General features: G+C 43.4%; 3 protein-coding genes and 1 pseudogene across 9 annotated transcripts in view; 2 read left to right on the top strand and 2 right to left on the bottom strand.

Moving 5' to 3' along the window:
• The first annotated feature begins 94,546 nt into the window (after positions 1-94,546).
• On the top strand, positions 94,547-95,027 carry LOC148775109 (guanine nucleotide-binding protein G(I)/G(S)/G(O) subunit gamma-5 pseudogene; annotated as a pseudogene).
• Positions 95,028-101,594: 6,567 nt separating this feature from the next.
• On the bottom strand, positions 101,595-168,637 carry SEC16B (SEC16 homolog B, endoplasmic reticulum export factor). 4 transcript variants are annotated; one of them, XM_088845313.1, is made up of 26 exons: positions 168,565-168,637; positions 148,161-148,505; positions 146,125-146,237; positions 144,872-144,992; positions 144,004-144,112; positions 142,455-142,599; positions 139,843-139,994; positions 139,414-139,475; positions 133,863-133,998; positions 133,144-133,378; positions 127,602-127,695; positions 125,189-125,270; positions 121,385-121,502; positions 120,057-120,168; positions 117,719-117,824; positions 115,919-116,059; positions 114,160-114,279; positions 113,229-113,301; positions 111,654-111,938; positions 110,600-110,667; positions 106,514-106,666; positions 106,266-106,364; positions 105,755-105,863; positions 105,541-105,620; positions 103,822-103,920; positions 101,595-103,179 (listed from the first exon to the last, which is right to left on the bottom strand). In XM_088845313.1, exons 2-26 carry the CDS (start codon positions 148,445-148,447, stop codon positions 103,111-103,113), a joined length of 3,168 nt encoding a protein of 1,055 aa, XP_088701439.1. In that variant the 5' UTR covers positions 148,448-148,505; positions 168,565-168,637; the 3' UTR covers positions 101,595-103,110. The 4 variants fall into 4 exon arrangements, with proteins under 4 accessions (XP_088701439.1, XP_088701437.1, XP_088701438.1 ...); XM_088845311.1 differs by lacking the exon at positions 168,565-168,637 and adding an exon at positions 151,451-151,611; XM_088845312.1 differs by lacking the exon at positions 168,565-168,637 and adding an exon at positions 150,726-150,947.
• A 25,428-nt stretch (positions 168,638-194,065) lies between these two features.
• On the bottom strand, positions 194,066-229,484 carry LOC129551344 (protein Cryzl2). Its single transcript, XM_055419196.2, has 10 exons — positions 229,337-229,484; positions 229,147-229,255; positions 226,895-226,991; positions 224,797-224,855; positions 224,198-224,263; positions 223,302-223,411; positions 221,870-221,951; positions 216,997-217,178; positions 214,793-215,021; positions 194,066-197,483 (listed from the first exon to the last, which is right to left on the bottom strand). Exons 1-10 carry the CDS (start codon positions 229,381-229,383, stop codon positions 197,415-197,417), a joined length of 1,050 nt encoding a protein of 349 aa, XP_055275171.2. The 5' UTR covers positions 229,384-229,484; the 3' UTR covers positions 194,066-197,414.
• Positions 229,485-281,328: 51,844 nt separating this feature from the next.
• Positions 281,329-288,358, top strand: part of RASAL2 (RAS protein activator like 2) — a 414,753-nt gene continuing 407,723 nt past the window's right edge. For all 4 annotated transcript variants that reach the window (XM_088845306.1, XM_088845310.1, XM_088845305.1 and 1 more), the window contains exon 1: positions 281,329-281,672. In XM_088845306.1, the coding sequence (XP_088701432.1) occupies positions 281,471-281,672 (202 nt within the window). In that variant the 5' untranslated portion in view covers positions 281,329-281,470. The remainder of the gene's footprint in view (positions 281,673-288,358) is intronic.

The raw sequence follows: 288,358 nt of genomic DNA, 5'->3' as shown, positions 1-288,358 counted from the left end.
TAACATCATCTAACATAGCTTTACTGGAACTGAAACTGTAGGTCCTCATAGATGGGACGGTGAGTAACACAGAGGAAATACATTCTTATAACCTACTCACTTCTTATAGCTTACATACCAGCAAGGCCACAAATTTATTGTCTATAATATATTGAGTCTTGGTAATTCCAAATTCCCGATCCTTGGTAATTCCAAAACTACTGGTACAAAGATTTCCAGTGGCTTTCTACCTTCAGTGATTCACATCCACACTCCCTAAGCCAGTGCTCAGGGATGCAACCTGATTTCCCGAAGTCATCTTTCACTGCATTCCCGTTCAAATCCTCCACCAGACAGACTGTTACAGTCACGCCTCCAAACTCTGATTACTGCTTCTACGCTTTTGTCTATTCCTCCCTCCCACTAAATGTATACCCGGTAGGTCTTCATTACTTTAGCGCTTAGACTATGATCAGAGAAATACACATAAGTAATCATTCTTCTCCTCTCCAATCTCTTTCTCACTCATCCTGTTTGTTTGCTTTGTTTTGTTGTTGTTTCGGGAAGACTAGGATGGAACAGATGAAGCTGTGTGGACAAGGACGTCACGTCTCTGACTCATTTGGGCTGCCACACCACATATCCTCCCACCCCTTTTCCTGCCCTCTCCCTACCTCATCGACTAAGTTCCAAGTTAGGTGGTCATGCATCCCCTCATTCGTTCAGTCAACAAACATTTAAGAGTCTGCTGCCATTCTGAGCCACAAGATACAACAGTGAGTGAGAAAGACCTAATCTCAGTCCATACAGACAAAACACAAGTGAACCAATAAACAAACAAACAAACCCTGCAAGTTATAGTTAATGCTATAAAAGTCTAAACAAGGAACTGAGATTGAAAATAGTGTTTTAGATAGGGAAGACAAAGAAAGCATCCTCAGAGTGTTATCTAAGATAAGATCTAAAAAACAAGAGGGAGATGTCACATGAAAAGGAGGAAAGAACATTCAGTTGAATAAATGTGAATCAATTTCCTCATCAGTTAAATAGAAGAATAACAGTTCCTATCTTGTGTGGGTGATATGAGAATTTAATGTATTAATCCATGAAAAGCACTTAGAACTGGCCTGGCCTATAATAAATGCCATTAAGCTGGAGATGTAAATTACCATTCCAGGCAAAGGGGGCAGAATGTGAAAAACCCTTGATGTGTAAAGGAGTACAGTATGCCCAAGGGACAGAAAGAAGAGCATCGTGACTACAGCATGGTGAATAAGGAGGAATGCATAGTAAGAAAAGACTAGAGAGGAAAGGGCCAGAGCAAGTATGGCATTGACAGGTAAGTGCTGAGCAGGGAAGCTGCTGCTTTGGGTAGAATGAACTGAAAAAATGAGATTGAAAGAAAAACCAATCCGGAAGCAGTTGTACTAGTCCAGCTGAAAGACAATGTACCCATGACTAAGCATAGCAATGGACAGAGCAAAGTATTTGTAAGATGTGGATTGACAGGACTTGGTGGTGGATGTAATATCCAGGACTTGGAAAACAGGTACCCAGGGTAGCTTTCTGGACTTCCTCAGTTGAGAATGTATGCAAGTGGAAATGTCAAGGAGACGGTTGGATTTATAAGTTGAGAACTCAGAAGAGAGGCTGAGATTGGAGAGAATGGAATTGTAGCATGTATATTATCATAAGTGACCAGTCCAGGTTCGACGCATAAATTTTCCTCTGTTCATTTCTTTGCATTTGTGCTTTTTTAATAAAATTCTTTTTTAGATATAAAAAAAATAAAAAAATAAAATACGAATACCAGAGACAGCATTATAAACATTGCATTTAAACACATGAAACCAGAATAGACCAACCAGGAGGAAACTTTTGGAGATGCAAAGAATATTCAAGTCCAAGCTCTCAGGAACCTCAACGTTTTGTGTTTGGGTGGAAGAGAAAGAGACAGCCAAGGAGACCAGGGAAGCAGGATCAGTGAGGTCAGAGAAGACTCAAGATAAAAGAATTTCTATAAAAACCAAGAAAGGAGACTGTTTCAAGAAGGAGAAAATAGTCAAGATTGCTCACAATATATTTTGAGGTCATCAGATGAGAAAAAAAAGGGGGTGTGGGAACAGGCAGGTCACTGGTGATCTTGGCAAAATTGTGTTCCACCAACTGGAGAAGAAAATGGCAACCCACTCCAGTATTCTTGCCTGGAAAATCCCATCAACAGGGGACCCTGGCCGGTTATGGGTCAAAAGAATCAGACACGACTTAGCGACTGAATCAACTGGTAAAGTCAGAAGCTTGAGCTGTGTAGGTTGATGGGAGATTGGGAGGTGAAGATACAGAAACAATGTATTTAGACAACTCTTTGGAGCAGTTTGTATTAGAGAATATCAGAGAAATGGGAGAATGTCTGGAGGGCATGTGGAGTGGAGGAAGGAGGTCTGCTGTGACTGACCAGTATTTACAGGGGATGAACTTTGGTTTCCATGATTTTCCCTCAGAGATTCTAAGCTCCATCACCAAATTCCAAATGGGTTTGTCTTTCAGTTCAGTTCAGTTCAATCGCTCAGTCGTGTCCGACTCTTTGCGACACCATGAATCGCAGCACGCCAAGCCTCCCTGTCCATCACCAACTCCCAGAGTTTACCAAAACTCATGTCCATCGAGTCGGTGATGCCATCCAGCCGTCTCATCCTCTGTCGTCCCCTTCTCCTCTGGCCCCAATCCCTCACAGTATCAGGGTCTTTTCAAATGAGTCAACTCTTCGCATGAGGTGGCCAAATTATTGGAGCTTCAGCTTCAGCATCAGTCCTTCCAATGAAAACCCAGGACCGATCTCCTTTAGGATGGACTGGTTGGATCTCCTTGAAGTCCAAGGGACTCTCAAGAGTCTTCTCCAGCACCACAGTTCAAAAGCATCAATTCTTCAGCGCTCAGCTTTCTTCACAGTCCAACTCTCACATCCATACGTGTGTGTGTGTGTGTGTGTGTCAGTCACTCAGTCGTATCTGACTCTTGTGACCCCATGGACTCTAGCCCACCAGGCTCCTCTGTCCAAGGAATTCTCCAGCCAAGAGTACTGGAGAGGGTTGCCATTTCCTTCTCCAGGAGATCTTCCCGACTCAGGGATTGAACCCACATTTCCTGCATTGCAGGTGGATTCTTTACTGTCTGAGCCACCAGGAAAGTCCCCTTAGTTTTCAGATATTATAAAATTCCTTTGTGTTAGGGAGGAAACAGGCACATTGACCCCCCACCCCAGGCCTCTATTTGCCAGTTCAAGGTCTAGCATACACCCTCCCTCTCTCCACCCCCAGCGGAATGAGCTGCACACAGGCTGCCTTTTGCCATGTGTGGAGGGGAGGGTCTCAGGAGCCCATCTGGTGGCCTATGTAGGGGGAGGCTGGCCAGGGTCAAGGGTTGTGGGTGGGGAAGCAGGAGGAGGGGTGTGGTTGGTGGAGCAGCTGCTGCGCCATGACCACTGGAAAAACCATAGCCTTGACTAGACGGACGTTTGTTGACAAAGTAATGCCTCTGCTTTTTAATATGCTATCTAGGTTGGTCATAACTTTCCTTCCAAGGAGTAAGCATCTTTTAATTTCATGGCTTCAATCACCATCTGCAGTGATTTTGGAGCCCCAAAAAATAAAGTCTGACACTGTTTCCACTGTTTCCCCATCTATTTCCCATGAAATGATGGGACCAGATGGCATGATCTTAGTTTTCTGAATATTGAGCTTTAAGCCAACTTTTTCACTCTCCTCTTTCACTTTCATCAAGAGGCTTTTTAGTTCCTCTTCACTTTCTGCCATAAGGGTGGTGTCATCTGCATATCTGAGATTATTGATGTTGCTCCCGGCAATCTTGATCCCAGCTTGTGCTTCTTCCGGTCCAGCGTTTCTCAAGATGTACTCTGCATATAAGTTAAATAAGCAGGATAACCATATACAGCCTTGACGTATTCCTTTTCCTATTTGGAGCTAGTCTGTTGTTCCATGTCCAATCCTAACTGTTGCTTCCTGACCTGCATATAGGTTTCTCAAGAGGCATGTCAGGTGGTCTGGTATTCCCACCTCTTGAAGAATTTTCCACAGTTTATTGTGATCCACACAGTCAAAGGCTTTGGCATAGTCAGTAAAGCAGAAATGGATGTTTTTCTGGAACTCTCTTGCCTTTTCCATGATCCAGAGGATGTTGGCAATTTGATCTCTGGTTCCTCTGCCTTTTCTAAAACCAGCCTGAACTTCTGGAAGTTCACAGTTCACGTATTGCTGAAGCCTGGCTTGGAGAATTTTGAGCATGACTTTACTAGCGTGTGAGATGAGTACAATTGTGCGGTGGTTTGAGCATTCTTTGGCATTGCCTTTCTTTGGGATTGGAATGAAAGCTGACCTTTTCCAGTCCTGTGGCCACTGCTGAGTTTCCAAATTTGCTGGCATATTGAGTGCAGCACTTTCACAGCATCATCTTTCAGGATTTGAAATAGCTCAACTTTAATCTTTAGTTGTGTCTTTAGTTCCCAAAGAGAGACTATGAAGCCATAAGAAAAAACTAGTCTTATCAATAATCTCACCTGGGCATTCCTCCTGATTTCCAACCCCCCTTAACCCCTCTGTAGCTATTGTTTTACTTTTCCAGGCTCAGAAGCACATTCCTAAAGTTCCCGCATCCCAATATCAAAATAACCTATGATATAATCAAGATATTAATTCTTGGCTGGAAGATTTGTGTTCCATATGTCTTCATCCCCACCTGAATGCCGCAACATTTCCGTCTCACCTGGATGCAGAGGAAATCATTAAGTTTCAATGCACCAAAGCAGTGTTCATTTAGATCCATGCTACAGTGAGCCAAATATGCTCATTTAAATGTCAATAAACCCTACCTCCAACTGAGCTCATTTGTGTGGAGGGAGGTAGGATGGATGTGAGGAATAGCACTGAACCCCGTTAGCTCTCAAGATGTTATTAAAGAGGAGGAAGAACCAACCTCCCACTAATAGTTCCTAAATGTGATCACTTTCAATTTGTTCAATTCAGCGGATAAGTGATACACAGATTTGAGGCTTGAAATAAATTGTATCAAGAATTCTAATGCTGTAATGTTCTAGCAGGAACTGAGAGCACATACCTCCATCCAACGTTGCTATAGTATGTCATTTGAACCCAGCATGCTGGGTAGTCTGTAAATATTCAAAAGTTAGCAAATGTATGAAAAGCAAGGTCTGCTTCTATCACCAACTGACCAAAACTCTACCAGCTCTCTAATCTCCAACTACTACTCAGTTGTTGGTCTTTTCCTTTTCTGTGCTTTATCTAAGGGCTGCAGAATGTCCACTGTGTACAGCGCCATAACAGAGGAGAATACAAAACCACTTCCCTAATCAAGATTCTGTTTAAACTTTATATGTTAATTATTGGCTGGTTTGAAGATAGAGGTTTTGCCTTGAATTGGGTCATTAGTTGCCATAAAGCAAAATGTTAAACCCCATTCCCTTCATCCAAAAGAACAGGCTCAGTAAACATTTTCATTAAAGCATTTTATCAAGGCAGAAGTTCTTTCTAACCTAACAAATGATTAGAATCACCATTAATTAATGTGCTGGATGTTTATCCTTGGTATAAACATTAATCATTTTAAGATAATACGGTGGGGAGAAAGACTACAAGGAATCTAATGCTTGTTTGGGTTCCCAATGTGGGCTGGAAGCTGTATTAGATGCTTTCCTTTCAGTAACGGGCTTACTTCATATGCCCCTCGTATAAGGTAAGTATTATTACCACTCCTTTCCTGATTAGTGGAAAGAGGGGTCTGGTGTGTCAAGTGATTTGCCCAAGGTCACATACCTCGTGAAAACAGAGGCTGATCCCAAAGTCCATATGCTCTTCCCACACCACTGGGCAGCCTTCCTCACAAAATGACCCAAAACATATTATAAATGAGAAAGGGGAGGGAGTCAAAACAATCATCTGTAAGGTCAAGACTCTAGAGCATTCACCTTTACAAGAAATAAATCATGTTACCACACTGATCCATGCCAGTGAGTTAACTTCTCACTTATTCATTCCACAAAATAATCTAATTATTTCAAGCCACTAGAGAATACAAAATTATTGTTCCAGTGCACTAAATTGCTCACTAGTAACCTTAAAAAGCTAACCAGAAGATTTCCGTTATTTCTGGAAAACCCATCAGCTTATTAATCAGGGAGAACTCATTCACTGCCTGCCGTAAATCGAAGCATCACTTTTCTGTTCAGCTCCTGAAATCTCACACACTCTAAATGACTAGATAAGCACAGCCATAATGCCACGTTGTTTCCTCCTTCAGCTTTGCTCAGAGGAGTTATTTGATCAGTCCTACTTACCTAAACCTGAAAATGGGCAAGGAGAGGGGAAGGGAGAAAAAAGGGCACACAAAGAGAAAGAGTACTAGCAGGCTGCATGTGTGTAATCCACGGTTTATTTTTCTCTGTGTTGGTATGTTTAACCATCTCTAATAGACTCTATAAATGCCTTCCAAATCCAGTTTCAATGGTCTATTTGCTGCCTAGTATAGCATATAATCTTTTCCAAAAGTGGTATTGATCTTGTTAAGTCTCCTCATCATCTAGACTTTGAGCATCCCTCAGCAACATCATTCCTGTGGACAAACCACGTGCTTTTTTTATACAGCCACCCATTAACAGTGTCTGAGAGCTGTTGCCTGCTAAAATGGGTCAGGAGACAGAGGGATAGTCATAATAATAGCCACCAGGTATTGAGAGGTAATGTACTAAACATTTTGTATACATTCTCTCCATTAGCCTCACAACAGCCCTATGGGGGAAGTATTATTATCCCCATATTTGGCCAGGAATTATATGTTATCCCCATTTAAGACAGGGGAAACTAAAAGAGGTTCAGTAATTGGTACCAGCTCATTCATTCTACTCAAAGGCACTCTATACCAGTCTCTCTCCTCTGTCCTTTCTTTCCCTACTGCCTATCATCCCTGGTTTTTTGGAGAATCCAAGAGAACTGTGTGATGTTTATTTCCTTCCTTATTACTAAGAGCAGCATCCAATTCCATTGAGAATTTTTCAGTGAGAAGCAAAATGGAAAGTAAAAAAACGAAGCATCGTCTTCCCATCCAAAGCTGAATACAGAATGAAATCGTCTTCCCATCCTAAGACTGAATCCGGTCGTTTCCCCCAAACACTCTCGCCCCCTCTCCTCTCTGCTCCCTCTTCTCTTTCCCTCTCTCTCTCACACACTCACACACAAACACTTTTCATGTGCCTCAGTCATATCTGATCAAGTCCAGAGCCCAGAAGACTCTGCATCTCCCATCTGTCTGAATCCATATTCCTCTCTATACACGAGTCTTTTCCCCACCATTTCAGCCTGTCCAGATCCTCTTCATCCTCTGATGCCCTACCAAAACCCACCTATTCCTTGAGCATGTCCCTGTTCCTCTCGAGTCAAGATTAGCCTTCCTCTTCCTGTCCTCATTCCACCCCATTACCTCTTTTTCATGGCTGGTCCTGTATTAAACTCATACATGTCTCTCTTCTCAGCTAACTTGTGAGTCCCCAGATGTGACAAATTCCAGCTTATTTATCTTTACAGCCACCCCTCTGTGCTCCCCAACTCAGAGCAGTCCGCACATAGTTTGACAGAGAATGGATCCTGACTACATGTTTAGAGTTGAACTGCTTGGGGCCCTGGCAGCCCATCAGCAGTGGATATTGAAGCTATAGACCAAGAGAAGACCTCAGCTGAGAACAGCACCTGTGAGCAAAGGAAAGCTTCTCTTTAGGTAGAATAAAAGAGGAAGTTGGAAAGGAAGAGTTACCACTCAGAAGTTCTGTCCCTAAATGCTGCCGGGCATTTGCATCCCTTTGGAATAGAGTTTCAAATCTTGTAGGCCTTCCTCCTTCAGGGATTCAGGAATGTCCAGCCCAGCCCAGCCCCTCGCTGGGAAGGTGCTGATGTGTATCCTGTTTGGAAAGAAGGGCAGTTTGAGAGCCATCATTGGGACATCCTTCTGAAACCTGATAAAGCAGGACACAGGGTACAATATGAAAAGAACGGAAAGATCAATTGCATGGGCTGATTGGCAAGGCCTGGGAGGGGTTCCTGGGTGAGAACCAGAGGTGAGTATAGCCTGCTAGAAGGACTGGTGAGAAAGTGTCACCAAGCAGGGTGGATCTGGAAAAAGACCAAGTCGAGCGATGAAGACAAACTTTGCCCTGGTCTTTGCCCAGGACCGGCTGTCCTTGCACATACCTCAGTTGTCACCCCTGAGATGACAGGATGCTCTGCAGACAGCCTGCTTCCTTGCCCCGTGCCGCCGACAGGGAAGATGCACAAGGCTGGTGAGGAGCGGTGACCTGCCTACTATCTCTTGATGATCTCCAGCAGCACAGCACGTGTAAGGTAGAGAGGGGAGGGGAGCCAACGGAGGAGCAGACCCCCCCTCACCCCGTGACATTCAGGCGACCCAATTGTGTCAGCACTGCTCGCCCCCCATCTGTCACAGTGTCAGCTCCTGCTGGGGCCCCAGGATCCACAGAGGTCGCCCCATGTGTAGCCCCATTTATCTTTGCAGGCGGCAGCGCTGATGTGTTTGACAGTTCTATTTGTTATCCTACAAAGCAGGGCCCCCACTCTTCAAAGCACCGGGAAGAAAGGCCAGGCGTGGAACAGGACCTGGGCAGAAAGAGACACTGGGAGAAATGCGGAGAAGGAGGTCTGCGGTGTCTGCACACCTAACAGAGACGAGAAGAGGGATCAGGCAACTCAGGAAAAACAAGCCCGACACCTTGCCTTCTGGAGGCTGCTGAACCGGCAGAAAGTGTGTGTGTCTAGATGTGTGAGTGTGCTCAGAGCGTGACTATCAGATGACGAGAAGGGTCTGGTGTGTCTCGGCAGGACTGACCCCAGTGTTTCTAGCCAGCTCATTAGAGTTCTGCCTTCCTACCTCCTCCTTGCCCCACACACACCCCTTCTTCAAAGAGGGGCTCATGGAGACACGGACCTCCCTGGTGGCTCAGAGGGTAAAGAACCTGCCTGCAGTGCAGGAGACCCAGGTTCAATCCCTGGGTTGGGAAGATTCCCTGGAGAAAGGAATGGCTACCCACTCCAGTATTCTTGCCTGGAGAATCCCACAGAGAAAGCTGTTGGGCTATAGGCAATGGGGTTACAAAGAGCCGGACACAACCGAGCAACTAACTGACTAATGGAGACACGGGTCCTCTGCCTGCTGACACCTCCAGTGCCCCCTTCCTGGGTTATGACATTTATCACAGCCTGTGCTGAGAACCAGACTCTGTCTTTGGAAATATTCTAATCCTGGCACAGCCCTGGTTTCCCGCCACCCCCCCTCCCACAGAGCTCTCAGTCTGGCAGAAAGCCCTCCAAGAGTAACAAACACCCTACAAGAAGTTGCTGTGCAGCACAGATCAGACTGCATTCTGTACCAAACGCTGACAACAGGGGGTCTCATAGGGTCTTGGGTCAACTAGACTCAGGAAGGAGCACCCATGGAACTGGGCTGTGTTGCCAGGTAAGAGAACATTACAGTGACTGTCAATTTCTTGTGTATGTCAGGGACCTGACATTCAGTGTGTCATTCAGTCTTCACAACAACCTATGACATAGGTACCATTACCAGCCCCAGTTTACAGATGAGGAGACTGGGGCACAGGGTCTGTTTTGCCCAGGTAGAGCTAGACTTTGAACTCAGTCAGGCCAACCATCAGCCACAACAGAGCATTATCCCTCAGAATAATGACTGACTGTTACCCTCTCCTACGCCTAAGGTTGCCAACCATTCTGGCTAACCTAGGACCATATCAGTTTTAGCAGTGACAGCCCTGTGTCCCAGAAACTCCTCAGACATAGGCAAACTGGGATGACTGGTCACCTACCTGCAGCCCAATTCTCCATGAAAAGTGAAAGCCGCTCAGTTGAGTCTGTTTCTTTGCGACCCCATAGACTGTAGCCCACCAGGCTTCACTGTCCACGGAATTTTCCAGGCAAGAACACTGATGTGAGTGGTCATGCCCTTCTCCATATCCCTCCCCCAACACACACACAACAAACACACACACGCATGAACACGTCTTCATATCTTCTGTCTCTCATGATTACTACTACATGAGCATAACCCAGTCAGAAGCTATCATCCTGTGTAAATTTTAAGGAAGGAGGCAGCACTCCCAGGATCAGGCCCAGGTAAGGCTTGAGATCCTCACCCAGGAGAAACTCTCCTGCTCCTCACAGACCCTCCCTGCCAGCACCTGCTGCCTAAAGCCTAGCTGAGCCACTGAAGGTCACAGAGAAACTCAGGGGGGCCGAGACCCAGTACTGAACCTTTGGGATTCCTCCATAATAAGATGTATTATTATACGATACACCTCGCTTGTTCAATAGGCTGTGGGGTGTTGATTGATGGAGAAAGGAAACCAGTTGTTACCATCAGACTAACTGCCATCTTTTGTGGTTCCTTAGCTGGTTCCAAACGAATAAACAATCTGAAACTCTGGCCCTTGGGGATCCTTAATAATGGATCGTATAGAAGGAGGGCAAGATGATAGGACCCCCAGGTTTGGTCAACGTTTAATGGAACAAGCATGCTTTTAGCATCCAAAAGGATTGCAGTAAGGATTCAATGAAAAGAAATAGGAAAACACCTAACCACATAGTAGATATTCTGTATTTAGTATCTATGATGACATTTTTATCATTATCATTATCATTATTATTATACCATCTGGCTACAAAAGCCCTCTATCCCACACTGTTTATGGGTTTACATGGAGCTTGGGAAGGGGTAGGAGGGGAAATGAGTGGCAGCACTTATATTTGGGAACATCTTGGACAGGCTGGCAAGGCAGATTGCTGTGCATTCAGGAAGCTGGGGGATCATCTTCATTAAGGGGACAAGTATAAACACCACCTTCAAGGAATTGCCAAGGGAGGTCCAGCAGTGAGAGTGTGCCATGAGGGTGGGGTGGGGCAGGGGAGAGCATTAGGAAAAGTAGGGAAGCAAGTTCCCCTGTGGAATCTGGGGTGGGGTTTGATGGAGGGGTTACCTCTACCTTCATCCAGCCCCATTGACAGCAACAGTGATAGAAAGCAGTAACAATACTTACTAATAATAATACTTATATAATAATAGCTACTTCTGAGTTCTGATTGCAGGTGAACATCAATGTAGGAATTTTCCATGTACAATCATTTCATTTTTATCTTAGAGAAGTAGAAACCACTCTGGACAGCTAAACCGATTAGTTCAGTGTCACTCAGCCAGCAACAGGGTCCGAACTTAGGGACTTTTGGTGCCAGTTTGGGCTTTTTCCCCAAAGCCATACTGCCTCCCAACAAATGAATGATTTCCCAAATGATTATAACAAAGCTAAACTATAGCAGACAGTGTAAGAACTCCAACCATCCTCTTAGAGAGGGTGTGATTTGGAATTTCAAAAGACCAGGGCAGGGGCTCCTGAGCATGGACCATGGGCTGCAAAGAACTACAGGCCTATCTCCTGCTACTGCCCAGGTCTTTGTCAACCCAAAAGGGCTTCAGGGAGAAGTGACCAGGAACTCTGATGGCTTCTGCTTTTTCCTTCCCCGAGGGTTCTCTTGGACAACAATGATAAGGTTCTGAAGCTACCATGCCTCCAGTTCATGTCCTTCCTCCACATTGTTTTCAGGTATCCCGAGGATATCCCTGCTTGGAAGAGTGGACCAACAAGAAATTGGGATGAGAGCACAAAGCTGGCCCATGACTAAAGGAAGACAGGTATGTTGGTTCTTTCACTCCTGGCTGAGCATCCCACTGCCTGCCCAGTGACAGTCAACCTCCAAGGTTCTGAGAGAGCCACTGGACAGGGAAATACAGCCCAAGAAGCCACTCTCACTTGTCAATTTCCTAAACAAAAGAGGATATCTCCCCAGCAAAAACAACAAGATTGTCACTTATTCTCATGAGAATATCTCCATTTGTTCATGCTGGAAATTGGTGCTATATCTTTCAAATGACTTTAATATGTCTCATCAGTTATTCAAAGAATGCCCTTGGGAATGATTTTTTAGGAGCTTTTACTTCTACATATTTTTTTTTACATTTGAGCATCCTTTATCTTACATTAAAGTCCTTTATAATCATATTTTCATTACCTCTCCTTGTACTATATAAGAGATTGGTCATTGGGCAATACCTTTCCCATCACATCACTGGGGAATGTAGTTTTCCAGCAAATATCTGTGCATATCCTTTTAAAACATACCCTCTCTCAAACTCCTTCTGCCAGTCAGGTGGCACACCAACTTATCAAGCAAGTAAACAAAATATGTGAGATATTTGCCCCTGTTCTTCCTTCAGCAGATCCCTGGCCCTGTTGACCTAGGCTGTAAGTGAAGGGGGGCAAGCTGCTCACCACTTTGTCAGTTTCAGACATAACCTTAGCTCTTGGTTGAGTGGTGGTACCTGAGCTTCACCAGCTACTAAGCTGGAAAGAAATATGATGTGACAAGGAAGAACAATACCTATGCATAAAAGCAGAAAGTTTATATATGTATATGTACTTAATATACATATTTATATGAATTAGCACTCCCAAAAGAACTGTAGTGACAGTTCAAACTAGATGACGACTCTAACCAGACAACCTCAGTAAAGGGCCCAGCAGACAAATGCAACAGCCTCTGACCAATGACACCACCCGGGACACCATGGAGAAGGCTCAGTTTTGTAGGGACAGCTGACATTCCCTAAGCCAGATCATACCATGTTTGCTTAGAGGATCTAATTCCAGACCCTGTCAAGCTCTTTCGTTTCTTAGCTGTTCTTGCACAAAGAGGGTCAAGATGCCAGGACAGAAAGAATATTGAGCTTAAATGAAAAGGCCTGGGTTCGTGTTCCAGATCTACCAAGTTTCTTTACCTCAATTCCTTTATCAATAAAATGGAATGTACAATATCTTTCCCACAGACCTGAGGTGATTTGGTGAGATCCCAATTAGAGTTGTAATTTGTAAACTGTAAAGTGTTATAAAGTCATGGAAGGTAACTTTCTTGCAATGTATGATAGATTTAGGTTGGTGGGCAGTTGCAAAATGCCTTACAGACAAACACACACCTCCACTCTCATGTTGTGCGTTCAAGTGAGGTTGGAGTGGGTTCATCCTAATGTTTGACAGCATTTTGTGTAAGAAGTCATTTATGAAATGTGTAAGCAATGCACTGTGCACCTGAAGGTCTTTGAAGGGAGACCATTGTATGACCTAGGAAGCGGTGGAGACTTGTACAATAAATACTCCATATGAACAGAGAGACTCCTTCAAATGCATTTTTCACTGTTTTGGAGGTTTTGTTTTTGTAGGGTAAAGGTGAGTTAAAAATGGAGACAGGTAAGGAGCAGGAGAAGAAAGAAACTGGAACAACCCAGGAAACAGTCATGAAGTCTTCAGGGTACACCTTGTCAAGCTAGATGCCCAATAACCTCTAACACAGCATGTTCTAAGCCAAATTCAGCATCATCCTGATTGGGCCTGCTCCCTCTTATGTTCCCCGTGTCAGACAATGGCCATATCATCCACTGTCCCAACCTGAGCATCATCCTGAATTCCCCTGATGCTCCATCCCCTTAATCCAAGTCCCATGATAGTACATCCTTAAAATGTACTCTTCAGGGATAAATTAGGGGTTTGGGATTAACATATACACACTACTATACATAAACTATATAACCAACGAGGACCTATTGTGTGGCACAGGGAACTATATTCAATCTTTTGTAACAGGCTGTATGGGAAAATAATCTGAAAAAGAATATATATGTATAACTGAACCACTTTGCTATACACCTAAAATTAACCCAACATTGTAAATCAGCTACACTCTAATTTTTAAAAATCAACTATCCTTCAGTTTACTTCAGTGCTATGATTACTGTCCTGGCTGGGGCCCTCATCACTGCTGGCCTTGATTATCACAAATGTCTCTCAAAATTCCCCTGTCTTGTTTTCTCCCTTGAATAAATTCTCCATATTTCTGATTCCTAAAACCAAGTCCAACTGTGTCACTTCCCTTGGCTTCTACCTTCCTCTCTGAGTTCACTTCTCGCTTTGCCCTCACACATCTCTGGGCTCTTTGTCCTATCCTAACTTTCCTTGCTTCCAGAACTTTGCACCTGCTGTTCCCCTAACCTATTGGTGCCCACTTCTTCTATGTAACTCCTTCTCATCCCAGAGGTTTCCAGACTCACGGATTCCATTCACTGTCCTTCTCCAGTGCTTCTTGCTTACAGCTGTTCGGCTGGTCATAGTAATTAGCACACTGTATGGTAAGAACTGGTTCACTGTCTTATTTCAAGGCCATGAACACTTGTGAAGCAAGACCCAGATCTTATTTTATCCCTGTGTGTTCAGCACCCACAATATGACTGGAACACAGGAGGTGCTCCGTAACTATCAGCTGATTTAAGTAACAGTGAGCTGAAATGAATCCCATTCACTTGGTCAGAAGTCAAGGGGCTTCTGGGCCAGAGGACATACCTTGGTTCCCTAGCCCAGGAACTTGGCAACTGGATAGAACTTTCCCACAAGTCAGATCTCCACCAGGAGCCACTAAACTACTCCAGAGCTAACAAAAATACGCTGTTTGCCCCCAAAATAACCTGGCTTCCCAGTATAACCCATCTTCAGAAGTAAATGTTCATGATCTTAGACACAGAAAGGGCCTTGACAATAGTCCCCAAACCATCACTTCAACCTCTTAATAGGCACAGTGAATATATGTTTCTCAAATTAATAAATGAATGTAAATCAGGTTGTGATATATGTCCTAAGTATTCTGTAGCATAAAGGAATAAAATTGTTCCATTTCCTCTTTCTACACTGTTGGTAGATATGTAAATTGACACAGCCTCTATGGAAAACAATATGGAATTTCCTCAGAAAACTAAAAATAGAACTACCATATGATCCAGAAATCCTACTCCTGGGCATGTATCTGGATAAAACTATAATTCCAAAAGATACATGCACTCCTGTGTTCATGATGGCACTATTCACATTAGTCAAGATATGGAAACAATCTATTGCCAGTAACCAGATGAACGGATAAAGGATATGTGGTACATATACACAATGGAATACTACTCAGCCATAAAAAAGAATGGAATAAGGCCATTGGCAGCAACATGGATGGACACAGATATTATAATACAAAGTGAAGCAATTCAGATAGAGAAAGACAAATACCATTATGTTGCTGTTTCCCGTTAAGTTGCTAAGTCATGAACAACAACGAGTTGCTAAGTCACTTCAGCACACCATGCTTCACTGTCCTTCACAGAAGAACCTGGAGAGCTACAGTCCATGGGGTCACAAAGAGTCAGACACGACCGAGTGACTGACACAACAAATACCATATGATGTCAGTTACGTCTGGAATCTAAAACATGATACAAATGAGCCCATCCACAAATCAGAAACACTCACAGACACAGAGAACAGACTTGGAGTTGCCAAGGGTAGGAGGGAGGAAGAAGAGGGATGGATCCTGGATTTAGAAGATGCACACTACTACATTTAGAATGGATAAACAAGTTCCTACTCTATAGCACAGGGAACTACATCCAATCGCCTGGGATAAACCATAATGGAAAAGAATATTTCAAGAAGAATATATATATATATATATATCTGAATCACTTTGCTGTACAGCAGAAATTAGCACAACATTGTAAATCAACTATATTTCAATAAAAAAATTGTTCTCTTTCCTTCCTCCTCCACTGGGCCTGTAGGAAGATGGCACACCTGTGCCATTGGTGAAGAAGATGAGCTTGGTCACAGCTATTTTCTTGACTTTCTTTTCCTGCAAATGACATTCTATATGGTCAAGTTTTCCAGAAGTCAGGCCTCATTCTCTATATATTGTTACATGAAACACAATCATTGTGTTTCTAGTGTCACTTCAACTTTCTTACAGACCTGAATTGTCCCCAAGGCGGCTCAGGAAGTTGTGTAATGCAATACACTGCTGAAAGGGCCACAAGGTTTCATCTGAGCACTTTTCCATGTGACTTTTCAGCTCCTCCCACCAAAAAGCAGAGTCTCTTTCCCCTTCCTTTGAACCAGGCTGGCTTGTGATCTGCTTTGCACGACAGAATGCACTGGGAGTCAGAGTGTGCCAGTGTTGAGCCCAGGCCTCACCTTTCATGCTTCTACTTTCTGTCCTGGAACCTCACTACCACTCTGCAGACAAGCCCGGTCTAGCTTGCCGGATCATATAAGACACATGACCTGATAAACGCTGCAGTTATCTATTGCAGTAAAACAAAGTGTCTCAAACTCGTGACTTAAACCAGCTATCATTTACTTTCCAGCACTTTTACGTAGGGCCTGGCCCTGGCAGCTCATCTCCCTCCCTCTGGCATCAGCTGGGCAGCTCAAGGGCCTGAGGGACCAGACACCCTGGAGCTGGGGTCACCTATGGCTCCCTCACTCACACGTCTGCTGGCTGTCATCTGGGACCTCAGCTGGGACTGTGGACTGGACATCTACACGTGGCCCCTCCAAGTGACTGCTCTGCAACCTCCCAGCATTGTTGGTAACTTCCAGGAGCAAAGCCTTGAAGGGAAGAAAGTGGGAGCTGCCATTTTCTCAAGGTCTAAGCCTAGAAATCGGCTGAACGTTACTCCCGACACCTTCTATTGGTCCAAGCAGCCTCAAAAGGCCTGCCCAGATTCAAAGGAAAGGGGCAGAGATGAGAAAACTGCAATGTCACATTGTAAAAAGGGTATGTGGGATGAAAATATATTGTGGTCATCTTTGGAAAATACAACCTGTCACAGCTTCATCAGTCTAGTCAACAGTCAACTAACTGCCAGACACACAAGGAAAACCATCCTAAACCAGTCAGCCAGACACACACACACACACACACACACTGGCCAGCTGGCGAACTGACTGCAAATACATGAACAGCTCAACTAAGATTAGCTGACCCTGACCCAGATCAACAGAACCTGTCAGCTGATATTGGTTGTACAGGCTTGCAAGCAACAATGCATGATTATCGTTTTAAGTCATTAAGCTTTAGGATGGTTTGCTACACAGAAATAATCCTGGCTCTACCACCTATTAGCAAGTTAAGCACTTTGACCTCTGTTTCCTTGCCTATAAATGTAGTAATAATAATATGTACATCACGGGATTACAAATTGTTAGGATTTGATGATATAATACGTCTTCCATGCCTAAAAGTGCCAGCACTATGTTCCTAAATAACTGCTCCCTTCTCAACCTCACATATCCAGGACTGTAAGGAAAGTCACTTTCTCCTCATTTCTTGTTCTTCATTCTTTAAGGTCACAGAATCTTGACTGTGTGTCAATCTCAGTTCTGCTTTGCAAAAGGTGACTTTCACAATGAACTCTCCTTACTAATCAATTAAACTACTGAGAATTTTCAAAATCACTCAACTATTCCAGGAGAAAGGAGAAAGGGCAGGACAAGAGGTGAACTGTATGATCCTCCTAATGAAAATTTCAAGGAGTCTTGGTTTATAAACACTGCAAAAATCCATTCTAAACAAAAACATCAGCTTTTCACTGTGGCTTGGATATTAGCCAGCAATGAGGGAGAGATTGACCTGATTTAGGGTTGGTTGCACAATATGAAAAGTGATTTTTTTTTCCTTTCCCTAGACCTAGAGCTAATAGCTTTGTTTGTCCCTGACAAACAGAAGAGAACACTGCGCTATCCCCTTTAAAATCTGCAAGCGCACAAATGGAGCCTTGCTTCGAGTTAACTCCACACGCACTTTGGAGCTGAGAAAGTTGACATGAACTTGTCTAAAGCAGGGGGTCCAGAAGGAATGCATCACAGGCTGATACTCTGGCCTAACTAAGCTCCTGAGAAGAGGGGGACCTGAGACATTTTCAAGAAAATGCAAAATCAAAAGATGGTAGTTTGACTAGGCTTTGCCCCAACAGTAACAACTCAAAGTTATATTCGCAGGGAATTTTCATTCAGGATCCATGCTATCCTTTTAACCTATGCAACAATTCTGTGTGACAAAGAATAAGTATTAGTATTCTCCTTCTACAGATGAGGACAGTTCCATGATTTGGTTAGTGGTTTAGAGGTTGCCAAACTTTTATTAAGCTCCCAAACCAGAGAATTGGTCAGAAATTCAGATTACTAGATTCTGTCCCAGATACTTGACCTTAATGATTATGGGATGGAGCCCAGAATTCCATGTTTTGAACAATAACCTGGATGATCCTTTGATAACATTGCCCCAGTCTGATGTTTTTCCTAGCATGCAAAATCAAAGGATGATTTTTGGAACTCATGCATACAAATAAATCCTGTTTTCACGGCTTGTTACTCTTGAGAATGTGAAAGTATCATGGGTCATATCATGCCCTCTTGAAATGAAACTATTACCTTTAGCGAAAACCTCACAAAGTACAGTTAATGCGTTAAGTTGGTGCTTGATCTGTCAACACCACAGTATTTAGCTTTGGGATAAAGATATTCCCCCCCCGCCCAGATTTGTCTTCCTAATACATCTGACTTCAGATGACATTAAAATTAAATTAAATTGTTTCTTCTTATATTCCCACCATGGCATGGAAGAAGAAGAAGTAAAGAGAGCTTTAAGAGTGCTCGAGGACAGAAAGGACAAATGATCAATTCTAAAAGCTGAAGAGAGCTATGGTCATTATCCGGTCCAGCTTACATTGACTGATATGAAGAAACAAAGAAATAGAGATGCTAAGGGTCACAGACAAGCCAGCCTTGCCCCGAATAGTACAAAACAACCAGTATACAGTTCAACTGCCATTTGAAAACTTTGTAACGGCTATCTTAAGTTCTTTCTCTCAAAGTTGATCAACAGCCTACCATATTTGCCCATCCCCTTCTGGGGCAAATTGCATAAATGAGAAGCTTGCAGATATATAGTATTATTATTACTTTAGGACACTATATTCTCCTCCTGTGAATGACTATGATTGAATATATTGTTTCATGAAAGCTTTTACCCCTTGGAAAAAGCCACCTTACTACCTGAAGATAGAGCCAAAAATGAACCTGCCTGCCATGCAGGAGACAAAAGAGACCCAAGTTCCATCACTGGGTTGGGAAGATCCCCTGGAGGAGGACATGGCAACCCACTCCAGTATTCTTGTCTAGAGAACCCCATGGACAGAGGACCTTCGCGGGCTACAGTCTATGGGGCCACAAAGAGTTGGACACAACTGAAGTGACTTAACATGCACACATTCTTGTCTCTTTATAATGGATGCTCAACAACTGTTTGATGTATGAATCCATGAGTGAAGACAGAGCAAAGGCCATTTTGATGATCTAGAATTAGATGTGAAAATTGAAGCATATTAAGGGAAATTCTAGAGAGGAAACATAGAAGATATGTAATATCAAGTTAACATCAGGTTAAATTAGATCAGCCAGAGGAAAGAGGTCTCAACATCTTCTGAAATATATCAGAAAGGACCCTGATGCTATCAAGCAAGCATATGGTACCTGCCAATTCTTCAGCATCTTGACCTATGTGAGCAAAATGAGTTCTACCTGCCCAGTGGATCAAGGGCCATCCTACTCAGAGCAGTCCTCTCCACTATGTAGATCAACACACACATTCACATTCTGAAGTTCAAGAAGCTTTTGCCTTGATCTAGAGGCTAAGATCTCTCAACAGCCCTCTTGCAACCCATCCTATAAAAGCTTACAAGTACAAAAACTCTAACATCACATCAATAAAAGTCATGCATAGAGAGGAACTAAAATGCCTTCCAGTCCCTCTTTCCCCTCTTGGGAATATAGAAAACCTACTACATTTCCTCGCTTCCCTTGCAGTCAGGTTGGGGCCATGTGACCAGGTTCTGGTGAAAAGAATATGGGAATAAGTAATGTTTGCCATCCCCAAGCTGAACATAAAACATCTCACATTATCATCTTCATATCATATCGTTGCTTATCAGTTGGGGAAACTAAAGATCCAGAGGAAGACATCAAAAAGGCCAGAGCAATCATGGAAGCCACAGGATAAAATGGTACCAGGTTACTACCTCAATTCTGGAGGGAAACCCTTCAGGAGAGCTGTAGCAGAAGGCTGTAGTCCAAGGGGTAAGTAAACCTCTGTTAATATGCAACAGCAGGACTTAGGGTGTCTTGGTTATATCATGCAGTCTGTTCTAATTATTATGAGTCATATCTTCATGACTAAAGAGCTGAGTCTCTAATAGGCATATCTATAAACCAATACAATACAATATAATCAGAAGATGAAACAACTTCTGGGGAATTTTTTGTCTCTTCTGGAGAAAAGAGATTCAGTAATGTAAACACTGAGAAACAAGAGCAAACTGAAAGTCATTCCCTCTATTTGTGGAATTAAACACTTTCTTTGGCATACTTTTGTCTCTTATATCTGAAACGGAATGAATTATTTATTCTGGTGACTATATAATCAAATCCATTCCACAGAAAATCTGAACTACTCTCTGGGAGAGCTTAGCTTTGTCTTCTCTTTTTTATCAGAAATGTTCATCTTCATATCAAGCTTCTGGTGCTTCTAGGAGACAAAAATTCTAAGTATAATAACAACATGTTTAATGAGCACTTATTATCTATCGAACTAGCATTCTCACAACCACCCTATGAGACAGGCACCAATTTACAAGGTGAGAAAATCAAGGTCGAGAAAGTTCTACGGGTATCCTCATGCTACTCAGATCATAAATTATTTAAGCCAAATCAGGGTCTGTTTATTCTCATTCAAGAACCTGCCCTCTTAACCACCTCAGCTTATGTTCTTCTTCAATGCCAATCTGTGTGCTCATTTTCTCTGGTGTGTCTGTGAATATCACATAGTAGCCACTTTCCTAGAGACAGAATTCCAAATTGGCTATGAAGCCAGTTACTTTAATTATGCTCTGGTCACTTTCTTAAATGGACCTCTGAATTGGTCCTTATTTTTTTACTCAAAGCTCTGCATATTCATGAATGTAACCCAACTTCTTTTGACTTATGAATTCTTCAAACTTTTCCAACTATTTTTCAAAGGCTAGGGTTCCTCATATTCCTTAATGACTTAAAGGGGTATTTTCTTTCCATTACAAATTTCAAGCCTGCTTACCTTTTAAATATTCAATATTTTGCTATTATAAGAGCAATAGGGTTATTTGATGTCCCACTTGCCTCGGGCCTTGTTTTAAATGTCTTTGTAGCAAAGGGTGATGCCAGCAGGAGCATTCACCCTACTTCTTGGTTTACAGAACATCCATACAGCTTGTCTGATGTGAGACCCAGGGTTGAACCCAGAAGAATATCAGAACCCAAACTAATTACACTCTGGAGAGTCATATACTACCCTCCTCTCCCCACCACCTCCAAATACACACACACACCTATCTGCTGGCAAAATGAGGTCACAATAAACATTCAGAAAGTATTACATAGAAAACAAAGAAGGGCAGTGTGAGGCTCAATTCCCTAGCCCACTTTCCTTTGTTACGGGAAGTTCTGTGGACTAATAATATTTATAGACAGATGTTCAGAAGGATTTATTTTTGTATGCCTCTGTACAGGATATTAAAATGGGACTTGAGGCTAAAATCTTGAAACATAGATATCACTTTGCCATCATGAGGAATTTCAAAGGAATAAAGAAAAACTAATCAACCCTCTATCCTTTCACTCAAGTTAAAGGTATAAGATTGCAAGATGTGTGTATGTGTATATAAAATTGTGTAATAAGGGATGGCTTCTCTGGTGGCCTAGGGCTTCCCCGGTAACTTAGCGGGTAAAGAATCTGCCTGCAATCCAGGAGACCCTGGTTCATTTCCTGGGTTAGGAAGTTCCCCTGGAGAAGGGATAGGAAACCCACTCCAGTATTCTTGGGCTTCCCTGGTGGCTCAGACAGTAATCTATCAGTGGCTCAGATGGTAAAGAATTTGCCTGCAATGTAGGAGACCCAGGTTCGATCCATGGGTCAGGCAGATTTCCTGGAGAAGTGAATGGCAACCCATTCCAATATTCTTTCCTGGAGAATCCCTGAGCAGAGGAGCCTGACAGGCTATAGTCTATAGGGTTGCAGAGTCGGACAAAACTGAGCAACTAACACTTTCACTTTCACTGGTGGTTCAGACAGTAAAGAATCTGCCTGCAATTCAGGAGACCAGAGTTCTATCCCTGGGTCAGGAGGATTCCCTGGAGAAGGGAATGGCTACTCACCCCAGTCTTCTCGCCTGGAGAATTCCATGGGCAGAGGAGCCTGGCAGGCTACAGTCTGTGGAGTCACAAAGAGTCGGACACAGCTAAGTGAATAACAGTATAAGGGATGAGTGGCTCCTGGCCTCATCTCACACATAGGACAAGATATTTCAAAAAGACTCCTCAGAAAGCCTAATACGTGCTTCTTGTGTGCACACCTGACTCCCACCTCAAAGGTGAGATGTGGGCTTACTGCTTGTCTGACAGCAAAGTGAGAGAATCCATTACTTTAGGGCCAAGTACTGACTACCAGAATTGAGCTGCCTATGCCCTGTGGGGAACCAAGCTTAGAGATCCCTAGTGTTGAGGGAGGGAAGATAACATCTCCAAAGAACCAAAAAAAATTCTCCAAGAGCAAGAGTCAGGCTTAAATATCTGCCATCTTGAGGTGCCATTAAGAGAGAAGTTTCCTGCATTCTTATCTCCTCTCCTTTCCATGGCTGGAGTAGCCATGTGATTTTACATACAGAGAGGTTTCTGCCAAGGAGAAGGTGCAAGTGTTCACTCTGTTTCAACTTGGCTGGGTTATGGGCTCAGTTGTTTAGTCAAACACTAGCCTGGGTCATGCCATGCAGGTATTTTGTGGTTAATGTTTACAATCAGTTGACACTGTGTAAAGGAGTGTACCCTCAATTATTAGGGGGCTCATTCAGTTATTAAATCCTTAAGAGCAAAAACCAAGGTTTCCCAGAAAAGAAGGAATTCTGCCTCAAGACTATAGCCTAGAAACCCTGTGTTTCCAGCCTACTGGCCTGCTCTACAAATTTTAGACTTGCCAGCCCCCATAATTGCATGAGACAATTATAATTTATAATATACATAATATCCTATTGGCTCTATTTCCCTGGAGAACCCTGATACAAGGGGATAATATTAATAACTAGGTCCCAGGACACTAGCCTAAGGTCTTAGGATGTATGATCTCCCTAGTCAGAAACCAGAGTTAGTAGAATGTGGAAGGAGGATTCAAAATGACCGGAGAGGAGAGGAGAGAGAGAAGTTGACAGCATTTCTTTTTCTTGACCATGGTTTTCTGCCTGGAATAAGCTTGAATTGGGAGGAAGGGAAAGTGTTATTTTTAACTGAAATTAGTTTTAACTACATCATAGGACTAGATACATGCATTACCATCCTAACAGGATGTTGTGTGACTTGAAGTGATGGGAGAACTATTTGTGCTGCTCTGGTGTGGACAGAAGAGTGTCAGGGCCTGCCTGTATTTCTTTGGGGGACAGAGGCAAAAATAATCCCATAGAAAGGACTTGGAAAGGCAGTAAGAATGGAAAACCGCCTTTCTAAGAGGTTTCTTAGAAACTAATAAAGTTGCCATGTGATCCAGCAATCCTGGGTATATATCTGGAGAAAACTCCGATATGAGCCCCCGTGTTCATAGCAGCATATTTGTAATAACCCAGACATGTAAGCAAGCTAAGTGCCCATTGATGGATGAATGGATTAAGAAGATGTGGTACATACACACAGTGGAACATTACTTAGCCACAAAAATATTGAAATAATGCCATCTGCAGCAACATGGGTGAAGCTGAATGCGATAGTACTAAGTGAAGACAGTCAGATAAAGAGAAATATCATAAGACATCTCTCATATGTGGGCTCTAAAAGAATGATACAAATGCACCTATTTACAAAAACAGAAACAATTTACAAAAACAAAAACTTATTTACAAAAACGCAGACATAGAAAACAAACTTATCGTTACCAAAGGAAGCGGGGGGGATAAACTGGAATTAGCAAATACAAACTACTACATGTGAAACAGAGGATCAGTAAGGTGCTACTGTATAGCACAGGAAACTATATTCAATATCCTATAATAGATCATAATGGAAAAGAATCTGAAAAAGAATATCTGTGTATATATGCACATATATACGTATAACTGAATCATTTTGCTGTATACCAGAAACTAACACAACACTGTAAATCAACTATACTTCAACTAAAAAAAAAGAAAAGAAAGTAGTGGGAAAGAAAGTGATTATTACCTGACTTCACTTCATGGTTATATGGGTTTATATATCTTTCTCCTTTATCAGAGGCCTTGGTGAATTACACCCAGCTAGCTGCCCATGTACCCCACTCCAGTACTCTTGCCTGGAGAATCCCATGGTTGGAGGAGCCTGGTAGACTGCCATCCATGGGGTCACTACAAGTCAGACACGACTGAGCGACTTCACTTTCACTTCTCACTTTCCTGCATTGGAAAAGGAAATGACAACCCACTCCAGTGTTCTTGCCTGGAGAATCCCAGGGACAGGGGAGCCTGGTGGGTTGCCGTCTATGGGGTCGCACAGAGTTGGACACGACTGAAGCAACTTAGCAGCAGCAGCAGCAGAAGCTGCCCAGGTAGTACAAACCCAGCCCTGAGCAAGTGCCTCTGTTCTATGACCTCAGGGGCAGCCCTGATGAGTTCTGTAAAGTGGAATAGCTCAGAATCTTAGTGTACCACACTTACTTCTACTTCTGTCCACATCTCAATTAACATGATTAGCCCACCAGAGCATATGGTAACTATAACAGCTACTTAGCACACTCAATAAATACTCTACACATTTAGTACAGATTTACTGAGCATCTACCCTGTCCCTAGTACCCTGGTAGTGTTGTATACAAATACAAATATAGAACCTCTGACTTCAAGAAACTTACAATCACATAAAAATTTTGGCATATATATATTCATTTCCGTATTCTTGCCAGGACATGGGCAGAAGAGCCTGGCAGGCTGCAGTCCATGGGGTCACAAAGAGTCACACAACTGAGCATGCATATGTGTGTGTGTATACATATATACTTTTTTGTATTCAATTTTAATCTCCTTATGTATCTATACTTCGTCAACATATTTTAAATTCTGAGAGCTCTGATTATGATGTACCTGTTTTTCCAAACTTACCCCTGTGAGTTTTGTGCTTAGTCACTCAGTCATGTCCAACTCTTTGTGACCCCATGGACTGTAGCCTGCCAGGCTCCCCTGTCCATGGGGATTCTCCAGGCAAGAATACTGGAGTGAGTTGCCATGCCCTCCTCCAGGAGATTTTCCTAACCCAGGGATCAAACCCAGGTCTCCACATTGCAGGCGGGTTCTTTACCAAGTGAACCACCAGTTTTGTACCTGACTATAAAAATCAGAACAAAGATTAGTTTAGTGGTTTGTATAAGAGACCTAACATAAAAGACCATAACACTTTACTGGAGATCTAAAATGTAGGCAAAGCCCTTTTACTGTGTACAGAGATACATACATCCATATATAATTATTCTTCTTAGATTTTTCAGGTTGCATTTATATGATCGACTCTTTTTTAATGCTGAAAGAGGGCCTAAGGACTAAAATAAATTGCTCTTCCTAAGATATGAGAGTCGCACTAAAATTATCCTTTTGAAAAGCAGAGAGCCAGATGGCCAATCAATATGATTCTTTGAAAACACTTAATTCAACAAGAGCTATCTCTTGAAAGAGTTTCAGATTGTCTTTCAGAAAGTGAGAGTTAAGATGAAGGCTAGTGGTTCAAGATCCATGCCCCAATGAAGGGAAACAGAGCAGAGGCCAAAGCTGTATTCTGAGGCAGAAGGTTCAGTCAATAATGAAAGCACCAGAGCCGAAGGTCATAAGGACTGACACAAGATCAGAATGAGACCTTGTGTGGCTCGGCCAGGAAGAAGGGCCACTGCTGCAGTGTGATGAAGGTTCTTAGCCCTTGTTGACTATTTCATGAAACAATGAGCTACAGATACACTCAGCTCCCATGCCACCTACTCTGAACCATTTCTGTTAAACTATAGTTTAGCTCTTCTTTTAGGCAAAGCCAATTTGTCACTTAAGCCACACACTACACCAGCACATATTTCCAGAACTAAATCAGAGACCATCTGAAGAAAAGAAATGGGAGTGGGAATGCTGTTGTATTTTCTTCAAAGAAAACCTAACATATGTCTTTGCTCCTTCACTGGCAGTAGATTATTATCCATAAAGACAAGCAAATTTCCTTGGATGAATCTTTGTTCCCTGGAAAGACCCCCTACACCTGCTCCACAGAAATCAAATCACCCTTAACCAGCTCAATGCCGTCAGCAGCTTCCCTCCCCCATCTTCTCCATAACCATATCTCACGAAAGTTGTCCAGCCTTGATAATGCCTGACTTCCCTCAGAATTTAGCTAATTCACCCTTTTCCCCCCTCAAGGATACACATGGTTTCTGCTTTGCAGTGTATCCTTGGCACATCACTGGCCCATGCCTGTTTTGCACCAGCAGCATCTCCTGAACTTTATCAGAGATGATACAGATGTAATTAAACTCGAATTCTAGTCTCTCCTTGTGACAACTCAGCGGACAATTAATGATGATAAAAGAGCCTGCCAGCTGCTCCCTGACATACCAATGTGAGATTCCAACTCCGATGAAGATGGAGGGTGAAGGGCAGGTCCCTCTGGCTCCATTTCAATCTGTCTTTTATCTCACAGTAGCTAAAAAGTAACACTCACTTTGGGGAAATTTAGATTCTTTCTTCTCTCTTCTTAAAAGCACCAAATAGACAATCGGGGGTAATGCAATGTCTATGAAATAAATAAGAATGCTTCCAGGAAGAGTAATTTAAGCTTTATCACCAGGGACAGTAGATTCAAGCCTAAAGCCAGAGAAGCAGGCTGTGCTGTTAATCATTGACCCTTTAGGAGAGGATGTGCCCACCATCTCTCTGCTTTGGGAACATATCAGTTGATAGGGAGGGACCTTCATAAGGGGGATGCTTCAGGGATTTTTTCCACAATAATGTTCTTCTACTCAAAACTAACTTTGATCACATTTGTCCTTTCCTCTTCACAATTTCAGGTTTAGGCATGACTACAGCCTAGTGCAATAAGATGCTTGGAGGGAGACCAAGGCTTGAGGGAGACATGGGCTGTGGAGAGGGATGACTGGGGAGAAAATAATCAAAACAAGCATGATGAGAGGGAATAAGAGAAGCCTGATCAATGCTCACACTTCAAAAAACGTGTGCTGAAGCTCTGTGGCAACAGAACTGCACTTCTGGTTTCCTGTGTTGCTTTCTGTTTAACAGTTTGGGCGTTAGGGGGACGTGAGAATACATTTAGACAATTCCCAGAAGAAAAAATGCAAATGACTCATAAACATATGAAATAAATGTTCTACATCACTTGCAATCAGAGAAATGCAAATATAAAACAAGATAGCATTTTCACCTATCAAATTAACAGAGATTAAATGGAATTCTAATACTCAACAGGGGTGGCAAGATGGCCCATCTCTCACTGTTGGAGTGTTAATTGGTACAACCTTTCTCCTGGGAGATTTTGCAATATGTAGCAAATTATAAAAAATATGCATACTCCTGGGCCCAATAATTCCCCTTCTAGGATCTACTCTAAGGAAATAAGCAGCAATCCAAGAAAAGATGGATATAAATATTTCACCAGAATGTTATTTACAGCAAGAAAAAGTACAAAAATAAAATACAACTTTGTTCTAAATTATATGATATAAATATAAAAATAGATTACAACACTCCTTCACCAATTAATACTATACAGGATTATTTCTATATTTTAAAGACTATTGCTATAATATGAAGTAAAAAAGCAGTATTATATATATAATGTGATCTCAATTTTTTTAACATGAATATATGAGAAAAAGAAATAAAATACCTCAAAATATTAACAGGAACTATTTCTATGTAGGTGATTTCAGTGAATATTAGTTTCTTTTTTGTGTTTTTCTGTATTTTCAAAATTCTCTACAATGAACATTTGGTAATCAGAAAATATAAGCCGTATTTTTAAATATGTAAAGAAAGGATTACAAGTGTATTAGTCAGAATGAACTTTATAACAAACAGGCCCCAAATCTCAATCACTTAAAACAATTAAGCTTACAAATCCTCTAGGCATTCATCCCCACATTGCCTTACTCAAGAACAGAACCTAAGAGAGCCTCCATCATCTGAAGCATCACTGGGCACCATGACAACGGAAAGGAAATAAAGCAAATTACACACTGGCTCTTACTGACTCTCATCCAGAGGTGATGCACATCATTTTCACTTACATTTCATTGGCTGAAGTCAGTCACATGACCAGTCTTTTATAATGCAGATCAGGAGATTCGGTCCAACATGTGCCTGCTGCTGCTGCTAAGTCATTTCAGTCGTGTCCGACTCTGTGTGACCCCGTAGACGGCAGCCCACCAGGCTTCCCTGTCCCTGGGATTCTCCAGGCAAGCACACTGAGTGGGTTGCCATTTCCTTCTCCAATGTGTGAAAGTGAAAAGTGAAAGTGAAGTCGCTCAGTCGTGTCTGACTCAAAGCGGCCCCATGAACTGCAGCCTACCAGGCTCCTCCATCCATGGGACTTTCCAGGCAAGAGTACTGGAGTGGGTTGCCATTGCCTTCTCCAACATGTACCTAGAGGGAAGAAAACCAGAAATATTTTTAAACAGAACAAATATTTACTATCCCCCCCAAAAAATGTTCCTTTTTTCTGAAGAATTACTTAGGTGTTGACCTGAAGGTCTCTCTTCTGTGCTTCATTAACAGTCAAGATATGACATTATTCATCATTTGCATAACCCTAAATGACTTGGTCCTCCTCAAGTCAGTTTTTGGAGCCTAAGCCATTCAGGAGATGACACCATTGCAGGCAAAAGGTTATTTCAAAGGCTGTGGCCAGGCCACCACTACCATTAAGAAACATCCTTTCTTTCCAGGGTCCATGAAGTAGGCAAAGAAATGCCAGCACTTCTCAGCCAGCATTCTGAACATAGAACAATCTAAATAAACAATACTGGAATGTCTCCCACTTTTTATCAGTGTTGGAAAACAGGGCCCAGGCATACATCCAAGGTCCTTAACCAAAGACCTAGGAACATTTTTCTAGTCAGTATAATCTGTTTTCTTTTCAAACCTGTAGTATGTATATAAAAGATTAAAACATACAAATTCCAAATATATAACTTTTAATGTTAAAGAAAATACCATCATAATTCCCAGCACCTTCAAATGGATCAATTACACTCACTCTATTAAGTATCATTTTTAAGCATTTTTTGATTAGTAAAACCAGTATGACTTTATGAATGAAAAAGAAAGAAGGCAGCATTGCTTGGGCAGTAAATTAATTCCCATTTTTTTCTTGTAAAATAAAATATAACAGGAACTTTGTTAAAAATAAAAGTTAGTTACATGAAATGCTGGTTTGTAGCTTGCACTGATAGACCTCTCTAAGGGATATAGGTAATTATAGAAAATCCTATGTAAGCCAGAACCCTCAGGGTTATCATAGAATCTTTTTCATCACACACTATTCCTAATTGCTCTTCAAATTTTATAGATTTTAAACTTCCTAAATATTCATTTCATCTGAATCTTTCTCTCCATTCCCAAAAGCTGTTTTCAGGGCATCATCATCTTTCACCTAGGCTACTGCAATCACCTCTTCACTTGTCTTCTTCCCTCCCCAAACTTCCTTCCACACTGCCACAAAACTATACTATCTTCCTCTCTTAAAATCCCTCAGTGACCTCCTACCACCTAGAAGATAAAGTCCAAACTCCTTAGTAGATCATAGAAAGTTCCTCCCCTTATGGCCCTAAGAAGTCTAATGTGGCCTTCTCGAAAATGTGTTCAATGAAACAGCAATTCCACAGTCACACAGAGGGAAAGCGGGCTCCATGGTCAAATAAATTGGGAAAAGACATGTTCAACCTTTTCCTTTCCTTCTGGGATTGTCAGAGTTGAGAACTCAAGCGTGACTCTAAATGCATCTCATGGCTCAGGTACTTGGCTCTCTTTTCTTGTTACCCTGGGTGGCCTCACACAGTCTTCTAGCTTTAAATACTATGTACTGTGCTGACAGAGAGACGCCGGCCCCGGCAGCGCAGACGCGACGCGAGAGATGCCGGCCCCGGAGCAACGAACCACCCAAAGAGGTGCGGCCGTGAGGAGCTACCCGACGCCTGAGGCCAGGGCCGGCGGCCGAGAGGAGCTGCCCCACGTCCAACAGGCGGTGGCTGCGCGGGCGCAGGAGGGCCGAGAGGAGCTACTCCGCGTTCAAGGTCAGGAGGGGCGGCCTTGAGGAGATACCCCTCATCCAAGGTAAGGTACAGCGGCTGCACTTTGCTGGAGCGGCTGTGAAGAGATTTTCCACGACCAAGGTAAGAGAAACCCAAATAAGACGGTAGGTATTGCTAGGGGGCATCAGAGGGCAGACACACTGAAATCATAATCACAGGACTGATCACATGGACCACAGCCGAATGTGGTCCACTGGAGAAGGGAATGGCAAACCACTTCAGTATACTTGCCTTGAGAACCCCATGAACAGTAACAAAGGGCAAAATGATAGGATACTGAATGAGGAATTCCCCAGGTCGGTAGGTGCCCAGTATGCTACTGGAGATCAGTGGAGAAGTAACTATAGAAGGAATAAAGGGATGGAGCAAAAGCAAAACCAATACCCAGCTGTGGATGTGACCAGTGATAGAAGCAAGGTCCGGTGCTGTAAAGAGCAATATTGCATAGGAACCTGGAATGTTAGGTCCATGAATCAAGGCAAATTGGAAGTGGTCAAACAGGAGATGGCAAGAGTGAACGTCGACATTCTAGGAATCAGTGAATTAAAATGGACTGGAATGGGTGAATTTAACTCGAATGACCATTATATCTACTACTGTGGGCAGGAAACCCTTAGAAGAAATGGAGTAGCCATCATGGTCAACAAAAGAGTCCGAAATGCAGTACTTGGATGCAATCTTAAAAATGACAGAATGATTTCTGTTCGTTTCCAAGGCAAACCATTCAATATTACAGTAATCCAGGCCTATGCCCCAACCAGTAATGCTGAAGAAGCCGAAGTTAATCGTTTTTATGAAGACCTACAAGACCTTTTAGAACTAACACCCAAAAAAGATGTCCTTTTCATTATAGGGGACTGGAATGCAAAAGTAGGAAGTCAAGAAACACCTGGAGTAACTGGCAAATTTGGCCTTGGAGCACGGAATGAAGCAGGGCAAAGGCTAATAGAGTTTTGTCAAGAGAATGCACTGGTCATAGCAAACACCCTCTTCCAACAACACAAGAGAAGACTCTACACATGGACATCACCAGGTGGTCAACACCGAAATCAGATTGATTATATTCTTTGCAACCAAAGATGGAGAAGCTGTATACAGTTAGCGAAAACAAGACCAGGAGCTGACTGTGGCTCAGATCATGAACTCCTTATTGCGAAATTCAGACTTAAATTGAAGAAAGTAGGGAAAACCACTAGACCATTCAGATATGACCTCAATCAAATCCCTTATGATTATACAGTGGAAGTGAGAAATAGATTTAAGGGACTAGATCTGATTGATAGAGTGCCTGATGAACTCTGGACGGAGGTTCGTGACATTGTACAGGAGACAGGGACCAAGACCATCCCCATGGAAAAGAAATGCAGAAGAGCGAAATGGCTGTCTGAGGAGGCCTTACAAATAGCTGTGAAAAGACGAGAAGCGAAAAGCAAAGGAGAAAAGGAAAGATATAAGCATCTGAATGCAGAGTTCCAAAGAATAGCAAGGAGAGATAAGAAAGCCTTCCTCAGTGATCAATGCAAAGAAATAGAGGAAAACAACAGAATAGGAAAAACAAGAGACCTCTTCAAGAAAATTAGAGATTCCAAGGGAACATTTCATGCAAAGATGGGCTCGATAAAGGACAGAAATGGTATGGACCTAACAGAAGCAGAAGATATTAAGAAGAGGTGGCAGGAATACACAGAAGAACTGTACAAAAAAGATCTTCACGACCAAGATAGTCACGATAGCATGATCACTGACCTAGAGCCAGACATCTTGGAATGTGAAGTCAAGTGGGCCTTAGAAAGCATCACTACAAACAAAGCTAGTGGAGGTGATGGAATTCCAGTTGAGCTATTTCAAGTCTTGAAAGATGATGCCGTGAAAGTGCTGCACTCAATATGCCAGCAGATTTGGAAAACTCAGCGCTGGCCACAGGACTGTAAGAGGTCAGTCTTCATTCCAATCCCAAAGAAAGGCAATGCCAAAGAATGCTCAACCATGAGCTCGTGGTTGGTGGCTTTGAAGAGGGACAAAGACAGTCGTGAGCCAAAGTTTTTTTGTGATGTTGGAACTCCGAGATCATACAAGCTCAACTCATTGAATTTGGACAGCAAATTTGGACTTACTCAAGGAGCAAGCAGTATTAAGAATGTAATGTAGCAGGAATTGAGTGTAGAGAGACGCCCGGCTCCCGGCGGCGCAGACGCGAGAGACGCCCGGCTCCCGGCGGCGCAGACGCGAGAGACGCCCGGCTCCCGGTGCAACCGACCACGTGCAGAATCGTGGCTGAGAGGAGCTGCCCCGCGCCCAGAGTTAGGGCGGTGGCCGAGAGGAGCTGTACCACGTCCAGGAGGCGGTGGCTGCTTGGGCACCGGAGGGCCGGGAGGAGCTGATCCACATTCAAAGCAGGAGGGGCGGCCTTGAGGAGATACCCCTCGTCCAAGGTAAGCAGCAGCGGCTGCGCCTTGCTGGAGCAGCTGGGAAGAGATACTCCACGACCAAGTGGAATATAAGAATCCAGTGTTCTGGGGAGGAAGGAACAAGACGGCGAGACCACTTTCTTCCCCACAAATTCATCAGAAGAACATTTGAACGTGGAGTAAAGTCCACAAAACAACTTCTGAATACTGGCAGAGGACATCAGGCTCCCAGAAAAGTAGCCCATTGTCTTCTAAAGGAAAGAGAAGAAATCCAGCTCCACCCACCAGAACACTGACACATGCTTCCCTAACCAGGGAACCTGGACAAGTCACCTGTCCAACCCCACACACAGCGAAGAAACTACATAATAAAGAGAACTCCACAAACTGCAAGAGAATCTTGCCTGAAACAAAGAAGAAGTTCACTGGCAAGAGGCCAGACCATGTGTGTGGGGAGAATGAGGAGGGGCACCCCCTCCTCCACATTCGCCTTTAGCTTCTTTGAACTTTTGTGTGATTTAAAAACAAAAATGTGGCTTCACTAAACCATAATTAAACTAAATATTCACCAAGGAAAAAAAAAAAAGAATGCTCAAACTACCGCACAATTGCACTCATCTCACACGCTAGTAAAGTCATGCTCAAAATTCTCCAAGCCAGGCTTCAGCAGTATGTAAACTGTGAACTCCCAGATGTTCAAGCAGGTTTTAGAAAAGGCAGAGGCACCAGAGATCAAATTGCCAACATCCGCTGGATCATGGAGAAAGCAAGAGAGTTCCAGAAAACCATCTATTTCTGCTTCATTGACTATGCCAAAGCCTTTGACTGTGTCGATCACAATAAACTGTGGAACATTCTGAAAGAGATGGGAATCCCAGACCACCTGACCTGCCTCTTGAGAAACCTGTATGCAGGTCAGGAAGCAACAGTCAGAACTGTACATGGAACAACAGACTGGTTCCAAATAGGAAAAGGTGTACGTCAAGGCTGTATATTGTCACCTTGCTTATTTAACTTATATGCAGAGTACATCATGAGGAACGCTGGGCTGGAAGAAGCACAAGCTGGAATCAAGATTGCTGGGAGAAATATCAATAACCTCAGATACGCAGATGACACTACCCTTATGGCAGAAAGTGAAGAGGAACTCAAAAGCCTCTTGATGAAAGTGAAAGAGGAGAGTGAAAAGGTTGGCTTGAAGCTCAACATTCAGAAAACAAAGATCATGGCATCTGGTCCCATCACTTCATAGGAAATAGATGGAAAAACAGTGGAAACAGTGTCAGACTTTATTTTTTGGGGCTCCAAAATCACTGCAGATGCTGATTGCAGCCATGAAATTAAAAGACGCTTGCTCCTTGGAAGGAAAGTTATGACCAACCTTGATAGTATATTAAAAAGCAGAGACATTACTTTGCCAACCAAGGTCCGTCTAGTCAAGGCAATGGTTTTTCCTGTGGTCATGTATGGATGTGAGAGTTGGACTGTAAAGAAAGCTGATCGCCGAAGAATCGATACTTTTGAACTGTGGTGCTGGAGAAGGCTCTTGAGAGTCCCTTATACTGCAAGGAGATCCAACCAGTCCATTCTAAAGGAGATCAATCCTGGATGTTCATTGGAGGGACTGATGCTGAGGCTGAAACTGCAATACTTTGGCCACCTCATGCGACGAGTTGACTCACTGGAAAAGACTCTGATGCTGGGAAAGGTTGGGGGCAGGAGGAGAAGGGGACGACAGAGAATGAGATGGCTGGATGGCATCACCGACTCTGTGGACATGAGTTTGAGTGTACTCCGGGAGTTGGTGATGGACAGGGAGGCCTGGCGTGCTGTGATTCATGGGGTCGCGGAGAGTCGGACACGACTGAGCGACTGAACTGACTGACTGACTGACTGTGCTGACAACTTCTCAGTTTGCATCTCCAGCCCACAACTCTCCTCTGAACACCAGACTGAGTGCTCACAATTTCCACAGAGATATCTAAGAGACATCTGAACTTTCATTTTCCCTCAACCTCCTCCCTCAGGCTTCCCCAGCTCAGCTCATGGCAACTTCATTCTTCAAGTTACTCAGGCCAAAAATCTTAACACCTTTCACGATTCCTCTATTTCTCCCATACCCCATATTTAGTCCATCAGCAAATTCTATTAGCTCTTCATTCAAACTGTATCCAGAATCTGACCACTTCTCATAACCCCAATCCACCACCCTGATCCAGTCCACCATCATCTCTCACCTGAATTACTCAAAGGGCCTCCTAACTGGTGTCCTTGCTTCTGTCCTTCCCTGATGATGTGTTTTCTCAACCCAACACTCAGGCTGACTGCTTCACTAACTTTAACAGGTTACAGCACCCCTTCCTCAAAACCCTGCCTTAGCTTCCCCTTTTACTTAGAAAGGAAGTCAGGGTCCCTGCGACTACCCAAACCCTAATGACTTCTCCTCCATTACCACTCTACCCACATCTCCCACCTCCTCCTTTTCCTCCCTAAGTTGCTGGTGTGGATGGGTCCCTAGTGCCCATTTTTCATACACAGCAAGCTGGGCCATCACATACACATATATAGGCTCACATGCCTGGAGAATACCAGGGAGAGGGGAGCCTGACAGGCTGCCGTCTATGGGGTCACACAGAGTCGGACACGACTGAAGCGACTTAGCAGCAGCAGCAGCACTTCTATGCGTGGCACATCAGCCTGCCATGTCTGTTCATGGCCACAGTCTTGCTGGATGGTTTGCCAGTGTGTTGCTCCTGACCATGCTGCCACCTACTATGCTGCAGCTGATGTCATCCAGCATGGTTCTAGAAATGGTCAGAGTATGACAGGAGAGGAAGATGCCAGTGAGGTTCTGGCTGCAGCCCTTCCTGAAACCACTGACCATGTTCTAATTACAGAACCTTCTCACAACCATACACATCACACTATGAAACACTTACCATTTAGTCAGGCATTGAGCCAACCATCAGTCCAGTACTAAGTCCTAACCCTCTTTGGCCATGCCACTACACACACAGCACTTAAAGTTTCTTGGATTTGTAGAACTCCACAGAGTCAGCTTACCATTCTACTTATTCTTGTATAAGTTTGACTTTTTACAAAGTCATAAGCTTCTGAAATCAGGAACCATGTATTAGATTTCTGTGTACTTATCAGGTACCTTGATTGATGTCTGATACATAGTGAATATTCAATAAACATTTGCTGAATTGAAAGTACTTACGCAAGAGTGATTAACCAGATTTGGTGCCCTTTGAGAACCACCTTCACTAGAACGGTTCAATGACACAAGTAAGCCACACACCCAAGCTGGACTGAGATTCCAAGATGGAGCACTGAATCCAGAGGAAACTAGGATTCTCAGACTTCCATTAGAGGGCAGCACATTTATTATATCAAGACATAATCTGATGTCCAAACACTGGTCTGTGATGGCAGAAAATGTGCCCCAGCCCTATAGAAGGAAAACTGTGAAGAAAGCATTTATAGCTCTACACAATTTTTCTTTATTCCTCATCTGAGTCCTGAGACCTGTGATTTGGCTCCAATTTTTTATTTGTGGTTGTTTGTTTCAGATAATAAAACTGTTCCTTTAAAATAATGGTGACTATATTGAACCTAAAAATAAATATCAAAAGACCCAAGTCCCTGAGTGGGAGCAATTATTGCAAAAGGACCAGCCAAGCTCAAAATAGCTGTGAACGGATTCGGGCCCAGGCAAGAGGAGCCAGCCTCCTGGCTGATCTGGAATCAATGTGACAAACCAAAATAGATAAAATTTTAAAATACTGAAAACAAACATATACACAGCAACCGTAAATATATTATGCTATGAACATTGCCCTTATTTGATCATTATTGACCACTGTCTCTTTGCAGTATTGTTAAGAGACTTCACAAAATGGATAGAAAATGAGCATTCGACATGTGGGAGGGAAAAAGCAGAAGGAAGAGCTACTTAGAATTTCCAAGAGAAATAACCCTAGGGTCCAATTTTGCTGTTAGATATAATAAGTCCCAGTAAGTAAGCAAATGAGAAGTAAGCCAAGCTGATATGGCTTGATTTCAATTCTGTATTTGTTTGTTCTCTGATGCATTCAGAGAAAAAAGTGGCAAAATCATTCAGTAAATTCCAAGCCATTTTTACCGTAAGTCTGCAGCAATTTCAGTACTGCCTTCCTCCACAAGATCTGCCTAGAGAATCACAAACACAACCTATATTTATCTTTCAAGAAACCTCTGTGTAAAGACAATTCTCTCAGAAAGTACAGCATCCAGGTACATACATTTCCCCTTGAGTGTTTCAATATTGATGCTGTACAAGTGATGCATTCCAACCAGTAATTATTTCATCAATTATTTTTAAATGTGTAATAGATTCTCATCATTCACGTATTCAATAAGCATTTATTGAGCATCTATTGTATACCAGAAACTCTACCAAATGATACAAGTAAAAACATTAGTTTCTGTTCTCAAAAAGCTGAGAGTCTGATGGAAGAGTTATAAGGAGAGATGCAAGGGAAATTAAACAAGTTTAAGTCCTATGATTCATTAACACAAAGGATTGGCACTGAACCCAGCCTAGTGGGCAAGGGCTGTGACCAAAAGCACTTTCTGAAGATAATGAAGATAGAGAGTAAAGGTGATATCCCTCAGCCAGGTGGATATGCTAGGACTGGTGGAAAAATTAAAAGACTTGTTGCCATCTGCTTATCAATAGCAAAAATTGAAGCTATATTTGTCAAGTGCTTACTCTATGCCAGGCATTGAACAAGTACCTTGAATATTAGATCTTATTGAGGAGACATTGCTAATATATATGAAGCAATAGGATATCAACACAGGGCTATAGTAAGAAGAATAAAGGCCACCAAAGATGTCCATGTTCTTATCCCTGGAACTTTTGTGTGTTAAACTGTCACAAAATGGTCACATGGAAAAATGGACCTATTTACGTTTACTGATCCCAAAATAGGGCTCTGGATCTTCTGGGTGGGCCCAACAAATCACTTGGGCTCTTAAAAAGGGAAGAGAGGCAAAAGAGAAGGTCAGAAGGTCTGATATAAGGAGTCCAGCAGCCTTGGCTGGCTTGAAGATGGAGGAAAGAAGCCATAAGCCTAGCAATGTGGGCAACCTCTGGAAGTTGAGAACAACTCCCCAGCCACCAGCCAAAAAGGAAATGGTGACCTCAGTCCTACAGCCAGAGGTCCTTCAATCCTGCCAACAGTTTGAATGAGCCTAGAAGCAGATCATCTCCCAGAGCCTGCCAATACACCTTCATTTCAGTCAGACAGTCTGAGAAACCAGCCAAGCCCACTAGACTTCTGACCTAAAGATCAATGAGATAACAAATTTGTATTGTTTTAAGCCACTAACTCTGTGGCAATTTGTTATGACAGCAATATAATACTGATAGAAGGGCATTATCTACGTAAGAAAGTAAAACAAATGGGAAAACTATTACTACTGCACCTACTAAATGCTAAGAGCCTCTCAACTATCACTCCCTTTAGCCCTCATATGCATGTAAAATTGACATTATTCTTCCCATTTCACAGATGACAAAATGGAAACACAGATTTTTCAATAACTTAAGTCACAGCTGCTGCTGCTAAGTCACTTCAGTCGTGTCCGACTCTGTGCGACCCCATAGACGGAAGCCCACCAGGCTCCCCCGTCCCTGGGATTCTCCAGGCAAGAACACTGGAATGGGTTGCCATTTCCTTCTCCCATGTGTGAAAGTGAAAAGTGAAAGTGAAGTCGCTCAGTCGTGTCTGACCCTTAGCGACCCCATGGACTGCAGCCTACCAGGCTCCTCCATCTGTGGGATTTTCCAGGCAAGAGAACTGGAGTGGCTTGCCATTGCCTTCTCCGAAGTCACAGCTAATAAGCAGTAAAATTTGAGCCCATGTGTCAGATACCAATGCTCCTGTTCTTTCCACTCTGCCATGCCTCTGCCAGGTAATTACTCTTTACATGTGTATATGCTGGGTCATGAGGGCTTCCCAGGTGGTGCTAATAGTAAAGAACCCACCTGCCAATGCAGGAGACATAAGAGATGCAGGTTTGATCCCTGGGTCGGGAAGATCCCCTGGAAGAGGACATGGCAACCCACTCCAGTACTCTTGCCTGGAGAATCCCATGGACAGAGGAGCCTGGAGGACTGAGGTCCGTAGGGTAACAAAGAGTCGGACATGACTGAAGCAACTTAGCATGTGCAGGTGTGCGCGCGTGAGCGCGCGCGCGCACACACACACACACACACACTGGGTCATAATGCTTTCTGTGCATTATCTTAATTGCACCCTAACAGTATGTGAAGCAGGCAGGACAGAAATTATTTTACCCTTTTTACCCAAATGAGGATACCCAGTCTCAAAATAAATTATGAGTTATATGCATTCCGGGGTAAGAACACAGGCCTTTCAACACCAGCAACCTGACCTGACTCCACCACCTCAGGGATTCCTAGTCCATAAATTACTCCCCTCCACATGAACTCAGTCCAGTCAAGTGTGCCTCAAACATATACCCTGTGCCTACAAAGCAGCAGGACAGGACCACTGTTAGAAGAAAAAACACGGACGGGGCTCTGGGAGGGAAATCAATAGTTTAAGTGAAACTGAAACCTGTAGCTACACTGCAAGAGCTGTAGAAAGGTTCTCTGCTCCACTTAGGATGATAATTATCAGTAATCGCTGTAATGAGACTTTGGTGCAAGGAGTCACATCTTCAGTGTCCTCTGCAGCTGTGCCAGGGACCAGCGAGGATGCTCTAAGTGTCTCATTTTTACTCAATTATCTATTATGAGTTCCCAGAGTTCCTAGAGTCATTTTGTGCCCTGCACATTACCAAAATCTCATTTTGGAGAAGGCTCCAAAGAAGTCTGCTTTATCTGTAGCGGATTCCATTTACCCATAGGTCTTTCTGTAAAGCCTCTGTGGTCCAGGCAGGGTGCTAGGTACCAGTAACACTGGTTCTTTACCCTCATGGGGCTTATACTCTATCAGGAAGAGAAACACTAAGCAAGTTAGTAAATGAGTAGAACTATATTTGAAAGATATAGCACAGGTAACCAATAGAACCTGAGATGGATGGGAGGTGCTTATTTTCAAGGCCCAAAGGGGCAAGGTTCTGCTCACAGGGATGAAAAGCCTGGAGCAATAGGGCTTCTGCATGCCTGACTCAGAGAACTGCCTTACAGGGTAATCTCTGTGAGCCACACCCTGTGAGGGGCAAGATCTAAAACAATAACGAGATCCTTAATATTATCCCCCACAGGGAGGTGGGGGATAAAAGGTCTGAGTGATTCACTCCCTATAAAATATACGTGATCTGCTTCTCATCCCTTATGGTATAAAGCTGGTCTGTTTACTTAATCTCTCTGGGCCTCAGTTTCTTCACAGGGTTATGTCAATGCATATAAATCACTGGATAGTGTTCAACACGTAGGATATTCTCAGGAGACACAAGTCACACCTGGTACATAGTTATCACATGATAAATATTAGCTGCTGTGAGGGTGGGTCTGCTCTGAAAAGTGAAGAGAACTAATCTCCCACTCACTAGGTCCTCTGTAAACATATATATATATATGGCCTCAGAAGGAATCTGCCCTGTCAGCACCTTGACCTCAGAGTTTCAGCCTCCAGAACCATGGAGGACAAGTTTCTATTGTTAAGCCACCTGATCTGTGGTACTCTGCCACCCTGGCAAACTAGCACATATTCCTAAGGGTAAGATGTGTATAGTGTTTAACTCTTAGCACCCAGCAAAGGGCCTGGTGCATACTAGGTGCTCAATAAACATGTATTAAGTGAAGGAATAAATGAATAAATCCCTAGTATGGTGGCTCACGGGCTTCCGTGGTGACCCAGATGGTAAGGAATCCACCTGCAATGCAGGAGACCTGGGTTGGATTCCTGGTTTGGGAAGATTTTCTGGAGGAGGAACTGTCTACCTACTCCAGTATTCCTGCCTAGAAAATCCCATGGACAGAGGAGCCTGGCAGGCTCTAGTCCATGGGGTCATAAAGAGTTGGAAATGACTGAGCAACTAGCACACACACACACACGGTGCTCATATTTCTGGCAAGAAATGCCAGAGACCTGTTTAAGGCCTATAACCAGATAGCAGCTGTGGGGAAGATGTAGCTGACAGTCGGAGATCAACTAAATATGGGATTGGCTGTCTCTAACCAAGACACAAGCAAGTGCTTGACACTATGGTGAAGAGGAAGTCCCTGGAGGCACCAGTTGTCAGGGGACACAGTTGTTTCCAAAAAGCCTGTGGGGCCATGTGCCTGGACCTGAGGTCTGTGCCTATGAGCAGGTCCCTCCTCACACCGGGCTAGGAACAGGCCTCTGTCCCTCCTGAGGGAAGCTGGCAAGAACAGGCAGCACGAGCGTCAATGAAAAAGTCCATGGAGCCCACAGGGTGTGCAGAGAGAGTCTCAGACAAGGGAAGTTTTAGAAGCCTGCCGTGCAATCTCCAAGATCAAAGGGGATGTGGGCTCACACCTGGGAAATGCCATGAGAATTCAAGGGTGGCTCAATTCTGAGTCCACTCACCTGGGAAAGGACAAAGATGAGGATTCCCTCTCCCAGGAGGCATGGAAGCTAAGGGCTAGGCTGGTGGAGGGGGGGCCAAGACCCAAGCAGAGAGGAGGATGAGAAGGAGCTGCAAGTCAGGGCGGTTGGAGCAACAGGAGTTAAGATGATCATTCTCTAGAGCAAAGAAGATGGGACAGAAAAGGATTTTCATAACTGAACTATTCTAATTGACTGCTGACTCAACACTGTTCAGATTCGCCAGGTAATCGTTCAATCCTCCATTGCTTTTCATCTGTGGAGCTGGAGCAACTCCTTGGAGGGGGAAAGGCAGGCTTACGAACTGATTAGGGGAAATCACTCCTTGCAGGCCTTCAGTTCCCCTTGTTAAAAATGGTGCCAGGAAAATCATAATTAAAATAGGAATGTGGTGAATAACAAGCACCCATTTCCTTGAATGTGAAATAAATTTTAACAACTACCTTAGCTAGAGAACCCAACACATTCAACCTTCCAATAAGGGTAAGCAGAGTTTTCTATCAGCGTGAAATAGAAACTATAAATCAAATGTTTCATATCTAAAGTCCAAGCCAGCTCTAGTCAGTAAAATTCCACTCTCCAACAGTCTTATTTTTTTCTTTTTACTGGCTGGCTATCACACTTCCTTGACTCTGGAACTATACGGATACTGTTTCTTCATCTTAAATCTGCGAAACTACCTTCAAAAGCAATAGTCTTGACTACTTGTGACATACTATCCAAGATAAAGAAGCTGGTCAGTAATAAATGCACCTTTGTGGGAGATTCTATCAAGCGGGAAGAGTTGAGACGGAATCTTTGGGAGGAAGGAGGAAGGGGAGGGGAAGGGGGTGTGGTGTGGTTGAAGTGGGTTGCAGAGAGATTCTGGAGAAGGCAGCAGAGAGCAATCTGAGTACTAATGCATTTTGGAGAAGGGTTGACATTGATAATCCAACTCTCCCGATTCAAGAATAAAAATTTTCCTTCCTGGAGACGACATTTTCCCTGATATCCCCAAATTCCACAGGGGACCCAACAACATCCTTTGCTGAAGGAAAGCTTAGACCCTGAAGGAGCCACACTGCCTCTAGAAACCAGGTATCTTTTCTAGGATGCTTCTGTTAACTAGGGAGCACTCAGAGCTATTTGGCTAACTGAGAGTCTGGTCCTATTGAAACTATAAGCTGATCGTCCCTTGGCAGTTCGGTTCAGGGCAAGACATATATGCTCCTGTGGTCACAGACACACTATCCAAACTCTCCAGAGGCCCCCAGAACTCTCCAGTGACTCTTTGATCATCTCAATGGGCTTGTTAAAGAGCGACCGTGAGAGTCCTGGAGTGCTGGAAAGCCGGCGCTGCTGTGGGAACCGGGTCTCCAGAGAACGCTGCAGCCCTCGCAGGAGGTGTGGAGCCTTCCACTGACCCAGGTCAGCACTTCCAAGGAGACCACCTCCGGGGCGGTCCATCCCCTCCCACACACCCTCCCCTTGGTTCCTAGTCTCAGGTTATAGGAAATCTCAAAATTACAGCACTGAAGCCGCTGGAAGTTCAGTGCCTGTTCCAGCTACCACAGCTTATCTCCTCTCTGCAGCCAAGCTTCCAGCTTCCTCCCTGCCCCTGGGTGGGGATGTCTTCACTCCAAGCTTAGAGAAGTCTCTGGAAAAAAATCCTGGAAACCTGAAGGGTGATGGACACTTCCACATTCCTTCAGGATAGACTTGTGGTTTTATGCCCCTGGTCAGCCACACACCAAGGTTTCTGGCAGGTAGCACCTGCCCTTCCCATCCACAGACACCTTAGCCCCACGCTTCTCACCCCTGAATTCTATGAAAATCACCTGGGCAGGATTTGAAACGATAATTGCCAATGCCCAGGCTCCTGGGAGTCTGATTTGATTGTTCTGGGTTGAGGCCCAACCCTTCAGCCACATGTTTCAAAAGTTCCCCAGGTGATTCTAAGGTGCAGCCAGTGTGGGTTACCAGATTGGCCTTCAGGCCATCTTTTCAAGGATGGACAACTGAGCCAAGAGAATGCCTGACAAAGGTGGTTTCACTTATCACTTGATTTTCTGAATAACTTCTCAGAGAGTAAACTTAAATCTGGAATCTGAAGGTGATAGAGGTCATCCCCAGTGTATGAACTAGAATATAAACCATCTATTTCTTCAGATTGGACAAATATTTGTTGAAGGCCTACTATGCCTGGCAAGGAACTCAATCAGAAGCACATGCATCAGACAGTTTCTCCGTATACTTGTCTCTCCCTTCTGCCCCTCCATACTTGGAAACCTAATTTCCTATTTTGAATTCATTCCCCCTCTCTCTTTCAATTTTTAGATGTAACATATATATAGGTTTATTTACTTACAAATCTCAGGTCATGGATCTCAATGAATAGCTAACCTCCAACATATTCCTCAGGTTCAGGTAATTGGAATAGGAGGAAATAACCACATCAAGAATGAACAAACCTCACAGACTCTCCTTTCAAGACTGTTCATCTCCTGATCAAATTTCTATTATAATAGCCTAAGGATCTAATGGTAAATATTCAAGAAGCCCAAATAAAAGACCTTTTCTAGTGTTACGTTTTTACCAAGCTGTCAGGAAAAACAAAATCATGAAACTCCCCAACCAGATTCTTACGTATGCCTGAAACCTTGAGGGCAAGGGAGGAAAACCCTACTGCAATGAACACTCTCATACCAGAGCCTAGAAGATCAAAGATCTAGGACCACAAGCGAGTGGCCCTCGTGCACCAGTAGTCACTCTGCCTCTGTGCTTCTGCGCTGCCTCCCGCCTGCTCCACCGTCATCCCCGATTTCAGTTCTGTCTATACTTGCCTTCCCCACTGGACTGTAGCTGAGCCAAAAGCTTGGACTTGTTCATCCCTGTCTTCCCATCCCCCAGGGGCTGTATATAATAATAGTGCACATGTATTGAACACTGACTATGTGCCAGGCACTGTCCTAGATGCTTCCGATATACTATCTCATTTAATCTCCAACCTTATGTGATTAATACTTTTACTATCCCATTATATAGAGGAAAAACTGGAAGACAGACTTTAAGCAACTAGCTCACATGTACACAGGACCTAGGAGGCAGAGGCTGGGTCACACCCAGGTCATCTAGCTGCAGATTCTCCTCTCTAAGCCACTACTATACCATGCTGGAAGTTGGATAAATCAACACAGTTGTTTCCAAGGTCTTTATTTAGAAGAGGCAGCTATAGTACTTAATAGATAGGCAACCTTGAGGACATTCAGTTCAGTTCAGTTCCGTTCAGTCGCTCAGTCGTGTCCGACTCTCCGCGACCCCATGAATCACAGCACGCCAGGCCTCCCTGTCCATCACCAACTCCCGGAGTTCACTCAAACTCATGTCCACAGAGTCGGTGATGCCATCCAGCCATCTCATTCTCCATCGTCCCCTTCTCCTCCCGCCCCCAACCTTTCCCAGCATCAGAGTCTTTTCCAGTGAGTCAACTCGTCGCATGAGGTGGCCAAAGTATTGCAGTTTCAGCTTTAGCATCAGTCCCTCCAATGAACATCCAGGATTGATCTCCTTTAGAATGGACTGGTTGGATCTCCTTGCAGTACAAGGGACTCTCAAGAGTCTTCTCCAACACCACAGTTCAAAAGCATCGATTCTTCGGCGATCAGCCTTCTTCACAGTCCAACTCTCACATCCATACATGACCACGGGAAAAATCATTGCCTTGACTAGACGGACCTTGGTTGGCAAAGTAATGTCTGGACATTACTGAGTCTAAATCTCAATTTCCTCCTAGAAAATGAGAGTAAAAGTAGCACAAAGCTCATGGGGTTAGCGTGATGATGAAATTAGATATCATATATAAGGTGCTGAGCACAGTGTCAGGTACTTAGTAAATATTTTAAAAGCTAGATGCTGCTGCTTGCTGTTTGGTACCTTGGTCTCTGTCAGTAGAATCATCTCACATCACTCCCCAATCTGAGTGGTATCATCTCTCCCTGTAAGGATCGTGGGCAGTAGCCACTGATTTTTTATAACTCTGTTTAGATATTATTCACATCCATTCACCCATTTAAAGTGTACAATTCAGTGGTTTTTAGTATATTCACAGAGCTGTACAACTATCATCACAATCAATTTTAAAGCCAATTTAGAATTTAGAAGCAATTGAGAGGCAAACAGAATCAATTCTGGGGGATTTTTTTTCATCACCCAAAACTGAAACTCTGGAACCATTATAAGTCACTCTCCATTGCCCCCAGGCTCTCTCCCTACAGCCACTGGCAACCACTAATCTATTTTCTCTACATTCGGGACATGTTGTATAAACAGAGTCATGCAACGTATGTTCCTTCATGACTGACTTCTTTTACTTAACAAAATGTTTTTAAGGTTCATCCAGGCTCAGCCTATAGCAAAATTTCATTTCTTCTTATAGTCAAATAATATTCCATTATACAAATGGACCACATTTAATTTATTCATTCACTAGTTGAAGAATATCTGGGTTGTTTCTACTTTTTGGCTATTATGAATAATGCTTCTATGAACATCAGTGTATAAGTTTTTGTGTGGACATGTGTTGTTATTTCTCTTTGGGATATACTTAAAAATGAAATTGCTGGGTCATATGTTAACTCCGTCCTTGGAGTAGGAAAATGACAACCCACTCCAGTATGCTTGCCTGGAAAATTCCATGGACAGAGGAGCCTGGCGGGCTACAGTCCAAGGGGTTGCAAAGAGTTGGGCATGACTGAGCACATACACACAGTAACTCTATGTTTAACCTTTCGAGGAACTGCCAGACTGTTTTCTAAAGTGAACAGCCACTAATCTTGCACTTGCTTCTAGGTGACCTGAAATAAGTCACTTAACCTCAGTAAGCTTGAATTTCCTTATCTGTAAAATGAGGATATAGCCCAGAAGAGATCTTGTAAGTACAGGGTCATCACTGCCTGACATCCACTAGGTATTTAGCAAAAGGCAGGTATTCTGTTGTCCCTGGCAAATGGTTCCCTGCCTGCTCCTCCTTCTCCAGTTTGGATTCAAAATATAAAGTCTGTGCCATGGAAGGATTGAGTGCAGCCTAATGGAGGTTTTAGGTAGAGGAAATCAGAGTACAAAGTCATACCGCCTCTCTGAATCATGTCCCAGGTTTCTAAAATAAAGAACAAATAAACAAATAGATGAATCTCAACTCGTGTGTGCATAGTCTCTTTGCTTCTATAAACTGGACTTCTGCCCAGAAACCACAACAAGTAAAGAAGAAATCAATAATCCAAGTTTTGTATGCTAATGTAATTTGGTGAAAAACGTACTACAATGAGCTCAGTTAGAACAACATTTTCTAGATTGCTAGAGTTTCTTACAAGCCTCATCTCCAAAAAGACCTACAAAAATGAGATTTAGCAAAACCGTTGTCCACGTGGATCTGAGCGATGTAGAGTCCCCAGTCCCATCATGCTGAAGCCTTGATTAGCATTTCTGTTTCTGGCAGAAAAGACTGACAGTCAGTCAATCAGTCCCAAATAACAATAATATAGCTCTGCAAGAAAGAAACTTCTACTCTTAGGGGAGTTATTGTTATTCAGGATAAAAAAATATCCCCTGGGCAGTTTCACTCCGCTGCAGAAGTTGGTTTCAGTGTTACTTTGCAAAACCTGGGGGGAGAAAAAAAAGAAAACCAGAAAAAGTTGTACATGCAATATTTCACCTTATGAGTAGATTTGCTTTGGGGACAATAGGCAGGATGTTTGGAGAGACCTCTCCTAGCAAATGAGAAAACAGAGGGACTTCTATCTTTAACTGCAAAAATAGTAAGAGGAGAGACTTGAAAACTGAACACAAGCAAGGCTGCCACATTGTCCTGGCTCCCCGTGGAGGTGGGGGTCACACACACGGGAGATGAAGCCACAGTCCCAGGCTTTCTTCCACCAGCCCCAGCTTCTGGCTCCCTCTGCAGTAATGCTAATTATGGGGTAAGAAAAACTAATCTTTTCTTTTTCTAAAGACATTAATCAAACCTATCAAAGAAGTACCAAAAAGAAAAGGAAAAAAGACAAACTTTCAACTAGGGATTGCAAAGAAAGATTTATGAGAAAAAGTGGGATTTGCTTACTATTAGCCATGGGAAGGTTAAGAAGAAACATGATAATTGAGTAAAAGCCACCTGGGATGTTCTACTTGCATTTTATACAGCAAAAAAAAAAACAAAAACAAAAAACCGTGTAAACTGAGTATCATAACCTGCTTCTAAGCATCCACTTGTCACTGAGTAAAAAATGCCTGATAAATACGCTGACAGCTCTCAGATGTAATATTACTTGTTTTGAGGCTGAATTTTGTATGAAGCAGGTGTGACATTGAGCCCTTCAGTTACTAAAATGACCTCTTCCAGGAGTCCTAAGAGGCCTGGACCCCAGCAAACGCCACCAGAAGGAAATGGGGAAGGAGCTGGTTTGTCTGACCTCAGAGCCAGAAAACAAGTACAGGGACATTCCTGACTGAAACTGAGGCCGGGGGTGGGGTGGGAGAGGATTTTTCCTGAAATACGGTGGCTCTGGATCAGAAGAAAACAATGCCCATTTTAGTCTCTAGCTGTGAAATGCTCTCCCTGTCCAGGGCTTTGTTTCAGTCGTTCCCTCTGTCCGACCCCAGGCTGGCCTACCGTTCCTCCCACGGGCCTTACACAGGGGCCACTTCCCGCCGTCTGCGTTCCCCAGCTCCCGAGACTGAGAGTTATATGACCCCATGAACTTGTGCGGCTCTCTGTAGTCACCTCTTCAGAGAAACTGCCTGTTTACTTCTCCAGCTGCCTGGCTTGAATGTAAGTCCCTAAAAGAAAGAGAAAAGCCCCATCGTGTTCACAGGGTAAACTCAGGGTCCATACAACGTGTGGCACACAGAAGGGCTCAATAACCTCACCTAAGCCTCTAGCTGAGTGAAAGAAACAGGGCATCTGAACCCAGAAGTGAGGCAAACCCTGAAACTCTTCTGGGCTATATCCTCATTTTACAGATAAGGTCAAGTACTGGGGGAGGGTGGGGCCTCAGAAGGACTGTCCTGGAGAAAACCATTCAAGGACAGGATATCACCCCTCCCACCTCCACCAGTTTTCCTTTTCAGAATCTGTGGCTTTTTCTTACTGTGTCTTAGAGCAAAGAAGCTTCTTGATTGTTACATTTAAAAAGTCAAAAGCCCTTTGCAACTGTATTGTTATTACATGAGGAGCATATATCCTGACTATAGATTAGTAGAACAAAGGCAGATGGACCTGAGTTTAAATTCCGACTTTGCTACCAACTAAGCAAAGAACTAAATCACTTCATCTCTCTCTACCTCCATTTTCTTCTCTGCAAAACAGTGATAATAATTGTGTTGCAGAATCATGGTGATTAGATTAAGTAATGAAAGGCATGTATTTGGCATTGTACTGAGGGCTATTTGTGAGTGATGGATGTGTGTGATGATGTGTTTCAGAGACTTTAAGAGGTAAGATTCCCAAATGTTTACTAAATGTGTTCCTGTTGTGTCAGGCATTATAAAGAAACACAGGCTATATTTCCTGCCTTCAGGGAGGTCAGAGCGCACTGAATGCAACAGACCCAGGAGCAGCCGCAGCACAGAGAGGTTAAGACACATGCCCAAGGCTCCCATTTTATCCTGGCAGACTCAGGATAAAAATACAAGTCTAGTGATGCCCAGACACTGCTCTTTCCAATAGCTCACATTCCATGAGGAGGGGGAAAGGCACATCGCTTTACTGCTGTGCACCCTGCATGGAAGGTAAGTAAAAGAAAAAATATACTAAAATAAAAAGACTGTAGTCATCAGATGGGGTTTTAGTCTGTTCAGTTCAGTTCAGTCGCTCAGTCGTGTCCGACTCTCCGCGACCCCATGAATCACAGCACGCCAGGCCTCCCTGTCCATCACCAACTCCCGGAGTACACTCACACTCATGTCCACAGAGTCGGTGATGCCATCCAGCCATCTCATTCTCCGTCGTCCCCTTCTCCTCCCGCCCCCAACCTTTCCCAGCATCAGAGTCTTTTAAGGCTGCCATAACAATATACCACAGATTGGGTGGATTGTAAACAACAGAAATTTCTCCCAGTTCTGAAGGCCGGGAAGTCCAAGATCAAGGTGCCAATAGTATCTGGTAAGAACCCAGTTTCTGGTTCATAGGCATTGCCTTCTGGCTATGTCTCCACAGGGCAGAGGGATGGGAAATCACTCTGGGATCTTTCATAGAAGAGCAGCAGTCCCATTGAAGAGGGTTCTCCCTTCATGATCTCATCACCCATCTCTGAATACCATCACTCTGAGGGTAAGGATTTCAAGCTATGAATATTGAACAGACACAAATATTCAGTGCATAGCATATGGTAAATAGAGTGCTTCCTAGTACAGATGCATTGAGGATTTTTATCCAAAAAAAAAGGAGGTTTAGAAAAAAAATTCAAGAATTGTATTTAACAGTGTTGCCCCATGGGTCTCCCAGAGCAGAAAGTCTGGACCAGTGAAGGTCAAGGAGCTATTTTTCAGCAGTAGAAGGAAATAGAGATAAACTTACATTTTTTCCGTAATCACAATGACTCTTCTTTCAAACTAACAAAACACTACCTGTTACAAAAACTCTTCCACACTATGACTGGATAAAAATTACATGTGAAGGGAACAAAATTACTTATTAACATCCCCTCCCTATTCAACCTGCCACCCACCAAAAGACTAATCCTTATAATTACAAGGTCCCCTGTTGAATATGCAGAGATAGGGTGCTCGGATGTGGGTTTGGGGGAAATAAATTACTCTGTATAAGAAAGGAAGAACTATTGAGAGGGGTCCTAGGAAAGTTCCCAGCCCACAGTCCTCTTCATAAATACAGTGTCTACTTCTTAGGCATTGACTCGATGGTGCTCAGACATGCTCCTTCCCTGTAGGTCACGATACACTAGGTGTCCTTGTGTGTTTTGTTTTTTAAACGAGGAAGCACACTTGGGAGATGAAACCATCACCTGTAAAGGCAATGGGGGAAATTCGTTTTTAGGGTGACAGAAGGCTGAGCTCAGAACTTGGAAGAAATGGGAAAGGAGACAAGCTGATGAAGAATGGGGAGAATTCAGTGAAGTCGGGAAGGCCACACTAGGCATCTGGGGAACTATATAAGGGCAGAAAGACAAGTTGAGAAAGGACCCGACAGAGGAAGAAGGGAGTTTTCTGGAGGAATAACAGGGTCAAGCCGGACTGGGCTTCCATAGAATTTTACTAAAGGCAAAACATGGGTGAGAGAAAGCCTGACCATAATCAGAAGACGTGAATTTTCATGCTAGCTCTGCTCCAAGTTTGCTGTTGAACCTTAGTTGGACAAGTCACCAAACCTCCTCAAATTCTGTCATTCTCTCACTTGGGCAATAGTTGCTTCACGGCAATGATGACTTAGCTTGAACACCACGCAGGGATCTCAGGAGTGTGCCCTGGAGTGAAGCTTCCCAATTGTTTCTCAACTACCATCTCCACTTTGTTGGAGGCCCCCACCCTCTTCAGGGGACGTGATCCTGGTAGGGAAATTTAATGGAGGTAGTCTTGTAAAAGGCTTCAGAAGTCAGAGAGCAGACCTTTGACTAACTTCTGACCCTAGCTGGACTGTGTGCCGGCCTGCAAGTACACCAATTGTTACCAGCAAGCCAAGCGGCACTTTAGATAAGAAAGGGAGAAGGTCCTGGAATTTCTGGAGCCCCAAGGACCTGGTCAGTCTTTCGGGGTCTGGAAAATCTTATGACTCACAAGGTGAAACAAACAGCACTGTAAAGGCTAAAGAAAAAACAGAGCTGCATTTTTTCATACAAACAAATGATGACATTCACAGCCTAAGGTTATAACCAGGAGCCCCAAAACTGCAATGTGAAGTCTCACCCGTAAGTTGGATGTACCAACCAGGACCTCTTCCATTTGGGACTCCAGATTGCTGTTTCTCAGGACTTCCCAGCGATGTTCAAGTCTAGATGTAGGTTTCAACCCAATTTGGTGATGTAATACCTCTCTGTACTGTTTCTGTTTTCTTTTAAAGACTGTATATTGAAATCAAGTCAAATAATCCTCTCTTAAATATTGAAATTGTTCATTGTGTGTGTAACAAGTGGTTTCTTTTCTTAACAAATCCTTCGAACCTAAAACAGAAGTAAAACTTTTGACAAAACAGATTTGTATCTCAGGCTTTGCTTCCCAAGTGGCACTAGTGGTAAAGAATCCACCTACCAAAGCAGGAGACACAGAAGATACGGGTTCGATCCCTGGCTTGGCAAGATCCCCTGGAGGAGTAAATGGCAACCCACTTCAATATCCTCGCCTGGAGAATCCCATGGACAGAGGAGCCTGGTGGGCTACAGTTCATGGGGTTACAAAGAGTCAGACATGTCTGAGTGACTGAACATACACATACACATTTGTTTGCTTGGGGTCCAATAATCTCATCTTTGTATTTAGAATCCTTTCAGAATGTACTTGAATATATTGATTTCCTTTCCTAGATAAGAGAGATGCTGGGTAGAGAGCAGACTTGACACTCTACAGAACTAATTGTCAAGTTGCCCTTGTTCTAGCCTTGGTTGTGTGAAGCCACAGTCTCCTTTTGATTGAGTTTCCTTATACTTAAATGAGAGGGTTGGAACTGACATTCTTTAAGGTCCCATCAGGCTCCAAAGTTCATGGTCCCTTGAAAGACCACTCCTGAGGCTATCCTACCAGTCCAGAGATCCAGCATTTTCTATTGCCCAATTAGCAGCATTTATCTAACTTTTTTGTCAGGTATGTGCTTCTATTCCAGGCATTCTAAGCCAATTCTGCAAATCAGACTTCTTGGAAGACTCAAATGTTTTAAACCATCTTCAAACATAAGACATCAAATGTACCATTTTCCCTTCATCCACCAACTTTGTACTTTTATCCAAAAAAAAAAAAAAAAGAAGGAGGTACTGAGTCCATCTGGCATGATTTGCCTTGAATAAAAGTCCATCTGCTTATTATTTCTAATTTCATTGTCCTCTAGAATGTTTAGAGAAATTTCTTTCAATATTTATTGCGCTATGTTTCTAATTACTGATCCAGACCATCCACGCAGACTTGGTGGGGTACCATGCAAGGATGGAGGTGTCTTTCTCCTTTTCATCTCCACTGTTCTTTACTCTGGAGGCACAATGTGGCCCTCGGCCATCATTACACCCCCCTGGTGTAACACTGCAGTGTGGATTCTGACAATCAGTTCCTTTATCTCGAGTCTCCCTGGGGCTTGCCAACAAAGTTGCCTCTGATGAATCTTTGCCTGCCTCGACACCATTATTGTCATAGCAAGGATGGAGATAATTACCTGGTTTATTATCCTGAGGCTGGCTTCATCCGGCCCATGATCACTGGAAACAGAAGGCTTATCTCTGTCTTCAGGAGTCCTGAAGAGATGGGTAAGAGATTCACATTTCTCAAATTACTGAAAGACATTTCTGAAACACAGGATGGTCTCTGCAAGAATGGAGGCATTTCCAACCAAATCCTTTTCAAAATACCTCCCTAAAAATAAAAAAACACTAAAAACTGTTTTAAATTAACCCTTTTCTCCCCAAAAGAGCTCCCATTTCTGATTTCCCCAGTTCTATTATGATGCTTTACTTTTCTCATCCCATGGCACTATCACTGCCCACAATCAAGCACGTTCTGTTACTCCTTCTTTGTAGCATCTTGATGCCTTTTCCATCTGCCCCTGACTTCCCGTCCCCGCTCCATCATCTAATTTCAGCCCCATATCACATGGTCTCCATTCCTGCAGGACTTCCTATCTCTCCGTCTCTCCTCCACCCCATTCAACAAGCACGTGACTCCAGAACATAAAATATTGATTTCATCACTGCCCAACTCAGCAATATGCTATGAGGGCCTTTGGCCTTCAGGATTCCATGCTCTCGCTGACTCACAGGGGTCTCCATAATTGAGCCTCACAGCCCCCAGCTGGCTGTGTATCCCACAGCTGCACCACGAATCCTCTTTCCAACCCCATAGGGAGTGCTGGGCCCTCCCTGAGCTGCATACTCAGCTTTTGTTCACACACCAACTTGCCAGGCATGTGAAAAGTTGAAAAATGACAAAGACAGAATCTGAGGTTAAATCTGACTGCAGACACCTAGGGATTAAAATCGAATATAGCAGTGAATTTTTATGGGGTGGGTCACCATTCTCCCAATTCTCATGCTGCCCCAGATCCAGGAGAAATATCCCCACTCTGTAGACAGGCCACAGCTCCCCTTTGATGATCCAGAAGGAAGTTCTGGAATGAAGAGATGGAGGGAGGGGAAGAAAGGAAGAATGAGGAGAATAAAAGAGTAAAAGAAAAAAAAAAAAAGCAGGCACTACACAGGAAAGGCAGGACTTATGGGTGAAAAAGATGGGCTTTGGAGTCAAGTAGAACCAGATTCAAACCTCAACTCAGACTAATGCTGCAAGTCGGGCTCTTTACTTAACCTCCCTGAGACTGTTTCCTTATCGGTAAACAGGGTGAATATCCACCTTGCAGGGTCAATGTGAGTATTAGAGTCAATGTATGTAGATTCCCAGGCCAGATCTTAGCACACAGCCTCTTGATCTTTGCTGAATTACTCCATTGCCACCTCCAGCCCCAGCAGGTTCCACTGCAAGTGTGCTCATAGGGTGGGTTCACTCTACCAGCCTCCAGTCCAACTTCTAACCAGGACTAGAGAGTGCAGTGGGAGCCTGTTGTCTGGCCAGTGGTTACAACTCTTCCCCCACAGATCACAGCTCTACATATGCTCCCATTGAGACTTTCCCTCAGACTACAACTCAGCTGCCCATGTCCCCAAAGGCCTACCCGGTGGGACTCCCCACATCCCTTCAAAGATCAATGCCCCCTTGTCATCCCTAGTGACCAGCTGCAGACCTGGGCTCCCAAAGAGTGAGCAGCACTGGCTCTGGCTCATGACATGACAGCAGGATGAGATAGTCGAGGCAGTTAATCCAGAGCTGGGCTCCTGAGGCCTGCTCCTGGGATTGTCCCTGTCCCTAACATCTCTTAACTGACTAATCTTAAGTGTATCACTTCAATTCTGTGAGCCTTGGTTTCCTAGTCTCTAAAATGAAGACCTGCTTCTTGGGGTTGTTGTGAAGATTAAATGAGTTAATGAACACAAAACGTTTAGAATATTGCCTGGCACACAGTGGGTAATTGATAAAATATTAGCTGTTAGAATTAACAAAGCCTTTCTTCATCAAGGTCTCAGGTGCCTCACAATCAGGCTGATTAAGATGGCTCCCTGTTTACCCTGGGGCTTCTTCAAAACATCCTGCTTGTTGTCATGACCACCATGTGCCCACATGTGGTGCACACACATACAAACACACAGCCTTCAGCCTTCAGCAGTACCAACCCTGAGGCAAGAGAAGACTGATTCCCTGGAGCCTTCAATAACAAGCACTGTTCTCCACCATCTCCTGATGAAACTAAGTCAGCACTCAGCAGTATCCTACATCTGCTTCACTCAGCAGACTGCCTTCGCTTCTCCTAGGTCAGCAGCGGGGAAGGTCAGAGGTCAAATGGAATCATCTGACTCAACCCTCTGTTGAGAGATCACAAAAATTGATCTATTTTGGCCTGAAATGTCTGACTTGTCAATATCACCTCAACTCACCAGGTATTTCTCAACTTTACACTTTTTTTTGGCCTTACTCAGAAAGTTTACAAATTCGAATTCAACCTTTCAGAAAACATTTACTGAGCATCAGTTTTATGCCACGAGATGGGGCTGCAGATATAAGGATGACTCAGAGACAGACTTTAGGTTCCAGGTTACAGTCAAGAGAGGAAGACAGACAGCTGGACAGATCACTTCAATGCAATGTGACATATGCTAAGACAAAGAAATGCACGAGGAGCTTGTAGAGAGCACAGAAGAGGCATCCAACCCAGCCCGTTGATCAGGAAATGCTGCCGGGAGAGGGTGACTCCAGAGAGGCATCTTGAAGGGTGAGTAGTCATTAAGAAAAGAATAGCATTTTTAAAGCATATTGGCATAAAAAGAAGTTGGGTCAGTTGCAGAGACGAGGATCGACCTAGAGACCATCATATAGAGTGAAGTAAGTCAGAAAGAGAAAAACAGATATCATATATTAATGCATATATGTAGAATCTAGAATAATGGTATTCAGTTCAGTTCAGTTCAGTCGCTCAGTCGTGTCCGACTCTTAGCGACCCCATGAACCACAGCACGCCAGGCCTCCCTGTCCATCACCAACTCCCGGAGTTCACTCAAACTCATGTCCATCGACTAGGTGATGCCATCCAGCCACCTCATTCTCTGTCATCCCCGTCTCCTCCTACCCTCAATCGCTCCCAGCATCAGAGTCTTTTCCAGTGAGTCAACTCGTTGCATGGTATAGATGATCTTATTTGCAAAACAGAAATAGAGACACACACATAGAGAATAAACGTATGGATCCAGGAGGGGAAAAGGGTGAGGGATGAACTGGGAGATTGGGATTTGACATACATACAATACTATCTATAAAATAGACAACTAATGAGAACCTATTGTATAGCTCAGGGCTTCCTTCATAGCTCAGTTGGTAAAGAATCCGCCTGCAATGCAGGAGACCTGGGTTCAGTTCCTGGGTTGGGAAGATCCCCTGAAGAAGGGAAAGGCTACCCACTCCAGTATTCTGGCCTGGAGAGTTCCATGGACTATATAGTCCATGTAGTCGCAAAGAGTCAGACACGACAGCAAATTTCACTTCACTGCATAGCTCAGGGAACTGTGATGATCTAAATGGGAAGGAAATCCAAAAAAGAGGGAATATATGTCTACTTGCAGCCGACTCTCTTTGCTGTACAGCAAAAACTAACACAACATTGTAAAGCAACTATACTCCAATAAAATTACTTTTTAAAAATGTCAGGCTAGAAAAAGTGCCAAAGCTAAGGAAGGTTATTAGTGCATAATTCCTATAATTGAAATAATACCGAGTAGAAAAATAAGCAACTATAAATTTCTAGGGAGAGACTGGAAAAGAGAGGGGAATTTCACTTCTTTAAATAGTATGAGAACTCACATAAAACTAATATTAAGTTAGAAGTAATAAAGAGAATAATAAATAATGACAGAGTCGTTCCTACCTCCACCAAAAGAAAAGATGCATGGATATGATAATCTACTTCTCTCTTACCTTACCAAGACAGGGAGAATCTCTTTGGGGATTCATGCCAAATAACTGATTTGATAAAATAAAATAAATAAAATACCCCCCAAAAGCATATCAGCATAAAAAATGCAGTGCAATTTTTGTAACTATGGTCATTTGGCACCACTGGAGGGCACAGAGGGCTTCCCAGGTGGCATGGCGGTAAAGAATCCACCTACCAATGCGGGAGACGCAGGAGATCTGAGTTTGATCCCTGGGTCATGAAGATTCCCTGGAGCAGGAAGTGGCAGCCACTCCAGTATTCGTGCCTAAAGAATTTCACGGACAGAGAAACCTGGCAGGCTACTGTCTGTGGGGTCACAAAGAGTAGGACGTGACTGAGCACGCACAAACACGGGGAGAGGAGGAGGGGTAGGAGATGAGATGGAAGATGAGCAGTACTAGACCATGAAAGGACGAACGTCTTCTGAATATTATCCTGGAACAAAAGAGGAAACACTGAAAGGTTCGAGCAGAGCAGTAACACGGTAAAAATTGAATTTAGGTAGAAGCTAGAGGGTAGGTGAAGGCAATGGCAAGCCACTCCAGTACTCTTGCCTAGAAAATCCCATGGATGGAGGAGCCTGGTAGGCTGCAGTCTGTGGGGTCGCTAAGGGTCAGACGCGACTGACTGACCTCACTTTCACTTTTCACTTTCACACATTGGAGAAGGAAATGGCAACCCACTCCAGTGTTCTTGCCTGGAGAATCCCAGAGACGGGGGAGCCTGTTGGGCTTCCGTCTATGGGGTCACACAGAGTCGGACACGACTGAAGTGACTTAGCAGCTTAGCAGAGGGTAGGTGGGGCAGGGGAGAAGTATCTAGAAGCAGAGAATATTTAGTGATTATTTATAATAATCCAAGTGAGAGATGGTAAGAATCTGAATGAAAGACCTGTCAGTAGAATTTAGAGAGTTTCTGTTTAATTTCAGAACTATTTAGGAGGCTAGGTCATCAAACTACACGACTGCTTAGGAAGAAAAGGGATGGACACAGAGATGAATGAGTCCCAAATTTCTATCATAAATGAAACATCAAGTTTTGATTTATGCACTAGAAATCCTAAGAGTATTTGGATTTATACAACAGTTTTTCTGTGCAACATTACAGATAATTTTAAGACAATGCTAAATAAAAGTTTTATCATAGCAACTAGGTCACAAAGGAAATAATTTCTGACCATGAAGACTCAAATGGATAATTGGGTTGTGGGGGCGGGGGGGGTAGCAATAGACCTTGAATCTAACTGAAGCATCTACTACTGAGGTTCAGTCTCCTGGAAATGACAGTTCATATAAAGAAGAACAGATGAAAGAGGTGGGGAAACACACAGAAGCAAAGACTTAGGTACAGGACAAATGTCTGTGGTCAAGACAGGACTGTGATCAGAACAACACTGGAGAGCTGATTTTAAATTCAGTTCAGTTCAGTTGCTCAGTCGCGTCCGACTCTCCACGACCCCATGAATCACAGCACGCCAGGCCTCCCTGTCCATCACCAACTCCCGGAGTTCACTCAAACTCATGTCCACAGACTCGGTGATGCCATCCAGCCATCTCATTCTCGGTAGTCCCCTTCTCCTCCCGCCCCCAACCTTTCCCAGCATCAGAGTCTTTTCCAGTGAGTCAACTCGTCGCATGAGGTGGCCAAAGTATTGCAGTTTCAGCTTTAGCATCAGTCCTCCCAATGAACACCCAGGATCAATCTCCCTTAGAATGGACTGGTTGGATCTCCTTGCGGTAAAGGGAAAGGTAACTCCTGCAACATGAGAATGCTATTGTTAACAAATAGCAATTTCAGAGCAACAGAAACAAGCCTTGGTGTTGACCCCATTGGAAACACGAGACCAGCATTAATTTATTTTCCATCTTGATCATTCTGGACCATTAAAAATTCTGTTGTAGGGCTCTGTTAACTAGAACTGGGTAAGTCCACTTAAGATCATGGAAGATGGGTGTTGAAGATGAGTTTTGGAGAGAAGGCAAATGTCAAGCCTGGGAATATGTTCTACATTTGTAAGCCATAGGGAGTCATCTCAGGCTTTAGAACAGTCATGATGTGATGAAAGCAAATTTTTGAAAATAGTCTGGAGAGTTCCCTGGTGGCCTGATGGTTAAGATTCAGGCCTTTCACTGCCGTGACCCCAGGTTTAATCTTTGGTTGTGCTAAAATCCTACAAGCCATATGGTGCAGCCAAAAGAAAGAGAATAGTGTGGAAGCCCTGGGCAAAATGGATTAACTTGACTGCTGCTGCTGCTGCTAAGTCGCTTCAGTCGTGTCCGACTCTGCGACCCCATAGACGGCAGCCCACCAGGTTCCGCCGTCCCTGGGATTCTCCAGGCAAGAACACTGGAGTGGGTTGCCATTTCCTTCTCCAATGCCGACGATCCCCTCAAATACTACAGTATGGCTGCCACTCACTAAGTCCTCAGTTTCTCCATTAACTGCATCTTCAGACTCTGCTCCCTCTAAACCCCCTGGCAACACCGTTTCCTAAGGGCTCCTAGCTCTCAGTCTCAGTGACGTTCAGAGTGTGTGTGTGCTCAGTCGCTCAGGCATGTCCAGCTTTTTGCAGCCCCAAAGACTGTAGCTCACCAGGCTCCTCTGTCCGTGGGATTTTCCAGCAAAAATACTGGAGTGAGTTGCCATTTCCTTCTCCAGGAGATCTTCCTGACCCAGGGATCGAATCCATGTCTCTTGTGTCTCCTGAAATGGCAGGCGGATTCTTTACCACTGAGCCACTGGGGAACCCTCACTGATGTTCAACCAGAGGAGATGCCAAACTCCCTCAACACAGCAGTCCTCCTGTACAACAAAGACTTCAGGATGCCTGCAGTGCCCAGGATGAGAAGCAGGGTATCTGATCCCTTTTGCAGCTCCTACTTTTGTCTTCTGTAAATTTTCTTCTTCTGTTTATCACCAGGCATCCTGCCAGCCAAGCTGCCTGAATAGCAGGTTAAATGGTCACTCAACTGTCATCAAACTCCTTCTCCCTTTCAGAAGCAACTGGAGGCAAGCCAATGCCCATTATTGACCTAGTTCCACAGCAACTTAAGATTTCCACAGTGGTTTCTACTAGCTAATTCTCATATCAACACATGCTTCAAGTTAGTTTTGTTATTAGTGGTTTGTAAGTGGAGAGACTTCAATACAGATTTGGAAACCTGTTCATGTGTCCTATATTTAATTCACAGAGTCAGACCATGAGAAGCTATTTTCAAAGTTACACTAATTCTTTCAAATCTCTAGGAAATTTACTTAGTAGGGTGTCATTTGTGAAGAAATTTTAATATAAACATCTCTTGCTTTTGGAATTCAAATACTTTTGTGGCCTAGTTATGAAAAGTGAATCTCCTCCATTGGTTTTTATTGTATTATTGAAGATATATTCAAATTTTTAATCTCTTTAAAGAGATGAATGCATTATTGCCATCTCTTTGAGCCTGTCTTTTCAAGTCTCTTACGTTTTATCTTGTATTATTGGCCCTCTTTGAGGGACTGCAGTAGCTTTCTAATCCTAATAAATTGAAAGTGTTTTGAGGGCAAACTGTCTTATTTTTTGTACTCCTCCAGTCACTATGACAGTGCTTGGTCTATCATAATGACAACAAATATTTGCTGATGAATTTGTGATCAAGTTGATGGTTGTACCTATTGGGAATTCACTTTAAAAAAAAAAAATCTTGGGGACTTCCCTGGCAGTCCAGTGGTTGAGACTCTACATTTCCACTGCAGGGGCATGGGTTTGATCCCTGGTTGGGGAACTAAGATCTCCCACTCCACATGACCAAACAAGAGGGGAAAAAAAAAAACTTCACAAAACATTACTGGTGTTTTTTTCAGTATTCTGCCCCTTTGTTGTCCCTGTTTCAATTTTTTAAATTAAAAGTTTCATTTCATCAACACCGACCCCTAAGACATGGATACTTCTCTCATAACTAAGAAGTCCCTAACTCACCACCTATCTTTCAACCAGAAATTCTCTATGCAAGATACAGCTAGTAACTTACAATGTGGAAGTGAAAGCACAAAAATGGTCACAATTTTCCATTCATCACTTTGTCCAGGACCTTTGTAATATAACTTTGCATCTGCTCCTATCAAGATGTGGGGTCTATTTTCCCAACCCCTTGAATCAGGAATAGAAAAAAAATCCTTAAGTTGCTAAAGAAGAAAGTCAACCTACCAAAACACCCACAGAAAGCCTCACATGTAATCAATATGTTTTAAATGCATTCCTTTTCACACCAGAATAAGATAAAAATGCTCACTATTACCACGGCTTCTTTATATAGCCCTCAATGTTCTGCCAGTGCAATAAGACAGGAAGATTGCCAGCGAAAAGCACAACTGTTGTTGTTTGGAAATAACAAAGAATATATGAGATTTTTATAGAGAAAATCTTAAAACCCTTAGGTCATATAAGTTCATATTAATGGGAAAAAAAAACCCAATGCTAATAGATATAGATAGTTGCTTCTGCAACTAAAAGATAAAATTATTTAATCCTGTAAAGATGGAAAATCTCCCCCAAATCAATTTATAAATTTAATGGAATTATGAACCAAATTTCAGTAGGATTATTTTAAACATCTCATTAAACTGTCCAAAATGAGAATGGAAGAATAAGTATCCATGAATAAAAGAGAATTTTGAAAAACAAGGGACTGAAGCAGTTAATTACTGCTTGGGTAATTAGTTTCCTAGGACTTGGGTCTGGAAGAAGGGAATTGCAACCCACTCCGGTATTCCTGCCTGGGAAATCCCATGGACAGAGGAGTCTGTAACAAAGTGCCACAAACTGGGTGGCTTAAAACAACAGAAATACATTCTCTCACAGTCTTGGAGGCCACAAGTCCAAAGTAAAGGTGTTGGCAGAGCCACACTTACTCTGGGAGCTCTAAGGTAGAATCTGTATGGGGCCTCTGCTGGCTTCTGCAGGATGAGGCAGCCCCTCACAGTCCCTGACCTATGGCTGTATCTCTCCAACCTCTGTCTTCATCCTCACCTCAGCCTTCTTTCCTGTGTCTTTCTGTGTCTGTGTTTTCCTTCTTCTGTCTCATGCTCCTGGATTTAGGAGCTGTCCAGGTCATCAGGCTCATTTCATCTCAAGTACCTTAATTTAATTACATATGTAATAACTTTACCCCCATCACAGGTTCTAGGGATTTGGATGTGGACATATCTTTTTGGAAGCCACCATTCAATTCACAATACCTGCCCTACCAGATATGAAGGCATACTATAAGACCATAGTATAATTCTATTATGTACTGGCGTTGAGTGAACTCCAGGAGTTGATGATGGACAGGGAGGCCTGGTGTGCTGTGATTCATGGGGTCGCAAAGAGTCGGACACGACTTAGCTACAGGACTGAACTGAACTGAATAACAGACTAATAGACCAATGGGAAAAAACAGCCCAGAAAGACTTCCAAGTTGGAAATCTGGATATATGGAAAACTGACATGATAAATCAGTGGGAGAAGAATCAGTTTAATAAAGAGTTAAAAAAAAACCTAAGGAGAAAATTTTAACTTAGACCCTATTTCACACCTTACATAAAGGTAATATCTGGATGGATTAAAAACCTAAATATTAAACATGAGCATTATATTGGTGTACACATGTAAAGAAAGTATAAAAGAATATCTTTGTGGTATTTCAGATAGGAAACAAGACCTCAAAGGCACAAGCCATATGGTGAAAAATTGGCAATTTTTGATTATATTACAATTAAGGATTTCTTCTTCCTTATAGAATTGTAAATAACATATGTAGTTACTTCCTTGTCCAGAAGGTGAAGTTTGACTCCCCACCCCTTGAGTGTGAGCTGAACCTACTGACTCATTTCCAAGAACAGAGTATGGAAAGGAAAAAAATTCAACTTGACAGTAGAGAAAAGTGGCTGATATCACCTTAACCAAGTGTTCAAGATTAACATCACCATTAATAAGTCATGTTGATATTATGTACCTCTTGATGTGATAAGAAATTTTTTTTGGTCTTCTTCCAAAAAAAATGTGTAAGCCCAGGCTAATCATAAGACAACGGCAGTCAAACCCAAATTGAGAGACTGTCTACAAAATTCTTGACCGATCTTTCTTCAAAACATCGAATGTCACGAAAAGCAAGGAAAGACTGAGAACCTGGCACAGATCAAAAGAGGCTAAGGACATGGCAACTGAAAGCAATTCAGTATTCTGGATTAGATCCCAGAACAGTAAAAGGACACCAAAGAAAACAATGGTGAAGTCTAAAAAAATCTGTGATTTAGTTAGTGCTCTTAAGTCAGTGTTATTTCTTGGTTTTGACAAATATGCCAAAAATTATGTGAACATCAGGGGGACTCCCCTGGTGGTCCAGTGGCTCAGACGCCATGCTCCCAATGTAGGGAGCCTGGGTTCAATCCCAGGTCAGAGAACTAGATATGACCTGCTGCCACACCTGAAAGAACCTGTATACTGCAAATAAGATCTTGAAAGCTGCAACTAAGACCTGGGGCAGCCAAATAAATAAACAAATGTTTTTAAAATAAATAAATAACATGCTAACATTAGGGAGAAGGTAATACGGGAACACCCTGCAGTATCTTTACAACTTTCCTGTAAATCTCAAATTCTTCCAAAGTAAAACATTTGTCATATAAAAAGTAATTTCCTTCAACAAAAGATACCAGAAGAAAATTGCATCAGCTAAAACTGACAAAAATTAATGTCTACAACACACATGGAATTCCAACAAATTGATGAAAAGACAGGAATCCCAATAGTAAAATGGACAAGGATATGATTACACAATTCCCAGAAGAAGAAATCCAAATGACTAATTAATATATGAAGAGATGCTCTGTATCACTAATACCCAGAAATATGCTAATTTATATGGATGAGAATGTGGAGATACAGGAAGCCTAGTTCACTCCCATAGAAGAAAAAAGTACAACAGTCATCTGGAAAATACCATGTGAGATGAAGTGTTCAGTTACCCTTATATTATAACCTATAATCCAACTCTAGTGCTACCACCCCAGGAACACTTACCCAGGACCATACACGGGCATAGAAAGGGATGGTCTTCACAGCACTGTGGCAGCAAAGCATTGAGCCAACAATGACATCTATAACTGGTACTGGAGGAAAACACAGTGGACACATGCTCTGGAAGACAATGCAGCTGAAGAATTAGCCACATACACATTCATCAACATGGATAAATCCTGAAAAAAAGAAAAAATATATATACTAAATACTATTATATAAATCTAAATGTCATACATTTCATAACATACTCTAAACATATGAGTATGCATGTTGCATGTTTACTAGATAAGAAGGAGATAACAGGAATAGGTATGAAGACGGAAAATACTGAAATAAACTAGCCCATGTGAGCCACAAAGAAGATGCAGATGCCATGAGCATCTTAGGTTCAACTCTTTGCACCTGAAGACAAATCTAAATCAAAAAGGGCAGAGGGAAGTTCTGAATGAGGGCTTGAGGAGATCACCTTTGAGCTAAGAGAATCAGTTTTAGTGTGGATGGATGTGGGAACATCTATATTGTCTTCTCAGCAGCTCTTTTCTTTACAGGCTGATTACAAAATAAGTTATTTCTTAATGTCCAGATAAGTCATCCACAGATGAGAAAAGCATTGCTGTACTTGATCTCATTACAATAAGACATACCGACAGTACAGCCTGACACTCATGAGTAATTCTTTCCAATATCCCTATGAATCCCCTCAATTCACAAAGAACCACTATATCACATCATTTCCCCCATGATATGTATATACAAAAAGTGAAAAATATTTTTTCCTTGAGCGGCGAGGGGCAAAGCACTAGGCCAGCCATGCAATCCACCACTGCACCCCAGCATCCCAGCCAGCAAGTGCAATTCTGATTCATGCTTCAATAAGAATACAAATTATAATATATTTTGAACCTGGAGGGTCATTTACAAATAATGGAAAGTGTAAATTCTAAATCAGTGAAAGTCCAGGGAGTACTATACCATGATGACCATGCCAGTACCCTAGAGTTACTGTAGCTTTTTTAAGTGTTTAATCTCTGAAACAACAGAGGCCCTGAGCAAACCCTGCTCACTGTGATTGACAGTGTGGCCTATGGCTCAGACCACTGCCCCAGTGACTCTAAGCAAATCACAGAAGATTGAAATTCTAAGAGAAGCTGTTGATTTCAAAGCTTTTAATGATTCAAATTTTCAATCAGCAGCTTTTTTTTCCAGTTCATTACTCACAGACTCTGTGGATCAACCAATGTGTGCAGCTCATCTCCTCCTTAATTCCTCTAGTAATATAATCCTGTCTATCACTTTACCTGGCCCTGGAAAACAAAGCCAAAATATACACGTTCATTTTACCTTCATTTACTCTGGCAAGATTCCAAAAAGCATGGGAAACAAAGTAAGAAAAAGCCAAGCATCTCAGAAAACTTCTAAAATGAAGCCCATCAAGCCAATGATTCCTTAACACAACTGAACTGATGGGAAATTGAACGTGAGCTGGCAGCTCAGGCTGTGATGAACAAGAGATGCATATGAAAAAAGAAAGGGAAGAGGGGCGCATCTTCAACCTCAAGTCAGGACTCTGTCCATCTCACAGTGTCATTCCACCTCGGGGCTCTGGAGATGAAAATAACTTGGCTTTGAAACACACATAGGCTATTCAAGGAAGCAGCCGACAATTTTAAATATGAAGGGGGGTATGGGAACAGGTTTCTACTGTGTAAAATTGCATGTTATTGAATTGATTGAGTTGTCTTTCAGCAAAGGTGATTTTAGAAATGAAGCTAGCAGGGAAATAAATAAAGCAGAAATTCAGATAAAATTCATTCAAGTCTTGCCACTGGTATCTGTGAAACTAAAGGATTGCAGCTTGTGAAGGTAATGTTATTAAACAAAGATGCTGAAGGTCGTTCCTTGTCACCCTTTTCTATAAATTATCCCACTTCCTCTGTGGCTCATCGACTGTCACTCAGCAGGGCACTCACAGACTCACCTGGAGCCAGGGCCAGCCAGACCTTGTTGATACTGTGAAATTCCTATGCTGTCTTGCTATATCGCACAGGAAGCCCAGCTCACTGCTCTGTGATGATCTAAAGGGGTGGGAGGGGAAATGGGAGGGAGTCCCACGAGGGAGAGGATATATGTTTACATATAGCTTATTCACTTCACTGTACAGCAAAAGCTAACATTTTCAAGCAACTATGTGTGCTGTTCTGTGCTCAATCATGTCTCTTTTCAACCCTATGAACTGTAGCCTGCCAGGCTCCTCTGTCCATGGTATTTCCCAGGCAAGAATACTGTAGTGGGTTAAAGCAACTGTACTCTGATAAAAATTTTTTTAATTTCCCATGGTGTCTTAAAGGTCTCCTGGAACCCGTTTCCCGTGTTCTGACCCCAACGATCCAGACTCACCTCCTGCCCCTTCAGTGCCCCCACTAAGCCATCAGTTCTTGTGGCTGACAGTAGATGATCAGAGATTTAGAGGAAAAAGACCCAGCTTTAAGGCATCTGGTGAGCTAGTCAACAATAGCACTTACATAGTCTCTAAAGGTCTGGAGGAGGGCCTGGCAACCCACTCCAGTATTCTTGCCTGAAGAATCCCATGTACAGAGGAGCCTGGCGGGCTACAGTCCATGGGGTCGCAGGGAGTCAGATACAACTGAGGCAACTTAACACACACACACAGTCTCGAAAGGTATGTGGCAAGTTCCTGCTTCATTAGGGTTACCTTGAGAACTGAGAAGAATTGGCTCTGAACTGTATCTTGTCCTGGGTGCTCTATAAAAATGTGTTCAATGAATAAAGGAATAATGAACAACTGGCAGTTCCTACAATAGTCAGAGAAAACTACAGTCAGCAGCCAGTCCTGACAAGTCTGTGCAGAGGAACAAAACCTCAGCTGAGGGTGGGAGCAGACGGACAGAGAACCAGCAAGGAGGTAGCAAGTGTCCAGGACTTTGGCCGAGGAGACTAGGAATCAGAACAGAGCTCCAATCCCAGCAGGGAATGCAAGCGTGGAATGGGATCAACTCGGCGGAGCTTAAAGGAAGTGTGTGTACACTCACCCATCAGCTTGGGGAGGGCAAGCTGGCAGGGGGCATCACGAAAGAGGACCTCCTTCCCCAGCTGAGCAAGGCCCAGGAAGACTGCTGACCCGACTCTCTCATCTGCATCTCCACCTTTAAAAACTGGCTCTCAGGGTGGTACAAATTTAAGTCAAGGACTCCTCTGTAGGGTGTTTCATACACGAGCCTGCTCTTGGGGAAAGTGCACTCAGGAGACAAGTTCAGAAACACCAGATTCAAGTCCCAGCCCTGACGGGACTCGCATGTGTCCTTGGACAAATCATTGAACTTCTCTAAGTTACAGGTCCCGGCTCATAATTGGGGGCAATGATTCAACCTACTGGAGTGTTGGAGCATAAAGAAGGTTCCACGTGCAGAAGTGCTCAATAAAGAACAGAGTGCTATAAATGTTGGCTATATGTGTATTCCATGGTATTTCGCATTGATTCCAGTGTTGAACTTGTCAAATTAAATTTTCTGTGATTATAAAGCTTTGATCCCAAGAGATTTTTTTTAGCATCAAGCAGGCAAAGTGAGTTTTGGAGGGAGCTAGAGAGGCCTTTCGGAGAAGGCAATGGCAAGCCACTCCAGTACTATTGCCTAGAAAATCCCATGGATGGAGGAGCCTGGTAGGCTGCAGTCCATGGGGTCGCTAAGGGTCAGACACGACTGAGCGACTTCACTTTCACTTTTCACTTTCCACTTTCACACATTGGAGAAGGAAATGGCAACCCACTCCAGTGTTCTTGCCTGGAGAATCCCAGGGACGGGGGAGCCTGGTGGGCTTCCGTCTATGGGGTCACACAGAGTCGGACACGACTGAAGTGACTTAGCAGCAGCAGTAGCAGCAGAGAGGCCTTCGGAGAAGGCAATGGCAAGCCACTCCAGTACTCTTGCCTAGAAAATCCCATGGACAGAGGAGCCTGGTGGGCTACAGTCCATGGGGTCGCTACTAGTCGGACAAGACTGAGCAACTTCACTTTCACTTTTCACTTTCACACGTTGGAGAAGGAAATGGCAACCCACTCCAGTGTTCTTGCCTGGAGAATCCCAGGGATGGCGGAGCCTGGTGGGCTGCCGTCCATGGGGTCGCACAGAGTCGGACACGACTGAAGTGACTTAGCAGCAGAGAGGCCTTTACCAGAGCCTCTGAAATCACACTGTGATCGGTGTGTGTACCCAAAGCATCTCCGTTTAACCCAGGCTCTGCTGGAAGCTGTGATCCTCAGAAGCATATGAAGCACATTTAAGTGTCTGCCAGAGGGCATGTAAATAAAACCTTCACTGAGGTAAACAGTTGTTCAGTTTTACAGCCTGTTCGCACATAACTTTTATGTCCCATTATGATATATGGCTTCTGTGCATTTTGAAGGGCTGGAAATGTCATTCCATGTGGCATCCTCTATGTGACTGGCTGATAAATGATTATTTACTTGCTAGTTTTCACGGCCCATGAAAGTCTTTAAACTGGAACGTTGTCCCTAACTACCCGTTAGTGATTATGGTAATTCTTCCTAACAGGATGTGAGCAGTCATCCTAACAGCCTTCCTGGTACGAGGAGGAAGGTTGGGTGAGATAAGGAGGAGTTCACCCTCAACCCAGGGGGTTCCATCTGGTTGTCTAAACCAAAGGCTATGCCAGTCACTGGTTGTCGTGTTATGACCAAATGTGGAACGCATGCACTCTTAACACATGGTGCATGTCACAAACATGAAACGATTCCAGGAAGGAGCTTGAGTGCTATAAACAGCACCTGTTACTGAGTCAAGTGACTGAACCCTCACCTTCTGTTGGTTTCACCCCAAAGTGACTGTTCAGATGCTGCACATGATCTGAAGGCCCAGACAAGAGAGTCAAGTACGTTTGTTCCACATCCTGGTGACATCTGTGAATGCTTCTGGGATGGAAAGCAGGTCACTTCTCAGCCCTGAGAGAAGCAACAGCCCACAGCTTGAAAGCGGAATGGATCTGAATTTTGCCTGAAAGATTGTTGGTTAGAATTTGCCAAGTACTTTTAATGGAAATCACAGTATAAATAAGAGTTTGAAAATGTTACCGTGGTTATTCTAATAACAACAGTTACCAAGTATGGAGTACTTATTGCTTGCCAGAAGCTCTCCTGAGCGTTTTATACATAATAGATAATAGTCAACAGTAAGCCAACGAGACAGGGTTTATCATTTCCATTTCACAGAGGGGAAAACTAAGGCTCAGAGAGGCTAAGTAACTTGCCTGCGCTCTTGACTACCCCTCCATTGTTGATGGAAACCCTTGTGATCTTCATTCATGCACGCATGCTAAATTGCTTCAGTAGTGTCTGACTACCTGTGACCCTATGGACTACAGCCCTCCAGGCTCCTCTGTCCACAGGGTTCTCCAGGCAAGAACAGTGAAGTGGGTTGCCATGCCCTTCTACAAGGGTTCTTCCTGACCAAGGGATCAAACCCTCATCTCTTATATCTCCTGCATTGTCAGGCAGGTTCTTTACCACTAGCGCCACCTGGGAAGCCCTGTGATCTTCCTCAATTTAAAAAGAAACTATCTTAATTGTATTATACAATCAAGAAGATATTTTGTCATTAGCTTTCTAGGCTAGACCTCAACAATCGGTGTCAGCCATGCACAGCTGATTAATATGAACACAAGTCTGAGCAGGGGTCCAAGCAGAAGACGATAAAGAAGATGGAAAATGAGGAACCATGGGCAGAGGAAGAATTCAGAGCTGGGGGAGGAAAGAGGCAAGCCGATGGAAATGGAAGAGAAGAGGGCTTCATGGATAAGGATGGTGGCATTGAAGACAAAGGGGAAGAACATTCCAGGCAGAGGGGACAGTTTGAGCACAAACATAGAGGAGAGAGCCTAAGGGTGGAGAATGTGAAAAGGAGCAGTGGCAGGAGGCTGGAGCTGAATGGTGAGATGCTTTCAGTGTGAAATTAACAACTTTGGACTCAGTTCCATCCCTGGAACCAGTGCCAGTTTTTACCTCATGCGGATTTTGTAACATAAAAATGTAATGAATATTAAAACTGCTATCTGTCAACTGAAAAAAGAAAAAAGCAATTGTTGGCACCTACAAGATCAAAATTTTTAAAAAACGATGAAATTACTTAAGTGTCATATTTATAATAAGAATCATCTTCTCCTTTGAAGTAATGAAAAAGATGATTTTCACATTTTCAAAATACTAATGATAATTCAACACATTAAATTATTACCAACGCTTGAATGTATGTGATCACAGGCCAGTTCTTCTGGTGTATTGCTTTGTTTTTTTTTTAACACCATCCCCAGCACTCCACCACTGTCTCAGGTACTCAGTAAACACTGGGGTCTAGAGTTTCTGGGCAAACCTCCAGCCTCAGCAGGTACCTGGAAGGATTAAGCAGGGAAACTGAGGCAGGAGCATAATGATGAACTAACTCAGTGGCATGTAGAGACTGCTGTTTGGAGGCTCCTCAGGGTTTGGGGCTTAGCTCAGCAGAAGGAAGAATCAAATACCAGGTACCCCTCCTTACACAGCAGAAATACACACTCATTGAGTGGACCGGGTGCCAGATACTTGAGAACTCAGCCTCACAGCAATTCCTCCAGAGTCACAAGAAACCCAGGGACCAGTGGAGTAGAGCTTGGAGGTGGAGGGTATCCACAAGTCCTGAGTCCAGAGGCTGGTGGGGCAGGAGGGGAAGTGGCAAGTGCAGGGGTCTGGGCAGAGACCCTCCTAGACAAGATGCACAGGGTCTTCACCAGTCTTCTGAAATTGTGCAGCTTCACAGTCTCCCCTGCACACATGTCACTGGGAGACAAGACAGAATGTTTGTTTTAGCTGTGATTTGTTTTGGCCATTGTGCCCAGAGCACATGTGGTCATGCTCCAGCTCAGGATGGGCCTGCCCTAACTCTTGGGCTTCATCTCCATCCTTGCTGCCACCATCTTGGATGCTTTTCTGTCCTTCAAAAAGCACCACACTCTCTCCACTTTGGGCATTTTGGAGTCTTTTCCTTATGACAGGAACACTCTTCTCCCCTTGTTCCTCTCTCCTCCTTCAACTGTTTACTCAATTCTTCACTCATACGTTGGCTTTGTCACAGAGTCCAAGCTCATACCACTCACTGCACAACAGGTCAATAAATCAAAAGACAAGCTGTTGTGGCATGGAATAGTGACTTTATTTGGCAAGTCAGCAAACAGAAAGTTAGCGGACCAGTGTCCCAAAGAACCATCTTCCTCAAGTTAGAATGCAGGCTTCTTTTATACTAAAAGGGGAGGGGATGTAGTTGGTTATTGTAAACTTCTTAGTGTCAGAATCCTTTGTTCTTGCAGCTGTCCGTGAAGGTCATTTCGTGATGTCCCTGTTAACTTTCTACAAGACAAATGTCATTCTCCATTCTGCAACTTTTTACCTCTATAAGAATAGAAAAGTGTTATCCCTTTAAAGATCAGAGCCTTGAGAATGGGCTAGCCTGTATATTTTAAGCTATAGGCAACATTCTTAACTTATAGCAATAGAAGGTGTATGTGTGTGCTAAGTCACTTCAGTCATGTCTGACTCTTTGCAACCCTAAGAACTGTAGCCCACCAGGCTCCTCTGACCATGAAATTCTCCAGGCAAGAATACTGGAGTGGGTTGCCATGCCCTCCTCCAGGGGATCTTCCTGACCCAGGAATCAAACCCTCATCTCTTATGTCTCTTGCATTGGCAGGTGTGTTCTTTAACACAAGTGCCACCCGGAAAGCCCAGCAATAGAACACAAAGGTTAAAGTAACAGAAACATCCAACATGGAGTCAGATTTTTTTCTTTCCTATTACAACTTAAACAACACTTCCCAAGGGAAGCCTTCTCTCCTAGATCAGATGAATACCTGACATATACTCCCATAGCATGTATTACCCCCTTTTTATAATTCTTATCACACCTGTAATTATGTGTTTGTTGTTTTCCACCCCTCTACATCATGAACTTTATAAAGCAGGACTTAAATCTGTCTTGTATCCTCTGTATCCTTGTATCTCACTGTATCCTCAGCATCAAGAATAAGACCAGGCACAGAACAAAAGACCAGTAATGATTTGTTAAATGAGCGAGCAGGAGTCACGTGTCTATGGAAGATCTGAAAATCTGCATTAGTCCACTGTGAGTTCCTAGAAGCTGGGACCGAGCCTGATTTGTCTTGCACCTGTGCTGCCTTGTGTTGCTGATGTCACATTTCAGGGACTGGACTTTAAAAGGGGGACAGTGGATGGGAGAGCATGAGATGGCATTTCCTCACACCAGGCCCTTCTCTTGCATCCAGCCCCAGAAGACCAATGGGGTTGGAATTTCACCTCACTCAGCCCCACATCAGCTTCCTCCTCTCAACCACAGGCCCTCATGGCTGTGCCATTCCTTTGGCACTTGTTACCCCCTGCTTTTTCATGTCTCTTTCATGAGCTCCTTCAAAAGAGAAGCTGTTTTCTATTTCCTTTAATTTCTTGGTTCCTAAATAATTTCTTGCTCAGAGCCAGTGCTCTATATATGTTCACTGAGGGCTGAAGAGAACCTGAATGTTTCCAAAAAGATTTTTTAAACCTCCTTCCCTGGTGGACTTCAAAAAATTAGGGTGGATTTTCAGGTGTGTGAGAAAGTTGAATGACAGCTTTTCTGGAAGCACAAAAGTAAACTACATGAGTTTCTCTCCAAACCTTCAATTCTATGAAGTTAAGCATCATGTTGACACTGTAAAATATAAGAAAGTGCTCTTTTTGTCTTTATTCATCTTAGGCAAAGTCTGCCTGTGTTGGGTGTGCTCTGATTTCGAGGGTCCTAGAAGAATGGGAAGCATTCTTCACTCTGACTTCAAGTAAACATGGCAGGCCCTTGTCCTACTAAAGACAGAATGAGCAGCTTGCTCAGAAAAGCTGAGGATGGATTCCCAGAATTAGCCCAGAAAAGACCAGCAGCACCACAGAAGTGACCCTGTCACTTCATAGACAAGGCCTCGCTTCCAAAAGGTCCTATCCCCACATTGACTGGCACGTTGCCCCGGCCTGCAGATAACACGAGAAATCTCACTCTGCCTTTGCACCAGGATCCTCCTTGCAGGAGTTCTGCTAAGCCTCTCTACACCTTCCCTCACAGGCAGAGTCAGGAAAGGCCCCTCAGAGGAGCCCCTGGATGTGTCGCTAATCCATTCCTCTGCTTCTGTGTCACATTTAATTACTCACTCAATACAGAGTTATCTGTACTCCAACTCCAGACTAATGAGATACTGCGAAGCCTTCAAATTGGGGATTACCAAGTACAGCATGTTATACTAAGGTCGGTTTGGATGGTTCTAAAGCTCTGATTACTACACAACACCTTCTTTTTAACCTGAACCCCTTTCATTTCTCATTTTTCAAAAGGGAAAAACTATAGGGTGTTTTGGAAGAGGCAAAGCATGTTGTTTGGTTGTTTGTTTTGACTGCATGAAAGCCTCAGTGATCAATATCTAAATCCTCAGAGCTGCATTGAAGCTACCATCTTCGTAATCGTCCCAACAGGTTATGCTGACCTTTGCCTTAAGGGAATAAGAAATTACAACTTCTTGATGACATTTTTGCTGGGAAATAATGCAAGAGGCTGGATAGGAATTGTTTTGAAAGTGTTTGCATTCTTATCTAGTTTAATGATCAGAGAGACCCCATGCAATTCTTTTATCCCAATTCCTTATCAAGTCCGTCTCACAAAGGTACCAGGATTTTGCCTCTCACCGTATTTGCTATGCCCAGGTACCTGGGGTCATTCAGAGCTTCCCGGACTCTGACTACATACCCCCTATGTCTGTCCAGTAGCTGCTAGTCACATGTGGCAATCGAGTAGTTGGAACATGGCTGTCCTGAATTGAGATGTAAGTGTAAAACACACACCAGACTTTAAAACTTAGAATTTTTTAAAATGTAAAATATCAAATTAATGAGTTTTCTACATTTGATTACATGTTGAAATGAAATGTTCTAGATGTATTGAGTTAAATCTGGATTTTTCATCCTCAGTAGCATAGACATTTGGGGCTACATGGCTTTTTGCTATGGGAGGCTGTCCCCTGTGCACTGTAGGATGTTCAGCTGCATCTCTGGCTTCTTCCCATCAGATGCCACCAGCACCCTCCAAGTTGTGACAACTAAAACTTGCCTAATGACATTGCTAAACATTGCCAAATGTCCCCAGGGTGCAAAATCTCCCTTGGTTGAGAACCATTGGGATAAATAAAATACACTATTAAAATTAATATCACTATTTCATTTTACTTTTTTTAATGGGATCACTAGAGAACTTAAAACTACACTGTGGCTCTTATTTTATTTATGCTGGACAGTGCTGCCCTAGACTGAGCATCCTGAGATCAAGGCTCTTTCTTTTCTTTGTTGCATCACCAGTGCTGAGGGCAAGGACCCTTGGGCCTTGAACAGAGGAGCAGCAGCAGAACCACAGCCTATAATGTTTGCAGGTAGGGTTGGTAGGCAGCAGCCCACTGAAGACATTCTGGTAAGTAATAGGAAAGAAATGGGATAAACACCGAAAGGTCACAGATCAGGCCCACCAGTGCTAGAAGAACCCAGTTGCAACAATCCTAGAGTTTGAGGGAAAGAGAGTTCTAGTAATTATCGTGAAATCACAGGCTGGACCTGATGGCATACTAATCATTGGATAAAGTCCACCTCAGGAACCCATGTTGTCTTTTAACTGAAAATAGCTTTGCATGCGTGCATGCTAAGTCACTATTTGTGTCTGACTCTTTGTAACCCTATGGACTGTAGCCCACCAGGCTCCTCTGTCCATGGGATTCTCCAGGCATGAATACTGGAGTGGGTTGCCATGCCCTTCTCCAGGGGATCTTTCAGACCCAGGGATTGAAGCCACATCTCTTGTATCTCCTGCATTGGCAGGCAAGTTCTTTACCACTAGAACCTGGGAGCCCAAGAATAGCTTTACCAGTGTCAAAATAGTAAAAAAATAATGTATCGTTTGGGGACATAATATCTCAATCAGCATATAAGCTCCCAAGTCCCTCTGACATTTGCTTATTTTCTACTTTCCAATTCTGATCCTCTCAGTCTGCCTTTCCTCAGCTGTTCTTTCCAATACTGGGTTCACCTTCCCACCTATCAGACCACAAAATCCTCATAAGTTTGCTATTCTCAAGGCATTGACCACACTTTCCTCCACAGCGTGCTCCCAGCCTATCCTCATATGGTCACACCTCCCAGGTTGGTTGGGGACTCTTTACTCATACCCTGACTTGCCCACCACCTCCAGCTCTTCCTAAACTGGTTCTTCCTGAACCTTCTTCTAATAGTTAGACCTTAATGAAGGTACATGGTTCATGGTCGAGTGCATTCTCTAATGCCAGGCATCTCACATTGCCTGCAGTAAGGCTCAGGGATCCTGTCCCATAACCTACCCCACTGTCCTCATGACAGAAAAGAAATTTTAACATTCCTGTTTTATCAATTAAATTGTCTTTGACTGAAAGTAACAGAGAACTCCAACTAAAAATGACTTGACAAATAAGGTAGGCAACTCCATATTTAATTGGGGAACCTAAAGACATCACTAAGGACCCAGGTGCTTTGCATCAAGGGTCCCTGACGGCACTGGTCCGTGGCCTGTTAGGAACGGGGTTGCACAGTAGGAGGTGAGGGTCAGGCAAAACCAAAACTATCCCTACCCCACACACACACACTCCAGTCTGTGGAAAAATTGTCTTCTACAAAATCGGCCCCTGGTGCCAAAAAAGATTAGTCATTCTCAGACTGTTCACTTTGTCTTTAGTGTTGCTCCCTTAATAGTCCCAGAATATCTGCAGCAGTTCAGAGGTGGAAAAGGAGCCATGCCTTCTGTGTGTCTCATTTGAAAAGTGAGAACCCCTTTTCCATAAGCCCCCTGCAAATTTATCACATCTCGTTGGGAAGAGTTGCCTCATGTATCTGTGCTGCTGCTGCTGCTAAGTCACTTCAGTCGTGTCCGACTCTGTGTGACCCCATACACGGAAGCCCACCAGGCTCCCCCGTCCCTGGGATTCTCCAGGCAAGAACACTGGAGTGGGCTGCCATTTCCTTCTCCAATGTGTGAAAGTGAAAGTGAAGTCGCTCAGTCATGTCTGACTCCTAGCGACCCCATGGACTGCAGCCTACCAGGCTCCTCCATCCATGGGATTTTCTAGGCAAGAGTACTGGAGTGGCTTGCCATTGCCTTCTCCACCTAACCACTAAACATCAAGGAGGAGAAGGGACGAGAGAGGATGAGACGGTTGAATGGCATCACCGACTCAATGGACATGAGTTTGAGCAATCTCTGAGAGATGGTGAAGGACAGGGAAGCCTGGCATGCTGAGGTCCATGGGGTCACAAAGAGTCAGATGTGACTTAGCGACTGAACAACAGCAGCTGGTAAGGAGGAGGGGATCACCAGGATTGGCTCAGACAGTGGCTGTCAAAGCCTGGTCTTCAGACCAATTGTATCAGCATCACTGGATGCAAATTCTCTGACACCACCCAGACCTACTAAATCAGGGCTGGTGCTCAGCCACTGGTGTTTTAACAAGCCCTCTGCATGATTCTGATGCCCATTAAAGTTTAGGAACCATTGACTTAGACCAAACTTGCTTCTGGGCTAAAGCCTGCCTCCCTTGAAACATGAAACCATGATAAGGACGGACATATAACAAAATCAGGGTTCTTTTACAAAGGAGAAAGGACTGACTTAAGAATAGAGGTTGAATAGAGGTTGCTTAAATAGTCAACATTACATGCTATAATCACCAAGTCAATTATTTTTCCCTTTCTGACTGGAAAAGAAGCCTTCCTATGTTATACACTTTTATTGCACATGCCTGGCAACCACTTTACAATAGTTCAAAGAGTGTTTTGGGAGCATTCTTAGAAAAGGTTTAACTCTATTTCTATACAATATTCAACAAAAACAACAACCCTTTAGCAACACAGTCTTCAAAACTATTACCCATAAAAGGGTTTCATATTATCCTCAGGATAATTTTATAAAGTAGAAAGAGCAGTTGTTATTTTTATTTTCATTTTACAGATGGGAAAACTGAAGCTCAGAAAGGGCAGAATCACACAGCTAGCAAATTTCAGAGTGAGCATTCACTTTGTGGATCTTCTGGCCTCAACTTTTTATTCCTTCCATGATGATACCAAGCTTTCTCCCAGATAAACATCTCCAGGCAGAGGCTACTGTCATTCAACATACCCAATGTCAGAACTCTGTGGGGCAATGACCTCCAACAATAAATCATATTAGGAAGAAAGCCCTGGCTGTTTCCATAACTTTCACCTGCATGGCCTGTTCTGATGTGAGACAATAGAATTCCACCTACAAGAATATCTGACAGCTAGAAGAAATGGCAGAAATTTCCATACCACTGTTAATTGTGCAGCAGAGAGATTTTGCATGCTGCTATCCAAGAAAATGAGCATTTTCATTAACACTGTAGATTTAATTATTGACCTAAAGTTCAGCAAAAGAGATGCTACCCTCATCACATTGAAATTACCTAAGAAGATATTTTTCTCTAGAAAACCCAAATGATTTTTTATTTTTGTGAGCTAGAAATATGAATGATTTTGAACTGATGCTTTTGAATTGTGGTACTGGAGAAGACCCTTGAGAGACCCGTGGATGCAGGGAAATCAAATCAGTCAATCCTAAAGGAAATTAACCCTGAGTATTCACTGGAAGGACTGATGCTGAAACTGAAATTCCAATAATTTGGCCACTTGATACAAAGAGCCAACTCACTGGAAAAGACCCTGATGCTGGGAAAGATTGAAGGCAAAAGGAGAAGGGGGTGGTAGAGGATGAGATGGTTAGATAGCATCACAGACTCAGTGGACATGAATTTGGGCAAACCCTCAGAGATAGTGAAGGACAGGGAAGGCTGGGGTGCTGTAGTCCATGAGGTCACATGAGAGTCAGATATGACTTACCAACTAAACAACAGTAACAAATGTTTAAATATAGCACACACAGTATACATCAAAATAAATTTCAACAGTAATTTTCAACTAGGGGACCCAGGCTATAGTGTTCTTGAACAGCCATCAAACCAGGAGCCCAAACCCTAAGGATCACATGGGGTTCCTGGGGCAGCAGAACCCAAGAAACAGAGCTGTTATGTTTCTCAACACCATCTCCCTTTAATCTAACCATTCTCCAGCCCTGCCAGGAATTCCCTTCAGATCTTGAGAGCACTCATTACTAGAACAGCGCTGCCCGAGATGGGAAACCTAGGAGCTCTACCATAGCCTGAGTCAACCCTGAGATCCTAATAGGCATCCAGAGACCCAGGGAGCAGAAAATAGTATATACCTGAAGACTCCCTGAAGAAAAGGACTTTTGCAGAGAAAACTACATCAGCAGACTTTATTAGGAAACCCTGAAGGTAGGGCAAGGGCAACATTATTCCGATGGCCCTTGCTCAAGGGTTCTCCAAAGGAATGATCCTCTCCAGATTCTCTATTGTTGGCCCTGCTGCTGATTTTTCTCCTGCCTTTATTCAAAGAGATGACACTGAGCCTGGAAGTTCTAATAATCAGTGCTGGACCAGCTCTGGATTCTAGATTCACTCCAACCTGACTTAGCTTAAATCTAATGCACCCACTCTCCAAGATGCTGTCACCAAAGAGAACTTTCCTTTCGATCAAAAGAAAGTCCTGATGCAGTGCTACTGGGTCCCAGCGCAGCTGCCAAGTCCTGTCCCTAACCAAAGCCAAGCGTCTTCCTGCCGAAACCCAGGTGGAAGGGAGCTTTTTCCCCACCTCAACCCTGCAGGAACACGGCAGCTCAAAGCCCCAGGAAGCACTCTGCCTGAGCTAGGTTCATGAATGCTTTATTATTGTTCTGCTGAGCAGTTACCCCCATGCCAAGCAACCCTGAACAAGCCTTCTAAGCCACAGTGATGGATGTTTGCAGGAAACCCATGGGAGTTATTAATATTCATGTTCCCGTCACACTTTTGCAAGTAATAGAAGCTTGTTTTCTGTAACACATCATTAGGAGAGGAAGATAAGTGACCTCCTAGAGTTTTGATGCGCAAAGGGTGGTCACCCAAGGCTCAGAAGGGACTGAGGGGAGAGCAGACAAGGTGGGAGGGGTAATGGTGTTGCACCCTCCTTTCGGAGACTCTCAAAAGACCCTTTTGGTGAAGGCGGGCCTTCGTGGAGCACCCTCCCCCCAACAGAGTGAGCAGAATTTGGGGAATGGTCACAGTGTCTCCCCTCCTGCAGAGGACAGCAGGACCTGATGTCAGGTATCTGAAGGGCACAGATTTGAGAGTACAGAGTGAAGAATGGGGAGATCTGGGCTGAGCTATCCTGCCTGCTCTAGAGCACTGGAGAGGTCTACAGACTCGGGAGCAAGAGAACAGGGGGTCACGAGGGTCAGAAGGAAAGCATTTGCTGAGAGCTCAGCGGAGACTAGGTCCAGAGCAGCGAGGCTTGAAGTGAGAGAAGAAGACATGTCCGGCAACTCTAAGAACCAGTCAATGGGGGCAAGAGAGCAATTATTACCCATAAGCCTCTCGGAGCTGCCCACCTGCCCCTCTCCACTCTAAGGAAGTGCCCAGTTACAATCCAAGCTGTTGTCACACACGCCGTCTACATTTCAGGATGTGTGGACTCTGTGTCTCTGTATCCTCATCTGCAAGTTGGGCATGAGAGTCATACTGACCTCCTTTTGTTGTAAGAAGAGTTAACACACCTAAACATAGAACAGCATCTGGCCTGTAGTACACTCCATTAAATGCAAGCCATCATCATTATCACCGTTAATATTATTTATGGGTCCATTTCCCTCAATAGACTGAGTTCTCTGGAAGCAGAAACCATGTCTCATGACATTCACTACCCCAAAGCCCAGCACTGTGCCAGGCACAACCTAATTGCATAGCAAATACCTACTGAATGAATGAATGGTACATTTCCTGATCCTGTCATTGTAGGAAAGGCCTCACTCTACACTTAGGCTACATGAAGTCATTTCTACTATTAATAGCATCAGGTCACTGACTCATTCAACAAATATTTGTTGACCACTTGCTCTGGGCCAGGTGCTATTCTGGGTGCTGAGACTGTAGCAGGAATGGAGAGACTGTCGGGCCTTGTGGAACTTGCCTTTCATAAGGGGAAAGAAAAGACAAATGAAAAAAGAAGCAAAATGTGTTCTGTTTGATGACTATCTGTGCTATGGAGAAAAGTCGAACAGCAAGAAGTGGGAAATTGCTGTACAACACAGGGAGCCCAGTATGGTGTCTGTGATGACCTAGAGAGGTGGTACCAGGGTCTGGAGGAAGGCTCAAGAGGGAGGGGACATATACAGAATTATGACTGATTTGTGCTGTTGTATGGCAGAAACCAACATGACATGGTAAAGCAATTATCCTCCAATTAAACTTTCTTAAAAGAAAAGATACCAGGGAGCAGGGAATTTCCCTGATGGTCCAGTGGTTAAGAATCTGCCTTCCAGTGGAGGAGATGCAGGTTCTATCCGTGGTCAGGAAACTAAGATCTCACATGCCACAGGGCAACTAACTCCACGCCCCACAATTAGAAGTGCCGCGGCACTGCAACTAGAGAAAGTATGCGTGCCACAGCGAAGACTCCGCATGGCCAAAGAATAATAATAAAAGTAAATTTTAAAAAAGGAATGCCAGGGAGCAGGGGCATTCTGTGTAACAGTGCTAAGGGAGATCTGCTGGAGAAGGGAGCCAAGGGGATGTGTGAGTCAACCATGTGCATGTAGGGGAAGAGACTTCTGGTTAGAGGAAAACAGAGGTGCAAAGGTATGTTTATATCTTCTGGCCACACCTTAGTGACAGATTTCATAGCCTTCTTATAATGCAGAGGGGTTTCCTTAGATACCTGAGCCGTCAGAGTCAGCTTAGGGTACCGAGTTTCCCACAAAGTCAAACCACAATCAGTGACAGCTCTTGGTGAACTGTGTGATCGTGAAGTGAAACTGGATCTCTCAGTGTGATCAGGAAGGAACACTTCTGGCAATTTCAGATCTGTTCCCATCTATAGTTCATAAATCTCGTTTCCTTCTGATCTGTTAAATGAGATATTAGATATAAAATGCCTAAAAGACACTTACACCTTGGAAAAAAAGCTATGATGAACCTAGACAGCATATTAAAAAGAAAAGACATAATTTTGCCCACAAAGGTCCCTATGGTCAAAGCTATGGTTTTTCCAGTAGTCATGTGCAGATGTGAGAGTTGGACCATAAAGAAGGCTGAGTGCCAACGAATCGATGCTTTCAAACCATGGTGCTGGATAAGACTCTTGAGAGTCCTTTGGACAGCAAGGAGATCAAACCAGCCAATCTTAAAGGAAATCAATCCTAAATATTTATTGGAAGCACTGGTGCTGAAGCTAAAGCTCCAAGACTTTGGCCATCTGATGTGAAGAGCCAACTCATTGGAAAAGCCCCCGATGCTGGGAAAGACTGAAGGCAGGAGGAGAAGGGGATGACAGAGGACGAGATTGTTCGATGGCATCACCGACTCAATGGACATGAGTTTGAGCAAGCTCCAGGAGTGGTGAAAGACAGGGAAGGCTGGCGTGCTGCAGTCCATGGGGTCACAAAGAGTTGGACACGACCGAGTGACTGAACAACAAGCGCTGTACTGGGCACACCGCAATTGCTTTAAACGGTTATTCCTATTATCCAGTCTTATTCCCTCACCCTCCCCAAGTCCCAACCTCCCAAAATGCCACAAAGAGGAAAAGTACTGGAGGAGGTTGTTGCTCTGTTGCTACTTGGGAAGCACGGGTGGGGAGGGTGAAGAACAGGATAACTGACCATTGATGGACATTTTCTGCACCAAACTGTGAGTGAGCGGCTTGAGAGAGGCAATCTCCAGCTCTGTAACTCGGCACAATGCCCAGAAGATGACCTGCCACATAGTAGGTACTCAATAAATGCTTGATCAAAGAATAAATGGAAATAAAGTGCAGCCCTATGCAGTGGGCCTCGGGACTGTTATGCACTCATTTCCACGAGTCCTACTGGCGTCTTAGCCAGCCTGAGCTGGTGACACCTGCAGAGCAAGGCTGCACTGAGATCTAACACCTCAGGAGCTTAACTCTCTTGCTGTCCACGCGAATGCTCCCTCAGATGCCACCTGGTGTTTGGGGTGGTGCATGAGTAGCAACCCACAAAGGGAGCCTGGGTGATTTTACTGCATTTAGCTTTGTTGGCATTTAGATAAATCATTACTTTCTGTAGTTTTAAACTTTAGCTCGGTGTTCTCAGAGAAGATATAAATTATTAAACAAAGGAAAGCAACTCTGGCTTCAGATCAGCTGGCAATTAGCATCACCTAGCACTGAGAAAAAAGACCCTTCATGTGGTCCGCATGTCAGCTTAAGGAGCTCATGTTTTGGCAATGATGCTCAAGTTCTAGCTGATATTAATCTCAGATATGCCTGGAACCCAGAGAGAATAATTGAAGTGATTTGGGCATTCACCCCTACTACAAGAGAAAAGGAAATTAAAAAGAGAAGGAAAAGGAAATGTAAATCTTGGTATAAGAATAGAGGGAATTTACATGAATTGCCCACTTTCTAGTTACCATGTATGGTACATATATGAACTTATTTCAATTTTTACATCATGAAGTAGGTGCTACTCTCTCTGTTTGGCAGGCAATCAAATTAAGGTTCAGAGAAGCTGAGTAACTCACCCAAAGGCACGCAGCAGGTGGAGAAGCAGAGAGCAGAACCTGGATCTGCCTCACACTAAACTGCCTCCTCTCAGAAGAGAGCATAGGACCCCACAGGCAGCCACGAAGTACATCCCGAAGGGTTCGTGGGCCATGAGCAACAATGCCCTGGGTAGAGCTTAAGTGTGGACCACTCCCTTTGAATACACATATGCTCAAGGGAAGGATGAATCTTCACACATTTCCTTGACACCAGAATTATTCCCTCCCTGTAAGAAGAAAAAAAGAAACTGTTTCTTTGTAACAAACTGAGCTAAACTCATGAGGTCTGATAACACTATTTCTCAACTTTTTCATGCAATCCCCCACTTCGATATTTGTCATGTCCCATCGTTAGAATATAATCTATGTCATATCTATATAGAGAGAGATAGAAATGTATCATATTTATATTCCCCTTCAGTGCTAGAACTGGGTCTTGCACCAACAGACTCTTAGTTAATATTTATTGAATGAATATTCGTGTGTAAAATCTATCACAGGAAATAAAAGATTATAAGTGATCCAACTAAATAAATAGGGCTCCAAAAAAAGAGAAGACTTTAAGCATTGATTCTTTTTCTGATTTCAAAAGTAAATCCTCCTCTTGGAATTCAGAAAGTGACCAGCATTATTGACACTGGAATATGAGGAAAGGGGAGGTTTAATTAACCAGACAGCAAAACAAAAGTCTTTGTTTACCTAAGAGTTCCCTCTGCCATTGCCAGCTACCTCTTACCATGAAGAGTTTTCACTGCTCAAGGATGATCCTCATAGGAAGAGGGGGAAATGCAGTTTAAAAAGGTAAGTAACAGCATTAAAATGGCACCATCAGAAAGGCTTCTGAGGATTCTCAGGTCACAGTTCTAACTGGTCGGACAATATTAATAGGAGGGAGAAAAAGAGCAGAAGGTTGTATTGAAAAGATCCTCAGACTACCAAGACAGAAGTGAAATTCTGAACAATGAAAGCCAGGAAAGCTCAGAAGAAAATACGGCTTCAAAGATTCCTAGTGAGACCCTTTTCGGACTTTCCCATGTAGGAGATGCAAGAGTTCAAGCCCTGAGTCAGGAAGATCCCCTGGAATAGGAAATGGCAACCCCTTCCGATGTTCTTGCCTGGAAAACTCCATGGATAGAGGAGCCTGACTGGCTACAATCGGTAAGGTCGCAAAGAGTCAGACACAACTGAGCATGCATGCAGCAAGACCCTTTTTACCTATCTGGAGAGAATACACACACACACACAAGCTCTGATGAGAATATTTCCAGCCAGTCCCTGGTAACCTTCCAACAACCATTGTTGCCAATTACTGTCCCTTTGGTCTCAGAACACCTGCTTGGGGTAACACAAGCCAGAGATTCCAGCTGAGCATCCCAGGACCATTGAAGTTCACATTAGCCAGGTGACTTCTGAGCCTGAGGGAAGAGCCAGCTCAAACATTTCACTTGGGATCATGCCAAAAAGCAGCTGCCTAAATAACAGTCCCATAACCAGCTCCCGTAAGATTCTCTCTCTGGACAAGAGGAGTCGTTTTTGCTGCCAGGATACGAACTGCATATTCAAGTAAAGACTGACAGTGTGATAAAAATCTAAATCTTCCTCAGAAATTTTAAACCTGATTAAAACACAGACCTAGACATATCCTCTGGAGAAGGCAATGGCACCCCACTCCAGTACTCTTGCCTGGAAAATCCCACGGATGGAGGAGCCTGGTAGGCTACAGTCCATGGGGTCACAAAGAGTCAGACACGACTGAGCGACTTCACTTTCACTTTTCACTTTCATGCATTGGAGAAGGCAATGGCAACCTACTCCAGTGTTCTTGCCTGGAGAATCCCAGGGACGGGGGAGCCTGGTGGGCTGCTGTCTATGGGGTCGCACAGAGTCGGACATGACTGAAGTGACTTAGCAGCAGCAGCAGCAGCAGACATATCCTCTAACATACAACTCTGACATTTTATAATTAACTGACACATAAAATAACTAAAACATACCCAACATTCACTATGTGCCCACTCTAAGTATTAACTTGTTTAAACAATGCAAAAAAAAAAAATCTATGTGGTGAGAAATATCATTACTCCCACTTTATGGATGAAGAAATTGAGGCCCTGGAAGATTAACTTGTCCACAATCACACAGTTCCAGAGCCCTCACTCTTACCCACTACGCTATACTGTGTCTTATACTAGGATTCCAGGAAAATCTTAGATGTTTATGTCACTTGCTATCACTGACACAAAGTAACCCTTAAGTCTTTCCATTAGGAATACATGTGCATTCCTGAGGATTTATCCAATTCAGCAAGTTCAATGAAACCTTATTCAACACCTTCTTGGTGAAAATCAGGGCCATGTGTGGGGGTGGGCTCCATCTGGAGGTGGGCACCAGGTTTCCTCCCCTTGCAGCTCACTGCCAAGGAGGAGGTGCCCTAGTGTGGAAGCCACAACTACTGAAGCCTGAGCACCCTAGAGCCCATGTTCCACAACAAGAGAAGCCGCCACAGTGAGAAGCCCGTGACCCGCAACTAGAGAAAAGCCAACACAGCAACAAAGACCCAGCACAGCCATAAAAAGAAAATATTAATTATTTCTTAAAAAGTCGAAGGCTGTCACATCCCTGCCCTGCTCTCTGCTCTCCTATCTAGTCCCTCATTTAATTTCCAGATTGTGTTCCTGTATTTGGTTATTTAGAGAAGTTAAGCCTTTGGCTTCCTACCCCCCATACCATCTCCCAATGCCTCAGGGGTAAACTTAGGCCAGCTCTGCTCTAGGCTGTATTCCCCTGGACCATCTCCCTGTTAGATTCAGTTGTCCATGCCCTCCTGCTTTCACACAGTGGTCGAGGCTTGGGTACAAGAAAGGGACCAAGGAAGCCAGTTTTTAGTCTCGTCCTTGCTCTCTTCAGGAGACCAAGAAGAAAGTGTGACTCACACATGGTGAAGCCAACTCCCTGGTCTCTGGGTTCCATGTGGGGGTTTCAGCCAACACCGTGTGGTCATCAATAGTCTACTCTTGTCTAGTAATGTTCTCTGTGCATGCCTACCCCAAAACCAGCAATGGTAAACTGACGGACTGAGGGTTCCGATTTTCAGACTCTCACCCCTGTCTGTTTCCACCTTGCAGACATCTTAGAGACATAAGGACCAATGAACCATGGTCCTTCCCTACCCTCAAGGAACTCACAATCTAGTGGGGATACAGACAAACAAAAGTAGTCAGATATCAGGCAGAGGGAGAATGCACCATCTGTCTACTTGGGAGCACAGAGGAGGGCGTGATGGATTTCAGCTAAAGCAATCAGAAGAGACTCACAGGACTTGAAGGATGAACAGGATTCTGATAGCAAGGGAGGGGTGCTTTTTCCAGGTCAAAGGAACAACACGAGCCAGAGACTATGAAGCTGGAAAGGGCAAGGAGTTTGGAAAAATATCAATCACTGAAGCATTGGGTATAGGAGCTCAGTGAGAGATGAGGCTGAAATCAACCCATAAAAAACCTTAAATGTCATATTAAAGGGCTTGGCCTTTGTCCTTTAACAAGTAAGCAGACATTATAGATTTTGATATTTATTTCCTGAAGACTTCTCCTGCCTCTCCCCTGAACTCTAGACTAGCAAATCCAGCTGCATGGCTTGGCACATCTCCACTTGTAATTCTCAGGTCCTAACATGTCCAAACCACGCTCTGCATCTCCTCCCCACATCTCTCTCTTCCTGCTGCTGCTGCTGCTGCTAAGTCACTTCAGTCGTGTCCGACTCTGTGCGACCCCATAGACAGAAGCCCACCAGGCTCCCCCGTCCCTGGGATTCTCCAGGCAAGAACACTGGAGTGGGTTGCCATTTCCTTCTCCAATGTGTGAAAGTGAAAAGTGAAAGTGAAGTCGCTCAGTCGTGTCCAACCCTTAGTGACCCCACGGACTGCAGCCTACCAGGCTCCTCCATCCATGGGATTTTCTAGGCAATAGTACTGGAGTGGCTTGCCATTGCCTTCTCCGTCTCTTCCTGCAGTTCTCTCCATTTTTCCGCTGCTAAAGCCAAAAACCTATGAGTCAACTTTTACTCCTGTATTTCACTCACACCCCACAGCCAATCCACCAGAAAATTCTAACAGCTCAACCTTGAGAATATAGCCAGAATTTCAGCACTTCCCACCACCTGATCCAACCACCATGACCTATTGCCTAGATTATTCCAAGAGCCTCCTGTCTCTCACCCAGTCTTGTCTCCTCCCAGAAGCCAGAGTGATCCCTGAAAAATGTAAAGATCATGTCAGTCACTGCTCTGCTCAAAACCCAACAGCAGTCTCCCTCTCACTTACAGACCAAAGTCCTTATCTTGACCCCTACATCCCATGAGATCTGCCTCTCTGCTTCAGGGAGCTCTTCTCCTTCCACTCCCTCCCCTTCCATCACCCACAGCATGCTGGCCTCATGGCTGTTATTACACATCAAGCATGCTGTACCTAAAGACTTTGACACTCGCTGTTCCCTTGGCCTGGATCTCGAGATGAAGGGATTATCCTGGATTATCCAAGTGGGTCCAGTGTAATCAAAAGGCCCATTATAAGAGGGAGGAAGAGGGAGATTACTGCTAGAGAAGAGGAGAAGGCCATGTGATGATGGAAGTGGACATTGTCATGATGTGGCCACAAGTCAAGAAATGTGGGCAGCCACCAGAGCTGAGAGAAGCAAGGAAGAGTCTCCCCCGGATCCTCCAGAAGGAACCAGCCCTGCCTACGCCTTAAGTTTAGTCCCTAAGACTCTTTTCAGACTTGTGAGCTCTAGAACTGCAAGATAATAAATTCATGTTGGTTTAAGCCATTAAGTTTGTGGCAACTTGTTGCAACAGCGGTAGGAGACATACCACTGGGGATTAACCAGTGCCTGTCGCAAGTGGAAAGGGCACTGGACAAGGATATCGTATCCCCAAGAATCCTTTCTCTCTTGAAATTCTAGAATAAAAAAATAACTGGAGGGGCTTTAAAAACTCATTGCAACCTCTCCTGCTTCTGGGTCCTTCCACAGAAAGATGCTTAAGACTGAGTCCAGCTCTGTCTACCCAGTTTGGCCTCTTTTGTAGCAAGAGTCTTAGGAAACACTATTTCCAGACCTGACAAAAATCGTCTTATATTTTAAGAGCATTAGCTTTCCAAGTTTTTTTCTTTCTTTCTTTTTCCCTTGATGGGAGGAGGAGAAAGAGAAGTCTTCATGCCCTGAGGTAGGAATAATATCTTGAGGACTTCAAGATTGCATACTCACTGTTTACACCATTCTGATCAAAGTCAGTCAGGACTTAAGAACAAACTGTTGCCTTCTGTTCAGTATGTCTTTTAAAAAAATCTTTCTGCCTCTCCTCTTTGAGGAAAGAAAAATCTTACAACCTGGAGACTAGTATTAACCATGATGATAATGTTTCACGTTTACATGCTCAAAGAGCTTTAGCATCATTAGGCTATTAATGCATATGACACTTGATTGCATGAGGTAGGTCAGTACTGTTCTTCCCTCTTAGCGACAGGGATCCAGGTGCTGCAAGTTCCAGTTCTCACTCGTACACTTGTCATCCATCAGTCATAGGGCCAGGGCTGCAAACCAGGTCGACAGAATCTCTGATCTCTCCAACGTATGTAGAACTGTGAGCAGCCAAAAGCCACCAAAAAAAGACTGTTGACAAAAAAAAAGTTTGTCAATGAATAACAGGATTCAAATAGAGTATTCTCTTTCTTTAGGAGAGATAAGACTTGTGAATAATCAACAGCACAGAAGGCAGCGTGAAAACGAAGGGCTGTTGTGCTGTGTGGCATGGACAGTACGAGCTTCAGGGACTCAGCTAAAGGAGACCTGACTGAGCAGATGCGTCTGAGCAGAGTCTTTTTGTTTCACACCAACTAGAATTCTTGTAGCTCAGAGAGGAACTCTGTATTTACATGATCGGAGCACATATATGTTCCACCTAAAAATAGCAACTACGTCTGGAGCAGAAGACAATGTATTAGACATCAGTGTGTTGGCTTCTGTGCTCCTGTTACAGGGACTGACCTGGATGTAAAAAGTCTCCTCTAGCCTAGCGATGGCATCCCTGCATGACTCATGTGGCCCAGCCTAGACCCCTGCTCCGAAGAGTCAAGACAGAGAGGAGCCTGTAGGGCTTCAGGCATCTTATCATTTGCTGAAATGAGCTAATTCTTTTAAGCAGCTCAGTGTCTCCCTTAAAACCGATAGGGTCGTTTCACTACCATATGACCCAGCAAGCCCACTCCTAGGTATATACCCTGAGGAAACCAAAATTGAAAATGACACATGTATCCCAACGTTTATTGTAGCACTATTTACAATAGCTAGAACATGGAAGCAGCCTAGATGTCCACCAACAGATGAATAGAAATATAAGTTGTGGTACATGTACACAATGGAATATTACTCAGCCATAAAAAGGAACACAACTGAGTCAGTTCTAATGAGGCGGATGAAACTAGAGCCTATTATACAGAGTGAAGTAAGTCAGAAAGAGTAAGATAAATACCATATACTAATGCATATATATATATGGGATCTACAAAGATGGTACTGATGAATTTATTTGCAAGGCAGCAATTGAGAAATAGACATAGAGAACAGACTTACGGACCTGGGAAGAGGGGAGGAGAAGGTGAGATGTATGGAGAGAGTAACATGGAAACTTGTATGTAAAATAGAAAGCCAATGGGAATTTTCTGTATGTCTCAGGGAATTCAAACAGGGGCTCTGTATCTACCTAGACGGGTAGGATGGGGAGGGAGATAGGAGGGAAGTTTAAGAGAGAGGGGACATATGTACACCTATGGCTGATTCATGTTGATGTTTGACAGAAAGCAACAAAATTCTGTAAAGCAATTATCTTCAATTTAAAAAATAATAAAAAACAATAGGGTGGTTTCAGTGAATTTTTTTTCCAAAAGACAGAGATGAGTTAAACCATGGGTCCAGATTTCGGGATTTCACAGACTAATTAAACTTCCCCTCTTCATCCTCCCAAAATCCGGGGGGGTTAGGATCTTTTTGTTTTGCCAAGTAAAGGCTAACTAAACTGATGAAAAGTTTGCAGTGTTCTGGCCCCAGCCGTGTTTGGAAATCTCCAGGTTAAATGCTCTCTACATTCTCTGACGGCTCTTAGTTCAGAGATCTCATTTGCCACTTTACCGTTTGTAGACAAATTCAAGGAAAACCATGCCTCACACCTGCTTTGCTCCTTGAAACCATAATGACAGGTAGGCTGCCTGCAGAGGTTAGTCTCTGAGGAAACACTTTCATCCATCCACCAACCCACTCATTCATTCGTTCACTGTTTACAGAGTACCCGCTAAACAGGGCTTCCCTGGTGGCTCGGTGATAAAGAATCTGCCGGCAACACAGGAGGCTGCCCGCAATGCCAGAAACACGGGTTTGATCCCTGGGTTGGGAAGATCCCCTAGAGAAGGAAATGGCTACCCACTCCAGTATTCTTGCCTGGGAAAGCCCATGAACAGAGAAACTGATGGGCTACAGCCCACAGGGTCACAAAAGTCGGACATGCCTTAGAGACTACACCACCACCATCACCACTTACTAAACATTAGGGATTATTTTAGAAAATGGAGAAACAAAGAAGAATTTTCAAGCCGTGTTGACACATAGATCATGAAACAATATTCATCACAGCATTATTTACAATAGCCAATATTTTAAAGCAACCTAACTGTCATCAATAGAATGGATAAAGCACCATAGGATATAGATATATTTATGCAATGGAATATTACTCATCATAAAAAAGAATGAAGTCTCGCCATTTGCAAGAGCCTGGATGGACCTAGATGGCATTTTGCTAAGTGAATTAAATCACATAGAAAAAGATAAATATTGATACCATCTGATTTCACTTGAATGTGGAATCTAAAAAAGAAAACAAAATATAACAGGAGCAGACTTATAGAGCACAAAACGGTGATTGCCATGGTTGAGGGAGCGTGAAGATGAGTAAAACAGGTGAAGGAGATTAAGAGGTATGGACTTCCAGTTATAAATAAGTCACAGGGATGTAACGTACTGCATGGGGAATATATCCAATAATATTAAACTAACTTTGTATGGTGACAGGTGGTAACTAGACTGATCATGGTGATCATTTTGTAATTATGAAAATATTGAATCTCTGCTTTCTACCTGAAACTAATATAATAAGACCATTATACTTCAATTAAATTTTAAAAATGAAACAAAAAGATAAAGCTGCAAAGTACAGCAAGACCTGAAAATAGCAGTGCCAGGGCCAATATAGGTACAATCAGAGAAGAGGGGGTTGGAGGCACAGGGAAGCAGAGGTTACATGTACCTGCTTCATCCACCGAAATTTCCATCTTCCATGGTACACACCCTGGCAATGATGCTGACAGCAGGCATATCTTCAGATAAGGCAGACAATGATACATCCCACTGTTCTAATTCTGGAACTGCTATGCCACCTCATTAATATGTGAAAATGTGTTAAAAAGCTGCTGATAAACAGCTGCACAGAGGAAGAAATAGTGGCTCCCATCACATTTGCAAGCTTTACTGGCTCTCGAACATGGCACGAGAAACGAAGCTTCGCCTGCATGTATAAACTGGGTAATTTGCTGTAATCCACCACTTTATTGGTAGACATTTTGCCATATCATGTCTCCCCAACCACAGTTTAAGGGCACTTCTGATTTACATAGCTCTGTAAACTGCCTCTTCCTTAGAAACAACTGTCATGTGGTTTGGCAGCATTGTTTCAACATTCTGATTTATCAGAATACAATGGAAGATTGCCTTGCTTCCATGCACTGCACAGTTTCTAATAACTGCATTTCTATTCAGTCAGAGAGCATTTGATTAAGGAATTAGATACAAGTTATATACAAATCAGTGCAAGCCCTGAGTTGACTGAAATGTTGGAAAGTGCACTTCTCAGGCGAGGGGAGTAAAATTTTCCCCCGACCCAGGAGCAGATCGGGAGTAAGGAAAGAGTCTTGTCTGAAATGTGATGGCAGAGATTTTCATCTCTCCCAGGCACCGTTCCCCAAGGCCAAGGGCAAAAGCCCCGCGTTTACCTTACCTTGGGGATGGCCCTGCTCCATATTTCTCTAGCGACACTTCCTGCTGGAGGAAAAGTCCCCAGCGATCCTCATTTCCAATTGCCTCCTTTCTCCCCCCTCCAATTCCTTTCTGGTGACAGATTGATGGCCTCCCCAGGTGCCGCCTGAATGCACCTTGTGACAGGGGACAGCAACACTGAGCTTAATGACGTGTCCCTACTTAGACCCAGACCTTGGAGGTGATTCCCATCCCTGACCTCCCCTCATCCAACCCACCCCACAGAGGAATTACGGCCGGTTGGGGGACCTTCTCTTCTGGATAAATATTAAGCTGTTTTCTGTGTGGACCAGGTGGCAGCTGCTCCTTCCCTTCTGGATTGGGGATTATGTATTTGTGTAATTTTTATATTGTGTTTGTTTTCTTGGCAGATGGCTTCCTTCTCATTATTGGGGTGGGGTGGAGGGGAGAGGAAGGGTGTAACTCTAGGGATGTGTTCCACTTGATGAAAGGCAGATAATAAAAAGGTGGCTTTTTGTGAAACCCACAGAGAGCAAGACTATATAATTTAACTAAACACGAACAGCCTCGGATCCTGCAATTATCCAAACAATCTCCATCCAGGCAGCACTTGGAGCAGGGCAACTTAGAAATGGGCTTTCCTTTCTAGAAGCATTTAGATTATTCTCCTGACACACACTATCTCCTTTCTCCTGGCTCCCGTCCCCACCTCCAACCCGCCCCCCCCCACCCCATGCTGTATTTGCGTGCAAGAATGCAAAAACAAGCTCCGGGTCAGGATGTTGCCACGTCTAGAAAATGTGAGTGTATCCTGGCAGTGCCAAGAGTAGGGGTGGGGTCTTAGAATTGCAAATGTAGCGTTAAGGTAAAGCCCTTGGTATAAAATTTGACCTAATTAAGACACTACCAGGGCAAAGCATTCCAATAGCAATTACACAGGTTGTAAAGGGGGTGAAGTGCCTTCTAAAACCAAAAAATGCTTCTGCCAGAAATAAGCACCCCTGAGGGTGCTGTCAATGCAGAATACCACTCACCTTGACCTCAAGCAGGTACCTCCCTTCCATCAACTGCCATGAAGGCTGTCTGCTGGGGGTCTCTGCAAGGAGCCTGGGCTCCCCCTCCCAGCTATCTCTATCACCTCTCCCACGGACAGTTTCCCAAAAGTTGTGATAATTCTCATTTGCACCCCTTGCCTTCCTTACTAAGCTATCATTCATGGATTTTTTTTTTTTTTTTTAGTGTTTTCTATGTACTGAGACCTGTCTCAACTCCTAAAAATGCAGTGAGTGTTAGTCGTTCAGTCGTGTCCAACTCTTTGGACCCCACGGACTGTAGCCTACCAGGCTCCTCTGTTCGTGGGATTCTCCAGGCAAGAACACTGATGTGGATACCCTTTCTCTTCTCCAGGGGATCTTCCTGGAGATGGATCAAATTCTAACAATAGGATGATCCTGCATGGCAACCTCTAGGCCAGAAATAATTTGTAAATATTTTCTTACAGTTTTCAAGTACTCATATTGAGGAATTACTCGTTCAGGTCTACTTTGAATACTGAGCCCTTATTAGACATAGGCACTGTGAAAGGTTCTGGAAATATAAAGGTAAGTTGTATCAGCCCTGTCCTTGTGAAGTCACAAGTCTAATAGAAAAAACAGACACATGCCTAAACACTTAAGATAACTGGTTTGAGTTATCTTAATGATTAAATACGACAACATACATGAAGCACCCAGCACAATGCTTTCTGAGCTCCATCGTTAGCTGTGCAGTGCTGTCCAAGTTATTTGAACTCCATGTTTAATTTCTTCCAAATACTTGCTTCATTTATGTTAAGAGAATTTAATGAATGTAAACATGTGAACTCAAGTAACAACACCTAGCACAAAATCTTGGTTATTATTATTGAAGTTTTTATTACTACAGACACACTCTCGATGTACTAATAAAACAGCTTTATATTTTAAATTATGTTCTCATAGTCAAAGAAAAAGACCATCAGCCTGGAAATCAAACCTTTAATTAAGGGCTTCCCAGGTGGCACTAGTGGTAAAGCATCCGCCTGCCAACGCAGGGGATGCAGTAGTTGCAAGTTCAATCACTGGAGGAGAAAGTGGCAACCCACTCCAGTACTCTTGCCTGAAAAATCCCATGGACAGAGGAGCCTGATGGGCTATAGTCCATGGGGTCACAAACAGTCGAGTGTGATTGAGTGACTGAACGCTACACACAGGAAAATTGACTAACCTCTCCAATCCATGGTCTTTTCATCGATAGCTACCTCCTCGAGAACCTTCCAGTCACCTCCTCCCCTGGCAGGCAGTATCAGGGCCCTCTGCAGCACATTGCTAGCTCCTGGAGCAATCGCTATCTTGAAATACACTTGTTCACTTGGTTTCCCATCCCATCCATGAGCTCTTTGAGCTAGTCCTTTTTTTCACCTATCCATTCCATAAGTGTAAGTAAGTGTTAGTTGCCCAGTCATGCCCGACTCTTTGCGACCTGATGGACTGCAGCCCACCAGGCTCTTCTGTCCATGAGATTTTCCAGGCAACGATACTGGATTGGGTTGTCATTTCCTTCTCTAGGGGATCTTCCTGACCCAGGGATCAAACCCGTGTCTCCTGCACTGCAGGCAGATTATTTACCAACTGAGCTACAAGGGAAGCCCATCCATTCCATGAGAGGTCCTAATTTATTTGTTGAATGAGAAAATCCAAGTTTTTAGCTGAGAAGTTTGGGGACACTGAAAGATTCAATTAATTTACTTAAAATCACCAGTTTAGCTAGTGGGAGATGTGAGCCTAGAACTGGAAGTCTTCTCTTACTGTGGTATCTTCCCCCAAGACCACACAGTCAGCCTCTATAAACTGAGTGATTCATTTGAAGTGAACATTTTCTTTGCAGACCGTTTTTTTTATTTTAAGGTTTTAACATCAATTACCTTCAAATAGCAAGCCACTCCAATACATTTAAAAACTAATTTGGAGAGACAAAGTTCCAAGCCTCACCCCCCAGCCCCACCGACTGGCCCAGTGGACCCGACGTAGAGCTGCCGATGGCCCGCGGACCTGCCATCCTTTCGAGTGCGCCATGTCTGGTTCCTCCAGTGTCGCGGCTATGAAAAAAGTGGTTCAGCAGCTCCGGCTGGAGGCCAGGCTCAATCGGGTGAAGGTTTCCCAGGCAGCTGCAGATTTGAAACAATTCTGTCTGCAGAATGCTCAACCTGACCCTCTGCTGACTGGAGTATCTTCAAGTACAAATCCCTTCAGGCCCCAGAAAGTCTATTCCTTTTTGTAGTAAGACGAATCTTGACAAGGCTTTTCCAAACCACTTTTTCATAAACCAGTGAATATTTCAAAGGAAAGCTAAATTTGAAGCCTGTACCAAAGCCTCTCTGTAACGTGCCATACTATACAAACTTCTACTTTTGTCAGTCCTTAATGTCTACCTCTCTGAATATTCATAATTTTCTGTTTCACAAGGGTAATTATTTTATCTACACTGATGGCAGCATACAATAAAATACTTAGTATAAAATAAATAAATAAATAAAAACTAATTTGATTTAGCAAACATCAACGTATCTACAGCTTATTGTTCAAGTACCTGCTGCACAAAGCAAGTAAGTGTAGCTGGGTCCCGACTTGAGACATTAACTGAGGTGCATTATCAGGGTGACTAACACCGTCTGTGAGATTATGGTTGCTTTGTTGTTGTCTTCAAGGAGAAGCAGCTGAAAAATTACATAAAGAAGTCACGAGTATAAGGCTCTGATTTGTTCTCAATTCATGAGTATTCATCCAAATACTCAGAGAAGTATTGGAAATAAATTCTTAGAGACCCTAACTCAGATTATGTCTACTCCAGGGCAATGAGATCTCCTTGTGATCTCAAATCATGATTGTAGAAAACAAGGACAGGGGAAAAGAAACAGTGATCATCATCCTCTATGTTCCAAAATGGACTTTTAGAACTCAGAGACAAGTTTTTTAAAAGTCCAGATTTCTAAGAAGTCAGACTGGGGGAACATAACATCCTAGCTACAGTTTTCTAGCCCTAACTCTGGATTTACTGACCTAGGATCTGTCATATCCTATTCTGGTAAATAGGACTCCATGAATAGCTACACACTATCAGCCATTTCGAAGATGCTTAAAGGAGGGGCTGCCTTCCAGATAGGCAGCAATTGTGAAGAGGAAATAAAAGTCTAGAAAAAAAGGTAAAAAGAGACACGCACAAAAATCACACGCGCTCCTCACCTTGGACCCTTCCCTAAGAGAGTTCCACTGTAACGGTCGGGCTTTTTCAGCCTCAGGATCCTGGAAAAGGCGGGAAGAAGCACGCAGGTACTCTGATGGCAATCGGGCACACCTAGATCAGACCCTCCTCCTTTCCGATGCCACTGTGCCCTGTCCTCATCATCACAGCGCCCCACGACCCTTGTTCCTTCAGGCTCCATGCTCACCCCCTGCAGCTTAATGCCGCTTTACACTTGAGCCCAAAAGTTTGAATTTGCTATTCTTCCTACTAGCAACAAACTTCACCCTGATCTTAACCAACAATAGATGGTACCATCTGAACATGTTACATATCATATTAGCTCTTAAATTATATAAATAGATGAAACTCCTTATTATTAAAGATATCAAGGTAATTAAGTTCTTTGAATATATTTTTAAGTACAACTGTTTTGACATTAAGCAGTAATTTCTGTGTTCCTGTGTCTGTCTCCCTCACTAGACTATGAGTATTTTTAGAGAGAAGACCCTCTTGATGGGAAAGCAGTGCAATGCCTGACATATCATTCAATTAATATTTGATGAATAAGTGAACAAGTAAATGTACATATGCCCAGGGACAATGTAGCTCAAAGCCCAGATTCTGAGGCCAGACTACCTGGAGTCTAATCCCAGCTCCATCCTTACGAGCCAAGTAACCTTGGACAAATTGCTTAAACTCTCTTGAGTTTTCAGATTCCCCATTAATAAAGTGTTGCAATACTACTATACAGGACACAACTAAGCACATACATACACAGAGTGTATGGCATAGTATCTGACACAAAGTGTTTTCAAATGCAAGTCCCTGTGCCCAAGCCACAGTGAGGCCAAACAATATCAAAATGTCAGGGTTTGAGGTCCAGGCCCTGGCTACAAGGAGGGGTCCCTGCACGGGCCAGTTATCCTACCCAGGAGAATTCGTCCAGCACCAGTCTTGATCCTCCCACCAGTACCCAGGCCTGGCTGAAGAGGGGTGGTGAACTGGCAGCACTCTCAGGGCCAGGTCCCCAGACCCTGCCCAGCCGCCAGCACTGCGGGAGCCAGATGCCCAGGGTGCAGCCGGCACCTCAGACCTTTCATCTGAACTGAAGAGAATCCTTTGTATAGAACCAATAGGAATACATGTTGTAGCAAAGAACACTCAGGTTAATCCCCAACTCACAATAATAGCCCCTCTTTGAGAACAGCCCCAACCACAGAGATACTCTGAAGTACAATGTCCTTGCAACTCAACCCTGACCTCTGGCTACTTCCTAGATGACAATTCATCTAAGCTGGACCAACTTTTGAAACTTGGAGAGAAACCAGTTAAAGCTGTTACCTTAAAGGCCGTGTCCATACACTCCAGTTGCCGAAGCCTCCAAGGATTGTGGGTTTGCAGGAAAGGTTCGCTGCTGCTTCCAGGCCTATGCCCGGCCATGATGAGGACTCTGGAGCTCTACAGGACCCAGCCCTCAGCCTGTCCCCAGGCTGCCCAGCTCATCCACCAGCCTGGAGGCTGGAGGGCCTAGAGGGCCCCGGGGAGAAGGCCTTAATCTGCATTCTCTGCCGCAAGGACCACTGGGAGACTGACTTGGCCACGCTCAAGGTCTCCTGATAACAATTACAGACTAACGGCTGCATGCTCGCTTCACTCCTATTACGTAAGTACTCAATAAATACATACCTATTGTTATTGCAATGCAGAATGTCTGGTCATCATAGCTACCAATAGATTCCAAACATTTAGCTGATTTAATCCCCAATTCTGGTCAAGAAAACCCCTTTTTGTGAGCCTTCATTTCACAAGCTGAGACATGATTTAATGGGCTTCCAAAGCATGGAAGAGTTCCAGGCACAGGTGGTGGTGAGCAGCTGTTTTCCTTCTCCGCTGGGGACCAGCTGAGAGTCTTAAAGAGCCGCAAGAACAATTCGGGTATAAAATACTGGGAACACCTTCCTAATGTTTGTGAGTGTGAAACTCTACACTGAAACCTCAAGAGAAGACATGGAATCCTCCTCTCTAGAGATTCTTTAAAAATGGGACACTGGATCGGCTCTAAGTTGGATAAAGACCAAAAAAGCATCTCACATTAAAATAACTAGCAGTTTGCATGCGTCAGTCAAGTTTGAGTTACACTGCTATTGATCTAGTTCCCTTGAAGTACCATTACCTGGAGATACATATAAAAAGAAAAAGTATGGGAAGCAGATTCCTCTACTAAGTGAGACTGCAATGAAAAATGTCACACATGCTCTAAATCCTCACTCGAAATAACTTTAAATCTCATTAAGAAATCATTTCTGAAGGATCTGAATGAATGGTACCTGGTATAAGCACTTCATGAGCGAAGGCAGTGTTTGAGGGTCATGTTTGAGGCAAACTCAGGAAAGTACCTAACATCCTTATATGCAGACCACACCATATACAATTTCTAGCTTAAGATGGCAAAAACAAGAGGGGAAAAGGCACTTCCATTCCACTCTCTTGGCAGAGAAAGTGTCAGAAAAACCCCTGTGAGTGGAGAGACCCAAATTACACACCTATTATTCTTTCCAAGCTTTTTCCTCTCGGAAAGAAAATATTCTAATTTTAGTGAAGAGGTGGAAGCAGTCTCTTGCTATTCTTGGTGGCTCAGAGGAAGAAACCAAACAGAAAGGCAATTTCTAGGGTTAAAAAAAAAAAAAAAAGCTAGCAGAGGCTTTGATCTTGAGCAACCTGAAGCTTGAGTTAGGGCCGAAAGAGGAGGCTGTATAGGTGACTGAGGAAGCAAGGCTTGTTTGCTGTTTTATAGCCACATAAGTGGATTAGACAGAAGGCAGGAATGGTGATATGTGATAAAGACACTTAAATGGAATTTAACGGTTTATTCTCTTCCAAATTACTGAACATTAGGTTTAAATGTTTCCATATAAATATTAAATTATATGTATATAGCAGGATTGCAAATTTGCACATTACCACTCTGTTTTTTAAGGAAAATGTAGCTTCTTTATTTCCTATAACTATTCTTCCTCCAAGTTCACACCCCATTGAGGAGTGTGGGGCAAAAACAGACTTGCCAATTAATAATATCTCAGTCTCTTCCCTTTTAAACAGTGTCTTTGGGTAAGTCGTTTTTTAAAAGAGAGAAAGATCTGTTTATTTCTTCTCCCCAAAATGAGAAAGAAGGTCTGTGGCTGACACAGCCAGCCCCTCTCTTTGCAGGTGGCTGGTCTGATCCAGCCCTGACTTGGCATCTGCTGGGGCACAACAGGTCCCGTGTGACCTTTAGTGCACAATCATTGCCTGCAAGAGTCCCACGTGCACCAGGTTGCAGGGACCCAGAGGCTCTGCCTCAGACCATGGTCAACCCCAAGGCCAGGATGCTTACAGCTCCCAAGCCAAAGCCAGCTTCTCCTTGGCCTGCAGATGGCCTGCAGCCATCCAGGAGCTGCAGATGAGGAAACAGGCCACAAGCCCCAGTGTTCTCAGGCTCCCCAGTGTTCCTGGCAGCGTATTTCCAGCACAGCCTGTTCTATATCCCCAAGCTTTTACCTATAAAGGAGGGAAAAATATCTTGTTCTTACAGCTGCATTTGCTTTGTTTCACCACAACTGGTTTTAATCACTAGAGCTCTAAAACAATCATGACCTTTAGCAACCTCACCACCATCACCACCACTAATAAAAGCTGATAAACTACTTCTGAGTAACCCCAGTTCATCAAACCCTTACTGCGCTCAACTGAGGGTTCCTTCCTGACCAATGAACAGCAGGACTTGTTTTAACCAACCGCACACCAATGAATGGATGCATTTTGACTTTGCTGGGGTTCAAGCTTTCAAACATGAATTAGCGTAACTGCTGCGGCCCCCTCCCTTTCTACTGCATAAAACCCTCTGATCGTGCCCTCAGAAAATGTGTCCGCTGCTGCACGCACTATTTCCTTTGCCTGGAAAGTCACTAAGCTCAAGGCCTACTTTGTTGACACTGTAGTCACTGGGTTTCCATGAATAATCCCAACAGGAGGTGGAAGTGAAAAAACACAGGCACCTTTGCCTTCCTCTTGGGTCCTCACTCTCTTCCTCTAAAGTGCTTCTTTTTACGAACTAGGACTTCCCCTATGTCATTGTTCCTGGGGGCCCTAAGCCACATGGCCTAACATTGGTGGCAGCCGGGATGCACGGAGAGAAACCAGCTTAGTCACAAGAACACCTATTGAAAAGTAATTTTAATTTATTCTTTCCATTACATACCTGCATCATGAAGGAAAAATCTCATACAGATGGCCTACAGGCACATGAAAAGATTCTCAACATCACTAATTATTAAAGAAACGCAAATCAACACTACAATGAGGTATCACCCTCATACGGGTCAGCACGGCTAACATTAAAAATCCTACAAACAACCAAAACTAGACAGGGTGTGGAGAAAAGGGAACCCTCCTACACCATTGGTGGGAATGTAAGTTGATGCAACCACTACGGAAAACAGTATAGAGGTTCCTCAAAAAACTAAAAATAGAGTTGCCATATGATCCTGCAATCCTGGGCACATATCCAAAGAAAACTACAATTCAAAAAGATTCATGCACCCCAGTGTTCACTATTTACAACAGCCAAGACATAGAAGCAACCTAAATGAATCGATGAGATGTAGTACATACATACAATGGAATATTATTCAGCCATAAAAAAGAACAAAATAATGCTACTTGCAACAACATGGATGGACCTAGAGATTATCATACTAAGTGAAGTAAGTCAGAAAAAGAAATACCATATCACTTATATGTGGAATTTAAAATATAACACAAATGAACTTATCTATGAAACAGAAGCAGACTCACAAACATAGAGAACACACTTGTGATTGCCAAGGGGGAAGTGGGTAGGGGGAAAATGGATTAGAAGTTTGGGATTAGCAGATGCAAACTATCATACAGAGAATGAACAAACAACAAGGTCCTACTGTACGGCACAGGGAATTCAATATCCTGTGATAAACTATACAGAAAAGAATATGAAAAAGAACGTGTGTGTGTAAACACACATACACATATATATAACTGAATCACTTTGCTGTACAGTAGAAATTAACACAACATTGTAAATCAACTATACTTCAATAAAATTTTTCAGTGGAAAAAAATCCAGTTTAATCTGGTAGGCAACAAGATTAAGGCAATTTTACTTATTAGATTATATACTAATAATTTTTTAGAAACACACACATTTAATGTGTAGCAGGTACTAGGTACATTTTTAAGAAATTAACTCAATTCTTGCACTGCCGTATGTGATGCCTCTTGTGCTTAGTCATGTCCAGCTCTTTGCGACCCCATGGACTGCAGCCTGCCAGGCTCCTCTCCTGGAGCTTGGAGTCCATGGAGATTCTCCAAGCAAGAAAACTGGAGATTTCCCTCCTCCAGGGTCCTATGTGGTAGTACTATTATAATTACTATTGTAATTATAATAATTGCAATAGTAATTATTATCCTCATTTTATAGAAGAGGGAATCGAAGACAAGAACAATTAGATAACCCTGTCCAAGATTACAAGGTGAACTGTGGATGAGCCAGGATTCAAGTCTAAACAATTTGGTGCCTCTGAAACTCACAGACTACTGACACTGTACTGCCACTAGGTGGCAGCATACCAAACTGAAGGGGCTGCAGTCTTCAGGAAGAAAAGGAACAGCACTGAGGGCCTTCTAGATGCAAAACACTTACACTTTCAGTTCAGTTCAGTTCAGTCGCTCAGTCGTGTCCAACTCTCCGCGACCCCATGAATCACAGCACGCCAGGCCTCCCTGTCCATCACCAACTCCCGGAGTTCACTCAAACTCATGTCCTTTCGAGTTGGTGATGCCATCCAGCCGTCTCATTCTCTGTCGTCCCCTTCTCCTCCCGCCCCCAACCTTTCCCAGCATCAGAGTCTTTTCCAGTGAGTCAACTCGTCGCATGAGGTCCTAATTTAATCTGAGAGATGAATAAACTTCTTAGAGGACAGAATGTGCAATATTTAGTTAACGGAGTAACTAATTTTCATGAAAGGCGGGTTTGTTCATTTTTTTTTTATTGTAAAATTAACAGTAGACAAGTTAAGGATCAGTCCCTAGATTCTTCATTAATTAAGGGCTTTTTCCAGCTGTCTGAACCTTATCACCCAATGAAACCATTATTAGAAAGACCTCAGGGAAGAGACCACGTAGTGTGTACTCTCCCTCTGCAAAAATCAGCCAGAGACAAGCATCTGCTATAAAATTATCTGGTTTAATCGCTATCAACATAAGAACTGTAGTACGTTAAAGTACAAAATCTGTATGTACAATTACACATACAAAGAAATGTTCTTTGTGAGGAGCAATTTTCAACAAATCTGACAAACAGCAAGAGTCATTTCTAATGGGGGTTTGAAAGAAGAAATGGAAATTTCCGGGATGGCCCCCTCCTCCCTCTGGCTCCTCTGACCCTCTGAACATCAATTTGCAAAGGCCTGAGGGAGGAAGGGAAGTATTAACAATCTCAGACACTCAATCCTCCTCTATGGAAGGGGTGAATTTTTAGGGAACATTTTCCATCCTTTATTACACTGATGTTCCATCCATTTGCATCATTAGGTTCAGTAGTTACCATGACAATATGGTGCCTACAGCAATCTAACTTGATAGCCAGATGCCAGAATGTGAAAAAATAGGACCAGCTAAGAAAGTGAGAGAAATATAATTAATCTGAACCACATTTTTTTTTAAATGTGCACAAACCAAAACCAAGAAGGAAACTGCCGAAATGTCACCCAAGAGAGAATGATGACAGGAAACAATGATCGAGTTTCCAAGATTCAAAAATCCTTTGCTAACTAGAGCCATGAATTGGTCTGTAACTAAGGCTGTGGAAGGAGTCAAAGTTAATTTAGAATACTGCTCTGAGCGCCTCTCCCCCAGTAATTGCGGCTGCGGAGTCCAGTGCTGTTATCTTTGATTCCCGCAGAGGAATTCTTAAGCCCTGATTTTTCCAAGGATCTACAGCCGCATCCACAATGCTGCCACCATGGCATTCCACTCCCCTCCAGACTGATGATATACCCAGCTTTTTCACCTGAAGAAGTCATTTCCACCACCACTGTGAAGCTAATCTTAAGAGATTGAACTGAGCTGTGTCCTGGGAGAACCTGTCCCCTTGCTTTCTCCATACCCAGTGGAAGCAACTGGTTAGCACAACCCTCTCTGGGGCCCAGATATGGCAGAGGGGCTGGGAAATTAAGAAACAAGAACAACATAACAGTTGTGCTTCAGGGAGACCAGCCTGGGGTGGGTGGTCCTTCTCATCATGACTGGGTTGGATAGCGGCGCTGAGCTAGGCGATTTGGCCGGTTCAGGCTGGTAACCGTGGAGAGCTGGAAAAAGACAAGCACAGCACTAGGTTATAACCCCAAGCGTGACTCCACCGAGGGCTGACTGGCTGGATTGAGCTTAGGCATCCTGAGAGTCTAGAACCCTACAGGAGCATTTGGCTTCCCATGTGGTATTCTCATTTTTCACTTTCACACAACACCTTTACCTCTTAAATAAGGAGAAAGAAATTTGATTTTCTAAAGAAGAGAAGCCAATAACACATCCGAGCAAGCAGTCTGCCTCATATCATGCAGAAGCAGGGAGTTTAGTTTCAACCAGTTTTCAGTGATCCCCTCACCCTCAGGACACTGTGCTGGTGCAACCACACAATTAACACCGACACAACTTGTCTCTCTTGAGTCTTAAGACTTATGAAAGGTCAAGAGCAATATTAATAATAGTGACGCTGACAGCATTTTCAGAGTGCCAGGGCCTTCACACACATGCTCTGATTTAATCCTCACAACTATCCAGTGAGGTAGTTACTACTAACCCCATTTTGCAGATGCAGAAACTGAGACTTACAGAGGTTAGTCATTGCTGAAGAACTCAGGCATAGTAAGTTGTTATCAGTAAGTTATAAACCAGGGTCTCCTTCACTCAGAACCCATGCTCTGAGCCCCTCTCCCTCAGGACCTCCTTACCTGGGGAACCTGAGATGGGTTGTAGAGAGGAACACTCCCTTTCAGGGCGGGTGGGGGAAGCAGAACACTAGCATTGAAGCAGAGCTCAGTGGAAACACCCTGTGATGGAAAATAATAGAAAATCCTCTTAGTCACCACTTCCTGGGTTCTAGACTGTCAGGGGCTTCCCTGAGAATCAACTTTGGTCAAGAGATGCAGTCCCTGGTGATGCAGTGGATGGGAACCACGTGCCAATGCAGGGGACACACGTTCCATCCCTGGTCCAGGAAGATTTCACATGCAGCTAAGCCTGTGCACCACATCTACCGAGCCTACGTGTCCAGAGCCTGTGCTCTGCAAGAAGAGAAGCCACTGCGATGAGAAGCCCATGCACTGCAACTAGAGAAAAGCCCACACAGTAGCAAAGACCCAGCGTAGTCAAAATAAACAAATAATAAATTTTTAAAAGAAAGATGAAAATGTGATAGAACTCAGAGAATCCTGAGCAACCAGTTCCAGTGAGCACAGCCACCCCCGGGGCCTGGGGGAGCTTTGCAGAGGCTCAGGTGCTGCTGTGTGAAAAGAAAAGGCCACAAAAAATGTACTAATAGCATGATAAAAAGTAACCTCATATTCCTTGAAAAGCCTAAAATACTACAAGAGTGCCATAACCAGGCCCCAAGAAATAAAATTGTTTTCCTAGCAATTGGCATGAAATCCATACTGGACAATTCGTCAAGGCTCTATCTCAATCCTTGCAAGGGATACTGGTGAACTCTAGCTCCTACTGGGGACAGAGAAAGAGGACATTCCCTTTTTTAATTTCTTTTTTTTTTTTTTTTTGGCTGTGCCTTGTGACATGTGGGATGTTGGTTCCTCAGCCAGGGATTGAGCCTGTGCCCGCTGCACTGGAAGCACAGAGTCTTAACCACTGGACTCCTAGGGAAGTCCCGAGGCCACTCTCTAGACATCAAGTAAGGAAGAAGTGATGGGCTAACTCATGTTCCTGCCCCAGACTTCTTGTCTTGAAGTCCTAATCCAGAGACCTCAGAATGTATTCAGATACAGGGTCTTTAAAGAGGTGATTAACTACTGCACAGCTCAGGAAACTGTATTTGGTGCTCCATGGTGACCTAAATGGAAAGGAAATCCAAAAAAAGAGCAGATATATGTACACTTATGGCTGATTCACACTGCTGTATGGCAGAAACCAACACAACACCGTAAAGCTATCCAGGCAAGAATACCGGAGTGGGTGGCCATTCCCTTCTCCAGGGGATCTTCCTGATCCAGGGACTAAACCCTCGTCTCCTGCATTGCAGGCAGATTCTTTATCATCTGAGTCATCGGGGAAGCCCCATGCTCAATAAAAATTAATTTTTAAAAAAAGAAGGTCATTAGAATGGGCCCTAACCCATTATGAACGGTGTTCTTGTAAGAAGGGGAAATTTGGACATAGACACACACCAGGGAAAGACCACATAAAGATGCAGGGAGAACATGGCCATCTACAAGCCAAGGAGAAAGCTACTCTGCGGACACCTCCATCTCAGCTCTCCAGCCTCCAGAGCTGTGAGAAGATACTCGTCTGGTGTTTAAACAGCACAGTCTATGACACCTTGTTCTGGCAGCCCTAGCAAACTACTACAGAAGCGTTCTCCATACTCTCCATGAGTCAGGCCCTCATGGGGCAGCACCTCCAGCCCCCATGAAAGTTCAGTTCACAGGTGGGCTGCTCACCTCAGGTCCCGACAAGCCTCCACTCCCTGGGCCCTCAGCTGTCCCCGCACCAGACGCTGACCCTCGGACTTCATCTCCACCTAGGAAGCAATGAGTTGGGGGTGTTCCAACCACTCAGGACAGAGGAGTCCCCACTCCCAGAAGACTCCCCCATCCCCCCCTGGAAACTGCGAAGAGGACCACAGAGGGCCCAGGGGACATGAGGCTGGCATACCTGTGTCCCTGGAGAAGGCACTGGCACCCAGCAGAGACTGGGGATCTGGGGAAGGTGTCAGTGAGAGGCTTGGGCTGGGCTGAGGTGGAGACGCTGCCCTGGGCATCTCCTGCTTAGTGGAGAAAGGAGGGTGGCACTGATGGTCAACACATCCATGCCACCCCTTGTATTCCTGCAGCACCCACATGGCAGCCTCCACCCTCAGGGCTGGCCTCCTCTCCACCACACTCCATTCTCTTCACACCACTCCTCTGCTCAACAATCCAAGTCACTGCCGGCTCTCGAAAGTTAAAATTCTACATCCTAACTTTTAAGGCCTTTCAGCATCTGCCTCTCCCCTCACTGGACCAATCTGTCTCCCACAAGCTCCCATCACAAAACCAGTTTCATCCAGACCAGGCTGGAGAGGCCAGCTCCGGGCCCTCCTGGAGTTGAGGAAACTTCCTCAGAAGGGGCCACAGAAGAGGGAGTTTCCCTGCCCAGGCCCCCACAACCTTCCGCCCGAGGTTACCTCAGAGTCCGGGCTGTCAGACGAGTCTTCGTCTCCAGAGGGGGATGCGTTGTGGGTGGGCTTCGAGCGGAACCAGCTGAACCAGCCAAACCTTGAGCTCTGGAAGAGAGGGGGGAAGTTCTGAGGTCTGTAGGGTGGAGATTAACCCCCTTCACTGTGACGGTGGTGAGACAGGAGAGGAGGGGACCCCACAAGAGCCCAGCTCCCCAGCTCGGCACCACCATCTGGGAAGAAAAAGATCCCTCCACCTTTGCGTTCTCCTTCACGTTTCCGAGCTTCTCTCTCTGGACGGTATTTTGGGAAGATTTTTTATCTGCCTCATGGGAGGACTCCTCCTCATCCTCCTTGACTGATAGAGTGGAACTCTCGGAAATACTTCGAGCTCTGGGAATCAGTGGCACCTGGAATTAGAGAAAAGAGAAGTAACATCTTTATAGCACTTGACAGGTTACAAAGGCACATTTACATGTACTCCCTCACCTGACCTGCTCGATAAATCAGCAGGGATAGCCTTACAGGATCTAACATGACTGATGGGGAACCATGAGTTAGCCACGAGGAATAACCTGCTGAAGGTCTCAGGACAAGGGCAGAGTCCAGTCTCAATCTTCAGATTACCCTTAATCCTACAGGGTTTTGGCCGCTGTGCTACTAGTCCCCAGGAGCATCAGGTTTCCAGAACTATGCCAAGGCCTGGAGCAGAGGTATGCAATGCTTCCACTGGAGATGAAGAGAGCCAGGAAACACCCTTCAGGGAACCCCTAAACGCAAAGATCAGGGAAAGTGACAACCACCAAATCTAACTCATCCCAGGCCTCACTTCCCAGCTGACTTGCTCAGGATGAACTGTGAGCAACTGTACCGGGGGGAGTAAAATACACCCACATCCTTGGTATTAATTTTGTGTGTGTGGTGGAATATATCGGGTTGCCCAAAAAGTTTGCTCAGGTTTGTCTGTAACATCTTATGGAAAAATCCAAATGAATTTTTTGGCCAACCCAATACATTTCATAAGGTTTACCCATTTAACCACTTAAAGCGTACAGTTCAGTGTATTAGAATATTCATGATGTTGCATAACCATCACCGCTTTCCATTTTCAGAAATTTTCATTAACCTCAACAGAAATTCTGTTCCCATTAAAACCAACTCCCCATTTTTCCTTCTTCCCTCTGGCCCCTGAGAACCTCTATGCTTTCTGTCTCTATGAGTTTGCCTATTCGAGATGCCGTGTATAAGTGGAATCATACAGTATTTGTCATTTTGTGTTGTATTTACAATTTGCACTCTCTAGAAAAAGATAATTGGTATAACCTTTAGAAAAAACACTTTGGCAAATACAGAAAAAGTTTCGTTTTTTATTCTAATGAGTACAGAACTTACTGTGTACCAAGTAGTATTCTAAGCATTTTATATACAGCGAGTCATTTAATCCTTACAACTATCCTGTTATGCAGGTATTGTTATTATCATCCCATTTAATATATGAGAAAACTAAGACACAGAAAAGTTAAGCAACCTGTGTAAAGTCACACAGCTACTCAAGGGCAGAGCAAGGATTCAAACCCAAGCAGTCTGACTTTCCTTCTAGGGATTTCTCCTAACTGAGTAATTCAAGAAATACACAAGGGCTTATATATTAGAATGTCCATCACTGTGTTTTACACGTGAAGGGAAAGGAAGGGGGGAGGAAGGAGAAAGAGTAGAGAAGAAAAGGAAGGGAGAGACACTTGACGTGTTTAACCAAGTAGCAAAGACGAATTAAACTCCGAGCTCCTTCCAGGGCCTACCAGACCCTCCATGATCCCGCCCTTCTCTGTCTCTCTGCTCTTGCTTCTTAGCCCTCTCCTCAACTTTTTTTTTTTTTTTTTTTACTTTTTTGACCACACTGAACGGCTTGCAGGTCTTAGTTCCCCCACCAGGGACTGACCCCAAGCCCTCAGTAATAAAAGCGCAAAGTCCTAACCACGGGGCCACCACTGAGCTCCCTCGTCCCTCTCTAGATACAGCCCATACTCTCCCTCAGTTGCACCAGGGCATCTTATTACACGGTCTTTGCTCTTGCTATGCCCTCTGCCTTGAACACGTGTTCCCTGAATACTCACCTGGCTCATTTCCACCCTCCATGCTGAGCTCAGAGACGCACTCCCTCCTACACCATCTGAAGGAACATCCCTCAAGTGTACAGTGGTTTATTTGCAGTCACCTCTACTGAACAGAGATCATGTGGTCATGTATGGATGTGAGAGTTGGACTGTGAAGAAAACTGAGTGCCGAAGAATTGATGCTTTTGAACTGTGGTGCTGGAGAAGACTCTTGAGAGTCCCTTGTACTGCAAGGAGATCCAACCGGTCCATTCTAAAGGAGATCAATCCTGGGTGTTCATTGGAAGGACTGATGCTAAAGCTGAAATTCCAGTATTTTGGCCACCTCAAAGAGTTGACTCACTGTAAAAGACTCTGATGCTGGGAGGGATTGGGGGCGGGAGGAGAAGGGGATGACAGAGAATGAGATGGTTGGATGGCATCACCGACTCAATGGACATGAGTTTGAGTGAACTCTGGGAGTTGGTGATGGACAGGGAGGCCTGGTGTGCTGTGATTCATGGGGTCGCAAAGACTCAGACATGAATGAGTGACTGAACTGAACTGAACTACTGAACAGAAGCCCCATGAAGGTAGGCTTTGTCTAGCTCCCTATGTATCCCCAGCCTCAATAACAGGACCAGGTACACTGCAGGATCTCCGTATTTGTGAATGAATAAACATATGAGCAATGATGTTTCCATACAGTGAATTTATCACACCAATACTAAAAATCATATTTAAGAATGACATGGAAAATCTCATTTTATAGTGTTAAAAATAGAAAATAAAGCTTCATCTACATATGTTCTCAACCATTTAAAAACACATGTATATGTATACATATACACATTTATGCATGTGGGCTAAGTCACTTCAGTCATGTCTGAATTTTTGTGACCCTATGGACTGTAGCCTGCCAGGCTCCTCTATTGAATTTTCCAGGCAAGAATACTGGAGTGGGTTGCCATGCCCTCCTGCATGGATCTTCCCAACCCGGGGATCTTCCCAACCTGTGATCAAACACGCATTTCTTATGTCTCCTGCATTGGCAGGCACGTGCTTTAGCACTTGCGCCACCTGGGAAACCCATATACACATCTATATAGACACCCATATAGACAGGTCTCCTTCACTTTTTGAAAGTTTGTATCATACAATTTGCTTTTACCAAAGACTGACATTAGTACCTATTTTCACTAACAAACAAACAAACAAAAAATCCTAAGAGGACTTTCACTTTTACCAAAAAAGTCAGAAAGCGAAAAAAGCATTCAGCGTTTGTTCTGTAGGTGCCATGATAGAGGCAGTGCGCAACCCAAGACTGGCCCCACTAAGCTCCTTTACCGGAAACTACACTCAGCATCTCACGTGGCTTTGAACCGTATCTGTGAGCATCTGTGCTTCATCTTGGTTCATTTCGTGCATTGTTAGCAAGATGTGTACTGAGGTAATTGCTCCTTCCCTTCACATCATTTAGACTTATGAAAGGTTTCATAGGAAGGCTCTGCTTTCAGGTAGCATGAGAAATGTGCACATAGAAAAAATCTTGAAAGAAAATAAACTATTTGGCTATGAGATTCTGAGTGATGGCTGTTTGACACTTTATATGACGTTTTCTCTTTGTTTTTCAGATCTTGTGTAACAATAAAGCACTAATTTAGGGAGAAAAACATGTTTTAACGTCTGTAGCTTGGCTACTACTCAAGATAGTTCTATGACATCACTCCCAACCAGGCAAAGGTTGGAGGGTATCTTAAATTTGGACCAGCAATACCTGTTACTAGTGGAGGGATTCATGCATTCAACAGCTGAATAGATGATTAACTAGACATGGTAACCTCCAAGACCTGAAAAGAAGAGACACAGCTGCCATAGATCCTTCTCAGAAATAAAGCAAGGTAAAAATGTTAAAGATAGAAATATCAAGAGTCTTCCATGACAGTGCAGAGCACAGCAAGTGTTCAGTGCATCAGTAAGAAGAAGGCATTGGAGGGGGCTGATGTATGAGACCAGAGGGAAACCCAGCCCTGCCCCCACGGACACAGGTTGGCAGGATTGAACATGAACAAGAATGAGCCTCCTCTCCACCTCTCAGGATCTGGTGTAGAAAGAAACAAGGTACAATGTGGAAGAAAGGGCTGGTGCACAGCACAGGAAGGTGCCTGCCTGGGGCTGAGCAACTGGGGCAACTGGAGGAAATCCACAGCTCAGAGTGGCTGCTGTCATCTGGGGACTCTGTCCTCTCACCTGGGCTCTGGAAGCAGCCTTCTGCCCATCAGGATGCTGGAGGGTTTCTGGAGGCACCGTGTTCTCTCCTATGGCACAAAACACAACAGAAATCAGGATGTGAAGTTGGGTCTTTCCCTTCTATCCTGAAGAAGGGTAAAGGGAACACAGTCAGCTTTCCTAATTGCCAAGTGGCTGGAGCTCTGGACACATAGCCCCCAGTGGATTAGAATAAATATGAGGTCCATTTGCACAAGCCTCTCAATTCCGGCCACCCCAGAACATGCCACTCACCCAACCTCCACCCCAAACCGAGATCATTTCACGGGAACCCTGGAAATGAGAGCCACATCAGGCTGGATCACAGCCTTCCTCCCAGGCTTCCCCTCCAGGTGAGCCTCCCATCTTGGATGGGACCTTGTCTTAGAAGGTCGAAGATCTGGCCCTTCTGTTTGGCTTCCAGCACTTCCCTGGCACCACTCAGCAGTGCTCACCCACACGCGGCCCCTGTGGTCAAAGACCTGATGGGACAGGCCGGAGCACAAGCCTCTGCCCGCAGCTCCTGACCCCTGTGGTCAAAGACCTGATGGGACAGGCCGGAGCACGAGCCTCTGCCCGCAGCCCCTGACCCCTGTGGTCAAAGACCTGATGGGACAGGCCGGAGCACGAGCCTCTGCCCGCAGCCCCTGACACGGACGACTTCAGATAGCGGACTCGGCCTAAACTGCAGCTGGAGGCACAAGTGGCACTGCCTTGCCTTCTACCACCTCTCTCCTGGAAACTACGGAATCCAAAGGGAGGGCCGGAGCGGCTGCTAGAGGCTGTGCTGTGTTTGTCCCAGAAGAGAGCGGGGCTGGAATGGGAGAGGGCCGTCTCCCTCAGATGAATGTGAAGTCATCTGACTTCACGGAGGCCCTCAATCACATGCCCACCCACCACCAGGGCTTCACTCACTCCCACCCCACGTCTCACACTGGGAGATGTGTGTGAGCATCAGTTGCCACACCGCCCTCCTCTGCTTGCTCCCCTCCATACCTCCCCACCCAAGGCTCGCTGCCTTGCTGGCAGCTCTTACCAGGGGGCAGGTGTATCTGCTGGGCTTCCTCCCAGGCTCTTCCTCCGGCAGCCCCTGTCACTGCCATGCTGCCACTGGTCCCCAGCAGATGGGTCTCAGGAACCGAGCAGAGAGGCACTGGGACGCCCATCTGCCCGGAACCGCCACCTGTTGGGTAGGAGCCGGGCTGCTGTGGGCTGGGCTGGGCCGGGCCCGACTGCTCCGGAGTTGGCCACAGAGCTGAGTGGTCACCACAGGACTCTGAGTTGCCTTGAGGTCCAGAAAGATCCTGATAGAAAGTGTTTTCTAAGGACAGAGGACAAAGAAAAAGAGGTGAGACCTGTAATGTGGCCTTTGTGTGGACTAAACACCAGGAACAAGCCTGCCCTTTGGAAAGCAGCGACGAGGACAGGCCAGTTGACGTGGCCACCATCAATGTGACAAGTATAACACAGCAGCGACTGTAACACCTCCCACCACTTAGGACTTAGAGTTTTCAAAACTATATCCCTCACAGCTTGTATGATCTCTGAGCCTTTTAAAGCAGGGGGTTGGGATGGCAGAAATGACCGTCTAGTCTAACTCCACACTTTCTAGCTTTTGGATAAACTTTTTTTATGGATTTGCTAATGGACTGGGGTACTTGGAATTTAGAAAGTTTCAACATAAAACCCAAATCAGACTACAGAAATGATGGCTTTGTTTTGAAAGATAAGAGCTTTGGCCCAGGAAGGGGACTTGGTGACATTCATTCTGGCTCTGCTTTGTTGCTGATGAGACAGACCAAGGTGTGGACTGTGGACAATGGTTGGCCCAAATTACGGGACTAGTGAGGTCAGTTGACCCACCTGCTTGATAGGGTGACAGGAGACACGGCTGTTTCCCAGGGGAAGTGACCACTCAGGAGCACCCAGCCTGCTCTCCTGCATCCCTCTCCCCTCACCAATTCTGGGGCACAGCAGCAAAGCTGGGAAATGGACACCAAGGCCTGCCCATCCTTGCTATCCCCTTAATCATCCCTAAAGGAGGTACAAAAGGCTGGGAACCAGCCGGAAGCAAAGCTATGAGACCCCGTCCTCACCCCACCAGTGAGTGCTATTTGGGGAAACAGCACGGAGCTAACTGGGATAATAATGTCTGCCCAACACTTGAAGCATCCTAAGGGAAAAGGAGGGATCTGTTGAAAACACTTTAAGCCTATTTCACGTGTGCGGCAACTGATGCTCAAACACCACAGGCACTTCCAATGTACCCACCACTAACATGAAATACAGATGAGCCACCACCTCAGGCATCAGGAAATGCCTCCACCTGGGGAGCTGGTACTGACACGAGTGAAGCAACTATATAACAACACAGCAACAACAAGATTAAAGCCTGAATGTGAAACAAAACTCTAACAATGCGGAAACTGAAGTGTCAGGGAAGGCTGTGGCCGGCGGGGCTGTGTAGAGAGAAGCCTGGACCGCAGGTCAGACCGACAAGGGCGAGGAAGGTGCTCCAGGCAAGGAAGGGGAAAGTTTTTTGTTAGGTTATCTCCTATAATCAGATCCCAAGAGTCGGTTATTTACACACTCAGTTCATTAGTTTAGGTACCTGGAGTTTTTCTGGCTTCCGAAATAACTGCCTGAGCAGAGCGAGGACCCCCAACGTCTCCTGCTTCCTTTTGCTATTAAGATAAAGTAAAATCCTCTTAGGCGACACAAAGGAAAACAAAAACAAGGAAGCATGATTTGAAATGACGTCAAGAAACTTCAGAAGTGATGAGGTAAGGGAGCCTCAGGTGACTGTGGAGGCTGTGAGGGGTTGCAGGTAGGGGGCCCACAACATACCTCCCAACTCTGTTCGGAGACAGCAGGCAGAGGCCAGGGCATCCTCCTCTCCCAGAGGAAGGGGCAAGAGGAGGGAACAAAACCACGGGCCCCAGGGTCCACAGCACACGGGGGAAGCAAGGGTCACGTGTGTTTAAAAAAAAAAAAAAATCCACCTGCCCCCTTCTCAGAGACAGAGGAAGAAAGGAAATGGAGGAGGCCCTGTTCCAATTACTGTGACAATTACTACCAGCCGCTTTTGCAATTGTCAGAACCAAAAAAAAAAAAAAAGGAAAGGTCCGGAAGTCTTTTAAGCAATTGCCCTACATTACATGAAAGTGACACCGGGCCACTGTGAGCCACTGTTCCTCACAGAGAGAGACGGAAGCTTTGATGATCATACAATGAATTTTCTGGGACTGCAGAGAAGGGTGGCTGGGTGACTCAGGAGAGGGTCCCACTGTCTCACAGGGGAACACAGGAAAATGTCTCCACCCGGGAGGGGAGCCTGTTAGCAGAGGGGGCTGGGTAGGGCTGGGGAGTGGTGGCAGCTGAGTGCTACCCCGCCCCCCATCAGGCTGTGCTTCCTTGGGGACAGAGGACACCACGGCCCTCCATGGTGTTGGGGACTTGCTGAGGTCAGTGCCTGCCTACCCTGTGACTAGAGGAGCCAAGAGGGGAGCAGAGGCCCACCCCGCTGACCGTCCCCCCATCACCTGCAGCTCCCTGCGATGCCCCCGAAGGTGCACCAGCCAGTCCGGCTCCAGGTCCCTGTCTCCTCGGTGGTGGCGGCGTTCTAAAACCAGAGGATCTGACAGCTTCAGTCTCTCTGCCAGCTGTGCCCGGTTTCCAGATGGTAAGAGAGGGAAAAGGAGAGAGAGAAGTAGGAGAAATGGACCATGGGGAGAAGCAGTAAGAAAAAAGAAGCAAGCAAGCCTTTGCTCACTTGTAAATCAGATTACAAAGAACTGCCAAGTAGCAAATTCAGCAGATACCTTCCTCGAATCGCAGCATAAACAGTTAAACCATCCTGGTGTTAGATACTAAATAAAATATGAGGAGAAACTGCTACTCTGCTCTGTGTCTCTACAAAGCAGTTCTCGGGAGCAGTGCTTCTCAAACTTCAGAGCTGGTAGGAAGCACCTGGGATTTTGTTAAAATGCTAATTACGATCCCAGAAGTCTGTGGGACCTGAGATCCGGCATTGCTAACAAGCCCCCCACGAGGTGATGCCCATGTTGCCGGTCAAAGGACTGCTTATGTTGCAAGACTATGCAATCATTGCTTTTCTGGTGGCTCAGCGGTAAAGAATCTGCCTGCTAATGCAGAAGACGCAGGTTTGATTCCTGGGTCAGGAAGATCCCCTGGAGGAGAGAATGGCAACCTACTCCAGTATTCTTGCCTGGAAAATTGCATGAACAGAGGAGCTTGATGGGCAACAGTCCATGGGGTCACAAAGAGTAGGACACAACTTAATGACTAAACAACAACAACAACATCCCATCATTAAGTCCCCAAACTTTCTGACTCCTCCCTTCTGGCTCCTGAGCTGCCTACAACCATCATCCTGTTGGCAGAAGTTTGCCATTAGGGCATCAATAGCACAGCTTTTACTGGCTACAGAATCCAACACTTGAACCTCAGTTCAGTTCAGTTCAGTCACTCAGTCGTGTCCGACTCTCTGTGACCCCATGAATCACAGCACGCCAGGCCTCCCTGTCCATCACCAACTCCCGGAGTTCACTCAAACTCATGTCCATCGAGTCGGTGATGCCATCCAGCCATCTCATTCTCTGTCGTCCCCTTCTCCTCCTGCCCCCAATCCCTCCCAGCATCAAAGTCTTTTCCAGCGAGTCAACTCTTTGCATGAGGTGGCCAAAGTATTGGAGTTTCAGCTTAAAGCAAAGCAAAAATTGATGGTAGGCTGCGTTTTTACTCTCTGCTAATGGATTTTTCTTCAATTAATTGGAACAACTATTTGCCTGATTGTTTTCTTTCCCAGGAACTAAAAGTTGATGTTTTTGTTTTCTCTTTTTTGAATGTATCTCACATGTGATAAAATATTCCATGCATTTAAAAGCATTTTAATAAGGATCATTTCCCATTTTAATCACTAAAATATATTTTCTAAGCCCAACTTTTATAATTAGAATGGTTTGCCATAACATGCATTTTTACTGTACCAAAAAGGCAGATGCAAGAATGACTTCCTTGCACAGCACGTGCCTGGTTTCCAGTCCCCCTATTTCAAGCCCACTCCCGCCCCCCGCCCCTCCCACCCATTGCATCCTTCTTTATGCAGTGTCAGGCCTCTGCTTATCACATCTGGGCATGCATATGTGGTCAAAGACAGCCAGGGGCTCCAATTTTATAGCATGTTCAAAGAAGATGAAATGGGGCTCTGAGCCGCTTTACAATAGCTTTCTCTGAACACTGAAGATAACACACCTGCAGAGAACCCTTTGAGAAGCTCACCTTGATGAGTTCCACTAATAGCACAGGGTGACTGCTCTCTCCGTGGCTCAGGAGGGCTGTGCCAATGGCTTCGCAGTAATGCAAGGCCTGGGACGTGAGGCCATAATCTGCCAGACGGGAAGCATAAAGGAGCTTATACACCTGCGAAGAGGAGCAGGGCCAGAAAGAGAGAAGTGGAGATAAGACTTCTTGGAAGTCAGTGGACTGCCAACGTCCTCTAACTCTGGGTCCAAATATTAAAGAGGGCCTTGCAACATTTAGGGCATCCTATCTGTGTATAGGCACAGTTCCAAACCCAGGCTGCAGTTCCATCATTGCAGAGAACAGGGTGGAAGGCACATCAGCTGAGTCTCCCTATGCGCTGGTCACCATGGAAATGCACCAGCCTCTCCACTTCTTATCAGGCAGCCTGTATCTCTGGGAAGCCTGGTGTGTGGGGGGCAGAGGACCAGGCACCAGGGGCACAGGTAAAAGAAGAAAAAAAAAAAAATGCCTCTGGTGCAAGGGGCTTCAAGCCTAAGAGGGAGAGTACAGACAGATACCGGTAAGGGTTCAGAGAAGCATGAAGGACAGAGCCAGATGGAGTACAAAGGGGCTGGGAATCAGACAGACCCGAGTTCAAACCGCAGCTCTGTGCTGGGTATGGAACGTGAAGCTAGTTCACCCATCTCCTCTCTGCACCTCGGTTTCCTCACTCTAATATGGGAATGACACTACAATCCACCCCTTGGTTGTTGTAAAGATTCAATGAGATAATCCATGTAAAGTCCCTAGAGCGAATGGTACCCAAGAGATGTGAGCCAACAGCATGTAACTTGTTGGAACCCTTTTTGCGCAGAGGGTAATCATGCCTGCCTCACAGAATTAGAAATCACGGAGTCAGAGGACCACAGCACAGCACCAGGTGCATAAAACTCCCAAAACAGCTAATCTCACTGCTGTCAGTCCAAAGACAGCGGAGAGATGGGGTGACTAGAGAAGAGAGAGACAGAGACTGAAGACCTGCATGGACCCAAAGGAGCTCACTGGGCAGGGCCAGTCTTTGGTGAAACCCTACGGAAGGTACCAACTGGGTCACTGCCCTATAGACAGTAATCCAGTCATTTCCAAGGCTTTGTTCTGTGTTCGGTGGTGGTAGTGGTCTGTGTGTGTGTCTGCGTGTGTGTGTGTGTCTGTGTGTGTCTGTGTGTGTGTGTTGTTGCCACCAGATACATTCTCACTGCAGTTACTGTAGAAGTCCATGGGGATCAAAGGGGACACCAGGGCATCCAGTAGAGAGGCTGACAGGTTAGAACCTGGACAGGGATGCTGCCTACACACCTGCAGCCCTGAGAGGAAGAAGGAAGGACGAGGCCAAAGGACAGAGCAAGGAGGAATTCCAGCGTTAAAGATGGAGGCGTCCAAGAGAGACGGGCGTGGCAAGTCAGAGGAGAGCAGGAATGGGGGGCAGCCAGGGGCCGCTCCTGGCAGGATGACCGTGGAGCCGAGGAGAAGATGGAGCCGTTTGGAGGCCGAAGAGCGGAAGGAGCTGCAGACAGGAGGCGGGGCCCCAGGGACGCCGGCCTGATTCTCCTTGGTCAGGAGGGAGGCAGGAACCCGCAGCACAGAGGCTGCTGCCATGTTTTGCTTTCCTATCTTAAAAATGCCTAGAAAGAAATCCTAACCGTTCCCACACTTCAGCTCATGAGGAAAAGTTCAGTGGATGACTTAGCCCAGCCACTACACGCCAGAGAGCAAGGATGAGAATCCAGCCGCCCACAGCCGTCACATGCAGATGGGGCCTCGTGAGTGTTCAGTTACCTGGAAAGAAGGGATGAAGGATCGGGGACGGCCCAGCATCTGACAGTACTCGAAGATTTCCGTCCTCTGGATAGCCTCAGTTGTTGCAAATTTCAAAAACTCTTGACTAAAACCAGGGAATAAAAGAATTTGAGGTCGGGGTGGGTAGGGGATGGATTTCACTCATAGATAGCCAAACACCAGCTGCATCCATTCACGGCAGAGTTTCTGTCCTGGGCTGATCCCTGGGGCAGCTCCAAGAGAAGAAGGAGAATCTGTGCTCCCAAAGGCTCTGGGGGAAGGCGGGGCCAAGCGGGGGGACTTCAGGGAGTGGGGGCGGTTCCTGCCATCTTTCCTAGAGGGTCACTTAAGGCAAGATGCTCTCATGCCCAGCTCAGAGGGGCACTGCATCCCCCCTGTAAGCATGCTGAGCACCAGCCTCAGTGCCCTGAGAGCCCAGAGTGGGTGTCTGGGAGAAGTCACCCCAGCCTGAGCAGAAGAGCAGGAAAGAAGGAGCCATGTGATGTTCCAGGAGCACTGAAGAAAGGAGGCCCTGCAGAGAGAGGGTAGCACCGCAGAGCCAAAAATCAAATGATGGTCCCTACACTGGATGCTCATCCCAGTGAGAAAGCAGACTGAGTGAATGTGATCTGGGGGGCCCTCAGAGTCCGCACAGGCCCCAAAACAGCTGCTGTGGGGGCTGAAACCATAATGACTGGGGCTTCCCCTGGGGTCAGGGCTGGATCTCCAGAAACATCATCATACAATACACAGGAGGCAGACACCTTAACCCACGGGTCTCCAACTTCCGGGATCTAATGCCTGGTGATCTGAGGTGGAGCTGATGCAATACAACAGAAATAAAGTGCACAATAAATGTAATGCACTTAAATCATACCGAAATCATACGGGTTTCCCCCCCACCCCCAACAACCCCAAGCCGTGGAAAATTTGTCTTCCACGAAACCAGTCCCGGTGCCAAAAGGGTTGGGGACGCTGCATAACCCATTTCGCTTATTTGTCACAATCTGGCGCAGACAGGCTCCTTTGACAAGTTAACTGCGTGCTATCAGAGACCGTGACCTTGACAGACAGGTTATGAGACGATGCATTTCCACGAAGAAAAGCCTAACAGTCTGTTCCAAGTCCAACCTGACTGCACTTCAGCTGTTCAATCTTAGACCTGTCACTCCACAGCTCTGTGCCTCAGTTTCCCTCCTCTATAAAGTGAAGCTCAAAAATACACTTTCTTCACAGGCTAAACGTGTCATGATTAAAGGAAATAGTGCAAATAAAACACGTGGTACAATGCAGGAGCTTAGGAAATCTTAACTATCACAGAGACAGAGAGAGAGAAAGAAAGACCCAGAATGTGGAGGGTGGCTAGAGAGCAATCTGGTCTTTTCATCCATGTATTCACTGTCTAGGGGCTTATCAAGAAAGCCGATCGCCGAAGAATTGATGCTTTTGAACTGTGGTGCTGGAGAAGACTCTTGAGAGTCCCGTGGACTGCAAGGAGATCCAACCAGTCCATTCTAAAGGAGATCAATCCTGGGTGTTCATTGAAAGGACTGATGCTAAAGCTGAAACTCCAATACTTTGGCCACCTCATGCGACGAGTTGATTCACTGGAAAAGACTCTGATGCTGGGAGGGATTGGGGGCAGGAGGAGAACGGGACGACAGAGAATGAGATGGCATCACCGACTCGATGGACATGAGTTTGAGTGAACTCCGGGAGTTGGTGATGGACAGGGAGGCCTGGCGTGCTGTGATTCATGGGTCGCAAAGAGTCGGACACGACTGAGCGACTGAACTGAACAGAATTGAGGGGCTTATCAAGGTCCTTCTTTGTGAGAAGTCTAATGTTATGGCCAGCAGGGAATAAGTGACAGGCCTGACTTTGAGTAGTTTGTGTGTCAAGTCAGTGTAAGCTGTGGGGGCGAAACACAAACTTCTTCCACTTGCAGGTTTTGCCCAAGGCCGGGTGTGAGAATAGGTCCAGGGCTGCCTAACGCAGAGCCTCAAGCCACCACGCTCGTATTATCATTTTCCACGAGTCAGTCTCTGGTCATGGAGCCAGGGCGCCACCGAGTGGCCAGAGAGGCACAATACAACCCACGGGCGCCAGCTCGCAGCTTCCGGGAGCAAGGCCTGGGCCTGAGGACCCCTGGCGGTGAGATGCTGCACTCTTCCCGGCATCGCTCATCCCAGAGCCTACCTGTGCTGAAAAACCATCAGCAGTAGCTGCAAATTCACAAAAGACAATGGAAAAATGAAGCCATGAAAGCCAACTAGGGCTAACCCAATCCCCTGGAAGACGTCCTCCCCACTCTCTGTCCCCCAGAAGACTGGCATACCTGTGGCTACTGCCCAGCAAGGCCAAGGAGTCTGTCTTCACGGTGTAGTAGCCGAAGGGCACGTGAGCCATGAGGTAGCAGAAGTGAGCAGCCTCCACCAGCCCCTTCCCAGCTGTGGGCAGAGAACAAGCCTGGGTCAGGGAACACGCCCACAAAGGGAGGGACCCACCATCCGGGTGGGAGGGGAGAGGGTTAGAGAGCGGCTCTGAGGTCAGAGCAGACAGCTTCACGGGAATAAAAGAACAAGCTCTCCGTGACACGAGTCACAGACCCCAAACCCCACTCCCTCTCCCACCCCATTTTTGCCCTCCAACATTACATTTCATTTCTCTTCAGCCAGAAGAAGGCACTATTTCACATTCCCCCTAATGGACTTTTGATGAGGACATTTCTAAGCATTTTAGTCCTTCTGGAAGGGGAGAAATAGGTAAGAAATGCCTACACCTGAGCAGAGAAGCAGACCCTTGGAAGCAGCGGTTTTTAAACTAGGCTTCTTGGGGTATTAATGCCTCCCCCGCTAAAATCAAACAATAGAAGACTTTTCCCAGTGCTCATAAAAATCACATTCATTACCAAATTGTTTCCAGTTTTCAAATGTTCTCCCATACCTTTTTCATTACTTCAACATTGAGTTAATTCAAGTAGGCAAAGTAATTAGCTTGGCACCCAAGAAGTTTCAACAAAAGTTAGTTCTTTCTACCCAGGTGCTGAATAACTTGTCATTTGACTGGGCACAACTTTACCTGCAGCTATTTTAAGTTTAGCAGAGCAGTATTTCACGAAGTGCCACAAAGCAATGATTTTCTAAATATTCTGTCCCTTGACCCAATCTGAGAACCACTGATCTGCAACATCCAACAGCCCCTAAGTGTTTAAAAGGCCACATTCACAAAGAGATGATAGAAATAAAGACTACACAGTTACCCAGGGTAGCTCAGGCAAAAATAGAATTTCCTATCTGGTTGAGCAGGGTCACTGGGGAACTAATAACAACACTAGGGGGAGGCTCCAGGTGTTAACTCCATCTGCTGGGGACTCTGACCCGGGCACAGGAATTAACCACTCAGGGCAGCCTCCTGAAGCGGAGGGACACCGGAGTCTCACAGGCCTGGCCTGCACTTGCTCACAGCAGAACTCTGGGAAACGGAAAGGAAGGAAGGACACTCCTCTCCCTGGATCTTCTGTCCCCAAAACACTGAAGCTCCTGGGTCAAAGGAATGCCTGAGGCATAGACTCAGGCCCAACACAGAACCTAAGTCTAAGCACAGGGTGTTTAAAGCTGGCCTGGAGACAGAGGCAAGGAGGGGACGGAGCTGGTCTCTGCTTACCCAGGGTGTCCCCCATGGTGACAATCGTGCGCTGGGACAGCTCCGGGTCACCACCCTGATTCGACAGAATCACTGCCAAGTGTGGCCTCCAGTCACCCCACTGCTTGTCCCCACAACACTGAAAAGCAGCAGAAAAACTGAACGTTGGCTGAGTAACACAGCCCCGGCCAGAACATAGATTAAGGAAGGCTGTTGCCTATTTTCTGATTTGCCAGGAATGCCTGTTAGGCTGCCTGCAGTGCAGCCACTCATTGATTTTGAGATTTCTTTTTTTAAAAAAGCAAAACTCTTAGAAGGATGGGTAGGCAGACACATTACATACATACATACACAGGAATATTGGGAGGTGGTCGTTGGTGGTTTAGTCGCTAAGTTATGTCCGACTCTTGCAACCCCATGGACTGTAGCTTGCCAGGCTCCTCTGTCCATGGGATTCTCCTGGCAAGAATACTGGAGTGGGTTGCCATTTCCTTCTCCAATATTGGGAGGTAGATAAAAATAAAATCACACTCTAGTCACTAATTTTCAAATTTCATCCTGGTGCCCCTAATCTCAATAGCTGGGGACAAAAAAAAAAAATGTTTTAATTGATATTTCCATGGAAGAAGCAGGATCACAAACCCTTGGTTCATGAGAAGAGTCCATATTAACCTGTAAGAAAACAGGGGAACACTGGGCTCCTTAATATTTTACCAAATGGCTAATGTTTTCTGTTTTTACAGAGTCCTCTTCTACACATCACCTTCTTTAATCTTCGCACAACTCTGTGAAATCTAATTCCTATCTTCTCCTGAAGAGTGAGAAAACAGGCCAAGGCGCCCAGCCAGCACTAGACGCTAGTGACGATGCAGGGGCAGCAGAGCTCCACGAGGGGGCGGTAGAGGGTAGTCAGAGAAGTGGACCCGGGTGGACGCCCCATAGGAACGGATGGGCCGTCCTTCTCCTGAATGACGGGGAATTTCAGGGCAGAGGAAACAGCAATAAACAAAACAATGTCACAGGCTCTGGATTCAACAGGGGCCCTGCCTCTTGAGCAAGTTTCTTAATGCCTTTGAAGCTTTGTTTCTTCATTTTTTAAATCGAGATCATGTCTACCTGACTGGATTACTGTTGGCAATAAAAGAAGATTGGTAAAGCCCATAGCATAGGCTTTGCACTTGGTTTGCACTTTATAAATTACATGTAGGTGTAAATATACACACACATGGAAGCACAGCAGAGGAAATGAGGTGATTTGCAGACCAGTCTGTCCTCCAATTTGTTACCCAGAATGGACAGAACAGGAGATTGGCAGTAATAGCTAAGATCTGGAGGTCAAAACAATTCACAATTATTTGGTATTGTATTTGTAATTATCCTACAGAACAAAAGATGCTTTATCCAGCTCCATTTTATAGATACTCTTTGTTTATCTGGGCAAAGCAGTGTGAATGAGAGGAATGATGATAATAAATCACAAGAATAATAGCAGTTCTCACTTATTGCACTCTGACCCTGGGCCACAGCCTGTGCTAAGTATTTCTCCTATGAACAATCACATGCATTAAGTACTATTATTATCCCCATTTTAACGTGTGAGCCAGGCGCTTTCTGACTGGAACTAAAGGAACCAGCAACAGAAAAGTTCTTGCTAAAAGAACAAAAACTTAGAAGCAATTCTTCTGTCTCCTCCCCAGGTGATTTGGGGGGGGGGCGGAAATCACTGTAAAGCAGGTCTATGGAGGTGGGGAGAGAGAGAGAAGACTCATTAACTAACTTCAATGGGCCAAGCATGGCCATTAATACATTCAGATATTCTCTCTCCTTTAATTTTTACAATAACTCTGTTAGACATCAAAATGCCCACAAAGATGAAAAGCTGAGACTCTGAGACTAAGTAACAAGACCCAGTTCACACAAGTAGACTCGAGGAGCAGAGTCTAGGTCAGGCCTGTGACAGAAGCCCGCATCTCTGTTTTCCAGTTGCCATGCTTCATCCACTACACCTCTTATTCTAAGTACCAAAGTCGAGCCTTTTACTGGCTGCTGTGATGCTAGGAAACTCTCCAACATGGGTGTCAAATACCACATTGGCATATCAGCTCTGGCTCCTTGGTTTTCTCACCCGAAAGCAGGGCTCATTCAGCAAACTCTACCAGTGCACTGAGACCCGATGGCCCATATGCTGGTTACGTCACTCCCTGCATTTAGCGTTTTGTGACATGGTAGGATTTCACTGCAGAGCACAGGCACTCGGCAGAACCGTCAGGGGCATCCCATGTTCTACTATAGCCAGCTCGTTTGACAAAGGAGCATGAAAGTCAGCATTTCCCTTTTCTTTTCTTGAAATTGTCCACAAGCAATAAGGACAAAAAAGCAAATGTGTGAGTGCATTTTCATTAAAACTAAATGTCAGAAAAAACCCAGACCTCTAAATACAAGAAAAGGGTTCCAAAAGAGACTGAGCAGAGGTGGGTTCGGGAGGCAGAGAGAGATAACACCAGAGACAGGGGATCCCACAGCCATCTCCACTGCCTGTGGAGAAGCAAAGGCGCTCACAGAAAATACCAGGTTGTGTGGAAACGCCAGCTGGCCCGGAACACGGCCCTGGCATCTCCCCAGCTCAAACCTCCTGTAAATAACTGGTCCAAGGAAGGCTTGAAGTCTGTGAAGGAACAAATACAGAATTGTATATATACCATCAAGATAAAAGGAGGGAAGAAAGTCGAGAAAACATTCACCAGGAAAAAAAAAATGATACCACAAAACAAAGAATGAGCACCAAATATTTCATCATGAATGTAAGTAAAATAATGAAACAATTTCTTTTATGAAGCAAGGGCCTAAAGCTAAGTTATAGGAGCAGAGGAAAGAGATGGTGGCAAACAGGAGGGGGTAAATGTAACCTGCAAAGCTCAGGGGAGAAGTGGAAGGAAAATCAAAGAAATAAAGCAAAAATGGAGGGGACTTCACTGGTGGTCCAGTGGTTAAGAATCTGCCTTCCAATGCAGGGAATGTGGGTTCTATACCTGGTTGGGGAACCAAAGTCCCACACACCATGGGGTAGATAAGCCCGGCCACCACAATTACTGAGCCTACGTGCTCTGGAGCCCACACACCATAACCAGAGAGAAGCCCACATTCCCACAGCAAAGAACCCAAGCACCACAACTAACACCAGAAATAGTTGAATAAATCAATAAATGTTTATATTTTTCGACACAGACGGTCAACAACAAGATATATCTTACTAAAATTACTGGACTTTGAGGATAAGGAAGGAATACCTTGAGACAGAAAGATCAAGTCTCTTATAATGGGAAAACTATCAAGGTGGCCTCAGGGTTCTCTTGAACCACATCTCACACTGACGACCTGTAGAATCTAAAGTGTCCCTCTTTGAAGGGTCCCGTGCAGTAGTGGGGAAGAAAGGAAGCCTGGTGTGGTAAGTGGGGAGAGCAGCCTCAGCTTCACTCACTATTCTTCACTCAGCAGCTAGCTGTGGATTTGTGGAAAGAGCAAGATATTCAGAATCAGACAGACCTGGACCGATCGTGACTCCTCTGCCCCTAGCTCTGTGATCTTGGGTCATTTTACACTTTTGCATCTCAGTTTTCATGACTGCAAAACCGGGATAATAATTCCTACCTCCACGCATTAAATGAAATAATATACCTCACAGTACTTAGCACAGGGCCAGGCACATGGGAGGTGATTAAGGGACAGTTGTTATTTTATTTGTCATCTCTAAAGCCATCACTTTGACCCTGAGCAGTCCCCACCCACTGAACCCTTAGGATGCTGGGCTCCTGTTATGAAGGGTACCGTGGCTGCCTGTGGGATCCTCCCCGACATGAGCTGGAAGAGAGTCTGCAGTGGATCGTTGAGCGCCAGCGTGCTGGTGAAGCTGCAGAGAGAGGGGACCAACAATCAGTGGGGACCCAATCAAGAACACCTTTAACCTATTGCCTTGCAGTGGCTTCTGTTGAAACTTGAGTTTCTGCTTTTCGGTTATTGCTCAGCTCCATCCCACTTTCGGACACCCATCCCATCACACACCCCAAATAGACCTCACCACCCGGGGAGACCTTCTGCACTTCAGCACTGACACCCTAACTCTTGAGCAAACCATTTTTATAAACCTTCGTCCATCATGGAGATGAACCACCATAAGTCAGTGAACCCTGAGAGCCCAACAGTAAACCTGAACCTCTTCTTTCCAGACCCCTCCTCCCCAGCCACCCTTGAGACCCACTGCCCTGAGGCAGTCCTCCTCCAGGCCAAGCCTACAGTTCTCAGTGCTGGGTTTTTTTTAGGGCTTCTCGCTAACCCGGGTCTCTCGTGCCTTTGCTCAAAAGTACTAAATAGTCATTTTCAGTAACTGAAGAGGCGTAAAGCAGGGACCAGAAATGATCCTGCTGATGACAAACCGTGGGATCTGCTTAACAAGGATATAATAAGCTCTATGGCTGATTTGAGATTTAAGCATACTCAGTAAGAGAGATATTTCACGATTCACTGGGCCCCATCAAACATCAGTGGCCCAAGGCGGAAATCCATAGCAGAGATGTACGCTACAGCATAGGGTTGTGGGATGCTCGCTTCTAAAACCTAAAGGAAATTTATCCCTCAGAATGCTGTCTTTAAAAGCATCCTTCCTCCAGAGCCGGGAGTGCTTCTCCTCACAGAAGTTCAGTGCTCCTCACTATTCTGGCCTCTGGACATAATGAAGAACGTGGTGGTCACTATTTACTGGGAAGACTGAGGGTTGGAATAATAAAGAGACTCAGCAGGGGCCATGGTGAAGAATAGACTCCCAGGCAGTGGGATAGATGTGAGCCCCACAGACCCAACTTAAAGTGGGGGTGTCCATCTTCTTATCCAAATTTGCCCAGCAGGATTTACAGCCAATTTAAATATGACATGGCTTCCCTGGTGGCTCAGATGGTAAAGAGCCTACCTGCAGTGCAGGAGACCTGGGTTCAATCCCTGTGTTGAAAGATCCCCTGGAGAAGGAAGTGGCAACCCACTCCAGTATCCTTGCCTGAAAAATCCCATGGATGGAGGAGCCTGGTAGGTTATGGTCCCTGGGGTCACAAAGAGACGGACAAAACTGAGCAACTTCACTGCACTTAAATATAAGATAAGGTTTCCCTGGTGACTCAGCAGTAAAGAATCTGCCTGCCAAATGCAAGAGACTCAGGTTCAATCCCTGTGTCGGAAGATCCCCTGGAGAAGGAAATGGCAACCCACTCCAGTATTCTTGCCAGAGAAATACCAGGGACAGAGGAGCCTGGGGGGCCACAGTCCACAGGGTTGCAAAGAGTCAGACAAGACAGCGACGAAACAACAACGAGCTGAGAAGGCAGCTTCAAGGCTTTAACCAACACGAGAAGATAAATTTTGAGTTAACATCCTTCTCCCTGTCTGACCCAAGCCTGCTCGTTATGGGAGGGCCCCCTCACCCCACCCCACCCCACCCCTGCCACACATCTGTCCCCAACCACCTGTGGATGCTAGCTGCAGCCTGAAGGGCTGACACCCACCACCTCCATTTGATCCTGAGTCTCCTTAACTGTTTCATTGCCCCTGTTCTAAACTCCTGGCTAGGTACTCACACCTCCATTCCTATCCCATTCTGGTTTGAGCCTTCTTCCCAGTGCCCCCTGGCACCCAGGTCCTGGTATGCCAGTGCAAACTACGACTGAGGGCATCCCTTCAGTCTTGACATCTCCCATTGGATGACATTTTCCGTATCTAATCTCCAGCCCTATAAACCCCTTTCTACCACAGCTCACAGTCCTGCTACTCTGTATCCCTCCCTGCTTCTCAGCACCCCCACCGCAGGACTAAGCCGTGAGTTACTAACTCTCAGTCCTAAGGCTCTGTCAGTCACCCTTGAGTGATCCACCCCCTCACTGATGGAACTCTCTAGAGTTCTAGGAACTTCTCTCTTCCAATGAGAGAAGGCTACTGCAACGCAGAACCCTGTTTAATCTTTGGAAGCTATGACCCTGAGAAAACATCAGTAAAATGTTTAGTTCAACTTAGCAGCTAAAAAGAATGTATCCGCACCTAGGTTATAAAGGTCTGGAGACGAGAAATACTACTCCCGACTTAGAATTGGAAAGACGCTTGGAGGGTGGGACTCTTCAGTACATCTTGTATTTCATCCCCACATTTGGAGGGGAGGTCTCTCCACTCCACTGGTCTCTCCCTGTGCAAGTCCCCGACTCACCCACTCATGACCCAGCTGTAGGTCCTTGGGTCCATCTTGCTGGAGAGGAACAAAGCATGGCCCCACAAATGGTTCTTCATGGCCCACTCCAAGGCTTCCTGAAAACACAGACATCACCTTCAGTACCTCCTTGCTCACCTTCCTCTAACACAACAACCAACAACTGTGCTTGGGTACCACTGCCCCCTGAGCAGTTAGAGGCCAGGCTTCCGGGAAGACGCGCAGAGCCTCCATGGGAATCTGAGAAAGAGAGAATAGGGAACCAGCTTCAGCCGGCAGGTATTTCTCTCTCCAGTGCCCCTTTCTCCAACCTTCATGTGATCAGAACCTGTTACATGATTTCATTAGCTCCCCACAAACATGGTTACCAGTTACATTTATCTCTTGAGAACATGTCACATGATACTTTCATGAGCCTAAGCACCAAGAATGAGAGAGGCATTTCACACCAAGCACTGAATCTCTAAAGATGAGTTGAAGATGGTGTTCACAGGGCGTGGTAGAGCAACTGTTTATTAACAACTGTGGCAGAGACACCTACTTCCTCACCCAAATCCATGCTCTCCTTCCTGGGCCAAGAGCTGGACTGTATTTCCCACCTCCCTGGCACTGAGGTGTGGCTGAGTTCTGGGTTATCAGATGGGAATGGAAGCAACGCATGCAGCCTCTGGGTCTGACCCATAGAGCTCCCCATGCTCAATCCTCCATGGCCTTTTCCCCATCTGGCTGGAATGCAGATGACACCCAGGAGCCTTAGAGACTCTACGTTGAAGATGGTAGAGCCTCATACAGCCGAGTCCTTGGGTTACTTATGGAGGAGGGCTGTCCCATCTTCTGTTCATCTGCCCTGCACTCATATGAAGAGAAAAAGGCTGCTATTATGCTTAAGCCAGTATACACAGCATTAACCTACCCCACCCAGTACTACAACTAACTGCTTCCAAAATATCAAGTCCTTATTAGTTAACTAGTCAACTTCATATGTCAGAGTAATCACACCATTAATTGGTGACATGGGTCAAAAGCTGCAAATTTTAAAACATACACATACATATATTTATCTCTTCATTTAATTTTCAAAACTATTTAGTAAGAGTTTAATTTATATGTGAGTAGTAAAGAAGTCATCTGCCAATGCAGGAGACACAGGAGACGCAGATTTGATCCCTGAGCCAGGAAGATCCCCTGGAGGGCGAAATGGCAACCCACTCTAGTATTCTTGCCTGGAAAAAACCCATGGACAGGGGAGCCTGGTGGGCTATTATAGTCCATGGGGTCACAAAAGAGTCAGACACAACTTTGCAACTGACCGTGCAATTTCCTTACTGTCCCCAAAATAATTTGATTTTTGGACAGGAGGTTACTAACGAGGTATTTCCACCTCCAAATGAACATGTATTTGATTATCCCAGCATCTCCCATGTTACCGTATTTGAAGAGAGAATAAATTTAAACAATCACAGTTAGGAAATTCTGCCTCACAGTCAGTAGAAGTAAAAATCACATTAAGATTGCTCTTTTTGAAACAAGTTCCTACTGTATAGCCCCAGGAACTATACTCGAAATCCTGTAATAAAACATAATAGAAAACAATATTTAGAAAAACTATATCTATATGTATAACTGCAATCACTCTGCTGTACAGCAAAAATTAACACAACATTATATATCAACTACACTTCAATTTTAAAAAAAAGAAACCCAGGTGAAATCTTAAAAAAAAAGAAAATGTTCTTTTTGGGGAAAAGAAGATTGATATTTTTGTATGTTAAACTATTTCATAGTAGTATTTTTTAGAAGGATTTACTAAAGACTGGTAAGCCTTCTTATCTCTCCTTGATATTCTTTGGAAGTCTGTACTCAGTTGGGTGTATCTTTCCCTTTCTCCTTTGCCTTTCGCTTCTCTTCTTCTCTAAGCTCTTTGTAAGGCCTCCTCAGACAACCATTTTGACTGGTGCGGAATTACTGCTGCTGCTGCTAAGTCACTTCAGTCGTGTCCGACTCTGCGTGACCCCATAGACGGAAGCCCACCAGGCTCCCCCATCCCGGGGATTCTCCAGGCAAGAACACTGGAGTGGGTTGCCATTTCCTACTTTAGCCAAAAATCTGGATCCCCAAAAATATAATTTAAGAATGAGTGATGAATTGAGAACTTACATGGAGGATATCAATCTTGCACAATGCCAGAATTAAGACCCTGCTGCTGCTGCTGCTAAGTCACTTCAGTCGTGTCTGACTCTGTGTGACCCCATAGACGGAAGTCCACCAGGCTCCCCCATCCCTGGGATTCTCCAGGCAAGAACACTGGAGTGGGTTGCCATTTCCTTCTCCAATGTGTGAAAGTGAAAAGTGAAATTGAAGTCACTCAGTCGTGTCCGACCCTTAGCAACCCCATGGACTGCAGCCTACCAGGCTCCTCCATCCATGGGATTTTCCAGGCTAGAGTACTGGAGTGGCTTGCCATTGCCTTCTCCGAATTAAGACCCTAGTCAAGTGTTAATTTAAGATTTAAAAACATTGTGGAGTCCAGCTCCTCACAGATCACCCTGAACTCCCATAATGCTCTATCTACCCTTGTTACCCTTGGGTCATAGTATGACAGATGATGTGGTGGGTTGTTACAAGCCCAAGCTCAGGTTCCAGGCTGCCTAAATCTAAACCTTGCTTTATTACTAATTTTCCTCATTTATAAATACATAGAATAGGATAGAACCTAAACTAGAGGGTCTCTATGAAGATAAATGAGATAATGCATATAAGCCAATAGGTAAGCATCTGGCACATAGAAAGTATTTTTCAAATGTTTTCTTTTATTATTGTTGTTGTTATGATCATTACTTATTCTTAAGAAAGAGATTATCACTGATTTATCTCTGTATCCCCCTACTGGGTTTGATGCCTTAGAAGTAGCTGCTACATAAATGTTTATTGAGTAAGTGAATCACTGGTGAAATAGCAGTCCCTACTATATAGTGAATATATATATTAAATATATAATGACTATATACACACACATATATGCTACAAGTTTATCCCATTTTCACTGAGTATCATGTCTATCTCTCATTTAAAAGATAACATCACATACAAAGACACACAATTAAAGATTTAAAGGTAAAGGTGAAGTCACAAAAGTATTTCAACTTTATTTTCATAAATTAATTTTGAGGCAGGAAAAGCCCTTCTATATGTCACCCCAAAAAAGTGATTTCAGACAGAAAATCCTAAAAAAGTAAAGAGCTCCTACAAATCAATATATGGGCATCAAAACCCACAGAAAAATGTGGAAAATCCGTGACAAAAATATTCACAGATTAAAGGATATTCAGCTTCATTTATAATAAGAAAAATGCAAATAACTACTATACATTTTTTTCACCTCTCACACTGGCACATATCAAAAAGAAACACACTGGGTTGGTGAGAGTTGGGGGGAAGCAGGCACTCTCGTATATTGGTAGAGTAATCAGTACAACCTCTAAAAAGTCAGTTTGTAAATATCTATCAAAATTACAAACCATATACCCTTTGATCCAAAGCTTCCACTTCTACAAACTTTTCTTACATATATTCTCTCCACAGGGCAAAATGACAACATTATTCATTGCAGCATTATTTGTAATTGCAAAAGACTAGAAATGATCTCAGTGTCAATCTACAGAAGTTCAATTGAACTGATGATAATTCACCTATAGAAACCTATATAGCCGTAAGTAATAATGAGGAGGGTATTTGTAAATAATAAGAAACATGAGTCACCAAAATTGGCCCAAAGACCCAATTCAGCCCACTGCCTGTTTTGGTACAGCCTGCAAGCTACGAAAGTTTTTACACTTTTAAATGATTGAAAAAAGATCAAAAAAAGAATAATGCTTCATTACATATGAAAGTGATATATTCAAATTTCTATATCCACAAAGTATTATTGAAACACAGCCACACCCATTTATTTACAGATTATCCATGGCTGTTTTCACACAATAACAGCAGAACTAAGTAGAGCAAAGCCTGCAAAGTCTAAAATATTTACTATCTGTTCCTTTATGGAAAAAAAATTTACCAATGCCAATATAGAGTGTTTCCTATAAGATTTTGTTGAATGACAAAAGGAAGGTGAAGACATGATATGTAATATGCTATAAGGGCAAAGAGGGAGGAAATAATTATATATGGAGGAAATACCTCCATATATTTCAGAGAGGAAAAATCTTGTGGCTAGGAAGGAGCAGGGAACAGCATCATTTCTCCCGTTATATCCCTTTTATCTTTTGATTTTTAACTGATTCTAATTGATTTCAACCATTTATGCAAATATTTAAGTTTACTGAAATGCAACTCAATCCAGTATTCTTGCCTGGGAAATCCCATGGATAGAGGAGCCTGGTGGGCTACAGTCCATGGAGGGTAGCAAAGAGTTGGACACAACTGAGTGACTTTCACTTCACTTCATGTAAGACTTTTGTAAAATGTGAGCTCAACTTCAAAATTGGGGTATAAAATAATAGGGACATACGTAAGGTGATGTATATGTTATGATGTAATGTATATGTTAATAACTCAATGAGGGGAATCCTTCCATAACATATATCAAATCACATTGTACACTTTATCTTACCATTTCATTTGTCAAATATACTTCTATTTAAAATTTAATAAATAATATAAAAATGTCAAAGTCTAACTTGCATATCAAAAAATACAGAAGACATCACTTCATCAGTGGAATTAAAGTATTCAGTATTGACATGTATATTTTAGATATAGTTGATGGAGGTATCATTTGTAAACAAACTTCCTGGAAACTAGTGTATATGTCAAGAGCCTTTTAAAAGTACATACTCTTTAACCCAGTAGTTCCACTTCTAGGAATCTATCTTAAAAAATAATAAAAAGATCATCCAAAGATTTATATAACAAGATTTTTGAATTTTATAATTATGGTGGTGGTGGTTTAGTGGATAAGTCAGTGTCTGGCTCTTGCAGCCCCATGGACTGAAGCCCACAAGGCTCCTCTGTCCATGGGATTTTCCAGGGAAGAATACTCGAGTGGGTTGCCATTTCCTTCTTCAGAGGATCTTCCCCACCCAGGGGTGAAACCCTGATCTCGTGCATTGCAGGTGGATTCTTTACCCACTGAGTTACCAGAGAATGGCAAAACTGTCCATGGCCTATATAGTCAACAACAATGAACTGTGCATAAAATATGATGCATTCATATAATGGAATATAATCTAGTTTTTAGTGGCACAGTTTAATGCCATGAGAGGATTTCACCATATAGTCTTAAGGGAAAAAAAGAAAAAAATTGTATATGTAATTTAACTTTTAATATTGATATATATGTGTAGAAAATACTAGAAGTAAATATATCAAAATGTTAACAGGTATTATCTTTTAATGGTAGGACTTTGGGGTTTTTTTTTCTTCCTTTGTACCTTTCTGAACTTACTGTTATAAAATGAGTATATGTCACTCATATCATTGGGGGAGGGGTGAGCTATAGGGCTGCCGGGACTATTTTAAGCAGGAGCGGGCGCGGCACTTGCCTTCTTCCTTCCATAATAGAGGAGCTTAGTGAATTTCTCCACGATCTGCGCAGGCGTCTCCACGCTGGGAGGAATCTCCCCGGTGAGCAGATCCCGGGTCCCGGAGCTCAGCACTGGCCAATCCTCGTCCGTCAGGTTGATGAGGTTGGCGACAGGCGGCTGCCGCTTGTACTTCTCCAGCTTCTTGCAGTCCTGCATCAGCAGCTCGGCGATGTCAGACCCCACCATGGACTGAAAGGCAAAGAGAATCCCATTCCCTGAGGGAGAATCCCATTCGTCGCCAGGCCGGTACCCCAGGCTGCAGAAAAGGGGCCCAGAGCACCCGCCCGCCTCAGGAGGAGACCCACGTGTAAACACAGACAGTCCTTTTTGCATTGTGGTAGTTGAAACTCCACCTTCATTCTCATGGCTATTTTCTGCCTGTCAGGAGCCACAAAGGTGACCAGAAATATGCACATTCTCATAGGTGTATTATCTGCTTGGTGCAGTAACCCAAGACCTGAGCAATAACCAGAGGCTAGTGGAGAAGGGCAGGGAAAAGTTAGCGTTTGCACTCTGGCATTGACCTCAGCAGTTTCTTTTCTTGAGGTCATCTGTTGCTTCTTTAATGTTACCTTTTATAATTATGCCCCAAGACGAATCTTCTCTCCCCCAGCAAAATTTACATTTCAGTCCAGCCTGCACCTGGCCATCCTCGGGCCGCGGTGATACTGACCCCGTTCTGCCGACAAAGGAGAACCAACAGCTGCCAGAGTAGAGCCGAGTCTCTGCTCCCCCCTGTCTCAGATTTGCGGCTCTGTGCTGCCTTCTGCTGGCAAAACGTCATGATGTCCACCTTGTGCACATCTTCCCTAGGGAGAGATTTCAAGGAGCAAAGAGTGAGCGACAGACTCTGCCCGCAGGCAGGACCACAAGCCCCTCTGACAGCCTGAGGGCGCTACCTGGGCTAGGACTGAGATAGTAATAGAAACAGGACAACCCAGGATGGGGACAGTGAGTCTGTAGTTACAGGATAGTTGTTTCCATATAGAACAGGAAGGGACCTCAGAGATTCTCTCATCAACTGTCTCCATTTTGCAGAGGAAGAAACTGAGCCCCAGAGACCTGAAATGACTATTTGGGTGGCAGGTTACAGCACAGACTTTGAGATCAGACAACCCTGGATTTCAGTTCAATTCAGTTCAGTCGCTCAGTGGTGTCCAACTCTTTGCGACCCCATGAATCGCAGCACGCCAGGCCTCCCTGTCCATCACCAACTCCCAGAGTCTACCCAAACTCATGTCCATGAAGTCGGTGATGCCATCCAACCATCGCATCCTCTGTCATACCCTTCTCCTTCTGCCCCCAATCCCTCCCAGCATCAGGGTCTTTTCCAATGGGTCAACTCTTTGCATGAGGTGGCCAAAGTATCGGAGTTTCAGCTTCAGCATCACTCCTTCCAATGAACACCCAGGACTGATCTCCTTTAGGATGGACTGGTTGGATCTCCTTGAAGTCCAAAGGACTCTCAAGAGTCTTCTCCAACACCACAGTTCAAAAGTATCAATTCTTCAGCGTTCAGCTTTCTTCACAGTCCAACTCTCACATCCATACATGACCAATGGAAAAACCATAGCCTTGACTATATGGACCTTTGTTGGCAAAGTAATGTCTCTGCTTTTTAATATGCTATCTAGGTTGGTCATAACTTTCCTTCCAAGGAGCAAGCATCTTTTAATTTCATGGCTGAGTCACCATCTGCAGTGATTTTGGAGCCCAAAAGAATAAAGTCTGACACTGTTTCCACTGTTTCTCCATCTATTTCCCATGAAGTGATGGGACCAGATGCCATGATCTTTGTTTTCTGAATGCTGAGCTTTAAGCCAACTTTTTCATTCTGCCCTTTCAGTTTCATCAAGAGGCTTTTTAGTTCCTCTTCACTTTCTGCCATGAGGATGGTGTCATCTGCATATCCGAGGTTATTGATATTTCTCCAGGCAATCTTGATTCCAGCTTGTGCTTCTTCCAGCCCAGCGTTCCTCATGATGTACTCTGCATATAAGTTAAATAAGCAGGGTGACAATATACAGCCTTGACGTACTCCTTTTCCTATTTGGAACCAGTCTGTTGTTCCATGTCCAGTTCTAACTGTTGCTTCCTGATCTGCATACAGGTTTCTCAAGGGGCAGGTCAGGTGGTCTGGTATTCCCATCTCTTTCAGAATTTTCCAGAGTTTATTGTGATCCATACAGTCAAAGGCTCTTTGGCATAGTCAATAAAGCAGAAATAGATGGTTTTCTGGAACTCTCTTGATTTTTCCAAGATCCAGTGGGTGTTGGCAATTTGATCTCTGGTGCCTCTGCCTTTTCTAAAACCAGCTTGAACATCTGGAAGTTCATGGTTCACATATTGCTGAAGCCTAGCTTGCAGAATTTTGAGCATGACTTTACTAGTGTGTGAGATGAGTGCAATTGTGCGGTAGTTTGAGCATTCTTTGGCATTGCCTTTCTTTGGGATTGGAATGAAGACTGACCTTTTCCAGTCCTGTGACCACTGCTGAGTTTTCCAAATTTGCTGGCATATTGAGTGCAGCACTTTCACAGCATCATCTTTCAGGATTTGAAATAGCTCAACTGGAATTCCATCACCTCCACTGACTTTGTTCGTAGTGATGCTTTCTAAGGCCCACTTGACTTCACATTCCAGGATGTCTGGCCCTAGGTCAGTGATCACACCATCGTGATTATCTGGGTCGTGAAGATCTTTTTTGTACAGTTCTTCTGTGTATTCTTGCCACCTCTTCTTAATATCTTCTGCTTCTGTTAGGGCCATACCATTTTTGTCCTTTCTCAAGCCCATCTTTGCATGAAATGTTCCCTTGGTATCTCTAATTTTCTTGAAGAGATCTCTAGTCTTTCCCATTGTGTTGTTTTCCTCTATTTCTTTGCATTAACCACTGAGGAAGACTTTATCTCTCCTTGCTATTCTTTGGAATTCTGCATTCAAATGCTTATATCTTTCCTTTTCTCCTTTGCTTTTTGCTTCTCTTCTTTTTACAGCTATTTGTAAGGCCTCCTCAGACAGCTATTTTGCTTTTTTGCATTTTTTTCCATGGGGATGGTCTTGATCCCTGTCTCCTGTACAATGTCACAAACCTCCGTCCACAGCTCATCAGGCACTCTATCAGATCTAGTCCCTTAAATCTATTTCTCACTTCCACTGTATAATCATAAGGGATTTGATTTAGGTCACACCTGAATGGTCTAGTGGTTTTCCCTATTTTCTTCAATTTAAGTCTGAATTTGGCAATAGTGAGTTCATGATCTGAGCCACAGTCAGCTCGCGGTCTTGTTTTGCTGACTATATAGAGCTTCTCCATCTTTGGCTGCAAAGAATATAATCAATCTGATTTCGGTGTTGACCATCTGGTGATGTCCAAGTGTAGAGTCTTCCCTTATGTTGTTGGAAGAAGGTGTTTGCTATGACCAGTGCATTCTCTTGACAAAACTCTATTAGCCTTTGCCCTGCTTCATTTCGTGCTCCAAGGCCAAATTTGCCTGTTACTCCAGGTATTTCTTGACTTCCTACTTTTGCATTCCAGTCCTCTATAATGAAAAGGACATCTCTTTTGGGTGTTAGTTCTAAAAGGTCTTGTAGACTGGACCGCGCAGGAAGGAAGCACAGCGGATGCGACGGACCATGCAGGAAGCGCAGCCAAGAGGCGCTAACCCACGCCCAAGGTCAGGGGCAGCTACCGAGAGTGCCAGGCTGTGACAGCGCAGGAGCGGCCGAGAGGAGCTACTCCACGTTCAAGGTCAGGAGGGGCGACCTCATCCAAGGTAAGGAGCAGCGGCTGTGCTTTGCTGCAGCAGCCATGAAGAGATACCCCACGTCCAAGGTAAGAGAAACCCAAGTAAGATGGTAGGTGTTGCGAGAGGGCATCAGAGGGCAGACACACTGAAACCACAATCACAGAAAACTAGCCAATCTGATCACATGGACCACAGCCTTGTCTATATCAATGAAACTAAGCCATGCTCTGTGGGGCCACCCAAGATGGACGGGTCATGGTGGAGAGGTCTGATAGAATGTGGTCCACTGAAGAAGGGAATGGCAAACCACTTCAGTATTCTTGCCTTGAGAACCCCATGAACAGTATGAAAAGGCAAAATGATAGGATACTGAAAGAGGAACTCCCCAGGTCGGTAAGTGTCCAATATGCTACTGGATATCAGTGGAGAAATAACTCCAGAAAGAATGAAGGGATGGCGCCAAAGCAAAAACAATACCCAGTTATGAATGTGACTGGTGATAGAAGCAAGGTCCGATGCTGTAAAGAGCAATATTGCATAGGAACCTGGGATGTTAGGTCCATGAGTCAAGGTAAATTGGAAGTAGTCAAACAGGAGATGGCAAGAGTGAGCATTGACATTCTAGGAATCAACGAACTAAAATGGACTGGAATGGGTGAATTTAACTCAGATGACCATTATATCTACTACTGTGAACAGGAATCCCTTAGAAGAAATGGAGTAGCCATCATGGTCAACCAGAGTCTGAAATGCAGTACTTGGATGCAGTCTCAAAAATGACAGAATGATCTCTGTTCATTTCCAAGGCAAACCATTCAATATCATGGTAATCCAAGCCTATGTCCCAACCAGTAATGCTGAAGAAGCTGAAGTTGAACAGTTCTATGAAGACCTACAAGACCTTTTAGAACTAACACACAACCCTGGATTTAAATCTAGCCTAAACTTCTCAGCCTACACAAGTTGCCTATCTCCTCTGAGCCTCTGCTCTTTCTGATAAAACAGGGGTGATAAAAATGTCTACCTCCAGGGCTTCCCTGGTGGTACAGTGGATAGGAATCTACCTGCCGATACAAGGGACACAGATTCAATCCCTGGTCTGGTAAGATACCACATGCTGTGGAGCAACTAACTCATGTGCAATAACTACTGACCTTGGCGCTGCAACTACTGAGCCTGTGTGCCGCAACCACTGAAGCCTGCATGCCTAGAGCCTGTGCTCCATGACAAGAGAAGCCAGTGCACTGCAACAAAGAGTAGCCCCCGCTCACCACAACTAGAGAAAGCCCGCATGGAGCAACGAAGACTAGTGCAGCTAAACTAAACAAACAAAATAAAAGTTCTTAAAAAGTCTGCCTCCAACTCAGTGTCTTATAATAACCTATAATGGAAAAGAATCTGAAAAGGAACAGATTTATATGTAACTAATCACTTTGCTGTACACGTGAAACTAACACAGCCTTGTAAGTCAACTATACTTCTATTAAAATGCTGTTTTAAAGTCTGCTGCTGCTGCTAAGTCGCTTCAGTCGTGTCCGACTCTGTGCGACCCCATAGACGGCAGCCCACCAGGCTCCCCCGTCCCTGGGATTCTCCAGGCAAGAACACTGGAGTGGGTTGCCATTTCCTTCTCCAGTTTTAAAGTCTACCTCATACAAAAAGGAATTAGCCAATTGTGTAGCATATATAAAGTGCTCAATAAACAGGAATTATTATTTCCTTGAGATTATTTAATGAAGCCAGTCATATGGGGATCAGTACCTTAGGTGTCCAAACACCCAACTCGGTACTCTAGGCCACATCGCTACACCTGTGTGTAAAAATGGAGACAACAATTCATTTTTACTTGAAGGAACTGTCAAAATACCCTGGGGATTTTCTTGGAGGGGGAAGCTTCAGGATAAGGACACATCTGTATAGTTGTGATGATATTTAAAGGGCTTCAGAATGCATTATCTCACCTCTGACACCAGCCTGAACTCCTCTCCACAACAAAGAACATTCTCAATATTTATCAGAAACATGACTAGGAATGTAAAAGCAGTTCTAGCTCAATCCTGCAGAGGGCAGACTTGCACACTGTCTAGTAACTCATGCTGACTGGGTTATACATCTCTCCAGAAAAATGTTTTCCATATGAGCAACTTGCCTATGATTTCCCAGGCTGTGCTCCACTTTTCTACAGTTTAAGTATTATTAAGTACCCAGAACATTAAAACTTCCTACCACATAGCCCTTGTAAAATATTACTGATTTCAGATTTTTAAATCTTTTTATGTCTTTCAACACTCAACTTGCTTGTCAAAATGGCTCAGGCCACATCTGGCTCCAACTTGTAGCACAAAGATTCCATTCCAATGGGAACAGATATTTTCTTTCTAGGAAGCCAAGCCCAAATCCCCAACATGCTGATTTGGGCAGGAAGATTTTGTAGGTTTCAAAAGCCCTTATTTGGCAGCTTTTATGGGGATTTACCTGATCAGTGGTCCCGAGAAAGTCCTCATCTCTTCTTGTTCCTCAGAATCATTAAGAATGACCTGGAACAAAAGACTCAAGTTTGGTCTTCAGACTATGTCCCCCCAGTCCCCATTCCTCAGTTGAGTCCAGTGTCAGAACCCAGAGCTGTGGTCCTAGGACGTGGCTCAATGCCTCATGGAGAAAGCAGAAAGACAAAAATGAGCTCTCTAGTTGCTGGATATGAGCCAACAGCATCACAGGTAAAACATCACTCTAGCATTACTTCTTTCAGAGAATAGCCCCACACATTCCTTCACACACACACACCCCCCCCCCCCCCAATCCACAGGCCTCAAAGAGCACTCTATTCCTGGAGATGCCAGGGCTCAGGAAAAGGGAAGCAGGGAGAAACATGCTGACATTCAGGGGACACAAAATCTTGTTTACCTCCATGCTGTGCAGTTCAACAAGGGCTGTCTGTCCATCACTGGGAGAGCTGGGACTCACACACACCAGCTGACCTCCTGGTCCAAAACTCACAGGCATGTGAGGGACATAGAACTTCATGGGTTCCTTGGGACCAGCTGCTGAGATGTCCTCTGACCAACCAATACAGGTGAACACTGTTAGCATTACTATCACTGCTTTGCTTTATGTAAGAAATATTCCACAGACATATTTCTTTCCAAATTTCACCTGGGACCAAGATAAGATTCTGGGTGGGTTACATAATTAGAAGAAATACATGCTCTAAGTCATATTTAGACCTTTAAGAATATGTCAGACTATAATGCCAAATCCAACAACATATTACAAGGATTATACACCATGATCAAGTGGGATTTATCCCAGGGATGCAAAGATTCTTCAGTGTATGCAGATCAATGTGATGTACCATATTAACATCTTAAAGAATAAAAACCATACAATCATCTCAATAGATGCAGAAAAAACTTTTGACAAAATTCAACAACGATTTATGATAAAAAAAAAAAATTATCCAGAAAGTGGGCATAAAGGGAACCTACTTCAACATAATAAAGGCCATACATGACAAACCCACAGCAGACATCATTGTCAGTGATGAAAAACTGAAAGCATTTCCCCTAAGATCAGGAGCAAGACTAGGATGCCTGTGCTCATCACTATCATTTAACATAATTTTAGAAATCCTAGTCATGGCAATAAGAGAAGAAAAAGAAATAAAAGGAATCCAAATTGGAAAAGAAGTAAAAATATCACTGTTTGCAAATGACATGATACTAAATATAGACAATCCTAAAGAGGCCACCAGAAAACTACTGGTATTGATCAGTGAATTTGGTAAAGTTGCAGTATACAAAATTAATGCACAGAAATCTCTTGCATTCCTGTACAATAACAATGGAAGATCATAAACAGAAATTAAAGAAACAATTCTATTTACCATTATAACAAAAGGAAAAAATACCTAGGAATAAACCTTCCTAAAGAGGCAAAAGACCTGTACTCAGAAAACTATAAGATACTGATGAAAGATTTCAAAGACAACACAAAGAGATGGAGAGATATACCATGTTCTTGGGCTGGAAGAATCAATACTGTGAAAATGACTGTACTACCCAAAGCAATCTACAGATTCAATGCAATCCCTATCAAATAACCAATGGCATTTTTCACAGAATTAGAACAGAAGATTTTATAATTTGTGTGGAAGCACAAAAGACCCTGAATAGCCAAAACAGTCTTGAGAAAGAAAAGCAGAGCTGAAAGAATCAGGCTTCCTAACTTTAAACTATACTACAAAGCTACAGTAATAATACAGTATGGTACTGGCACAAAAACAGAAATATAGATCAATGGAACAGGATAGAAAGCCCAGAGATAAACCCACACACCTACGGTTACCCAATATTTGATAATGCAGAAAAGATAATCTCTTCAATAGTGATGCTGGAAAAACTGAACAACCCATGCAAAAGAATGAAATCAGAACACTCCCTAACCCTATATACACAAAAATAAAGAGAAAATGGGTTAAAGACCTAAATGCAAGGCTGACACTATAAAACTCTTAGATGAAAACAGGCAGAACACTCTGACATAAATTGCAGCAAGATCTTCTTTTGACCTATCTCCTAGAGTAATGAAAATAAAAACAAAAGTAAACAAGTGGGACCTAATTAAACTAAAAAGTTTTTGCACAGCAAAGGAAACCATAAACAAGACAAAAAAAAAGAAAATAACACTTAGAATGGGAGAAAACATTTGCAAATGAAGCAACACGCAAGGGACTAATCTCCAAAATATATAAATAGCTCATGTAGCTCAATATCAAAATAACAAACAATCCAATCAGAAAATTAACAAAAGACCTAAATAGACATTTCTCCAAAGAAAACATACAGATGGCCAAGAGGCACATAAAATATGGTGACCTAAATGGGAAAGAAATCCAAAAAAGAGGGGATATATGTATATATATGGCTGATTCATTTTGCTGTATAGCAGAAAATAACAACATTGTAAATCAACTATACTCCAATAAAAAATTAATTTTAAAAAAGAAAAAAGAAGAATATAATTTAAGGAATTGATGGTTTAGTCCAAATGATAATGTACCAGGCCTAGACTCTCATGAGGGTGACAGGTTGGGGACTGGCTCTCATAGCCCCAGTACTCAGGGCAAATCTCCTACATCCAGGCCTTTGTGACCTGCCTTGACTTTCCCAAACTGACTCTGGTCTTCACTTTCTTCCCTGGTTACCTACAGTACCTCTGAGGGCCTCCTCTCCCAACCTGATGATGGCCATGGGCAGTGTTCCTTTCCAAGAATCAGCTATGATGCATTCTTCAGTACAAAAGAAAAAACGGGGAATGGAGCCAAAGCTGGCCACTCTGCCCAGGAGACCTACCTATGCAAATGAGGCAGACAAAAGATCTACCTTGGAAATAAATACCAGGTGACTGAGCGACTGAACTGAACTGAACTGAACTGAAAGTTGACCTTCCAAGAGATGTGCCACCCAGCCCTCTTCTCATCAGACTCACCCAACTCCTTTAATCATGTCAGTACCCACCAGCCTGAACTGGGCTCCAGACTGCTGAAGTCATGGGGTCATAGAGCTCGGAAGCATCTGCCATGTACTGACTGAGCTCATAGCTGCTGGAGGTGAGGCCAGACTCATGCTGCCAGAGAAGGTTGGACTCCTCCAACAGTGATGGCTGGAAGTTAAAAACAACAAGAACGCACGGGAAGAATCAGAGGCACTTCCAGAGAGACAGTCCTCCAAAGCGTTTCTTCAAAGCAACAAAATTCAAACTTTCAAATAAATCTAATCAATGTGGACATATTGAAAGGAAAAGAAGAGATCATTCAACTGACAGTTCTCGCTAAAGGATTCATTTTGGCCCCATGGGTAGAGTGCAGGTCCTGGGGTCAGGGGTTTTAATTCAAATCCCAGCTTTGTTAATACCAGGCTCTGTGACCTTGAACAAGTGATATAGACTCTCTAAGCTCAGTACCTTCATTTGTAATGTAGATAATCACACTTATCCTATATAGTTCAAGTACTTACCTCTTGTATTCATTCACCAACTGTTTAATGACCACTTACTATGCTCCAGGTACAATGCTTTCCCTAAGGATACAGGTACAAAAGGACTTCCCTGGTGGTTCAAGGGCTAAGACTCTGTGCTCCCAGTACAGGGGACTAGATCCCACATGATGCAGCTAGAAATTTGCACACAACATCTAAAAGATTCTACATGCTGCAACTAAAAATCATCCTGAATGTTGCAATGAAGATGCATGCCGCAACTAAGACCCAGTAAATAAATAAATATTTTAAAAAAGAAATCCACAGAACTTATATTCTGGGAAGAGTGTAAAACAGATGCAAACAATGGATACAAAAGCTCTTTGTCCACACTGTAAAGTACTGTACTCATATATGACTGCTGTTATTGTGTTGTTGTTACTGTTAGTCCTAATAGCTGCCCAGCCCTGTTAAATATTAGGTATACAGAAGAAACTGTTCCCCCAAATCATACAAATCTAATCAGGGATAGAAGATTAATACAAGACTGTCAAAAATTAAGACCTTGTCTCTTGTAACTTTTCCATAAATCTAAAGTTATTCCAAAATTGAAAGTTTGAATAATTCAAGAGCTCCATTTCATAGCCCAACTGGTACACACAGTAAGATTTCAGAGGAGAGAAATGGAAGAGTCAAGAAAGGTTTCCAATTCTGCTTTTCATACCCAAATTAAAAGATGCTAGCAACTTTCCACTTCCTGAGTAAACCAAATTGCTAGTCCACCAGGGTACCAGTAACACTTCTTTTCTTTCCCACTTTGGAGTGACTTGGGTGATATTTCCTGACAGCTAACTTGGCAAAAAAAAAAATTGCAAAAGGGCTCAATAAGGGCCCCAGACCCAGAAGATTGAAACAGGAATCAGGGAAAGGAGGGCATGGGCATGGAGGCTCTGCCAAGAGGGGAGGAATGGTACCCCTTAGACTGCTGGCACTAGGGAGCCCCACCCCCAGGGCCCTGACCTGCCACTGCTGATGATGTCAGCTGTGATGCACTGTCACAGACCACCAGCCCCGTGTCACTTCAGGTTACCTTGGTTTTCTGTGCCCCAGTTAGCGGACTCTCCATGAACAGGTCCCCGGGCCTCTCCTGTCCAGAGTTAGAAGCAGGACTGTCTTTATAAGGATTCTGACTCTTAGATCTGCAGCAAAATGACAGGAGCATGTGAGAGGGGATCCGGGGCAGGCCAGCAAGGCTGAGCTGCTCTGTACTGGAGGCTGCTCTGCCGCAAAGTGTGGGCAGGTGTCAGGTTGGCCCATGTGCCACAGGGAAAAGCCTTGTCCTCCCTTGTGCTGCCACAGTCTATTAAACCAGAAAAACAGGAACTCCCAGGGTTCATAGGACAGTTACTAGAAGTGGCCCCAAACTCTGCAGAGAAGCCTGGATCTCTGTGGCCTGACATCCCAGAATGACTTAAATCAGAGCAGACGGGTTGATGAGTTTCAGGCAGGGGAAAGGCCTAAGGGTACCAGACAGGTCCATGTACAAAATGCTCTTCCCTGCTCTTCTCATCCTGGGGGAGAGACCATTCTTAGGGCACAGGACTGGGCAGAGGAGAAGCACCCCATCCCCAGGCAGGATGCAATCATGAGAACTTCTGCAAGGCCACATCTGTTCCAAGGTCAATATAGAAGGCCCTCCTTCAAGATGGACCTCAAGTAACCTCACAGGTTTGAGGACTTAGGCAGGTTTGGGGAACTGATGCTCAGCATTAAGAATCCCTCCTTCCAGGGTCCATGCAAACAGCTGGCTGGGGCCAACCTGAGCTCCATCCTTGTGACCAGAAAAAAGCAGACGGGCTTCTGAAGATGAGGGACCAGTACCAGATGACATCAAGTTTGCCAAACATAGTCTGAGTCTGGCTGAATCATGTTGAACCAGCCCCTCCTTTCACACTTACTGGAACTGGGTCTCCCTATTTGTTCCAAATGGACTATTCTGGTTTTCATGTTGATGCTCATTGAGGTATTTTTGATCTCGATGATCTTCCTGCCAGATATAAGGACTCCCTTGCCTTGGCACTGCACCCTCAGAGGAAACAAAACAAAGACAGGTCACTTCCTATTCCTAAAAGTTCGGAGATTCTATCAAGTTGTAAAGCTGGGTTACTGGAGCATGGCAGTATAAAGACACACAGTCATCCTTCTGCATGCTTTAGGGGATTGGTTTCAGGACCTGAGAAAGTTAAAGTTAAAGTCCTTTATATGTTAATAAAATGGTGTAATATTTGCATATAATCTATGCACATCCTCCATAAACTTCAAACCATCTCTAGATGACTTCTAAAATGAATAATACCATGCAAATGCTATGCAAATAATTGTAAATACAATGTAGGTGCTAGGTAAATAGTTGCCAACAAGCAACAAATTCAAGTTTTAAGTTTTGGAGTTTTCTTTTTTTCAAATATTTTCGATCATCAGTTGGAGGCAGACCTGCAAATTCAGAGGGCTGACTGTATTTGCCAAACTGAATAAAGTTGGTAAGTGAAAGCCAACAGTGAAAGTCTGTAAGATGAATCTCAGTCTTCTCTGAACCAATTAGCATGACTGTATAGGCTAGTACAACAGTGGGGATCCTGTGTGTGTGTGTGTGTGTGTGTGTTTTCTGTGTGTGTGTGTTTTCAGTACTGAAACAGATTTTTCTCTTTACCAACAGGTCAGAAGCTGCCATTAACACATACCTAAATCCTTACTATTGGTATAAGGTATAAATTCCTTTCTGTGCAAATCTGCCACTCTGTGATGATCAGACTCATTACAGCCCAGCCACATACTTGATGACTTCACTGTTAAGAACTGACTTCACTGTTACTTGGTCAGGGAGAGACTATAATCTTGGTTATAATGAGGAGCAGGAAAAAAAAAAATGGATGAAGTACAAACTGTCCATAACACTAATAACATAATAATAGTTTCAGTACCATCAACTACACCTACATGTACAAAGAAAAATGACTCTTTTCTATCTCTTCTCAAGACGTCTAGCAGCAGTGTGTTTGCTATGGCCTCATCTGACCAAGAAAGAAGCAGGTGGGGGTGGGAGGGGATGGGGGTGGAGGCCTAGGATGAGGCTCTGAGCATGACCCTTTTGACCTCTGCCCTGTCAGACCAGTGGTACCATCCCAAAGGCTTCTTGGAGATTATTCCATACCTCTTTCTTCCTGAAGCTGCTGTGGGTGACCATGGTAGTAATAACTTCCATAAGCATATTCTTCCCTTCGGGCTGGAGAGTAATAGCTCTGATAGAGATCCTCAGTGCTCCACCTAAAGAGTCACAAAAAGGGCCACTCATTCAAGGATGAGCATAGCAAAGAGAAAAAATGGAGAGCAACTTTCCTGGTGGTCCAGTGGCTAAGACTTCACGATCCTAATGCAGGGAACCTGGGTCTGATCTGGGTCAGTAAGCTAGATCCCACATTCTCCAACTAAAGATTCCACATACATACCGCCACATACCGCCACAAAGATCAAATATGCTAAGTGCCGCAACTAAGACTGGACAAGACTGCCGGGAGAAATGTCAATAACCTCAGATACGCAGATGACACCACCCTTATGGCAGAAAGTGAAGAGGAACTAAAGAGCCTCTTGATGAAAGTGAAAGAGGAGAGTGAAAAGGTTGGCTTGAAGCTCAACATTCAGAAAACGAAGATCATGGCATCTGGTCCCATCACTTCATGGGAAATAGATGGGGAAACAGTGGAAACAGTGTCAGACTTTACTTTTTGGGCTCCAAAATCACTGCAGAAGCTGATTGCAGCCATGAAATTAAAAGACGCTTACTCCTTGGAAGGAAAGTTATGACCAACCTAGATAGCATATTAAAAAGCAGAGACATTACTTTGCCAACCAAGGTCCATCTAGTCAAGGCTATGGTTTTTCCAGTGGTCATGTATGGATGTGAGAGTTGGACTGTGAAGAAAGCTGATTGCTGAAGACGGCACAGCCAAATAAATAAATGATTTTAAAAAAAAGAAAAAAACAGTGAAGGACTTGACAAACGAAACAACTTCAGAGGACAAAACTGTGATACCTGTCTAGAATCTGCTCTAAAGCTATGGTTAATCCTACAACCAAAAATCTAGAATGGGAGCAGGAATAGGACCATTGTGTCAGAACAAGGCTGCAATTTTTACAGTAAAACCACAGCCAACTGTCTCTTCTCCTTCCTCATGATCCCTCTTACTCCTCAAATACACACATCCAACAACACGAAGTATTATCTAAGAAAACCCTGCCCTGATATCACCTTAGGAAACCCCTTCCCAAGATAATTGTGTAAAGTACCCGATACACCACTGTAATTCCCATGCATATTATAGATGGAAATGAGATGGAAAAGTCAAATTGCACCACCTTAAATCTGATTGCTGTTATTGCCTCTACCCTTAACAGACCTTCCTTCAAGAATTGAACACTATTTTTACCAATTAATAATTCTTTACTATTTCATAGGGACAGAATTCTTTATAATAACTGTCATAATTTCAACCTTTAACCTAGAGGGAGGAAAATATCATCTCACCTGAAAAAGCTAAAGTCAAAAAATAGATGGCATGCAACATTCCATAAAATATGAAGGCCAGGAGTAGAAACTCCAGATTCTCCCAGAATTACCTCACAGAGACCTTTTCATTCTGAACTTGGAGACTACAAGTTTCTATCTGCTCTCTGATTTTTTTAAGTTCCCAATCATTCACTCAATGTATATATTTTCTGTGTAGGCATCACACTGTAGGTGCTGTTCTAGGCAGTAGGACTCTTATGTTGCTGGTGGGTTAGGTGCTAACCCTGGGTCAGAGTCATCAAAGAGGAGAAGGAACTTTTTTATAGACATCCATAGGAAAAGCTTTTCCATCGTCTACAAATCCTTTTGTGATCCCAGAGTAAGAGGGTCTCATCTGCCATCTTGAATTTCACCATTCTTTCTATTCTCTCCTCTGCTCCCAACACCCAATTGCATTGTGATGGCTTCTTAAGAAGCTCCCCTAGGGACTAACAAAAGGAAATAAAACTATATTTTCAGTCACCAAAATCCAGCCTGGGAGAGGAAAGGGTTTAGCTAAGTCACTGTAGGAGGAGGAGGAAAAGGAAGAAGAGAAATAAAAGGAAAAGGAAGACGGAAAAGAACGATCTGTTCATAAGCATTTGGAAGAGCTGGGTCAAGTCCAAGCTCTAAACTCATACCTTGAATACAACTGACCGGGATAACCGCCTTCATAATAGTCAACAGGTGGATGCCATTCCCCAGATCTGGCTGCATAGTGAGGCTCCTGGTAGTCTGCCCTGGGGTCCTGCTGTGGCTGGGGGCTCCTGCCCATGTCTTGCCTTTGATGGACCCTCTCTCCATTGTGCCAAGAGTGAGGAATAGGCCGATAGTATCGATCTCTCTGAAGCCCTCGGTCTGGATCCTTTGATGGTGCCAGGGGCCTCCCTGATGACTGAGGCAGCCACTGGGGAATCCAAGGTTCCATCCTAGATCTTCTGAATTTCTCTAGTGTTTTGAGTCAGCTGTGTAGTTATTTTATCTTCCTGCCAGACAAAACAAAAAGAAAACAAATTATCATTTTAGGCCTATATCCAAGCATGATGCTTAATTAGGTTTTGTGAAAGAAGCACCGATGGTCCTCAAAAATCTTCTATCTAAAACAAACCACACAGGCACTGAGACAGAGATATCTGAAAAAATCGCAAGCGGATATTTGAAATAAATAACAGGCTAGACAATTATATTGAGGTTGTTGTAAAAATTTTTAAGTATATTTGGAGCAACAATAGATGTGGGAGGCCTGGGAAAGAGAACAATAATAGATGAAGCTCCAAAACACAATCAAAGTATTCCAATTAAAGACATGTGTGCTCACCTATTCCACTAACAAAGTCATTCAGGAGGCCCTATGTTGTCATAGAAATAAGGTGGGCTTTAGACAGAGCTAGACCCAATTCAAATCCTAACTCTGAACTTCCCTGGTGGTAAAGTGGATAAGAACCTGCCTGCCAGTGCTGGAAACAAAAGAGACACAAGTTCAGTCCCTGGGTTGGGAAGATCCTCTGGAGAAGGTCATGGCAATCCAGGCCAGTATTCTTGCCTGGGAAATCCTATGGACAGAAGAACCTGGTGGGCTACAGCCCATTGGATCACAAAGAGTCGGACACAGCCGAAGTTACTTAGCACTCCAGGAAGATCTCACATGCCGAGGAGTAGCTAAAGCCTGTAAGCCACAACTACTGAGCCCGCACACCACAACTACTGGAGCGCTTGTACTCTAGGGCCCAAGAGCCACAACTAATGAGCCCCTATGCCACAACTACTGGAGCCCACATGCCTTAGAGCCCACATGTTGGAACTACTGAAAACTGTACACCTACAGCCTGTGCTCCACAACAGGGGAAGCCACCGCAATGAGAAGCCCATGGATGATAAACTCTCCAAAATTAGAGAAAGCCAGCATGCAGCAACAAAGACCCAGCACAACCAAAAAAAAATAAATACATTATTTTTTAATTAAAAAAAAATCCTGACTTTGCCACTTATTAGTGAGTTAAATTTTTCCCGCCTTAATTTCCTTACCCATAAAATGAGGACCTTAATAATTAGCTGACAGGGTCACTGTCAGCGTTAGGGATACTTACGTAAAGTGCTGAACACTTGCCTGGTATACAGTAGTGGTTCAGTAAATAACAGTGTTATCAGAGATACAGATTAGCGTAGTGTGAGTAGCTGAAAAGATTTCCTAAATAGAAAGAAGCTTAGGGACTTCCCTGGTGGTCCAGTGGTGAAGAATCCTGTCAATGCAGGGGACACAAGTTTGATCCCTGGTCCAGAAAGAACCCACATGCCTCGGGGCAACTAAGCCTAAATGCCACAACTACTGAAGCCTGCTTGTTCTGGATCCCGCGCCTGCAACAAAGATCCCACGTGCCAAAGCTAAGACCCAACATAGCCAAATAAATAGATGTTTAAAAAGAAGAAGAAGCTTAAAGTGACTTCAAGAGACATCTTTTCTAAATCCTTAAAGTCTTAGAGAACTATGCTCTATAACTTGCCCATGCCTGCCCCTCCTCCAGGGGAGGTGAGGAGACCCAGGGTTTGGGATTGTTTCTGTGACAAACTAGAGAGCTGTGTCCCAGTAATCTTCCTGCCTGGAGATTTTAAAACCTGGAAGTCTCCCCAGGATCAAACTGGTTTTACCACTCATTCTTCAAACTGGGAGATAGCTCCCGAGGACGAGTTACCTTCCAAGCTTCTCTGCTTGTCACACAGAGCAGCACCGGCACCCAGCTGCCTTCAAAGAAAAGCACCCATCACCCCTTACAGCTACTCAGGAGTCTCCTGTGTCAGGAGGAAACACGGCTCCATCAGACCCCATGGTCCTTCTCCCTTGGGAACTACATTAGGTTGAAAAGTTCTGATCAGATCCACAACTTGCTCCCACTCCTGAAACTCCCAGCCCAATATAAGAATGAATGTCAGAAGCAAAGGTCAAGGGTGTGTGTGTTGAAATCAAGATGTCACTCTGCTCCAATGCCGCGGAGCCAGGGTCCACAGCTATGAGCAGAGAGCTGTAAGCAGAATGCCCCAGAAGAACAAGGTGCAGAAGTGCCTTCTACTTCTAGAACAGTCACAGCTCAGGAAAACTTGCACCTTCCTTCCCATGACAGCTTACTTCCTTGAAAAATTCAGGTGTAACGAGAGCCTTTTCCAGCAAATCCCAGCAAAGGCCAAATGCCCCAGACACAGTGAAAGCCTACCTGAGTCTTTCCTGAAGGCCTATGGAATTTGAAAGCATTTGGACACAAGGAAGCTCAACAAGAAGAAAGCCTCAGGATTTCCCTGGTGATTCAGTGGTTAAGCCTTCGCCTTCCAATGCAGGGGATGTGGGTTCAATCCCTGGTCAGGAAGCTAAGATCCCACATGCCTTATGGCCAAAAATACAAAACATGAAACAGGAACAACACTGAAACAAATTTATAAATAAAAACTTTAAAAATGGTCCACATCAAAAAAAAAAAAAAAAACCTATTTAAAAAAAAGAAGACGAAAGCCTCTTCCACCTCATCCCCAGATATTTTCACTAGACAGCCCTTCTCTGACTGCAAAGACACATTACCCACTCCCTTCGCCAAAGTCAACTCCAGTTGATTTCTGTTGCCAAGATATCAATTCCAGCTTGTTAGGGCTCAGGGTACAATTAAGGACCCCAAATGAAAAGCACTTAAGATAAAGGCACTACATGCACAGGGACAAGTCATACTCACACATCCACATAAATGACCTTCCCTGGCCCCACTAAGGTCAATATCGCCTTTCCTAATTTGACAGCACAGCAAGCACAGCCAAGACAAAGCCTACAAGGGCACTAGTGTCCCCACACACCTGCTCTGACGGCCGCCACCTTCCCTTCGCATGCTCCAGGAGCGTCTTCTCCCCTCCCAGACACTGTCAAAGTCCAGGTGCCACATCTACCAAGACTTACCTGGCTCTCAGATCTACAGCCTGTCAGCTACCTTTGCAACTGCCCAGCCTCCATGGGCCGATTCACGAGGGCAAAGTACAGCCCAGCTCCCTCCTTCGTCCAGACCCGGCTTGGCGTGTTTACCCAGAGCCCAGTCAGAGGCTGCCGCTTCTGTTTGCCTGGTAGTGGGCTGAGCCAGGTTCCTGCACATGTGAAAGAATCCAAACCTGCCCAGCAAACAAAGAACAGAGACCCAAAGAGAGGAAGTGCAGAAAGCCCGGAGGCAGCCTGGCCTGGGGAGAAGGGCGCCACCTATGGATTGTTAACGCCTGTCTGGGCCACCAGAGGCTCTATTGCTCAATCTCTGTTTCTTCTCTGAAAGAGGAATAACAAGGCAGGTTTTCCCAGGTGGTTCAGTGGTAAGGAATCCGCCTGCCAATGCAGGAGACTCAGGAGACGTGGGTTTGACCCCTGGGTCAGGAAGATCCCCTGAAAGAGGAATAACAATACTTAACTTAGGAAGGTCATCATGAGAACCACAGGCTGACTTCAGAGATATTGCGAGTTCAATTCCAGACCACTGAAATAAAGTGAGTCATACAAATCTGTTGGTTTCCCAGTGCATATAAAAGTTATGTTGTACATGATACTGTAGTCTATTGTGTGCAATAGCTGTATATCTAAAAAAAAAAAATGTAGGCTTCCCTGGTGGTCCAGTGGTTGGGAATCCACCTGCCAATGCAGGGGACACAGGTTTGATCCCTGGTCTGGAAGATTCTACAGGCCATGGGACAACTAAGCCCACGAACCACAACTACTGACCCTGCACTCCAGAGCCCATGCTCTGCAACAAGAGAAGCCACTGCAATGAGAAGCCTGCTCGCTGCAACTAGAGAAAGCCCACGTGCAGCAAAAAAGACCCAGTGCAGCCAAACATAAATAAATAACAATTTTTTTTTTAATGTATATACCTTAATTTTAAAATCCTTCAGGACTTCTCTGGTGGTCCAGTAGTTAAGAATCTGCCTTCCAATGCAGGGGACATGGGTTTGATCCCTGGTTGGGGAACTAAGATCCCACATGCCACAGGGCAATTAAACCCACAACTACTGAGCCCTTGAGCCACAACTAGGTGCTGACATAGCCAAACACAAACAAACAAATGAATATAAAATACTCTATTGCTAAAAATTGCCGAAACAATTACAATAGTAATATCAAACATCACTGATCACAGATCACCATAACAAATATGATCCACAGTGGAAAAATCTGAACTACTGCCAGTGTACAAAATGAAAAAGAAAACAAAAGAAATATTGCCAGAATTACCAAAATGTGACGTGGAGACACAAAGTGAGCAAGCGCTATTGGGAAGGTGGTGCCGTGAGACTTGCTCAATGCAGCTTTGCCCCAAGACTTCAGGGTGTAAAACAACACGATAAAGTGAAGCGATATAAAATGAGGTATGCCTTTAAATGTTGGTAATGATATATAATTGTGTATGCTTTATAAATAAGTATTATCTTTTCATTTCAAAGGAGATGAGCTAATTCTACTGGCTGAGGTAGGCAGGGTACACACTGTGTGTGTTAGTTGCTCACTCATGTCTGACTCTTTGTGACTCCATGGACTGTAGCCCACCCAGCCCCTCTGTCCATGGGATTTCCCAGGCAAGAATACTGGAATGGGTTGCCATTTCCTTCTCCATGGGATCTTCCCAACCCAGGGATCGAACCCAGGTCTCCTGCATTGCAGGCAGATTCTTTACCGTCTGAGCCACTGAAGAAGCCCAGAGTATTCACTGGTGGGTAGTAAATGCCTGGTTTAGGTTTTTCTCATTCAAATTTCTCTCCATTGGATTCTGATTGTGCATCAGTTGTGTTATCTAGATGGAAGGCAAATTTAAATGCTCAATACTGAATTGAAGGCACTGAGAAGTTTCTACTACAACAAGAAAATAATTTCCCTTGTTTGAAAAATAAATTTCTTCAGGTGAACACAAAGAAGCTCATGTCTACTTTTGAATTAATATTTTAAAATTTAGCAAATCATCACGCTGTCTACCTTAAATGTGTACAATGTTATACATCCATTATATCTCAATAGAGCTGGGAGAAAATACAAATCAAACTCAGAATTTGCTCTAAAAAGGCTCAGATGTTTATCCTTTCAACAAACACTTACTGAGTCCTTATTATGTGTCAGGATTTGACACACATAAAAATGAAGGACACAGTCCTTGTCATCAAAAATCTTTGAGCAAATTAACCTGTCATGCTGTTTATTAGTCCAGGGAAGGCCTGGACTAATGGTCCATGGTTGATCTCATGATCAGATAGGCTAAGGTACCTAAGCTATAAGATTATGACACAGAGGACTTCCATGGTGGTCCAGTGGTTAGGAAGCCATCTTGCAAGGCCGGGAACAAGGGTTCAGTTCCCGGTTAGGGAACTAAGATCCCACAGGTCACGGAGCAACTGAGCCCACACAATCTGGACCTGAGTGTCACAACTAGGGAGTCCGTGCGCCACAAGGAAGATCCTACATGCTGAAACTAAGACCTGACAGAGCCTAATTAATTAATTTTTTAAGAAAAAGCTTTTGCCACAGCACTTCAGCTGACTCTGAGGCCATGACAGCTGAATGTAGAATTCTCTGACTCTGGGGCGTGGTTTCTTACCCCTCTGGTGGGCTTTGAGGCTTGGCTCACTAATAACCACACTGTCATTTTTAATCCTCCAGAGAAGAGGTACTGGAAAAGGACACACACAATGACCACAGGAATCAGAACATGGTTGATTACAACACAGACTCAGATGTCAAATTATGTCTCCCAATATCTCACAATAACATTCAGAAAAATCTGATATAACTCTTTTGGCTTATAACATGATGTTAGCCCTGCCCCAAGGGCTTCCCTGGAAGCTCAGCTGGTAAAGCATCTGCCTGCAATGCAGGAGACCCCAGTTCAATTCCTGGGTCAAGAAGATCCTCTGGAGAAGGGCTAGGCTACCCACTCCAGTATTCTTGGGCTTCCCTAGTGACTCAGACAGTAAAGAATCCTCCTGCAATACGGGAGACCTGGGTTAGATCCCTATGTTGGGAAGATTCCCTGGAGGAGGGCATGACAACCCACTCCAGTATTCTTGTCTGGAGAAACCCCAAGGACAGAGGTGCCTGGAGGGCTACAATCTATGGGGTCGCAAAGAGTCGGACATGACTAAGTGACTAAGTACAGCACAGCACAGCCCTGCCCTATAACACAGCTCTGTCACTGAAATGTTAACTTTGGAAGACCTTACAGGTTATTTTAACAACTTCATTTGGTTGGTGATAAAACCAGATCCAGAGAGATAAAGTGATTTAGTCAACATCACAAAGCTAGCTAGAAGCTCAGTTAAGATGATCTGGATGTGCTGGACTTGTCTTGCACTGGGCTTACCAAAGTGTGATTATTAATTATTCAAGAATTATGTGAGTCAAAGGTAAAACTGTTGATAATTTGAAATCCACCACAGTGCGAGTACTTACAGCACAGAAACTGGCAAGTGTTGCAAAACCAGGCTGTTGTTGTTTTCAGATAATCGCCTTCCTGGCACAATGATTACAACTCCTAACTCCTATTCCAGTGTTCTTTCAACCACAGAATTGTCATTCTGTTTCTAGCTTTCATCTCACACATCTGGGTTAAACATCTAGCCCTGTTATTGCAAATGCTCCTTTTGTGACGTCCCAAAGCATCTCCAGTCATCTCAAGAGTTATTATGAAACTCTTCAAATACTCACCAACCAAAATTAATTTTAATTAGCTTTAATTATTTTATATAGACATATGGCATACTACAGTTATATGGGTCATGAAATGAAACAGATTGTACGGGGTTTCAGCACTCCAAAAGGTTTGGGATTTATCAGTCCCTGCCTTCCCTAGCCCCATAAATCAACAGTTACTAAGTCTTTCAACCTGGCAGCTCAAGTCTTCCTGGTTTCTAACAAAATTCACTCAGTTTGACAGCACATTAGCAGCTCATCCCCAACAGGAGTTGGGCTAAAATCAGTCTTGTCACCTCAAGTCCTGATCACAGTGCCCTCACATGATCCCATAGGCTCTCATACACTGAAACAGTTATAGTCTTAACATTTTTCCCTTCCGCAAGTGTCCTGTCCTCTTGCCCAATTTCTACTCTGCATGCCAACTGTCCACTGGAACTGGAAAGAAAAGTGAAAGTGAAGTCGCTCAGTCGTGTCCAACTCGTTGTGACCCCATGAACTGTAGCCTACCAGGCTCCTCCGTCCATGGGATTTTCCAGGCCAGAGTACTGGAGTGGGGTGCCATTTCCTTCTCCAGAGGATATTCCTGACTCAGGGATCGAAGCCAGGTCTCCCGCATTGTAGGCAGACGATTTACCATCTGAGCCACCAGGGAAGTCCAGCCCTGGAACTGAAGCCCTGGTCAATTACTAATTGTTGTGAATTTCCTTTCTCTGCCTTCTTCTCCAGATACCAGACCACTAAGAGGATCTTGCTTCAACCAGGTGCAAATACCCTAGTTTGACATCTATCTAACAAAAGCATCATCACTGCTAATAATGCAGTTAATCTCTTCCCACCAGAATAGTGCTGTTAGATGTGAACACCCACCTAGATCCAGGTCAGATTTGCCATGAATCCCTGAGCGCTAGGGTTTAACGACTGGTGAGCCTTACAAAGGCCAGCTCAGTAGCTGAGATACTCTACAGGCTTGACCCCATTTCTTTACTGAAAGTAAAAATTTAGGAAATGAACTGAGAGGCCTTATGTCAACAGATGACCAGTAATTATTTGTCTGGGTCTGTGGATGATTTTATTTTTTTCTTCTGGCTGTTCATATTTTCTGACTTTTCTACAATAAACTTATTTTCAAAGACCAAATCAACTGACATGGTTTTTAAATCAATACTATATCCAAATGTGGGACTGTCATAGCAGTAATTAATTATTTACCCAAGTTGCTAAAATGGAGTAGTGAGTCCCCAAAGCTTCCGAGATTGGTTGGCTGTGCTCAGTCTGCTCTTCTAGAAAGATGATTCTGGACGTCATACATCCACTAAACAAATCTTTATTGAACACCCACTCTATGCCCAGCACTGTCACTTGCACTGGGGGCACTGAGATTAATAACATAATCCTTTCCCTAAAGAAGTTTTCAGTTCACTGAAGCAGTAGATATTGAAAAGCTGGACACAGAAAGAGGAGCCTGTGAAAGACAATAATGAAGGTGGGCCGAAAGCCAGGAGAGAATGGTGTCCCAGAAGCCAGGGAAGGTGATGACTTCATAAATGGGAAAGTCATCGACAATGCCAAATGTAGGAGAGACATTGAAAGAGGCAACAGTGAAAGTATTCGCCCTACACTGGTTTTACCAATAAGGAGGTCTGATGATCACGACATCAACTATTTCCTTGGAACTATAGTCAATGGTGTGAGGAATTAGACACAGAAATCACTTGTGCTGCAAATGGAAAGTAAGTAAAGGGAGACAGTAAGAATTATTCCTTTGAGAAGCCTGGGTATGAAGAAGAGGAAACAATAGCCAGGACTACTATGAAGCACTCAAGATTGAAGAACTGGCTTAGCATGGACAAGATGAAAAAGGTTATATGCTGATTCATATGCAGATTGGAGATACAGAAACTAAATACAATTACTGAAGGGCTAAATCTCAAAAGAGGCTGATCACATGGAAGTATAGAAGTAAAAGTTAAGCCTAGCTTAAAGAAAGGGCCTGGCGTGCTGTGATTCATGGGGTCACGGAGAGTCGGACACAACTGAGCAACTGAACTGAACTGAACTGAAAGAAAGGGCATTTCTTCCTCCAAGAAAGAGATAAAGGCAGTGAAGATGGGCTTGGATGGAGCCAAGTCTGTTCAAAAAGGGACTGGGTACTGAGACTTCTCTGCAGAGTAGACTGCTAGAGATCAAAGTGAGCTTTTAGTGATAAACTTGAGAAATGTGGCGATGGTTTGGGTTGGCCAATGTGGAAAACAGGAGTGGGCTTTAACCAGGAACATGTCCTCAGAGGAACCAGTAGGCAGGAAATGCAGCTGTTACTGGACCCTTAGATGGATTTGAAGCTCCGTTAGGATACTGAGCATCGAGGTTTTGTCCATGCTCTGACCACCGAGCCTAGCACAGCATCTGGTGTGTGCAAAAGCACAATAGAGACTGTATCTGTAAACAAATGGACCTCTGAAATGTGTAGCAGCAACAGTCTCGGCTGCAGACTGTATCCAGTAGTTTTCCCAGCCTGAGCATAGAATTAAACTCTGATAGAGAGTTCCTAGGGAAAGTAAAAGGGAATGTTACGGCAGTGAGTTAAGGGGACTGACTGAAGAGTGGCTGAAGGGGTGCCATATAGGGCATAAATGAGGCAGAAACACAAATTCTCTGCATACCTTGTTTAAGTGAGGTGCCTAGAAATACATAAGAGGCCTCTCCAATAAGACAGCGAAAGAAAAATATTCAATCATGATTCAAAATGTAAAACTTCAGTTAAAGGGGAATGACTGGATAATGCCTACCCCAGACTTTCCAAAAACATCTGATACAATGAAGGGCTTTTTAGTCAGCTAGCATCTCATAGCTCTGGCTCCAGGAAGGAGTCAGGGGCGGGGTGGGGAGGGGAAGGTTTAGCGCAGAGCAGCCTGTAGACTCCAGCAAAGTCAGCCCCTGGAGCCTGCCTTGGAGATAACGGAGTTCATGGTCTCAGCCAGGGATTGGCAACCGAGGGTTTAAGCTCCTTCTTCAGGAGGGTTGGTGGCAGGGGAGAGGCATAGCAGCACATGCCTGTCAGCAGTTCCATTATCAGCAAGGACACGTGCCAGAAAAACCCGGTATAAGGGCCAGAGACAATTAACCTGGCACAGGCACCATGCGCTACCCATGCCAATCCTGGGACTGTTGCTTTTACCCTAGAAGTGAAGGAGAGGGGCCTCACTCTCTCCTCTCCTCACCCTTCCCTTTTTATCGATGCCCCTGAACCTGGATGAGTGGGGTGGCAGATGGATACTGCTCTGACTTTTAACCCCACATCAAGCTTCCATCAGGCAAAGATGACTCATGCACCTGCTAAATGAAATAAAAGGCTATAAATGCTGGGAGAGTCCTCCAAGCCCCCAAAGCCAACTGGAAATAGGCAGGATAAAACTGAGTGTGAATTTCAGGTCCACTATCTGCTAGCTGCGTGAACTTGGGCAAGTTATTCTATATCTCCTTTTCTTGCTCTATAAGATGGTAACAATAATAACAGAACCTTTTTCAGAGAGCTATAATTTCAGGGTACATTTTTAGATTAAAAAACTACAAACGTAACATATACTAAATGCTCAATAAATGTTAACTGTTACCATTTCCCTGAAAATGCTATCAAGGGCTCAGGAAGTATTCCGTACAAGTCATCAGTCAGGAATTAATTGGTTATCCATTACTGCTCTGAAATCCACAGCTCCTCCTCCACATTTAACCCGGTGTCCCCACTGAACCATGAGATCAGGGAAAAATTGAGAGACTATGTGACACAACTACATATGACATAAAACAATGGGTTATGGTAAGAACATCAGAATTAGAAACTTCATGATGATGCAATCCTATGCTTCTCAAACTGGACAACTTGTAGCCACTGTCAGGATGCCACAGGATCAGCATTAATTTTCTTTTATAAGCAAATTAAAATATCACCTTAATTTTTAACAAACAAAAATATTATAATATGGAATATAATGGAATAAAACTCAAATCTGTATTACTTTTTACAACAAAACATGAAAAACTTCAAAAAAATGTTATACTTGCACTGAGACAGGTACACACACATCCCACACAGACACGTGTTCACACACACATACCTTGCATCCCGAGGAGTCACTCCCTGCCATTTGATGGAAATGTTTGAGAGACACATTTGAACAAGAGCAGACATTTGGACACATAACTGATGAGCTGGGAAGAATCTCTGGAAGGAATCCATCCATGCAGGTGATGCAGTGTCTAAGCCAGAGAGACTCAGGCCAAGGCATACAGCTCTTTGATTTCCAGACCTGTAGCACTCCAAGCTTTCCACTGCTGGATAAAAATCCTCTCTTACATAAGACTCGGTAGAGTACCTAGGCGGCCAGTGACTCTCTTGCTTTACCTTGGGCAGGAAGTGTTCGTTCTCCAGTTGGTAAGTCCTCAGACTCCTTATGGAAACACACCTCAATATTTTAGAGTTCAGATAGTCTCCCTTTGGGCTTCCCTGGTGGTCCAGTGGTTAAAAATCTGCCTTCCAATACAGAACGTGGGTTCAATCTCTGGTTGGGGAACTAAGATCCCACATGCCACAGGTCAACTAAGGCCGCAGTCTGCAACTACTGAGCCTGTGCAACTAAGAGCTGATGCAGCCAAATAAATAAATATTTTCAAAAATAAAGATACTCTTCCTTGCTGGTAACACACATACTTGACTCAAACTCACTTAAACTCTTCAAATGAGGGAAATGTCATGCCACTTAGCCTGCTTCTTCTCTCCAGGTTTCACAGCCCCAACCCCATCCATGTTTCCTTGTGCAATTCCCTTCCCTCAGTCACTTTGGGAAGCAGCAAAGGCACAGGAGAAAGGAAATAGGAATTGAAATCTGGATTTAGTTTTAACATCGCCACTTCTCAGCCATGTGCCTTTGGTAAACCATCATTCCAACTTTATCAGCCCCAGTCTCCTCATTTTTAAAATAAAGTCTAAAAAGTACCAAAGAAAGGCAATGTCAAAGAATGCTCAAACTACCACACAATTGCACTCATCTCACACGCTAGTAAAGTAATGCTCAAAATTCTCCAAGCCAGGCTTCAGCAGTACATGAACCATGAACTTCCAGATGTTTAAGGTGGTTTTAGAAAAGGCAAAAGAACCAGAGATCAAATTGCCAACATCCACTGGATCATCAAAAAAGCAAGAGAGTTCCAGAAAAACATCTATTTCTGCTTTATTGACTATGCCAAAGCCTTTGACTGTGTGGATCACAATAAACTGTGGAGAATTCTTCAAGAAAGGGGAATACGAGACCACCTCACCTGCCTCTTGAGAAATCTGTATGCAGGTCAGGAAGCAACAGTTAGAACTGGACATGGAACAACAGACTGGTTCCAAATAGGGAAAGGAGTATGTCAAAGCTGTAGATTGTCATCCTGTTTATTTAATTTATATGCAGAGTACGTCATGAGGAAAGATGGGCTGGATGAAGCACAAGCTGGAATCAATCAAGTTGTAATTGCCGAGAGAAATATCAATCAACTCAGACATGCAGATGACACCACCCTTATGGCAGAAAGCAAAGAACTGAAGAGCCTCTTGATGAAAGTGAAAGAGGAGAGTGAAAAAGTTGGCTTAAAGCTCAACATTCAGAAAACTAAGATCATGGTATTTGGTCCCATCACTTCATGGGAAATAGATGGGGAAACAGTGGAAACAATGACAGACTTTATTTTGTTGGGCTCCAAAATCACTGCAGATGGTGACTGCAGCCATGAAATTAAAAGACACTTACTCCTTGGAAGAAAAGCTATGACCAACCTAGACAGCATAATAAAAAGCAGAGACATTACTTTGACAAAAAATGTCTGTCTAATCAAGGCTATGATTTTTCCAGTAGTCATGTCTGGATGTGAGAATTGTACTATAAAGAAAGCTGAGCGCCAAAGAACTGATGCTTTTGAACTGTGGTGTTAGAGGAGACTCTTGAGAGTCCCTTGGACTGCAAAGAGATCCAACCAGTCCATCCTAAAGGAAATCAGTTCAGTTCAGTTCAGCCACTCAGTCGTGTTCAACTCTTTGCAACCCCATGAACCGCAGCACGCCAGGCCTCCCTGTCCATAAGTCCTGAATATTCATTGGCAGATCTGGTGTTAAAGCTGAAACTCCAATACTTTGGCCACCTGATGCAAAGAACTGACTCATTTGAAAAGACCCTGATACTGGGAAAGATTAAAGGCGAGAGAAGAAGGGGACGACAGAGGATGAGATGGTTGGATGGCATCAGCGACTAAATGGACATGAGTTTGAGTAAACTCTGGGAGTTGGTGATGGACAGGGAAGCCTGGAGTGCAGCAGGAAATGGGGTCGTAAAGAGTCGGACACGACTGAGCGACTGAACTGAACTGCACTGAAAAAGTACCTCACAGGGCTGTGATGCAGATAGACTGAAATCATATATGGCAAAACACAGTGCCTGTTAAATAGAGGTTTGCCATAAATCTCTCCCTCTCTGTATTCCAGGTTCCTTACCTGCTGTTAAAGGTGTGACAATCTAAACTGTAGGCAAAGCTCATGAGTAAGATACAATATGATAGTTAAGGGCTCAGGCTTTACAGTGTGAATTGGATTTGAGTCCCAGAGCCTCCCCTGACTAACTGTAAGACTTCAAGTAGGTTACTTAACCTGAGTGTTCTTATTTGTTAAGTGATTGTATAACAATGGATATCTTCACAAGGTTGTGGTAGGATGAGTAAGACAGTGTACTGTTCACAGCATGTAGAAGGTGCTCAATGAATATTTGATGCCAGATGAATGCACAAGCTAGGATAAGCACTTGGCACGGTGCCTGCACATAGGAAGTGTTCACCAGTGCCTGTTGCCAGTGTTGTTGTGTAAAAGATCATAGCAGGAGAGTTCCCTTCTGGGCTGTTCAGGGTGTAAGTTCTTAGGTTCTCTTATCATAGTAGTTCATAACTTTTATCTTGCTGCTGCTGATGCTGCTAAGTCACTTCAGTCGTGTCCAACTCTGTGCGACCCCATAGATGGCAGCCCACCAGGCTCCACCATCCCTGGGATTCTCCAGGCAAGAACACTGGAGTGGGTTGTCATTTCCTTCTCCAATGCATGAAAGTGAAAAGTGAAAGTGACGTCACTCAGTCGTGTCTGACTCTTTGCGACCCCATGGACTGCAGCCTACCAGGCTCCTCCGTCCATGGGATTTTCCAGGCAAGAGTACTGGAGTGGGGTGCCATTGCCTTCTCCAACTTTTATCTTAGCTGGTCTTTATTATTGGCTTCAAATCTAATCTTGGGCTATTGCTTTTAATTTTTCTCCTGATCTCTCTCTCATCATCATAATCCACTGCATTCATAGCTTGTCTTCCCCCGAGACAGGCATCCTTGGTTCTTTATTTATATCACCCAGTGGTATTGGCAGAGTTTGTCCATTTAGGGGCAATGAAAGTGAATCCAGAAAAGGTAAGAGATTTCACCAAACTCATGCAGTGTCAGTATCAGTCATCAAGTGGCAAAAAATCAATTACAGAACTTCTAGTCAAGGCTTTGTTCAGAAAAGCATACTGGTTAGTAAAAACCATGTGATATATTTAATACAGGGCTTCCCAGGTGGTGTAGTGGTAATGAATCCACCTGCCAATGCAGGAGACATGAGACACAGGTGTGATCCCTGATTTGGGAAGATCCTCTGGAGGAGGACATGGCAATCCACTCTAGTATTCTTGCCTGGAGAATGCCATGGACAGAGAAGTCTGGCGGGCTACAGTCTATGGGGTGGCAAAGAGTCAGACACAACTGAAGCAATTTAGCATGCATGCAAGCATATTTAATACAAAATTGCAATTATTTAAATACCCATTCCATAAACTTCAAAGTAATCAGTCACTGTAAATAGGCTCATTGAACTTGACATATATATAGGAATATATATTCATAAAAATAGAAACTCAAAGATTAACTTCTGCATTTCCTCCTCCTCTCATTTGTCAGTCAGTAAAGGTGCATGCCATTTTGCTGGTTCTATTCCTCTGCCCACTGTTCCACATACAGAAATAGCCCATGTGTGCACAGCATGAGTGCGTACACGTATTTTAGCGGCACTCACATTCTTGCTCTCTCGGCCTGGAATAAGTGACTGCAGATAAAGCCAAGATCCCCAGGAGTGCTGTTCTAATGCTGAATTTAGCACATCAGGACAATTTCCATAGGAGCAGCTTATGATGCCAAAAAACAAAGCTCAGTTTCTGGAGGACACTGAAGGACACGACAAGCTGATGGAGAAGTTTCTTTTCTAAGAATAAATGTCTGTAGTCATAGAAAGGGAGATGGCCAAAGTTCATTATTTTCTGGGAGCCGTCCATATATGAATATTATAGATTCTCTGCATGCTGAGAAAATACTTACTGCCTTGTTCAACATTGCTTCTGTGACATAGCTTCTGTACAAACCTCCTAAGAATACTTCCTTTTTCACTAAGGATGAATACTCTCTATGATCCGTGACATCGTGACACTGTGACACCATGTCCTAGGTGCTGGTCCAAATGACATTCATTAGATGGATGATGTCACTGAATGAACCTGACTGGGGTACATGACCTCACCCTGGGAGAATTTTTGAAAATTATTTCCTTCATTCAGTAAATACTGTTTTAGACACATATGATTCATTATTCATTGTAATAAGAATATTTTCTCCTGTATGAGCTGGCTCTCCACAGTTTCTCTAATAACACTGCTAAGTCCAAGGACTATGTGGAAGAAACCCAAAAAATGTCCCAGTTCCTATTTAATAACCAAGAAATGGGTGAGAAGCTGAGTACTTCATTTATCATGTATTTACTGAGTGCCTACTATGTGCCACGCACTGTCTTAGGTGTTAAATGCAGGCCACAAGAAGTGATCAAGGTGAGTCTGTTCTTATCCTCTTGGAGTTTACCGCAGACAAGATAACAGGCAACTCCAGCGATCAGTGCTAGGAGAGGATGGCAGTAAGAAACAGACGGAGCACACACCAGAGGTGCCAAACCTAGTCAGAGAAGTCTTCCCAGCAAAGAAAGATGTCTCAGTGAAGACCGCATGAAGGGAGACTCGCATCCAGGAAGGATGTGAGTCTGTGAGCCTGGAAGAAGGGAAGGGAGAGCAAGAGAGTAGGTGTTCCCAGCAAGAGGATGGATATGATAAGGGCTCAGAGGTGAAGGAGGACCTGCGCATTTAGCTCATCATCAGTAGGTTTTACATCCAGTGTAGCTGGAGCCTAGAATGCAAAAAAGAGTTGCTAAGACTGAATTTTTGTATCCCTCCAAAATTTGTGTGTTGAAACCTAATCCCCAGACTGATGTATTTGTGGAGACTTTGGAGGAGGGGTGATTAGGTCAGGAGAGCAGAGTCCTCATAAATGGAATTAGTGTCCTTATAAAAGAGACCCCAGAGAGATCCCATGCCCCTTGTGAAGACACAGGTGAGAAGATGTGAGAAGTGAGAAGATGGCTATTTATGAACCAGGAAGCAAGCCCTCCCCATACACTGAACCTGCCAGCACCTCGGCCTTCGGATTGACAGCCTCCAAAACCAGGAGAAATAAATTGCTGGAGTCTATAAGCTAGCCAGGCTATGGTATCATATCATAGCAGCTTGAGTGGATAAAGACAGCAGTGATGAGGGCTGAAACTAAAGAGACTGTCCTAGCTGTCTCTGCCAGCATGCAGAGCAGAGCGTAGCCCCAGCTGTCCCTAGCATCCAGATTGTTTGCACACAATGTGGCAGACATGTGCTACTACTGCCTGCCTGCCTCCTTGCCTCCAGCTTCTGGTAATAAATCATTAGTTTTTCTATGATGAGCTTCCCTGCCCCCTCAGTTTATATAGCATGGATAGGACTGATCCCATCCCTGTTCTAAGAATGGACACAAACTTCACACATGACAGAGTCCTGAAGTGATTCATTTGGCAGTTAGCACATGGCCAGGGACATGTCCACAAAGCGTGCTCCCAGAGCTTATGCTTGAACTGGTGGGAAATAAGTCTTCCCACTGGATTGACTGAGATGACAGAATAGCAACCCGGAGCTGTGGGCAGCCATCGGTCCACCATTCATTCAGTCTATAATAGTTTCTTGGATAACTAGTATGTGCCTCATGCTGTTGTAGACATTAGGGACACAGGAATAAGGATATAGTTCTGCTTTTTAGGTTTTCACTATTAACTGGAAAGGCAAACAAAATAATCACCTTAGATAAAAGTGATAAATGTTACATAGCTTCTTATATTATCACAGAAGGGCAACCAGCTCAAGCAAATCTTCCTAGGAGGAAGGAAAAAACTCATTAAACCTTATTGGATAATTAGGACTTAATTGGGTGAATTGAGGCATGGGGGTGGTTCCAGAAGAGGAATCAGTAAGTTCAAAGGCATGGAGGGGAGGCCCAGCTGGACAGACTCTGGTGACACACCATATTCAATTAGACAGGAAGATAATGCCCTTTCAGGGGAGTGTATATACCAATATACTTGTCTTGGACAGTGAATATAAGTCACGAGCTCCTGAGAAAAGTCTGCAGGGACTCAAATGTGTGGTGGGTGGTATTTATTTGTTTATATGTTGCTTCTTGCCTGAAGATTTGTATATGTGTTGATTTATGTGTTATCAGCACACAAGTCATAATGAAAACCATGGACATGAATGACATTGTCAAGGAACAGCACAGACTTTAAAATAAAAAATAAGATGAAGGATTAAAGGTAAAAGGCAAAGAAAGAGAAGTTCATGAAGACTAAGAAGGCAGAGTTGAAACAGCATCAAGGAAACCGAGGCATCAAGACATAGGAAGAGGTAAAGAGAATAAAAACAGTAAGAGATCAAGTTAATGTAGGAACTTGAAAGTATCCACGGGATTCCATAGAGTTCATGGAATGGTAAGAAAAGGGGTAGAACATTAAAGAGGGTGGTTTATTGGCTGGCTGCTTAGTTGATATAAAATGGGAGACACTTGAACATGTTTTTTCCTATGGTGGAGTGGAAAGCCAATGTAAAAGAGAAGCTAAAGAGATGCAGGAACAAGGGAAACGAGTGATGGATGTGGTCCCTTAGGAGGCCATAGAGGGATGGAGCTCATAGCCCGGGAGAAGGGATTACTCGGGTCAGGAAGTACACTTGTGCCATTGAGAAGGGCTGGAGGCAGCAAGGGACATATAAATGCCCAGGTGGGTGCTAGGCAAGGCTGATGGGGGAAATATGCATACTAATTATGTTAAAGAAATTGATCTTATCCTTCAGATTCTATTAAAACATGTTAATGAGATGCCCACAATTTCCAAAGCTAAAAATGACTGAGCTGATAGTGCTGGGTTTCAGGAAGCTGAAGACGTAAGACACAGTCACTTGTGGTAGGTTTTTTTTTGTTTGTTTGTTTTCCTATTCTATTGGAAACACAGCCTGACTTATTCTTGATTCAATTTAATATCTGTAAAGCTGTAGCCTGTGGGTCACACCTATTTTAAGAAATTTCATTTTCCTTAGTGCCAGGCTCTCGTGTCTTTGCTCCTCAAAAATCAGCAGCAGTTAGAAAAGTTCCAATCAGTAACCATTTGGAAATAGATATTTAAGATGAGTCTGTGTGGAATCGCTACCTTGAAGACATCTTTTTCAGAAACAATCTTTCCTCCTACCAATATCATACTACATGTGCACCCATCCAAAAAAGATCCTTCAAGTTTAGGTCACAGAAAATCACAATTTGGGCTTCCCTAGTGGCTCAGTTGGAGAAGGAAATGGCAACCCACTCCAGTGTTCTTGCCTGGAGAATCCCAGGGATGGGGGAGCCTGGTGGGCTTCCGTCTATGGGGTCACACAGAGTCGGACACGACTGAAGTGACTTAGCAGCAGCAGCAGCAGTGGCTCAGTGGTAAAGAATTCGCCTGCCAATGCAGGAAACACGGGTTTGATCCCTGATCCAGGAAGATGTCACATGCTGCAGAACAACTGAGCCTGTGTACCCCAGCTGTTGAGTCTCTGCTCTAGGGCCCAGGAGCCACAACTGTGGAGCCGGCACACCCTAGAGCCCCTGCTCCGCATCAAGAGAAGCCACCACCATGAGAAGCCGATGCAACACACCCAGAGAGTAGCCCCCGCTTGCTGCAGCTAGAGAAAGCCCATGCAGCAAAAACGACCCAGCACAGCCAAAAACAAATAAATAAAATTATTTAAAAAAATAAAATCACAATTTGATAAAGCCTGGTTGATGACATGTGAAATCTATTTCATAAATAAAGTACTCATTCCCAAATAAGACATGGAGCAAATCCAATGCTGGGTAAAAAGCTGTTCAGCAAGGGGAAAACAGTGGATAAGGAATCAATTACTGGCAGAGTTATCCCTCCCACCCATTCATTTTATAGTACAGAAACTGCAGCCCAGAGTGCCATATGGTTTGCCCAGAATTCAGGTCTCCTGACTCCCCACCCACTGTTCATCCCTCTTCTCATAACATCTGTTTTTCCTGCTGGGCAGCAAACATTATTGGACCAGAGACCTCTTTCATCTTGTTCACTTAGGTGCCCCCAGCATAGAGGTAACCATCAGAAAATACCTGTTAGTAAAGTTAACCACACTTAGGGCAGACCACTGCTGATCCTTTGTGAGGTTTTATAAAGAACTGAATACCAGAGTAAAAGATCTCAACAGAAAAAAAAAAAAAAAACAACCAACACATAAACATATGGTTTAGAAACTCTGAAAATACCAGAAACTCCAGACACGATTTCCAGGGTGGCAGTCTCGGGAACAGCAGCTCAAGGTAAGGATCCGTGCCAGGGATTCATTTGTCATTGGGTTGGCAGGCCCCACGCCCCTGGTCATCTATATAGCTTGAGAATAGAAGTTTCCACTGCTGCCTCTAACAGCTTTCACTGGTTTGAATCCACCTTAAATATTTAACAGGCTCTCTCCTTCCCTCAAACACTATAAGTGCTAAGCCTCCTTTGATCTTCCCATAACCAAACCTGCCTAAAATTTTTATGTTTGCTGAAATCACATGTCTTTTTTGCACATTAGCAATGCACTCTATCCCACAGGGGACAGCCCCTGCCAGCGTATGCAGCTCCTTGAAGGAGTTAGGACTTGAAAGGGGCGTTAGCCACAGTTAAGCTTGTTTTTTTCAAACAAGACCCTGTGAGTTTCCCCTTCTGCTGAAAACCATGTGCCGGCTTGAAAACTTTCTACTCTGGTTAAGACCAAATGTTTCTCGAATGAATCTTCTAAAGGGGTCTCTAGTGGGAACTGTATTCCCTCTTAGCATTCTTCATTTTGGGTTTGCTTTGTGTTAATTGGTTAATGGTGAAAGTGAGTACTTACATCTTTTGCCCCTAAATCAGGAGTTGCTGCTGCTGCTTCTGCTATATCCCAACATGACAGCCTGCTGTTCCTCACAGCTGGCAGACACTGTAAGCTGTGATGCCACGTCAGCTTCCCAGAACCTTTCTGCTTCAGCAACAGTTTCCTGACGGAATTATTTGCATGTAGATCCTGAGGCTGGAAACATGATCTGACCACCATATTGAGAAGGTCTGGGTAAAAGAGGTCACTACCTCTTTTATAAAAGAATTACAGAAAGAAATTGTGGACCCTTTCATGTATCTAAATGAGAATTCCAAAAGAAACCTAAATATTATGATGACTTTCTAAACAATCATGACAGCAAGTTAATAACTGACCAAAAAAATTCAAGTGAAAAAAGTAAAATTTAGATTTGTAGACAGCATCATAGATTTTAGAAAGTTAAAAAATTATGAGCCTGAGCTGAAAAAAATTATGAGCTTGGAATGGCAGAAAACTGAAAAAGTAAATGCTTATAAATAGAGAGATATTCTAATGGATTATGAGACATTTAAGTTGTGGAATATTCAGATATCTAATGACAAATAAGGAATTAGAGATATACCAGTTGATTTGAAGGGGTTTCTATGAAACATTAATAAGCCAAAATAAAAAAGGTATAATGTTATTCTGTTTGGGGTTTCTTTGACATATAATTGAGTGAAAAGTATAATATTATCCCATATGCTATTATATATGCATATATATGATAATATGTGGTTATATATAACTGTGTATCTATATAGATAAAAGTATACAAAAGATATATACCCAGAAGTTAATAATACTTGCTTTGTTTGAGGAGGAGGCAATACAAGGGCAACGACCAGGGATGGATGTGATTTTTTTAAAGGCTTCACAATAAACAGCATTTATTACATCCCAAGTATATAAAAGTATCTGTATGTGAATGGCATGTATACTTGAGAAGTGTGCGGAAATTAACAAGTGTTAATTAGGTATCTTAGAGTTGTGGGCTTCCAGATGATTTTTATTTTATTCTCTATAATTTTACATGTATTTCAATCTTTCTCCAAAAAAAGTTTCTTTATATAATCAGCACAAACAATAAAACTGCTTCTGTTATGTAGAAATTATTGACAAGTGTTAACTTGCCTGAGCTCTTCTGTTTCTGAGGCCCTCTGCTGAATCTTAAATAGATTTGGGTTTTTTCCTTCATGTTCCAAATACACTCAAGAATTCTGAAGATGTTCTTGCGCTTATCTGGAGCAGACAAGCCATGCCAAATAGAAATGTAAAACACTATTGTAGCCCAGACCTCACATGGCCCTCCTCTCCATTGAGATGGCTGGCAGAGGGGGGTTATATCTTCACACCTTCCCATGATGTGTGGTACAGGGGGAGGGGCGCTTTATGGAATGTGCACACACAGAGCTGTGACAGACCTGTAACCCATACTACCTCAGACTGTTCCTCTAGGGGTGACTCAGGAATCATTTGGGAAAATGCCAACTGAGGAAAAGGGAGTTGGAATTGACCATTCAATCCCTGCTTTCAGCAACAAAGCCAGAAACTGAGAAATAAGCTCTTATTGATCAGTGACCAAACAACAAATGTATTTTACATAATTAAACTACAGGCAAGGTCACTGTGCATTCACTGGCCACATTTTCTGAATTAAAATGAAATGAGTTATATGAATGTACTTGGATGTAAAATTACTTATATGGAAACACCACAGAGTTTTTTTTTTTTTAATTGGTACAATCATAGAAAATTCAAGATGTCCCATCACCATAAAGATTATGTACTAAGTAGATGTGTGTATGAATCAGAAAGCATATATTGTGTGTATATATTCACTACTCTGGAATGGGGGAAGCTCTCAATTTTAAACTTAAATGAGAAAATGACCTGATTTAGATAAAATAATTATAGAAATATTTTGAAAATAACTTTCTAAAAATAAATGTTGTTCCTTACTTTCAGTTACAAAAATGATCCAAAGTAGAGACCAAAAAACTTTAATCTAAAAGAATGTTGAATTCACCTCATCATTTTGGATAGAAATGATTAGAGATGAGAGAGGTTAAATAACTTGCCCAAGGTCACACAGTAGAACTTAGGGCTCTGGCTCTCAGAGATCATCTCACAACACTGTGCTGCAAATATTAAGAATAGATCATACATAACCTGATTTGTCATAACTAGAAAAGATGCCCATAATTACCATATTCTTGCTTTATATGAAAAAAACACCTCCTTCAGTTCAGTTCAGTCGCTCAGTCGTGTCTGACTCTTTGCGACCCCATGAATCACAGCACGCCAGGCCTCCCTGTCCATCACCAACTCCCGGAGTTCACTCAAACTCATGTCCATCGAGGCGGTGATGCCATCCAGCCATCTCATTCTCTGTCATCCCCTTCTCCTCCTGCCCCCAATCCCTCCCCGCATCAGAGTCTTCTCCAGTGAATCAACTCGTCGCATGAAGTGGCCAAAGTACTGGAGTTTCAGCTTTAGCATCAGTCCTTCCAATGAACACCCAGGACTGATTTCCTTAAGAATGGACTGGTTGGATCTCCTTGCAGTCCAAGGGACTCTCAAGAGTCTTCTCCAACACCACAGTTCAAAAGCATCAATTCTTCGGCACTCAGCTTTCTTTATAGTCCAACTCTCACATCCATATAGACCACTGGAAAAACCATAGCCTTGACTAGACGGACCTTAGTTGGCAAAGTAATGTCTCTGCTTTTTAATATGCTAACTAGGTTGGTCATAACTTTCCTTCCAAGGAGTAAGCGTCTTTTAATTTCATGGCTGCAATCAGCATCTGCAGTGATTTTGGAGCCCAAAGAAATAAAGTCTGACACTGTTTCCACTGTTTCTCCATCTATTTCCCATGAAGTGATGGGACCAGATGCCATGATCTTCGTTTTCTGAATGTTGAGCTTCAAGCCAACTTTTTCACTCTCCTCTTTCATTTTCATCAAGAGGCTTTTGAGTTCCTCTTCACTTTCTGCCATAAGGGTGGTGTCATCTGCATATCTGAGGTTATTGATATTTCTCCCAGCAATCTTGATTCCAGCTTCTGCTTCTTCCAGCCCAGCATTCCTCATGCTGTACTCTGCATATGGTTTACGCAAAGAATATGTAAATACGACCTGCATTTGCCATCTTGTCTTATGATTAGTTTAGGCTCTATTATCTTGTTAATAATCACTCACCTAGACAAATGAAGGATACAAACAGAAATCTGTAAAAAGCAGATGTAAATAAATGCCGAATGTGTGATGTCAGCTACAAGAGATCAGGAGGGAAAAATAAACCTAAGGTAATTTCAAGAATTATAAGAAAAAGAATCAATGCAAAAAGAGATAGGAAAGAATATTCAAAGTACGAGGTTTCTTGTTTGAGAACACTTCTACTGCTCAGGCTATTATGGACGATACTGGGCCTTAGTTTACATGGGACTTGTGACCCTGATCCAAAGACAATCTAGCAGTCTCATTTTCCACAAATTCCCTCACTTAAAAAGAGACACATTAGGAAAATATGCAAAAAGTATACATACATATTTTCAAAAACTAGCATTTTCCTCGGCTCAGACATCTCTAGTAAATTGAAAAGGTATAGACCTCAGTATATGTAACTAAACAACTGAATAAAAAGGAGAAAACGCACTGACTGCTATATTCCCAAAGGCATACTTTCTCATAGGCACCTACTTCACAGTTTCACTGGCAGATTCAAGGAATTAACTCGGATGTTGGTGAACCAAAACAGACAGCAGAACACAATATGCACAAATGTTTCCTCTTGAAAGAATTTTAAGCTCCATCCCTTAAATTAAATTACTTATAACGATAGTCAAGTCTCCGTGTTTACCCACCATAAGGCTAAGTTGCTGTCGTTCAGTCGCTAAGTCATGTCTGAGTCTTCGGAACCCCAGGAACTACAGCACGCCAGGCTTCCCTGTCCTTCACTATCTCCTGGAGTTTGCTCAAACTCATGTCCAAGGCGAAGTTATGAGAAGGGAAAACATCTTAAACTTCCCAGGAGAGATTAAGTAAAGGGTTTTTGAGCAGAGGCAGTATAGTGCAATGGTTATGTGTGTGGGCTCTAAAGCCACTCTACCAAGCTGAGGTCCTGGCTCTACCACTCTCTAGCCCCAATGATACCAGGTAAGTCACTGAATAGCTCTGGGCCTCAGTTTTCTTATCTGTAAAATGGTGTTAATAGTAACTCCCTCAGGGGTTGTTGTGAATAGATATTAAATTATTACAGCTAAAAGCATTTAGATTAATTTTACATGATCCATGCAGCTGCCTTAAGGAGTAGTTCCTATTATTGTTCTTCTTTTTTTTTTTTTGCCCATTTTAAGCTTTTTTTTTTTTCCTTTTTATTATTGATTCATAGGAGTTCTAATTCTGGATCTGAGTCCTTTGTTGGAGATATTTATTAGGAATATTTTCTCCCAGTCTATGGTTTGCCTTTCCATTTAACTGTCTTTTTTTTAAGGTCTTTTTTTATTGAAGTATAATTAATTTACTATGTTGTGTTAGTTGAGATTTACTATGTTGTATATTTACTATGCTGTGATTTACTATGTTGATTTACTATGCTGTGTTAGTTTCTGGTGTACAGCTAAGTGATTCAGATACATACAAATATATATAACTCCAAGCTCCTAATTTATCCCTCCTCCTTCTTAACTGTCTTTTAATAAGCAGAAACTTTTAATTTTGATAAAGTCCAATTTATCACAGAGAAGGCAATGGCAAGCCACTCCAGTACTCTTGCCTAGAAAATCCCATAGATGGAGGAGCCTGGTAGGCTGCAGTCCGTGGGGTCGCTAAGGGTCGGACACGACTGAGCGACTTCACTTTCACTTTTCACTTTCACACATTGGAGAAAGAAATGGCAACCCACTCCAGTGTTCTTGCCTGGAGAATCCCAGGGACGGGGGAGCCTGGTGGGCTTCCGTCTATGGGGTCACACAGAGTCAGACACGACTGAAGTGACTTAGCAGTAGCAGCAGCCAATTTATCAATTTTTCTTTCTTTTAAAGTTAGTGCTTTGGGGATCTCATGAAAGAAATCTTTGCCTGCCCCAGAGTTATGAATATATTCTCCAATGTTTTCTTCTAGAAGCTTCACAGTTTCAGCTTTCACAGTTAGGTCCATGATCCACCTTGATTTTTTAGGGGGTAGCGGGTGAACTTTTGGTAATAGCCAGATAGGAGAGACGCACAGAACGAGGTGTGTAGGAAGGCACAGGGAGCTCCCATGCCTTCTCCCGGCGTGCCACCCTCCCCATATACCCATGTCTCCATGTGTCACTGACACAGAAGATCTGCTCCTTTCTTTACAAATGAGAAAACTAAAACTCAGAGAATGAGCAGTTTGCTCAAAAGTCCCACAGCCAGCAAGGATAACCCAGACTTTGAATCCAGGCCTACAAATGTTTAATCATTGTTTATACTGCCCCCCAAGTCAGCAGTTCAAAGACACACAACACAAAGATGGAGAAAACAAACGTGGTTACCAGGCAATGGGGGCGGGGAGAATAAATTATGAGATTGGGATTGATATGTATACACTACTATGCATAAAATAGAAAACTAATAAGAACCTATTGTATAACACAGGGAACTCTATTCAATATTCTGTAATGACTTACATGGGAAAAGAATCTAAAAGAAGAGTGATATGTGTGTATGTGTAACTGATTCACTTTGCTGTACACCTGAAACTAACACAACATTGTAAACCAAATATACTCCAATAAAAATTTTTCAAACTAAAAAAGAGACAACATAGATCCTTTTGTTATTACTGTTCATTCATTTATTCATGTATTCCTTGACTGGAGAGCTTAGTATGTGCCGGGCTCTGTACCCAGTGACCTAGGCAAACCAGAAGCAAACTGTCTTCATGAAGTCTACATGCTGATAAGGGAGGCAGACAAGCAAACAAAAATCAATCCATCATGTAGTAAAACAGACAGCAGTCAGTGCCCTAAATAAAATAAGAAAGAGATGGAGAATAGAGAGTGTCAGGGTTGAGATGGGCTCCTTTAGAGTCCAAGAATACTTCCCTGAGGAGAGACAATTCAGTGAGGGGTGCTCCAGGCAAGATGTGGAGAAAGAATGGAAACAGTGAACTGTAATTACACGTCATGAGGCAGGAACAAGATGGACCTATTGGAGGTGTGAAAAGGCTCCTGCCGTGAGCTGGTCTGGAGAGGGAAGGTGTAAAAGAGCTTCTCAAAGAAAAGGGAAATGAACGAACTAAGGATGAGGTAGCACTGCCAAATCCACTTGAGTCCTGTGTTCATAAAATTAAGAACAGTCAGGGGCTGTGTGTTTTCATTCAGTCACTTTCGGAGACCTGTTGCTTGGATGCAGACATGAACAGGTGAGTAGAGGGTCATCAGATCCTGGGGTCTGCCAGGTGCAGGCAGCAGAAGGGTAGCGAGGCAGCGGAGTTGAGCTGGGCCATGGACTCACATTGGGACTCACACTGGTGGACCTGGCGAGGTCAGAGGATGGTTGGAATCGGGGTTCTAAAGGGAGTGAGCTGGAAGTGAGGAAGTGGCAGCCACAGTGAAATGCCAGAAACCAACATTTTTGAGTGGGGACAGGTACTAGAATGACAAACACCAGTGTTACTGAGTGGGTGTCTGAGAGGGGAAAAAGGATGAAAGTAAGGAAGTTTAAGGATCCGAGAAGCCAGAATAATACTTGGATCACCTCTACTGATGGTCTCAAACCTTCACATGCTACAATGACTGGGACCTCTTAAAAACTACACAGACCTCCACCCCCAAAGATTCCAGTTCAATCGACTGGGGGGAGGGGGACTGGTGCCTGTGGGTTTTTTTTAAGCTTCTTGATTAATTTTAGAGTGCAGCCAGCACTGGGGCTGACTGATCTAAGTGGGCCATCCACCAAGAGTGAGGACAGATGAGGGTGGAAGTGAGCCGGCAGGGGTTGAAGCATCACTGGATGAGGGTGTGACAGCAGGTTGGTGGAGGACTACAATATGGAGGTTTATGGAGATTCAAGGGCCCGTCTTTCAAACAGGTCTGGGAGTGGCCATGAGGAGCAAAACAGACACCAATCCCATCATCAGGTCCTGAGACAACTGAGGGGTGTCCCCTCATCCCCAAGAGCGAGTCAGGTATCCAAGCAAAAAGGTGAGTAGGACATCCAGAGAAAAGGCTGAGGACATAGGAGAGGGTTGGGGAGTCAGGATGATGGGAGTCAAATAAGGAGACGTACAAAGATATGTAAGGAAGGGGGCCTGGGAGTCTTACATTGAAGTAATGACAAGGGAAGGCATGACGGATTAGTACCAACGCCTTTCAGGGAAGATGGGTAATCGATTCTAATTAGAACTTCTCTTTTGCATTTTCTTTAGACACTCAGGCAGTGGATTCATTTCCTAGGGCTTCCATAACAAATTACCACAAACAACAGAACCTATTCTCCCATAGGGAGCTGGAAGTCGAAAATCAGCAGAACCATGCTCCCTCTGAAGGCCCCACCAGGGGAATCCTTCCTGCCTCGTCCTTGCTTCTGATGACTCCAAGCAATCCTTGGCATCCCTTGGCTTATGGCTGCATCACCCCAATGTCTGACTCCATCTTTACATGACTGTATTCCCTCTGTGTATGTCCAAGTCCCTCTCTACTTATAAAGACATCAGTCACTGGGGAATTTGCCGGTGGTTCTGTGGTTAGTTTAGGTCCTTTCACTGCCAAGAGCCCAGGTTCAATCCCCAGTCAGAAAACAAGCCGCACAGCAGGGCCAAAAAAAAAGAAAAATTATTTCTAAATAAATAAATAAAAAGATACCAGCATTGGATTAGAGTCCACTGTAATCAGTGTGGGCTTCCCAGGTGGCGCTAGTGGTAAAGAATCCACCTGCCAGTGCAGGATACATAAAAGATGAGGGTTCGATCCCTGGATCAGGAAGATCCCCTGGAGGAGGGCACGGCAACCCACTCCAGTATTCTTGCCTGGAGAATTCCATAGACATAGGAGCCAGTTCATGGAGTCACAAAGAGTCAGACAGGACTGAAGCAACTTAATACACGTGCACTAATCCAGTATGACCTCATCTTGATTATATCTATGAAGACTATATCTATATCTAGAAGATTATATCTATGACAGACTTTTATTTTCTTGGGCTCCAAATCACTGCAGATGGTGACTGCAGCCATGAAATTAAAAGACGCTTGCTCCTAGGAAGAAAAGCTTTGACAAATCTAGACAGCATATTAAAAAACAGAAACATTACTTTGCCAGCAAACGTCCATCTAGTCAAAGCTATGGCTTTTCCAGTAGTCATGTATGGATGTGAGAGCTGGACTATAAAGAAAGCTAAGCACCAAAAATTGATGCTTTTGAACTGTGGTGCTGGAGAAGATACAGGAGAGTCCCTTGAACTGAAAGGGGATCAAACCAGTCAAACCTAAAGGAAATCAGTCCTGAATATTCATTGGAATGACTGATGCTGAAGCTCCAATACTTTGGCCACCTATGCGAAAAACTGACTCATTGGAAAAGACCCTGATGCTGGGATAGATTGAAGGTGGGAGGAGAAGGGGAAGACAGAGAATGAGATGGTTGGATGGCATCACTGACTCAATGGGCATGAGTTTGAGCAAGGTCTGGGAGTTGGTGATGGACAGGGAAGCCTGGTGTGCTGCAGTCCATGGAGTCGCAAAGAGTCAGGCACAACTGAGCGACTGAACTGAACTGATGAAGTCTCTATTTCTCTAGGGTTTCAACATGCCTTTTGAAGGGAGGAGAAGGACACAGTTCAACCCATAAGAGGCAATCCATGGGGGTGATGTTACAGCCGGAATAGTGTTCTTATCCAAAGAGCACAGGCTCTTGGGGCTTCTATTAAATTCACTGCTCGCCTATCATCGCCTAAGAGGGTCAGCTGCAGGCCTCCTTTGTAGACTTCAGGGTCAGAACAGGGGAATGGGCAGCCTCACCAGGCACACGTCCAGCTCAGTGGACCCTCCTTAACCCTGCCTAAGTGTGAAACCAAAGCCAATTCATGGAAAATCCATCCTCCTAGTGGATAAACAATTCAATTTTGTGTTCATGGCAGGTCAGCAGTATCTTTGAATATACATAGAGCATATATTTGATGAGAAGCTACAAAGTGACAAGATAATGAAAGCCTCAAAGATTTCCTGCTACCTCACTATTAGCAGCAAGCAGTGAAGGAGCGATAAAGATGAGGAAAATAACCTGTGTTGTGCTAAGGACCCAAATTTAGTTGAAAAAGTAATGTACTCCATCAGTCAATGATCAAGGATTAAGTGCCTATTATTGTAACAATGACACAAGGGGGAAAAAAATGCACAGCACAGCTCTGCAAAGAACCTATCCATCCACCAACTGGGGATGTGAAGAAACTAGAGCCACGTTTTAAAGTCAGTGTTAGTTAATTGTTAACTTGTATGGCGCAGATAGACTCAATAACACAGAAACCCAAAAATAGGAGGGATTCATGATTTCAGGATTACTCAAATGGGACTTTCTGGAGTTTGGTAAGTATTTCTTTGGAGGCTGTTCTGTGTACCCCAGTCACCAGGCTGGACCCTAAGCCCCCGATTCTCATTCCATGAGATGATCAATGTCTCTCTTTCGCAGGCAAGAAAACCAAGGTTCCCAGATACAACGTCGTGACTCTCCCAAGATCAGGCAGTTTGTAACTTTCAAGTCAGGAGTTGATCCAAATCTTTTAATCTCAAGTCCATGGCTTTTTCTACAACACACTGAAGAATGAATAGGGTAGGATAGGTACAGGGAAAAATGGAGAGGACTGTATGTGTCGGAAATAGGATTAATATTTTATTATTACATTTAGATAATTGGCTCCTAAGAGCCAACCCATATCCCCAGATGAGATGCTGCAGTCAGTCCTCCAGCACTTAAAATATCTGGGTCAGTGAGAAGAGGATCACAAGGTCTCCTTGTGCTTATTTTTAACTTAAAAATATAACCTTTAAAGAAAAGGACAGGAAAAAAAATGAAAAAAAAAATCAGAAATGTTACAAGCTCAAGTCAAAAGGGAACTATTCAACAGGTTATTGAATAGTTATTCAATGGGTTATTGACGTTGACTTGCAGGGAGGGGTCCCTGGTGGGTCACAGTGGTCCCTGGCTCCATGAGAACTGAGAAGCGTGCCCTGGAATCTACATTAGAAAGTGGACTTGAGACTGGAGCAGAAACTAACAGCAGGAGACATCCAGGTGTGTGTGTCACTTCCCCATGCCTGCTCTCCCTTCAAAAACATACTACCCTTGATCTTTTCTTCAGAGAAGAAAGGGAGAAAGAAACTCAGTGGACCTGGTTCCTAGCTTCTACCACTGGCTTTTGCAGTTTCAGAACAAAAGGAAAAGAAGGGGAATGTTTTAAGCTATCACCTTATGTTACAAAGGTGGCTCCAATTGATATGTGAATGCTGGTCTTATGAGAAAGATATTCTGAATGTTGCTTTGTGTTTTTTGAGACAAATCAGCAAAAATATAACATCCTTTGCACAGCTGTCCCTTCAACTCAAAGAAACCAGGAATGAGGAAGCTCTAAGTGCCACAGACTCTGTGTCCCAGGACCTCAGAGTGAGAGGTTTCTGCAAAGCATCCCACTGTGTCATGTGTCGAAAGAAGCACCTAAGAACAGACAGTTCCCCTCAGGTCTGTGATATGATGGTCACTTTCCACCCCTGGGTCCCATGCAGGGGAAAGAGTATCAGAGACAGGTCCTGAGTCTAAGGAATTTACTCCCAGGCTGGGTCTCTAACCCCCTAAATGTTGAAAAGATAACTCTACCACATACAATACAACAAGTGCATGTCCAGCTCTTTGCGATCCCTTGGACTGTAGCCCATCAGGCTCCTCTGTCCATGGGATTTTCCAGGCAAGAATACCAGAGTGGGTTGCCATGCCCTCCTCTAGATGATCTTCCCAACATAGGGATTGAATCCACAACTCTTGTATCTCTGGCATTGGCAGGTGGGTTCTTTACCCCTGAGCCACCTGGCAACAAAGCAACTGTGCAAATCCTTGGCTACCTGAGAGCTGAATTGTGTGCCATGAGAGGTACCAGGAGGCAAGGTCAATATAAGCTGGTTTCACTGAGCAAACAAGACTTCAGCTGAGCTCAGAATGGACACAACGTACACTGAAGGGAATGACAGTTTCTTGGAGTGAAAAGATGTGTTTCTTCGGGCACTGTGTGTGCAGCACAGACGCAAGAGGGAGCAAAGTGCATCCTGGCCCCTGCTTTCACACAGCTGCAGTCTCCAGCGATCGGTTTCCTTAGAGTCCAGGGTACTGGTGGATAGTGACAAAAGTTGACATTGATTTAGGGACTATGATGTGCCAGGCACTATGCTAAGTGCTCCACAAATATAATCTCACTTGCTCCTCACTGCAACTCAGAGATAAGTGGAGTTTCTATTATCACCATTTTATGAATTGGAGACTAAGACATACTCAGATAATTCGTGGTGAAGCCAAAATTCAAATCTAGGGCTGCCTGACTCGTCGGCCATTCCCTTCCCACTATACCTCACAGGAAATGAGGTCAGGGGAGGGTGGATGGTGGAATGCTTGGAAGCCCGGTGAAGCAGTCCATATTTGCTATGAAGGAGATAAGTTATTTGTTATCAGTGTATCTTCCTACTGTTGCCTTACCTGCTCTAAGTCAGATTCCCAAGGGACACACCCAAAATTAAGATGACCCTCCAAACAAGACATGCTCTCTCCCTCCAGATGTCCATCAGCTTTCCGGTCAGAGTGAACTGCAATGACCATCTTTAAAGGAAATTTGAGTCCTATTTTTTCTCTCTCCCTTAAATCCTAAACCTACGAGAAACCAGTCCCCGTGGTTTTTCTCATCTGGCCCCTATATTGGCCTTTTGAAGTTTTCTCAAGATTCGAAAGAACCCTCAAAGCTATCCAGAGACTGGCTTTTTAGGTGACATTTTATCACTCAAAACATATAAAGGAGAAGAGATGCTTGCAAATTTCTCCTTAGCTTTTACTTCTTCATCTTCCCAGGGAGGAAAGGGGGATGAGAGAAGATATATCTGCATTCTCTCCACCTCCTGAGAGGATGCAGGATTGTTCCCAGCCCTCAGCCCTTTCCTTTGCTCTGAACTGGGAAATACTGCTCCCCAAGGAGGCCAACCAGGATCAGGCAAGGCAAGATGAAGGTCAAACCACCCAGTGGGCAGAAAACTAGAAATGCTACAATAAAAGCAGAAGTTCTTAAGTTCATATAGATAACTTCTGCTTATCAATTATAAACCACTTCCAGGGACCTCCCTAGTGATCCAGTGGTTAAGAATCCACCTTGCAATGCAGGAGATGCAGGTTTGATCCCAGCTCAGGGAACTAAGATCCCACATGCTGCAGAGCAACTGAGCCCAGGCACCACAACAATTGAGCCCACACACACTAGACCCAAGTTGCCCCAGAACCACCATGCCACAATTAGAGAGTCCATATGTCAAAACTAGAGAGTCCATGGACCACAGTGAAGATTCTGCATACTGTGGCTAAGACCTGAAACAGTCAAATAGATAAATATTTTTAAATAAATAAATAAACACTTCCAGAAACAGGCCTTCATTTGAATCTCTCACAATAGTTAGGCAGGTTTTAATGCTGACATTACCTTTTTTTCCCCACTTGAGGAAACCGGGGTACATTATAAAGAAGTAAGTCCCTAAGGTCAAGGAGGGAAAACTTGCAACCATGCCCTCTGAACTCAGTGTGTGCTCTGTCCTCTCTGGCATATTCACTCAAGAACCCTGATTTGGACAAAATGCCAGATAGGCACAGGAAAGCTTAATGGTCAGTCTCCATGTTGTCATCCTCCAAGATTAGAAAGATTTACCCAATGGTTTTAATTTCATTTTATAATCTCCTATGACTCTACCCTCCAACAATATGTCTTTATCTTATACTAGTTGGTTTGGTCCTGGCCAACCTTTAGAGTATGAAGTTCCATATACTCACTATTTCTATGGAAGGAAGTGCTATTTTTACTTCTCCCTAAAATTATTTCTTTAAAATGATAAAGTTGTCCCTAGTTCTTGCGCTCTGGGATTTTTTAAGTTCATATTTTTATCCTATGGTTTTCATTATTTTATAAATTTCAATTATATTCCCCTCTCAGCCTGGGTCTTCCCAGAATGAAAAGCCCTAATTCTTTTATCATCCCTCACAAAGGACTCTCTTGACCCTCTGGATCAGTTTAGGTGTCCTCTGGATCCTGTCTGGCTCGGTATGTCTTTGAGGTATATCAGATCATCGGGCCATCATCACTTTGTCCATTATTCTGTATAAAAGAGCACAATGGCTTCAGATAAAATCAAATGTTGAAATATTTGAGAGATACTCTTTAAAATCAAGTAATTCTTCCAACTGTATAGCATGGGGAACTATATTCAATACCCTGTGATAAATCATAATGGAAAAGAAAATGAAAAAGAATGTGTGTATATGTGTATGTATATATATATATATATATATAACTGAGTCACTTTGCTGTACAGCAGTAATTAACACATTATAATTCAAAAATACCTCAATAAAAAATAAATTTTAAAAAAATCAAGCAATTCTTTTGCTTCAAGTCAGCCCAAGACTGAAGTGCTAAGTCATTTCAGTCATGTCCAACTCTGTGCAACCCTAAGGACTGCAGCCTGCCAGGCTCCTCTATACATGGGATTTTCCAGGCAAGAATACTGGAATGGGTTGCCACGTCCTCCTCCAAGGGTTCTTCCCAACCCAGGGATCGAACCCAAGTCTCTTACTTCTCCTGCATTGGCAGGCAGGTTCTTTACCACAGGTGCCACCTGGGAAGCCCCAGCCCAGTACAGGCTGAAAAAATATAAATTTTGCTTCAAAGCTGAAATGAATTTGAACACATTGCTACCAGGCAACCTTGTAATCTATTATGGAAATAACAAGTTGCAAAGTACTTTCATATACATTATCTCACTTGACCCTCACATGAACTAAGCACCACGCACAGCAGGAAAAAAAAAAAAACAACATTATCCTCATTTTTTCACATGAGAAAAGGAAAAAGATTAGTCTAGCCTCTAGTCAAACAGCTGGAACTGGAGTCCTAGACACAAGCCCTCCATCAACAGAATGGTGTTTTATCCACTGTGCAATACAGCCTTCCTTATAAACATTTGTGATTTACATTAAAGCACCAAACTACTTCTAAGTCTACGTTAGTGGTCATAGCATAGTCAAAATAGTCTATAATTGTATTGAAAGGAAGGATTTTTAAGGTCAATCTAAACTCTTCCTTTCTCTCTCTTCCTTGGTAGCTCAGCTGGAAAAGAATCCACCAGCAATGCAGCAGATCTTAGTTCGATTCCTGGGTCGGGAATACCTGCTGGAGAAGGGATAGGCTACCCACTCCAGTATTCTTGGGCTTCCCTGGTGGCTCAGCTGGTAAAGAATCCGCCTGCAATGTGGGAAACCTAAGTTCAATCCCTGGGTTGGGAAGATCCCCTGGAGAAGGGAAAGGTTACCCACTCCAGTACTGTGGCCTGGAGAATTCCATGGAGTTTATAGTCCATGGAGTCACAAAGAGTCGGATACAACTGAGCGACTTTCACAAACTCTCTTCCCTTCTTTCTCTACATGCTCTACAGGCACAGTCTTAGCCACACCGCAGGCATCATGGTCACCTCCATGCAAATGACTTCCAAATCTATATCTCTAGGCCACACCTCCCCTCTGAGCACCAGAAAAGTATAAAACTGCATACCTGACATCTTTTGGTTGTCTGAATATGCAGAAAACTTTATCTTCTGTCCCAGTCACATTCCCCTCCACTGCCAAAACCCAGTTCTCTTTATTTAAATATACTTTTTATTGAAGGATAATTGTTTTACAGAACTTCGTTGCTTTCTGTCAAACGTCAACATGAATCAACCATAGGTATACATATATCTCCTCTCTTTTGAACATCCCTCCCATCTCCCTCCCCATCCCACCCCTCTGGGTTGATCCAGAGCCCCTATTTGAGTTTCCTGAGCTATACAGCAAATTCTCTCTGGCTATCTATTTTACATATTGGAGAAGACTCTTGAGAGTCCCTTGTACCGCAAGGAGATCCAACCAGTCCATTCTAAGGGAGATCAATCCTGGGTGTCTATTGGAAGGACTGATGCTGAAGCTGAAACTGCAATACTTTGGCCACCTCATGCGACGAGTTGACTCACTGGAAAAGACTCTGATGCTGGGAAAGGTTGGGGGCGGGAGGAGAAGGGGACAACAGAGAATGAGATGGCTGGATGGCATCACCGAGTCTGTGGACATGAGTTTTAGTGAACTCCGGGAGTTGGTGATGGACAGGGAGGCCTGGCGTGCTGTGATTCATGGGGTCGCGGAGAGTCGGACATGACTGAGCGACTGAACTAACTAACTAATATAAGTTTCCATGTTACTCTTTCCATGAATTTCACCCTCTGCTCCCCTCTCCCCATGTCCACAAGTCTATTCTCTATGTCCGTTTCTCCATTGCTGCTCTATAATAAATTCTTCAGTACCATTTTTCTAGAATCCGTATATATGCATTAGAATACAATATTTATCTTTCTCTTTCTCACTTCACTCTGTATAATAGGTTCTAGATTCATCCACCTCATTAGAACTGACTCAAATGCATTCCTTTTTATGGCCAAGTAATATTCCATTGTGTATATGTACCACAACTTCTTTATCCATTCATCTGTTGATGGACATCTAGGTTGCTTCCATGTTGTAGCTATTGTAAATAGTGCTGCAATGAACAATGGGATACACGTGCCTTTTTCAATTTTGATTTCCTCAGGGTATATGCCTAGGAGTGGGATTGTTGGGTCATATGGTGGTTTTATTCCTAGTTTTTTAAGGAATCTCCAAACCATCTTCCATAGTGGCCGTATCAATTTACATTCCCACAAACAGTGCAAGAGCATTCCCTCTTCTCTGCACCCTCTCCAGCATTTATTGTTTGTAGACATTTTGATGATGGTCATTCTGACCGGCATGAGGTGATATCTCTTTGTAGTTTTGACTTGCATTTCTCTAATAATGAGTGATATTGAGTATCTTTTCATGTGTTTGTTAGCCATCTGCATGTCCTCCTAGGAGAAATGTCTGTTTAGTCCTTTTTCCCACTTTTTGATTGGGTTGTTTGTTTTTCTAGTATTGAGTTGTATGAGCTGCTTGTAGGTTTTGGAAATTAATCCTCTGTCAGTTGTTTCATTTGCTATTATTTTCTCCCATTCTGAGGGTTGTCTTCTCACCTTGCTTGTAGTTTCCCTTGCTGTGAAAAAGCTTTTAGGTTTAATAAGGTCCCACTTGTTTACTTTTGTTTTTATTTCTGTTACTCTAGGAGGTGAGTCATAGAGGATCTTGCTTTGATTTATATCATCAAGTGTTCTGCCTATGTTTTCCTCTAAGAGTTTTATAGTTTCTGGTCTTACATTTAGGTCTTTAATCCATTTTGAGTTTATCTTTGTGTGTGGTGTTGGGAAGTGTTCTAATTTCATTCTTTTACATATGGTGGTCCAGTTTTCCCAGCACCATTTATTGAAGAGGCTGTCTTTGCCCCATTGTATATTCTTCCCTCCTTTGTCAAAAATAAGGTAACCATAGATGCATGGGTTTATTTCTGGGCTTTCTATCTTGTTCCATTGGTCCACATTTCTGTTTTGTTCCCGTACTATACTGTCTTGATGACTGTAGCTTTGTAGTATAATCTGAAGTCAGGAAAGTTGATTCCTCCAGCTCCATTCTTCTTTCTCAAGACTGCTTTGGCTATTCAGGGTCTTTTGTGTTTCCATATGAATTGTGAAATTTTTTGTTCTAGTTCTGTGAAACATGCTATTGGTAATTTGATAGGGATTGGATTGAATTTGTAGGTTGCATTTGGTAATATTTTCATTTTCACAATATTGATTCTTCCTACCCAAGAACATGGAATATCTCCCCATCTGTTTATGTCATCTTTGATTTCTTTCATTAATGTCTTATAATTTTCTGTGTACAGTTCTTTTGTCTCCTTAGGTAAGTTTATTCCTTAATATTTAATTATTTTTGTTGCAGTGGTAAATGGGATTGATTCCTTAATTTCTCTTTCTGATTTTTCATTGTTAGTATATAGAAGTGCAAGTGATTGCTGTGTATTGATTTTGTATCCTGCAACTTTGCTAAATTCACTGATTAGCTCTAGTAATTTTCTGATACTATGTTTACGGTTTTCTATGTACAGTATCACATCATCTGCAAACAGTGAGAGCTTTACTTCTTTTCAGATCTGGATTCATTTATTCCTTTTTCTTCTCTGATTGCTGTAGCTAGGACTTACAGAACTATGTTGAATAATAGTGGTGAAAGTGGACACCCTTGTCTTGTTCCTGATCTTAGGGGGAATGCTTTCACTTTTTCACCATTGAGAATAATGTTTGCTGTAGGCTTATCATATATGGCCTTTACTATGTTGAGGTAGTTTCCTTCTATGCCCATTTTTTGAAGAGTTTTAATCATAAATGTGTGCTGAATTTTGTCAAAGGCTTTTTCTGCATCTATTGAGATTATCACATAGTTTTTATCTTTCAATTTGTTAATATGGTGTATCATATTGATTGATTTGTGTATACTGAAGAATGCTTGCATCCCTGGAATAAATCCAACTTGATCACAGAGTATAACCTTTTTGATGTGTTGCTGAATTCTGTTTGCCAAAATTTTGTTGAGGACTTTTGTATCATCAGTGCTATTGGCCTGTAGTTTTCTTTTTTAGTGTTGTCTTTGTCTGGTTTTGGTATCAGGGTGAGGGTGGCCTTGTAGAATGAGTTTGGAAGTGTTCCTTCCTCTGCAATTTTTTTGGAAGAGTTTTAGAAGGATAGGCATTAGCTCTTCTCTAAATGTTTCATAGAATTCTCCTGTGAAGCCATCTGATCCTGGGCTTTTGTTTTTTGGGAGGTTTTTGATCACAGCTTCAATTTCAGCGCTTGTAATTGGGTTGTTCATAATTTCTATTTCTTCCTGGTTCAGTCTTGGAAAATTGAACTTTTCTAAGAATCTGTCTGTTTCTTTCAGGTTATCCATTTTATTGCCATATAGTTGTTCATAATAGTCTCTTATAATCCTTTGTATTTCTTCATTGTCTTTTGTAACCTCTCCTTTTTTATTTCTAATTTTGTTGACTTGATTTTTCTCTCTTTTCTTCTTGATAAGTCTGGCTAAATGTTTGTCAATTTTGTTTACCTTCTCAAAGAACGGGTTTTTAGTTTTATTCATCTTTACTATTGTTTCTTTCATTTCTTTTATTTCTGCTCAGATCTTTAAGATTTCTTTCCTTCTACTAATTTTGGGGGGTTTTTGTTCTTTTTCCAATTGTTTTAGGTGTAAAGTTAGGTTGTCTATTCAATATTTTTCTTGTTTCTTGAGGTAGGATTGTATTGCTATAAACTTCCCTCTTAGAACTGCTTTTGCTGCATCCCATAGGTTTTGAGTTGTCGTGTTTTCATAGTCATTTGTTTCTAGAATTTTATTTCCCTTTTGATTTCTTCAGTAACCTGTTGGTTATTTGGAAATGTGTTGTTTAATCTCCATGTGTTTGTGTTTCTTACAGTTTTTTTCTTGTAATTGATATCTACTCTCATAGTGTTGTGGTCAGAGAAGATGCTTGATATGATTTCAATTTTCTTAAATTTACTGAGGCTTGATTTGTGACCCAAGATGTGGTCTATCCTGGAGAATGCTCCAAGTGCACTTGAGAAGAAGGTGTATTCTTCTGCATTTGGATGGAATGTCCTAAAGATATCAATGAGATCCATCTCATCTAATGTATCATTTAAGACTTGTGTTTCTTTATTAATTTTCTGTTTTGATGATCTGTCCATTGGTGTGAGTGGGGTGTTAAAGTCTCCTACTATTATTCTGTCAATTTCTCCTTTTAAGTCTGTTAGTGTTTGTCTTATGTAATGAGGTGCTCCTATGTTGAGTGCATAGATATTTACAATTGTTATGTCTTCCTCTTGGATTGATCCCTTGATCATTGCGTATTGTCCTTCTTTATCTCTTGTAAACTTCTTTAAGGTCTATTTTGTCTGATATGAGGATTGCTACTCCAGCTTTCTTTTGCTTCCCATTTGCATGGAATATATTTTTCCATCCTCTCACTTTCATTCTGTATGTGTCTTTAGGTTTGAAGTGGGTTTCTTGTAGACAGCATGTATATGGGTCTTGTTTTTGTATCCATTCAACCAGTCTGTGTCTTTTGGTTGGAGCATTTAATCCATTTACATTTAAAGTAATTATTGATATATAATTTCCTATTGCCATTTTCTTAATTGTTTGGGGTTGAATTTGTAGATCTTTTTCTTCTCTTGTATTTCTTTACTATATATGTCCCTTTAACATTTGTTGTAAAGCTGGTTTGATGCTACTGAATTCTCTTAACTTTTGCTTGTCTGAAAAGCTTTTTATTCCTCCATCAATTTTGAATGAGATCCTTTCTGGGTACAGTAATCTTGGTTGTAGATTTTTCCCTTTCAGTACTTTAAATATATCCTGCCATTCCCTTCTGGCCTGCAGAGTTTCTGCTGAAAGATCAGCTGTTAAGCATATGGGGTTTCCCTTGTATGTTACTTGTTGCTTCTCCCTTGCTGCTTTTAATATTCTTTCTGCTTAGTCTTTGTTAGTTTGATTAGTATGTGTCTTGGCTTGTTTCTCCTTGGGTTTATCCTGTATGGGACTCTTTGTGCCTCTTGGACTTGATCAACTATTTCCTTTTCCATGCTGGAAAAATTTTCAAATATAATCTCTTCAAAAATTTTCTCATACCCTTTCTTTTCCTCTTCTTCTTCTGGGACCCCTATCATTTGAATGGTGGCACGTTTGATATTGTCCCAGAGGTCTCTGATCCTATCCTCAGTTCTTTTCATTCGTTTTATTTTATTCTGCTCTTCCGAAGTTATTTTTACTATTTTATCTTCCAGGTCACTAATTCATTCTTCTGCTTCAGATATTCTGCTATTGATTCCTTCTAGAGTATTTTTAATTTTACTAACTGTGCTGTTTGTTCCTGTAAGTTTATTCTTTAATTCTTCTAGGTCTTTGTTAATTGATTCTTGCATTTTCTCCATTTCGTTTTCAAGGTTTTTGATCATCTTTACTATCATTATGCTGAATTATTTTTCAGATAGTTTTCCTATTTCCTCTTCATTAATTTGGACTTCCGTGTTTCTAGTTTGTTCCATCATTTGTGTTGTATTTCTCTGCCTATATATATATATAATTTATTGTGTTTGAGGTATCCTTTTCCCAGGCTTCAAGGTTGAATTCTTTATTCCTTTTGGTTTCTGCCCTTTTAAGTTTGGTCCAGTGGTTTGTATAAGCTTGCTATAGGGTGAGACCTGTGCTGAGCTTTTTTATTTGTTTTTCCTGGGCAAGGCTGACTGAGGTGGTAGTCCTGTCTGCTGATGATTAGGTTTGTATTTTTGTTTTCTTTGTTATTTAGTTGAGGCATCCTGCACAGGTTGCTACTGATGGTTGGGTGATGCTGGGTCTTGTATTCAAGTGGTTTCCTTTGTGTGAGTTCTCACTATTTGATACTCCCTAGGGTTAGTTCTTCACATCCAACTCTCACATCCATACATGACCACTGGAAAAACCATAGCCTTGACTACTCGGACCTTTATTGGCAAAGTAATGTCTCTGCTTTTTAATATGCTATCTAGGTTGGTCACAACTTTGAAACTGCAATACTTTGGCCACCTCATGCGAATAGTTGACTCATTGGAAAAGACCCTGATGCTGGGAGGGATTGGGGGCAGGAGGAGAAGGGGACGACAGAGGATGAGATGGCTGGATGGCATCACCGACTCGATGGACGTGAGTTTGGGTAAACTTTGGGAGTTAGTGATAGACAGGGAGGCCTGACGTGCTGAGATTCATGGGGTTGCAAAGAGTCGGACATGACTGAGCAACTGAACTGAACTGAGGGTTAGTTCTCTGTCAGTCTAGGGTCTTAGAGTCAGTGTTCCCACTCCAAAGGCTCAGGGCTTGATCTCTGGTCAGGAACAAAGATTCCATATGTGGTTTGTTATGGCATTAAGTGAGATTAAAACAAATACCCCAAAACAAGAAACCAAAGATGAACCCCAGACAAATGACAGTTACAAAATCAGGCAAATAATAATTAAAATAATGGAATATACACATATACATATATACCTATGAATAAAGTCAAAACAGTCCAACATAAATAAAGTACAATAGATTGACTCAGGGAGTTGGTGATGAACAGGGAGGCCTGGCATGCTGTGATTCATGGGGTCACAAAGAGTTGGACATGACTGAGCAACTGAACTGAACTGAACTGACTGATACTTACCAGTTAGGAACAAAACTAAAGCATAAACTGGAAAACAAAATTAAAGCAATATACCAAGTGGGGAATAAAGCAATGAAAACAAAACTAACAAATATGTTGAGAGGAAAGGAAAAAAGAAAAGAGAGAAAGAATAGATATGCAAAGTAAAACAGAGGTAGATGAAGAAGATTTATATACATTAAACATTAACTGCAAGGGGAAAAGAACAGTCTGAAAGGCAAAAAGGGAATAAATGTAGAAAAAATATAATAGGCTTAAAAAAAATAAAATAATAAAAAAGAGAAAAGAAAAAAAGATGGAAGTAGAAAGAAAAAGGGGGAAGAAAAGGAAAACCCCAGAGAACTGCAAAAGCCTAATGTCTAGACAGAGATTTATAACAACAATAAAAATTGTGACTGAATATACACATATACATATATACCCATAAGCAAAATCAGAACAGTACAACAAAAATAAAGTACAATAGATTAACCCAGCAAACAAAGGAAACCAAAATTATATCTAACAGAACAAAACTAATTAAAGTACAAACTGGAAAACAAAACTAAAGCAAGGTGCCACGTAGGGAATAAAGCAATGAAAATAAAACTAACAAATATGTTGAGAGGAAAGGAAAGAAAGATAGATATGCAAAGTTAAATAGAGTTAGAAGAAGATTTATATACATTAAAGATTAACTGCAAGTGGCAAAGAACCATAGGAAAAGCAAACAAAGGAATAATAATAGGTTTTAAAAATTAAAATTAAAAAAAGAGAAAAGAAAAAAATAAATAAATAAAGGAAAACTCCACAGAACTGCAAAAGCCCAGCATAGAGGCCGAGGTTTATAACAACAATAAAAAATGTGACCAAGAAAAAAAAGCTCAAAATCTTAATTCGATTTCATAGTGCCAATAAAATTGACAACTACAATAGAGGGGGGAGAAAAAGAAAAAAAAAATCCAAAAGAATCCACAGAACAAGTCAAAACATAAGAATAATAAATGCTTTTCTTGAGTCACTGCTGTCAGAGTCCTTTCCCTCGCTAGGAGTCACAGTCCACCTCGCCTCCCTAGGATGCCCTCCAATAGTGTGCTGATCTCTGAACCTGCTGTGGGAGCAGCTCAGATTCTAACCTGGTCCTACTCCTGTGTGTTCTTGCCTGCAAAGTCCACAGCTATCAGAACTACTGCGTTTTCTTTTGTAGGAGGTCTCAATGATCTTTTATATATTCCATAGACACAGAGTCTGCCTAGTTGATCATGTGGATTTAATCTGCAGCTTGTACAGCAGTGGGAACATTTGGGTCTTCTTCCTTAGCCACACTGCCCCTGGGTTTCAACTGTGGTTTTATTTCCACCTCTACATGTGGGTCATCCACTGAGGTTTGCTCCTGAGGCTGTCCTGGAGGACTTGGGTTTGCCCCTGTGAGGGCCAGGTGTGGAGGTGGTGCAGCTGCTTGAGTGGCAGGGGTTCTGACAGTACCAGGTACTCAGGGGGGTTGGTGGCTAGGGCAGCAAGAAATACAGTGCTCTAGAAGGGTATGGCGACCAGTACTGGCCAATATGCTCCAGTGTTCTTGCCTGGAGAACACCCCCACCCCACCCCCAACCCCCTGACAGAGAAGTCTGGCAGACTACAGTCTACAGGGTCGCAAAAAGTCCGGACATAACGGAAGAGATCCTCTGCACATAGACACGCGTTTTCTTGCCTGTGGCAGCTCTGCCCCAGTGAGAGTTGAGTGTGAAGGTGGCGCAGCTGCTTGGCTTGTGGGGACCCCGGGAGTGCCAACTGTGAAGGGACACGGACTCCCTCGGCCGCAGGAGTTATGGTCCTGTCAGAGTCTCTTTTTGAGCCTCTTGTAGCTGGCAATCAGAAGGCCTCTTTGGTCAGTCTTTCTCTGTAGCTCCACCTGTTCAGGCACTTAGAGGGCTCCCTTGCCTGGGGTCCTTCTCTGTTGTTCAGCACATCAGGTACATAGAGGGGGCCCCCTGGCTGGGGCCCTACTCTGTAGTTCAGTGCGTCAGGCCTTTGATGGGTCAGCCTTTCTATTGTTCAGCTGCCGGAAGCTGGTGTGTGGGGAGAGAGAGACTATGGTGATAGCTCCACCCCCTACATGTGACTCAGCAGTATGGCCTTGCTTCCATGGCTGCCTGGCTTTCCTCCACAGGCATTGCCCACCAGAGTCTCTTCCCTCTCATCCTCTCGATCAATCTCTCTGCCGTCAACAGGAGCCCTCAACCTCGGATTGCTCCACAATCCCTAAACTCCAGCTCCCAGCCACTGTGCCTTCCAAGGAACCTGCATACCTGTCCAGGGTATTCATGGCTGCAGCAAGGACTGTCTGATTCTCATTCCATTTAGGCTGCCACAGATCAGTTGTTTCACTCTCAGCCTTAAATATTTCTCCTCTGACTCAGACAATTGCCCTGATGTGGGGATCGGACCCCTGCTTCAGTTCCCCCAACCACCGAGGGCAGGTCCAGTCCTACTAACACTCCTGTTTTTCCCCCTAGTTCCTTCGTCCTACTGAGTTTTGCGTGGTTCTATATATTCTTTTCTGCTGGTCAGGTACTGCTGTCTGTTCTCAGCTGGTGTTCTGCATGTACTTCTGTGTCTGAAGGTATATTCCTGATGTATCCATGGAGAGAGATGTACTCCATGTCCAAGTAGGCTCCTCCGCCATCTTGCTCTCCCCAATTCTCTTTTGATGTCCCTCCTCTCAAAAAACATATCAGGAAACTAGGAGTCATCTCGACATTTCTCTCTTCCTCCTGCACAGCTCTCATCCTTTCCTTCCACTCCTTCCCCATCATCACCACCTTAGTCCAAGGTTACCATCCTATCTCACTGGGACTTTCACAGACTCCTAATTGGTCTCCTCCTCTCCAATCCTTCCTGCCCATTATAGACTATGCCATTCTGGTCATTCCATCCCTTCCCAAACCTTGCTTAGAACCCTTCAATGGAATCCCACTGCCTGTAGTGTATAGGCAAAACACCCAGAACTGACCCACCAGCACTGCCTAACCTGGCCACACCTGAGGCCTCATCCCACAACACTCACCTTCATTTCTTAGGCGCCAGTACCACTAGCCTTTGTTTAACCCCTTTTACTCACCATGCTTTCTTTTGCCACAGGGTCCTAACATATTCTTGTCTTCCATGATTTTTCTTATTATTGATTTATTTGGCTGCACCAGGTCTTAGCTGAAGCACTCACCAACTTCAACTTGCCGAGTTGATCTTCAGCTTGGCACATGGAATCTTCAGTTGCGGCATGTGGGATCTACTTCCTTGACCAGAGATTGAACCCAAGCCCCCTGCACTTGGAGCGTGGAATCTTAGCCACAAGACCATCAGGGAAGTCCCTGTCTCATTCTTTTCAATAACTGCTACCAGTTAATCTAAAGGAAATCATCCCTGAATATCCATTAGAAAGCAACAGTCCTTTGGCCACCTCATTCAAAGAGCTGACTCACTGGAAAAGACCTTGATAGTGGGAAAGATTGAAGGGGAAAGGAGGATGGGGCATCAGAGGATGAAATGGTTAAATAGCATCACTGACTCAGTGGACATGAATTTGAGTAAATTCCAGGAGACAGTGAAGGACAGAGGAGCCTAACATGCTACAGTCCATGAGGTCCCAAAGAGTTGACCATGACTTAGCAATTGAACAAGTGCATAATGAGGATGTACATCATACACAACCATTTCCTTCCTTCACATGACCTGTATAAACATTTTGAAAAATCACTCCTCTTGATTTATACAGTCTTGGAAGGCAAATAAGAGAAAGAAATAATAATGTGAATTTTTCTTACTTAGTTTAGGTTTTAAATAAAAGTGATTTTGTGTAAATACTTTTATTTTCCTTTACTTGCCAAAGAACAAATCTTTTGTTGTCTTTACCATAGTTCCAGTATCAGTTCTTCAGAGATCAGCCTTCTTTATGGTAAAAAAAATTCCTGAAGGAATTCTGAATATTCATTGGAAAGTTTTTCCAATGCTGAAGCTGAAGCTCCAATACTTTGGCCACCTGATGCTAAGAGCCAACTCATAGGAAAAGATCCTGATTCTGTGAAGGTTGAGGGCAGGAGGAGAAGGGGGTGACAGGGGATGAGATGGTTGGATGGCATTACTGACTCAATGGACATGAGTTTGAGCAAACTCCAGGAGATAGTGAAGGTCAGGGAAACCTGGTGTAGTGCAGTCCCTGTGGTCGCAAGGAGTCGGACATGACTTAGCGACCGAACAACAACCATAGTTCCAAAGGGAAGACAGCTTTCTACAGCCAAGCAGACTGCAGAGGAAGGCACAGGGACAGATACACGGGTGATATGCAGACAGGATTATCCCACAGCTAACAGCACAAAATCCCACTTCTGTTGTCGAAAGAAGTGTGTGCAGGTGGATAGACCCACAGTTAGCGAAAAAGAAGAGGGAGCTGTGTGGGAGTGATTTCTTCAGCAACCAGCCTACAATGGGGAGCTGGGAAAAGTCTGTGAATATAGAATAAATGCTGTCACTTGGAGCTGCACTGATTCTTTTTTCAGACTAACTAATGGCTTAGATGGTGGAACAACCAAACGATGACTAAAATGTGAGTCAAATGCTTTCAAATCAAATCATTCCAATGAAGCAGGAACACAGGCAAGCGGAACACAGGTCATTAGGGGTTCTAACCAATACTTGTTAAACCTGAAGAAACTCACTCTCCTTAATGACTGCCTCTTTCAATCTAAGTCATTTTGACATTAGTGAGCTGGGGACAATCGATCTTTATTACTAGTGACATCTACTGATCAGCTCTGAACAGTGGGAAAGGAAGCTGCCTGGGAGAGGGGGAGAAGTTGTACGCTTTTCTCAATCCTGATTTGTCTTCCTTCTCTCCTGGGGTCTATCCAGCATGTCTTTCAATTATCCCAAAGGGTATCAGAAAATTCTAAAATTGGTGTCTTGATATTTTTGAAAACTAACTTTCATTTAAATACAAAATTAGCTCACGTTAAGAAGTATGGGGAGAATGCAGGTGAAGAGAAGCTTGTCATTCAATGGAACCACAGGGCATGCAGCCCCCAGAGACTAAAATGGGCAGCCAGGCATGGAAGAAATTTGAGCTCTGGCTCTCACGGCAGTTCCACATGGGCCCACAACAGACGCATGGTGGGTCCCTGATCTCATCCCGCTTCCCCTTCCTTCTGCTAATTTCTCGGTTTTAAATTCTCTCACTAAATGTTCACTTTCTATTTCATAATTCAGTTTTTCCAAAAGCTTTTTGGTAAGGAAACCCTGAGAAGATGGGTGCTTTTGAATGGCCTGGATTTTTATCAGAAAACAAAACCTCTTTCTGATTTTCTGTCTCTTGTGCTAAATTTATTATTTTACATCTTTCAAGCAATTTGTCTATTTCATCTAGTTGTCAATTCACTGCTTGGTTTAATGATCGTATCATACCTGTTTGTAAGCATACTTCAACAGCATCTTATATGGTTTTCTGTTTAACTTCTGATAAATGGTTAGAAAAAGAAAACAAAGCTTCTTACCACATTTATTGGAATTGGAGCTCATCAAGAACAAGTAGAAGTACCTCCATTCCAGGGGCATCAGGTGTGTGTTTTTGCCCCATCTTACTCCCCTCCTTTTGAGTGGCGATAAGGAGGACTAGAGAACAATGTTTATAACCAAAAAAGAAAGGACCTCTCCCCACAGACCGGGACTCAGGCAGAGACAGGAGCATCCTTCCACCTAAGCTAGTCACTCTCCTTACTCTCTGCTCTCTTCTCTGAATAAAGTCACTTAGATGTGAGGGTAATATATTCTTTTTCTTTTTCTTTTGGTAAAATATATACAATATGAGATTTGCCCTTTTAGCCATTTTTAAGTGCACAGGTCAGTGGCATTAACTATGTTTATGCTGTTTTGCAGCCATCACCACTGTTCATCTCCAAACTTTCTCTTCTCCCCAAACTGGAACTTTAGACCCATTAAACAATAACTCCCCATTTCCTCCTCCTCCAGGCCCTGGCAAGCACAATTCTACTTTGTGTTTCTATGAATCTGACATTTCTAGGTACTTCACGTAAGTGGAATTAAATGGTATTTGGCCTCTTGGGACCGGCTTACTTCAATTTGCATAATGTTCTCAAGGTTCATCCATGTTCTGAATATGTCAGAATTTCCTTCTTTTTCAAGGTTGAATAGTACTCCATTGTGTGTGTATATACACTGGTCTGTTGGTGAACATTTGGGCTGTTCCCAAGGTAACATGTTCTTAACTTAATCCCACAACTTAAGACTTTCAGATCATTCAAATTCAATTCAGTTCAAGGGTAACTCACTGTGCTAGGTGTGTGTGTGGTACAAAGTTGAATCAGACATGGTACCTGCTCTCTAGGAACTTATGCTACCTTGGGAAAGGAAGAAAGAAAGAAGTAAAGGTAACTAGCAAGTGCAAATCACCTACTGTGTGCCAGGTGCTTTGCCCAATCACTGCATGTGTTGCTCAGAATAACTTCATGAAGTGGAGACTATAACATCCACTTTTCAGGAGAAAATGAAAGCCTGAAGACCTTAAGTAACCACCTCCAACATGCTAAGACTGAGCTTCAAACCCACCTCTTGATTCAGAATCCTGTGTTCATTCCTTTAGACATGCCACTCCTGCTGGTACAAGGCAGAATGTGACACATCCTGAGGGAGGTAGAGAAGAGATGGCAACCTACCTGAGGGGGAAAGCTCGTGGCAGAGGTAGGTCTCAGAGGCCAGGAAGGCTTATGTTTAACAAAGATAAAGGAGAGGAGGAAGGCGGAGGAGGCAAGCAATCTCAGCGTACACTGAGAAACCAATGCTGCTGTCCAATATGGGCTGGAAAGCAGAGAGAGGCAAAATCCTGGTCATGGTGAAATGCTAGCTCAAGAAGTCCAAACGCCACCATAGAGACAATGGTGAGCCAGAGTTCTGAGACAACACACAATTGTAGCTGCACTTTGGGAAGGTCACCAAGGCAATAACATATAACAAGAATGGAGAGGGAGGGGGTAGATTAAAGTTAGGCAAGTTAGTTAGGAGGTCCCTGGAATTAGCAGATATGACATGATTAGTCAGAATGGAAAAGAAGATGTGGCAGTGTAAGACTTCTTAGAGGTGGAGACGACAGAACTTGGCCATGGATGCATTATGACACCTGTTCTCCTGGTGTAATTACTAAGAGCATCCTTTCACTCTCAATTGTGTCCAAGTCTGGACAATAAAGTACATGATCACACTATCTGGGAATAAGAAAACAGAATAAAAGATGACTCTAAAAGATCTTGAAACTGGATTAATAAGGAAGGTGGTAATATGGGGAAAAAATAACATGGAAGGGAAATGACGTTTTTTTGGAAAGATGATGAGTTGGATTAAGACATGCTGAGTTTGCTGAAGTGAAAATTTATTTAAGGGAGAGAAGCACCTTGCCTGTGGATTTACGCTGTGTGACATGAAGGAAGGCATCATTGACCTAAAAAAAAAATACAAAAAATGTGGTCAGACTTGCAACTATGCATATTTCAACAAAGATTTGTTACTGGTTCAATTCTTAAAATAGCTGAAGTATTAAGATGTCTCCAACAAAATGTATGTAACTATCTAATGCAATATTAACTAAGTAACTGATCACCACAAACTCAAAGGAAAACAATAAGGATAATCTAACCTCAGAACTTTTCTGCCTAAACTGTGGATGCTGATTGCAGCCATGAAATTAAAAGACGCTTACTCCTTGGAAGGAAAGTTATGACCAACCTAGATAGCATATTAAAAAGCAGAGACATTACTTTGCCAACAAAGGTCCGTCTAGTCAAGGCTATGGTTTTTCCAGTGGTCACGTATGGATGTGAGAGTTGGACTGTGAAGAAAGCTGATCGCCGAAGAATTGATGCTTTTGAACTGTGGTGTTGGAGAAGACTCTTGAGAGTCCCTTTTACTGCAAGGAGATCCAACCAGTCCATCCTAAAGGAGATCAGTCCTGGGTGTTCATTGAAAGGACTGATGCTAAAGCTGAAACTCCAATATTTTGGCCACCTCAGTTGACTCACTGGAAAAGACTCTGATGCTGGGAGGGATTGGGGGCAGGAGGAGAAGGGGACGACAGAGAATTAGATGGCTGGATGGCATCACCGACTCGATGGACATGAGTTTGAGTGCACTCTGAGAATTGGTGATGGACAGGGAGGCCTGGCGTGCTGTGATTCATGGGGTCGCAAAGAGTCAGACACGACTGAGCGACTGAACTGAACTGACTGAAACTATAATTTTTAACATTATCAGATAAATAACATCAGGTTAAAAGTCTCTGGGCCTGTCCATACTCCACTGTAATATTTCTGAATATTCTAGCTTTTGAAAAGAATGGAGCCACTGCCAGAAGGATCAATAATATAATTTTTACAATTTTTTCTTTCTATTTAAATTACTTTGTTTTCAGTGTAACTAAAATTACAATCTCTCTGAAATTCTTTTTTAGAAGTACAAATGTATAAAACATAAATTAAAAACTAGCCACAGTAATCAAGATTGTGACACTGATGTAAGAATAAACAAACAGGTCAATGGAACTATTACAGAACCAAAAATTAGACCCACACAAATACAGTCAGTTGATCTTTGACAAAGGAGAAAAAGCAATTCAATGGAGAAAGAATACTCTTTTAAAAACAAAATGGTGCTAGAACAAATGGACATCCAATGCAAAAAAAAATTAATGACACTTTTCTTATGTCTTTCACCAAATTAACTCACAATGAATCTTACACATAAATGTAAAAAGAAAAACTATAAAACTTCCAGAAGAAAATAAGAAAAAAATATCTAAGGCACCTTATGCCTGGCAATGAATTTTTTAATATAACATCAAAGCATAATCTAGGAAAATAAAAATTGGTAGGACTTCCCTGATGGTACAGTGTTTAAGAATCTGCCTGCCAATGCAGGGGATTCAGGTTCAATCCCTGGTCTGGGAAGATTCCACATGCCGTGGAAAAATAAGCCTGTGTGCCACAACTACTGAGCCCAAGCTCTAGAGTCCGTTGGCTCCAACCAGAGCTGCTAGAGCCCACACTCTGAAACAAGAGAAGCCACCACAATGAGAAGTCCCTGCGCTGCAACTAGAGAGCAGCTCCCCAACCCTCTACAACTACAGAAAGTCCTCAAAGGGCAACTAAGACCCAACAAATAAATTAAATGAATTAAGTTTTTAAAAATTGGTAAGCTGGACATCATTAAAACTAAAAACTGTGGCTCTGCAAAAGACACTTCAAAGAATAGAAATATAAAACACAGCCTGGGAGAAAAGTATTTGCAAAATATATATATGATAAAGAACTTTTATCTAAAATACACAAAGAATTCTTAAACCTCAACAATAAGAAAACAAATAACTCCATTTAAGAATGTGCCAAAGGTCTAGGCAGACATTTTACTAAAGAAGACACACAGACAGTAAACAAGCCTATGAAAGATGTTCATCACATGACATTAGAGAATTAAAGCAACAGTGAGAGACTACTACACACCCGTTGGAATGTCTAAAATTCAAAACTAACAGCTGATAACGATGTGGAGCAATGGCAACTTTCATTCACTATTGGTGGGAATGTAAAATGATACAACTATTTTGGAAGATAGTTCAGCAGTTTCTTATAAAACTAAACATATTCTTACCATATGATCCAGTAATTGTGTTCCTAAGTATTTACCCAAATGAGTTGAAAACTTATATCTACACAAAAACCTACACAAGAGTGTTTATAGCAGCTTTGTTCATATTTGCCAAAACTTGAGAGGAACCAAGATGTCCCTCTGTAGGTGAATGGGCAAACAAGCTGTTGTATATCCATACCATGTAATGTTATTCAGTGATGAAAAGAAATGAGTTATCAAGTCATGAAAAGACATGGAGGAAACTTACAAGATATAAGATCAACTTACAAAAATTATTAATATTTCTCTATATCAGAAATAATCAACCGGAAAACATAACAGAAAATAGTTCTTAAGAGAGACAAAAATGGCAAAAACTAAAAGTACTTGTAATTAACATAACTCAGGCAAGCCAGAAGACTTTAAGGAGAAAAACTTTAAATTCTATTTAAAAACATGAAAGATCTGAATAAATAGCAAAATATCCCTGTTTACAAATGAAGAAACTTAAAACTGTAAAACTATCACTACTACCCCAAATTAATCTCTAAAGTCAACACAATTCCATTCAAAAGTTCAGCTAGAGTTTTGAGGAATTTAAGAAATTTATTTCAAAATTTTTCTACAAGGATAAAGATTCACAAATATCTAAGTCATGTTTGAAAAAGAAGAACAGGTGGAAGAGTTACTCTTCCAGATACTGAAACTCATACTTCAAAGCTATAAATATCAAACAGTGCAATACTCTTATAGGAATAAACGTGTGAACCAAGGAAGCAGAATAGAAAGCAGAGAGCAGACACACACATGTGTACCTGGGAATTTAAAATAAAACAAAGGTAGCAACACAAATCAATAGAGAAACAAGGAACTACTGAGTCTGATAAAGCAAACTCAATATAAGGAGAAAAATTAAAATTGATTACCTAATCTATACCTAATACAAAGGTAACTTCAGATGGATTTAAATCCTTAAATGTGAAATGAAAGTACAAAGTTAAAAAAGAAAAATAGAGAAGAAAATCCCTGTGAACCAGGGATGACAAAGGACTTATTAAATAGCTTCCAAATAGCACTAATCACAAGGCAAAACACTGATAGGTTTGATTATATTAAATCCAAACAAAAGTGACATGTACACTTGACAATCTTGGAAGGACAGACTTTCTCAAAACCTCAAACTAACATGGTTGTTTTAGTCGCCGCTGCTAAGTCGCTTCAGTCGTGTCCGACTCTGTGCGACCCCATAGACGGCAGCCCACCAGGCTCCCCCGTCCCTGGGATTCTCCAGGCAAGAACACTGGAGTGGGCTGCCATTTCCTTCTCCAATGTGTGAAAGTGAAAAGTGCAAGTGAAGTCGCTCAGTCATGTCCGACTCTTAGTGACCCCATGGACTGCAGCCTACCAGGCTCCTCCGTCCATGGGATTTTCCAGGCAAGAGTACTGGAGTGGGGTGCCACTGGTCGAGTCAATTCTTTTGCAATTCTAGGGACTGTAGCCCACCAGGCTCCTCTGTCCACGGGATTTCCCAAGCAAGAAAACTGGAGCGGGTTGCTATTTCCTTCTCCAGGGGATCTTCCTGACCCAGGAATTGAACCCACGTCTCCTGCATTGGTAGGTGGATTCTTTACCACCATTCTTTACTCATTTTTTACCATTCTTTACTGAGCCACCTGGGAAGCTCCCAAACTAACATGTAGAACCTTGTTAATCACGTGGGCTTCTGCATCATCTGGGAGCTTATTAGAAATGCACAGCCTTAAGCCCCACCCCACTCTTACTGAATTGTAATGTGTATCTTAACATGATTCCTGTGCACATTAAAGTTTGAGAACCACAGATTATACAGGAACTTTTGCAAATTAGTAAGAAAGAGAAAACCCCCATAGAAAACTCCCAAAGGACTTAAATTACAGTTCAAAAAACTGAAGACCTGAATGGCTAGCACATATACAAGGAATTGCTTAATTAGAAACCAGGGAAATGCAAATTAAAATGGTAAAATACCACTTTATACTTATCAATTTGAATAAGCAATCAGAAAGTTGGAGTGAAAGTGAAAGTTGCTCAGTCATGTTCGACTCTTCCCAACCCAATGGGCTATACAGTCCATGGAATTCTTCAGGCCATAATACTGGAGTGGGTAGCCGTTCCCTTCTCTAGAGGATCTTCCCATTCCAGGGATTGAAACCAAGGTCTCCCGCACTGCGGGTGGATTCTTTACCAGCTGAGCCACCATGCTATATACCGACAGGTGTTAAATAAATAAAAATATTCTCATGCATTGCTGGTAGAGGCATAGACAGGGCAAGTCATTCTGGAGAACAGTTGGCATTCAGATGAAATAGGCATACATCCTATGACCCAACTACTCTATTCCTGGGAAAATACTCCCACAGCAACACTTGCACAAGTCCTAACAGTCATCCATGAGGCTGTTCACGATAGCACCAATCACAGGGGCAGGTGATCACATCAATTTTATCTTTAGGGAAGGGATCTGTAAACCATGGTAGATGCACAGACTACTACACAGCAGTGAAGGGAAAAAAACTGGATATAGGAACAGCAATGTGAGGGGATCTTAAAAAGACAGCACTGGGACTTCTCTGGTGGTCCAGTGGCTAAGACTACACATTCCCAATGCAGGGGGCCCAGATTCGATCTCTGGTCAGGAAACTAGAGCCCACATGCCTCAAGAAAATCAAAGATCCCAAGGGCCACAATTAATACCTGGAACAGCCAATAAATCAATATTTTTTTAAAGATGGCACTGCATGAAAAAATAAAAAACAGAATAAGATCTACCGCACATTTACATCACTTGACAATAAATTAGCACACAAAATGATTCTGTGTGTTTTACAGAGAAATATAAATCCAAAGATAAGCATCAAACACATTATAAAGACTGACTCTGAGGGGAGGAAAGGAAGATAAAGGTAGTAAGTAAATAGAGACAGCCATAAATATACAGACATAAAAGCCAAAGAGGGGCCTTGTGTGGTCCAACAATGAAAATGTGGTTTGAAAGAGGATTTTTATTAACCAAGCCTTTCCCCTTGAAATCCTCCCCCAAAAGCATAAGAAAAATAACTAAATAAAAATAAGCACAGAAGCAAATCAATCGTGGCAATCTCTCCGCAGCATGAAATCCCTGGTTTCTCAGGAACATCTGTCTTTCAGGGCTCTGTGCCTTACAGAGACCTTCCCAATCTATGCAGATTTAGATGCGCTCAGAGGAGGTGAGAGACATCTAAGACAGATGTCTGAAACACTCATCTTCACCCTGTCGATAACTCAAAGGTACATCCCCAGGTGACTCACGCTGGGGAGTGAGAGCTGTATCCCTCTCCCTGTCAGTCAGAAGTCGCTTGTTCCCAGGGATCTGTCACAGGCCGACAATAGAAAACACTTGGGGAAACAAACATCCCAGAGACATGAGGAATCCTCTGCAAATGAATGTTAACATAAAAAGAAAGCTGTCCCTTCAAATGTTAAAACTTATTTTGAATCAGTCTGCATATAAACCTTTATAAAAATGTGGCACATTTATCTAACGTCTTTAAAAGATAATATGGGGGACAGAAGGAAGTAGAACCTTTTTGTTCCATAACTTGGGAATCTCGTTTGAATATCCATTATTCGGCCTTTTGTTTTTTAGATGCTCTGTTCATTCTATGTCCAGATGCTCCCTCTGTTGTGACAGCTGCTTCTAAAAATAACCCAACTCTATCCCTTTCTACCTTTCCATTTCTATCTGGGCTGGGAAAACAGACAACTGGTGGTGTTGAAACTAGATATTTAATGAGTGATAAGACTCTCAGTCAGAGACTAGGAAGTGAAGCACATGGCTTTAGACCAGAGTCTCTCGATAGATAATTCAGATAGCTGGGGACATCCCTGCCCCCCAACCTCTCCTGTATCCTACAGGCTGTGTCTGTAGAGAGAGAGGCTGCTCCATACTGATGCCTAGATAGACAGACAGACTGTACCCAGAGCCCTGGTCCTCTGCCCTGCAGTGGCTGAAGTCAATTACATTTGTCTCTGGAGATAAGCAACCTGGAATGTAGGGGCAGGCTGAGAACCTGTTTTAGGTTCTGCTGTTGGAATTTTTAATTAGCTCATCAGACAGGAGAAATCAGAGTAACCTGCATGTATGTGTTTGTGCTAAGTCACTTCAGTTGTGTCCAACTCCGTGTGACCCTATGGACTGTAGCCTGCCAGGCTTCTCTGTCCATGGGATTCTCCAGGCAAGAATGCTGGAGTGGGCAGCCATGCCTTCCTTTACGTGATCTTCCTGACTCAGGGATGGAACACAGGTCTCTTAAGTCTCCTGCATTGGCAGGCGAGTTCTTTACCACTGGCGCCACCTGGGAGAAGGCAATGGCAACCCACTCCAGTTCTCTTGCCTGGAAAATCAAATGGGCGGAGAAGCCTGGTGGGCTGCAGTCCATGGGGTTGTGAAGAGTCGGACACGACTGAGTGACTTCACTTTCACTTTTCACTTTCATGCATTGGAGAAGGAAATGGCAACCCACTCCAGTGTTCTTGCCTGGAGAATCCCAGGGACGGCAGAGCCCGGTAGGCAGCCGTCTATGGGGTCACACAGAGTCGGACATGAGTGAAGTGACTTAGCAGCAGCGGCGGCAGCGCCACCTGGGAAGCGCCAATCAGCGTAACCTACAGTTCCCTAAATATATTATGCTGATTCATGTTTCCCATTAGAAAGCAGCTCTTCCTCCTAATACAGCACTGTCCTGAGACTGTCCCAACTGAAAAAAATAAAAAAATTCCTTAAGTCTTACAGAATATACCCAGTGAACGTTTGATGAATAAAACAAACTCATGAATGAATAAGTCTATCAGGGAATGAGTGGGATTGTTTTTAAAAGATAGAAATGCTTAGTCAGTGATACACTTTCATAGTTGAATTATATTTATCAGACCACTGCTCTGATAGAAGTGAATCCGAATCTTCTTTTACAAGTCAGTACATTTCACCAAAAAAGATACAGCTGGCAAAGGAGCATATGAAAAGATACTCAGGATCACTATTCATTAGATAAATGCAAATTAAACCCAGAATCAAATACCACTATGCACCTACTGAATGGCTAGAATTAAAGACAACATCTGACGACACTAAGTTCTCGCAGGTGCAAGGCAACGTTCCCACATTGTTGGGGGACATGCAAAATATTACAACCACTTGGATAAACAATTTGATAGTTATTAAAAGGTAAACATATAGTATCAGACCAGTACAATGCTTGTACTGAAATGTTCACACAGACAGTCATTGCCATTTCCTTCTCCAGGGGATCTTCCCAATCCAGGAATTGAACCCAAGCCTCCTGCATTGTCAGGTGGATTCTCTACCACTGAGCCACCTGGGAAGGCTGTATACTGAAGCACCAGTTTCTAATCCAGGATATACCAAAAGAAAGAAAATCTATGTATTATGGGCTTTGAAAGAAATGCAATAGTAGCAACCTTGCCTTCAAAATCATGGGCTGTAGAGCCTGTAACAGAATTGCAAGCTTGCCCTTCCTTGAGGAGCATAAACATCTGTTATATTCAGAATTCTGCATAGATTGCTTTCAAACTGACGTTCTTCTTTTTTTTTTAATTGAGAATTTACAACAAGTTGGTTTCTGGTGTACAGCAAAGTGACTCAGTTATGCACGTGTGCTAAGTCATTTCAGTCGTGTCCTGTTCTTTGCAACCCTGTGGACTACACAGCTCACAAGTCTCCTCTGTCCATGGGATTCTCCAGGCGAGAATACTGGAGTGGGTTGCCATTTCTTTCTCCAGGGCATCTTCCCAACCCAGGGATCGAACCTGTGTCATTTATGTCTCCTGCATTGACAGCCGGGTTCTATAACACTAGCACCACCTGGGAAGCCCACATTCAATTAAATATATATTTTTTTTCATATTCTTTTCAATTATGGTTTATTACAGAATACTGAATGTAGTTCCCTGTACTACATACACACACACACACACACACACACATATATCAGAACCTTGTTGTTTATCCATTCTATATATAACAGTTTGCAACTACTTATCTCAAACTCCCAATCCATTCCTCCTCACCCCTTCCTCAAATGGGGGGATATTCTGTTCTCTATCAGAGAGTCTTAAATTGGTATTGCTATCTGATGATGTTATCTAGCCACCACTGTAGACTGGGGAGGGGCAGGTGGGGAATCTGCTGCTCAATAAATAAAGCCAATTAAATGTGTAAATTTAAAAAAAAAAAGGCTAAGCATAACACTTACCACATGACCTAGAAATCTCAGTCGTAAAGTAAATTAAAATGTTCAGTTCAGTTGTTCAGTTGTGTCTGACTCTCTTCGACCCCGTGGACTGCAGCATGCCAGGCCTCCCTGTCCATCACCAACTCCCAGAGTTTACTCAAACTCTGTCCATCAAGTCGGTGATGCCATCCAACCATCTCATCCTCTGTTGTCCCCTTCTCCTCCACCTTCAATCTTTCCCAGCATCCAGGTCTTTTCAAATGAGTCAGTTCTTCACATCAGGTGGCCAAAGTACTGGAGCTTCAGCTTCAGCATCAGTCCCTCCAGTGAATATTCAGGACTGATTTCCTTTAGGATGGATTGGTTGGATCTCCTTGCAGTCCAAGGGACTCTCAAGAGTCTTCTCCAGCACCACAGTTCAAAAGCATCAATTCTTCGGTGCTCAGCTTTCTTTACAATCCAACTCTCACATCCATACATGACTACTGGAAAAACCATAGCTTTGACTAGATGGATCTTTGCATACAAACAATATACATGAACATTTATAAAAAACTTATTCATAATCACCAAAAATTGAAAATAATCAAATATCTACTAACTAATGAAAGAAAAAACTACAGACTTAGGCGAAAACATGGATGAACTTCATTTTGCAAAGTTGAAGACACTACTACTCAAAAGCCTGAGTAGTATATGATTCCATTAATGTGACCTTCTGCAAAAGACAAAACTACAGGGAGAGAAAGCAGATCAGTGGTTTCCAGGTGATGCAAGGGTAGGAGGAGGGGACTGATGACAAAGGGGCACAGGGAAACTTTTTGGAGTGACGGACATGATCTGCATTTTGACTGCAGGGGGGTGCTTACATGACTATGTATGTTTGTCAAAGTTAGAACAAGTTTTACTATATGCTTCCCTGGTGGCTCAGCTGGTAAAAGAACCCGCCTGCAATGCAGGAGACCTGGGTTCAATCCCTGGGTTGGAAAGATCCCCTGCAGAAAGAAGATCCCCACTCCAGTATTCTGGCCTGGAGAAGTCCATGGACTGTACAGTCCATAGGGTCAAAAAGAGTCAGACATGACTGAGCAACTTTCACTACTAAATGCAGTTCACTTCAGTTGCTCAGTCGTGTCCAACTCTGATACCCCATAGACTGTAGCATGCCAGACTTCTCTGTCCATTACCAACTCCCAGAGCTTGCTCAAACTCATGTCCTTTGAGTCGGTGATGCCATTCATCCATCTCATCCTCCGTCGTCCCCTTCTCCTCCCACCTTCAATCTTTCCCAGCATCCAGGTCTTTTCAAATGAGTCAGTTCTTTGCATCAGATGACCAAAGTATTGGAGCTTCAGCTTCAGCATCAGTCCTTCCAGTGAATATTCAGGACTGATTTCCTTTAGGATGGACTGGTTGGATCTCCTTGCAGTCCAAGGGACTCTCAAGAGTCTTCTCCAGCACCACAGTTCAAAAGCATCAATTCTTCGGTGCTCAGCTTTCTTTAGAGTCCAACTCTCACATCCATACATGACCACGGGAAAAACCATAGCCTTGACTAGACAGACCTTGGTTGGCAAAGTAATGTCTCTGCTTTTTAATATGCTATCTAGGTTGATCATAACTTTTCTTCCAAGGAGCAAGCATCTTTTAATTTCATGGCCGCAATCACCATTGACAGTGATTTTGGAGCCCCAATAAATTAAGTCTCTGATTGTTTCCATTGTTTCCCCATCTATTTGCCATGAAGTGATGGGACCAGATGCCATGATCTTAGTTTTTTGAATGTTGAGTTTTAAGCCAGCTTTTTCACTCTCCTCTTTCACTTTCATCAAGAGACTCTTTAGTTCTTCTTTGCTTTCTGCCATAAGGGCGGTATCATCTGCATGTCTGGGGTTATTGATATTTCTCCCGGCAACCCTGATTCCACCTTGTGCTTCATCCAGCCCGTCATTTCACATGATGCACTCAGCATGTAAGTTAAATAAGCAGGGTGGCAATATACAGCCTTGACGTACTTCTTTCCCCATTTGGAATCAGTCCATTGTTCCATGTATGGTTCTAACTGTTGCTTCTTGACCTGCATACAGATTTCTCAAGCAGCAGTTAAGGTGGTCCGGTATTCCCATCTCTTTCAGAATTTTCCACAGTTTGCTGTGATGGCTGGATGGTATCACCAACTCTGTGGACATGAGTTTGAGTTAACTCAGGGAGTTGGTGATGGATAGGGAGGCCTGGCGTGCTGTGATTCATGGGGTCGCGGAGAGTCGGACACGACTGAGTGACTGAACTGAACTGAACATAGTCAAAGGCTTTGGCGTAGTCAATAAAGCAGAAGTAGATGTTTTTATGGAACTCTCTTGCTTTTTCAATGATCCAACAGATGTTGGCAATTTGATCTCTGGTTCTTCTGTCTTTTCGAAGCTTGAACATCTGGAAGTTCATGGTTCACATGAACTGACTTGGAGCCTGACTTGGAGAATTTTGAATATGCAATTTTGGATTTTGAATATGCAGCTATACCTCAATAAACCTGACTTTTAAAAAAAGTCAAGCCATATATTATTAAACACAAAAATAAATAAATTTTCAATATTAAGTGTCAGCATGGGTTCCCTAGAAAATACAGCCTGATCAAAACATACGTTCTAATGCTACACTGCAGTGCTAGTGCGGCAGGATGAGGGGAACTGGGGTGAATCAAGAAAGGAGGAAGAGGAAGCACAAGATGAGTGTTACCAATCCCGAACTGCTCACCGCTTCAGGGGCAGATGCGGCTGCCTGCTGTCCACATGGGGCCTCTCCGGAGAGGCAGTATAGGACCCAAGGCACATACAAACAGCCATCAGGAAAAGAGGAAAGGCAAGTGATTTATCTCCGGTCTCTCACTTGTCCCAGCTTGTCCAGTTGCGGGGGAGTTCCCCCACACTTCTGGACAATGTTACCCAGAGCCCCGCATCTGGTTTCTGCTAGAGCTTCAGCAGCTCCCTGATGAACAAAGCAGTGACCTTGCCTAAGATCAGCCCTATACTTGGGAAAGTATGAGATAGTCAACAGCGTCAGGAGACAGACCCTAGGGATGGGCCCTGGGCTGCATCATTGCAGGGACAAGAGAAGTGTGATAAGTGGCCAAGGCCTAGGGCAGATGGGTTGGCTGATTGTGGGTTTGTGTGGGTTAGAGATCTTCCCTGTAGCTCAGTTGGTAAAGAATCTGCCTGCAATGCAGGAGACCTGAGTTCGATCCCTGGATCAGGAAGATCCTCTGGAGAAGGGAATGGCAGTCCACTCCAGTATTCTTGCCTGGAGAATCCCATGGACAGAGGGGCTGGATGCCTACAGTCCACAGGGTCACAAAGAGTCTGACACGGCTGAAGTGACTTATTATGCACAGAGTGTCAATGCAAAGTGTTACAGTTCAGGGACTGAAAAAGTTCAACTCTGTTTATTTGATAATGACTAGACATTTTCCTTTAAACATGTGTGCTATGTGCTTTTATGTGTATTATCTTATTTAATCGTCAACCCTAGGACACTGTGTCAGGGGAAACACTGACTGCAACCACCCACCCTGGCCAGGTGGTGCCAAATGTCGTAACCATTATTTGTGTGAGTTATCTTACAACAGGAAGTTCTGGTAAGGAACACGGAACTAACAAGCCACCACCCACCGGAAGAATCCAGGAAAGGTCAAAAGGAGACTCCATGTGTCCTATGACCTCCCAGAACCCTCCTCCCTGACAGCCATCTTGGCTGAGCAATGTGTGCACCACCAGGAAGGACCCTGAGTCTGAATGATTGGCCAGAGACAACCGGGAAACTAATCCCATCACCAAAAACCCAAGACTTCAAGCCAAGTGGCAGAGAAGTTCTTCTGGGTTCCCTTATCCTCCTGCTCTCTACAGAGGCTCCCTTTCCCAATAAAGTCTCTTGTTTTGTCAGCACCTGTATCTCCTCAGACAATTAATTTCTGAGTGTTAGGCAAGAGTCCACTTTGGGGCCCTGAAAGGGGCCCCCCTTCCTGCAACCATTGGGTATGTTACTGCCCTCCCAACAGATGAGGGAACTAAATCACAAAGATGTAAGCCACACAGCCAGTTAAGCCGCAGCACCAGGGTGTGAGCTTTGGTGGTCTGACCCTAGAGCCCCACACTCTCAATCCTTCATCCGACAGATACTGTGTACCTGGCAGAATCCGGAGACACAGAGGTGCAACAGCACATGGTCCCTGCCGCCATGGAGTTTATGGACTATGGGAATGACAAACATGGAACTAGTAATTACCAGTAGAAGGACTGATGCTGAAGCTGAAACTCCAATACTTTGGCCACCTCATGCGACAAGTTGACTCACTGGAAAAGACTCGGATGCTGGGAGGGATTGGGGGCGGGAGGAGAAGGGGACGACAGAGAATGAGATGACTGGATGGCATCACCAACTCGATGGAGGTGAGTTTGAGTGAACTCCGGGAGTTGGTGAGGGACAGGGAGGCCTGGCGTGCTGTGATTCATGGGGTCGCAAAGAGTCAGACATGACTGAGCGACTGAACTGAACTGAAAGGAGAAGTAGAGAGGGTAACAGAAGTTCATACCTGATGCCTACTAAAAAGGCTATGATACAAAATATTTGATCATGCTGAAACAGATTAGGAGCTGGGGCCCTTTGCTGTGGTGCTTACACCTGGACAAACGTCCCCTCGAGCAACAGAACACAAAGAAACTGGAAGGGACTAAAAATAACTGCATGGGAACTTCCCTGGTGCTCTAGTGGTTAAGACTCCATGCTCCCAAAGCAGGGGGTTCCGGTTCAATTCCTGGTCAAGGAACTAGATCTCACATACTGCAACTTAAAGATCCTGCATGCTTCAACAAAGAATTTGCATACCGCAATAAGAGTTCACTAAAGAACCCGCATGCCGCAACAAAGACTGAAAATCCTGCGTGACACAATTAAGACATAGAGCAGGCAAATATTCTTTTAAAAAATAAAATAACTACACACATGTGCAGTTGGGGCAAATTATGAATAACATGATACAAAAATACGAAAAACCTGCCTGCCACTTCTGAGGTGCTGGGGGCAAAAGCAGGGGGCTGCGGCATGATCCCTGCAAACGGCACCACCAAGAGAGTGGGCAGACCACCTAAGCTCTCCAGCCTGACCCTACCCTCACCCCATTTGAGGGACCAGTTTGCCCCACTTCAGGGAGTGAGTAAGGTCAACTACTCCTTTTTTTGCTGTCTCTGCAAAGCCTTGCCTGATTTCTTCCTCTCGCCTCTTATCAATTTCTATTGATTAAGGAGTACAAGAACTCTGGTCAGTAACAATATTAACATCAACTATCAAGGTCAAACAAATATTCCACATATTCAGGAGAAAATATAAGATGGGAAGCACTGATATCTCTGGTATTATAGAAATACAAGTACAATGGTCATTTTCCAAGCCCAAGCAGGTTCTGACAAATGTGTCCAATATGTTAACTGATTTACATGAAAAAAAAATTATTACCCAGGCTTTAAAGTTTAGTGAAATTAATTATAGTTTCATTAATATTCATTTTAAAAATTCACGACTCCTAGTCACTTTAACAATAAGTTTGTTCACATAGATGCCTCCATAACAGATGGATAAACTTCATACTCTAGGATACAGTTTCTAAGAAGAAATTTTCTGATTTGTTTAAGGACAGAGTTTGACCTTACCTCAAGGAGCTCTGATTCCAGAGTCAGAGACATACCTGAACTAGATTCCAGGTCTATCATTACTACATGTCATTGGACAGGTTTCTTACCATTTACAAGTCTTGATTTCTTCATCTGTAACATGTGATAAAAGATTGTTCATATTTCAAAGGTTTGTTGTGAAGATTGATTAGAAAATGCTTGTAAAGTGCTTAGCACAGTTCTTGACCCATAATAAACACCTACTGTCTATGAGCTGCCATTATTACTATTATTCTAAATAGCTTGCATACTGAAAGAAGAAGAAAGGGAAGAAATAGTAAATGGACAAGAGTGTGAATGAGATGCTTGAAATGTGTTAGGGAACATGGCCTCGGAGAACAGATAATAACAGAAAGGTCAGCAGAGTGGAAAGAACTAGAAAAATCCTACATGCAGAGTCCTCATCTCAAAGGAAGGCAAATGGAAGCTGAGAACTGTTCATAATTAGTTAATCTGTGTTGAAGAGAAGAAAGAATTTCAGTGTGGGTAATTAAAACAATAATCCACCTCTAGCTTTCTTTCATGCCTGAGCAGTACCTAGAACACGTCAAAGCAGAGAAGAAACAGCTCAAACCAGCACATGTTTCCACTTGGCTACTGCCTGACTGTTCTTATCCTCTATCAACAGGTGTATATGAGCCTCAGGTAAAGCAAACCTCAGTTTACAAGTCACATAATAAAAGAGGAAAGGGACACAGAAATTCTCTAAACTGATGGTTTTCAAGTTTTTAAGCCACAAAACCTTTTCTGAAAAGAAAAGCATGAACATGAGAAATAAAACATGCAGTACTGAGGTCCCGGGGCTTCCATGAGAGCTCAGTGGGTAAAGAATCTGCGTGTAATGCAGGAGACCCTGTTTGATTCCTGGTTTGGGAATCAAAACTCCAGATCTGCTGGAGAAGGGACAGCCCACCCACTCCAGTATTCTTGGACTTCCCTTGTGGCTCAGCTGGTAAAGAATCCACCTGCAATGCGGGAGACCTGGGTTTGATCCCTGGGTTAGGAAGATCCCCTTGAGAAGGGAAAGGCTACCCACTCCAGTATTCTGGCCTGGAGAACTCCACGGACTGTATGGGGTCACAAAGAGTCGGACACAACTCAGCGACTTTCACTTCACTTCACTGAGGTCCCAGCAGAGATGGAGACCCAGAGCCAAGCAGCTCACTCTCATTCAGAATATGGCTCGGAAGTATAAACTGAAAGCCACAGATACTATCCCTCAACATTTTTTTGGCCATGTCACGTGGCTCATGGGATCTTAGTTCCCCCACCAGGGATTGAACCTGGGCCCCAGCAGTGAAAGCACCAAATTCTAATCACTGGACCACAAGGAAATGCCTACTCCTCAACTTTACAGATGTGGAAAGTAAAGATCAGAAAGGTGAGGGAATTTCCACAAAATTGCAAATAGATGGGGACAAAGCTGGAAACAGAATCCAACCAGTTTTCTGATGGCCAATAAGGTTCTCTTTTTACCACTGAACATTACCTTCTTGACTGACATACCAAAAAGATCAGGAAGAAAGTAAACCATGCTTGAGAAGAATGTGTCTCATCTCATCATAAGAAAAACATAAAAATGGAAGGCTGGAGAGAATGAAACCTGGCAGCCTGGGCTCCACTAATCTGCATATGAACAAAACATCGCCTCCACCAGAGTTACCAGAACAGTCTTTTGAAGAGTAAAACATATTAAGGAAAAAAAAAACCAACTGCATGAATCCCCTGGTAGTCCAGTGGCTCAGCACTTTCACTGTCAGGGCCCAGGTTCAATCCCTGGCTGGGGAGCTAAAGTTCTACAAGTTATGCAGCACTGTCCAAAAAAAAAAAAACCCTTCACAGTGAATGTCTAACAGATTTGCATTTACAACTACATTGCATATGTATACACATAATTACACTTTGGCGGACCTTTAAGACACATTAATGGGATTATAAAGGAGTGTAAAAAGGGCTTGAATAGCCAACAAAATTAACTACAGTGACTAATGGATGAATTATAGTCATACGATACCGAGCGTGATTTGGTGTTCTGTTCACAGAACTCCAGGTTAGGTCATCTAGTTGTACTTTAAAAGAGCCTGTATTCTAAAACCAAAGGTCAAATGAAGGGCTTCCTTTTTAAACTTGTATGCTGTGCAGTTCAGAGTTCATATCAACACCAGTAAATCATTTTCTAAAGTACTATCACAACCCTCTGTTTAAGACACCAGTGATGTAGACAGAGCCCTCAAAATCCAGCTCCTTCATGGCCTTCACAGTTTCAGTTTCCTTCTGACTTACTAAGCCTGAGTATACAACTATACAACCTACAAGACAGAGAGAAATCCTATGACTCTGCAGCCTGTGAGACCCCACTGTGTTTTCACCCTTTAATTCCATATAAGGAAGATTTACAGTATCTAGCGAGAAAATAGGGCTTCCCATGGTGGTGGCTCAGATGGTAAAGAATCTGCCTGCAGTGCAGAAGACCAGGGTTTGATCCCTCAGTGGGGAATATCCACCGCCTGGAGGAGGGCACGGCCACCTACTCCGGTATTCTTGCCTGGAGAATCCCATGGACAGAGGAGCCTGGTGGGCTACAGTCCATAGGGTCGCAAAGAGTCAGACACGACTGAAGTGACTTAGCACACACGCATGCAGAGAGAAACTATCCTGTAGTTTGACACATTATTTCCTGGTCTTAGCTACATCACTGGGAAAGACTGAAGGCAGGAGGAGAAGGGGACGACAGAGGATGAGATGGCTGGATGGTAACACTGACTTGATGGACATACCTTTGAGCAAGCTCTGGGAGCTGGTAAAGGACAGGGAAACCTGGTGTGCTGCAGTCCATGGGGTCGCAAATAGTCGGACATGACTGAGCAAGTGAACTGACTGACTAGCTCAATCACATCCCTTAAGAGTGTCTCAGGGATTTCCCAGGTGGTGCAGTGGTAAAGAATCACCTGCCAATGCAGGAGACACAAGAGACACGGGTTCAACTGCTGGATCAGGAAGATCCCCTGGAGGAAACAATGGCACCCTACACCAGTATTCTTGCCTGGAAAATTTCATGGACAGAAGAGCCTGGCGGGCTACAGTCCAAGGGGGTCACAAAGTCAAACACAACTGAACAACGGAACACAAGAGCACCTCACCTCTTCCAGTTTAAAAACCTCTCCAATGTGTGGCTGGATGCGCCCTTCCTGGCAGTACTGAAGCGCTGAGGACAGGCTTCTGGAGAAGATGGGAAAGTTCTCGCGCTGGTATCTGCCCCAGTACAGCCCCATGGCAGTAATATTCTTCAGGAGCAGAAGATTGGCTGGTACAGAAGCAATGTTTCCTCCAGCGAAACCTACCACCACGATCCTGCCCTCAAACGCCAGGCTGAGGGGAAAAGGAGGAAAAAACAAAGATTATAAAAGACAATGCACATTCACAGCCACTAGGATGGCTACTATTAAAAATAAAATGGAAAATAAGTGTTAGCAAGGATTTAGAGAAATGGACCCCTCAAGAAATATTGGTGAGATTGTAAAATGGTGCAAATGTTATGGAAAACAGCATGGAGGTCCTCAAAAACTCAAAACTAGAACTACCATATAACCCAGTAATCTCACTTCTGAGTCTATATCCAAAAGAACTGAAAGCAGAGTCTTAAAGAGGTATTTGAAGAGTCAAGTTTACAGTAGCACTATCTATAAAAGCCAAGAGGTGGAAACAATCCAAATGTTCATCTACTGATGGATTGGTAAACAGAAGGTGTTATATACACACAGTAGAGTATTATTTAGCCCTAAAAAGGAAGGAAATTCTGTCCCATGTTAAGACACGGATGAACCTTAAGGTCATTACGGTAAGTGAAACAAGCCACTTACAGAAAGATGAATATCATATTATCCTGCTTATTTGGGGTATCTAAAGTAGTCAAATTTAAAGAAGCAAAGTAGAATAATGATTATCAAGGGCTGGGGAGAAGGGGAGAAGAAAGTTATTTAATGGGTAGGGAATTTCAGGTTTACAAGAAGAAAAAGTCATGAAGACCTGTTTCACAATGTAAATATATTTAACACCACTGAACTATACATTTTATAGCAGTTAATATAGTAAGCCTTTTGTTATATACTTTTTACCACAATAAAAAACAGAATGAGGGAAGAAAAAGCAATGGACAGTAATTAAGAGAGGCAGAAAATAGAATAGAGCTTATGGGAGTTGGCAGGCAGTTGTTTAATGGATACAGAGTTTGTATTGGAGATGTTTACACAATATTGTGAACAAGTTTAATTGTACACTTAAAATGGTTAAAATGTTAACTACTAGGTTACCTGTATTTTACCACAATTAACCAAAAAAAAGCAACATGCATTAAATCCCCAGTTGGGAATTCCTCTCAACCTTGCAAACTAGCAGGGGGGAACCATTCTGCACCAGTTCGGATTTCTCAGTAGGAAAAGATAAAGATAAGCCATAAGCAAGGAAGACAGTAAGGAGCCAGAGGAACTAACCAGTCTTGTAAGGGGACCACACGGATCCCTTCTGTGGGCAAGCTGCTCTCTCTGCTGCTTCTCCTTTAAACTAAGATAAAGCACAAAACTATGCTTGCCAGGATGACATGAGAAATGAAGCTAACACTATCAGAGCACTGCAGACTTCCTGGTTGAAACAGAATGAGAATCAGTATAGATACAACAGTTCCATGAAATCTCCAGTGATTTTTTTTTTTAATAAAACAAGTCAAGAAGACACCTACCCTGGTGGTAGCTTTGGAAACCAGTAAGATCAAAAGAGACTCTCCCTTGGTGCGTAGTGAACTGGGGGTCTGCCACCCCAGTAATTCTAACATCCAAACAATGATCTCCTCTACAATTACCCACAGAGGAGAGTTTGGGGGAGAATGGATACGTGTATATATATGGCTGAGTTCCTTTGCCATCCACCTGAAACTATCACATTGCTAATCAGCTATACTCCAATGCAAAAGAAAAAGTTTAATTAAAAAAAAAAAGAATCACCCATATCATGTATATAAAGTAGCTAGTGGGTGCAGGCAGAGCTGAATTTAACACATGTATAATTTTCTAAAGCATTTGATATTGCCAACTAGAGAGTCTGTGGTTGTTTTTTTTGGATATTTTCCAGTTGGCTATTTTGCTTCTGCTACATTTAAGCATTTCCTGATTTTCCCTCTGCTTCTATTCCTTTTCACCCACCCACTCAGCTGTTCCCGTTGATGCCAGTGCCCACAGGAAAAGTGAGCAGCAAAAACAAGAAAGCAGCAAGGCCAGAAGGAAGCCAGAGGTCTGGGAAGGTTTCAGCAGAGCCCCCAGTCTAGCCCACCCAGGAGAACCACTTCACCTACCTGCGGAGAGCCTCCAGGAAGATGTCTCCTCCCACCATGTCAATGGCCACGTTCACCCCGCCACTGCCCACCAGCTTCCCCACTGCCTCCTTAAGGCTGCCCCGACTGTAGTTCACGCTGGACTGTGCCCCCCTTTGCATCGCCAGCTGACACTTTTCATCACTTCCGGCTGCAGCTATTACCTACATGAAGAACACAGCACTTCAGATGGTCCAGAATACGGAGCAAGAGGGGCTCACCTGACCCACCCAGCCTCCAAACAAAGGGTGCTGATCAAGGAAACCAATGTGACCTCCGTCTTAGCAACAGCCTCAATCCAACACAGCAAGCCCATCACACAGCATCAATGCACTGGCCTCTCCATGCCCCACTGACAACCGGGTCCACATTTCCAGGAACCCTGGAAGCTCAATGGGTCTAGCTAAGAAATAATTCAGGAGACACAACGTCTTCTCCAAATGAAAATTAAAACACTATTTATAGCTGTGTTTAGTCGCTCAGTCGTGTCCAACTCTCTGCAACGCCATGGACTGTAGCCCACTAGGCTCTTCTGTCCATGGGGATTCTCCAGGCAAGAATACTGGAGTGGGCTGCAATGCCTCTTCCAGAGGATCTTCCCAACCCAGGGATCGAACCCAGGTCTCCCACATTGCAGGTGGATTCTTTACCATCTGAGCCACCAGGGAAAGCCCATCATTTGTTGAGTACCCATTATGAGTCAAATAGTAAGCTGCTGCTGCTGCTGCTGCTGCTAAGTCACTTCAGTCGTGTCCGACTGTGTGTGACCCCATAGACGGAAGCCCACCAGGCTCCCCCGTCCGTGGGATTCTCCAGGCAAGAACACTGGAGTGGGTTGCCATTTCCTTCTCCAATGTGTGAAAGTGAAAAGTGAAAGTGAAGTCGCTCAGTCATGTCTGACCCTTAGCGACCCCACGGACTGCAGCCTACCAGGCTCCTCCATCCATGGGATTTTCTAGGCAAGAGTACTGGAGTGGCTTGCCATTGCCTTCTCCACAAATAGTAAGCATACAACCTAAATACCAAGCTTGGAGCCAAGAAAGCATGATCCAGCAGTATGATGGGGGAAGCACAGAGGGCTCCAAAGTGCAAGCTAGAGGCACCTGACCTAGAGCTAGAAGATCAGGAAGGGCTTCTCAGGGGATAAAACATGATTCAGTGGAAAGAGCTTGAAGTTGGACAGACCTGAGTTCAAATCCTGACTCTGTTACTAACTAGCTGTGTTACTTAAGGCAAATTACTTAGTAAGAACTAACACTTACATAGTGCTTACTCTGTGCCAGACACTATTCTAAATGCCTTACATATATTAATAACTCATTTTATTTTAATAGCCCAATAACATATACACTATTATCATCCCCATTTTGAAACTGAATAGAAGTATCTTGCCCAAGGCCACACAGCTCATGGGAGGCAGAACTAGGATCCAAACTCAGGTAATTCATCTCCAGAGTTTATTCTTTTAACATCTGTCTGTATTACCTACCAACTTCTCTAAGTTTCAGTTACCCCCATCCATAAACTAAGATATATTTTTAAAATTAAAAGGAATAAGCGCTTGGGAAACAAAGTGTTAGATAAATTGAATCTATTGTTAAACATAGGCAATTATTTATTCTATTTAAACCTCATAAGAACATTATGGGGGACTTACAGTTAGTCCCGTTCTGAAGATGGAGACATTGACCCAGAGAGGTTAAGTAATTAAGCCAGGATTATCCTGTAATTAAGCAGGTGGTAGAACAACTATTCAAATCCAATGCTACTGTTACCAAAGCCCACTCCTTCGAGCTGGGAGAAAGCCATGCCTACAGCCTGCCAAAGAGGACATAGGTGGCTGTGGGCCATACTGTGAGGAGGTCTGAGGTTTGGAAGTCTTCAGAAAAGCTTCAGGCACTGAAGCACTGCCTAGAGGTGCCGTTCACTGGGCGGCCTCCACCACCCCAAGCTCTTTGACTTCAAGGTGACATTCAGAATGTGCATTCAAACACCCAAGAACATCTGTGCCCTTAAAAGAGTCCAGACTCACCCATAACTATTTGAAGCTAAAAGTTACCCTCAAATGCTCCCCAGTGGAACCCTCAAACAGCTGCACTGCACAGCAGAAAACACACACAGTACCACAGTGGGCACACACCAGGCTAGGGTCGGGCACCTGATTCCAACTCCAGGATTCCTTGTAAGTCCCAGTGAGGCTTGCTGTGAATCATTTTCTTTCCAGGTGCCTCACTTTCTTTATCTGTGAAATAGGGATAATAAACACTTCCATTCCGCATCTCTCATGGGTTCTGTGAGGACCAAGGGTAAGATAATTGCTGTGTAGGCAATGCGAAAGCAACCTGAGATGCTGTGAATGGAAGGTGTTATCAAAATGACATGTTCTGAGCAGTAACATGATCGCATTATTTTTTGACTGTTTGCTTTTGCTTAAAACCATTATTCCTGCTAAAGAAAATACATGCATGCGTGCTCAGTCACTAAGTTGCGTCTGACTGTTTTGCAACCCCACGGACTGTAGCCCACCAGGCTCCTCTGTCCATGGGATTTTTCAGGCAAGAATACTGGAGTGGGTTGCCATTTCTTCCTCCAGGGAATCTTCCTGACCCAGGGATCGAATCCACGTCTCCTGGGATTAAATATTGGAATTAAAGCAATTTTTTCTCTCTACTTAACTTCTTGTATCTATTTAAAACAAACAGTACAGTCTTGTCTTCCCAGAAATGTTAAATAGTCAGTGTTTCTAAACAATGAGACTAATTTTGGTCTCCCCCTTAAGAGAGGTGCTATAAGCCCTTATTTTGAGTGTGAATGTGTTAATATCCCATGAGGAGCCTCCTGGTATCTGAGACTAGTTTCAGAACTCACATGTCCTTCCCAAAAGAGAGTCAATGTGAGAAAAGAGAGCTGCCACCTGGAGAAATTCCAGATCAGTCCAATTATCACCAAACCTGGACAGTATCTTTATGCCTCTAGGCTCCAGAGGAACCTCACACTCAGCACATCCAAAACTGAGCTCACCATTTCCTCCTAGGTTCTCAGGCCCGACAAACAGCAAATCTCTAAGGGCATCAAGTTTGTGCCTTCCCACTCAATGTCTGATAATAACAGGATCCCTTTTTAAAGGATCCTCCCCAACACACCATGCCTCAGACTGGTACATGACACATGTGATCTCAATATTCCCACAGCCACACTATGAGAAAAGCACTATTGTACAAACGCGGTGACTGAAGCTATTAAGCTAGAGACAGAGCTAGAATTTGCACCTAGGTCAGGCTAAATTCAGGGCTTCCCTGGTGGCTCAGATGGTAAAGAATCTGCCTGCAAGCGGGATCCCTGGGTTGGGAAGATCCCCTGGAGCAGGGCATGGCAACCCACTCCAGTCTTCTTGCCTGGAGAATCCCCATGAACAGAGGAGCTTGGCAGGCTATGGGCCATGAGGTCACAGAGTCGGATACGACTGAGCAGCTAAACACAACATAGCAGATCAACTTCAAAGTCCTTGTTCCTTCAACTGTATCAGGATGCTCTCCAGTCACCAAATCTTTCTATCATCACCTCTAGTGCCCAGTTTCTAGGATCATCACCTCTGGCCTCAATTGCTCCAAGAATCTGCCCTACTGCCTCCAGACTACCCCTGACCCCCTGACCTTGCCCCATCCCTCATCCCCATCATTACCAAAGTGAACTCTGCAAAAATGCAAAGATGATCATGTCATTCCTCTGCAAAATCTTCAATAGCTCCTAAGAGTTTCCAAGAAATGTTCAGATTCCTCAGCGCTTCATGATCCTATCTCTCCCCACCTCTCTAGAGTCACCCCCCACCATTCCCCACATTCTTTGCTCCACAGATGCTGTTTGCCATTCCCTGAATGAATCATGTTAGTACCTATGTCTCTGTCTTGCCATGACTTAAATGGCCTTCCCTTCCCTTCTCTTCTTCCGCTATTCAACTGTAAATGTCAGTGTAAATGTCTACTTTCTCCAAGAAATGCTTCTTCTCTGACACTCACAGCCTCTAAGAAAAGCCCATATAGAGAATCGGGTCTTTCTTTCATGTATTTATTCATTCATTCAATAAATAATTATTTAGGGAATTCTTCTGGTAATCCAGTGGCTAAGACCCCACGCTCCCAAAGCAGGGGGCCCAGGTTTGATCTCTGGTCGAGGGACTAGACCCCACAAAGCCGCAACTAAGAGTTACGCATGTCACAACAAAAAATCCTGCAGGATACAATGAAGACTGAAGAGCCTACACGCTGCAACTAAGACCCAGCATAGCCAAATAAGTAAATAAATTCACAATATAATAATAATTATTGAGTGCCTCCGATGGTCTCAGCACCATGCTAGGTGCTATGATTACAATAATGGATCAAACTGATACCGGTCCTGCCTTGAGGGGGATTACAGTCCAGTGGGAAGGAGACATTGATCCGATAGGGCTAACCACACTACGAAAGAGAAGTACAGGATGCTCAGAGACCACATAAAAATAGTCCCAGGGAGAGGAGGGACAGAGAATACTCCCCTGAAACAGAGGCATCTGAGTTTAAATTTGAAGTTCAGGGGGAGACAGTTTAGAGCATTACAGGTAGAAGGAATAGAATCTTCAGAGGCTGTGAGGCGAGTTGAATCTTACCAAGGTCTAATAACTGGAAGCACAAGAGACTCACTCCTCAGTCCCCTCACTAGTCTGCAAGCAAACAGATGGCAAGACCCTACTCCAGGCTACTTAACATTCCCAATACCTCACACCAGATTTTTTTTTTTACATAAATAAAGGAATATGTTCCATGTTTGAAAGCAGGAGGTATGATATTTTGTAATGGAGATTCGAACTTGCAAATACCTTGGCCTGAAGAATGTTTGTTGCCACATCTATCACGGCAAGGCCTGTGGCTCCAGCTGCTGCCGTCACTAAAACAGTCTCTCTGTGCAGGGAAAGATGAGTGCTACTCAAGAAACCAAAAATCATTCAGCAATATGACTTCATGAACATTCTGAAGATGGGACATTTTAGAGCAAGAAGAGAACTGAGAGTTCATCTAGTTTAACCCCCTTCATCAGCACATACCCATACATGAACACTCTCCAGCCTCTGGGGCCGTATTATATACGTAGCTCAGTGCTAATTTGGTCCAGTCTTAAAGAATTCCCAGGTGAGGGTCCTTAATCTGTCTAGGTAGCCTCTTCCTCATTCCAGTGGTAGCCTTCCTCTGCGCTACCACTCCAATTTCTGCTTCTTAAATTCTGTCCTAAAATCACTCCCATACTAAACACTGCCAAATTTTAGAAGTTGATGATCACGTACCAGTCACTGCTCTTCTAAGCCCTCTCCCTGGAGCAATTCTGAGCTCTCAGAAAAGAGCAAGAAGCTGTGTGAACACTCCAGGTGAAGTGAGAAATTCAGCACCTCTGAGCTTGAAATACCTGTTAAGTATACCCAGCCAAGCCTCACAGAGGCAAATACCACTGTGTGAGTGCTGGGCTCAGTCACTCAGTGTTCAGTGCTCTCTTTGCGACCCCATGGACTGCAGACTGCCAGGCTCCACTGTCCACGAGATTTTTCAGAATACTGGAGTGGACTGTCATTTCCTTTTCCAAGGGATCTTCCCCACCCAAAGATCAAACCCACGTCCACGGCTTTGGCAGGTGGATTCTTTACCCACACGTCACCTGCCTATGGCATCTGTTTCTGTGACGCCCAGCCAAGCCTCACAGAAACAAATGCCACAGGCTTCCATTAAAACCAGCGTGAAATGAGTTGAAATAAACCAGCTCTCTAAAATATAAGGTTTTCTAAGAAGTGCTCTCCAGAGGGGTCAGACTTGAGAGAAAGATTTCTCCAAATTCATATTGGACAAGTTCACAGATTACCGTTCCCTCTCAGGCAAAAGGGTATCCCCACTGTCACCAGGCTCCAATCTTGGGTCACTCCCTTCCTTTGGCTTTTCCTTAGATAGCCGTGAGGTAAGGGGCAGGGAGGGCTTCCCACATGGCGCTAGTGGTAAAGAACCTGCCTGCCCGGTTTGATCCCTGGGTTGGGCAGATTCCCTAGAGGAAGGCATGGCAACCCACGCCAGTATTCTTGCCTGGATGATTCCATAGACAGAGGAGCCTGGCGGGCTGCAGCCCATAGGGTCGCAAAGAGTCTGGCACAACCGAAGGGACTTAGAATGTACACAGGGTCAGGGAAGGGAACAGAGGGGCATGGTCTTGGTGGACATTTCTGGCATTAGAGGAGGTACCATCTATCCCTCTGTCGACGACACAGTCCTCACCCAGGCTGTGTACAGGCCCGATGCTCCAGGGCAAAAATAGCAGTGCCATAGGATATAGGCAGGGCGGCAGCTTCTCGGAGGGACACCTTTTCTGGAATCTGCCACAGGTTCTATAAGAGATAACAGTGACTTAGAGATTAAGCACTGTACCTCTTCATAAAGGCTGCTCAATATATATTATGACTTGACTTGCAAAGGGCAACACATGTCAGGAACCAAGCCCAGTGGAAGTCAAGACCAAGCAAGCGATGGTCAATTCAAGACTTGGGCACATCGGTTTTCAAAAATCCTAAAGCTGGCATCTGGATCGGGAAGGAACCAATCTGCAGAGGATATAACACATGCCACTGAGGTATTAATATAATAAGTGAATTACATGGTACAAAAATTTTACCTTAAATAAAACTGTTTTTTTTTAAAAAAAAAAAAAAAAAAAGAAAGTGTGTACTATCCACCACTAGGGGGCACCATTCACATCCTGGACAACCGTACCCCTACACCAGCTGGCTACCTCCCAGGAGGATTATCTTTCACAAGCTTGGTGCAGGGAGGAAGCTCATTACATCCAGGCTTCAAATCAGTTTTTCTACCAAAACCACCTAACTATGGTCCAGTTGGACAGCCAGTCGATTGTTCCAGGCCTCAGAAAACAAAATGCCCTTCTTCATTAAACCACTCCACACAAACAAAGCTTGATGCAATGGTTGTCACACCAAAACAAGTAAACAAAAAAAAAGGGTTTAGCCTTTGAAAGAAAGAAGTGCTTGGCTGAGAAACAAAATATAACCAAAAGAATACAAAAGAAGAGAGGAAAAGGAGAAGGACTGAGGGGTAGGTGGCAATGAAAGACAGCACAAAAAGAATCTCCAAGGATGAATATTGAAGAGTAGGACTACCTTGTGGTCAATGATGCATTCTTCAGCCATACCAGTAAAGCCAGGCATGCCAATAACTCGATCTCCCTGAAGGAAAAAGACCATTAAGGGTATGTTCAAATGTATGCTCTTGCCATTTAACCCCTTCCCAAATTAACCCAAAAAAGAAAGAAAATTGTTCTTTCTGATCCAGTAAGACACAGGTTCCCTTAATTATCTACTCAGAGTTACTGCTTAGTAATAATTCAGCTGTTTTCACACAACCCCCATCAGGTGGCCAAGCCAGTCTGAGCACATTTTGGACGATGACTGAACCAAGAAAGGAAAAAACTGATATGAATTAGAATCCCAGTGTTCGTTTCTCTCACAAAATACTGAAACTTGAGAATTCTCTATCCTTTCAGTAACTAAAACCCCAGGTGCTGTCTTTCATTAATAATAAAAAGTTTAACGAAGCCAGGCCAGGCTTCCTTCCCTCAATTCAGAATTCGTTTCTCCCCGCTCCATCTCATTCTGCCTTTGGTGTCTGCTGGCAAAGTTCAGGAAAAGCAAGACTCTCTGGCTAAAAACTATTTCTCATAGTTACCCACACGTCAGTTCCCTAGATTCAACTAATTTACCTCTTTCACCGTGCTGACATCTGCGCCTGTCTCCAATACCATCCCAGAAAACTCCACTCCTAAAACAAATTTTAAAGATCAGGTTATCTGTAAAGCCCAGTACCAGAGAGATGAGAAAACTCTGATCGACAGGCTGTCCTATGAGTTTTCTGGAGCCAAAAGGGTTTCTGTTCCGCCCCCGACCCCATCCAGGAAGAAGAATAGGAGTGTTATACCCAACACACAGGAAAGTGAACTAAGATTTCATGATCACAACTTGAAAAGCTATAGCAGTCTCATTCATACCATGACACAAATGAAAATTTCAAGAACGGGCAAAAGAATAGAGAATCATGAGTATACAAGTACTTTCGACCCTGATCTCTGGGGCCTTGGGCTCCTCCAGCACCCCCAATGATAATATTCATCATATGGTATTTATCTGTTCCCACGTCTCCTCTTCTGGACTATGAGGCCCCTCAAGGACATAAACTATATTCATTCATGCATATAGCAGTTGGCTCAGTCGGATGAACTGGTGTTGTCTGCTCTTTCCTCCTCTACCTCCAAAATTTCTGAGTTTAATGATCACACATTTCCCACTTGAGCTGCCAGAAGAATAACTCAATTGAGTAAGACATCTTCCCCCAAAACCAGCATATCAGCAAATACAAACAGAGGGAACCGGTTCCAACTGTTGAGACATAACCAAAGGCCCTAAGGCCAAAACACTGCAAGTGTTTTGCAATCACTGTATCCTTAGTGGTGTCTATCTGTATAAAATATACATGTGCTGTATATTTATAGTATATAACTGTATATTACATATATATATATATAGATACACACCAAACTATACTTATATCTCTTTTAATAAATTTCAACAACAAAAATGAGTCTTTGGTCCACATACTCGGGATTAAATGCAATCAGACTGAGTATAATGCAAATCAGAGAGCAGCCTACTAAGAAATGGATAAACTCTGTATCTTCTTTCTGATCCTTTGGTATTAGGTTTCTGGGGGATGTATTTGTGAGGACTGAGAGTCTTAGCTGCAACCAGATGTTTATGATCCTTCAGTGAGAAAGTAAAATGGAGGAACTGTCGAGGAATGAAAAGAGAATGACCATGGCCACTGATGACTCTGATCAGGATTCTGGTGAGCGTAATAATACATAAAATTTTATTTGTTCATTCATGCCTTTTCAAAGTATTTATTGAGGGATGGATGAAGTAAGTGAAGGGGATTAAGAGGTACAAGTCTCTAGCTAGAAAACAATAAAACCACAGAGATGTAACATACAGCAGAAGGAACGTAGTAACATTGTAATAACTTTGTATGGGACACATGGTCACTAGACTTATTGTAGTGTCATTTCACAATGTACGCAAATGTCACATCACTACGCAGTACACCTGAAACTAACGTCACGTTGCTTGTCAACTGTATTTCAAGCAATCAATCAAGTATTTGCTGAGCATTTAGTATGAGCCAGATACAAGAGTGCTAACGGGACCAGGGTGGGCAGGCAGGATAATGCTGAACAAGACAGGCACAGAACCTTCCCTCACAGCACTAGAATCACTAGAATCTAGTGATTCTAATTAGCAGTGAGGCTGAGATTTTTTTTTTTTTTGGCCACACCACATAGTATGTGGGATCTTCGTTTCCCAACCAGGGATCAAACCTGCATTGGAAGCATGGAGTCTTAACCCCTGGACCACCAGAGAAGTACCGAAGCTGACATATCTGAATCACCACGGATAGCAGGCAAACACCACCACGGTACTACTCATGAAGCACTTGGGTCTTTTTTTTTTTTTTACCAATCATGATTTTTTTTGAACTTTTTGTTTTGTGGTATAGCTGATTAACAGCGTTGTGATAGTTTCAGGTGAGCGACTCAGATATACACATACCTGTATCCATTCTCCCCCAAACCCCACTCCTATCCAGGCTGCCACATAACATTGAGCAGAGTTCCACATGCTATAAAGTAGGTCCTTGTTGGTTATCCATTTTAAATATAGCAGTGTGTACATGTCCATCAAGCAGTTCTTTTAAAAGTCTCTATACCTTCTCTTTTTGAAGCAATCACTTTGCCCTTTCATACTCACCGGGTGTGAAGGGAAGTTGATGCCGTTCCTGATACTGACCACGACAGGCCAAAATATCAGCGAAGTTAATCCCACAGAAATGAACATCAACTCTGACCTGCAAAGGAAATAGAGCAGCAAGGCAGAGCAGTACACATCGCTGGAGACAAAGCTCATTCAGTTATACTGTAATATTCACTGAATGTCTACTATATGCTAGGTACTGAACTAAGTACTGGAGCACAATCACAAGACAAAATGGACAGGGAGCTAAGAGTACAGCACAGAAGACAGACATTAACCAGATAATTAGGAGAGTTTATGTGCTAAACTACAACTCCTACACATAATGTTAAATAGAAATAAATGGTGCTGTGAAAGCACATAATGGGGAGATTTGACCTTTGAGGGAAGTAAGAACTGTGAGGATTTAACTATTCAAAAGGGGGGAGCGGGAGCCCGGCACAGACAAAAGCAATGGCCTGTGCAAAGGCCCAGTGCATGCTTAGTTGCTCAGTCATGTCTGACTCTTTGCGGCCCCACAGACTGCAACCTACCAGGCTCCTCTGTCCCTGGGACTTTCCAGACAAGAATACTGGAGTGGGTTGCCATTTCCTTCTCCAAGGGTTCTTCCTGACCCAAGGATAGATGGAACAACGGAAGCTATTAAAAGATTTTAAGCAGAGGGTAACATGATCAGCTGTTTTGGGAATCAGGAATTCTAGAAGCGAGAACTAGACTCCCCAGCTTATGTGCTTCATGACAGAGATAAAGCAGAGGCAGGCCTGCAGCAGTTTCTGTAGCCCTTGTTAAGCAGTGGTTCTCATAGTGTAGTCCCCAGACTACCAGATTCAGTGTCACCTGGCAACTTGTTAGTTGTTCAGATTCTCAGCCCCTGACCTACTGAATCAGAAACTTTAGAGGACCAGCAACCTGTTTTGACAAGATAAATCTGATGCAGCCTGAAGTTAAAGAACTACTGTCACATACCAACCCAACTCAACAGGGCTTGGACTTACGGGAGGAAATGAAGGCTAAGACAGAATCGGTGACATTCATTTATCTGTTTACATTTCCCATATCATACAGAGGTGACCATATTGATGAGAAGATATTTTATGAACAAAATGCATTCATTCAACAATATTTTAAGCATCGGCCACATGCCAGGCACCATTCCAAACTAATTAATGATGGATAAACTCACATAGTCCCAGCTCTCATGAGCTAATTCCTGATACAACAGTCTGGGCAAATAACAGAACGAAGAAGCCCAGCTCTCAAGCTGTTTGTGTGCTGTCTCAATGACTGTCTCAAACATCGTGTGCTGACGTTCATGCTGCTGCTACTGCTGCTAAGTCACTTCAGTCTTGTCCGACTCTGTGCAACCCCATAGAAGGCAGCCGACCAGGCTCCGCCGTCCCTGGGATTCTCCAGGCAAGAACACTGGAGTGGGTTGCCATTTCCTTCTCCAAGCTGACGTGCATAGCACATGTAAATTCCTGAAGCCACTCCACCTTAACATGTCTTTCAGCATGTGAATCCCAGGAAGCAGGCTGGCTGCTAGTCTACAGTCACCCAAATTATCCATTTAGTCCCACGGTCCGCATTAGTGACACTCTGGGGCTGCAGCCACATTTCTTCCCCTCCCAGTGGTCTCCAACCCTGAGACTCACTGCCCGTTTCACCTTGTCAGACAGTCTCACCCTCCACACCAGGTGAGTGTCACCAGGGTGGTCGAGAGGCAAAGCCAAAGTGACTACCACATTTTCCACCACCCTAAATCTGGGTAGATGCCCACAACCCTAACATAATCCCACCCACCCCAAATCACTGCAGTACACCAGAGGAGGGCACAGGCACATTATCATGGAAATACAGGGCTGGCTGAGGGGAGGAGGGAGGGCAGATAATTAGATGCTGCAACTGAAGGAGGGGAAGCAAAGAATGGGGTCCATTTATCTGTGTTAAATCAATAACTTGCAGGCGGTTATGCAAAGTCATGTGCAAATCAGAATTCTCTGTTTCTAAGGCAACAGCTCTGGGGCCTTCTACATTTGTGTTTTGGAGAACAATCTTCCCTTTGCACTTTGGCTTTTTTGTGATCCAGGAAAGGGCGCATCTAGAAGCCCAACAGAAAGTTGCGCTCCAGTCTCACGGGCGCCCCCCGCGAGCTGAGCACTCGGGAACTCAGTCGGGAGGTGGGGGGCAGCCAGCGGTCCTGGGTGGTGGCCGCGGGGAAGGGGCATCCAGGGGCCGGGCCAGTCACCTACCTCGTGCGGCTGGACAGGGCGAGGGGCCACCTCCTCAATGACCAGGGGCCGCTTAAACTCGGTGCACAGCGCGGCGCGGTAGTTTCGGCCGCAGCCCTGCCAGGCCGTTCTGCAAAGCGCAACAAGGGTCGGGTTACTGGGGCCCAAACTGGGGCCGTCCTTAGGGGTTTGGGGATGAGTCAGGTCGCACCTGCGGAGCCATGCGCGAGACACGCACCGTCCCCACGCCGCCGCCATGACCCAGAGCAAGTGCCTCCAGAGGACAGCGGTCGGAGCGAGGCAGTGAGAGCCGGCAGCCGCCTGCCCCGCCCCGCCTTACGGGAAGAGCGCGAGGGCGCCGGGCGTCAGGCCCGGGCGGGCCGCGTGAACTGGTCCGGGCAGGCGGCTGCAGGCCCGCAGCGCCGCCCGCCGCTTCTCCCGGGCGCCCGAGCCCCCTGGCCCCCGGGGAACCCCCCGGAGGTGGAGCCCGTGGCGGCCGTGAGGGAGGGTGGAGGGAGGAAAAGAGTCGATAGAACTAGATTCCGGGAGAGTAACCTTTGTTGTCGTTTTTGGTAGCCAATTCGGGAGGCTTAACCCACACTTGGGGTTCTTGTATAAAGAACAAACTAGTGGTTAATAGTGGAAGTGAGGGAAGGGGCAAGATAGGAGAAGGGCAATATGAGGCATAAACTACTAGGTATAAAGTAAATGAGAAACAAAGATGGAATGTACAGCACAGGGAATACTGCCAACATTTTATAACTTTTTTGGTAATTATTGATTTTTAGCAAAGTACTGTTTTCCAAGACAAAAGTGTTTTCTGTTAATAGAATATTTCTTCACTGCTTCAAAAGGACATTTGACCCTGTTGACCTCACATCTTTTGATATAAACTCTTCCCTTAACTTCTTATAATAACTCTAAAAAATATTGACTGATCATATTGTACGCCTGTAACTGATAATGTTGTAGCCACGCTTTCCGGGAAACAAACTCAGAAGGACAATGCAGATAGTGGAGTGCAGTTTATTACACCGGCGGGCCCAAGGCAGAGTCTCCTCTTAGCCAAGGACCCCGACCAGCATTTGTGAAAATCTTTTATACCCCATGTGTATGTGTCTGAACCCACCACTCCAAACTCCTTGAGACTTACATAAACCAAGGGAAATACAACCCCAGTAACCCCATCATTTACGTGCTATGTGCTCATGTGCTCAAACAGTCAAACAGTTAGCCAATAATCAATAAGCCAAGGTTACACTCCGATATATACAGAAAAATTTACGGCCTGTCTAGAGGAAGGGGTGATTAGTGTATGTTTTCTTTTAAGCTATGAGTAACCTAGATAAGTTCCCCTGTCTGGAGGGGGTCTTATCCTTCTGTTGTCGCTTTCATAGGCACTAAACACAGAGTTCAGAGTCCATTGGAAAGGTGGCTGAGCATGATCAGCATGAACAGGCCTAAGATGGAGTCCAGGCCCTATGAATTCCTTCTTCAATATAACTTTGTAAATCCACTATACTTCAACAAAACAAGGTATAAATAAACAACTAGGGGGTGAGGGTGGATCTCTGCACGTGCAAAATCCTAAATGCATTAAGGTTTTATGGCTGCCTTCAACATCTTACTAGGTTTTGAGAGGGTAACAGGAAGGAAACCAAGGAAATAGGCTGCAAGTGTCAGACATTTTTTCTCTCTCTCTCTTAAGGGATAGGAGGTAATCAACAAGTGTTAGCTGTTTTCCCCTTCTCTACACAAATTTAAAAAGAGGTTTCTCTTAAAATTCTGTGTTGCCATGATGACACCTCGGAGAAGGCAATGGCAAGCCACTCCAGTACTCTTGCCTAAAAAATCCCATGGATGGAGGAGCCTGGTAGGCTGCAGTCCGTGGGGTCACTATGGGTCGGACACGACTGAGCGACTTCACTTTCACTTTTCACTTTCACACATTGGAGAAGGAAATGGCAACCCACTCCAGTGTTCTTGCCTGGAGAATCCCAGGGACGGGGGAGCCTGGTGGGCTTCCGTCTATGGGTCACACAGAGTCAGACACGACTGAAGTGACTTAGCAGCAGCAGCATGATGACACCTGGTTCCACCTGAACTTAACTTTTCTCAAACCTTGAGCTAACCAATGCGTTTTTCTTATGGAAATGTTTGTCTTCAGTTCAGTCACTTATGTTTGTCTTTAGCTATGTTAATGAATTTTGTATTTACCCTCAGTTCAGTTCAATTCAGTTGCTCAGTCGTGTTCGACTCTTTGCGGTCCCATGGACTGCATGCCAGGCTTCCCTGTCCATCACCAACTTCCAGAGCTCACTCAAACTCATGTCCATTGAGTCAGTGATGCCATCCAACCATCTCATCCTTTGTCGTCCCATTCCCCTCCTGCCTTCAATCTTTCCCAGCATCAGGGTCTTTTCAAATGAGTCAGTTCTTTGCATCAGGTGACCAAAGTATTGAAGCTTCAGCTTCAGCATCAGTCCTTCCAAAGAATATTCAGGACTGATTTCCTTTAGGATGGACATGTTGGATCTCCTTGCTGTCCAAGGGACTCTCAAAAGTCTTCTCCAACACCACAGTTCAAAAGCATCAGTTCTTCAGTGCTCAGCTTTCTTTACAATCCAACTCTCACATTCATACATGACTACTGGAAAAACCATAGCTTTGACTAGATGGACCTTTGTTGGCAATATCTCTACTTTCTAATAAGTTGTCTAGGTTGGTCATAGCTTCTCTTTTAATTTCATGGCTGCAGTCACCATGTGCAGTGATTTTGGCGCCCCAAAAAATAAAGTCTCTCACTGTTTCCATTGTTTCCCCATCTATTTGCCATGAAATGATGGGACTGGATGCCATGATCTTAGCTTTCTGAATGTTGAGTTTTAAGCCAACTTTTTCACTCTCCTCTTTCACTTTCATCAAGAGACTCTTTAGTTCTTATTTGCTTTCTGCCATAAGGTTGGTGTCATCTGCATATCTGAGGTTATTGATATTTCTTCTGGCAATCTTGATTCCAGCTTGTGCTTCATCCAACCCAACATTTTGCATGATGTACTGTGCATATAAGTTAAATAAGCAGGGTGACAATATAGCTTTGACGTACTCCTTTCCCAGTTTGGAACCAGTCTGTTGTTCCATGTCCAGTTCTGTTGCTTCTTGACCTGCATACAGATTTCTCAGGAGGCCAGGTGATCTGGTATTCCCATCTCTTTAAGAATTTTCCACAGCTCTTTGTAATCCACACAGTCAAAGGCTTTGGCATGTGAATAAAGCAGAAATAGATGTTTTTCTAGAACTCTCTTGCTTTTTCAATGATCCAACGGATGTTGGCAATTTGATCTCCAGTCCCTCTACCTTTTTTAAATCCAGCTTGAACATCTGGAAGTTCACGGTTCACATACTGTTGAAACCTGGCTTAGAGGATTTTGAGCATTACTTTGCTAGTCTGGTGAATTCCCTGGCAGTTCAAATGGTTAGGACTCTGTGCTTCTACTGCAGAGGGTCTGGATTGATCCCTGGTAAGGCAATTAATATCCTGCAAGCCTAGAAGCCAAAAAGCAAAAATAAATCCCCAAAAAAGGACATCTGTTCAAAGAGCATATAGCCTCTGAGGTTCAAGACCAACTCTACCACCTATTTGTGTGGTTTTGGCAATTCTCAAGGCTATGGAGTCCAGTTCCTTCCCCCCAAAGTGAAAGCATCAGGCAAAATAATCCCTAAATTGCTAAATTCTGTTTCTATTGGATGGAAACAATAGTCCAAGGTAGCACAGAATTATGGAATGATCAAGAATGGAATAAAAGAAAAATAGAAAGCAAAAATGAAGTAGCAATGAGCTTCTAAAATTATGGCCTAAAGAAAGACTTTGGTAGGAAAAGAATTTAAGAAAAGTGAAGGTCACTGTTCTCTTAAGAGCACTGGCAAGGGGCGGGGCGGGGGGGTGAATTTGGTAGTCATTTTAGCCCCACCTCCCTCAGGGACAAACTAAGTGGAAGAGGAACAAGGATTGGAGGGTGAGAAAGTGGCAAAAATTGTCTTCCATGAAATACTTTGTAAACTCTTAGTCATTATGTCCATAAATCAAACTACAAGGAGTAGAGAATTACCATTATCATCATCAAAATAACATTCTGGGATTTCCCTGGCGGTTCAGTGGTAAAGAATCCACCTGCAAATGCAGGAGACACAGGCTCCATCCCTGGGTCAGGAAGATCCCACATGCCCGCAGAGCAGCTAAGCCTGTATGCCACAACTACTGAGCCTGTGCTCTAGAGCTGATGAGCCTGCAGCTACTGAAGCCCACACACCCTGGAGCTGGTGCTCTGCAACAAGAGATGTCACCACAATGAGAAGACTGAGCACCGACCAAACAAAGAGTCGCCCACCATCTCCACAACTAGAGAAAAGCCCAAGCAGCAACAAAGATCCAGCACAACCAGAAACAAAACTATTTTTTTAAGCAGTCAACATTCTGGTTACCAAATAACAGTGAGCAACAAGAAATCTCAAGTTTATGAAATGCAAAATGAGGATTGATTTAGGGATGAAATGAGTTGTTACATGTTTTGTAAAATATGAACTATTTATGAAGTGAAGTAAAAGTAGCTTGGTTGTGTCTGACTCTTCGCAACCCCAAGGACTGTAGCCTGCCAGTCTCTTCCGTCCATGGATTTTCCAGGCAAGAATATTGCAGTGGGTTGCCATTTCCTTCTCCAGAGGACTTTCCTGACCCAAGGATCGAACCAGGTTTCCTGCCTCGGAGGCAGATTCTTTACCATCTGAGCCACCAAGGAAGTTCCCGTAAGTATTTATACAAGACATAAAGTAAGTAATTTTTTATTGAATTATAGTTGATTTACATAAAGCAAGCAATGTTTAATTAAGCTCCTTGAAAGAACACCCATTTCTTAATCTTCTTTATGTTTGTACTTTGCACTATGCAACTTTTAGGCACCTAATACACGCTTTTCACTGAATTGTTGAATGAGTACTCCAGTTTAGTTCAGTCACTCAATCATATCTGACTCTTTGCGACCCCATGGACTGCAGCACACCAGGCTTCCCTCTCCATCAACAACTCCCGGAGCTTGCTCAAACTCATGTCCATCAAGTCAGTGATGCCATCCAACCATCTGATCCTCTGTCATCCCCTATCCCTCCCACCTTCAATCTTTCCCAGCATCAGGGTCTTTTCAAATGAGCCAGTTGTTCGAATCAGGTGGCCAAAGTATTGGAGCTTCAGCTTCCGCATCAGTCCTTCCCAATGAATATTCAGGACTGATTTCCTTTAGGATCGACAGGTTGGTTCTCCTTGCAGTCCAAGGGACTCTCAAGAGTCTTCTCCAACACCACAGTTCAAAAGCATCGTTCTTCAGTGCTCAGCTCTCTTTAGAGTTCAACTCTCACATCCATACATGACCACTGGAAAAACCATAGCTTTGACTAGATGGACCTTTGTTGGCAAAGTAATGTCTCTGCTTTCTAACAAGCTGTCTAGGTTGGTCATAACTTTTCTTTCAAGGAGCAAGCATCTTTTAATTTCACGGCTCCTGTCACCAACTGCAGTGATTTTGGAGCCCCAAAAAATAAAGTCTCTCACTGTTACATAGTATCAGTTTTTCAGATAATTGGAAGTGTCTTTAAGCATCAGGTTTTTTATTTTTGATTAAGTATTTTTATGGAAATTTTTCTATTGTCATTTTCATAATATCCTTGTCATCCTCAGGGAAAATGAAAATAAGTGAGTTTGAAGAAATCTATCAATACTACATTCTACATTCATAACAGTATCTGAAAAAAATAGCAGACATCCCTTTAAGAAGAATCTTGGAAGGAAATGAAAGTACCTTAGGTAATTGAGGTGATTTTAAGCACTTATATGCAAAATAACTTTCATTTTTCCAAAGAACTTCAAATGTAAATGATAAGACATTTAATACTAGTTGCTACAGTGGCAGAAGAAGTATTTAGTTTACCCATCAATGTGCTGCCACCACACAGTACTATCTAGTTTTTGTTATCATTTTTGGTTATTTTGTTTTCTATGGGGGTAAGTTATGAAAGTGAAGAAGGAAATGGCAAGTCACTCTAGGGTTCTTGCTTGGGAAATCCCATGGACAAAGGAGCCTGGTAGGCTACAGTTTATGGGGTCACAAGAGTCAGACATAACTTAGCCACTAAACCACCACCGCCAAGGTAGGAAAGAGGGGAGGAAGAATAAAATTTGAGTCCTGGGGGAGAACAAGCAGCTAAATCTGGACTAATCAGTCCTCTGAGAGGAAAGAGAATGAATCTGTAATTGCCCTATAAACCAGTTAGAGGGTTCATTAGGAAGTAAAAGAGTAACAGATGACTCTTCTTCCTCCTGGTATAACTCACTTGAAGAGATAATATTTAACACCCAGAAGCTGCTGGAAGGCTGAGGGTAGAGAGATGAATACACAAACAGCTCTGCTTTCACAAGAGTAGTAGAAAAGCAATATATAAACAACATTAACACCATGCGGGACTACACTGAACATGTAGAAGTAGCTCGCAAGGTTAAAGTGCTTTATCCAATAGTTTGTCAGCATCTTGAGAATAGAGTCTGTGTGTCTCAGTAACCCAGTTTACCACCACATCTAACACAAAGTAGTTACTCGGAACATTAGGAAGGTGAGAAGACTGATGCCCCACAAGCTGTGTAAGAGCTACCAGCACTTTACTGTTCAAAGCCACATCCAAAGATGTTAAAGGGTCTTGCACATACTTTTCCTGTTTAAGGGTGCATCTGCCTGATACACATAATCTGATCCTTTTTTTCTGACTAGTGCAGTATTGCCATTATAGATATGTTATTATCTTCTACGAAAAAGATGTCTCCCAAGAGCCTTGAGTTTTGTTGTAGTTTGCCTTGTTATTGGATTCCCCCAGATTGCTCTTTCTGACTGTTGCAGTTGGGGTTAACTTTAATCAACCTCAGAGAAGGACTTTGATTATTGATATATGTGGGCCATATTAACCTTCTAGTCTATTCCAAGAATTCTGTAAGATTTGTGACATAATTTATCTGCTCCAAAATTCGTGGAATCATAGAATTTCAGAGCTGGGGTGGCTCATCAAAATGATCTAAGCAGTGGGGCTTCCCTGGTGGTCTAGTGGTTGAGAATCCACCTTGCAATGCATGGCACATGGGTTGGATCTATGGTCGAGGAAGATCCCACATGCCACAGAGCAACTAATCCCGTGTGCCACATCTACTGAGTCTGCGCTCTGGTGAGTCAGCTACTGAAACCTGAGCACCACAGAGCCCATGCTCCACAAGAGAAGTCTCTGCAACGAAAAGCCCGTGCAAGACGAGGAAGAGTAGCCCCCGCTCACCGCAATTAGAGAAAGTCCAATCACAGCGAGGAAGACTCAGCACAGCTAAAAATAAATAAGTTTCTTTAAAAGACGTTTTAAAAAACTGCTTCATCTAGAAGTGAGAAAGCAAAGGCTCAGAGAGGGACTGGCCCAAGGTCACACTTGCACGTTACTGGCTAAAGTAGCATTAGGATCTGTTAGGACCTGGCTTTCCTGATTTCTTATTCAGTGCCCTTTCTATCAAGCACGTTGGATTTCACACAATACAATACACATAATAATATTTCACATTTTCATAATACTTCATAGGTTTCAAATCACTGTCATCCAAGTTGCTTTATCCTGCCCGTGATGCAAGTGATAATAATGATCGCTACAACTACCACTTACAGGTAACTTAGAACAAACCAGCCACTAAGTGCTTTTGCATTATTTTCTTAGTCCTCACAATAGTCCTATTACTATTATTTTCACTCTTTTAAAGATAGGGAATGCAGACTTAAGTAACTTGCCCAAGGCCACAGCTAGGAAACAGAGCAGCTTAGAAGCCTCCTAATTGCCTGATGCCAGAGGCCGGCCACCCACTGTTCCCTCCCTCACCATTGCCTTACGTGGCAGACAAAGAGGGTATTGTGCCATACATTACAGAGCCATGCTTTTTACTTGTAGCATTAAGTTTAATTTTATAGGAATTTTACAGTAGTTCAAGCCTAGAAAATAGATGAATTCCCTGAAGAGAAGAATAGAGAGAAACCAGCCTCCAGGGATGCCTGCAGTTAAGACACAAGAGATGGAAAAAGTAACACATAATTAGAAGTACTACCCTATTCCTTATAGCCAAGAGCTTGAAAATGTATTGATTTTATTTAAAATATAGTAAGGTTAAAAATGTGATTATGTAAAGTAGTTTTCACATACACACACACACACACACACAAAGAGATTTTAATGAAACAATGTGCTGACTGGGTTGCCTGGTTACCAGTCATCACTTAAGCAGGTACCAGCAGGCATTTGGACTAAATTCCTGGCACCCAGAGGGACTCATTAGGAAGCAGTGGTGACCTCGGCTATGTCTGCCATGGGCCCCAAAACTAACCACCAATATTTGATGCAGGAATCTATTTTCCATCTTAAGTCATCATTATGGAATCAGTTTACAAGTTCCCAAGCAGTCTGGCAACTTTATGAAGCCTTTCCAATCCCACTTCCCCCAAAGAGGACAACTCCTTTCCTTCTACATGTTTCCCCGAAGAGCTTTATAAACTTGGATTAGCTTGCTAATCTCATTGTTCAGGTGGTATTTATCTGTTTATCCCAACAGTTAAGCTGTGAGCACTATGGATGGTTCTGATGATACCATAAGAAAAAGAAAAGAATTTAGGCCTTGGAACCAGATGTACCTATGTTGGATTCCTGCCTTAGTCACTTAGCCATTGTGACCTTGGGAAAGTTATTAACCTCTCTGAGCCTCCATCTTTGTTTTCATCTATAAAACAAGTGTAACAATGGCCTCCTCAGGTGGTAGCTGTGAGAATTAAATCAAAAAAGCCAGCACATAGCAGCCCTCAATGAATGGCAGCTCTTATTATGAAGGCAGTCCTACCCTTGAACCTCTCACCTTCTAGTGGAGAAAGGCACATGAAAATAGGCTTCTAAGAGACTTCCTTGGTGGTCCAGTTGTTAGCAATCTGTGCTTCCACTGCAGGAGGCATGAGTTCAATCCTTGGTCCGGGCAGTAAGATCCTGAAACCCATGCAGCATGGAAAAAAAAAAATTTCTACAATGCCTGTGATATGTCCTGTGACCTTGGGCTGCAAAGAAGGCTGTGAGAGCACAGAGGTCAACCTACCCCACCTGGAGAGCATCATTTCAAGAAAGCCTCCTAGAAGAAGGATGAGGAAGAATTAGCCAGACAAAGGGCAGAATTAAACGTGTCCCAGGCAAAGAAATGTATGAGAGAGAAGGTGGCACATTCAAGGAATTGTAGGTGGTCAGCTGTGACTGAAGTTATGATATGAGTCAGAGAATGGTGAGAGATGAAAATGGAGAAGCAGATGGTGGTGTAGAAAGAGCATGGGTTCAGGGAGGAATTCCAGCTTCACCACTTTCCAGCCATACATCCTCATCCAAATGACCTCTTTCTGGGTCTTGTTTTCCCATTTGTAAAATTATTGTAATCTAATATATGTAAAATGCCTGGCACAGAATGTACTTTTTAAAAAATGATAGCAAGTATTATTTGTCTCTGTTTATCTAGGACGAGCTTAATGGTTGGTCCATTTTGACTGAGTCAATAGAAAGATGAATGAATGGATAAATTCATTCACTTATTAATGTTAGTACTTATTAGACACCTGTGCCAGACTGTTCTAATCGCTAGTGAACAAAACAGGGAAAAAATCCCTGCCCTAATGAGACTTACAGTTCATGAAACTGAGATGGAAAGGGGGCCACTGGTGTGTGTGAGAGACAGTCTACTTCAAAGCCCATGTGGCTCCAGAGTCATCTGATAAAAAGTTAATAAACTGACAAAGCAAGTCTCTAAAAGAGCTGGATGTGAGTCCCACCTCCTGAGAAAACGGAGGCTCCTGTCCTCCCCCTTAATTGCTTCTCACTTATCAACCCCCAGCTTCCTGTTGTGATCCAGGGGAACTGGTGAGTTGTGGTGTTTGGCAGGAAGAAATGTCAAGGAAGGCTCAATTCATTCTTGGGCTCTAGGTCTAAAGTGGTGGTAAGAGGAAATAGGAAAGCAGCTCACACAAAAAGGCTATGGAGAGAGAGATTTGCCTATCTCAGAAGCCCAGTGATAAGTGAGCTCAAATGCCTTGTGATGTGTTCAGGTTTTATTTCAATAGCAGGATAATCATATTCACATGTGCGAATCTCATTACAAAAAGGGTTCCCCAGGAGATTTCATTTAATCCTCAGAAAGACTCATTGTTGTTCAGTCACTAAGTCATGTGTGACTCTTTGCAACCCCATGGACTGCTGCACCTTAGGCTTCCCTGTCCTTCACCATTTCCTGAAGGACTCCATAAGGTAGGAATTAACCCCATTTAATCCCATCTCTCCCCTTGAAATTAACTTCTCCCTCTCCAGGGCCTCCTGTCCTATGGTATATAACTATATACCTGCTTTAATCATAAACAAAAACAACAAAAATCTTTGTTCATCTCTCATCTCTTTGTGATTCTAAAAAACTCGACATACACATACACACAAGTCCATTCAATGTTAAAAATATGCTCATTAGCTTGAACTGTCATATGATCTAGCAATTCCACTCCTCAGAATGTACCTGGAAAAAATTAAAACGCTACTTTGAAAAGACACATGGACCCCAATGTTCACAGCAGCACTATTTACAATAGCCAACATATAGAGGCAAGGAGGAAGGGGACCATGGGGAAAGGGATTAAGAGGTACAAACTATTATGTATAATATAAATAAACTACAAAGATGTATTGTACAAGGAATTATAGTAACTTTTAATGGAGTACAATCTGTAAAAATACTGACTCACTATACGTCCACCTGAAATCAATGTAATATTGTAAATCAATTATACCTCAATAAAAATGATAATAATAAAAGGAATATGCTCATTGGCTCTGTTGCGCTCTTCCCATTTGCTCTCCACTCTATTCTTCCCCTAAATGCCACTGGCCCAATGGATGCTTGTCAGTCAATCCCCATCACAGTTGGCCTCCCTCTTGTAGCATTTGAAGCCAGTCTCTGCTGGTTCTCCTACTTCTCAACCCACTGCCCAGTTTTGTTCTTAAGGTTCCTTTCCTCTACCACTTCTTTAATGTTGTTAGCCAGGGTTCTTTGTACCATCTTTCTCTCTCTCTCTTTCTTTAAGTGAACTCTCTGTTTTTTCAAAATCCTGCTCAAGCTCCTGATTTGGGAGCCCTTCCCTAACCACAGGCTCACCACCGCTCACCTTCTCCCGTTTCCAGAACATACAGAGTCCCGCTCCTCTCACTTCCCTGGGAACTCCTCTGTAGCTTCCATAAAGCACATCCCACATTGCGTTATAACTGTGCTTGCACCTGTCTCCCCAAGAGATTACACCGGACTGCAGGTTGGAGCCAACGACGTCCCTGTTCCTGCATTCTTGATGCCTGGTACAGGGCCTGGCACATGCTAAGCTTAGAGATTCAGAGGCATGTAGCAAGTTCTCAAGAGTCAAACAGTCAGGAAGCTTACAGGTAGGACCTCAACCTTAGTCTTCTGATTTTAAAGGATAGGAGCTCTCTGCCTCAGTACAGAAAAGAACCAGGTGGCAAGCGTTTTATTGTAAATGCCTCAACCCTAGCAATTTATATACATCAAGGGGCAAGGCAGTGCGAAGGGTTTTCTTTTCCCCACAAACATTGCCCAGCTACCAGGTGTGGAAGGATTTTTTGGTATTTGTAGCGTTCCTTTTGCAAACTCCAAGATGAGAAGAAGGAAGAAAAAAATAAAACCCACCTCCTATGTCTTCCTCCCAGCGGACAATCACTCCCATCACTTTCTTTTGAGCCAGGAGGCTGGAAGCCAATCAGCTCATGAAATTCTCCACTTGAGAGGAGTGACTTAATAAGCCACCTTGTAGCTGGGTCAGTCCTGAACATGACTGTTGCCATCCTGAAGTCATACTCCGGAGAAAACCTTCCGAAGGCGGTCACAGACACACCTAGAAGGAAAGAAACTTCCCCTTTCCCCAGGAATAAACAAGCTTTCTAGGGAGAGGCTCTGAAATCTGACAGTGTGCGCATTCCCCAATTACAAGCTCAAGTTCCACCCAAATACACACAATCAAAGGCTTTACCAAGGCCATCATTACATACACAGGGCCCTCCTGCTGTTTGGGCAACATTTCCGTGCTTCAGTGAAGCAACATAAATGTCATCAAAGTGGCAAGGTAAAGACAGATCCACGTGACAGTGCCTTTTTCCGATCTGATGACTCACTTCGCCTTCTCATTTATAATGTCGCAGTCTGGGAAGGGGAGAAGGAAATGAAAAGGAAAAGAGTGGGCTGTGTTGTGCATATAATTTGTTTCCCCATTTCAGACGGCTTTTTAATGAGCTTTCTCATTAAGGGCTCTGTGAGCCTATGCTTAAAGTTTTCCAGACAAGCTAAGGAGCAGGACTGAAATCAGATGGTATCAGGCCAGCATCTTATGTCTTGTTTTAAAGATATAGTAAGGGAGGAGGGGGTAGTATGAAAGAAAACATTGTTATTTGCGAGAAGAGTGATTTGATCGAAGATAGTTTGGAAATGAATGATGGGTTTTCCCTACTCCCCATGAAAATCCTAATGTTCATCAATGTTTGGGATATTAGAGTATATCTGTGATAGCAATTCTCTATCCCACGGAGACAAGTAATTGTCCTGTGCTATCCTAACCCTGGATTCATATTTCTGATAAGGTACTCATCACATTGCATCAGAGATAATGTCCTCTCTAGACTCTTATCCCCCGTGGGGTAGGCACTCAGCATCCCCTAGTCTCCTATACATTTCCACAGTCCAACACAGTGTCCGGACATATCAACACTCAATAAATGTGATTTTTACCATTTAACTGAATTCATTAGGGGCTGTTAGTACAGGAAAAAGTACATAAAATAATTAGACCTAAGTACTAGACTGCAAATCAGCATAATTTATCACCTTGCAAGGTTCAACAAACATTTTAATGTGCTAACAGCCCCTAATTAAAGAAGCAGCCTTCAACCAAAATTATCAAGAGAAGGAAGGAAAGTACAGTCAGCCCTCTGCATCCATGGGTGCCACATCTGTGGATATGCAGGCAGACTGTACTACACTAATTTTTTTTCATTTAGCTGTGCCACGTGGCCTGTGGGATCTTAATTCCCTGACTAGGGATCAAACCCATGCCCCCAGCATTGGCAGCATGGAGTCTTAACCACTGGACCACCAGGGAAGTCCCTGTACTATACCATTTTATATAAGGCACTTAAGCATCTGTAGATTTTGGTATCCACTGGGGCTGTGGGAACAAATTCTCCCCACCGCCACTCCCGCAGGTTATCAAGGGATGACTGTACAGATAGGAATTCAGAGATGAAAAAATTTTTTTTATCATTGATGGATGCTATTTGGTTTCAGAGTAGGAATTAACTCCTTTACACTAGAGAAAAGGATGTGGTTTTTGCTCTAATCTTGCTAGTGAGTTTTCTTGAACATAAGTACAGAATTCAGGACAGTGGTTTCTAGCTGGTGCCTATGCTTGAACTAGCTGCCCTGCAATCTTTCCCCCTGCTTGTATGGCATAGGCGTGCATTCCAGGGACTTCCAGAGATAATATACTGATATATACGAACAGTCTGACACAGTGTTGGCCATGGAGTGTGTGTGCAATAGGAACCCACTGCTGGGAAGGGCACAAAAAGAGGAGTGGGGCTCCCCTCCATTAGACTGGAGAACAGACCTCAAAAGAAGGTATCAATAACACGGTCTACCTAAAACGTTTGCTCGGGGGTCCAGCTAAAAGTGCTGCTGACTCTTCTTGTGTATCCTGGATTGTATTTCACTCCAGAGGTCGAGGCTACCTCTGTGTCTCCCTCTTTCTCACTCACATCCACACTTGAATAGTCAGCCAGCAGTCAGTGGTCCAGCCTGACAGGCAGAAAAATGAGACTGAGTGTTCTCAGACTACATATTTGGCACATTTTCTCTGATGGGCATCACCTAGTCTGTATTCCACAAAGTATGAACTGTGGACCATGCATCAGAACCCTGAAGGTACTGATTAGAAGGACTGGTCTCCCAGCTGGCATCGCAATCTGGCATCTGTAGTTTTATTAGGCTTCCCCCCTGGATCCTGCTTCCTGCTGAAGTTCAAGAGCCTCTGGCCCTGGCTTCTGACCTAGCGGTGCCTCAGATCACTAGAGGGCACCCTGGAACAACATTTTCCCCCGGCTGTGGGCTTTCTGCCAATGGACCAGGGCTGTGGCGCCCTCATAGTTCTGGGCTACAGTTTCCAAGCTCATCCTGGAACCGCAGTTTCCTTTAAGAAACAGTCCAGTTGCCACATCACCAAATATATCGAGCAGGCATTTCCACAATGGCGCTGTAATAAATTCAATTCCTAAAGAAAAGTTTCACTTTGTCATCCTACCTCGATTCATTGAACACAGATTGTGAACAACATTAGATACTAAAAGGATTGCTGAAAGAAGACATTCTTCCTATTTTCAAGAAAATTGTAGGGAAAGGTTAAAGCATATGTATGAAACCATTTGGAAAATATAATTAATTGTAAATTAAGTTTCAAAGTAAGGAAAAATAGAATAAATGACTAAATAAAACACAAACAGTTGCCAGTATACGCACAAACAAGGAACTCCCAGCCCTGAGCTGACTGGGAAAATTACCCATCGGGATTTTTGGGAAAGGCATCATGGAAAAGGAGAAAGGAGGTCCAGGGCAGCCCAACACAAGCCTTTTCTTTTTAAATATCAATTAATTTATTTCTTTGGCTGCCTGATCTTCTAGTCATGGCATTTGAACTCTTAGTTGCAGCATGTGGGATCTAGTTCCCTGATTAAAAGCAGGCTCCCTGCATTAGGAGAATAAAGTCTTAGCCACTGGGCTACCAGGGAAGTCCCAAAACATGTCTTTTTAATGCAGGGCTCTTCCTAGTGTCTCAGCAGACACTTAAATAAACATGCAGATACAAATCTGGGAGGACCATGGGGGCTTCTTTTGTCATGTTGGCATAATGCCCATTTATTCAGCGAATCCTTGTGGGGCACTGTGACGTGCCAGGCGCTGGCCAGCACCCTGGGAAGAAAACGCTGGGCAAGACAGACGCCTGCGTCCTGCCCTCGGGTGTTCACCACCCAGCAGGGCGGACAGACAAGCAAACACGCAATTACAAAGCAGTGTGTAAGTGATAGGTTTAGTAAAAGGCTTGTGGGATCTCACAGGGGAGAAACCTAACTCCGAGTCATGGTGGTGAAGGAAAGCTTCATGGAATAGAAATAGTCAATGAAAGAACTTAAAGGATGAGTTAGGAGCAGCAAGGAAAGATATGCTTGAAAGCTGGGGAAGAGAAGCAGCAGCTATTAAAGGATCTGAAAAGAAATTCAGTAGAATTCAACTGGTGGAATTGGGCAGGGAGGGCAGGGGACGTGTGCTACACAGTGTGTGTGTGTGTGTGTGTGTGTGTTGGCGGGGTGGTGGTGGGGGAGCAAGGCAAGCCAAGGCCAGTTCATAAGGAGCCTTCAGGGGGATATGGAGACATTATCCTAAGGGTACTGGGGAATCATTGAAGGATTATGAGCAAGGGTAGTGCCATGATCAGATCTGTATTTTAGGAGGCTCTGCCTGAACCAGGGTCACTGTTAATAAGTCAATAAAGAATTGGTCTCTGCCTTCAGCTGGATGGACCTCTCCAATTTCCTTCCTCCATCCCCAGTTACCAACTCCCCAGGAAACCCTTTAAAAGCAGAGGTTTCTTTTTAAGGTCAGCTTCACAGGGGAGATAGCAGAGGAGACAGGAATAGCCTGTGAGGTGTGGCTGTCATAAGCTGGCCCGCCCTTCTCAGTGTACCCTGTGGTCCTATCGAAAGGCAGTCTCCGGCAAAGTGGAGGCAAGGCCACGTTGGATTGGAAGGGGGAGTGATCTGAACCCCATTTCCTTGGTTGGATGTCCTAAGCACCACACTTGAACTGGGTAAAAGGCTGTACAGAGGAGAAACAACAAACTTGCGAATGGTGTAGACAATTGAAGCAAAATGCACAAAGGGAGGCCTTATCTACTACTTAGGTGACTGCTGTTTTATTATGCTTGTTACTGACTTAGGACTTTGGCTTGGCCTACATATCAAAACCCTTCATCAGGTTTCTCATTCTTATCTGCCTGGTAGCCAGGAGGCAGGCGAGAGCAATAAACCTGAACGACTAGAAGAAGCACAACACTGAGGCAACTGATTGAATTTTCCAATTAAAATCTAGTGCCACAATTGTTTTCCTACAGATTAATCACAGAAGTTTTTCTTTTCTTTTTTTTCTTTCTTTTACTAATACCACTCAGGCCAGCCCCAAAGCATCCTGTATTGTATCTTTATTTCCTAAAATGGACGTTGTTTGGGGACCAGGCCTTCGAGTAATACAAGTTCCTCAGTTCCGGCCTCTGTGACAGGGAGGCCTCACGCCCAGTTTCCTTTCCTTCAGGGTAAGGAAGAGTCTGTGTGCAAGGCCTGGAGCCTCTGGGCACAAAAATAGACTACTTGAGCCGTTTGGATTTTCCTTTCCTGACAGTGGACTTACTCAGGAAGAGGCACTTAAACAAGATTTTTTTTTTCTCTGTGTTTTTCAAAAAACACATTTAATGGGGGTGGAGGGGGGAGGGGGAGAAGGGCAAAATTGTTATTGGAAAGAAGACTTGCCCTCTCCTCTTGGCTCCCTAAACAGGCTCAGGTGAGGCAGTCCTTCTGCCCTTAATTGCCTTGTCTGCTTGCACTCTCCCCCCCAACCCCTCCACCATCTCCCCCACCCCTCCCCCCACCTCCCCCTCCTCCCCCCTCAAGCTCCCAGACTCCTTTGCTGGGCCCCCACCAAGTCCTAAAAGCACCAGCCTCTCTTCCATTGTTAGGCTGGTAACTGAGACTTCCCACACAGTGATATGAAGAGACACATGATTCAAGCCTCCCCGTTCCAGAAATATTATTCTAGTCGCAGGAAAAAATAGGGGCCTGCTCTATGTCTGTCACCTGAAATAAACTCCCAGTTCCTTCCCTACTGCTCCCCAGATGCTCGATTCTGGAGATGGTTCCAACTGATTTTGCCACCCACCGCCAAGGTCCCTAACCCCCTCAAGTAGGAGCCAAGAGAGAGGGAGGAGAAAAGGGGGCCTCTGAAGTTGGTCACCTCAGGGCTTGCGAAGCACATGCTCATCACGTGGAGAAAAAATGTGCCGGCTAACCTCTGTAGCTCCCGCGGGAATCCAGAGTTTGTGTCTCTTTGCAGAGCCCAGAACAGCCTGTCTGTTCTCCTCTCCCTGTTGTATGCCTGGCGCTTCCCCAACGAGATATCTCCTGGAAAAGCTTTTCCTGTGAGGGGTGGGGAGCTTTTGTTCTCTGAGAAATATGGTGAGGCTAATTAAGAGCATTGTCCTGGGAGGGCGAAGGTTTCAGAGGCTGTTTCCAGCAAGGGTGAGTGCTGCAGCCTGAGATTGCTGCTGTGATGCTCTTGATCTCTCTGCCCTGCTGGGCGAACCATTTTGAGGGGAGATTAAAATAATGTCCAATAAAATAAAAATAGATATTGAAGTGGAATCTCCCTCTCTTTAAAAAAAAAATGTTCTCTGCAATGAATTGCGTTTCTATTACTAACTTGTTTCAGAGAGGGACCCTCTTACAGTTTGGTTTTTGACCCCTACCCATCAGGTAGAAGCTGGAGGTCCTAGGACTAAAGCCATATTCTGTTTCACTCCTTTTCCTCCGTAATAAAACATAACACACGACCATGCAGCTAAAGTAAAATTTCTAGCAACGATTTGATTTAGCTGTTGGTCGTCAGCTTAGAAGTTCAACAACTCTCAGCTCTTGATTTGAAAAACAGGGGTAACCTACTTCATGGCATTTGTGGCAACAGGGCCACAAAGGTCTTAAAATCTCAGACAGGCTCTGATTGTCCGCATAGCAGCAAACCCAGTTAGAACCGAACTTTGTGGAGGCAGCATTCAGCACTTAGTTTGATCTCTCCGGATTCAGTAATTTGTATTAATTAAATGATATAAGTATTTATTGAGCATTTACTATGTGCTCTGTAGTGTCCTGGTGGCTTGGGATACATTCAGTTCAGTTCAGTTGCTCAGTTGTGTCTGACTCTTTGCAACCCCATGAACCACAGCATGCCAGGCCTCCCTGTCCATCACCAACTCCCGGAGTTTACTCAAGCTCATGTCCATTGAGTCAGTGATGCCATCCAACCATCTCATCCTCTGTTGTCCCCTTCTCCTCCTGCCTTCAATCTTTCCCAGCATCAGGGTCTTTTCCGACGAGTCAGTTCTTCACATCAGGGGCAAAAGTATTGGAGTTTCAGCTTCAACATCAATCCTTCCAGTGAATATTCAGGACTGATTTCCTTTAGGATGGTTGGATCTCCTTGCTGTCCAAGGGACTCTCAAGAGTCTTCTCCAACACCACAGTTCGGGATACATTAGGAAACAAAACAAATACAGATTTTGGCTCTATGGGGCTTATATTCCAGAAAGAGAAGATCAAGAATAAACAAAACACAGTAAATACATTATATATAGAAAGGTGATAAGTGCTTTGGAGGAGAAAGGAAAAGTAGATCAGAGTGAGAGCAACTGGGAGAGTTGGGGTAAAGGGAATTGGGGTGGTCATGAGGTCATGAGCTAGGTGCTCCCCTCCCCCAGAGTAAAGCGATTGGAGATTCAGTCCCTGTGGACTGAAACTCCAAGATGAGACTAGCAGGACAATTAAGGGGGGAGGCTGGGCCCTGCCCGGACCACATATTTCTCATTCTGGAAGTCAGGAGACCTCCCCAGCCACACAACAGCACAGAAAGTTTTCTTGGAGATCAAATGGGGAGTGATGTCAAGGGATGCCCTATCCATACACAGTTTTGGTAGAATTCATCTTGGCTAGAAGATGGGTGTGCCTACATGGCAGGATCCTGAGATATACCAAATGAGGACTGTGAACCAGGCAAATCAAGATGATTGGCCAAAGGAAATCTGGAAGAAATGCCCCATAAAAGTAATTCAAACTGCCACGAGGTTGCAACTTGGTGATTCTGTCCTAGAGTCCACACGTGTGTCTATCCACACTGTACTTTTTCCTCCTAATAAATACTTGCTTCACTACTTTCCATCTTTGTAGGAATTCTTTTCTGCAAAGCTGAAGGACCAGGGCCCTTGTCACTGACCACTGGTCTAGTGGCTAGGCTCTGGTGCTCTCACCGCTGTGACCCAGCCTCTATCTCTGACTGGGAACCCAAGCCCTGCTTCGAGCTCCTACAGGCTGAGACCACCCAAGATCAGTCAGAGTAGCCATGAGGAGGTCATGGAAAAGGCCACATGAACAAAGACTTGTTTGAGGTGATGGAGTTAGCCATGTGGATGCCCGTGGAGGACAGATGTTTTGAGAGAGAGAAGAGCCAACGCGCAGGACTTGAGATGAGAATGGGCTAAGAGGAGCAAAGAGGCCACTGTGGCTGGAGAAGCAGCACAAGAGGAGAGGGCAGACAGGTGGCAGGGTCTAGGTCAGCAGGGCCCTGAATGCTAAGGTCAGGACTTCGTCTTTTACTCTCAGTGAAAGGGGAGCCACAGGAGGTTTTGGAGCAAAGAAATGAAATGATTAAACTTAAATTTTAAAGAATCACTATAGCTTCTTGATAGAAAAAAAGACTGTATTAGGGTATCAGCAAAAGTGATGAATCCTAGGTATATGAACACATTTATTTTTCTTAGAAGCATTTTGAAAGTAGACGGAGCCCACAAGATTTGTTGATGGATTGGATGTGAGGTGTGAGAATTAAAGTTAAGGATGATGCCAAGGCTCTTGGTCTGAGCAAGTGGAAGGAAGAAATAAACATCTCTTGAGACAGAAAAGGCTCCACCAGGGTCACCTGGCGTCCATTTGATCTGAGTAACCTTTTCTGTGGCTCTCATCCAAGTGCTGGAATCAGAATCACATGGTGGTAAGTTTGCCAATTTCTCTTGCAAAGGACCCCAGATATTTGCCTTTACTGGATCTGGAGTGGGGTCCCAAAGTATGTTCAGTGTGCCCTTTGGTTGAGAACCACAGAACTGTAAAATAATATTTGGTGGGGTTTTCTGTTTAAAATTCTGGACTTTGTGACAATTGAAAGGATTTCTAGAAATTCTCCCACTCTCTGGGATGAACTGCACGTCCTCCTTTCAAAATTAATTTTGAATGAACTACATTTAGTTTACAAAACAGTTAAAGCTACAGAAACATATAGAAACAGTTAAGCATACAGAAATTATAAATGAGATAGAATGAAGCGGTGAGATTAAATTCTGATCTTTTTCACTAGAAACTGGTTATGAGACAGTTCTGTTCTGAGTCTATTTAGGCTCCTTTGATACTTTTCTAGTGTGGGCTAAACATCTAGCCAGTGGCCATCCCTCCAGGCAGGTACCAGAAGAGAAGAGATGGAAAGGCAAACGCTTAGTGTGAACAAACAAGAAGAGGGAATTCCCTGGTTGCCCAGTGGTTAGGACACCATGCTTTCACTCCTGTGGGCCTGAGTTTGATTCCTGGTCAGGGAAGATCCCACAAGCCACGCAGTGCAGCCCAAGTAAATAAATGTGTATGTGTGTGTGTGTGTGCTTAGTCACTCAGTCGTGTTCGATTCTCTGCAACTCCATGAACTGTAAACTGCCAGGTTCCTCTATCCATGGGATTTCCCCGGCAAGAATACTGGAGTAGGTACCATTCCCTTCTCCCAGGGATCTTCCCAACCCAGGGGTCGAACCCAGATCTCTTGCATTGCAGGCAAATTCTTTACCATCAGAGGCACCAGATAAATAAATAAATAAAACAAAAAGACAAAAAAAGTACCTTTGGGGAAGTTTGGGGGATGGTGAAAAACTAACATGATGGTATCCTCAACTTGGGCACCATGCATAAACATTAAAGATAAAGCCTACAGATCCAGATTTTAAAAACTCAGACTCATGGAGGCCAAGTTCACTTGCCTAACTCGACTAACAATTCAGCAATAGGACTGGGCTTCAAAGCAACAAATCAAAGGCCCGCATTGCTGGTTCCCAGGGTTGTCAGCACTCCCTTGTCACAATTGGTTCCACCAAGAATCGGAATCCCTCCCTGAAAGGAAAAGCTGCATAACGAGGCAGTGTTCAGTGGGAACCGCCTATTCAGTCTGACTCCCAGCCGGACCATTCTTTTATCCCGGATCATTTTCTCCAGCTATTCATTTCTGTGCGGTGGTGGTGGGAACATTGATAACAAAATGTCACCTTCTTACTCCATTTGGCTGCTCCCTGTGTGTCTGACTCACACCTGCTGACAGGAACGAGCCTCAGCTTCTTCATTCCCTGTGGAGCCGGAGGTGGATTTTAACTTGCCCTGGCCCTCCCCATCTTCATGTAGACTGTCAGCTTAGCTCTGATTTAAAAAAAAAAAAGAAAGAAACAAAGCAACTCCTCAAACCTTTATTACTCAGCGGGTCACTAGAGGCAGAGCTCCCCAGGCTCACATGGAGGGCCCAGGGCTGGCAGCTGAAAACCCAGCTTTTGACTTGTAAAGCAGCAGCAAATTTGGCTGCAGAGTCTCTTAGGCCAAAGGACCAAGGGCTTCTCTTTGTGTTCAACCTTTATGCTGAAAATATTCTTTTCACTAGGTGGAATGTCCACTTGATGACGTTTATTTGGAGGGTATTTAGAGGGCTGCTTTTGTTGAAATCAACCATTTATTTGACCTAAAAAATAATGCTCACATCCAAAGAGAATATAGGCTTCCCTGCTTGCTTAGATGCCCGCAGTGCAGGAGATGAGGGTTCGATCCCTGGGTCGGGAAGATCCCCTGGAGGAGGGCATGGCAACACACTCCAGTATTCTTGCCTGGAGAATTCCATGGACAGAGGGGCCTGGCAGGCTCCATCCGTGGGGTCACAAAGAGTTGGATACGATTACGCATCTAAGACTAACAACAAAGAGTATACAACAAACAGAAGTAATGTGCTGTTTTATTATTAGCAATAGGCTCTGAATGTGAGTAGCTGTTCCCTTTACCCATTAATGACAATAGACTGATCCTCTTTCTTAGGCTTCTCCCCATCCCAGACATGTCTGAAGGACGGACATTTGCAAGATGGCTGGTCTTGGAGTCAGGGTTGTTTAGGGAGCAAACGTGAATAGTTATATGTTATTTAAAACCTTAACCTTATTTTCCTGAGTGCCTTGCTCTATGACACTGAGACAGAGACCCTTTGGCCCAGGGATCTATGGGATCTATTTAGATATAGCCGATCTTGGGAAATTTTTCTCTGGAAGCAGGACTCAGGTTACTTTCCCACTGGGTTGAAAGCTTTGACCTTTACTTGCACACTCATTAAGTGGCTAGTGAATGTGCTTTTTTGCCTCTCTCATAGAGTTGCTTTGGGATGATGGGAAAGGGGGAACAATTCAAGAGCAAATTGCTCTGATTAACATTGTATTTATAGTTCAGTCTATCAAGGTCATTTCCCTAGATGCCAGCCTTCCTTTATGAAGACAAAAATACTGTGTCAGTGCCTCCCTATCCCTAGAAGAGGCAGGAGGCCAATGAGGGAGGCAATGAGTAATAATGAGTGGATGCACATTTATTTATTTATATATGTATACACATACACAGGCTTCCCAGGTGGCGCTCGTGGTAAAGAACCCAGCTGCCAATGAAGGAGATGTAAGAGAGGCAGGTTCAATCCCTGGGTCAGGAAGGTCCCCTGGAGGAGGGCATGGCAACCCACTCCAGTATTCGTGCCTGGAGAATCCCATGGATAGAGGAGCCTGGCAGGCTACAGTCCATAAGGTTGCACAGAGTCGGACACAGCACACATGCTTGCATACACACACATACACATTTGGCACCTTGGTGCTGTGCATGTCTGGTGCAGTTTTTTCTCTTACTCTGATACTGATTTTAGGCTCCTCAGTTCCTGTTTCTTTGGGGAAAAAACCCTCCTTTGTTAAATAATTTTACTCTGCTTTCTCTCTCCCCTGATCAAAGCCTCTAGTGGTGGTACTTTTGTTATTAAAAACTGACTTTTTTGGCTCTGCTGGGTCTTCATTGCTGCACAGGGTGGGGCTTTCTCTAGTTGCGGTGGGTGGGCTTCTCATTGCAGTGGTTTCTCTTGTTGCAGAGAGGTTCTAGAGTTCAAGGGTTCAACCCTTGATTCTAGATTCAAGGGTTCTAGAGCACAGGCTCAGTAGTTGTGGTGCCCCGGGTTAGTTGCTCCAAGGCCTATGGGATCTTCCTGGACCAAGGATTGAACCTGCGTCCGCTACCTTGGCAGGCAGACCACTGGACCACCAGGTAAACCTGACTTTTAAATCACAAAAGTTTGTGACGTCTAAACTAAATTCTAGCTTTTGTGGGAGGGAAGGGAAAGCACCCTAAGAACACAGCCCCACCCATTGAGCAGAATGAGAGAGATGACAGGTGTCTGTGACACTGGCAGAATGGAAGGCCCAGTAGTCTTAAATTACTGGAAAACATGAAACAGTTACCTTCACGTTTCCTTGCTTTTAACAGTCACATTTATGTAAAGAAGACATTACCTCAGAGTCAGTCATGATACCTTCAAGAACCTTGAGGTGTCCTGTTTGATTCAGACCTCCCTCCTCTAGGGAGAATAATTCCCTGAGGGCTTGGGTAGAAATAGAATGACCTCATTTCCAAAAAGCTCCAAGTGACCAGTGACAGTATTGGTGTAATTTGTATGCATGGTGCTTAGCTTATTTATTAATCACTTTTGGGTTAAGATTAAGAATTTTGATGACAAAGCTTAGATACAAACATTTCCTTAATTTATTCATTTCATAAATATTTAGTGAGTAGCTCTATGGAGATAAATGGTATAGTACCTGCCTTCAAAAGTAATAACAAGTCTTCCCTGGTGGCTCAGCAGTATAGAATCTGCCTGCCAATGCAGGAGACAAGGGCCCCATCCCTGATCCAGGTAGATCCCACATGCTGCAGAGCAACCAAGTCTGTGTGCCAAGACTACTGAGCCTGTGCTCTAGAACTGGCAGCCATAGCCACTGAAGCCTGCGTACCCGAAAGCCCTGCAACAGGGAAGCCATCACAATGAGAAGCCCGCAAATAGCAACTAGAGAGTAGTCCCCACTTGCCACAACTAGAGAAAAGCCCTCGCAGCAATGAAGACCCAGCACAGCAAAAGTAAAAAATAAATAAAATTATATTAAAAAAATGATAACAGCTCTCTTTTGAGTGCTTGCTATATGCCAGGCACGGTGCAAAATGCTTTCCTTAGCTTCTCTCGTTTGATTTTAACAGCAACTCTATAAGTACTTTATCACCTCCATTTTGCAGATGACAAAACTAAGGCATAGATTAGTGAGTCATCTAATGTCACAAAATTAGGACATTGCAGAGTCTGATTCTGAATCCAGGCAATCTTGCTTCAGAGCCCAAATTCTTAACCAGTGTACTTGATGGTCATGGTCTTAAGTGCCTTGAGTCTAAAGAGAGAAATCAGACAAACGTTCTATGATTGAAGGAAATCGGAAAGTATTTAGGAGGTATGTTGGCTCAAGCTACCCATCAATATGATACACATTTTTAGCCAAATTCCTGACTTTGCATGAGACTCAAAAGCCTGCCTGGGAAGGTACTTCAGCCTAATTCACAATAGGTAGAAACATGCGGGCATATAAGTTAGCGGAGGAGAGATGTCCAAGAGGAGGAGTTACTTAAATTGATACAAAGGACAGACTGTGAAAAGGTTGGCTTAAAACTCAACATTCAGAAAACTAAGATCATGGCATCTGGTCCCATCACTTCATGGCAAATAGATGGGGAAACAATGGAAACAGTGATAGACTATTTTTTTGGGTTACTGCAGCCATGAAATGAAAAGATGCTTGCTCCTTGGAAGAAAAACTATGACCAACCTAGACAGCATATTAGAAAGCAGAGACATTAATTTGCCGACAAAAGTCTGTCTAGTCAAAGCTATGGTTTTTCCAGTAGTCGTGTTTGGATGTGAGAGTTGGACTCTAAAGAAAGCTGAGTGTCAAAGAATTGATGCTTTTGAACTGTGGTGTTGGAGAAGACTCTTGAGAGTCCCTTGGACTGCAAGGAAATCCAACCAGTCCATCTTAAAGGAAATCAGTCCTGAATATTCATTGGAAGGACAGATGCTGAAGCTGAAACTCCAATACTTTGGCCACCTGATGCAAGAACTGACTCATTTGAAAAGACCCTGATGCTGGGAAAGATTGAAGGCAGGAGGAGAAGGGGACAACAGAGGATGAGCTGGCTGGATGGCATCACCAACTCAATGGACATGAGTTTGAGCAAGCTCCAGGAGTTGGTGATGGACAGGGAAGCTTGGCATGCTGCAGTCCATGGGATCACAAAGAGTTGGACATGACTGAGCTACTGAACTGAACTGAAGGACAGATTGCTAGCAGAGAATCCAGCATCCATTCATTGAGATTAGACAGGAGACTGTGTCAATGGAGAGGGCACAAAGGAGAGAGAGTTTCTGTGGCCAGATGGCTAGGTCACAAGAGGTCACACGGGCCATGCCAGGAAGTTAGGGTTTTATCTTGAAAATTTTGTACTTTAGAAAGATCACTTTGGCTGCAGGATAAAGAATGGATTAGAAAAGGACAAGACTGGAGGCAAGCAAACCAGTCAGGAGATGCTGGTGGTAATCTTGGTTAGAGGAGACAGGCTTGGCTTAGACAGTGGTGGAGGAAACGAAAATAAGTGAGCTGATTTCAGAGACAGTCAAAGGTGAGACCACCAGTTATGACTGGAAATGGGGTACAGATTGAGAAATGAAAAGGACAGGGCTCCAAGGGAAAGTCAATGGAAGAGGAGCTTTAAAGACGTACAGCTAGAGAGGTAGAAAGACAGTCCAGCCAAGCAAGGAAAGCAGTTCAAGAGATGGTGAACAATAGTAGCAAACCCTGAGAGGGGAGGAAATGAATGGAGTGAGCAGTGTCCTAGGATTTTACAGTAAGGAGATCACTGGTGTCCTTGGTAATGTAGCTTGAGAAAAACGTTGATGGCATGAACTGAGATGTGGTGAGGGTGAGGAGTGTATGGGAGGTAAAGAATGAGTGACACCAGGCATAGACAACTCCTTAAGACAAGTGGCTGAGAAGGGGAAAAAGCAGAGACCATGGGAGGATGCTTGTTTGTTTTGTTTTTATTAAGCTAAGACAAGCATTTTTATATATTGATGAAAGGATTTCACTGGGGAGGGTAAGATGGGCAGTGAAGAGAGAAGAAGGAAACAACAGATTCCTGAGAAAGTGGGAGGGTTTGGGATGCAAAGGACAGGCAGGGGTTTCAGCTGCAGAGAGAAGGAGAAAGACTTCCATTGTAACCACAGAGGAGGAGGACAGGATGTGTCTGGTAGGAGCCAGGCTGCAGGATGGTGGTAGGAATCCGAGGTGGTTGTCTAGGGTGGCTTGTACTTTCTTTGTCAGTGGCTGTGGAGTCACTTGCTGAGAGTGAAGGGAAGTGATATGTGTGGGTGGCAAGGATGGCTGCAGATTTTCTGAGAAAGAAGAACATGTGAGAGCTGCTTTGGAGAATGAAAGGGAATGTGCTATAAGGGTTTCAGCTGGGTCTGGAGTGAAGTCAGAGAACCTCTCCCACTGTTACGTCTGCTTTTAGCCAAACTGCCTGCTTCGTGTGAGATTGAGGAGCGTGCCTGGGAAAGTGTTTTATCCTACTCCAGAAACAAGTTTGAAACATAGTGTGGATATGTCAGCTACTTATCTGGACTTAGAATAAATAAATATTTCTTGGAACCAATATTCACTAATGATTCATTTTAGGTGCTGTACTTTACTGTGGATATGCAGACTCCACAAATCTCATCTTTTCATTAGGTTCTAATATCACACATCGGAATAACTGGTGTAAGGAGGTGATATTGCCTGATAGTGAAAAGCAGTTTCTGGAGTCAGTCAAACTTGAGGTTCAATCCTGATTAGGCTACCTACAAGCTTCATGACCTAAAGCAAGATAACTTTTTGTCAGAAAATGGGGATAATAAGAATACTCATCTCACAGGGTTATTAAAGGAGATAATGCATTTGGTAGAATAATATTTTTGATATATTAACTTAAAGTTATTAGCAAATTCTCTTCCTTGAAAGTAGAGTGGGGGAGGGAAGACAAGAGAGAAAAAAGAGAAAAAAGTGTCTCCCTTTTTGGGGAGCCCCCAAATCCATTAAGGAGGCTTCGCCAGTGGCTCAAAGTAAAGAATCTGCATCCAATGCAGGAGCCACAAGAGACACCAGTTTGATCCCTGAGTGGGGAAGATCTCCTGGAGAAGGAAATGGCAACCCACTCCAGTATTCTTGCCTGGAAAATGCCATGGACAGAGGAGCCTGGCAGGATACAGTCTGTAGGGTGGAAAAGAGCTGGACATGACTGAAGTGACTTAGCATACATGCACACAAACCCATTAAGATTATGCCAGTCAATCAATACATCTGAATCCAATAGGAAGAGAAGCATTGTCTCAGGGCAGTTGCTTTTCCCTAAAGAGTAGAAAAGATTCCCTCCTTCCTGGAGAGAAAGAAAAGAAGATGAGACTGTGCCCTGGTGATCCAGTTGTTAGGACTTGGTGCTTTCACTGCCATGCCCTTGATTGGGAATCTTAGTTCCCACAAGCCATGTGTCCATGGTCAAAAAATAAAAGGAGTGGAGAGAGGAGGGTGAGGGTGTGTGTGTGTGTGTGTGTGTGTGCTGGTGATCTGTTGTTCTGTTAACAATCTACCCCCACACTTAGCATCAAAGGAAACAAACAAACATTGATTATTTCAGTTTCTGAGTGTTAGGAATCTGGGAGTGGCTTGTGTGTGTGCCAAGTCAAATCGGTTGAGTCCAACTCTTTGCCACCCCATGGACTGCAGCCCCAGGCTCCTCTGTCCATGGGATTCTCCAGGCAAGAATACTGGAGTGGGCTGCCATGCCCACCTCCAAGGGATCTTCCTGACCCAGGGATTAAACCCACTGGGAGTGGCTTAACTCAGTGCTTTTCTGCTCAGGTTCTCAATTGCAGTGAAGCAACTGGCTTGGGTGCCATCATCTGAAGACTTGATTGGAACTGGAGAATATAATACTTTCAACTTCACTTAGATGGCTGTTAGCACGAGGCCTCCATTTTTCAGCATGTGTGCCTTTCCATCAGGACGCACAAGATAGGGCAGCTGGCTTCTCCCAGAATGAGTGATCGGAAAAAGAGAAGAGAGAGACCAGGACAGAAGTCACAGTGTCTTTTATTACTTAATCTTGGAAGTGTCATAGGATCACTTCTGCCCTGTTACATAGATCAACCTTGATGCCATGTGGGAGGGGAACTGTATGAGCATATGACTACTAAACAATGAGGACCACTGGGGGTTATTTCAGAGTCTTGCTATCAGTGACACTGTGGGACCTTTGTTGGAGCAGCCAGCCATGAGTGGGAGCAGACCACCTGACTTCCCTGAAATTGTGATCCACATTGGTGGTTCTGCCAGCTCAACTTCCCTTTGGCATCATATGAGGACCTTGCTTCTACCGCAGACTTCCCCTTATTTTACAGCGCCTTCCAGCAGCAGTGATGGCCACCGTGCTCTGACACTTGGCTTCATCCTGCTCACCCTGTGTACATGACCCCCCACCTTGCAGTGAACCCCAAGGAAGGAGGCCTGGATTTATTCATGGGTGGATGTACTCAGGAAACTCACTCATGACCCAGGATAGTCGTTAAACACACTCCAACTTCATCATAATGGCTGATCTCACTAGATGCTTACTTATCAGACACTATGGAGTCTTTCTGATGAGGGAATTAAGGGCCAGAGAAATTAAGTAACTCAGTGAAGGTAATAGGCAACAGGTAGTGAAATCAAGATTTGAACCCTCTAAACCTGGTTCTAAATCCATGATCTCAATTGGTGATTCTGTATATTCAGCAGAGAGCCCAGCATTAGTGAGTATTCAATAAATGTTGATTATTATTTTTTCTCATTGGAGTAAAAAGTAAATTTCTACATTCAAGAAGCTAAAATGTTACTCAGTCATAAGAATGAACAAAATAATGCCATTTGCAGCAACATAGATGGACCTAGAGATTGTCATACTGAGTGAAGTAAGTCAGATAAAGACAAATATATATCACTTATATGAAGAATCTAAAAAAAAAAGTTCACATGAACTTATTTACAAACAAGAAGTAGAATTACAGACATAGAAAACAAACTTATGGTTACCAGGCAGTAAGGGCAGGAAAGGGATAAATTGGGAGACTGAGATTGACATATAGGCACTGCTGCTGCTGCTGCTAAGTCACTTCAGTCGTGTCCGACTCTGTGTGACCCCATAGACGGAAGCCCACCAGGCTCCCCTGTCCCTGGGATTCTCCAGGCAAGAATACTGTATATAAAATTGATAACTAATAAGGACCTAGTGTATAGCACAGAGAACTCTACTCAATATTTCTCTAATGACCTAGATGGGAAAAGAATCTAAAAAAAAAGAGTGGACATATTGTATACATAGAACAGATTCACTTTGCTGTTTACCTGAAACTAACACATCATTGTAAATCTACACTCCAAAAAAATTTTTTTTAACATTTTTAAAAAAGAAGCTAAAGAATTGGTGTAGTCATCTTAAAAGGTAAACTTTATGTTTTTGTTACTTTTTTGTTACTCTCACTGACTGCCCAACAAAGCTTTTACAAAGTCATATTTACCAAGCTGTTTTGACTGAAGTGCCTGCAGAATTGCTCAGCGGTGGATCTAGATTGGCTATGACTACCATGTGTTTTCCCTTCTATTTTTATAGTTTTAATAACCCAAAGTCAGTCTTTCAAACATCAGTGTCAAGAGCTGCCAATCCTTCTCTTGACTCAAATGTAATTCACACTGCTGCCTTCCTTGAGGGGACTGGAAGGAGCACGGATTCTTCCAGGTTTAAATTTAGCCTCCAACACCAAATCTGAGCTGTGTGATCCTGAGCAAGGTACTTAATGTTGCTGAATTGCTGCCTTTGTAAAATAGGACTGTTGGAAGGATTAAATGAGATAAGATTCGTGAAACAGCGCAGTGCTTATCACCCAAGTAGGATATCCACAGTTAAATACCATCTTCCTTTCCTTCTCCCAATGTGACTTAATAAATCTAGTCATTGTGGTCCCAAGTCATTCTAATTATGCCAGTTTATCAGACGATATTCAAATGCATGAGTGCCTGGTGACAACTCTGTTTTTGATTTTGTTTATAGACAAGTCTAATTTCCCTCAATATTTCCCTGAGAGCAGGCTATTTCTTATTCATATTTATATTTTTGTTCCATGTAGTGCCTAGCAAAATGACTGGCACATAGTAGAGTTAATACATTATCTACTGACCTCAATTGAAATCAGAGTATTTGGGAAGGATTGAAACTAAAATAAAATAGGAAATTCTTGCAGTAAAATAAGTAAATGGGTTTGGGAAGGGGGGGAAATTCATATTTTGAGAAAACAAATCATGTGCACTGCATAGATTTTCATATTACATTTCATTCAATACCCTCCAAGGACATCTTCAAATTCAATTAAATAACATTTCAAATCTTTAAAGAGATAATGGTGGCAGAAATAGACAGAGATTCATCTTTTGAAAATATTTAATATTTTATCTCATGTGTGTGAATGATATGAACACCTAGTACTGGAGAAATTATACCATTAATCATATTAATGACTTAACTGGTTTCCCAGAGTGTTTCAGTTCTATTATTGCTTAAAGAGTGAGTTCTTAGAGAAAAAAAGAATTTGCTCTAGAGGAAGTCATTTTATATTCTCCATTCAACTAATTGGACAATTGATAATAGAGCCCTAATGGATCCCTGATAGTATAAGTGAGACCGTGGGCCTTAGGCATTTTATTTTCCTTTCCCAATCATCTAGTCACATCTGAATGGCAAAATATCAACCCTGGACCAACCCAACTGTATGATTCCTCCATGTCCACTTCTGTTGCTTGGCAGCCTGGAGTTGCTGCTTCCAGTTTGAGTATGCAGGGCTGTAGCTCTTTCTAAGCTCCCTGCTTAAAAGTAGGTGTTTCATTCAATTGTACATATCCTGCCAAAGAAATGCCTGCTTGGAGTTACTGTTTCTTGGGTATCTCCCATTCATACAGGAAGTATAGATGTAATTAAGCTTCTGTTTAGTTTTTCTTTTCTTTGGAAAAGAAAAGAAATGCCTGGTCATGGCACAGCTCTTGCAAGGTGAGGGGATAGGATTAAGGATGGTGGTTTCTCTTAGAGCAGAATTTATTCAGCCACTTGCCATGTTATGGAGATGAACTGACTTTTTTAAGATGCTAAGACAGGATGGGTTCAAGAGTACAGTTACCTTTCTCTTCAGGTTGTATTGCTGAGCTGGGTCCACGGTTCCAGTCTCCTCCCTCCTTCTTCGTGATTTTCTCCTTTCAGGGGTCCCCCTGTCCACCTTTACAGTCCAGCATCTGTTGAAGGGAGGTGGGATTGAGATAGGGCTCAGGGAATAGCTGAGGAGGTCTGTCAAAGCACATTACTTAGCAATAACTTTTTTAAGCAAAAAGTTTATTGGTTTGTTTTTAAGCAGAATCAAAATGTTCCCATATCAAAACAGCCACTTCAAGGCAGCCACATCAAGATGTTCCTGGCATCAAAATGACTGTGTCAAAGCTGTGTGTCAGCAAATTGACTGTAATAAAACAGCCTGTATCAAAATGGCTGTATCCTGCATTGGCATAGGACTTGCCATCAAAGGCATGCTTTTTAGAATGTCAGTGCTGTTTATAGTAAGATAAGATGAAAAGTTGGCTTTCTTTCCACTGATGTTCCTACTTTCAGCAGGGAGCTGGACTTAACCAAAGGAACTGGATGACAAAGAGGCACGCCTCTTTATTTCTAGCTATCCCTGCCTCCTGCAGAAAGGAATTAGGCACAGATTAACAAAGATGATCCAGCTTTTACCATGGAAATTATGAAACTCCCGTACTAATTTTATAATCATGCCTTTACACTTTGTTCTCATCACAAAGATCTTTTGGAATTATCCACTAAGAAGCAGCCAACAAATTCACACCAACATGAAGGCAGCCTGGAGTCACTTGTTAACTGCCTAGCACTACTGTGTTCAGTCACAGCCTTGGAAAAACCAGAACATGTGCAAATACCTCTTCAGACACCCAATTAGGTTGCAAAAACTTATCTGGAAGGTTTGATATTAGAAACCTTTCTTGACCTCTACCTACAGGCTAAGAAAACTTACAGGTTGAGCAGAATCTTACATTGGGGTATGCAGCATATAGTGTACATGGGTCTGTCCCTGGATTAATTGTCCCATCTTTTCTTTGACCTCAAAGTACGATTTTTTTTGGCTTTAGCTTGCCTCATGGGCCACTCTTGCTCAGTCCTTTTCTGCCTCTCATTTCTCTGTACAACCTCTAAGCGTTGGAATGTCTCAGTGCTCAGGCCCAAGTCCTCTTCTCCAGGGATAACTCTCTTTCTTGGAGAGCTCATCCAATCCTGTGACTTTAAATGGTATCTATGTGCTGAATGACTCCAAATAGGTATTTCCAGCCCTAACCTTTCCCAGATCCAATATCACCATCTGAATGCTGGCATCTTAGATGTATAGATACAAAATGGAACACTAGATTTCCGAACCTAAACCTGTTCTTCTGATCTTCATCTTAGTGTCCAAATGAACTACATAGTTGTCCAAGCCACAAACATAGAAATTATCCCTCATTTTCTCTCTCTCTCTCTTTGAATATATATAATATCAGCCAGTGACTGAACTGAACTGAATGCTCCTATAGTTGTACCACCAGACTTATCTGGACTGCCTCTTTCTTTTCTCTCCATTGCTACAACCCCAGCCTAACCCCCAACATCTCTACCTGGGCTGCTACAATGGCCTCTTAACTGATCTCCCCATTTTTTTTGCATGACTGGTTCCTTCTCATCTCTTAGGTCTCAGATCACAGGTCAAAGCTCAAAGAGGACTTCCCAAATTACTGTTCCCCACCACTTGTTCTCTATCAACTTGCCATGCTGACCTTCTTCTTAGAACTCACCACAGTGTGTGATTATCTATTTCCTTCCTATTGACTGTTCCCTGCTAGAATATAAGCGCCAATGGAGCAGGGAGTTCAACTCTTTTCTTTGCCACTCAATCCCCAGGGTTCACCAAAGTGCCTGACCCACAGTAGGCTCTTGACAAATATTTGCTGGAAACAGTGAATTCAAGTCTTTCCAAAAGAGAAAAATCTCTTTGGGATTCCAGAAGCTAAGGAACCGTCAATATTTGTTCTGTTGCTCTTCTGAAATATTCCATTCCAATTAGCCACATATACAGTATCAAGGGCTTCCCAGGTAGTACTGGTGGTAAAGAACCCACCTCCTAATGCAAGAGATATAAGGGATGCAGTTTTGCTTCCTGGGTTGGGAAGATCCCCTGGAGGAGGGCATGGCAACCCACTCTAGTATTCTTGCCTGGAGAATCCCATGGACATAGGAATCTGGCAGGCTACAGTCTATAGGGTCATGAAGAGTCAGACATGACTGAAGTGACTTAGCACACAAACCTCACATCTATCAAACATGAGGAATGTTTATTTAAAGGTATTGGCTTGAGTTGAGACTATTTTAAGGCCCAGTTCAGACAAAATTCTATAACAACTACTCCTTGGTTGTCCCAACGTATAAACCACGATGGTGATTATATGTGTTGGTTGGTACCACCTGGCACAGGCACTAATCATTAGCAAGAACTAAAGGTGTTCTTTTACATGAGATTTAATAAAAAAAATTTTAGTTGGGAAGAAGCAATCATATGAATTAAAATGAACAATATTAAAATTTTAGCTCTCTGACACATAAACATATATGGATCATAAGTAGAAACTAATCAAGTCATGAGAAAATATTACTTAATGAACTGGCATTACCTTCTTTATAGGTAAAACGTGTCTTTGTTTAGAATAATATCTTGAGAGATGCCTAAGGAGTGAAAGTACAAGCTCTGTATGTGTTGTAAAGAAACAACAAAAGATCACAAAATCATTCTTCATAAGAAATTGGAAAATACAAGAAGAGAAAAGAAGCAAATGAGGAGAAAGAGCGGGAGAGAAGGCTAGGCAAAATGTAAGGAAGCTGAACTTCTGGTTGGTAGAAACAGAGGAAGAAGATCAATTTTGCAGTTGTAAATTGGCATCTGAAGAGTACAGAGTATTTACCATTTAGCGACCTATCTGGCAAATGTTATCTCGGAATCTCCAGGAAGAGTTTACTGCACACAGCTGCCTCTCATGAATTTGGGGTGGGAGATCTAGGAGGAGGGGCTATAACCTACCTTCGAGTCAGTGCCAAATGAAGATAAAGGAACAGCTGCAGGACAGACAGTGAAGAAGCAGAATTCAGCAGAAGCCAGAAATCAAACCCTGATTATCAAGAGAATGGGGAGCCCAGAGAAACTTCAGGGAGTTTGGGGGATGGGGTTTCCAGATGAGTTTACGTAAACCTCATGGTGATATCTGACTTCCCGGACAATCCAGGAGCCACTATCAGTGTAATTCTACTGATAAATATGCATCACTCAGCACCATAGTGTTAGTGAAAACCCCAGTTAGAGATGGTAGGCACTATTCATTCCAACTTGTATCCGCTCCTTCTATCATTCAGTCTGACTTTGTTTGTTTCTATTGTCCCATGCGGTTCCATACTCCAATCTAGACCATATTAGCTACACTCAGGTCACTGTTTTTCACTATTAACATTCTTAGAGTTGGTTAGCCAGAACAAAAAAATTTAAATTTATGAAGTCTATGTGGTAGGAAAAGTCCAGTGAAAGCTACATTTTAAGCAATAATAATCACAAAGACACGGAGCTTCTTCAAAGAGCATATTCAGTTCAACTAAATCATTTATTAATTGAAATCAACAAATATTTCTGAGCTAGATACTCTGCTAAGCTCTCAGACTTTAAATAAAACCCAATTGCTTCTCTTGATGAGCTCACCATCCAGTGGCGATACATAAACAAATAATTACAATGCAATATGATAGTTGCAAGTATATTTATAACAATAACTTTTATGAGATCACTGAAGAGAGGCACTTGGTGAAAACTGCAGGAGGGGTCAGCATCAGTTTGGCTTTTGAATGAGCTGACAGTTGAGTTCTATCTTAAAGGATATGAAAGGTTAGTCATGTAGAGATCTGGGGATGGGGAATTAGGTTTGGGTTGGGGTAGATGAGGTGAGGGGAAGTGGAGCTTTCTAGAAGGAACAACATGGCAAAGAGATGGAAGGGGAAAAAAAATGCGTAGGCTATGCAGGGTTTTGAGTTGCCGGAGACAAGGTTAAGACATAAATGAAGCTAGAGAAAAAGGTAAAGGCTAAATAACCCTGGGATTTGAATGCTGTGTTAAAAAAATATAGATAATTCTACCTGAAATGGAGAAACTGAGGGTTTGGGGGTAGAAAGGTGGAATGGCAAGATTTGAGTTTTAAATAAATTGTAAAGAGAACAATTAGAAAGTGGTTGTCGTGGCACCCATGGTTGTATCTATCTTTGAGGCAGACAAAACAAAGGAGATTTATTAGGTAAATTTTGTTCTAGTCTAGGGGAAAGATGAAGAGAATCCTATCTGTAAAGGTGAAGAGGTGGAACACATCAAGTAATGTTGAGCAAATTGAATTGCCAGGCATGGTAATTGATTGGATTTGAGAAATAAAAGAGAAAAATCCAAAGAATTCTCTCTTGGATGACAAACATGGGGTCAAGAGTTAGGATACTGTCTACAGGAGGAGAAACTAATTTAATGGAGAAGACAGAGAGTTCTATTCTAAACATGTGAAGTCCCAGCTGACTTGGGACAGCCAGACTGAGCCAGGATCAGCTAGAACTGAAGGGAGAGATCTGAGATAAAGGAACAGCACTGAAATTCATCTCTGTAATCGGTGTAGTTGAAACACTGAGGATGCATCAGATCACCTAGGAAAACTTGAAGAGTGAAAAGAGTGCTGGACAAGGGAGATTCCAAGGAGAAGATAAAAAAGCCAAAAAAGAAGGTAGAGAAGGAATGCTCAGAGACAAATGAGAGAACAGGTGAGTGTAATTAAAATAAAGAGTAACTTTTAAGAAGGGATGGATTGTTATATGTCACAGACGCATTGCAATATAGAACTTTCAATGTATCTGCCTGGATGTCATCCTGAGAGCTGTGGTCATAGAGCAGTAATGGGTTGAAGACTGTGTAGGGAGGCAACCCCCTTGGGTATCCAGGAAAGACATTCAAGCCAAATGAGGACAGCAGCAGATGGGGAAAGTTATTGTCTTGTCTCACATGTAAATATAGATACACAAACACTAAATAAAACATTTACAGTTCATTAAAAATACAATATAATCAAGAAGGGTTTACCCCAGAAATGGAATGATACTTTATTTTTGGATATCTGTTAATGTAACTCACCATCTTATCAAATTAAGGGAAAAACTAAATGACCACCACGATAAATACAAAAAGAAATATTTAGCAAAACTTAACACTCACTTTATGATTTTAAAACATCCTTCTTAGAGAACTAGAAATAGATCACAGAATTACTAATATGAAAAACTTTCAGCAAACATCACAGTTAATGGTGAAATAATGGAAATATCCTCTTTAAAGTCAGAAAAAAGATATAACTATTGCGTTTATTCCACATTGTCCTGGAGGATCTAACCAATGTAGTAAGACAAGGTGGGGAAATTGGGGTTTGGAAAGAAACAAAATACTCATTATATGAAAATAATATAATTATCGACAGAGAACATTCAAGACAATCTTTTGACATGTAATTGGTACTTAGCAGAAAGTTTTTCAAGTTTGATAAACACAAAATCAATTTCAAAAATGCTTAGTGCTTCTATATATAAGCAATAACCAATTAGAAAATAGAGTAATAACAATACCTAAATTATAGTGGCAAGAGAAGCCATAATGTATTAAAAAATAAATCTAACCAAAAAATCTAATACCTATATAAACAAATGATAAAACTTTATTGATAGACATAAAATAGAAGAGAAATAGCACTTTTTTTTTTTTTTTTTTGGCTGCATGGCTTGCCAAATTCTACCCCCTGCAGTGGAAGCATGGAGTCTCAACCACTGGACCACCAGAGCCCCAGAAATACCATATTCCTGAAAGGAAAACTCAACAGTATAAAGAGGCAATCCTCCTTAATGTATAAATTCTGTTAAATTTACAGTCAGAATCCCAAGAGGGTGTTGTATGGAATGTGACCAGTTGATTTTAAAATGTATATGGGACACTTCAGGGCCAAGAATAGGCAGGGTGATTTTGAAGAAGAAAAATAAGGAGGGGAAATGAACACGATGCAGTACTACAGCATAACTAAATAAATGGAGCAGAAGAACAGGACAGAGAGCCAAACAGATGAGAAACTGACACATGATAGAAACGAAAGTACACAGCAGTAGGGAAAAACTGGACTACACGATAACTGGTGCAGGGTCAGTTAGCTATCCACATAAGGAAAAAGTAGACCCTCCTCACTGGACACATAAATAAACATCAGTTAAAGACTTCAGTGTGAAAGGCAAAATAATAAAGCTTTCAGCAGATAACAGAGCAGAATATATTCATTACTTCTAAGTAGGGAAGGCTTTTTTAAGAAGAAACTTAAACCACAAACAAACAAGATAAGTTAAAATTTCTATGGAGAAAGTTATCATGTGCATACGTGCTCAGTTGCGTCCAACTCTGGGACGCTGGGATCCGCCAGGCTCCTCTGTCCATGGAATTCTCTAGGCGAGGATACTGGAGTGGGTTACCATTTCCTACTCCAGGGAATCTTCCCAACCCAGGGATCAAATTCAGGTCTCTGGTCTCCTGCACTGGCAGGAAGATTCTTTACCTCTGGGCCACCAGGGAAGTCCATAAACAATGTTAAAAGACAAGACTAAGAGAAAATACTTGCAGATCAAATAACTGACAAAAGTTTAGGGCATAGCGTACAGAGGGAACTTTTATAAATCAATTTTTTAAAAGACAAAAATACAATAGGAAAAACTTGCCAGGACTTCCCTGGTGGTCCAGTGACTAATACTGTGAGCTCCCAATGCTGAGAGCTCAGGTTCCATCCCTGGTTCTATACCTCATGCCACAAGGAAGATAGAAGATCCAGTGTGCCACAACTAAGACAGCACAGCCCAAAATAAAGAGATATTTTTTAAAAAGGGGGTAACAATTTAAAAAAAGAGAAAGAAAAACTTGTCAATGAGTATGAAAAGGCAATTTGGAGACATGAAATCTGAATTGCTGCTTAACCTCTCTAGAGGAAGGTATAAAATTGGACTACTTTTCATATATATGAGAATGGTAGAAATTTTTTAATCTGACAATGTTAAATATTGGCAAGGATATGAAATAAAAACTCTCTTACTCTGCTAATAAGAAAGTAAATTGGTACAGCCACTGTGGGAAGCAACTTGCCAATATTTTGTAGAGTGAAGTTGGCGTGTACCCTACTACATAGCCATTCAATTTCTGGACATATTATCTAGAGAAATACTTAGACACACATATGCAAAAGGAGAATTGCTTTAAGGGTGGTCACTGATTTATTGTTTACAATCATAAAAATTAGGAAACAACGATCAGTAGCAGAATGTATAAATTAATATTGGAATATTTATATGGTATAAAACTACACAGCAGTTAAAATGAATGGACTTGATCCTTGAGTATCAACATAGATAAATCTTAAAAACACAGAATGAGAAAAGTACATTTCAGTATATATTAATGTATATGTAAATTTCATGGAGACAAAGACAAATTCAATAGGAAAAATCATCAAAGGATTTGCATATGTACATGCTATATTTGGTTTATCACATATCTGTCCATCTATTCATTCATCAACCCATCTTATTTTACGGATGTCCTTTAAAGAAAATTGCAGATACCAGTGGATTTCATAGGTCAGGAGCTTTTTGATTAGATGAGAGAGCTGAACACAAACCGAGGGAAGAAGCCTTCAGTGCTAAAAGTGTGGTTGAAAGAAAAGAAAGAGAGAAGATAATTGCTTGAAGCCAAAAGAGGTATGCAAGAGAAGCTGGCTCGGCACAACTGACCACACGCAGAAGTGTGGCCGAGAGGAGCTACCCTCACACCCAAGGTCAGGGCGGTGGCCGAGAGGAGCTGTCCCACGTCCAAGAGGCGGTGGCTGTGCAGGCACAGGAGGGCCGAGAGGAGCTACTCCATGTTCAAGGTCAGGAGGGGCGGCCTTGAGAAGACACCCCTCGTCCAAGGTAAGATACAGCAGCTGCGCTTTGCTGGAGCAGCTGTGAAGAGAAATCCCACAACCAAGGTAAGAGAAACCCAAATAAGACAGTAGGTATTGCAAGGGGGCATCAGAGGGCAGACACACTGAAATCATAATCATGGGAAACTAGTCGATCTGATCACATGGACCATAGCCCTGTCTAACTCAATGAAACTAAGCCATGCCATGTGGGGCCACCCAAGACGGATGGGTCATGGTGGAGAGGGCTCACAGAATGTGGTCCACTGCAGAAGGGAATGGCAAACCACTTCAGTATACTTGCCTTGAGAACCCCGTGAACAGTATGAAAAGGCAAAATGATAGGATACTGAATGAGGAATTCTCCAGGTCGGTAGGTGCCCAGTATACTACTGGAGATCAGTGGAGAAATAACTCCAGAAAGAATGAAGGGATGGAACCAAAGCAAAACAAATACCCAGTTGTGGATGTGACTGGTGATAGAAGCAAGGTCCGATGCTGTGAAGAACAATATTGCATAGGAACCTGGAATGTTAGGTCCATGAATCAAGGCAAATTGGAAGTGGTCAAACAGGAGATGACAAGAGTGAACGTCGACATTCTAGGAATCAGTGAACTAAAATGGACTGGAATGGGTGAATTTAACTCAGATGACCCTTATATCTACTACTGTGGGCAGGAATCCCTTAGAAGAAATGGAGTAGCCATTATGGTCAACAAAAGAGTCCGAAATGCAGTACTTGGATGCAATCTTAAAAACGACAGAATGATTTCTGTTCGTTTCCAAGGCAAACCATTCAATATTACAGTAATCCAAATCTATGCCCCAACCAGTAATGCTGAAGAAGCCGAAGTTGAAGACCTACAAGACCTTTTAGAACTAACACCCAAAAAAGATGTCCTTTTCATTACAGGGGACTGGAATGCAAAAGTAGGAAGTCAAGAAACACCTGGAGTAACAGGCAAATTTGGCCTTGGAGCACGAAATAAAGCAGAGAGTTTTGCCAAGAGAACACACCGGTCATAGCAAACACCCTCTTCCAACAACACAAGAGAAGACTCTACACATGGACATCACCAGATGGTCAACACCGAAATCAGATTGATTCTATTCTTTGCAGCCAAAGATGGAGAAGCTGTATACAGTTAGCAAAAACAAGACCAGGAGCTGACTGTGGCTCAGATCATGAACTCCTTATTGCCAAATTCAGACTTAAATTGAAGAAAGTAGGGAAAACCACTAGACCATTCAGATATGACCTAAATCAATTCCCTTATGATTATACAGTGGAAGTGAGAAATAGATTTAAGGGACTAGATCTGATAGATAGAGTGCCTGATGAACTATGGACGGAGGTTCGTGACATTGTACAGGAGACAGGGACCAAGACCATCCCCATGGAAAAGAAATGCAGAAAAGCAAAATGGCTGTCTGAGGAGGTCTTACAAATAGCTGTGAAAAGAAGAGAAGCAAAAGCAAAGGAGAAAAGGAAAGATATAAGCATCTGAATGCAGAGTTCCAAAGAATAGCTAGGAGAGATAAGAAAGCCTTCCTCAGCGATCAATGCAGAGAAATAGAGGAAAACAACAGAATAGGAAAAACAAGAGATCTCTTCAAGAAAATTAGAGATATCAAGGGAACATTTCATGCAAAGATAGGCTCGATAAAGGACAGAAATGGTATGGACCTAACCGAAGCAGAAGATATCAAGAAGAGGTGGCAAGAATACACAGAAGGACTGTACAAAAAATATCCTCACGACCAAGATAATCACGATGGTGTGATCACTCACCTGGAGCCAGACATCTTGGAATGTGAAGTCAAGTGGGCCTTAGAGAGCATCACTACAAACAAAGCTAGTGGAGGTGATGGAATTCCAATTGAGCTATTTCAAATCCTGAAAGATGATGCTATGAAAGTGCTGCACTCAATATGCCAGCAAATTTGGAAAACTCAGCAGTGGCCACAGGACTGGAAAAGGTCAGTCTTCATTCCAATCCCAAAGAAAGGCAATGCCAAAGAATGCTCAAACTACCGCACAATTGCACTCATCTCACACGCTAGTAAAGTCATGCTCAAAATTCTCCAAGCCAGGCTTCAGCAATATGTGAACCGTGAACTCCCAGATGTTCAAGCAGGCTTTAGAAAAGGCAGAGGCACCAGAGATCAAATTGCCAACATCCGTTTGATCATGGAGAAAGCAAGAGAGTTCCAGAAAACCATCTATTTCTGCTTCATTGACTATGCCAAAGCCTTTGACTGTGTGGATCACAATAAACTGTGGAAAATTCTGACCTGCCTCTTGAGAAACCTGTATGCAGGTCAGGAAGCAACAGTCAGAACTGTACATGGAATAACAGACTGGTTCCAAATAGGAAAAGGAGTACGTCAAGGCTGTATATTGTCACCCTGCTTATTTAACTTATATGCAGAGTACATCATGAGGAACGCTGGGCTGGAAGAAGCACAAGCTGGAATCAAGATTGCTGGGAGAAATATCAATAACCTCAGATATGCAGATGACACCACCCTTATGGCAGAAAGTGAAGAGGAACTCAAAAGCCTATTGATGAAAGTGAAAGAGGAGAGTGAAAAGTTTGGGTTGAAGCTCAACATTCAGAAAACAAAGATCATGGCATCAGGTCCCATCACTTCATGGGAAATAGATGGGGAAACAGTGGAAGCATTGTCAGACTTTATTTTTTGGGGCTCCAAAATCACTGCAGATGCTGATTGCAGCCATGAAATTAAAAGATGCTTGCTCCTTGGAAGGAAAGTTATGACCAACCTAGATAGCATATTAAAAAGCAGAGACATTACTTTGCCAACCAAGGTCCGTCTAGTCAAGGCTATGGTTTTTCCTGTGGTCATGTATGGATGTGAGAGTTGGACTGTGAAGAAAGCTGATCGCCGAAGAATTGATGCTTTTGAACTGTGGTGCTGGAGAAGACTCTTGAGAGTCCCTTGCACTGCAAGGAGATCCAACCAGTCCATTCTAGAGGAGATCAGTCCTGGGTGTTCATTGGAAGGACTGATGCTAAAGCTGAAACTCCAATACTTTGGCCACCTCATGCGATGAGTTGACTCACTGGAAAAGACTATGATGCTTGGAGGGATTGGGGGCAGGACGAGACAGGGATGACAGAGAATGAGATGGCTGGATGGCATCACCAGCTCGATGGACATGAGTTTGAGTGAACCCCAGGAGTTGGTGATGGACAGGGAGGCCTGGCGTGTTGTGATTCATGGGGTCACAAAGAGTCAGACACGACTGAGCGACTGAACTAAAAGAGGTGGTACAGTTTGGCTTTTGAAAAAGAGGAGAGCCCACTCTTCATCTGACACTGAAGGAAAAGATGGTGGTGGGTTGGGGACTTTGAAGGAGATCTTGTTTGGTGGCCTCAGTTTTTCTCCTTGAAATAAGAGGCAGAAACGTTTTGAGAAGGAGAATCATCAGGAGTTGACTAGGTCTTGAGGAGAGAGACAAAGATTAGGTATATATTTGTTTTAGCTGTGCCATGAGTCTTGTGGGACCCCAGCACCCTAACCAGGGATTGAACCCGGGCCGTGGCAGGGAAAGCACCAAATCCTAACCATTAAACCAGCATGGAATTCCCAAGATCAGGTATATTTACCTGAGCTACTTAAGAAGAAGGAGCAGATCTCGAGTTGATTCTACAGGCCAGGCTGTAAGGGAATGGAAGAGATTGGTGTGAGAGTGTTTCAGATGACCAATTACTGGTTCCAAGTAGAGCATGGGACTAAGACAGTCCAGGAATCAAATAAAGAGATCAATACATCTGAGTTCTCATGAAATGGAGAAATGGCTCCTTTGCTGAGCCACAAATTTAAAGAGTAGCTTTGTTCTAACTAGGCTTACTGCTACAACTCCAAACACACAGAGACACAGATTGTTTAAGAACAAAGTCTTCATGGCCTCTTTAGAAACTCTGTCTTCATGGCCTCTTTAGAAACTCTGTGGCAGCCGTTACCACATCCCTGCATTTTGACAGAAGCTTTACCCTATTGGGATACCAAAAACTGCACACCAAAATATAATATTTGAAGCTTGGCTCTTTTTCATCCCTATAATTCTCAGTCACTGATTAAAAGGGAAATGCTTCTAGGCACAAGTTCTCTCTTTAACCCTTGTCCCTTTAATGGTTTGTACTTTCTCACTTTTTCAGCTTATACTATGAACCTTTTCATTTTCATTTCTTGTACCTGTTACTTACAAACTCCTTAGTTATTCTTTCCACTAAGTGGTCTGGAGTCAATATTTCACTGTAATAAAATACTCAACAATTCTTAATATTTCTTCTTGGAGGTATATGCTCTACTTCTTGTCTTGAATTAAGGGGATTTCCTTCAAGGCTAGGATTTGCTCTGCAAATATCTTTGATTGGGGTTGTTAATTTTCTCATTTTGTTCTGTTGTGCTCTAGAGTGAGCTGAGGTGTAGGGGTTGGCATTCGGCTACCTGTAACCCCACTGCTACTTCCAGACCATCACTCATCACTTTAATGCAATTCATCCTTTTCTTAAGGGTGATTGCTATTCTCTCCTCCTCCCTGCCACTAACCACCCGTCTGATTGCTTCCTTTAATTCCTCAAAGACTTTGAGACTTAACCCACAGTCATCCACTTTATTCCATCTCCTACCACCATTCTAAAAGTTCAATAACTTAGCTTCCTAATTTTTGTACTTCTTTAACCCTTATGACCTTCTCTTCTATTCTAGTTACCTACTTTCCAGAACCACATTCTATATCTTGTCATCACTCAGACAATACAGCTAAGCAATCTTAAACTTCAGTTCCCCACTTTCTGACTATTAGCTTCTCAATCTCTAGCTCCTCCCTAGTTGTCCTGTAAGGATGTCCTGTTATAGACCAAGGGGAAAAATGATCAAAAACAGTTTCCAGTGCTTCCCTGGTGGTCTAGTGGTTGAGAATCCTCTTGCCTATGCAAGGGACGCAGGTTTGATCCCTGGTCCGGGAAGATCCCACATGCCGTGGAGCCCTAAGCCTGTGACCCACAGCTACTGAAGCCCACTGCCATGAGAAACTGGCACAGTGCAACAGAGAGTAGCCCCAGCTCATCAAAACTAGAGAAAACCCGCTCACAGCAACAAAAACCCGACACAGCCCAAATAAACAGATAAATAAGTCTTAAGGAAAAAAATAAAAAGTTTCCAGAGTTCTTACTCTCAATAGCAATCAACCCTGATCAACAATGGTAAGACATTCCAGAGGTATGATCATCTTAATCCATATTTAGATGACAGCCTTTGGGGATATATTTTAGATATTTTTTGGTCTTTGCTCACAAGAATCATCTTAAATAGGCTCTAACTACAGTAAATGATGTCTCAACACCTTTATTAAACTAGAGGCAAATGAAAATGGGCCAGTGTAGCCATCACATGTTGACCAAAGATGATAGCATGGCTCTCAAGGTAACGTAAAGACAGTGAAATAACTTAAAACATCACTCCTCTGGAATCATTTGGCTTTGATGTCTTTTTATTGCATCTTTTGAGGCCTCATCAGAACCACAGTGCTAAGGAAGGGGTCATTTTCTTTGACTAGGGTGAAGTAACTTAGTGTTTCTATGGTTACTAGAAAAACGCAGAAATTAATTTGCTAAAGATTATCCCCTTCATAGATTGTGTTAGTTAATAGATGATTGGTACTGTGTATTCCAGGCAGAGCTGGAAAAGATGCGATGTTTAGAGTGCTGGCAAAAGCAAGAGTACACAAAAACACATACAAAAGTTTTAAGAGTTTGATACTGGCCATTTCTAAAGCAGGTTCTGTAGTGGTCATCACTGAAAAAAATCAAACCTTTGTTGCTCTTTCTAATACTTTGTGATGTTTTAATTTTAATTACATGGGGGGAGGTAGGGCACTTTATTCTTTTCAGTGTTTAGGACTTCTAAAGGTTTTAATGAGGCCTGATGTCAGTGGCTCTTGTGGTTCCAACTGAGTGTTTTTATTCGTTTTGCATTCCTGTAATTGAATGTTGAGGTGAGGTCATTACTTTGGAGGAGCTTTTGCCAAGAAGAAATGACTGGTGGAGGTCTGTTTGTCTCTGGCCTGTTCTACTGCTTTCCCAAACAATATGGTCATTGGCTGGTATAAAGAGTGACTTTCTCTTAGGGAACACAGGCCAGGTATAAAAGAACACTTATAAAACCTGAGAAGATTCCTAAGTTCTTGGTGCCAATGAATGCTTAAGATCCAACCATTCCTAACATATAATCACTGTCAAATGTTGCTATAAGGAGAGTCTGTGTTCCTTAAGTTCTCAACACCAGCCTCAGTTTCCCCACTTAGACTACTCACTTTCTTTCTGTCTGACCTGCTTCCAAACTTGACTCATGCCACAGCTTTGGTTTTTATACAACTCTTTCTACCCAGAATGCAGCAGAATGAATGTCAATCACCCAACCACTTGAGGCTTGTCCTAGGCTCTTGAATTAAAAGACAGAAAGTAGAGAAATAGTTCCTTTTAAATACAGACCCCTTCTAGGGAGTAGGGAATCTGTTTTCTTCCATTGCATTGGATTCTGCTTAAGACTCAGGATGCAGGATGCTCTTTTGATGACGGACAGACAAGGTTGAAGAGAGGGACATACTAAGCAATGAGGAACAGCTGAGAGCTACAAAGATAGGGCTGTGCTCATGTATAAATAGAAATGTTGCTGCTACCCTGATGAATCAGACCAGATGTTTCTCTGATGTCTCTGTTTGGGCCTTTGGTTTATAAAAAAAAAAAAAAGTATAATTTTGCTAAAATTATATGTGGGGCCAGAAATGTGGCACAAATGCTTTAAGCTTAAATAATATGTAGGAGAGTAAAATTACTTTACTTAGGAAACCTTTATCAACAAGAAAAACATCCATTTAGAGAAGCACAGAAAAGAGGAGGAAGGAAACAATCTGTTGATGGAGCTGACGAATTACGATTCAGAAGATCTGAATTCTAAGTCTTCATCTGTCACTAAATGTGTGACCTTGGGCCAGCCAGGTCATTTTCCTGGGTCTAGGTATATATATATATATATTTTTTTTTTTAATTTACTTTTTTTATTTTAATTGGAGTATAGTTGATTTACAATGTTGTGTCAGTTTCTGCTGTATACCAAAGTGAACCAGCTATACACATACATATATCCACTTACTTTCAGAGTCTTTCCCCATATAGTCATTATGGAATTTGAGTAGAGATCCCTGTGCTATAAGGCAGCAGATTATTAGCATCCATTTTATTATATACAGTAGTGTGTATATGTCAACCCCAATCTCCCAATTCATCCCTCCCCCATACTCCCCCTTGGCAACCACAAGACTATTCTCTGTGTCTGTGACTCTATTTCTGTTGGTATATTTATTTTTTTAATGGGGGAGAGGCTGGGAGAGAATGGGGTTACATGGCGAAGGTTCATTAACTTTGTAAGTGTCTTTTGCAATCCCAAACATCTATGAACCCAACCAGGTTTTCTTTTTCAGTTTAATTTCTTGTTTCCTGGCTTCTAGTTTCATTGAGGGGTTGGTATGTGAAAGACATTGTAGGGGATAAACATGAATTAACCCAAGGCCTCTGTCCTCAAGATGCTTATAACCTAATAGCAGATATTAGAATTACACAAAAGACGATACCACAATATAAACTGTGATTGATTCCAGAAGGCAGAAATAAACAAATGCCATGGGAACTCAGAGGAGGCAGAGATCAGTGCCAGCTTGGACGATAGGAAATAACTTGCTGGAGGAGGACATCAACATTTGATGGGGGAAGGGGTAGGGGCTTGAAGGTTGGTGAGTATTTAGTAGACGAAGACAGAGGAAAGGCCATTTCAGATATAAGAAACAAGAGGAGGCAAGGGGCAAGAAAAGTACTGGATGCATTTGGGGAACATGAGCCATTTAGCGTGGCTATATGAGCGTAGGCTACGAGTCAGGTAGCAGTGCTGGTTTGGGACCACATTGGGGAGGCCCTTTTAATCTTGGCAGAGTGTGCATGTTACTTAGCAGGCAGAAGGAAGCCGTTTTTCTGAGCTTGGGTATGACTTAGTCTGAACGGTGCTTTAGGATAATTCACCTACAGCAAAGTGTAGGATGAACTGGAAGCAGAAAGAACTCAGGGGAAAAAGAACAGCTAAAAAGCTAATGCATAATCCTGAGCTCGCATGGTGTCTGTGGGAACGGAAAGTATTCCAAATGGGTAGGATTTATGGAAGCTAGGGAGGGAGGAGGGATTCAAAGTTAACTCTAGGTTTTAAGAACCTACTAGTACTTCTAACATAAAAAGGAAATTCAAGAAAAGGGTGTTTGGGCAGGAGAAACCAGGAAAGAATTCACTTTTAATGCAGCGTGTCTGAAGTATGGGGAGCATGCATATCTTAGTGGAGGTGTTCGACATTTACACACTCCTGATTGGACCTCAGTACTGTGGATGCAGCTGGAAATGGGTATCTTAGAGACAACATTCTCTAAGTGAAGGAGCTGAAATCCTCCAAGTGAAAAGATTACCAAGGAATTGGAGAGTGAAGCAGGAGGAAGATGGACAACAGAATCTTGAGAAGTGTCTAACTTCTTCCATTTTGATGAACTGGGCATGGTCAGTGTTATAGAACATAATCAAGAGAGTGCCACATCATTGTGTCCAAGGGGAAAGGGAATATTGAAAGGGAGTGGCTGGTGAACCATAGTTGCATAACTGCTTGGGGGATTAGGGCCTTAGAGCTAGTGTCTAGATTGCCTAGAAGGAATTGACTATAAGAAAAGAGTTAAGGGCATTTGTGATGAGGGAGCCTCTTTGTGTGTGTTTTCTTTTTTTAAATTTATTTTTGGCTATTCTGGGTCTTTGTTGCTGCAAGAGGGCTTTCTCTAGTCTCAGCAAGCAGGGGCTACTCTTCCTTGCAGAGCTCGGGCTCTAGGCACCTAGGTTTAGTAGTTGCAGCTTGAAGATTCTAGAGTGCAGGCTCAGTAGCTGCTGAGCCTGTGAGTTTAGCTGCTCCTTGGCATGTGGAATCTTTCTGGACCAGGGATCAAACCTGTGTCCCCTCCATTGGCAGGCGGATTCTTTTCCACTGTACCACCAGGGAGGTTTTGGGTTTTCTGACAGATGAACAGAGGAGAAAATTGGTCATGTACCTGGTCCTCAGGTTGACAGTCGAGATTCCAAATCCTCATTTCCTCTTTATATTGATAATGTGTACTTAGAGGGGCTTCCCAGGTGGCTCAGCAGTAAAGAATTCACCTGCCCATGCACGAGGTTCAAGAGAGGCATATTTGATCCTCATAGGAGGAAATGGCAACTCACAGCAGTATTCTTGCCTGAAAAATCTCATGAACAGAGGAGCCTGGTGGGCTACAGTCCACAGGATCACAAAGAGTCATATATAACTGAGTGACTGAAGACGCAGGCACTCAGAACCCAAGGCTTCTTTCTTTTGAAATCTCAGGTTATTGCCAGGCTTTGTTTTTCAGAGTATGATCAGGGGAACTTATTATCTTTTCTCCTCCACAGTTTCCCAGTTTTTTAGTTTCTTCTGGTTTTGAGTTTTGGGTTAGATTCTTAGAGTTGAATTCCATTGATAATAAATATGTAGATCACCTCTGAAAGCTGAGTGTCAGAGGCTCTAGAGGGAAGAAAAAGGAGAAGGGGGTAGGGCAGGCAGCGAAATGAGACTTTAACTCTATTGTATTTCACACACAAAGGCCTGTTTGCAAACTACAATGTAAATTAAGACTTTAACAGCAGAGGATTTATCTTCACTTTAAAATCTGGGATCACACCAGGCAGATACCATTGGTATAAATTCAAGTAGGATTGACTGCCTCCCAGCAATGCAAATTAGTTTATCACTTTTGTTTGCTTGTTTTGACTTTTCTTCAAAATTTTTAAGTGATAAAAATTTACAAAAGTCATGAAATATTTACTTTAGGCTCTACAACTGTTAAAACAATTCTACCTGCCAAAGGGGGGTTGTTGTTGTTCAGTGGCTAAGACGTGTCCCACTCTTGGTAACCCTGTGGACTACAGCACGCCAGGCTTCCCTGTCCTTCACTATTACAGAATTTGTTCAAACTCATGTCCACTGGTTGGTGATACCATCCAACAATCTGCCAAAGGTAGGGTGGTGGTGGGGGTGGAGAACCCTGAAGGAATCCAGATCCATCAGTGAGGTAAAAAATTAGGAAGTTAGGGTTTTAATCTATGAACTAGCTATGTTACTTTTGGTAGGTTGCTTAACAGACGTCTATGTTTCAATTTTTTTCACTGTCGAAATGCTGATTTAAAAAAATACTGGTTCTGCTTTATCTCACAGAATTATTTTTCACGTTGTGAAAGTATTATCTCTTTAAGTTATAAACATTAGATAAATTCCAGGCATACTGTTACGTAAGCAACTAGAAAACTACTGAAGCCAGTCGGGTCAGAATGGGGAAGTGAAGCAGGAACTGGGATTTGGGAAATCTGGATGTAGAAAGTAGGATTATTGGGGATTGGTAGAAAGCTTTTTCTTCCGCTCAAGAATGAATGATGCCAATTAGAGAGCAAGCTAGAAAAACGAAAAAAAATTGTGAACGTTTCATACAGCACTTCTGATGCTGCTCTGAAATAACTGCGAGGGTAAATAAATTCCTTATATATTGACTAATAAAGAGGTGCTCAGATTTGTACATCTGATGCCCATTACTTCCTTGCTCTCTGACTTTTGTTACCATGACTTAAACAGCAATTTAATGTAACTAAAAATGCTCTAGTTCTGCTCCGTGCAGAATTTAGGCTCTAAATCTCTAGCTTCACCACTTTCTTTTGTCCACCCAACACTGAGCTATCTGATGCTTAGACTAGGAAGTCTGACTATGGAGTCAGATAGTAAGAAATCAGGGTTCTCAATACTGGAAATGATCACTTCAATACATCACCAAGCCACATATCAACAAACTTAATCACAAAGGGTTCCAAGCTGAAGTAACCAGTTATTATTGAAGTTTTGCCAGCTAATGTGACTGTTCCTCAGTTTTCTCACCTGTTAAGCAAGAAGCAGGATCAGATTCTCTCTAAGGTTACTTTCTGCTATGAAGCACTGTTACTCTAAATAAGAGTTTGGAGAAAAGGACAAAACGTGTCCTCATAGCTCTTGATAAACCCAAACAATACAGAAAGTGAAAATGTCTCCTTGTAGACCACTCCTGTTGTGCTAAGTAGAGAGAAACAGGGGAAAAACACAGAACAAAACCCTCCAAAAAGAGAAAAAACACACACACACAGAGACTCACACTTGTGGAATCCTTGTTCGGTTTTACATAGCCATGTTCAAGAAACACTGCTGGAGATGTACTATGTACAAGACACTTTTAAGTTTTTACTGTTCAGTTTTAAAATGATAATGATTACTTCTCCAGCCACTCTTAAAGCTGAATTGGTGAATAATATCGCCTTGGGTGGGCATAAAATTAAACCCAAGGTCAAGGGAGACAGTCTACAAACAGACCAAAAATAAAACGCAAGAGATATCATTAGAAGATTTGGCAAAAAAAAAAAAAAAAAAGCCAAGATATCGCACAAAGATCAAAGGCTAAAAATGAGAAATATGCTTAGCTAATTCTGGGCTTTTGAGCATTTCATGCTTTTGCGAGGCCCGTCCATCCATCCACACCACACTTCTGAGCCATGCTATTCTAAACCGATGACAAGTCCAGCTTTAGCGCGGACAGGGCGCAGAGCGCGGATCCCACACAATTCCACAATCCCAGACCCCGCTGCCAACTCTCCTCTCTGGGAAGGAAGGAAGCGTTTCCCCTCGGGTGACTGTAAAATAAAACAGCCTCTCCAATCTCTCCGTCCAATAAGAAAGAAACGTTGGTCCAAATAAATATAGACATAAATGCAAACATACAAGGAAAAGGGTAGGAAGAGGGGGGAGAGGGGAAAGGGAAGTTCTTTTGCTTTCTTTTTAAATTTCCCGCATCCCTTTTCCTCCCCGCCTCTCCACGCCGGCTCCACTTCAAGCAGCAGCTGGGGAGACCGGGAAACGCACTGTAGGGCGGTCGAGGGGAGAGTATTTGGGAAGTAGGCGGTACCGACTGGATGAATAACTCGGTGTCCGATTTTTCCTGCCTTCGGCAGCAGTTCCTCCTCCGCTTCGTTATTCCTCTGCACACGCGGCTGGGCCCTCGGCCCTCGATTGCTCCGGCCTATCACCCTGGGATGCCGCCTGCCGCCGCCACCGCCGCGGCTGCCGGGCTTGTGGGATCCGCGGCGGAGTCGGAGCCGGAGCCCCAGCCGCGGCGGGAGCCGTGGCCTGAGAGTTAGGGGGCGGGCCGGGTTCATTCCTGGGGAGGGTGCTGAAGACTGGCGGGCGAGAACCCGGGGCCACCGCCCTCCCCACGGGCTGAGGGAGCGGACGTTCGGAGCCCCTGAGCGGCGGCGGCGGCGGCGGCGGCGGGAGCCGGTCAAAGGGGGCGGCCCCTGGCGGCGACGCCCCCAGCCCAGCCCTGCCCGGCCCCGCTCCATCCCCAGCCCCGGCCCGATCGGCCCGCGGGGGACGCCGGCGGGGGCACGGAAAGGCGGCTCCGAGGGGGCCGGCGGGCGAGCCGCCTCTCCCGGGTCCTTCCACGTCCCTCCCGGGAGGGACCCACACCTGAGCCCGGACCCACCCCCCGCCCGGGGCCACGCTGGATCCGCCTCCCGGCCTGGGTCCCGCCCGCCGGCTGCAGGTGGGCTGCAGCGCCCGAGCCGCGGGCAGTGGGCGGCGGGGAAGGAGGTGAGCCGCGTCCGCGCCGGCTGCCGCTCGGGTCCGTGCCCCCGCTGCTGCGCTCTCCGCCTCCCCTTTCCGCAGGCAGGGCGCGGAGCCGCGCGCCCGCTCTGCCGCCGCCGCCTTGTCCCTCCGGGGCACCATGGAGCTCTCCCTGTCGTCCGGAGGAGCCGCGGAGGCGCTGTCCTGGCCAGAGATGTTCCCGGGACTGGAGTCCGACTCGCCGCTCCCCCCGGAGGAGCTGGACGCGGTTGTCCCGGTCAGTGGGGCCATGGCCGGTGGCATGTTGGATAGGATCCTTCTGGAGTCCGTGTGCCAGCAACAGAGCTGGGTCCGCGTGTACGGTAAGGACCTAAGGCCGTCTTAGAGGCTGATGTTTCTTATCTTTGCTCAGGCAGAAATGCATTCCCCAGGTCTCAGTTCCCATCCATCCTGGGTCCGTTTCCCACATCCCTTTTTGTTTAGGGGGTGCATTTCTGATAAGTTTCTCCAGACTAGTACTTGAGGAGAGAGTATGGTCTTTGGACCTTTTCAGGTACCTGCAATAAGTTTAGGGTGGAGTTGGGAAGCCTTAATTTTCAGGTGGTTACTTCAAGGGAAGGTGTCAGCCGATCTTCAAGAAAAAGACACCAGGAAATCAATCCGTCTTGAGCAAGGGAAGACTGCAAACCAAGATATTGTGAAAAAGCTTAGTGGAGGTTAAGATAATAAAGTAAAAATCAAAAGTATTTATTTGGGGAGGGGAACAGTCTTACTTCTATAACCTCTTTCTGAACCTCACTCTCCAAAGGCAAGCACTTAGTCCAAGGGGTGTGGATTGTTTCAGATTGCACTATTGTTTCTGGTGCTCTTTGTAAAGTGACTGGATTGCTACTCAGCAAGTTAAAAAGTGATGAACACACTAAAACTTTCCCTTTCTGCATTCCTAGTAACCACCTCTTTAATTAAAACTGCATGATGAGATTCTATAAGGGCAAGCCTTGTGGCAGCGTTTAAGCCATGCTGGTTTTGAAAACCTGTAGCCCAAAGATTTATAGCCTGGTATTCAGGACTGAGCTGTGGCTTTCCAAATCATTGAATCGTCAAGGTGTTTATCACTTAGCTCACAGGGATATAAAAGACATTAGTCATGTGGCTGAGTATAAGATGGCAAACTTGAAGCACCTGAGATCAACACAAGTTTAAAATGTTATCCTGCAGTCAGGTGCATCTAAACCTATAGTGATCAATTACTTTGTGTGTTTTTGGCTTTTTTTTTGTTTTTTTCCATCCTGAGCAGGTTATGTGTTTACTATTCAGGAGTCACGGTGACTTTGAAGTTGTCTTCCTGGATAGTTTAGTTGATTTCAAGATTTTGTCTGTCACTATCAGATCATAGAACTAGGAGTCCAGAGATATGAATTTTTGTCTCAGTTCTGCTGCGAAGTGTCTATGTGATTTGGAGCAGATCAGATCACCTTTTTGACCTCTGGTTCCTCGTCTGTAAAATGAGTGGATTGGATTAAATAATCTCTTAATGGTCCTTGCAGTTCTAAAAATCCAGCAGTTTTTATAGCCAGTTTTTGAAGGATTTATGTATGCAGCACTTTGTATTTTGCTGGCTCTTTGTAAATGTTTCTTGATGTTATTTTAGTTAACTGAAAGAATTAAAGCAAAGAAGTGGGAGATGATGCAAGGTCATCCAGTTCATTCTCAGCAGATTAAAAACTTTAGTGCCTAATTTTTCATTCACCTGCTAGTCCTACTTAGCCGATGGTTTATAACAAAGGTTGGTGAAAATCTGAACTTGAACTTGAATCAGAGTATATCGAGGTTACAGCTTTTTCCTATTCTGTCCTATCTCTTCTTATATACTTCTTTTGCATTTTTTTTTTTTGGGTATGAAGTTAGCCTTGTTACTGCAAGAATACATATATATGACAGTTCAGTAGTTCTGTCTGGGTTTTCTAGACCTACTGTTAGCTACATACTTTGAATGTAACCCATAAAATGAATGTGCTTGTTTGTGTAGTCCATTCCTAGGCCTAGGTTTGTGTGTGTGTGTGTATGTATATATATGTGTGTATGTATATATTGTTTCTTAAATATATGTGCTGTGCTTATTTGCTCAGTTGTGTCCGACTCTTTGCGATCCCATGGACTGTAGCCTGCAAGAATACTAAGTGTGTTGCCATGCCCTCCTCCAGGGGATCTTCCCAACTCAGGGATCAAACCCAGATCTCCTGCATTGCAGGCGGAATCTTTACCATCTGAGCCACCAGGGAAGCCCTCTTAAATATATACATGTATATTCTCTCTCACAAACACATATATAATGTGCATTTCAGAGTTAATTTGCAGACTTTCTACTGCATTGTAGCTTTTTTGTCTTCCCTATCAATTAATCAGGAATAGTTTTTACTTACTATTTAGTACTGCTACTTTCCTTCCTCTAAGGCAGCTCTTAGAGGACACTACTTTATTGTCTTTGCTGCTGCTAAGTCGCTTCAGTCGTGTCCGACTCTATGCAACCCCACAGACGGAAGCCCACCAGGCTCCCCCGTCCCTGGGATTCTCCAGGCAAGAACACTGGAGTGGGTTGCCATTTCCTTCTCCATTATTGTCTTTAGATGTAAATATTCTGAAACTATCTTAATGACTCTTGACTTTTCTATATCCTTGGCTAGTTTTTAAGTTGCCTATTGTACAGCTCTTCGAAAAGCTTTGATGCAAAAATAATAGAATGTAGACAATCAATTTGGAAAAGTTTGTTTTGATTTTATTTGTTTTGTGTGTTCAAAATCCTGATTGTTTTGGAATATCAAGGTTCTTTTACACAGCTGGAAGAGACTTTGATGAATGTGTTCAAATGCTTTTTAAAGAAATCCAAAAACTAGTCTAGAGTATGCAGCTGGGGACTGTGAACCTGGGTTTTCATTCTGGCTTTGCCACAAATTGTTGTCTAACTTTGGGCAAGTAATTTTAAGTCCGCGTGCTTAGGTTTCTACATAAAATGTGGAGTCTGGAGTAATTGGTATCTGTGGTATATTTTATCTTTAAAGTTCTCTGATTCTATGGCCTGCCCTATTATTTTACCTACAACTTGGTCTCCCACTTCCAGCCTGACTTGAGGCCAGGCATCAAGCAAGCCTTTAATGCATTTAAATCATGACTGTCGGGTTTCTGGGGAGCACTTTTATCAAAAGGTCAATGAACTGAGTTTTGAAAGAAGGAATGTTGAGGGCAAATGTGTATTTGTTTGGAATGTTTTCACAAGATAGGAAGGTGGGGATGGGGGTCTCAGATCCAGCTCATTCAGTTTTGAGACCTGACCTAAAACAGCCATGTGGGCTTTAAAGATAGGGTTTAAAGTAAAGAGCTGTAATAAGTGCTGTTGGCTTCTGGTTATGGCTCACATCCTCTGCAATATACTTATGTTTGAAATCAGTATGCGAACAGAAACAGGACTACCCCCTTCCCCTCAGATATCTTAACAGAAATTTTTGTTTATTTACACAAACTTTTAAAAACAAGATTTTATTAGTTTGCCTCACAAAATTTGAAGACTGGACACTGTTGAGTTTGCTACTGATAGGTCTGGCTCTTTGGTAGGTAATACTTATATCCAGAGTTTTGTGTGTTGTCATAAGTGAAAACTTTTTTGAAATATGTTCAGAGCTTTATAATACGTGGATCTATATTTCAAACACAAACAAATGCACATCTTTGAGACAGGACTAAGAGAAAATCATGCTATTGTTCATTTTCTCTTAGCTGTAAAATGTTTCATTTGTCTTCTTCCACTGCTTTGTAAGTTGTGCCCATGCCCGTCAAGACTATAAAATTTTTGACACCAGAGAGTCTGTCTGTCTTGCTGATCTTTGTATTCCTGTCTTGCCACTCCCTTCATTGTCACCGTGTCTAGCAGATTGATGCCTCCCTGGTGGTAAGTCAGTGTCTGTTGAATGTTGATCCATCTGTCCTTTGACCATCCAGATCTCAACCTGACTGACTGTATGGGTGGTAGAGTAGCTTAAACAAAGGCATGCCACAAACAGCTAAATATGGATGCAGAATCCAAGAGCATCAAATGCAGAACATTTTTCAGATATTTATAGCCTCAAAGCGAAGTCAATTGGCTGAAAAAGCTCAGCAGCCCAGCAAAAGGAAGCGGGAGCGGCGAAGCCAGCCTCACTGTCTGTGCTTTCTGGTAAACAATGAGGACGTTAAAATTAACTACTTTACCATGAGTGGATGATGAGTGAAGGACACTATTTGGGGGAAATTTAAGATACCGGTCTCTAGCTGTGGCATCATTGGAGCTCTGCACCCATCAGTACAACAGGTCTGCAAGTGTATGCACAGCAGTTCTTTTTAATAACTAGAAGGGAAATACAATTATCATGATGAAGTGATCACCAAGAAACCATATTGTTTTAATAGTATGGGCAGGACTTATCTAAAATATTCAGTTAATAAATAACATCAGCATTATTGTATACCATTAAGCTAATATATGGCTCATTGGTTATTAATGACTGGTAGAACCTCCTGGAAAGTTTTCTAAAGACTGGTACGGTTTCAGCAAGCAGAAAAAAAGGGAATTAATCATGCTGTATCAAATATCTAGAAATATGGCAGTGAGAATTTGGTAAGAGTTTCTCATGAACTGGATATGAGTTGGTAGGGACAGAAGTCCTCCCTGGTTGTAGTAAATAATATTGTTTATACTTCACCAATTAAAGGATGGTGTTTTAATTTAAAAAGTATATTTTATTGCATTTTTAGAGAATGTTTCTATATTTACTTAAAATGTTGCAACCAGTAACAAGTGCAGGAAGTTGTTTTATTTTGGTGCACTATGGCCTGGCGTGCTGTGATTCATGGGGTCGCGGAGAGTCGGACACGACTGAGCGGCTGAACTGAACTGAATTAGCTGTGACTAACTCAACTGGCCTTACACAGCATGATCTTAGCATAATTCACTTTGAATATTCTTAGCAAATCACTCATTCTTACACATCTTAAATATGCACCCCATGACTCTTGTTGTGTATTAACATGTAGATAAATGAAATTGCTCAACCAGGACTAAAAGTTTTATGTGCTTTAGCTAATTGATTGCCAGAAGAAAATCAGTAAATATGTACTCAGTATATCCCCAAACATATTCATGTTACTTTAAGTGTTTTAATTTCCTGAAATGCTATTAACTGAGCTTTTACAAAACAGTATTAATGTTTTAGGAATCTTGGGATATTAAGCATGGCACATCAAGGATGGCACATTGAGTGTTGACACCTAAATTTCCTGTGATCTCCAGTAGATTTTATGCACAGTAGTAGTAGACAGTTCTCCACTGAAGTTAAAACTTTCAAGAAGGCCTTGATATATGTTTATTTTAAATTATGTTGATTTCAAACAGACTCCCTTTTGCCTTTGAGAAAATTTGTGTAGTCATTTAACTTCTGTGTTCTACGAATGTCACAGATGATGGATAATTTCCTTTAAATATCTTAGTATTTTTCTACCCTCTATCATGTTGGTTTATTGTTATTTCATTTTCTTTTTTTTTTTAACTTTTTGTGTCGTGATATAGCCAATTAACAGTGTTGTGACAGTTTGAGGTGAATAGCAAAGGGACTCAGCCGTACATAGACATGTATCCATTCTCCCCCAAACTCCCCTTCCATCCAGGCTGCCACGTGACATTGAGCAGGGTTCCGTGTGCTATACAGTTGGTCCTTGATGGTTATCCATTTTTGCTATTTCATTTTCAAAGAACAAAAATATTTTTACAGAATAGAAACTGTACATCCACAATCTCTTTTCCAAAACCATTTGAACTAGTGTTTCAGAATTCTAAACTTTTGATTTTAGAAAATATGGTATATATCCAGTGACATAAACCCCCTAGGGTATCTGGAGAAACTTCCAAGAATCAGTCATGTTAGTAGTTCTGCAATTAAATAAATGAGTATTCACACCAAGTTTGGTATAAGACTATACATAATATGATGTCATTGTAGGTCAGTTTACTGCTAGAGAAGTTATAAAAGAAGTGTTCACAGCTTTTTGGATTTAGGAATTGCTGGTATGGAATTGAGGATCTGTATACATTCTATGGAGTAAATGAAATTCTAGAATTCCCTGTTTATCTGAGAATAGTTTAAACAAATACTTAATTTTTTAATTAAACAAATACTTAATATTTAACAAATAAATAAAGATTGCCTTTATTTTTTTAGATAATCTTTTCAGATATATTAATATGATATAATAATATAATAATATTTTTCAGGTAATAGGATTCAGTGCAAGCCTCTTAAAAGATGATGTACAGTTGTATCCTGTTATGTTGAATGGAATAATTGTTTTTCTGATTTGCTCAGGAAAAGAAAAGGGATTCACATGGCAAAGTAGGCTTTACTGAGATTACTGAGGAAATGGTGGAAAGGCAGTGGTTTCTAACACTTTGTTTCATTAGAAAGAAGCATGAGGTAAATTAAAGCGGAGGGTTTATGTAATTGTTCTTAGCAGTTGCCCTCTTCAGTAGCACAAAGTGGTTTGATCACCTTTTAAGTAGGTGAGCCACAAAAAAGCATTCAACTAATGACTGAGTTAATCCAGAAAAAATTCAGCTGTCTGCTCCCTTGTCCTGCCCTGTTGGAATCACTTTTAAGTAACTAGAGAGGTGTTTGGTCTTGTTAACCAGGAGGAGGAGTTTGAAGTGTGCTGAGGGCCCTACTGAAACCGCTTCACTGGGCCTTGGCAGAGGGATACCTGCTCTCTGATGTGTGTTTCTTCCCAAAGGCTATCAAGTGCTTCTCAAGACCTGTAGGTAGAGAACCCTTTACAAGTTTAATGTGGTTGGTTTTCTAGTGGGAAGGAAGCCATCAAGAAGTACATGATATGTAAATAGTAGGGGAAAAAAGGACGTCCTCATGCGACGAGTTGACTCACTGGAAAAGACTCTGATGCTGGGAAGGATTGGGGGCGGGAGGAGAAGGGGACGACAGAGAATGAGATGGCTGGATGGCATCACCGACTC

Source organism: Moschus berezovskii, chromosome 17 (genome assembly GCF_049115385.1).
Source record: "Moschus berezovskii isolate FMDL1 chromosome 17, NW_MosBer_1.0, whole genome shotgun sequence".
NCBI classification, from domain to species: domain Eukaryota; kingdom Metazoa; phylum Chordata; class Mammalia; order Artiodactyla; family Moschidae; genus Moschus; species Moschus berezovskii.
Note: the sequence above shows the minus strand (reverse complement) of the source record. Positions and strands in the feature narration are given on the sequence as shown.

Excerpts from the sequence above, each read along its gene's own strand:
- SEC16B (XM_088845313.1), bottom strand. The coding sequence starts at position 148,447 with ATGGAACCTTGGATTCCCCAGTGGCTGCCTCAGTCATCAGGGAGGCCC. Across the intron at positions 117,825-120,056 it reads TTGCTGGGCAGTAGCCACAG|TCAAGAGTTTTTGAAATTTG; the intron begins GTATGCCAGTCT and ends CCCTGGTTTTAG. Across the intron at positions 105,864-106,265 it reads CTGACAGCCCGGACTCTGAG|GAGATGCCCAGGGCAGCGTC; the intron begins GTAACCTCGGGC and ends TCCACTAAGCAG.
- LOC129551344 (XM_055419196.2), bottom strand. The coding sequence starts at position 229,383 with ATGGCGGCGGCGTGGGGACGGTGCGTGTCTCGCGCATGGCTCCGCAG. Across the intron at positions 221,952-223,301 it reads CGGGCCTGTACACAGCCTGG|AGAGACTGTTTTAGTGACGG; the intron begins GTGAGGACTGTG and ends TTCCCTGCACAG. Across the intron at positions 215,022-216,996 it reads TTCCTGGAGGCTCTCCGCAG|CCTGGCGTTTGAGGGCAGGA; the intron begins GTAGGTGAAGTG and ends TTTTCCCCTCAG.